At 47.5% G+C, this 253,638-nt stretch overlaps 1 protein-coding gene and 1 pseudogene across 1 annotated transcript; both read left to right on the top strand.

Moving 5' to 3' along the window:
- The first annotated feature begins 27,334 nt into the window (after positions 1-27,334).
- On the top strand, positions 27,335-169,835 carry GIPC2 (GIPC PDZ domain containing family member 2). Its single transcript, XM_063939011.1, has 6 exons — positions 27,335-27,820; positions 56,541-56,726; positions 73,881-74,061; positions 136,242-136,351; positions 156,926-157,007; positions 164,926-169,835. The coding sequence occupies exons 1-6, from the start codon at positions 27,545-27,547 to the stop codon at positions 165,075-165,077; spliced, it is 987 nt and encodes a 328-aa protein (XP_063795081.1). The 5' UTR covers positions 27,335-27,544; the 3' UTR covers positions 165,078-169,835.
- Positions 169,836-225,716: 55,881 nt separating this feature from the next.
- LOC134964648 (5S ribosomal RNA) lies at positions 225,717-225,835 on the top strand (annotated as a pseudogene).
- The last annotated feature ends 27,803 nt before the right edge of the window (positions 225,836-253,638 follow it).

The raw sequence follows: 253,638 nt of genomic DNA, 5'->3' as shown, positions 1-253,638 counted from the left end.
ACAGTAGGATCAGGTGTATGTGATATGATGCAGGTGGAGGCTGACTGTATATAAGGATGGAGGCCGCAGTAGTAGGTACAGTGTGATAAGGTGTATGTGATGTGATGCAGGTAGAGGCTGACTGTATATAAGGATGGAGGCCGGGGTACAGTGTGATAAGGTGTATATGATGTGATGCAGGTGGAGGCTGACTGTATATAAGGATGGAGGCCGCAGTAGTAGGTACAGTGTGATAAGGTGTATGTGATGTGATGCAGGTGGAGGCTGACTGTATATAAGGATGGAGGCCGGGTAGTGGGTACAGTAGGATCAGGTGTATGTGATATGATGCAGGTGGAGGCTGACTGTATATAAGGATGGAGGCCGGGGTACAGTGTGATAAGGTGTATATCATGTGATGCAGGTGGAGGCTGACTGTATATAAGGATGGAGGCCGCAGTAGTGGGTACAGTAGGATCAGGTGTATGTGATATGATGCAGGTGGAGGCTGACTGTATATAAGGATGGAGGCCGCAGTAGTAGGTACAGTGTGATAAGGTGTATGTGATGTGATGCAGGTAGAGGCTGACTGTATATAAGGATGGAGGCCGGGGTACAGTGTGATAAGGTGTATATGATGTGATGCAGGTGGAGGCTGACTGTATATAAGGATGGAGGCCGCAGTAGTAGGTACAGTGTGATAAGGTGTATGTGATGTGATGCAGGTGGAGGCTGACTGTATATAAGGATGGAGGCCGGGTAGTGGGTACAGTGTGATAAGGTGTATATGATGTGATGCAGGTGGAGGCTGACTGTATATAAGGATGGAGGCCAGGTAGTGGGTACAGTGTGATAAGTTGTATGTGATGTGATGCAGGTAGAGGCTGACTGTATATAAGGATGGAGGCCGGGGTACAGTGTGATAAGGTGTATATGATGTGATGCAGGTGGAGGCTGACTGTATATAAGGATGGAGGCCGGGGTACAGTGTGATAAGGTGTATATGATGTGATGCAGGTGGAGGCTGACTGTATATAAGGATGGAGGCCGGGGTAGTGGGTACAGTGTGATAAGGTGTATATGATGTGATGCAGGTGAAGGCTGACTGTATATAAGGATGGAGGCCGGGTAGTGGGTACAGTGTGATAAGTTGTATGTGATGTGATGTAGGTGGAGGCTGACTGTATATAAGGATGGAGGCCGCAGTAGTAGTTACAGTGTGATAAGGTGTATGTGATGTGATGCAGGTGGAGGCTGACTGTATATAAGGATGGAGGCCGGGGTAGTGGGTACAGTGTGATAAGTTGTATGTGATGTGATGCAGGTGGAGGCTGACTGTATATAAGGATAGAGGCCGCAGTAGTAGGTACAGTGTGATAAGGTGTATGCGATGTGATGCAGGTGGAGGCTGACTGTATAGGTGGAGGCTGACTGTATATAAGGATGGAGGCCAGGTAGTGGGTACAGTGTGATAAGTTGTATGTGATGTGATGCAGGTGGAGGCTGACTGTATATAAGGATGGAGGCCGGGGTAGTGGGTACAGTGTGATAAGGTGTATGTGATGTGATGCAGGTGGAGGCTGACTGTATATAAGGATGGAGGCCGGGGTAGTGGGTACAGTGTGATAAGGTGTATATGATGTGATGCAGGTGGAGGCTGACTGTATATAAGGATGGAGGCCGGGGTAGTGGGTACAGTGTGATAAGGTGTATGTGATGTGATGCAGGTGGAGGCTGACTGTATATAAGGATGGAGGCGGGGTAGTGGGTACAGTGTGATAAGGTGCATGTGATGTGATGCAGGTGGAGGCTGACTGTATATAAGGAGGCGGGGTAGTGAGTACAGTGTGATAAGGTGTATGTGATGTGATGCAGGTGGAGGCTGACTGTATATAAGGATGGAGGCCAGGTAGTGGGTACAGTGTGGTAAGTTGTATGTGATGTGATGCAGGTGGAGGCTGACTGTATATAAGGATGGAGGCCAGGTAGTGGGTACAGTGTGATAAGTTGTATGTGATGTGATGCAGGTGGAGGCTGACTGTATATAAGGATGGAGGCCAGGTAGTGGGTACAGTGTGATAAGTTGTATGTGATGTGATGCAGGTGGAGGCTGACTGTATATAAGGATGGAGGCCGGGGTAGTGGGTACAGTGTGATAAGGTGTATGTGATGTGATGCAGGTGGAGGCTGACTGTATATAAGGATAGAGGCCGGGTAGTGGGTAGGTAACGTGTGTTCAGGTGTAGGGTTGTGTTGCAGAATGCATCGGTGTCATGCACTGGGGGTGACGTGGTGTTTGTGGGCTACAGATGAGGCTGCGGAGAGGAACGGACCCGTCTGTGGGTTCTTTCTGCATAGGGGTCTGTATATGGGTGCAGAGGGGCTGTTTTGGTGTGCCCCACCGTTGCTGGAACTTGTAGATTATAATGATGTAATGTTATCCTGGCATGCTATCTATAATTGTTACACATGGGTGGTCATTCCGAGTTGTTCGCTCGGTAATTTTCTTCGCATCGCAGCGATTTTCCGCTTAATGCGCATGCGCAATGTTCGCACTGCGACTGCGCCAAGTAAATTTGCTATGCAGTTAGGAATATTACTCACGGTTTTTTCTTCGTTCTGGTGATCGTAGTGTGATTGACAGGAAGTGGGTGTTTCTGGGCGGAAACAGGCCGTTTTAGGGGCGTGTGGGAAAAAACGCTACCGTTTCTGGGAAAAACGCGGGAGTGGCTGGAGAAACGGAGGAGTGTCTGGGCGAACGCTGGGTGTGTTTGTGACGTCAAACCAGGAACGACAAGCAGTGAACTGATCGCAGTGGAAGAGTAAGTGTGGAGCTACTCAGAAACTGCACAGAGAAGTCTTATCGCAATATTGCGAATCTTTTGTTCGCAATTTTAAGAAGCTAAGATTCACTCCCAGTAGGCAGTGGCTTAGCGTGAGTAAATCTGCTAAAAACAGCTTGCGAGCGAACAACTCGGAATGACCACCATGGTTCATTTGCTCCTGACATTTGGGGAACCTTGCACTGGTGTCCCCTACTCTGCCGTGTACAGTAATTGCACACCTGTGCTGCCTACACTGTAACCTGACCATTGTACATAATATACAGGCCGGCAGCCCTTGCTCCAGGCACTGCGTTTACGGAAGAAACTCACTGGACAAACACCAGCATGTGTCCCACATGATAAGAATTTTTTCCAGAAGAAATCAACCAGTGAAAGCCTGAAGGCATGGCCTGTAGCCAGCGTTACAGAGAACAATTGCTTCACTAACTTATTGTATCTCAGTACGCTGGCCAGTCCTTTTGTCATCACCACAGCTATAATGTACAAAAGCCTGAATATGAGGAACTTCTGTCTATTATAACCTCAATAACTGGAATTGTATTATATCGTAGAAGTGTTTGGCAACATCGTGTCCTTGTAGCGTACACTGTATATGTCCTCATTCTGAAGAATGGCAGGAGATTTGTAACAGCTAATCAGACGGAAATTGCTGTGCAAGGGGGGTCATTCCGAGTTGATCGCTCGCTAGCTGCTTTTAGCAGCCGTACAAACGCATAGTCACCGCCCACAGGGGAGTGTATTTTCGCTTTGCAAATATGCGAACGCCTGTGCAGCCGAGCTCTGCAAAAACAGTTTTGTGCAGTTTCTGAGTAGCCCAGAACTTACTCATCCGCTGCGACCACTTCAGCCTGTCCGGTCCAGGAATTGACGTCAGACACCCGCCCTGCAAACGCTTGGACACGCCTGCGTTTTTCCAAACACTCCCAGAAAACGGTCAGTTGCCACCCACAAACGCCCTCTTCCTGTCAATCTCCTTGTGATCGGCTGTGCGAATGGATTCTTCGTTAAATCCATCGCTCAGCAACGATTCGCTTTATACTCGTATGACGCGCCTGCACATTGCGGTGCATACACATGCGCAGTAGTGACCTGATTGCTGCGCTGCGAAAAACTGCAGCGTGCGATCAGGTCGGAATGACCCCCACTATTCTACACTATCCAATATTAATATACACTTTCCTGGGGTACTGGCTGATTTCCCCATTTTTTTCTCACATTTAAGGAGAGAGGTATCAAAACTTGGAGAGAGATAAAGTACCAAACAATCAGCTCCCACTGTCATGTTACAGGCTGTTTGTTAAATGACAGTCAAAGGCTGATTGGCTGGCCCTTTAGCTCTCTCTCCTTTATATTTTTTCAAGGTTTGATACATTTACCCCTTAATGTGGGTATTCCCATTCAGAATTACCGTGAGACTGCCGGGATAAGTCTTTTTCCAAAGCGACAGTGCATAAATCATACCAATTTCTGGAGTCTCCTTCACCATGGGAAAATGTTGCGATTCGTGGGTCTGCGAGGAGGGGGCGGGGCTAAAATTATGCAAATCTGCATCATTTATCCCAGCCCTCCCATACAGCACTGCAGTTCCCGGGATTATCTCTGTATCCTGCCAGCTTCACACGAGATAGCTGCCTACTCTTCTTTGGGTGCCGGAGACAACCCGACAATGGTGGCCATTCCGAGTTGTTCGCTCGCTGCCGGTTTTAGCAGAATTGCGATCAGGCTAAAAACTGACAGTTCTGCGCATGCGTATGGGCCGCAGGGTGCACGCGCCAAGTAATTTCACACAAAACTATGCAATTTTACACAGGGCCGAGCGACGCTTTTCAGTCGCACTGCTGATCGGTGAGTGATTGACAGGAATGGGGTGTTTCTGGAAGGTAACTGAGCGTTTTCCGGGAGTGTGCTAAAAAACGCAGGCGTGCCAGACGAAAATGCAGGCGTGCCTGGGGAAACGGGGGAGTGGCTGGCCGAACGCAGGGCGTGTTTGTGACGTCAAACCAGGAACCAAACAGTCTGCAGTGAACGCAATCTAGGAGTAGGTCTGGAGCTGCTCAGAAACTGCAGGGAAATATTTAATAGCAGAACCTTTCGTTCGCACTTCTGCTAAGCTAAGATACACTGCCAGAGGGCGGCGGCCTAGCGTGTGCACTGCTGCTAAAAGCAGCTAGCGAGCGAACAACTCGGAATGAGGGCCAAAGTCTCCCGCAACTACCGGGAAATGACTGCATGTTAATAAGATTTTATTGTGCCTAATTGAATGTGCCCCTCTGACACTCTTGGGGGTAGATGTATGAAGCAGTGAAAAGAGTGGAGAAGTGAGCCAGTGGAGAAGTTGTTCATGGCAACCAATCAGCTGCTACGTATCATTTTATAGAATGTACTTTATAAGTGTTACTTCAAAGCTGATTGGTTGCCACGGGCAATGTCTCCATTGGCTCACTTCTCCGCTCTTTTCACTGCTTCATACATATACCCTGCTTTCTGCTTGTTTCTGTCGCTGGTCTCTGTCTTTTCTCTCCCCACTGAGTGTTCCTGGCGGCTTGATGACGCAGTCAGCACTGAATTGCGTAATCATGACCCCCCCCCCCCCTCTACAGAGCCAGGAATTGTGACTTTGCATAGTGGGCAGGGACAGACTGGGGCTTTTAAGTAGCCCGTGCAGTGTATTGTGCACGTGTTCTGCAAGCGCACATCCACATTTAAAGGGGGCGTGGTCATGGCTTAAGGTGGCATGCAATGAGTTAGTGGGGCCTGTATGCGAGCGGTCGAGCCATTGCCAGAAGTACTAGATGGGCAGTCCGGCCCTGACAGTGGGGCCACAATGATGTAATCCTAGTACATACTCTTGGCGCAAGAGATCCGCCTGATGGTTCTCTGCATTCGTACAACTCTGCACAGCCTGCATTTCTGATTACACTCCTGTGATCTTTACAAACTGATATCCTTACAAGGGTGGGCTGCTGACCTCAAGAGACCCCCTGCCAATGAGGACCAATAGAATCTGGATGCAAACTATTATTTGGGGAGCGGCCAAAATTAGAACCTGCTGATTACCACAGATTTATTAGACTTCTTAGAAACTCCTTTTTAAGGGCAGAGATTGTGATTCAGGGGGTCATTCCGACCCGATCGCACGCTGCGCTTCATCGCAGCCGCGCAATCGGGTTCGGAACTGCACATATGCTGCACCTGCATTGCGCAGGCGCGTCGTTGCCTGGCGACAGCTGTTGCCGGGCAACGATGCCGCTAGCGAAGAAAGCGGTCGCAGCGTCGACCGCAAGGAGATTGGGGGTAATTCCAAGTTGATCGCAGCAGGATTTTTTTTAGCAATTGGGCAAAACCATGTGCACTGCAGGGGGGGGGCAGATATAACATGTGCAGAGAGAGTTAGATTTGGATGGGGTGTGTCCAATCTGCAATCTAATTTGCAGTGTAAAAATAAAGCAGCCAGTATTTACCCTGCACAGAAACAAAATAACCCACCCAAATCTAACTCTCTCTACACATGTTATATCTGCCTCCCCTGCAGTGCACATGGTTTTGCCCGATTGCTAAAAAAAATCCTGCTGCGATCAACTTGGAATTACCCCCATTGACAGGAGGAAGGCGTTCCGGGGCGTCAACTCACCGTTTTCTGGGCGTGAAGATCCGAACGTAGCCGTGTCGAGGCGTTTGGAGGGCGGATGTCTGACGTCAATTCCGGGACCTGCAACGCTGGATTCATCGCACAGGGTAAGTAACTCCTACCCTGGTCTTGTTTTACACAAAACTTTTTCAGCATAGCAGGGCTGCACAAGCGATCGAGCCCCGCTATGCTAGAATACACTCCCCCATAGGTGGCGTCTAGTTGATCTCACGGGCAGCAAAAAGTTGCTACGTGCGATTAAACTTGGAATGACCCCCTAAATACTGTATGAAGTACACCCATAGAAGGTATTTCAATTTTTACAGATAAAAAAAACTTATTAAGAACAAACAATAAACCATATATCATATAAAACATGCCTTTTTTTGACCATTGAGGTCTGATGGTATAGCAAACTCGCTATCCACCCCAGCCGGGGAGAGCTCACAGACAGTGAGTTAGACCCTTTGTGTCTAACCAACGATGGTGCCACCAACGCGTTTCGTCACTTCCTCAGGGGTGTTGCATTAGAAAGTGTGTACAGGGGCCTCCTCAGATAAACAACCATTGACTGATTAGAGTTAAAAATATAGTTTAACCTTCACGAGCCAGGAAACCTTTTTCATTATGTGGTAGAGACTATACATGGGGTTCCAGTGCTGGTCATGCACCGGTCACTGCCTGACCAGCACTGGGTCCACATGTTTTCTAAAAGGCAAGAGACAACTACTAGTGAACTCCACTGAGCGGTGGCACCCAGTTACCCGACCATGGGACGTGTACGGTAATGAATACCTCAATTCATATGTAGACTGGTTTTCAAACTTGCTCTCTTTACCTCTTTCAGAGCACAGAGCGCGAGGGTATAAGGGGGAATGCTCTGGAGAGTCCCAGAACAAGAGGTAAGTACGGAGAGTCCCCACACACACCAGTGAGTAAGGGCCCGTATACCAATATGAAAAGCACCAATATATACATTCTAGTGGCTGCAACTTTTATCCTACATGCCAGTTATTACAGACGTGCACCAATAGTATTATTATATGTCAAGTGCAGTCCTGTACACCTGTCACCAAGGCTCAGACGCATGGCCCGGTGATATAGCGGTATGCCAATCCTTCATCATATCTCATCCCTTAGCCAGTAATGAATAAATGCCTCCAACGTTAATTTGCTCCATCTCATCCTATGACCTTAGTTCTGCTTTCATCTGGGTGGACAAGTCTGTGACAGGTGAGGTTACGAGAGCGTGTAATTGGGGTATACTTCACATGAAACAAATGCGGGCCCCAACTGGCGTCTCTCTGACGTCTGAGAGCAGCGCCGACTCTCCTGCCAAAACCGCTCTGCGGCTATTTATAGAAAATAATCACCGCTATCAACATTAAACAGCTAGGAACAATATTATTCCATTCTTTCATTATCTCAGCAGCAAATAACACATAGTGCTTTATGTACATTCCCTGTCTGATGTACAGCTGACCACATATGGTAGATGTGGTTGTTGGATGTGATCTATGGATGCAAGCATATGTAGGTGCCATGGCAAAGCAATGGCGCCACCCACAGGGCATAGCTTACACACCCACGGTTATGGCCCTGGATGCAAGAGAATGACAAATGCAGCAATATTTTCCACCACTCAATAGTAATTACCAACCCTGATATCTCTATCTCTGATGACAACACAAAAATAAACCCTACCCCTCACACCAACTGCCGAGGCGTACACCCTTGACTTGGAGCTGTCCGTTCCCCCAGTAAATCTGTTTCCAGATCTTGTCCCAGACATCTAAGAGACATCTCCAGAAGACGGACATATCCTACACAAGACACTGCAAACACTGTAATCCATGCACTCATTGGGGCAGATTCAATGGGGAGCGAGGTTTAGCAGGGTAAAAAAAAACTTTGCTTACCTCTCGCCCAGTTTTGGATTATTGCAGGTGTGCGTGCTCCCGATACCGCGATATCCAATTAAAAAAGTGGTTGCGGGGTATTCAGTGTTCAGGGTTATTACATTTCCCACCCGGATTCCCCTAATGTCCTTTCCAAAATGGCAGCTTCATAGAAGACGCTAGAGGAGATGGCGGCCATTTTGAGAAGGTAATTTTCTATACTTTGAGGTTGCGGCAGGCGCGAACATCAGGAAAGCAGAGAGCGGCAGCGGTGGCTGGATGGATCCCCTGACAATGAGCAGGTACTGTCTGTGGGCATAATATGGTATCAGGGGCATTACAATGGGGGCATAATATGGTGTAATATGGTGACAGGAGCATGTGGGGGCATAATATGGTGTCAGGGGCATTACAGTGGTGGCATAATATGGTGATGCGGCATAACTGTGGGTGCTTATTCTGGTGACAGGGGCATTACTGTGTGGGGCATAATATGATGTCAGGGGCATTACGGTGGTGGCTTAATATGGTGCAAGGGGCATTACTGTGTGGAGCATAATATTGTGTAAGGGACACTATGTCTGTGAAAAGTAGCCTTTTCTTGCAAGGCCACACCTATTGCAGCAAAGCCGCACCCATTACAGTGAGGCCACACCCCATTTGGGGGCCACATGCAAATAGTAATTTTTTTATGTATATGGGGTCGGGCACTTTTTTTTTTAGTGTTCGCACTGGGAGCCAAATTGTCTAGAAATGTCCCTGATCTCTGCTTATCTCAAAACATCTAGCTCGCCCCCTCCGCTCTGATCTGCGACTCTCACCTACACGCATTACCTGCTCCCAGTCACGGGGGCTAATTCAGTCTGAATCTTTTTGCGGAGTGCGCACACATAGCGGTCGCACTGCGTGTGCGCACCCCGGGAGCCCAGTGAGATGCTATGAGCATCTCTGGGCTGCGATCGCCTCTGCTTGATGGACAGGCAGAGGCGGTCGTGGGGCGGGAGGGGTTAAAACGCCGTTGGCGGGGCGCAGTCCGGACCGTTGGGGGGGCAGGTCGTTGTGGCTGCGTGACGTCACACGCAGCCGCTGCGACCCGGGACGCGGCCAGTAGCTCCCTGCCAAGGTCGACAGTAACTAGGTCGACAGGGTCTCTAGGTCGACATGGTCTAGGTTGACAGGTCAAAAGGTCGACATGAGTTTTTTATGTTTTTCTGGTGTCGTTTTCTCCGTACAGTGACCGGGAACCCCAATTAGTGCACCGTGTCCCCTCGCATCGCTCGCCATGCTTCGGGCAAGGTTACTATTCCCAATCGTAGTCCGCGTAGATCGTTAAGTATGAAAAAGTTCAAAAAAAAAAGACAAAAAGTGTAAAAATCTCATGTCGACCTAGAACATGTTGACCTAGAGACTCTGTCGACCTAGTTACTGTCAACCTAGAGACTGGATCCTGTCTTGCAGTTGTGTTGCAGGGATGTAGGGGATCATTCCGAGTTGTTCGCTAGCTGCTTTCGTTCCCTGTGCAGTGATCAGGCAAAAAATCGTCACTTCTGCGTCTGCGTATGCGGCGCAATGCGCACGCGTGACGTACTATTACAACGAACGATGTCGTTTCACACGGGATCTAGCGAAGCTTTTCAGTCGCAGAGTGATTGACAGGAAGAGGGCGTTTCTGGGTGTCAACTGACCGTTTTCAGGGAGTGCTCGAAAAAACGCAGGTGTGCCAGGAAAAACGCAGGCGTGGCTGTGCGAACGCAGGGCGTGTTTGTGATGTCAAAACAGGAACTGAAGAGTCTGAAGTGATCGCAAGCGCTGAGTAGGTTTTGAGCTACTCTAGAACTGCACAAAAATGTTTCGTAGCCGCTCTGCGATCCTTTCGTTCGCACTTCTGCTAAGCTAAAATACACTCCCAGTGGGCGGCGGCATAGCGTTTGCACGGCTGCTGAAAACTGCTAGCGAGCGAACAACTCGGAATGACCCCCGTAAAGCACAAAGGGAATATGCTGGCTCTACATAAGTAAGTGGCAAATAAATAATTGTCTGTGATATAACAGCAGGTTGCCGGGATGGTTCGTTTCTGATGCTTCAGTTAAGGCAAAATATAAAGGGGCTGATTCAGCACAGATCTCATTTGTACAGTTGCTCACAGGCAATACTACGATGCAATCACATGACCTGTTCTGCGCATGCGCCATTTCCCAATTATCGAGAAACCGCACTGACGATGGCAGGAGCGATCCTTACTGAATGGCCCCCAAGAAACGCTTTTGCTTATCATGGGGTCAGGTGCACTTAGTAAGTGACATCGCACCTCAGATACCATCACATTTCCTTGGAATATTTCATACACATAAAGTTAAACATTAATTGTAATAATTTGCCGCTCTCTGCGTACATCACGACCTCATTAGCCTGCTGACATCACACTGCGCATGAGAAACAGGTACCGAATGCATCTGCGCAATAAAAGTGATAAAATATGTTACTTGTAGATCAAAGGTTTATTTTACTGTCCTGTAATCTGCCACATTGTTATCAGTCTAGGATTATTACTGTGCAGGTATGGAGCAGGAGGTGTACCGGCCACAGAAAGTGTTATTTCTGGTGATATTATCTCTGCAGATTATATAGTGCATCCGGAAAGTATTCACAGCGCTTCACTTTTTCCACATTTTGTTATGTTACAGCCTTATTCCACAATGGAATAAATAATTTTTTGTCCTCAAAATTGTACACACAATACCCCATAATGATAACGTGAAAAAAAGGTGTTTTTTTTTTTTTTAGATTTTTGCAAAAAAAATGTAAAATAAAAAAACTAAGAAATCACATGTACATAATTATTCACAGCCTTTGCCATGAAGCTCACAATTGAGCTCAGGTGCATGCTGTTTCCACTGATCATCCTTGAGATGTTCCTACAGCTTAATTGGAGTCCACCTGTGGTAAATTCAGATGATTGGACATGATTTGGAAAGGCACACACCTGTCTATATAAGGTCCCACACTTGACAGTGCATGTCTGAGCACAAACCAAGCATGAAGTCAAAGGAGTTGTCTGTAGACCTCCCAGACAGGATTGTCCCGAGGCACAAATCTGGGGAAGGCTACAGAAAAATATCGGCTGCTTTGAAGGTACCAATGAGCACAGTGACCTCTATCATCCGTAAATGGAAGAAGTTTGGAACCACCAGGACTCTTCCTAGAGCTGGCCAGGCGTCTAAACTGAACGATCGTGGGAGAAGGACCCTAGTCAGGGAGGTGACCAAGAACCCGATGGTCACTCTGTCAGAGCTACAGCATTCCTCTGTGGAGAGCGGAGAACCTTCCAGAAGGACAACCAGCAATCCACCAAGCAGGCCTGTATGGTAGAGTGGCCAGACGGAAGCCACTCCTTAGTAAAAAAGCACATGGCAACCCACCTGGAGTTTGTCAAAATGCACCTGAACCGGAACTTGAACTGGATTTGGACTATGCTAGAATCTCTAATTAAGCTAGTTCCCCAAACACTGCAACTCAGGACCACTATGTGGCCTTTCCTCACCTCTGTCATGAGAACACCAGGACCAATGCCTACTACTCCTCTGTCCAAGAACATAATGACTGCCCCTGGGACTACCCCTCAAGCTGAGCAGGGAACTGAGGGGCGTGCGCACCAGGACCAGACTTTGCTGGGTCATTTCCATTGGACATTAATGTGCTCCCCACACTCTCACACCCACCCGCACTGCTCCCCACACTCTCACACCCACCCGCAATGCTCCACACACTCTCACACCCACCCCCACTGCTCCCCATATTCTCACACCCGCCCCCACTGCTCCCCGCACTTTCATACCCACCTGCACTGCTCCCCACATTCTCACCCCCACCCCCACTGCTCCCCACACTCTCACACCCACCCGCACTACTCCCCACACTCTCACACCCACCCGCACTGCTCCCCACACTCTCACACCCACCCGCACTACTCCCCACACTCTCACACCCACCCGCACTGCTCCCCCCACACTCACACCCACCCGCACTGCTCCCCCCACTCTCACACCCACCCGCACTGCTCCTCCCACTCTCACACCCACCCGCACTACTCCCCACACTCTCACACCCACCCGCACTGCTCCCCACACTTTCACACCAACCCGCACTGCTCCCCACATTCTCACACCCACCCGCACTGCTCCCCACACTCTCACACCCACCCGCACTGCTCCCCACACTCTCACACCCACCCGCACTGCTCCCCACACTCTCACACCCACCCGCACTGCTCCCCACACTCTCACACCCACCCGCACTGCTCCCCACACTCTCACACCCACCCGCACTGCTCCCCACATTCTCACACCCACCCGCACTGCTCCCCACACTCTCACACCCACCCGCACTGCTCCCCACACTCTCACACCCACCCGCACTGCTCCCCACACTCTCACACCCACCCGCACTGCTCCCCACACTCTCACACCCACCTGCACTTCTCCCCACACTCTCACACCCACCCGCACTGCTCCCCACACTCTCACACCCACCCGCACTGCTCCCCACACTCTCACACCCACCCGCACTACTCCCCACACTCTCACACCCACCAACTCTGCTCCCATGAGACCAGGGCATTTATAATTTTCGCATAATAATGTTAGTACAGTTTTTCTCTTCTCTTTCTTTCCCCCTTCTTATGCTATGTATTCCCCCTTCATGTTGCTGCTTGGCGATGCATTGTACCACCAAAAATTCCTAGTGTACATGAGTACACCTGGCCAATAAAGCTGATTCTGATTCTGATTCTGAAGGACTCTCAGATCATGAGAAACAAAATTCTCTGGTCTGATGAGACAAAGATTGAACTCTTTGGCGTGAATGCCAGGCGTCATGTTTGGAGGAAACCAGGCACCGCTCATCACCAGGCCAAGACCATCCCTACAGTGAGGCATGGTGGTGGCAGCATCATGCTGTGGGGATGTTTTTCAGTGGCAGGAACTGGGAGACTAGTCAGGATAGAGGGAAAGATGAATGCAGCAATGTACAGAGACATCCTGGATTAGGTTTAGGCGACCCCCAAGGCAATTAAGGTTTATGATGCGTGGGGAGGGAGGGTTAGGTACCACTTGGGGGGGTTAGGGTTAGGCTGCGGTGGGGGAGACGGTTTAGTTTAGGGTGCGGGGAGGGGGGTTAGGTCTGCAAACAGCATCCTGCCTATTGCGGTTATCTAGCTCAGAGGTTTGGAGGGTCAGCACCAGCGTGCTCAGTAATTCGGGCCATGTACAGCAGGATTATATGGATGAAAATACTGCAACATTTGCAGACTTGCAGGTACTATAATAATAATAATAATAATAATTCCAAATATAACATCTAATGAATTGTGATTTATTTACCCCAATTTGGCAGTATGCTGGAAAAACAAAAGCCCAGCTAAGGTAACAATCCAATAGCACAGTCTCAGTCTTGGAAATAAGACAGAGATACGATAGAGGCTCATATGTTCTCCAGACACTTTGGCCCTGATTCAGACGTGTACGCTAAATGCGCGTAATACCGATAATCGCGCCGTCGGCCGATGTTGGATGTACTGCTCATGTGTCCCCAGAGCCGGCCCTAGGCATAGGCAAACTAGGCAATTGCCTAGGGCATCTTGTATGCCTAGGGGCACAATCAGCTTCTGCTGATTAAATTGATATGCAGCATGCCTATATTCTGTGTGTAGCATTTTGTATGCAGATACAGCCACAGTCACACACAGTATATAGGCATGCCGCATATCATTTTAATCAGCAGAATCTGCTTGTTCATCCTAACCACATAGCAATGCACATAAGATGTATTTTCATAAAAAATAGGCCCCCAACGTTAGCAGAGCTGCCAGTTGACTCACACCAAGAACTATATGTGTCATTATGTGTATAAGGGCATTAATAAAGTGTAACATGTGTAATGGGCACTATGTGTGTTATTATGTGTATAAGGGCACTAATAATGTGCGGCATATGTGTAAGGGACATTATGTGTGTCATTAGTGTATAAGGGCATTAACAATGTGCGGCATATTGAAAATAGTGGTTTGTTTGGGGTTTACTGGGCGCTTCAAAAGACTCTGTGGCGGCCTCGTTACTTCTAAAGGACTTATCCCAGACAGTCCAAATGCTTGTAAGAGAGGTGTGGTGAAGAAGAAGATGGCGCTATTGGGTCTAGGTGAGGAAATAGGTGAATACGGGGAAATACTTATCCTATGGGTATGTCTCTATCATCCCACTTTAGGTCTTCTTTGGTAGATGCTCTCAAGTTGAGGTTGTATATGAAAAATAAAAACAAGATGGAATCATTTGTAGAAACTGCCTGATTCAATAGTTCTACAAATTTTGGTGTTCTGAATAATTCTGCAGATATTTGTGGAATCAGGTATTATTACATTCAACAGTAGTAGTCTTTTAAAAGAGTACCTATATTGAACTCTTTATCTGCATGTTTATGACACAAAAAATAAAGAATCTCCTTACAAAGACAAAATGTAAGTTAAATGATAACCACTGGTCAGGAGTATTTTTCTTAAATGGCGTACCTCACTCACATAGTGAGGAGAAAATTAACGTCCAAAAAGGTATCTTTATCAGGTTTTTACAGTGATAATGTGAAGCGCTCCTTAGCGTACCTCACTTACTCAGTGAGATGATATTAAACACATATCATGGTATCTTTATCTTATGGTGCAGAGGTATGGCATACCATTACTCACGGTGTAAAAGCTTTTATCCCTCTCATCAAGGTTTCTTTTCATCAGCCAGACGCAGGTGATTAATTAAAAAATCACAGGAATTTATTGATACTTAAAATAGTGGTAAAAACAAAGGCTGATTTTTATCAGCATTAATTCATGGAGGTGTGTGATCCTAGGGAAGGGGACCCCTCTGGGGAGCAAGGTTCCGGTTCAGTGCTCCACAAACGAATTGGTGATTAAAAATAATAATAATAAATAGGACTCTTCTTCAAGGCATAACTGAAATGCCTTGAAAAAGAGTCCTAGAAGGCTCGAAACGCGTTGGCTCTAAGGAGGCATTGGCTCTGGATTTGCTGTGTGATCCTGGAAAGGTAAGACCCCGCTTTCTATTTATTATTATTATTTTTAATCACCAATTCGTTTGTGGAGCACTGAACCGGAACCTTGCTCCCCAGAGGGGTCCCCTTCCCTAGGATCACACACCTCCATGAATTAATGCTGATAAAAATCAGCCTTTGTTTTTACCACTATTTTAAGTATCAATAAATTCCTGTGATTTTTTAATTAATCACCTGCGTCTGGCTGATGAAAAGAAACCTTGATGAGAGGGATAAAAGCTTTTACACCGTGAGTAATGGTATGCCATACCTCTGCACCATAAGATAAAGATACCATGATATGTGTTTAATATCATCTCACTGAGTAAGTGAGGTACGCTAAGGAGCGCTTCACATTATCACTGTAAAAACCTGATAAAGATACCTTTTTGGACGTTAATTTTCTCCTCACTATGTGAGTGAGGTACGCCATTTAAGAAAAATACACCTGACCAGTGGTTATCATTTAACTTACATTTTGTCTTTGTAAGGAGATTCTTTATTTTTTGTGTCATAAACATGCAGATAAAGAGTTCAATATAGGTACTCTTTTAAAAGACTACTACTGTTGAATGTAATAATACCTGATTCCACAAATATCTGCAGAATTATTCAGAACACCAAAATTTGTAGAACTATTGAATCAGGCAGTTTCTACACATGATTCCATCTTGTTTTTATTTTTCATATACAACCTCAACTTGAGAGCATCTACCAAAGAAGACCTAAAGTGGGATGATAGAGACATACCCATAGGATAAGTATTTCCCCTTATTCACCTATTTCCTCACCTAGACCCAATAGCGCAATGTGCGGCATATGTGTAAGGGAAATGATGTGTATAAGAGCATTAATAAGGGTTGGCATAATGTGTAAGGCACATTATGTTTATAAGGACATTAATATGTGTCATATGTGTAAGGGGCATTACTGTGTGGTATTATGTGTATAAATGCATTACCAATGTGTGGCACTTTGTGTATAAGGAGCTCTACTATGTGGCGTAATGTGTAGAAAGGGCACTACTGTGTGGTCTAATGTGAATAACGAGCAATATGGTGTGGTGTAATGTGCATAAGGAGCAATATGGTGTGGTGTAATGAGAATAAAGAACAATATGGTGTGGTGTAATGTGAATAAGGAGCAATTCAGTATGATGTTATGTGAATGAGGGGCACTAGGGTGAGGAGTAACGTATATAAGGTAAAGTGGTACTACTGTGTGATGTAATGTGAATAAGGGACACTATCGCATTATAAATTGTGATTAAAGTTGCACTACTGTGAGGCAAAAGTTGAATTGGGGGTACTATTGTGTGGCCATGCCCCTTGCCAGCAAAAACACATTCCTTTTTGGGCTGCGCGCCGAATGAGCACACTGTTCTTATTTAAATTACAGGGGGTAGGAACACAAAAAAAAGGACTGCTATGGGTGGGAGGTGATGGTGCTGGGAAAGGGGTGCAGGGTCAGAGGCGGAACTAGCGGTGGTGCTAGGGGGCACCAGCCAAAATCTTGCCTAGGGCATCATATTGGTTAGGGCCGGCTCTGTGTGTCCCAGTCGCACAGCGCATGCGTCCCGATGGTTAATGTTGGGAGCCAGAAAAATGAATTTGGATGCCAGTGTGCGTGTTTCAGAGGGCTCTCCTGGGGGGTAACGGGGGTGGTTAGGCAGTCGCGGGTGTTTCGAGGTCTAAAGACACAACCACTGGCGGGCGTGAGCGCAACACTGTACAAAGTGTTTCTTTCACCAATTTCAGGCGAGTGCATTTAGAACAATGCTTTTGTCACACAGTGGGGGTCATTCAGACCTGATCGCACGCTAGGTTTTTACGCTGCGCTGCGATCAGGTCAGAACTGCGCGTGCACCGCAATGCACAGACCCGTCGTACGGGTACAAAGCGGATGGCTGCTGTGCGATGGATTGTACGAAGAATCCATTCGCATAGCCGATCGCAAGGAGATTGACAGGAAGAAGGCGTTTGCGGGTGGCAACTGACCGTTTTCTGGGAGTGGTTGGAAAAACACAGGCGTGTCCGAGTGTTTGCAGGGCGGGTGTCTGACGTCAATTCCAGGCCCGGACAGGCTGAAGTGATCGCAGCGGCTGAGTAAGTCCTGGGCAACTCAGAAACTGCACAAAACTTTTTTGTACCGCTCGGCTGCACATGCGATCGCACACTTGCAAAGCGAAAATACACTCCCCTATGGGCGGTGACTATCTGATCGCAGCGCTGCAAAAAATAGCTAGCGAGCGATCAGGTCTGAATTAGGCGCAGTGTGCGCTGTCGCATTCTCCTAGCACTTTCTCTGCTGTTCATTGAGAATTCCTACACCCCAACTCGCCCGACACCTCTAGCCATTACCCCAACTGGGTCAGAATGCTGCCCACACTAGATTATAGGAGCGCAGCTGAAAGCTCCTTTCTTTACTGACTACAGTACTCGTTATATTTTGAGCCCTGGCGCTAGTCCCCCTCTATGTTCACAAAATAAACCGCGCCACTCAGAGAAAGTGGTTATTTTGGTAACAAATAAAAAAACAATGGGGGGGGGGGGGGGGGAGGGGGGAGGTATGCTGGGAATACTAGTCCTCAATTTTCTATGCTTAGACAAACACAATCACAATCATAACCTAACCCTTACTCACAGTCTACCCCTTCTGTGTCACCCCTGTCTGTCTGCCCCATCCCTTCAGAATTTAAATTCTCACGAGCAGGGCCCTCCTTCCCTCATGTGCTTTTCCCTTATACTGTTTTCTACTCCACACGCTAATGATTATTTCAGTGTCCTGGCCCCTGATGCAGAATTGTTTATATACCCTGTACTTGTCCTTCATTGTCTTGTACTGTAAGTCACTGTTTTCCTGTATTGCTCATTTATTTAGGTACTGTTAGGCGCTGCAGAACCCTTGTGGCGCCATATAAACGATTACAATACACAATATAAGAAAGTTCTGTTTCAGCCACACGTGTGAATCAGTTCCAACAGTATAATGTTTTGCTTGATTGACAGATCATATAACCAATATAAGGAAGCCATGGCTTAAAGGGGTGGAGCTATCTGCTTGTCTGGGAGGGCTGGGTCATACGACGTACCCTTCTAATAGTGAGTGACAATCATTCTCTGTACAGTGCTGAGTAATATGCTTCCACTATAAATAAATAATGAGAATTTAAGTTGTTGTCCGGCCACTCTTCTCTGACCTCTCTCAATAACAAGACATCTTCACCCACAGAACTGCCACTCACTGGAAGATTTGTGTTGTTTGCCCCGCTCTCTGTAATCTCTAGAGACTGTTGTGGATCAAAATCCTAGGAGATCAGTAGTTTCTGAGTCAAACCACTCCGTCTGGCACCAATCATTCCACGGTAAAGGCATTTAGATCACATTTCTTCCCCAATCTAGTGAACAACAACTGAGCCTCTTGACCATGTCTGCATACTTTTATGCATTGCGCTGCTACGATATAACTGGCTGATTCGATATTTGCATCAGCCGGCAGGTGTACAGATGTGCCTAATACAGTGGCCACTGAGGGTATACAGTGTGTAACAGGTGACTGCAGCGGGGCCGGTGTGAGTTGGAGGACAGCGCACACAGCAGCTGCTGTGTGACAAGAGGCAGGAGGGGACAGCTGAGGAAGCCAGGAGGACTCATGTTACTGTGAGATGCTTATCAGCTTCTTCATGTTTTATGAACAGCCGGTGGCTGCAGTCATGTTTTCCAGCTATTGTCATACACACCTCACTTTTTATATAAAACTTACTTCCCCTGTGATATGTAAATGCTGCTGAAAAATTCAAAAACATTTTGTAGTTCCTTTTTTTTCCAGATTCTTTTTTTAGTTACTATTGTTTTGCTTTTTACATTACTATGGAGCGTTAAATCCCCCCCCCCCCCTCCCCCCACAGATGCCCATGGTCTGGTTGGCACTTGGCGTGCTGGGATCCCCGTGCAATGAATGGTTGGCCACAATTTTCCCAGCCATCTGCAGCACACATGCACCAATTTGCTATGTACAAAGGAACCCTGAGTGCTATCCCACCCTCCTTTCTGCCAGCGTAGTCACTGGCCATGTCACCAGCTGGAGATGGCTATATTGACACCAAACATGAAAATAGGGTGTATTCAGAACGTTCCCTTCCCGTGTGTCGCAGCGGCTTTGGGACCAACTGCCGGATCCTAAGGGGACCCATGCCTGTGGTCTTTGCAAATCACTTAAAGGCAGATGGGTATTGTCTGGAGGGGTGCAGTATGGTTTGACGGCGGTCGGGGTCACGGCGACCAGTATACCGGCGCCGGAATCCCGACTGCCGGCATACCGACAGCTGGGCGAGCGCAAATGAGCTACTTGCGTGCTCACTGCATTCGCCACAGGCGCCACACTATCTGTTCTTCCTCCAGGGGGTTCGTGGACCCCCAAGAGGGAGAAAAGATGATGTATGCCGGCGGTCGGAATTCCGGCGCCACACGGACACACACACGGACACACACACACACACACACACACACACACGGACACACACACACGGACACACACACACACACACACACACACACACGGGTTAACATTTTATTGTTATACTCAGAAGCCAATTAACCATGATTCATGAAAGTGGGCAGAAGCCGATGAAAACATGGGGAGAACATACAAGCTCCACACAGGTAGGTTCCTTGTTGGAACTGTACTTCAAGGCAGCAATACTAATCACACTGCAACTGTGCTGCCCCACAAAAGTATATGTCTGGCAGGAGTTTGGGGTTTCTGCTTGACTACAGAGATGCAGACGTGTTCCTGTGACGATACTCCGTCTCACTATATGTAAATACATTTACTATACTTCACTGCAAAAATATAAACGTAGAGTAAAATAAACTGAAAAATATTACCTGCAGAATGTAAGCTCTTATCACCTAAGGGGCTAATTCAGGTTGGAGCGCAATACACGATCCAACCGCAAAAACTACTAAGAGGATGCGGGCGCAGGGCCCGTACTGTGCATGCGCCCACATTTTCTGCGGGCACCCCCTGCAGAAAATGCGATCGCCACTGCCTGTGTTGGTGACAGAGCGTTGTGGGGGCGGCGATGGAGAAACGGGGGCAGTGCCAGTCAAACTGTGGGCGTGACAGGGGCGTGATTGGGGGAGCTGCATGACGTCACACGCAGCCGCTGCGATCAGAAAAATGATGACCCTATAGGGGTTGCGGCTGCAGCTGAAAATGGAGCGACTGCGGCAGAAATCAGGATCTGTTGCGACACCTCAATCATACATTTGCGTGATAGTAAATATTTGCAGTTACCCTCCAAAAACCGGTGTTTTCGGGGAATAAGCTGGAAATATTTAATGATAAATGGGCCCCGTAATGCCGTATGGCTGATCTCACCATCAGATATTGCGTTCACTCCTTGCTGGCTGCAATAAAGTTTGTTTAAAAAAATGACTTAAGCCAAGTTGTGCCGTGTCCATATAAAGTAATGTGTCTCCTGGTGCGGCCAGAGGGATGGGAGGGTGGGGAGGGGGGGGGGGGGGTGTATGGGGTGGGGGGGAGAGGGGTGTATGGGGGGGGGGGGTGCTGCTGCAGGGAACAGCAGAGGAGTGACTGTGATAGTGCAGAGAAAGAAGAGGAGGGGGGCAGAAATAGGAAGAGAAGGAATAACAAGATAACAGTAGAAGACAAGCAGCTGCGCATGAGAGATGGGGGCGGAAGGCGCAGACAATGGCGCAGTCGGGAATTTGCAGCAGAGTGGATGCCGGGGGTGCAGCGACTTTGGCTGTCAGCATGGGTGATTTTATGGGGCGTGTAAAGTCTAATTATTTCTTGAATATAACATGGATAAACTGCAGCAAACATCTCTATCGGCCTATGGGTCACTCTATCACGTATTACTGGGTGGTCTCCTCCCCGACTGTCCCAAGTGACGCAGCTGATGGCTGGATGTATGCAGAACGCCCGCCGGGTCCCAGCGGTGGCTATCACTTTGCTGCTAGCCAATCGCCCAGGACAGGGCTTTTTTGGAAGCTCTGTTCCGGCGCCCCAACTATAAAAAAAATTAAAATATCACACACAACAGATGGAGTACCAGCCAATCAGCTCCTAACTGTCATGTCACAGGCTGTGTTTGAAAAGTGTCATTTAGGAGCTGATTGGCTGGTACTATCTCGGTGCAATTTATCACTCTACAAGGCTTCATAAATCTGAGCCTCAGCGACAGGAGGAGGAGTAGGGATCAGTAGGGAGGTGCAGCAACCGAAAGACAGGGGAGGGAGCAGCAGCAGCACAGGGCAGTGACATGAGTAGTAGGGATCAGTAGGGAGGTGCAGGACAGGGGAGGGAGCAGCAGCAGCAGCAGCACAGGGCAGTGACCCGAGTAGTAGGGATCAGTAGGGAGGTGCAGGACAGGGGAGGGAGCAGCAGCAGCAGCACAGGGCAGTGACCCGAGTAGTAGGGATCAGTAGGGAGATGCAGGACAGGGGAGGGAGCAGCAGGCAGTTACACCTGGGAACAGCAGAGGGTAGTGTGTGACGGTGACTCAGTGACAGGAGGAGGAGTAGGGATCAGTAGGGAGGGAGGAACAGTGTCACACCTGGGAGCAGCAGAGGGTAGTAGTGTGTGCTGTGTGACGGTGACTCAGTGACAGGAGGAGGAGTAGGGATCAGTAGGGAGGAGCAGCAGTGTCACACCTGGAGCAGCAGAGGGTAGTAGTGTGTGCTGTGTGACGGTGACTCAGTGACAGTAGGAGGAGTAGGGATCAGTAGGGAGGAGCAGCAGTGTCACACCTGGGAGCAGCAGAGGGTAGTAGTGTGTGCTGTGTGACGGTGACTCAGTGACAGGAGGAGGAGTAGGGATCAGTAGGGAGGAGCAGCAGTGTCACACCTGGAGCAGCAGAGGGTAGTAGTAGTGTGTGCTGTGTGACGGTGACTCAGTGACAGTAGGAGGAGTAGGGATCAGTAGGGAGGAGCAGCAGTGTCACACCTGGGAGCAGCAGAGGGTAGTAGTGTGTGCTGTGTGACGGTGACTCAGTGACAGGAGGAGGAGTAGGGATCAGTAGGGAGGAGCAGTAGTGTCACACCTGGGAGCAGCAGAGGGTAGTAGTGTGTGCTGTGTGACGGTGACTCAGTGACAGGAGGAGGAGTAGGGATCAGTAGGGAGGGAGGAGCAGCAGTGTCACACCTGGGAGCAGCAGAGAGTAGTAGTGTGTGCTGTGTGACGGTGACTCAGTGACAGGAGGAGGTGTAGGGATCAGTAGGGAGGAGCAGCAGAGGGCAGTGTGTGACGGTGACTCAGTGACAGGAGGAGGAGTAGGGATCAGTAGGGAGGGAGGAGCAGCAGTGTCACACCTGGGAGCAGCAGAGGGTAGTAGTGTATGCTGTGTGACGGTGACTCAGTGACAGGAGGAGGAGTAGGGATCAGTAGCGAGGAGCAGCAGCAGTGTCACACCTGGGAGCAGCAGAGGGTAGTAGTGTGTGCTGTGTGACGGTGACTCAGTTACAGGAGGAGGAGTAAGGATCAGTAGGGAGGGAGGAGCAGCAGTGTCACACCTGGGAGCAGCAGAGGGTAGTAGTGTGTGTGTGACGGTGACTCAGTGACAGGAGGAGGAGTAGGGATCAGTAGGGAGGAGCAGCAGTGTCACACCTGGGAGCAGCAGAGGGTAGTAGTGTGTGTGTGACGGTGACTCAGTGACAGGAGGAGGAGTAGGGATCAGTAGGGAGGAGCAGCAGAGTCACACCTGGGAGCAGCAGAGGGTAGTAGTGTGTGCTGTGTGACGGTGACTCAGTGACAGGAGGAGGAGGAGGGATCAGTAGGGAGGAGCAGTAGTGTCACACCTGGGAGCAGCAGAGGGTAGTAGTGTGTGCTGTGTGAGGTGACTCAGTGACAGGAGGAGGAGTAGGGATCAGTAGGGAGGAGCAGCAGTGTCACACCTGGGAGCAGCAGAGGATAGTAGTGTGTGCTGTGTGAGGTGACTCAGTGACAGGAGGAGGAGTAGGGATCAGTAGGGAGGAGCAGCAGAGTCACACCTGGGAGCAGCAGAGGGTAGTAGTGTGTGCTGTGTGAGGTGACTCAGTTACAGGAGGAGGAGTAGGGATCAGTAGGGAGGAGCAGTAGTGTCACACCTGGGAGCAGCAGAGGGTAGTAGTGTGTGCTGTGTGACGGTGACTCAGTGACAGGAGGAGGAGTAGGGATCAGTAGGGAGGGAGGAGCAGCAGTGTCACACCTGGGAGCAGCAGAGGGTAGTAGTGTGTGCTGTCTGACGGTGACTCAGTGACAGGAGGAGGAGTAGGGATCAGTAGGGAGGAGCAGAAGTGTCACACCTGGGAGCAGCAGAGGGTAGTAGTGTGTGCTGTGTGACGGTGACTCAGTGACAGGAGGAGGAGTAGGGATCAGTAGGGAGGAGCAGCAGTGTCACACCTGGGAGCAGCAGAGGGTAGTAGTGTGTGCTGTGTGACGGTGACTCAGTGACAGGAGGAGTAGTAGGGATCAGTAGGGAGGGAGGAGTAGCAGTGTCACACCTGGGAGCAGCAGAGGGTAGTAGTGTGTGCTGTGTGACGGTGACTCAGTGACAGGAGGAGGAGTAGGGATCAGTAGGGAGGGAGGAGCAGCAGTGTCACACCTGGGAGCAGCAGAGGGTAGTAGTGTGTGAGTGTGACGGTAACTCAGTGACAGGAGGAGGAGTAGGGATCAGTAGGGAGGGAGGAGCAGCAGTGTCACACCTGGGAGCAGCAGAGGGTAGTAGTGTGTGCTGTGTGACGGTGACTCAGTGACAGGAGGAGGAGTAGGGATCAGTACGGAGGAAGGAGCAGGAGTGTCACACCTGGGAGCAGCAGAGGGTAGTAGTGTGTGCTGTGTGACGGTGACTCAGTGACAGGAGGAGGAGTAGGGAACAGTAGAGAGGAGCAGTAGTGTCACACCTGGGAGCAGCAGAGGGTAGTAGTGTGTGCTGTGTGAGGTGACTCAGTTACAGGAGGAGGAGTAGGGATCAGTAGGAAGAAGCAGCAGTGTCACACCTGGGAGCAGCAGAGGGTAGTAGTGTGTGCTGTGTGACGGTGACTCAGTGACAGGAGGAGGAGGAGGGATCAGTAGGGAGGGAGGAGCAGCAGTGTCACACCTGGGAACAGCAGAGGTAGTAGTGTGTGCTGTGTGACGGTGACTCAGTGACAGGAGGAGGAGTAGGGATCAGTAGGGAGGAGCAGCAGTGTCACACCTGGGAGCAGCAGAGGGTAGTAGTGTGTGCTGTGTGACGGTGACTCAGTTACAGGAGGAGGAGTAGGGATCAGTAGGGAGGAGAAGCAGAGTCACACCTGGGAGCAGCAGAGGGTAGTAGTGTGTGATGTGTGACGGTGACTCAGTGACAGGAGGAGGAGTAGGGATCAGTAGGGAGGAGCAGCAGGCAGTGTCACACCTGGGAGCAGCAGAGGGTAGTAGTGTGTGCTGTGTGAGGTGACTCAGTGACAGGAGGAGGAGTAGGGATCAGGAGGGAGCAGCAGCAGTGTCACACCTGGGAGCAGCAGAGGGTAGTAGTGTGTGCTGTGTGACGGTGACTCAGTGACAGGAGGAGGAGGAGGGATCAGTAGGGAGGAGGAGCAGTGTCACACCTGGGAGCAGCAGAGGGTAGTAGTGTGTGCTGTGTGACGGTGACTCAGTGACAGGAGGAGGAGTAGGGATCAGTAGGGAGGAGCAGCAGTGTCACACCTGGGAGCAGCAGAGGGTAGTAGTGTGTGCTGTGTGACGGTGACTCAGTGACAGGAGGAGTAGTAGGGATCAGTAGGGAGGGAGGAGCAGCAGTGTCACACCTGGGAGCAGCAGAGGGTAGTAGTGTGTGCTGTGTGACGGTGACTCAGTGACAGGAGGAGGAGTAGGGATCAGTAGGGAGGGAGGAGCAGCAGTGTCACACCTGGGAGCAGCAGAGGGTAGTAGTGTGTGAGTGTGACGGTAACTCAGTGACAGGAGGAGGAGTAGGGATCAGTAGGGAGGGAGGAGCAGCAGTGTCACACCTGGGAGCAGCAGAGGGTAGTAGTGTGTGCTGTGTGACGGTGACTCAGTGACAGGAGGAGGAGTAGGGATCAGTACGGAGGAAGGAGCAGGAGTGTCACACCTGGGAGCAGCAGAGGGTAGTAGTGTGTGCTGTGTGACGGTGACTCAGTGACAGGAGGAGGAGTAGGGAACAGTAGAGAGGAGCAGTAGTGTCACACCTGGGAGCAGCAGAGGGTAGTAGTGTGTGCTGTGTGAGGTGACTCAGTTACAGGAGGAGGAGTAGGGATCAGTAGGAAGAAGCAGCAGTGTCACACCTGGGAGCAGCAGAGGGTAGTAGTGTGTGCTGTGTGACGGTGACTCAGTGACAGGAGGAGGAGGAGGGATCAGTAGGATGGGAGGAGCAGCAGTGTCACACCTGGGAACAGCAGAGGTAGTAGTGTGTGCTGTGTGACGGTGACTCAGTGACAGGAGGAGGAGTAGGGATCAGTAGGGAGGAGCAGCAGTGTCACACCTGGGAGCAGCAGAGGGTAGTAGTGTGTGCTGTGTGACGGTGACTCAGTTACAGGAGGAGGAGTAGGGATCAGTAGGGAGGAGAAGCAGAGTCACACCTGGGAGCAGCAGAGGGTAGTAGTGTGTGATGTGTGACGGTGACTCAGTGACAGGAGGAGGAGTAGGGATCAGTAGGGAGGAGCAGCAGGCAGTGTCACACCTGGGAGCAGCAGAGGGTAGTAGTGTGTGCTGTGTGAGGTGACTCAGTGACAGGAGGAGGAGTAGGGATCAGGAGGGAGCAGCAGCAGTGTCACACCTGGGAGCAGCAGAGGGTAGTAGTGTGTGCTGTGTGACGGTGACTCAGTGACAGGAGGAGGAGGAGGGATCAGTAGGGAGGAGGAGCAGTGTCACACCTGGGAGCAGCAGAGGGTAGTAGTGTGTGCTGTGTGACGGTGACTCAGTGACAGGAGGAGGAGTAGGGATCAGTAGGGAGGAGCAGCAGAGTCACACCTGGGAGCAGCAGAGGGTAGTAGTGTGTGCTGTGTGACGGTGACTCAGTGACAGGAGGAGGAGTAGGGATCAGTAGGGAGGAGCAGTAGTGTCACACCTGGGAGCAGCAGAGGGTAGTAGTGTGTGTGTGTGACGGTGACTCAGTGACAGGAGGAGGAGTAGGGATCAGTAGGGAGGAGCAGCAGAGGGCAGTGTGTGACGGTGACTCAGTGACAGGAGGAGGAGTAGGGATCAGTAGGGAGGAGCAGTAGTGTCACACCTGGGAGCAGCAGAGGGTAGTAGTGTGTGCTGTGTGACGGTGACTCAGTGACAGGAGGAGGAGTAGGGATCAGTAGGGAGGAGCAGCAGAGGAAAGTGTGTGACGGTGACTCAGTGACAGGAGGAGGAGGAGTAGGGATCAGTAGGGAGGAGCAGCAGTGTCACACCTGGGAGCAGCAGAGGGTAGTAGTGTGTGTGTGACGGTGACTCAGTGACAGGAGGAGGAGTAGGGATCAGTAGGGAGGAGCAGCAGAGGGCAGTGTGTGACGGTGACTCAGTGACAGGAGGAGGAGTAGGGATCAGTAGGGACGAGCAGTAGTGTCACACCTGGGAGCAGCAGAGGGTAGTAGTGTGTGCTGTGTGACGGTGACTCAGTGACAGGAGGAGGAGTAGGGATCAGTAGGGAGGAGCAGCAGAGGAAAGTGTGTGACGGTGACTCAGTGACAGGAGGAGGAGGAGTAGGGATCAGTAGGGAGGAGCAGCAGTGTCACACCTGGGAGCAGCAGAGGGTAGTAGTGTGTGTGTGACGGTGACTCAGTGACAGCAGGAGGAGTAGGGATCAGTAGGGAGGAGCAGCAGTGTCACACCTGGGAGCAGCAGAGGGTAGTAGTGTGTGTGTGACGGTGACTCAGTGACAGGAGGAGGAGTAGGGATCAGTAGGGAGGAGCAGCAGTGTCACACCTGGGAGCAGCAGAGGGTAGTAGTGTGTGTGACGGTGACTCAGTGACAGGAGGAGGAGGAGGAGGCACCGGTGACACCTCGCACATCACCGCCGCACACAGCAGGACACAGGACGCGGAGCAGCAGCAGCAGACGCCGGGGTACCCGCCACATCCTCCCCGCCAGCAGCGCGATCACCTCCCCCGGCAGCAGAGATGCCTCTGGGGCTGCGGGGGAAGAAGAAGAAGTCCCGGGAGGTCTCCTCCCGGCTGGTGGAGAGTGAGGAGCTGGAGAACCGGGCGCCCAAGGCGGCTTCCAGTGCCAATGGTGCGGCCGCCGGGCTGCCCCCTCCCCCGGTCACCCTGCGCCCCAAGCTCATCTTCCATACCCAGCTGGCCCACGGCAGCCCGACCGGCCGCATAGAGGGCTTCACCAACGTCAAGGAACTGTACGGCAAGATCGCAGAGGCCTTCCACATCACCCCCGAGGAGGTGAGGCACCACTCACTGCACCTCCACTCACACTCACTCCTGAGGAGGTGAGGCACCACTCACTGCACCTCCACTCACACTCACTCCTGAGGAGGAGAGGCACCACTCACTGCACCTCCACTCACACTCACTACTGAGGAGGTGAGGCACCACTCACTGCACCTCCACTCACACTCACCACTGAGGAGGTGAGGCACCACTCACTGCAGTCTGCACCTCCACTCACACTCACTCCTGAGGAGGTGAGGCACCACTCACTGCACCTCCACTCACTCACTCCTGAGGAGGCGAGGCACCACTCACACTCACTGCACCTCCATTCACACTCACCCCCGAGAAGGTGAGGTACCCCACTCACACTGCATCTCCACTCATACTCACCCCTATTCCACTCGCACTCACCCCTGCTATACCTCACACTCACCCCCGAGGAGGTGAGGTACCCCATTCATACTGCACCTCCACTCACACTCACCCCTGAGGAGGTGAGGCATCCCACTCATACTGACCGCAGCTTTACCTCACACTCACCCCAGAGGAGGGGATGCACCCCTAATCCCCTCACACTCACCCCAGAGGAGGGGAGGCACCCCACTCACTACAGGTCCACTCACACTTACCCCTGCTATACCTCACACTCACCCCAGAGGAGTGGAGGCACCCCTAATCCCCTCACACTCACCCCTGAGGAGGGGAGGCTCCCTTTCTCCACTCATACTCACCCCTCTTTCACTCATACTAACTCCTACTCCACTCACCCCTACTGCGCTCACACTCTCACCCGAGGAATACAGGTAACTCCAACCATCACCAGCTTCTGTGTACTGGGGATCAGTGGCCCATTACCAGCTTCTGTGTACTATAAATCAGTGGCCCATTACCAGCTTCTGTGTACTGTAATTCAGTGGCCCATTATCAGCTTCTGTGTACTGGGAATCAGTGGCCCATTACCAGCTTCTGTGTACTGTAAATCAGTGGCCCATTACCAGCTTCTGTGTACTGTAAATCAGTGGCCCATTACCAGCTTCTGTGTACTAGGGATCAGTCTTCTGTGTAGTGGGAATCAGTGGGACATTACCAGCTTCTGTGTACTGTTAATCAGTGGCCCATTACCAGATTCTGTGTACTGTAATTCAGTGGCCCATTATCAGCTTCTGTGTACTGGGGATCAGTGGCCCATTACCAGCTTCTGTGTACTATATTTCAGTGGCCCATTATCAGCTTCTGTGTACTGGGGATCAGTGGCTCATTACCAGCTTCTGTGTACTGTAATTCAGTGGCCCATTATCAGCTTCTGTGTACTGTAAATCAGTGGCCCATTACCAGCTTCTGTGTACTGTTAATCAGTGGCCCATTACCAGCTTCTGTGTACTGTAATTCAGTGGCCCATTATCAGCTTCTGTGTACTGTAAATCAGTGGCCCATTACCAGCTTCTATGTACTGGGAATCAGTGGGACATTACAAGCTGCTGTGTACTGTAAATCAGTGGCCCATTACCTGTTTCTGTGTACTGTAAATCAGTGGCCCATACCAGCTTCTGTGTACTGTAGATCAGTGGCCCATTACCAGCTTCTGTGTACTGTAAATCAGTGGCCCATTACCAGCTTCTGTGTACTGTAAATCAGTAGCCCATTACCAGCTTATGTGTACTGGGATTAACAGTGGCCCATTACCAGCTTCTGTGTATTAGGAATCAGTGGCCCATCACCAGCTTCTGTGTAATGGAGATCAGTGGCCCATTACCAGCTTCTGTGTACTGGGAATCAGTGGCCCATCACCAGCTTCTGTGTACTGGGAATTAGTGACCCATTACTAGCTTCTGTGTACTGGGAATTAGTGACCCATTACCAGCTTCTGTGTACTGGGAATTAGTGACCCATTACCAGCTTCTGTGTACTGGTAATCAGTGGCCCATTGCTAGCTTCTGTGTACTGGGGATCAGTGGCCCATCACCAGCTTCTGTGTACTGGGAATTAGTGACCCATTACCAGCTTCTGTCTACTGGGGATCAGTGGCCCATTACCAACTTCGGTGTACTGGGGATCAGTGGCCCATTACCAGCTTCGGTGTACTGGGGATCAGTGGCCCATCACCAGCTTCTGTGTACTGGGGATCAGTGGCCCATACCAGCTTCTGTGTACTATGGATCAATGGCCCATACCAGGTTCTGTGTACTGGGAATCAGTTGCCCATCACCAGCTTCTGTGTACTGGGGATCAGTGGCCCATACCAGCTTCTGTGTACTGGGAATCAATTGCCCATTACCAGCTTCTGTGTACTGGGGATCAGTGGCCCATTACCAGCTTCTGTGTACTGGGAATCAGTGACCCATTACCAGCTTCTGTGTACTGGGGATCAGTGGCCTATCACCAGCTTCTGTGTACTGGGGATAAGTGGCCCATACCAGCTTCTGTGTACTGGGGATCAGTGGCCCATACCAGCTTCTGTGTACTGGGAATCAGTGGCTCATTACCAGCTTCTGTGTACTGGGAATCAGTGGCTCATTACCAGCTTCTGTGTACTGGGAATCAGTGGCTCATTACCAGCTTCTGTGTACTGGGAATCAGTGGCCCATTACCAGCTTCTGTGTACTGGGGATCAGTGGCCCATACCAGCTTCTGTGTACTGGGAATCAGTGGCTCATTACCAGCTTCTGTGTACTGGGAATCAGTGGCCCATTACCAGCTTCTGTGTACTGGGAATCAGAGGCTCATTACCAGCTTCTGTGTACTGGGAATCAGTGGCCCATTACCAGCTTCTGTGTACTGGGAATCAGTGGCCCATTACCAGCTTCTGTGTACTGGGAATCAGTGGCTCATTACCAGCTTCTGTGTACTGGGAATCAGTGGCCCATTACCAGCTTCTGTGTACTGGGAATCAGTGGCTCATTACCAGCTTCTGTGTACTGGGGATCAGTGGCTCATTACCAGCTTCTGTGTACTGGGAATCAGTGGCCCTTTACCAGTTACTATGCTCAATACTGTCATTATATACACTGTGCTGGACTGTAGTATATTTATTCACTATGGATTTAATATGTGCTGACTGGTATCTAATTTCTGCCCCATTATTAATTCCTAGGTACTACACTGGTACTTATCCATTACTATTACTCTGATCATTGGATCAGTCATTGCTCAGAAATACTTGTTAAATGTGAACTTCCCTTCGCTATCCAGGTCTACTCTATGGCACTTACTGTAATATATTGTACATACTGTTATATGTGGCACTTATTGTATTTTATTGTACATACAGTTATACGTGGCTCTTACAGTAATATATAGCGCATACAGTAATACGTGGCACTTACAGTAATATATGGCGCATACAGTAATACGTGGCACTTACAGTAATATATGGCGTATACAGTATTACGTGGCACTTACAGTAATATATGGCGTATACAGTAATACGTGGCACAATAATACGTGGCTCTTACAGTAATATATGGCGCATACAGTACTGTGTGGCACTTACAGTAATATATGGTGCATACTGTAATACGTGGCACTTACAGCAATGGCGCAAACAGTAATATGTGGCTCTTACAGTAATATATGGCGCATACAGTAATACGTGGCTCTTACAGTAATATATGGCGCATACAGTACTATGTGGCACTTACAGTAATATATGACGCATACTGTAATACGTGGCGCTTACAGCAATGGCGCATACAGTAATATGTGGCTCTTACAGTAATATATGGCGCATACAGTATTATGTGGCACTTACAGTAATATATGGCACGTACAGTAATACGTGGCATTTACAGTAATGGCGTATACAGTAATCTGTGGCATTTACAGTTATCCGTGGCACTTACTGTAATATATGGTGCATACAGTAATCTGTGGCATTTACAGTAATATGTGGCGCTTCCCGTAATACGTGGCACTTACGGTAATGGCGCATACAGCAATACGTGGCTCTTACAGTAATACGTGGCACTTACAGTTATACGTGACACATACTGTAATACAGCGCTGGGTACTGTACTGGGAATTTCTGGTCAATGATCAGCTACTGTGCGATGTTCTGGCCTCTCCTGTTTTATTCATTAGTAGATTGTATCTGCGGTGCTGGGGGCGTTTGGTGGCAATAATTAATGATTATAGATGAACTAATAGTCCTCTGTCTCTGGAGGGAGAGCAGGAAGAAGAACCAATTAGCATAAACTCTGGACGGTAAATGAACTGGCCCTAATAAGAGGCCTGGGGATTACGCCGGCCCGTTTCCAATACGCCGACCCGTTTCCACTACGCCGGCCCGTTTCCTCTGCTGATTGGACTGTAAACACTGCTAATGTCTACTAGTAAATTCCACTGCTAGGGTGCAGCCGGTACAATCACCTGGAGCCATGGGAATCCAGAGGGAGGTGCTCGGTGGGGGTGGAATGTGAGACCTGCAGTAGATATGTACAGTTGTGTCCTTAGGGAAAGAATACACGTTAATCCTATGTTACAGTATCTCTGGACATGTGCCTCTGTGCCAGGCTGCATAAGAGCCATTAGGGCTCACCCCTTGGGTGACCGCTATAATGATCCTACAAGCTCCCAGCTGGTGCTGCTGGAACTTCGGACCAAAGATACTCATTAGAGACTATTCTTATTTAGCAGGTACTAGTTGGACTTGTTCCTCACACACTAGTATTCTGCATAGAAGATGAGCGAGACGCCAATAACCTCAGCGACTGCCTCACGCCGTAGACACGCAGCTGCTGCAGTTATTACCGCATGCCTGTCACCTCATTGTTTTACATGTGCCCATGTTTAGAATATATTTAGAACATATTTAGAATTGGACTTATGTAAACTAGCTGACTTTGAGTCTTCCGTCCTGTGATATACTATGCTGGATATTTACTAACAAATTGCATGTGTGCAGTGACCCATAGCAGCTAGTCAGTCATTTGCTTTCATTGGAGATCATTCACGACACAGGATGAGTCCCACAGATAGGTTTGGTTCCGCACCAGCGCACCTACATAGAGCACACCAAGCTGCCTGCGGACTTTCACCCCTCCGGAGGTGCCTCTGTGTATTAGGTTAGCCAGAGATGTGGGAGAATGTGATGAGGAACACTGCGCAATAGAGCAAATGTCAAATCACTGTCCAACAGGGCCGGGCCCCATAGCAAAATTCGGGGGAGTGCCATTGTAGCTTGCCATGACCAGGTTGCGGGATCCAGTGAGCATGCACAGCTGCAGAGGCCTCCGGTAGGGAGTAGCAGAAGTCTTGGGGAGGCAGAAGAGGACAATTCAGGAGGGGAGACCTGACATTGTGTTCCCTTTTCATCTCCAGGCCCCGTAGGAACCACTGCAGTCCATCATATCTACCCTATCGCCACTTCAACCTCTTCTGCTAACTGTCTGGACCGCTAAGCATGACTTCCTCTTTGTTCCTCCTGCCTCTTATTCCACCGTCCCTTTAGAATGTAAGCTCTCATGGCCAAGGTCCTTCACCCTAGGGGGCCCATTTACAAAAAATATTAGTGGCTTATTCTCTGAGAACATGGTGGTTAACCGCAAATATATAGTATCACCGTAATGTATTACTGAGGGACCGCAGCAGATCTCTGATACCTCTTGTGATCCCTCCGTTCCTGTCGGCAGTAGCATCCCCCATAGGTTCCTGCCAGATTTACCAAGCATTCCGGAGCTTTATTGAATCTGGCAGTATCGTAGATTGTCCCCCACAGCTACCGTCATCTTCCCGCTGCAACCTATGGGCTACAGATGGTGTATTTAGCCGGCGGAGGGTTCCCCAGCAAATGCCCACCACACATACGCAGAAGCCCCGTAAGCACTCGGAGTACATCGCAGGGGCAAGCTCCTTTTTTTTCAATGAATATTGGGCCTAATTCAGACCTGATCGCTCGCTAGAGTTTTTCTGCAGAGCAGCGATCAGATAGTCGCCGCCCATAGGGAGTGTATCTGCTTTGCAAGTGTGCGATCACAGCCGAGCAGGACAAAAAAACTTTGTGCAGTTCCTGAGTTGCCCAGAACTTACTCAGCCGCTGCGATCACTTCAGCCTGTCCGGGGCCGGAATTGACGTCAGGAACCCTCCATGCAAACGCTTAGACACGCCTGCGTTTTCCCTACCACTCCCAGAAAACGGTCAGTTGACACCCACAAACGCCTTCTTCCTGTCAATCTCCTTGCCAACGGCCGTGCGAATAGATTCTTCGCACAAACCCATCACTGAGCCGCCAACCGCGTTGTACCCGTGCGACGCGCCTGCGCATTGCGGTGCATACACATGCGCAGTTCTGACCTGATCGCGGCGGCACAAAAAACGCTAGCGAGCGATCAGGTCTGAATTAGGCCCAACGTCTGAGATGCACATTTTTCCTGAGATATATAAGAGTATGGGGCTTATAATTAGAATGTAAGCTCTCACGAGCAGAGCCCTCTTCCCTCATGTGCTTATCCTTTTCTTACCTCAACTGCTCAAATCTCGCAGTTTTTGGCCACCTGGAACTTATCTCTGTCATTTACTGGAGTAGTTATGCTTAGTTACCCTGTACTTGTCCCATATTGTCTTCATCTGTAAGTCACTGTTTTCCTGTTTTGATTATGTGCATATGTACTCTGTAATTGGGCGCTGCGGAACCCTTGTGGCGCCATATAAATAAAGGATAATAATAATAATAATAATAATAATAATAACAACAAGCAGTATATAGCATATAACTCACAGGAACCATATACTGTAACAGATCTCATTTGTCTGTATACACTAATATGCTATTTGTGTAAATCCGGGGTTACAGCACGTCATTGCTCTAGTGTCATGAATAAGCCGCAGGGTATGACCGCTGATCAGTAGACATGCTCGGGTGGGAAATAACACGTTGTATAACATGCACCAAGACAGGTGAGTATACAGTGGACTATCTGTCCTGCTGGAAAGCACCTTCCTGCAGCTGCCGCTCTACCCTTCGGGCACTGCTCGTCCCCAGTGCATCGCCTGCCAGCGTCACAATGTTTAAAAGTCCAAAGACAATAAACTATTCAGGAAGCAGTTCCTAATTATCTCCGCCAATGCTCCTGTGCCACTGTACTCTATAAATCATTCTCCCATGTTTGTGACGCTAGCCTTCTACCACAGCTGTACACCTAGTGATGGTCTCCATTGAGTACTGTATATACAGTGTGACATATACTGCTGCTACTATACACAGTGGGCGCCAGTAGTGACATAACGAGTTCCTGTACGATTGACAGGCTGCATTCTCACGCTTATCATCTTCCTGAGCGGCTGCATCTGCTCCGTATAAGACAGGTGTATTCTACAAAGAGCTCCTGGTATGTGACACAGAGGATCATTATGACCTCATGCTATTAATAGTAGTGGGCGTGCAAGAAGTGATATAACCTGGTTGGGTACATTTGCCAGGCGCCGTAGCCGACTTCTGGACTATTGTACTCTAAATAAGGTCACGTTGATAAACAGCACGGGTGCTAGTACTGCGAGCAGATTACACGGAACTGCAGGCTGCAACGTTATCGTGACTAATCCACATAGCAGTTAATAACAGATAAATACCAATTGGCTTAATTTGTTACCTTTTATATATGGTCTGGTCACATTGTTATGAGCACCAGCTAATAGCCGGAGTAACCGCCGTGTGCAGCGCGGACAACAGCTAGACGGGCTGAACTGTCACTATAGACACACGTCTGGTAGCCACCAGGGTCATTGTGACGGTGAGCTGCTCCGCTATAGCGCGTCGGTCGGCCCTCACGCACCTTCGTAGCCGACGTTCACCTCTCACATCAATGGCGCGTGGTGCTCCGCAGCTTCCACGCCGGTTATTCGCAATGGTGCCATTTGTCCAGTCACGATACACCTTCACCGCAGCAGCACGTGGACAGGTCACGCACTGCGCTGTGTCAGAAATACCGCCGCCCTTGGCCTGAAAGACGATAATCATCCCTTTTTGTAAGTTGGAAAATCGCCCCTTTTACCCATGACAGCAACGAGTGATATGTGTGCAGACGGCCTATCACACACCGTATATACCCACCTAGCCAGCGCACGTCACGTGACGTACTTCATGGGCTACGCGCTGCCGACGCCACATGTAGGAGGTGGTCATAATAATGTGACTCAACTATATATATATATACTCACATACATGTTTACTATTTCATTTCCCTACAGCATGGGACAATGGGGGTAATTCCAAGTTGATCGCAGCAGGAATTTTGTTAGCAGTTGGGCAAAGCCATGTGCACTGCAGGTGTGGCAGATGTAACATGTGCAGAGAGAGTTAGATTTGGGTGGGTTATTTTGTTTCTGTGCAGGGTAAATACTGGCTGCTTTATTTTTACACTGCAATTTAGATTGCAGATTGAACATATCACACCCAAATCTAACTCTCTCTGCACATGTTATATCTGCCCCACCTGCAGTGCACATGGTTTTGCCCAACTGCTAACAAAGTTCCTGCTGCGAGCAAACTCAGAATTACCCCCAATATCGGCGTACATACATTTTCCAGGTGCACTTTGCTGTTGGTCACCTCCGTATAATGAGTTACTTCTCACAAGGCTCGATGTTAGACAGTACAGACTGGAGGATTCGTGGTAACTGGGATATGCAGTATATCAATGGCAGGTGTGCAGGATATTTAAACTTTGGCCACTCCCTCCAGATGAATGTGGCCACACCCCATGTAGAGTGACCACTCCCCCTTCTCATGAAGCTTGATGCCCTGATTAAGGACAAACCAAAAGTTTGGAGTTAGGCGAATTACAGAACGGATGAATTACTAAATCCTTTCCAAATATTAGAACTTTCATAATCCCATATTTACCTACTTTTAAGATGGTCCCTGTCAGGGGGATCCACAGAGGGGTGAGGTGTCGGGGGATGGCGCTGGAAAATGCATTATCATGGCTCCGCCCCTCTCCATTGTTGGGAAAAGAGGCCCATAGGGGGTCTTTCCGAGTTGATCGCGCGCTAGCTATTTTTTGCAGCGCTGCGATCAGATAGTCGCCGCCTATAGGGGTGTGTATTTTCGCTTTGCAAGTGTGCGATCGCATGTGCAGTCGAGCGGTACAAAAAAGTTTTGTGCAACTTCTGATTAGCTCTGGACTTACTCAGCCGCTGCGATCACTTCAGCCTGTCCGGGGCCGGAATTGATGTCAGACACCCGCCCTGCAAACGCCTGGACACGCCTGCGTTTTTCCAACCACTCCCAGAAAACGGTCAGTTGACACCCACAAACGCCCTCTTCCTGTCAATCTCCTTGCGATCGGCTGTGCGAATCTTCGTAAAATCCATCGCTCAGCAACAATCTGCTTTGCACTCGTACAACGTGTCTGTGCATCGCGGTGCATACGCATGCGCAGTTCTGAACTGATCGCAGCGCAGCGAAAAAACCTAGCGTGCGATCAGGTCGGAATGACCCCCATAGTCTTCTTAAATTGCCATTTTTAATGATGAGTTGGCCATTAGGTGGCGCAGTTCTGGTAGTGTCCCTCAGTCCGATCGTCCTGAAAGCAGGGAACCGCAGGATAGCCTACTCATGTTATACAGGAGATTTATAGACCTGTAAAGTCACAGCAACAAAATATAACACATAGTACAAGTTATAAAAGGCCGCATTCTGTTCTCCATTGAATTCATTTCCCCTGTGCCTGTATAATTATAATCTGATGGTGCAGACGTTGCTTAGAACAGAGACTGGTTTGTGGGTCGTACTCACTATTGGGGTAATTTGCCAGTGACAGAACCTCCACAGCTTTGTAGTGGGTGTTCCGCTGTTTATGTTCGGATTACGTACACTTTCTTTTTATGCAGTTTATATACTTTAGCGTTTTATTTTTGCACATATGTGACTGATGGTAAAAAAAATAATTTATCTGGATGGTTGGAATTATCTGGCAGACCGACTGTCCAATCTGGATGGTTGGAATGATAATCTGGCAATGTTTGGGAATATATGACAATCGAACATTTGCTCCCAAACACTGGAACACGGACAAAGACGGTCGTTCAGACAAACTGGTTGAATCACAGATTTAACCAATTTGAACGACCGTATTTGTCATCCTAACCCTAAATCTGTAATGCCGCCCTTATGTCTGTCAGCCAGTATGGATGTTATGCCTCCGTTCTGTCCCGAGGCTACAAATACAAGTGTTGTTGCACCTTGTATAATGGTGGTCATTCCGAGTTGTTCGCTCGGTAATTTTCTTCGCATCGCAGCGATTTTTCGCTAATTGCGCATGCGCAATGTTCGAACTGCGACTGCGCCAAGTAAATTTGCTATGCAGTTAGGTATTTTACTCACGGCATTACGAGGTTTTTTCTTCGTTCTGGTGATCGGAGTGTGATTGACAGGAAGTGGGTGTTTCTGGGCGGAAACTGGCCGTTTTATGGGAGTGTTTGAAAAAACGCTACCGTTTCTGGGAAAAACGCGGGAGTGGCTGGAGAAACGGAGGAGTGTCTGGGCGAACGCTGGGTGTGTTTGTGACGTCAAACCAGGAACGACAAGCACTGAACTGATCGCACTGGCAGAGTAAGTCTCGAGCTACTTAGAAACTGCACAGAGAAGTCTTTTCGCAATATTGCAAATCTTTCGTTCGCAATTTTGATAAGCTAAGATTCACTCCCAGTAGGCGGCGGCTTAGCGTGTGCAATGCTGCTAAAAGCAGCTTGCGAGCGAACAACTCGGAATGAGGGCCAATGTGCTGTGATATTACACGTGTAAAGCCCTTTAACATTGGGGGTCATTCCGAGTTGTTCGCTCGGTAAAATTCTTTGCATCGCAGCGATTTTCCGCTTAATGCGCATGCGCAATGTCCGCACTGCGACTGCGCCAAGTAAATTTGCTATGAAGTTTGGATTTTTACTCACGGCTTTTTCTTCGCTCAGGCGATCGTAATGTGATTGACAGGAAATGGGTGTTACTGGGCGGAAACAGGCCGTTTTATGGGCGTGTGGGAAAAAACGCTACTGTTTCCGGAAAAAACGCGGGAGTGGCTGGAGAAACGGGGGAGTGTCTGGGCGAACGCTGGGTGTGTTTGTGACGTCAAACCAGGAACGACAAGCACTGAACTGATCGCAGATGCCGAGTAAGTCTGAAGCTACTCAGAAACTGCTACGAGGTGTGTAATCGCAATATTGCGAATACATCGTTCGCAATTTTAAGATGCTAAGATTCACTCCCTGTAGGCGGCGGCTTAGCATGAGCAAATCTGCTAAAATCCGCTTGCGAGCGAACAACTCGGAATGAGGGCCTTTGTTATGTGCTCTCAGTGTTATTATGTAGCTCTTATTCCCATAATAAACGTCCCCATCGCCTTTCCTTGTCATTGAAAAACCTCAGAGAAAAATGTCGTTTAAAAAGATAAATAAATAAAATCGCCAAAAACATACGTGGCTAAGAGGCTGCAGAGGAATGGTTAGCAATGCGTTTTATGGCAGTACAGGTTATATGAAGGCGTGAGCAAGCCAAAGAAATGCAGTCACATGACGGCGGACACTCTCTTTCATATTGTGTGCGGTCTCCTGTTTTATAACTGGGGAAATGACACCTTTTTCTTATGATGACCTGGAATCCATTGAGTTTAATGTACAGAGATAGACATACACCTGTATGTATGAAGCAGTGACACGTCTGGGCCCTGGGAGGAGGCAGTGAATGACATGTATGGGCTGTGGGAGGTGGCACGCGTGGGCCCTGGGAGGTGGCAGTGAGTGACATGTATGGGCCGTGGGAGGTGGCACGCGTGGGCCCTGGGAGGTGGCAGTGAGTGACATGTATGGGCCGTGGGAGGTGGCACACGTGGGCCCCCGGGAGGTGGCAGCGAGTGACATGTATGGGCCGTGGGAGGTGGCACACGTGGGCCCTGGGCGGTGGCATTGAGTGACACGTACTAGCCCTGGGTGGTGGCAGTGACACCATAGGTTACAGTGGGGGCTGTTCTACAGGTAATAATGAAGGTGATTGTAACACTACCATTTTGCTAGTACAGTTTAGAACAGGGATAGGAAACATGCGGCTCTCCAGCTGCTGTGAAACTACACATCCCAGCATGCCCTGTCAGTTTTGCTGTTAGGACATGCTAAAACGGTGGCAGGTCATGCTGGGATGTATAGTCCCACAGCAATTGGACTTCCTGACATTGGCTGCCCCTGGTTTGGATTATGAAAGCAGCAGCCTGACGGTATGATGAATGTCGCTTTGTGGCCGAGAGTCCCTGGAGACTTGGACAGTGCTGGAATTATTGGACTGGACTGTTGTCATGTACATTATGGTAGCTGTGTATTCCCTGTATGTGGCACCTACATATAAAACTAATAGGAGCCCCGCAGTATAATATTCCCTTTATGCTGTATGACACCTGTTTCCCAGCCTCCCTTGAGGTCCCAGTGGTGGGTATGGTGGTATCTGCGCCGGATGGTGGGCAGGAGGAAGTGACTGTACAGTCCCATAGCTTCTGATTGGTCCATGCAGTCACCCCCCCCATGGCTTGCGTGCATATCAATGCATGTACACCCTGGCGGGTGGCCCAGAAGCTGCCACATGGAGCCCTGAGGTTACTCTTGTCAGCAATGTGTCTGTGGCACAGGTTGCACAGTGGGAGCATTGTTCCAACGGGCCGGGACAATTCAGTTGCTGCCACATGGTGCCCTGAGGTTACTTTTGACAGCAATGTGTCTTTGGCACAGGTTGCACAGTGGGAGCATTGGGGGTTATTCCGAGTTGTTCGCTCGGTAATTTTCTTCGCATCGCAGCGATTTTCCGCTTAGTGCGCATGCGCAATGTTCGCACTGCGACTGCGCCAAGTAAATTTGCTATGCAGTTAGGAATTTTACTCACGGATTTTTCATCGTTCTGGTGATCGTAATGTGATTGACAGGAAGTGGGTGTTTCTGGGCGGAAACAGGCCGTTTTATGGGTGTGTGTGAAAAAACGCTACCGTTTCTGGGAAAAACGCGGGAGTGTCTGGAGAAATGGAGGAGTGTCTGGGCGAACGCTGGGTGTGTTTGTGACGTCAAACCAGGAACGACAAGCAGTGAACTGATCGCAGTTGCCGAGTAAGTCTGGAGCTACTCAGAAACTGCTAAGAAGTGTGTAATCGCAATTTTGAGAATCTTTCGTTCGCAATTTTAAGATGCTAAGATTCACTCCCAGTAGGCGGCGGCTTAGCGTGTGCAAAGCTGCTAAAACAGCTTGCGAGCGAACAACTCGGAATGAGGGCCATTGTTCCAACGGGCCGGGACAATTCAGTTAGCGGGGATTACCTTGCTTGTGAATCCCCGTAATAAAATGGCACATTCGGGGGTTCACGCGTGGGGAAAAACCATTAATTTGGCAATTTATGTGGAATCAGTGGGTTTACGCACGACTGCAGCAATAGGCGCTGCCGCGTCAGCGTCTGACTCATACTCAGGCCCATTGTGTGGTCAAAGCCAATACTGATAAGGACGGAGCCTATTAATGTAACAAAGTCCATGGCTTCATGTAAACTGGTAGGGGGCTTTCTGAGAGTAGTTACGCGGGCTGTGGTCCTCAGAATAACGCACACGTTTTATTCCGGCTTTACTCTGGGGTAGGTATAAGTAAGGCACATTTGTGAAAAAGGTAATTTGCCAACTTTCACAGGAATAATAACCTATGTGACTGTGCAACATCTGCGCGTTGTAACATTGCGATACAGCGGATTATACATCTCTCCGGTATAACAATGCTCTATATTCAAGAACAATGGCCCTGATTCCGAGTTGATAGCCTGCTAGCTGTGCAAATGCATAGTCGCCGCCCACGGGGGAGTGTATTTTCACTTTGCAGGAGTGCGAACGCTTGTGCAGCCGCGCGGCCGCAAACACATTTTGTGCAGAACAAGACCAGCCCTGTAGTTACTTATTTGTGCGATGATTGCTGCGACAAAGGTCCCGGAATTGACGTCAGAAGCCCGCCCAGCAAACGCCCAGCCACGCCTGCGTTTTTCCAAACACTCCCAGAAAACGGATAGTTGCCACCCAGAAACTCCCACTTCCTGTCAATCTCCTTGCGTCCACCAGTGCGACTGAAAGCGTCGCTAGAACCTGTGCAAAACCACAAAGCTGTTTGTAGATGTACGACGCGCATGCGCATTGCGGTGCATACGCATGCGCAGATTAGCCCCGTTCTGCCATAATCGCTGCGCTGCAAAAATACGTAGCGAGCGATCGACTCGGAATCAGGGCCTATATGACTACAGGGTAAGTTACCCATATTGCTGCACAATACACTACTATGCTGTCAGCATGTAAACCAGGGAATGCTTGAGTGCTGCATGATAGTCTACGTGTCCTTTACTGTGACATCTGCTTCTGCTTTATCCGACCAGCGTCCCGTCTGTCCCACTGCACTCCCTAGGCGCACAGGGGGGGGGGGGGGTGTAAGGACCCGAGCTGGGAACAGGAATCCTGCTCTTTACAGTAGTTCAGAGGTCACCGAGTGGGGAGAATACCGGATAATGTGATGTCCCTATGGGAAGGGTTATTGGACATTATGGTTCCGCAAATGTTTATAGCTTGTAAATTCCTTTAGCCCAGATATACTCTGCAAACACACAATCCATTATATTCTAATCTTATTGGATCACTGTTATCGCTTGTAACACCTTACAAGAGCTATCAGGAAAGATAGACAGAAGTATGTGATTTTATTAATGGGATTAACCCAGTGCTTCCCAAACCTCGGGGCACTTGCAGGGGTGGCCCGGGACCAATTCTGATTATTTATGGCTAATGTAATGGACAAAACCAGTGCTTACGGCTACACTATCTTATACTCCATACTCCGTCTGATGGCACCTGACCCCTGGCTTTCCGTACTTGTCCTATATTGTCTTGAACTGTGGTGGTCATTCCGAGTTGATCGCTAGCTGAAAATGTTTGCTGTGCAGTGATGATGCAAAAAAACAGCACTTCTGCGCATGCGTATGCGGCGCAATGCGCACGCGTGACGTATTTTCACTACGGCCGATGTAGTTCCACACAGGGTCTAGCGAAGCTTTTCAGTCGCACTGCTGGCCGCAGAGTGATTGACAGGAAGAGGGCGTTTCTGGGTGTCAACTGACCGTTTTCAGGGAGTGTTCGGAAAAACGCAGGCGTGCCAGGAAAAACGCAGGCATGGCTGGGCGAACGCAGGGCGTGTTCGTGACGTCAAAACAGGAACTGAACAGTCTGAAGTGATCGCAAGCGCTGCGTAGGTATGGAGCTACTCTAAAACTGCACAAAAATATTTTGTAGCCGCTTTGTGACCCTTTCGTTTGCACTTCTGCTAAGATAAAATACACTCCCAGTGGGCGGCGGCTTAGCGTTTGCACGGCTGCTAAAAACTGCTAGCGAGCGAACAACTCGGAATGACCCCTGTAAGTGCTGTTTTGCTCATTTGTTTATGTACTCTGTAATGGGCGCTGCGGATCCCTTGTGGCGCCATCTAAATAAAGAATAATAATAATAAGCAGAAGTGAATCCTGACCCTCACCACATAACTGACACTAAGGATGACCTATAAACACAATTTACTTCATTTAATATTTCTATTTCTGAATTTCTCAGTAAGAAATTTTTGGTCTAGGGGTGCCAAGAATATATTTTTTGTCGTGATTCCAAAAGTTTGGGAACCAAGCAAAAATGTGCTATGCATCCTTCCCCTGTGGGCACGACCATACGCTGAAATGCAGTGCTGCTTTCATGGTAAGAAAGATGTCATCAGTGTGAACGCGAAGTGTTTGTGACACTTTTATGCGTTCACGCTATGTGACGCATTCATCATAGGAAGTTTCAGGGATTTTGCGCAGTAGCAAAAATCGCAACATCGGCGTTGTGTGCCGCTTTGAGGGGGTCATTCTGAGTTGATCGCTCGCTGCCGCAGTACAGCGATCAGGTCACTACTGCGCATGCACCACAATGCACAGGCGCGTCGTACAGGTACAAAGCGGATCATTGCTGAGCGGTGGATTTAACGAAGATTCCATTCGCACAGCCGATCGCAAGGAGATTGATAGGAAGAAGGCGTTTGTGGGTGGCAACTGACCGTTTTCTGGGAGTGTTTGGAAAAACGCAGGCGTGTCCAAGCGTTTGCAGGGCGGGTGCCTGACGTCAATTCCGGGACAAAAAAGACTGAAGTGATCGCAGCAGCTGAGTAAGTTTTGAGCAACTCAGAAACTGAACAAAATGTTTTTGCAGCGCTCGGCTGCACAGGCGTTCGCACACTTGCAAAGCGAAAATACACTCCCCCGTGGGCGGCGACTATGCCTTTGCACAGCTGCAAAAAGTAGCTAGCGAGCGATCAACTCGGAATGACCCCCTAAGTCTGCATGATGGGACACAAAGTGCACAGTGTGTGACTGGTGATGTGTGTTAGTTTTGTGTCAGCACTTCTGGGCATACAGTGCAATAGACATAGTTTGATATATCGGCCTGTGCGGACATGCAAGTTTTCTAGAGAAAGGCTTGGCTGAGTACATCATGTTCTTTGCTTGCAGCTGATAGCTCGTCCTGCTACATCTGTGGTTCTCGTTGTGGGTGCTGCGACGCACTGGCTGCATATCGGGTTGTATGCCAGGCTGTCCAAATGATTAGGGTGGCATTTGCATAGTCAGCTGTCACCCACTTGTGGACATAGGGGGTGATTCCGAGTTGTTCGCTCGCTAGCTGATTTTAGCAGCATTGCACACGCTAAGCCGCCGCCCTCTGGGAGTGTATCTTAGCTTAGCAGAATTGAGAACGAAAGATTAGCAGAATTGCGAATAGAAATTTCTTAGCAGTTTCTGAGTAGCTCCAGACCTACTCACAAATAGCGATCAGTTCAGTCAGATTCGTTCCTGGTTTGACGTCACACACACGCCCAGCGTTCACCCAGCCACTCCGCCATTTCTCCAGACACTCCCACGTTTTTCCCTGAAACGCCTGCGTTTTTCCGCACGCTCCCAGAAAACGGCCAGTTTCCGCCCAGAAACACCCACTTCCTGTCAATCACACTACGATCAGCAGAACGATGAAAAAACTTTGTTAGGCCGTGAGTAAAATACCAAACTTTTGTACTAATTTACTTGGCGCAGGCGCACTGCATGCGCGCTGCATGCGCAGTTTGTGACTAATCGCTCCGTAGCGAAAAAAATAACGAGCGAACAACTCGGAATGACCCCCATAGTTCCTCCGGTAATAAAGTTACGCATGTAGAGCTTAATTCTATTCTCTTGGTTAAATAACCGATTTTGACAAAAGCAGCCGGGAAGTTGCAGAGAATTCGCTGTTCGGTGCGGCACTCCCTGTAAATTGCAGAGCGTGGTTTACAAGAAGATACAATTGGCGGTGTGACCCGAGCTTGAGGCATAATTATGTAGACAAACCAGAAGGGAATGTTCTTTAGTAGCGTCATATAGAAGAAAACTGAGTTGCAGAATATATTTAAAGGACTTTAAAACATTTTTAAATCCCCTTTCTTCAAAGTACTAGTACAAATGGGGTGAAGTCCTCAGCGAGCAGCCCCTCACTTTATTTAGTATCATCCCAGGTGGGCACTACACCTCTCATCATCCCCAGCCAGACACTACGCCTCTCATCATCCCCAGCCAGGCACTACACCTCTCATCATCCCCAGCCGGGCACTACACCTCTCATCATTCCCAGCCAGACACTACACCTCTCATCATTCCCAGCCAGACACTACACCTCTCATCATTCCCAGCCGGGCACTACACCTCTCATCATCCCCAGCCAGACACTACGCCTCTCATCATCCCCAGCCAGGCACTACACCTCTCATCATCCCCAGCCAGACACTACACCTCTCATCATCCCCGGCCAGACACTACGCCTCTCATCATCCCCAGCCAGGCACTACACCTCTCATCATCCCCAGCCAGGCACTACACCTCTCATCATCCCCAGCCGGGCACTACACCTCTCATCATCCCCAGCCGGGCACTACACCTCTCATCATCCCCTGCCAGGCACTACACCTATCATCATCCCCTGCCAGGCACTACACCTCTCATCATCCCCAGCCAGGCACTACACCTCTCATCATCCCCAGCCAGGCACTACACCTCTCATCATCCCCAGCCAGGCACTACACCTCTCATCATCCCCAGCCGGGCACTGCACCTCTCATCATCCCCAGCCGGGCACTGCACCTCTCATCATCCCCAGCCAGACACTACACCTCTCATCATCCCCAGCCAGACACTACACCTATCATCATCCCCAGCCAGACACTACACCTCTCATCATCCCCAGCCGGGCACTACACCTCTCATCATCCCCAGCCGGGCACTACACCTATCATCATCCCCAGCCAGACACTACACCTCTCATCATCCTCAGCCGGGCACTACACCTCTCATCATCCCCAGCCAGGCACTACACCTCTCATCATCCCCAGCCGGGCACTACACCTCTCATCATCCCCAGCCCGGCACTACACCTCGCATCATCCCCAGCCAGGCACTACACCTCTCATCATCCCCAGGCAGACACTACACCTCTCATCATCCCCAGCCAGACACTACACCTCTCATCATCCCCAGCCGGGCACTACACCTCTCATCATCCCCAGCCGGACACTACACCTCTCATCATCCCCAGCCGGGCACTACACCTCTCATCATCCCCAGCCGGGCACTACACCTCTCATCATCCCCAGCCGGGCACAGTAACTAATGCTGATCTCACATTCTGCCCGCACAGCTCGGAGAGTTTGGTGAGATGCCAGGTGGCACAAGGAAGTACTGGTACTGGCAGCTTGTCAGCTCTCCGTGTGAGACTCCGTTCTGAATTACATGTAGTTGTGAAACATTACACGCCTTCTTTGTCAATATGGGAATCCAAGAGAACGACTCATAATAAATAATTATAAGTGCATGTCCGGGAAGGGGAGAAGAATGCGGCCACAGGGCTATTGTATAACAAATATTCCGTGTACTATAGAGTATTGCAGGTGCCCAGCCATCGGCTAAATACCGCCATTCTAAGCTTCATTCAACTGTTCAGGCTTCCAGTTGTACAAGGAGCTTAGTAACTTTTACCACAAGTAATAGAACAACCTGAAATCATTTACACCCCCTTATATGTCACCAGCAGCCGGCATTGTCCCACATCACCAGGGATGGTCATAGATCTATAGAATCTGTTTAAATAGATGTAATATACTAGGGATTGTAATCGGGGCGAATGACTGCGCCCCTGTCGTCTCTTTCCTGTCTTACAGCCACGACTATAGTTGAAGTTTAATAAACTTATTCCAAACATATTGAATACGCAGCAGTGTGGAGTTGCACAAATATTTTATATACAAATATCTGAAGAATTGGCAACCCCTGAAATCCCAAGTGTGACCTGAACTGATTCCAGTTCCTCGTGTCTACCTGTAGAAGCCTGCGGCGCCCTGCGGGAAGTCACAGCTGCTGTTTATACTTTGTGGCTGCAATGTTGCTGCTGTCTTCCAGCTCAGTGTAACACAGTTGCCGCTGCAGATAATGCTGCTCTGTCATTGTTGGGCTCTGAATGAAAATTTTTGTTTTGTTTTTGTTTATATATACTTTTTATTCCCCGATTTTATTTGCCACTGACATTGTAGACAAACATAAGGGAAGTGACAGATTGTGCAGGCATTTTATCAGACAGGGACCACTGTAGCACAGGGGGCAGGCATCATTATTATTATTAATAATAACAGTTTCTTATAGAGCGCTGCAAGTTCCGTTGTGCTATACAATTGGAAACAACAGTGACAAAACAACACTGGGTAATAACAGACAGACATAGAGGTAGGAGGGCCCTGCTCGAAAGCTTACACTCTATAGGCATGGGTGTGGTCCCAGACATAGAGGCAGGAGGGCCCTGCTCACAAGCTTACACTCTATAGGCATGGGTGTGGTCCCAGACATAGAGGCAGGAGGGCCCTGCTCACAAGCTTACAGTCTATAGGCATGGGTGTGGTCCCAGACATGGAGGCAGGAGGGCCCCGCTCACAAGCTTGCACTCTATAGGCATGAGTGTGGTCCCAGACATAGAGGCAGGAGGGCCCTGCTCACAAGCTTACAGTCTATAGGCATGGGTGTGGTCCCAGACATAGAGGCAGGAGGGCCCCGCTCACAAGCTTACAGTCTATAGGCATGGGTGTGGTCCCAGACATAGAGGCAGGAGGGCCCTGCTCGCAAGCTTACACTCTATAGGCATGGGTGTGATCCTTCATACTTTTTTTGTAAAAACTGTTTTGTAACAAAGGGTATCGCAAAAGTTCCCCGTTCTTATCAAATACACAAGATCCTGATTAGGAACAAATCCAATATTGCAGCTGGGCATTGAAAAGGGGGCGGGGAGTGATGCCTTTATTTACACGCATCTAGATTATGATAATAGATACTCATTAGATGATGATGACGATAATAATAATTAGGATTAACATAAACCGGGACACTCATGAATTACGCAGGTTCTGGGGCTGGCTGGCTTCTGCATGTCACCTGGTTTTAATCAGCTAAGAACCTGGGTAATCCATGAGTGTCCCGCTTTAAAGGGATAGTATGGTAATCCTAATAATAATGAGAATAATTAGACTATTGCCTGTTTTTCATGTAGCACACAGAACCTGGACATGTGTAATCACCACTGCAGGTTACAATAGGATGCACCCCCTGAATCTGTCCACACCTGTTACATTTGCCTCCCTGCCCTGCAGGGCATCATGGTTTTGACGCTTTGCCTTATTGCCCCTTTGTGGCCTATTTCTCCTGGGCCATAATACGCTGCACATATCCTTATGTGATTCTTGCTGCGTTCTCCTGCCTGCCTCATAGCGCTCGTTGTGTTTGTTTTCTTCCAGCGATGAGATTAGGTTTATGGAAATCACCATGGAGGCAGCCACAGCAGACAATGGGAGTCCAGCATAATAACCCATGAATGCATAGTATCACTGCACCTGGTCTGTATGAATGCATAGTATCACTGCACCTGGTCTGTATGAATGCATAGTATCACTGCACCTGGTCTGTATGAATGCATAGTATCACTGCACCTGGTCTGTATGAATGCATAGTATCACTGCACCTGGTCTGTATGAATGCATAGTATCACTGCACCTGGTCTGTATGAATGCATAGTATCACTGCACCTGGTCTGTATGAATGCATAGTATCACTGCACCTGGTCTGTATGAATGCATAGTATCACTGCACCTGGTCTGTATGAATGCATAGTATCACTGCACCTGGTCTATATGAATGCATAGTATCACTGCACCTGGTCTGTATGAATGCATAGTATCACTGCACCTGGTCTGTATGAATGCATAGTATCACTGCACCTGGTCTGTATGAATGCATAGTATCACTGCACCTGGTCTGTATGAATGCATAGTATCACTGCACCTGGTCTGTATGAATGCATAGTATCACTGCACCTGGTCTGTATGAATGCATAGTATCACTGCACCTGGTCTGTATGAATGCATAGTATCACTGCACCTGGTCTGTATGAATGCATAGTATCACTGCACCTGGTCTGTATGAATGCATAGTATCACTGCACCTGGTCTGTATGAATGCATAGTATCACTGCACCTGGTCTGTATGAATGCATAGTATCACTGCACCTGGTCTGTATGAATGCATAGTATCACTGCACCTGGTCTGTATGAATGCATAGTATCACTGCACCTGGTCTGTATGAATGCATAGTATCACTGCACCTGGTCTGTATGAATGCATAGTATCACTGCACCTGGTCTGTATGCTGGGCACAGATCTCAGTCTCTGTTCCCTGTCTGTATGTACCGGCTTCTGCAGAGTATCACTTCCTTTCTTCTGAGCTGAAAGTTAATCCCAGGTTATGTTCTCATCATGGGGGGTATCCAATTACATCCGGTTCGTTTTCAATGGGTGAAAACGGACGGATATCACAATTAATTCATTACCGAGGAATCCAACTAGGGTCCGTTTTCACTGGCTGAAAACAGACCTGTTATGGTGCGATACCACATGGGAATGTGTTATTGCGGCTCCCGCAGCCGCTTATGGCGGATTATGCTAATAGGATAGCCTCCGGCGATACAATTACACATGGGTAATTGGATACCCCCTTTGTTTTTATTCAATTCTAATCATTTGCAAACGTCTATATAATAATTCTATAACCTGTCCGACAAGCAGTGGGACATACCCCCCCAACAGCTCCCACTGTGGGGAGACAAAGAAAAGGAGCCGCGGGAAAGTATCGCCAGAGTAACGTTACTATGGTGGTCATTCCGAGTCGATCGCAGCCAGCAACTTTTTGCTGCTGCTGCGATCATCTAGTCCACGCCTATGGGGGAGTGTATTGTAGCTTTGCAGGGCTGCGATCGCCTGTGCAGCCCTGCTAAGCTAAAAAAATTTCTAGCAGAACAAGGCCAGCCCTATACCTACTTACCCTGTGCGACGATCTCTGCGATGCTGGAGCCGGCTTTGACGTCAGACATCCGCCCTCCGTTCTTCTGGACACGCCTGCGTTATACTCACCACTCCCTGAAAACGGCTCCAAACGGTCCGGATCCACCCTGGAACGCCTTCTTCCTGTCAGTCTTCTTTGCGGTCGGCTCTGCGACCGCTTCCTTTGTAAGTCGCAATGTAACCCGGCGACAGGGCAATGCGCATGCCCGCCGTGCATGCGCATTCCGCACCCATTCGCACCGCAGCGATAAACCGCTGCGTGCGAACGGGTCGGAATGACCCCCTTTATGAGTAAGGGAAAGATTTATTTCTATAATATTTTTTGTGATTTCCTCTAACCTGTCTGCAGAGGGGATCCGGTCGGAAGATCGACACTGTCTAGGTCGACAATGTTTAGGTCGACCACTATAGGTCGACAGTCACTAGGTCGACAGGGTTGGAAGCTCGACAGGGTTTCTAGGTCGACATGTGCTCGGTCAACAGGTCAAAAGATCGACATGAGTTTTTAATTTTTTTTAATTTTTTTAACTTTTTCATACTTAACGATTCACGTGGACTACGATTGGAACGGTAATCTGTGCCGAGCGAAGCGGTAGCGCAGCGAGGCACCTTGCCCGAAGTGCGAGGGGACACGGTGCACTAATTGGGGTTCCCGGTCACTCTACGAAGAAAACGACACCAAAAAAACACAAAAACCTCATGTCGACCTTTTGACTTGTCGACCTAGCACATGTCGACCTAGAAACCCTATCGACCTTCCAACCCTGTCGACCTAGTGATTGTCGACCTAAAAACTGTCGATCTAATGATCCACGCCCATGCAGAGTTCGCTGTAGATATTACAGCCCTAGCTGGGGGGTTTTTGAAGAAGGATTTCCTAAATACTTAACAAATGAAAAACAAAAAAGAGTGCTTGTACTGTATGTATATACCGTGCATCTTTATACGTATACTTAGGACTTTTCTTACACCCTAAAATAATGTAATGTGGAGTGGGGTAACCAACTACTCTCCTCCGGGTGATGGGAACAGAGAGACAGGAGGCTGTATACTGTATACTTTGACCCAGGTAACCAGCCTCTCTCTCCAGCTTTCATGAAGCTACATGTTTCTGCACAAACAATAGGCTGTCTAGCTTGGAACCTTGGAGCCCAACCAGAAAAAATGTTGTTCTGTTGCCAAGGATATTTGAACAAATTCAGGATATTTTGGGTTTGCTGAATTAAAAAATGAAAGTAGTTTTCTCAGATTGGCTCTAGTTTTTGAGATATGAGATACCCCCAATTAATTAGTAGGGAACATAGCCACAACAGGTTCATATAGGTATTCACCAGAACATTCTAGATGGTGAAACGTGAATATTGTAGGTGCACACTCCGCTATCATTCTAGAACTATCTGATGTTCCAGTTTTCAACCGGGCAAAGGTTTGCTGGGCAGAACATTTTACCCCTTTTCAACCCCCTAGGAGTTGATACCCTGTAGTATCCTTGCTTAGTGGTTGGCTGCACATAACTGTCACAGTTTCCAGACCACCCAGCAGGTCACATGTTCCAAGTCACTCTGCAGGTGCACAGGCAGAGTTCACCAACTGTCACATTTTCAAAGAGCTCAGTGGTGATACATTGTAATTGGCTGGTGGATGTTTTTCCACATAACTCTGAAACAGTAACCAATCACAACGCCAATATCATTCTGCACTGCTACGGAGCCTTTATTTGGTATATAATGTGCCTTACTCAGACAACGGCATCATAGAAATAAACCTCTCAGAAAAGTCATCCTTCTGCTATTAATATATGGATATTACCCCTCCGTATATGAGCTATCAGCCACTGGCAGTTGAGTGAATCTATATCTATTGTGTTTTTCTTGTCTCTCCTCCGTGTATCTCAGTTACCCCAAAATCGCTCTAATATGATTGGCAATAAAATAATTGTTGATCAATGTTACTTACATACCTTGGTACTGAGGCTCTGACTACAGTATGAAACATATCGTTGTGCAGGTGAGATAGCTACCTTAAAGGCTTAATCACACCTGTATAGTCGAGGCGCTTATCATGTGCTGCACTGTTACCAGTACGATTATATGGATATCCTTAAAACCTGGACCGTTGGGGAGCCCTGAGGGCTGTGTTTGGGAACCACTGGCCAAGGCTGTACATATATTTTCCTTGTGTCTATGGGGGTCATTCTGACCCGTTCGCTCGCTGCTTTTTATCACAGCCGAGCAAACGGGTACCTACTTCGCATGTGCCGGCGCATGCCAGACAGCCGAAGACCGTAGCTGGGCTGCGATCGCCTCGGCCTGCTTGACAGGCAGAGGCGGTCGCTGGGCGGTAGGGAGTGGACCGCTGTTTTGTGGGCGCGGTCCGGCCAACGCAGGCATGGTCGGACCATGCGGGGAGCGGCCCGCAGCGGCTGCGTGATGTCATACGCAGCCGCTGTGCGCCGGGGAGTGACGAGTAGCTCCCGCCCAGCACGGTAAAGCTGCGCTGGTCGGGAGCTACTCTTGAAGTGCAAAGGCATCGCCGCTGTGCTGGGCGCCCCCCGCATGTCAGTGCGAATGATCGTAGCTGTGCTAAATTTAGCACAGCTACGATCATCTCAGAATGACCCCCAATGTTCTAACCCAAAGTAAACACTGCCCAGATTGTGTCACGGCTCTGTGTATACTGTATATCATAGAGCTCAGTGTTAGAATGTGTAAAATACTTTGATTCTAAGAACATGTCTTTTTTTAAAGTCCGCACTGTTTTTGGTGGGACACGTTCATTTTTCCAACATTAATACAAGGACGATATTCAAATATTTTCTTGTCGAAAACTAAGCCTATCGTAAAGATGATTCTAACCTATCTACTTGTGAGTGTGGAGATTTAAGCTGACATGTCTCAAGATAATAGTCTGGGCTCTTGCATCTCCTTCTCTTTCCCATCTATTACTATACAACTTGATAGAGGCCAGGGCTGCAATTCTTTTGATTGTCAACTATTGTAAGACTTATTTTATTACGATCCTCCTCGGAGGAGTTTCCATCCCGTGAGCTGTGTGAGGGCCTGTGATAAGCATGCCCAAGTTCAGTCTTCTGAGATCAGAGCGGGTCCTGGAGGCTGGAGCCTCCTTGCTGAGCTTTCCCCAGTTTTATTGTGGAGCTCGGCCCTGAAGTGTCTTCTTGCAGGCTGACAAGCATTCTCTTTGCATTCTCTTTGATTTTGACATTACCGTCAGTGCACAGGAGCGCTAGCGCTTGGTATAACATAATGGTGTCCTCTGGGAATGCTCAGTAAGAATTTGGTACACGGTTCGGCAGACGAGTTAATGTTCCGCTTAACTGGCTAATATTTTTTCCAAAAAACGCTCAGAAATTGACTTTTTTTAATGATTGAAATAGGTTAAGAATATCTACTTAAAACATATCCAACACTAATTTATACACGTTGGAGTCACATTATTATGAGCACCAGCTAATAGCCAGAGTGACCGCCGTGTGCAGCGCGGACAGCAGCTAGACGGCCTAAACTGTCACATTAGACACATGTCTGGTAGCCCCGAGGTTCATTGTGACGGTGAGCTGCTACACTGTAGCATGTCGGGCGGCCCTCACGCACCTTCATAGCTGACGTTCACCTCTCACATCAATGGTGCGTGGCGCTCCGCAGTTTCCACGTCGGTTATTCGCAATGGTGCCATTTGTCCAGTCACGATACACCTTCACCGCAGCAGCACGCGGACAGGTCACACACTGCGCTGTGTCAGAGATACCACCACCCTGAAAGCCGATAATCATCCCTTTTTGCTACTCGGATAAATCGCCTCTTTTACCCATAACAGCAACGAGTGATATGTGTGCAGACGCCTATCAGAATCAGAATCGACTTTATTGGCCATGTACACTCACGTATATACCCACACACCTTATATACCCACCAAGCCAGCGCACGTCATGTGACGTACATGGGCTACGCGCTGCCAACGTCAAATGTGGGAGGTGGTCATAATAATGTGACTCGACCATGTATAATTTTTTTTTTTTTTTTTTTTACACTTTTTAAATATCGACTTCTCCACAACCTCAATAACCGATACATTGGGCTCCCGATGATCGGAACGTTGTGGTTTTACCTTTTCCAGGCGGCTGCTCCTCTCTGCATCTTGGATCTGTCTACGGGATCGCAGTTGTGAATGCATTTGTGTACAACTATGAATCAGACACAATGAGGCAGATGTACTAAGCCTGGAGAAGTGATAAAGCAGTGATAAGTACAAGGTGATAACGCACCAGCCAATCATCATGTGTTTGAAAAATGACAGTTCGGAGCTGATTGGTTGGTGCGTTATCACCTTCCACTTATCACTGCTTTATCACTTCTCCAGGCTTAGTACATCTGCCCCAATGTCCCCTTTAGATGGAGACCTAGCCTAATAAGTACCCGCTAGAGATTGTCTAGTTGCCATATTTTAATGACCCCCCCCCCACCGTTCAGCGTGGTCATGTGCTTCATCTTTCAGCTCCCTGATCTGCGCCCCATTATTGTGTCATTTCGTTATAAATCCCATTAGTACGGGCTGTGGGGGTCATTCCGAGTTGTTCGCTCGCAAGCTGCTTTTAGCAGCTTTGCACACGCTAAGCCTCCGCCTACTGGGAGTGAATCTTAGCTTATCAAAATTGCGAACGAAAGATTAGCAGAATTGCGAATAGACACTTCTTAGCAGTTTCTGAGTAGCTCCAGACTTACTCGGCAACTGCGATCAGTTCAGTCAGTTTAGTTCCTGGTTTGACGTCACAAACACTCCCAGCGTTCGGCCAGACACTCCTCCGTTTCTCCAGCCACTCCCGCGTTTTTCCCAGAAACGGTAGCGTTTTTTCACACACACCCATAAAATGGCCTGTTTCCACCCAGAAACACCCACTTCCTGTCAATCACACTACGATCACCAGAACGAAGAAAAAACCTCGTAATGCCGTGAGTAAAATATCTAACTGCATAGCAAATTTACTTGGCGCAGTCGCACTGCGGACATTGCGCATGCGCATTAGTGACTAATCGCTCCGTTGCGAGAAAAAAATAACGAGCGAACAACTCGGAATGACCCCCTGTGTGTAGTACTATGGGGGGTGCAAAGTTTTGTGTGTTTTTGCTATATTGGAAGGGTAACTGGTTACATATAAACGGGCGGCTGTAGAACAAATAACTGAGAGAACTTCTGTATTGTTGTTTTTAATAGTTACCATAATTGATTTCTTTGGTGCAGTAGAGAATGTTCATCGGCATGTAACACAAACACATCGTAAAACACACCTTTGGCCAGGAGATAACATGTTATCGCTAGCAAGGGTCAGTAAAAAGCCAGGCACTTATAGAGTACATGAATGCCTTGGGTTCTGAGTGGTGCCAGCCACTAAGTTAAGTTGGTTCCTGGGTGACTTGCTTCCTGCACCACTGCCCCCGAGCACTTGCAAAGTGATGGATATATGGGACATAAACTGCTTGGGATTAGGTTCCCCAGTGGGTAAAGTCAGGGGCTGTGGAACCCCCTGAAAGTTAGCATTCCCTATCGCCACATATCGATGCAGTTTAGAATGTATTTTCGGTACTGTTTTCACATGGCTAACAGGCCAGGATGCGGCCTCCGAAAAGGTCCCATCCCGGACCAATGAAGGCTGATAAGTAACTTGATGGCTAATGTTATCTATCACATTACTCCCGGTGCGGACCTGGCTGGCCTAATGCGCCTGTGCGGCCAATGGGGTTACACATCCCTCTCTGTGCAACACCGTAACAATGGATAATGTCATGTACAGATGGCGTTACATAAGGGTGCCACGCTGCGACAAGCTTCAGACCGCAGTCCCCGTCGCCAGAAATATGGTCTGCGGTATCCTGCTCTGGTTTGGTTATCACAGGAGACATCTCTCATATATCTCCTGCATTTACTAAATAGCCTGAATACTAAAGTCGGGCAGACGCCGTCCTTTCCACATTAATTTGGGGGGAATTTGGAGGCAGCAGGAATCGGAGACGCTTCCCGGTAGTTCAGGTGCATTTTGCAGAGGATTTAAACTGCATTTGGGGGCATAAAAACGGTCTGTGTTTAATCCTGCATTTTCTGGCTTTATTGCTAATTACAGTGTAAGGCATAGGGATGACATAGGGATTACGTAGGGATGCCATAGGGATGCCATAGGGATGACATAGAGAATTAGGATGACATAGGGATGGAATGCCGCAGCTTCTGATCACTGATTGCTTCTCCTTGCTCCTTGCAGATCCTGTTTTGCACTTTGAATACCCACAAAATCGACATGGACAAACTCCTGGGAGGGCAGATTGGCCTGGAAGATTTCATCTTCGCTCATGTGAAAGGTACAAAGAAAGAAGTGGAGGTATTAAAGTCAGACGATGCGTTGGGGCTGACCATCACGGACAATGGCGCTGGAATTGCTTTTATAAAGGTAAACCAGGCCTCGGCGTCTTCCGCTGCAATATACTGTATATCTCTGTGTTCCAATCACATGACATCACTGACACGGGGTACTAATGTCACATGACTATCGTTGTTTTTCCATAGTAGAATTTCTTAGATAAACACATGACACACATCAGCATTATCTGTTAGGAGGCATTATAACATCTACTTGCACTTTGTGAGGTAGGTGGTCACTGACTGGGTGCGTTTGGAATAGTGAGATAACATATATAGTGACTATTAAACATTGTGTCATTCATAGGACTGTGCATACAATAAGCTTATCAGAGTAAATATGTGTCAGAATATTACCAGTCGTTAGCAAATTGGAGACAGTGTTTTCTTTTTATAGAAAAAGGGTCAGAAAAATCAGGATCCCTGTTGCTACGACTATTAACCTCACAAATGTACAGTAATAATGTTTGTGTTGCAATATTTGCCTGCACTTGTCTGATACTACAGTCCCGTAAAACTAACGAGGGGTGTTAATTTAATATAGATGATTAATTACCCTTTTTCCTCAGTTTGTTTCTTCAGAATGTTAGTAAGGAGTAGTAATTATGCAGTTTTCTCTAACGTCCTTGAGGATGCTGGGACTCCGTAAGGACCATGGGGAATAGACTGCTCCGCAGGAGATAGGGCACTTTAAGAAAGCTTTGGACTCTGGGTGTGCACTGGCCCCTCCCTCTATGCCCCTCCTCCAGACCCCAGTTTTACACTGTGCCCAGAGCAAGATGGGTGCACTGCAGAGAGCTCTCCAGAGTTCTCTGCCTAGAAGCATTTTTGTTTGGATTTTTTTCTCTACTTTTTACTACTTTTTCACAGGGAGCACTGCTGGCAACAGGCTCCCTGCATCGTGGGACTGAGGAGAGAGGAGCAGACCTTCTTGTCAAAGATAGGCTCTGCTTCCTCGGCTACTGGACACCATTAGCTCCAGAGGGGGTGAACGCAGGTTCTTACTGGGCGTCCACCCCCGGAGCCGCGCCGCCGTTCTCCTCACAGAGCTAGAAGTACAGAAGACAGAAGTCGTCAGGCGGCAGAAGCCTTCAGCTTCACTGAGGTAACGCACAGCACTGCAGCTGTGCATCATTGCTCCCATACACCTCACATACTCCGGTCACTGTAAGGGTGCAGGGCGCAGGGGGGGGGGGGGGGGCGCCCTAGGCAGCAATATAAACCTCTGCATGGCAAAAAGACTATATACATGTACAGGTGGGCTCTGTACATGTATATAAAAGATCCCCCGCCATATTTTACTAAGTTTGAGCGGGACAGAAGCCCGCCGCAGAGGGGGCGGGGCTTTTCCCTCAGCACTCACCAGCGCCATTTTCTCTCCACAGCACTGCTGAGAGGAAGCTCCCCGGACTCTCCCCTGCTTACACACGGTGAAAGGGTGCTTAAAAGAGAGGGGGGGGGGGGGGGCACATAATTGGCTGTTTACACATTTCACAGCGCTGCTGGGGAAATTTTTTTTGTGTTGGTCTCCAGGGTTATTGCGCTGGGGTGTGTGCTGGCATACTCTCTCTCTGTCTCTCCAAAGGGCCTTGACAGGGATACTGTCTTCAGAAAAGGGGTTCCCTGTGTGTGTGAAGTGTGTCGGTACGCGTGTGTCGACATGTTTGACGAGGAAGGCTCGCTTACTGTGGAGGGGGAGTGTTTGAATGTCAGGTCGCCGTCGGCAACGCCGACACCGGAATGGGTGGATATGCTGAATGTCTTGAATGCAAATGTCAATCTATTGCATAAAAGGTTAGACAAGGCAGAAGCTAGGGATCAGTCAGGTAGCCAGTCCATACCTGTCCCTGGGGCGCCAGGCCCATCGGGGTCTCAGAAGCGCACCATATCCCAGATCGATGACGCAGATACGACACAGATTCTGACTCTAGTGTCGACTATGAATGCAAAATTACAGCTGAAGGTGGCAAAAGGTATTCGGTACATGATTATGGCCATTAAAGAGGTTTTGCATATTACTGAGGAACGCCCTGTCCCTGACACGAGGGTACACATGTATAAAGAGAAAAAGCCTGAAGTCACTTTTCCATCATCATTTGAATTAAGTGAATTGTAATAAAAGGCTTGGGAATCTCCGGATAGGAGACCACAAGTTCCCAAAAGGATTCTTATGGCGTATCCTTTTCCACAAACTGATAGGATACGCTGGGAATCTTCACCAAAAGTGGACAAGGCGCTGACACGCTTGTCCAAAAAGGTGGCACTGCCTTCTCAGGATACGGCTTCCCTCAAGGAACCGGCTGATCGCAGGCAGGAAATTACCTTGAAGCACATTTACACTCACTACGGTACTATTGCTAGACCGGCTATGGCGTCGGCCTGGGTTTGTAGTGCGGTTGTGGCATGGGCAGATTCCTTATCTACGGAAATTGACATCTTAGATAGGGATGCCATTCAAATGACCATAGAGCATATCAGAGATGCTGCCTTGTATATGAGAGATGCTCAGAGAGACATTTGTTTATTAAGCTCCAGAATAAATGCTATGTCTATTTCTGCTAGGCGGCTCTTGTGGACCCGGCAGTGGACGGGAGATGCCGATTCTAAGCGGCACATGGAGTCCTTGCCGTACAAGGGGGAGGAGTTGTTTGGAGACGGCCTTTCGGACCTTGTCTCTACGGCTACGGCTGGTAAGTCGAATTTCTTACCTTATGTCCCCCCGCAGCATACAAAGAAGGCACCTCATTATCAAATGCAGTCCTTTCGTTCCAATAAAAACAAGAAGGTGCGGGGATCGTCCTTTGTTACCAGAGGAAAAGGCAGGGGAAAGAAGCTGCACACAGCTAGTTCCCAAGAGCAGAAGTCCTCCCCTGCGTCTGCAAAGTCCACCGCATGACGCTGGGGCTTCCCGGGGGGAGGCAGATCTGGTGGGGGCTCGTCTTCGGTTTTTCAGCCACGTCTGGGTTCAATCGCAGGTGGATCCCTGGGCAGTAGAGATTGTTGCTCAGGGATACAGGCTAGAATTCGAAGACTTGCCTCCTCGGCGGTTTTTCAAATCGGCTCTGCCGACTTCCCCGTCAGAGAGGGAGTCAGAGTTGACAGCAATCCAAAAATTGTATGTTCAACAGGTGATTGTCACAGTTCCTCATCTCCAGCAGGGAGAGGGATATTATTCAACCTTGTTTGTGGTCCCGAAACCGGACGGTTCGGTCAGGCCCATTTTAAACCTGAAATCTCTGAACTTGTACTTGAAAAGGTTCAAGTTCAAAATGGAATCACTCCGGGCAGTCATCGCCAGCCTGGAGGGGGTGGGATTGGATGGTGTCCCTGGACATAAAGGATGCATACCTTCATGTTCCAATATTCCCCCCCCATCAGGCGTTCCTGAGATTTGCAGTGCAGGACTGTCACTACCAATTTCAGACGTTGCCGTTTGGGCTTTCCACGGCCCCGAGGGTTTTCACCAAGGTAATGGCGGAAATGATGGTGCTCCTGCGCAGGCAGGGGGTCACAATTATCCCATACTTGGATGATCTCCTAATAAAGGCGAGACCCCGGGAGAAGTTGCTGGACAGCGTGTCTCTGTCCATGAAGACGTTGCAGCTACACGGCTGGATTCTCAATATACCGAAGTCCCAGCTAGTTCCTACAACGCGTCTGACCTTTCTGGGCCTGATCCTAGACACAGACCAGAAAAAGGTTTTTCTTCCGATCGAAAAGGTTCAGGAACTCATGACCATGGTCAGGAACCTATTGAAACCAAAGAAGGTTTCAGTGCATCAGTGCACGCGGGTCCTGGGGAAGATGGTGGCTTCCTGCAAGGCTATCCCTTTTGGCAGATTCCATGCGCGGACTTTTCAATGGGACCTCTTGGACAAGTGGTCCGGGTCCCATTTACCAATGCATCAAAGGATCACCCTGTATCCCAGGACCAGGGTATCTCTCCTGTGGTGGCTGAACAGTGCTCACCTTCTAGAGGGTCGCAGGTTCGGCATTCAGGACTGGGTCCTGGTGACCACGGACGCAAGCCTCCGAGGCTGTGGAGCAGTGGCACTGGGAAGAAATTTCCAAGGTCTCTGGTCAAGCCTGGAGACTTGTCTCCACATCAACGTCCTGGAGTTGAGGGCCATATACAACGCCCTGCGTCAAGCGGAGAACTTACTTCGGAGAAGACCGATTCTGATTCAGTCAGACAATGTCACGGCAGTGGCTCATATAAACCGCCAAGGCGGAACAAGGAGCAGAGTGGCCATGGCAGAAGCGACCAGGATTCTACGCTGGGTGGAAGGTCATGTAAGCGCGCTGTCAGCAGTATTCATCCCGGGGGTGGACAACTGGCAGGCGGACTTCCTCAGCAGGCACGACCTGCATCCGGGGGAGTGGGGACTTCATCAAGAAGTCTTTGCACAGATCGCGGATCGGTGGGGCCTGCCTCAAATAGACATGATGGCGTCCCGTCTCAACAAAAAGCTAAAGCGGTATTGCGCCAGGTCAAGGGACCCTCAGGCGGTAGCAGTAGACGCTCTGGTGACACCTTGGGTGTTCAGATCAGTCTATGTGTTTCCTCCTCTTCCTCTCATACCCAAGGTGTTGAGAATTGTAAGAATAAGCAGGGTCAGAACAATCCTCATTGTTCCAGATTGGCCACGGAGGTCTTGGTATCCGTAACTGCAAGAGTTGCTCACAGAAGATCCGTGGCCTCTTCCTCTAAGGAGGGACCTGCTGCAGCAGGGGCCCTGTCTGTTGCAAGACTTACCGCGGCTGCGTTTGACGGCATGGTGGTTGAACGCCGGATCCTAGCGGAAAAAGGAATTCCGGAGGAAGTCATTCCTACCCTGATCAAGGTTGAAACATTATCACCGTATATGGCGGAAATATGTTTCTTGGTGTGAGGCCAGAGCTGCTCCTACGGAGGAGTTCCATTTGGGCCGTCTACTTCACTTCCTTCAAACAGGAGTGACCTTGGGCCTAAAATTAGGGTCCATAAAGGTCCAGATTTCGGCCTTATCCATTTTCTTTCAAAGAGAATTAGCCTCTCTTCCTGAGGTACAGACTTTTGTGAAGGGGGTGCTGCATATTCAGCCTCCCTTTGTGTCTCCGGTGGCGCCTTGGAAGCTTAACGTGTTGTTACGTTTCCTCAAGTCACCTTGGTTTGAACCACTTAAAACTGTGGAGTTAAATACCTCACGTGGAAAGTGGTCATGTTGTTGGCGTTAGCTTCGGCGAGATGTGTTTCAGAATTGGCGGCTTTCTCGCATAAAAGCCCATACTTGGTTTTTCACGTGGATAGGGTTGAGGACTCGTCCTCACTTTCTGCCAAAAGTGGTCTCATCCTTTCATGTGAACCAACCTATTGTCGTGCCTGTGGCTACAAGGGACTTGGAGGATTCCGAGTCCCTGGATGTAGTCAGGGCTTTGAAGATTTATGTGACCAGAACGGCTCGGATCAGGAAGACTGAAGCTTTGTTTGTTCTGTATGCGGCCAACAAGGTTGGCGCCCCTGCTTCGAAGCAGACTATTGCTCGCTGGATCTGTAACACGATTCAGCAGGCGCATTCTACGGCAGGATTGCCGTTACCGAAATCGGTTAAGGCCCACTCCACTAGGAAAGTGGGCTCTTCTTGGGCGGCTGCCCGAGGGGTCTCAGTATTACAGTTACTTGTTCGGGGACAAACACCTTTGCAAAGTTCTATAAGTTTGATACCCTGGCTGAGGAGGACCTCCTGTTTGCTCAATCGGTGCTGCAGAGTCATCCGCACTCTCCCGCCCGTTTGGGAGCTTTGGTATAATCCCCATGGTCCTTACGGAGTCCCAGCATCCTCAAGGACATTAGAGAAAATAAGATTTTACTTACCGGTAAATCTATTTCTCGTAGTCCGTAGAGGATGCTGGGCGCCCGTCCCAAGTGCGGATTTCTTCTGCATGACTTGTATATAGTTATTGCTTACATAAGGGTTATGTTATAGTTTTCGGTGATACGTGACTATGTTGTTGTTCATACTGTTAACTGGGTAAGTTTATCTTAAGTTATACGGTGTGATTGGTGTGGGCTGGTATGAATCTCGCCCTTAGATTTACAAAAATCCTTCCTCGTACTGTCCATCTCCTCTGGGCACAGTTTCCCTAACTGGGGTCTGGAGGAGGGGCATAGAGGGAGGAGCCAGTGCACAACCAGAATCCAAAGCTTTCTTAAAGTGCCCTATCTCCTGCGGAGCCCGTCTATTCCCCATGGTCCTTACGGAGTCCCAGCATCCTCTACGGACTACGAGAAATAGATTTACCGGTATGTAAAATCTTATTTTTTCACAATGTTATGCAACATCCATGTCAACGCTAGTCACATGACTCAAGATGTAGTGAGCAGAGAGGCTTTGTTTTTCCCTTCTGAGCTCTGCTTTCACTGTGACATCCTCCTCCTCCTCTCTCTCCCAGCACATGACATGCTGAGAGCCTTTTTTTAAATTGTAAACATGTTTAGCCCTGGAACCAATCTATGCTGTTATGTACAGTGTATAGTTCCTGAGCTGCTCTTGCTCTGCGCGGTGTGTAACGTTGCTGAACAGACAGATTGGTCTCTGTGGGTAAAGGATGAGCTGAGAGGTCACACCATTCAGCCCCGCAGACACGTCTGTTAGCGCACAGCCGGCAGCTACTGAAAGATCTGTCATAAGAGATTAACAGCAAAGCAGGTCTGCGGTTCACCTGTGGAAAGACGGAGCCCTGATCCCTTTGTTATCGATGATTTCTCTTTCTTATCACCCTGTTAATGTTTCTTTCATTTATTAATGAGGTTGTAATACAACAATTTTTCACAGTTGCAAACACGTGTAGCTGCCAAGTGTACAGGTAACATGCCGACTGTGCGAATTTACTAAGGAGAATATTGTGAAACACCCGACTATTAAAGGGGAAACGTCATTTATTAATGCCTACATTGTGCTTGGATTAACCACAGGTTGAATGTGCGGTTTGTATACGGAATGAACGATATCGTGCAGTTGCTCAATTTAAACATGAGGAGGTAGAAAAGAAATTGCAAATGATATTAAAAGTTGGGACTCTCCCTGATAAAGAAGGAGGGTTGGAAACTGCGCCCATCCAGACAAGGTGGCTTTTGGAACCATTCTGGAGTATTCAGTAAATCATCAAATGTTTTTTGAAGACATCGAGCCATCATCAGAAATCATCGATGAATGTAAAAGTCGTCTGTCTGAAAGTGACATCTGATTGCTCGTTGTGTTGGATGATCTCAGCAATTGTTTTCCTGAGTAAATGTATCTCATCCAGTAAAAATGTATAAGAATGATTTTCGATGATGTCACCAGAGCACTTGAGAACAATGACATCATCTGGTCAGCACGAGCCAGTCGCATCACGAGGAGCTGGTAACATCATGACGCCTGGGCAGGATAGACGTGGAATACTGGTTCAGGGTTTGGGCACTCATACATATAGCGGGAACGCCTGCCAGTCACCCTCAGCGCTGCTAAGCTTCCTCCATGGAGGCTGAGATCAGGCAGAGCATCTCTCCGGCTACGGATATTGCTGAGGAGCACAGAAGGGGTTAGCGGAATAGAATCGATATACAGATGTGTCCTGTGATGTGTCCTGTCATCTGGTGTCCATTTTGACGTAAATTGTGTCTTGGTCACAACACGGTGCAGCTAGGACGCACCAGGAGACTGCGCTATTTAATGTTATATATGACACTTGTATATCTGCGTGTGACTGACAGAGGCATAACTAGGGTTCTTGGAGCAAGATTAAGAATGGCTCCCACCAAGAAAAACATGAAATCAAATAAAATGAAACAGAGTTTATGGCGCCCGTGGCAAAAGTGGGTGTGGCCACATACCAGAAGGGGCGTGGAGCTATCATATACAATCTGAGATGTCCCTGCAACAAGAACTATATAGGGAAGAGCAAAAGACCTCTGAAAAAGAGAACTCTAGAGCATATTGGGAGTATAAGGAACGCAAATCGTGACCAACAACTAATGAAGACACCAGTAGCTCGTCATTTTTTGGAAACATCACCAAGGCTACACTAAAGGATTCACGGCCTTTGGTATGAAGAGAGTGATCATGAATATCAGGGGGGTGACGTTGATCGCAAATGATTACAACAAGACTGATTTTTCTAATGGACACCGTTACACCGAATGGATTGAGTGAAGAGAAGATACAGCCTTTCTGGAATAAAAAGCTCCTCTGTTTCTTCTCCGCTAAATTCAATAGCGAGAAAAATATTCACTTTCTTATAAACAGATTTGCAATACCATAACTTATTTCTAAAAGGTAATCTAGTCATGAGTTCACCCCCGCTTTTTTGCACGTTTTGGTTTTAACTTTTTGCACAATATTTAAGAAATGTGGTCACTTGCCACGAATCACAGCCTTTACACGTGCTCGCAGTACTGACTTATAACTAGCATGACACTGTTAAAAATTTCGATCACGAGGCAGACATACACACATATATAATTGGGTATACCAATGAATGCACATATATAGATGTGATATGGTCGATATCACAAGTATAATCACAATCACAGAGCACATTTAATTATTTATTCACTTTTTGAAATTAAAATGAACCACTAGAAAGCAGGATTATTCCACAGCCACGCATATAATATAACCGTGAAATGTTTATTTCAAAATAAATCATGGGAATGGTGGTTCTCTATTGTTATCATGAACAATAGTATAAACTAAATCATAAAAAAAACAATCATGATTTCATCATTCCAATCCACACTTCAATCTATAGAATTGTTATAGGAGTTAACATTACGGAATGTTGTTTCTTTATCAGTCCAATACATTTAATATGAAATCCAAACCCCTGTAGGATTGATTTTATCTTGGTTAAACTAGGAATGTTGTAGGTACCAACATGAGCACGTTAGAGCAACAGTGCATCTTTCTGCATCCATTAATGCCCATTTATGAGAACAGAAAATGGTTCTGCCAACAACTATTAGACCTAATTCATTTCTACAGTAAGGTAGAAACGTGAACTATGCAATCTGGGATCGATTGTATAACCTGAATATGGTGTACTGGGTGGGAATACAGCCGAATAATGATCCATTTGGTATAAGGACTCTCCAGGTATGAGCTCTACACAACCTGATGAAATTAAAGGAATAAGGGACTAGTTATGGAATGTAAAATAATGTCCAATAAGAACAAATACATATTTTTTTAAAAATAACGGATCTATTGGTTGAGTCTGAATGACCTGGACGGGGCTAGGTGAGACTGCCGATCGATTAGGGAAACCTGAAAAAGGCATTGATATAACTCACGATCACGTGACTGGTATGCAGCGCGACACCATTGGACAATTCAAACCAACTGGATCCTGATTGGTAGATTGAGATGCCAGCCGGTATTTAAGTGAAACCCGGGAGGCATTCGGGTTTGCCTCTGATAAAGCGAATAGCGAAACGCGCGTCAAGCTAGCTGCGCACTGTAGATGACCTCTGTAGATTATGTACTATAGCAGTGGTGTGGAAACGTTGATGATCAGAGCAGCGGCTGTATCCATACTCTCTCTAGAAAAACCACAAGCTTAGAGGTTGTTGTGAAGTGTAACAACGGTGGTCACCCTATTAATGGGGAATTACTGTCTATTATATGTCTATGGAATGTGATAGTGCATTACAATACACGTGAGGATATTACACTGTCTATGCTGGAAGTGCCACTGAGTGTAGTCATAATTATACTCAAGATTGTAATTATCCCCACCTATAATAGAACTTGTGAAGTAGCGCATATCTAAGAGGTTGTGTGGACAAGTCGGAATATCCCGAAGGGGTTGAATATCGAACCTGTTCCACAACCTGACGCTACATTATAATTAAGTTCCACGAATGATACTGACAATCTAATACCATCATATGCATATCTGCGGAAGTTGATTGAGCAGATGACGGAATCATTGGATATACATACATCAGATACGGACACTGTGTGAAGACGGTTGAGCTGCACACACAACCAGTGGCGGTAATAATTATCTGCTGACGAGGTTGTGTGAATCCACAGGAATATAAGTATTAGCAGCTGGAATATCCATACACCTATTAATAGAAATACTAATAAAGAACCTTAACAGAGAAACACTTACAGCATTGTCACTTCTCTATAAAACGGATTCATAGGGGGTAATTTCAAGTTGATCGCAGCAGGAATTTTGTTAGCAGTTGGGCAAAACCATGTGTACTGCAGGGGAGGCAGATGTAACATGTGCAGAGAGAGTTAGATTTGGGTGGGGTGTGTTCAATCTGCAATCTAATTTGCAGTGTAAAAATAAAGCAGCCAGTATTTACCCTGCACAGAAACAAAATAACCCACCCAAATCTAACTCTCTGCACATGTTATATCTGCCCCCCCTGCAGTGCACATGGTTTTGCTCAATTGCTAAAAAATTTCCTGCTGCGATCAACTTGGAATTACCCCCATAGTGTATTCTGATAATATTGGGGGTCATTCAGGTCTGATCACTGGGCAGTGATTTTTGCAGCGCTGCGATCAGATAGTCGCCACCCATAGGGGAGTGTATTTTCACTGTGCGATCGCCTGTGTAACAGAGCTGCACAAAATGATTTTGTGCAGTCTCTGCGCAGCCCAGGACTTACTCAGCCGCTGCGATCACATTGGCCTGTTTGGAACCGGAATTGACGTCAGGAACCCTCCGGGAAAACGCAGGCGTGTCCAAGCGTTTGCACGGAGGGTTCCTGACGTCAATTCCGGTTCCAAACCTGAAAACGGTCAGTTCCACCCACAAACGCCTTCTTCTTGTCAATCTCCTTGCGAATGCCCGTGCAAATGGATCCTTTGCACAATCCCGTCGCTAACCGGCGATCCCCGTTGCAGCCGTGCGACACGCCGGCGCAGTGTGGTGCATACGCATGCGCAGTTCGGATCTGATCTCCCGCTGTGCGAAACGCAAAGCCGCGATCAGATCTGAATGACCCCCATTGTCAGCACTAATAATATTCTAAACATCGACAGGTATAGTCCAGGATTGATGTGATCTTTTCCGTGTAATTTTGTCATAATAGAGAAAAGGGATTTATCCTGAGAGACATAATAGACACAATCTGACACATATAGACAACATGTAACAACTTTGTATCTATTTAACTGCTTTTCCCTTTGTCACAGTACAATTAAAGGGGAACACCCTGGGAAAGCAGTGGCTGAGAATTGACGCAGATAAAGGAATTCTTTAGATACACTGAGTACCCACTTACCAGTAACAAAGTCCACTTACCAGTAACAAAGTCCACTTACCAGTAACAAGTGATCGCGGTTGACTCACAATCGGAGGCACATGACAACAAGAGAGAGATACGAAATGAACAGATACGGACACATTTTCATATAAATCAATTTATTAAATACATATTCCAGTGGCATCCAGTGCGCACTATTATATCTTAAAACACATTCTTTGCTTTCTTCACTGATCTTTCTGATTTTAACTTGTATTTCGCTGGTTTCTATCCTATTGAATAGTATATTATTAAAAGTAATGTATTATAGAAGCAAGGGGTTTGCCTAGAGCGCAGCAGTGTTTGTTTCTTGTTGGGGGGGGGGGGGGGGGGAGGAGTTGTCCAGACTGTAAATGGTTAGTTATAGTGTTCAGGTTTTTGATACCTGCGCCCAATCCTGTACTCAGTGTTGTATGTGAGAAACAAGTGTCTATGTGGTCTGTAAATACTTTTATTTTTGCAGTCACTATGATCAGTATAACAGACAGTACAATATTGTACCGTACAGTATAGGGTTGGGCGCAGGTATCAAAAAACAAAAGTTATGTTTAAAAGGTAGAACTGAACCTGTGCGACCATTACCCAAGACACCATCACCTCCCCCTGCGTCATCTCTCAGCACATCATCTTCTCCCCCTGCGTCATCTCTCAGCACATCATCTCCTCCCCCTGCGTCATCTCTCAGCACATCATCTCCTCCCCCTGCATCGTCTCTCAGCACACCATCTCCTCCCCCTGCGTTGTCTCTCAGCACACCATCACTGCCCCCTGTGTGGTCTCTCAGCACACCATCTCCTCCCCCTGTGTCGTCTCTCAGCACACCATCTCTGCCCCCTGCATCGTCTCTCAGCACACCATCTCCTCCCCCCGCGTTGTCTTCCAGCACACCATCACTTCCCCTGCGTTGTCTCTCAGCACACCATCACCTCCCACTGTGTTGTCTCTCAGCACACCATCACCCCCCTGCATTGTCTCTCAGCACACCATCACCTCCCACTGTGTTGTCTCTCAGCACACCATCACCTCCCACTGTGTTGTCTCTCAGCACACCATCACCTCCCACTGTGTTGTCTCTCAGCACACCATCACCCCCCTGCATTGTCTCTCAGCACACCATCACCTCCCCCTGTGTTGTCTCTCAGCACACCATCATTCCCCCTGCGTTGTCTCTCAGCACACCATCTCCCCCCCCTGTGTTGTCTCTCAGCACACCATCTCCTCCCCCTGTGTTGTCTCTCAGCACACCATCACCCCCCCGCGTTGTCTTCCAGCACACCATCAACCCCCGCGCGTTGTCTTCTAGCACACCATCCCCCCCGCGTTGTCTTCCAGCACACCATCACCCCCCCTGTGTTGTCTTCCAGCACACCATCACTTCCCCCTGCGTCATCTCTCAGCACACCATCACTTCCCCCTGCGTCGTCACTCAGCACACCATCTCCTCCCCCCGCGTTGTCTTCCAGCACATCATCTCCTCCCTCTGCGTCATCTCTCAGCGCATCACCTTCTCCCCCTGTGTCATCTCTCAGCACATCATCTCCTCCCTCTGCGTCATCTCTCAGCACATCATCTTCTCCCCCTGTGTCATCTCTCAGCACATCATCTCCTCCCCCTGCGTCGTCTCTCAGGACACAATCTCCTCCCCCTGCATTGTCTCTCAGCACACCATCACTGCCCCCTGCGTCGTCTCTCAGCACACCATCTCCTCCCCCTGTGTCGTCTCTCAGCACACCATCTCTGCCCCCTGCATCGTCTCAGCACACCATCACCTCCTCCTGCGTTGTCTCTCAGCACACCATCTCCTCCCCCTGCGTTGTCTCTCAGCACACCATCCCTTCCCCCTGCGTCGTCTCTCAGCACACCATCTCCTCCCCCGCGCTGTCTTCCAGCACACCATCACTTCCCCCTGTGTTGTCTCTCAGCACACCATCACCTCCCCCTGCATTGTCTCTCAGCACACCATCACTTCCCCCTGCGTCGTCTCTCAGCACACCATTATCTCCCCCTGCATTGTCTCTCAGCACACCATCACCTCCCCCTGCGTTGTCTCTCAGCACACCATCTCCTCCCCTGGTATTGTCTCTCAGCACACCATCTCCTCCCCCTGCATCGTCTCTCAGCACACCATCACTGTCCCCTGCGTTGTCTTTCAGCACACCATCACCTCCCCCTGCATCGTCTCTCAGCACACCATCTCTGCCCCCTGCGTCATCTCTCAGCACACCATCACCTCCCCCTGCGTTGTCTCTCAGCACACCATCTCCTCCCCCTGCGTTGTCTCTCAGCACACCATCACCTCCCCCTGCGTTGTCTCTCAGCACACCATCTCCTCCCCTGGTATTGTCTCTCAGCACACCATCTCCTCCCCCTGCATCGTCTCTCAGCACACCATCACTGTCCCCTGCGTTGTCTTTCAGCACACCATCACCTCCCCCTGCATCGTCTCTCAGCACACCATCTCTGCCCCCTGCGTCATCTCTCAGCACACCATCACCTCCCCCTGCGTTGTCTCTCAGCACACCATCTCCTCCCCCTGCGTTGTCTCTCAGCACACCATCTCCTCCCCCCGCGTTGTCTTCCAGCACACCATCACTTCCCCCTGTGTTGTCTCTCAGCACACCATCACCTCCCCCTGCGTTGTCTCTCAACACACCATCTCCTCCCCCTGCGTTGTCTCTCAGCACACCATCATCTCCCCCTGCGTCGTCTCTCAGCACACCATCACTGTCCCCTGCGTTGTCTTTCAGCACACCATCACCTCCCCCTGCATCGTCTCTCAGCACACCATAACTTCCCCCTGCGTCGTCTCTCAGCACGCCATCACTTCCCCCTGCGTCGTCTCTCAGCACACCATCTCCTCCCCCTGCGTTGTCTCTCTGCACACCATAATTTCCTGCGGTTACGCTCCCAGCGGCACCACATATGTTGGGATGGAGGCTCGGAGCTGCTGCTGCACGAACGTCGCCAAGCACTACGGGTCTAACTCGGCGGCGCAGTGGTAACGGGCAGGATGGCAGCAGCAGCATAATGACAGAGGCGGGCGGAGCAGGTACGAATCGCTGGCCGGCGGCACCCCCCTCTGCTGGGCCAAGCACAGTGCCCAGAGTACGTGCCCTGCTCGACCCCTCTTAGTTACGCCTCTGGCGACTGAGCCTCTGATTCTGTACACAAAGTGCTACAATGTAGCAGCCGCAGCTTTTCTCCAATACAAGTTCTGCTCTGCTCCGTATACAGACTCAGTCACACACAGTATACAAGTGTCACATATAACATTAATCAGCATAGTCTCATCGGGCGTCCGAGCCGCATCGCGTTGCGACAGATGCATTTTCAGCAGAAAAAAAAATGCCTGACGTTAGCAGAGTCTCACGGGACCTGATGACTCACTTGCGCCAGGCGACTTGCGCTGCGTGGTGTGTTGAGGCTGAATGTATCAGAACGCATCTGTATGTGAGTGACACACGCTGCTATATAGAGGTATCCCTGAGTACCAGGATTATATAATAATAGTGAACACCTATAAACCTCAGTACACCGAGGCAGGAGCACAGGAGTGTTCTGTGCCTATAAAAGCTTAAGCGATGTACAATGGGTGATAAGATTATTTAGGTTGGGGGAGTGAACTCTCTCTTTGCCCTTTATACCAGTACTACGGATCCATCATTGCTGGTTATCGGTAATTTCCATAAACAATCCCAGATTTCAGAAATTTGCTCATGGAAATGTCCCTGTTTTTCAATTTAGGTCAATTGCACAAATCCCTCTTTGCACCTTCATTGCTGATCTTACAAATTAGGTGGGTACACACTGGCCGATATATTGGCCGTTCTCTTGAACGGACGATATATCGCGGGTCCGTCGTCCAGTGTGTACGAGCGATATGTCTGTGAACTCTGTCGTTTCACAGACGTATAGCGTCGGCCCTGCTGCACAGTCGACGGCCAATATATCGTTGGCACGTTGGTGTGTGTGTACGGGCAGTCATGCTGGGTACACACCTACAGATATATCTAAAGCCGGATCGGGCAGTGTGTTGAGCGTACACACTGCCCGATCCATCAGGACTGACGCATTTACACCCGCCCGCCCAGTACAGCTGTCAGTCACCGCCGGCTGCTGCAGCTTGTGTACGGGCGGTCGGCAGATAATGTAATTCAAAACGAGTGTTTCAAATGCAAAGAAAGTGATATTAGAATAAAAAATGGAGAAGTCATGTCATGCTGGGTATTGTAGTGCACCACTTTAAATAGTAGACTGAAGAAAATAAACCAAGGGGAAATAAGGTAAATACCAACATCGTTCATATACTGTACCTGCTAGGGAGATTTATGAAAAAACAAGAAAAACAAAAAGAAGCTGTTTTTGTTATGGGATTGCTGCAATAAAATGTAAAAAAAGATGTTTGTGGATGTCGGATATTCCACAGCATAAATATCTCAGCGTCTGCAGGGAGCACGTGTGCCGTTATATAAGCTGCTGTTACAGTAACACTGCGGGTGTATATATAGACGGAGGTGCTGCTCACGGTGTATAAATACTGTACATGTAAAATGAATGAGCAGCCAGGAATCCCGGCCAAGCTTATACAGACACAAACACCTCTCTCTTTCTGCTCTCTGCGTCCCGCACAACGCCCCAGTCATTTGCATGGACTTTGCCTCCCTGGCTGTTAGTGTTTGCATGTCTGTCGTGTAACCGGAGACCGTACCTTACAGCAAAGCAGCCTCACGCCTCATAAGGGCTCAGGTCCAAAACTATAAAATCTAGTTAATAATTGCACTAAGCTTCCTGCTGTAGTTTCTCTTACCACATATTTTCCTTATGATCACCTGTGTAAATAACCAGTACTTATAATTGCCTGCAGATTATATTTATGTTACTATACACGTGAGATCTGCTGGGCTAGGGGCATAGGGCATCAAGTTAAAGAATACAGGGGAGTGAGGCGGGTACAAAGTCCCCAGGTTTGCAGGGGGTCCAGGATTGCTGGGTACAAATAACCATTCCGCCCACTGTACCATGACCACACCCCCTTTAGCGGCCACACCCAATGCCCTGCTTAGTGGAGCCAATTAGATAAATCCGCTTGATATTTAGTTTTACATTTTCTTGGAATAAATATCTGGGCTCCCTAGAACATTAACCTCCATCAGTCACCTTTCACGCACTGCGTAGGCCAAAACACGCTTGTGTGCTGACCAGCTATACTCACCGAAAAACAGAGCTGGTGATATGTGTATGAGGAGGTGGCAAAGGGCTCCTCGTCCGCTAGGACTATGGGGGTCATTCCGAGTTGATCGCTCGCTAGCAGTTTTTAGCAGTCGTGCAAACGCTATGCCGCCTCCCTCTGGGAGTGTATTTTAGCTTAGCAGAAGTGCGAACGAAAGGATCGCAGAGTGGCTACGAAAAAATATTGTGCAGTTTCAGAGTAGCTCCAGACCTACTCAGCGCTTGCGATCACTTCAGACCATTCAGTTCCGGATTTGACGTCACAAACACGCCCTGCGGTCGGTCAGCCACACCTGCGTTTTTCCTTGCACGCCTGCGTTTTTTCGAACACTCCCTGAAAACGGTCAGTTGACACCCAGAAACGCCCCTTTCCTGTCAATCACTCTGCGGCTGTCATTGCGACTGAAAAGCGTCGCTAGACCTTGTGTAAAAATACATTGCCCGTTGTGAAAGCACGTCGCGCGTGCGCACTGCGCCGCATACGCATGCGCAGAAGTGCCGCTTTTTCACTTAATCGCTGCTCTGCGATTTTTTTTTTACTAGCAATCAACTCGGAATGACCCCCAATGACTGATATTGCCGCTACCTGCCGGGGTATCTTTCTGCTTTTATTTCCCCATATATATTATTGAATTGCTTACTAGAGTGTTTTTGTCTTGTTTGCAGCGTATTAAGGAAGACAGCATCATTGACAAAGTAAAAGTAATAAACATTGGAGACCACATAGAATCTATTAACGGGAAGAGCATTGTGGGGTCACGCCATTATGAGGTTGCCAAGATGTTGAAAGAGTTGGAGAAAGGAAAGACGTTCACCTTAAAACTGATGGAACCCTTAAAAGCTTTCGGTAAGTTCTATCACGTTACGATGTGAGCAAATGGATTGGATGCTACATATATAAAGGTTTTACGCTCCGAAGTCATCTGTTGTGTTGTTTTTGTCTTGTCTGTATAGTTTAGATGCGTTCCGATGCCATCACCGTAAAAACACTAGTAGAGTAGAAGTTAGTTTATAATTGTTTCTTTGTCAAAATGTACCAATGTTCTTTATAAATATGGCTCAAGGTTTCTTTTTAATTCTGAAAATAGTGTAAATTTTCACAAAATCCTTAGTTCCTCTTCAAGCTTCAAGAAACATTGTTTCAATCCAGGGTAGCGACAATTGAAGATCCTTCAAAAACCCTACCTCAAAAACAGCTACAAATCCTCTACAATATTTCATACTGTCTTTAGTGGCCGTGGATGTTTTTGGTGGTTTTGTAGAACATCTCTCCTACCTAGTCTGGACCTTACACCGACCAGTTAGTTATTAAACAATTGTATAAATGTTTTCTAGGTATTTACTACTTTTGTGGTGATGCCTTGTCCATCCGTTCTGCACTTGCTCACACTTGGGTTGTAGGGTTCACAGAAAACAGCTGTTTGGATATGTACTTGGAAAAGGATTCCGAACCCCTTTGGTCTTAGATATACCCCTCTATACAGTAGAGATTCAGTTTTTTTTTAATGCCGTAATGTTTGATTATTTAAAAATGAAGCCAGAATTCCAAGTAAATCTGATTATGTGCGAACACCGCACAGTATCACTGCTGATTTGTTTCATTCAGAAGAAGGTATATTTCATATATAAACTCCCTTTCATGTCTTCAGCTTATTATTAACGGTTTTCAGATCATACTGATGTATTCTTGTCCATACTATAACATATAATGCCATGTTTTCCTGCTGTCCTGGTATGTCCGGGAGACTTCCGAGTTCCGGGCAGCTCTCCTGGATTCCCAAGAGAGTAGAACCGCCTCCCAGATTCGGCACACTTACCAAGTAGTGTCTGTTCCAGGTGCTTGATGACAGGACTCGCAATCAATTGCATCATCATGGCCAGACCCCCGCTTCTCACTGCACACATGAAGGAATTGAGAAGCTGGACCACAGTAACGCGTTTCGCAGCAACACACACACCCTGCTCCTCCCTCCTTGGCGCCACCTGCAGGATCCCTTGGAGGGGAAAGCAAAGTGTCGGCAAGCAAGTAAATAACACCCAACACTACAGGAAGTCAATAACTCCCAACACTACAGGAAGTAAATAACTCCCAACGCTAGAGGAAGTAAATAACTCCCAACACTACAGGAAGTAAATAACTCCCAACACTACAGGAAGTAAATAACTCCCAACACTACAGGAAGTAAATAACGCCCAACACTACAGGAAGTAAATAACTCCCAACACTACAGGAAGTAAATAACACCCAACACTACAGGAAGTAAATAACTCCCAACTCTACAGGAAGTAAATAACACCCAACACTACAGGAAGTAAATAACGTCCAACACTAGAGGAAGTAAATAACTCCCAACACTAGAGGAAGTAAATAACTCCCAACACTAGAGGAAGTAAATAACGTCCAACACTACAGGAATTAATAACTCCCAACACTACAGGAAGTAAATAACTCCCAACACTAGAGGAAGTAAATAACGTCCAACACTACAGGAATTAATAACTCCCAACACTACAGGAAGTAAATAACGTCCAACACTACAGGAATTAATAACTCCCAACACTACAGGAAGTAAATAACTCCCAACACTACAGGAAGTAAATAACGTCCAACACTACAGGAATTAATAACTCCCAACACTACAGGAAGTAAATAACTCCCAACACTACAGGAAGTAAATAACTCCCAACACCACAGGAAGTAAATAACTCCCAACACCACAGGAAGTAAATAACTCCCAACACTACAGGAAGTAAAAGGGGGAATTTTATTTGTTTTTCCAGTCTATCCAGCCAGATCCTCAGACCATCCACCCACTCACCCCCTAACGCACCCAGGCATGCTCACCTTTTTCAGAGGCAACACCCTAAGTCACTAATTATTTGCATAAATTTTATCGTTGGGGTATTCAGTGAAATAATTCCATTATATATTGTATTATATCCTCCATTAAAAGTATTTTCTGAAGGCTGGCAGAAGTTTGTATTGACTCTCTGGCGGAGGAGCACAACACGTTGATTCTGTTTGTTGGGAGAGGTGATGTCATTGCCTAAGGCAACCCACCTATCATGCCCCTCAGCCCAGGGGCATCTGTGCTCCTGTGCTGCACATTTGCACTTTGTAGTAAATAACTGGGATGTTAATACGTGGCGATCATTTGACTGCTTACTGACATGGGGGGTCATTCCGAGTTGATCGCTCGCTGACGTTTTTCGTTGCGCAGTGATCAGCTCAAAACTCGGCACAACTGCACATGCGTATGCACCGCAATGCGCAGGCGTGTCGTACGGGTACAAAGCAAATCATTGCTGGGCGATGGATTTAACGAAGAATCCATTCGCACAGTCGATTGCAAGGAGATTGACAGGAAGAGGGCGTTTGTGGGTGGCAACTGACCGTTTTCTGGGAGTGTTAGTAAAAACGCAGGCGTGTCCAAGCGTTTGCAGGGCGGGTGTCTGACGTCAATTCTGGGACCAAAAAGACTGAAGTGATCGCAGCGGCTGAGTAAGTCCAGAGCTACTCTGACACTGCACAAAATGTTTTTGCAGAGCTCGGCTGCACAGGCGTTCGCACACTGGCAAAGTGAAAATACACTCCCCTGTGGGCGGCGACTATGCGTTTGCACGGCTGCTAAAAGTAGCTAGCGAGCGATCAACTCGGAATGAGGGCCATGGTGCAGTGTGTTATAAATGCACTGTAACCCATAGCAACCACACAGATTTATTAGTATATTTGTAGTGCAGTTTAGAAATGGAAGCAGCCACCTGACCGTATAAACCCAGATACCGCTGGCGGGCCGATTTTCCTAGTTCATTCTTTTTCCAGCCTGGCAGAACATGCTGAGACTTGTAGTTTCACAACAGCCATGAGTTGCTTAAGGCTGTTCTAGTTCTGCTTCACCCTAGAACTTGCAATGACTGCAGTGCTGGGACTTGTAGTTCCACACCAGCATGAGAGCCACAGATTGCGTAAGACTGCTCCAGGCACTCCTTGGCCCACAGGGATTTCTCGTATGCCTTCAGCTGGGAGGAAAACAACGTACATTTGGCGAGCAGAGTAACCGGTAAGACGATCCCCGCGGTAAGATGAGAAGGGAAATGGATAGAAAAGATACTGAACAGTGTATGGGCTGATAAGTGCGGAAGGAGTCAGGTTCTCAGGAGCCAGCAGCGGAGGAGACTCAAGATCATAGTTCTGAAAGATGACAGCAACAAAAGGCCTCAGCGCTTCCCATGAACAGTGTCCTCCGTGTGGAACTAAAAAGCAGCGTGATATGCACTGGTACACGCCATCCCAGGATCATACAGAACATGCCAGCCTGCGCTGGTACACGCCATCCCAGGATCATACACGCCAGCCTGCGCTGGTACACGCCATCCCAGGATCATACACGCCAGCCTGCACTGGTACACGCCATCCCAGGATCATACACGCCAGCCTGCTCTGGTACACGCCATGTACCACTCTCGTGCCCATCAGTGCAGGATCGTACACACCAGGCCAGGATCGTACACACCAGGCCAGGATCGTACACACCAGGCCAGGATCGTACACACCAGGCCAGGATCGTACACACCAGGCCAGGATCGTACACACCAGGCAAGGCCAGGATCGTACACACCAGTCCAGGATCGTACACACCAGTCCAGGATCGTACACACCAGTCCAGGATCGTACACACCAGTCCAGGATCGTACACACCAGTCCAGGACAGGATTGTACACACCAGGCGAGGATCATACACACCAGGTCAGGATTGTACACACCAGGCCAGGATTGTACACACCAGGCCAGGATCGTACACACCATTCCAGGATCGTACACACCAGTCCAGGATCGTACACACCAGTCCAGGACAGGATTGTACACACCAGTCCAGGACAGGATTGTACACACCAGGCGAGGATCATACACACCAGGTCAGGATCGTACACACCAGGCCAGGATTGTACACACCAGGCCAGGATCGTACACACCAGTCCAGGATCGTACACACCAGGCCAGGATCGTACACACCAGTCCAGGACAGGATTGTACACACCAGGCGAGGATCATACACACCAGGTCAGGATCGTACACACCAGGCCAGGATTGTACACACCAGGCCAGGATCGTACACACCAGTCCAGGATCGTACACACCAGTCCAGGATCGTACACACCAGTCCAGGACAGGATCGTACACACCAGTCCAGGACAGGATTGTACACACCAGGCGAGGATCATACACACCAGGTCAGGATCGTACACACCAGGCCAGGATTGTACACACCAGGCCAGGATCGTACACACCAGTCCAGGATCGTACACACCAGTCCAGGATCGTACACACCAGTCCAGGACAGGATCGTACACACCAGTCCAGGACAGGATTGTACACACCAGGCGAGGATCATACACACCAGGTCAGGATCGTACACACCAGGCCAGGATTGTACACACCAGGCCAGGATCGTACACACCAGTCCAGGATCGTACACACCAGGCCAGGATCGTACACACCAGTCCAGGACAGGATTGTACACACCAGGCGAGGATCATACACACCAGGTCAGGATCGTACACACCAGGCCAGGATTGTACACACCAGGCCAGGATTGTACACACCAGTCCAGGATCGTACACACCAGTCCAGGATCGTACACACCAGTCCAGGACAGGATTGTACACACCAGTCCAGGACAGGATTGTACACACCAGGCGAGGATCATACACACCAGGTCAGGATCGTACACACCAGGCCAGGATTGTACACACCAGGCCAGGATCGTACACACCAGTCCACGATCGTACACACCAGTCCAGGATCGTACACACCAGTCCAGGACAGGATTGTACACACCAGTCCAGGACAGGATTGTACACACCAGGCGAGGATCATACACACCAGGTCAGGATCGTACACACCAGGCCAGGATTGTACACACCAGGCCAGGATCGTACACACCAGTCCAGGATCGTACACACCAGGCCAGGATCGTACACACCAGTCCAGGACAGGATTGTACACACCAGGCGAGGATCATACACACCAGGTCAGGATCGTACACACCAGGCCAGGATTGTACACACCAGGCCAGGATTGTACACACCAGTCCAGGATCGTACACACCAGGCCAGGATTGTACACACCAGGCCAGGATCGTACACACCAGTCCAGGATCGTACACACCAGGCCAGGATCGTACACACCAGGCAAGGCCAGGATCGTACACACCAGTCCAGGATCGTACACACCAGTCCAGGATCGTACACACCAGTCCAGGACAGGATTGTACACACCAGTCCAGGACAGGATTGTACACACCAGGCCAGGATCGTACACACCAGGCCAGGATCGTACACACCAGTCCAGGATCGTACACACCAGTCCAGGACAGGATTGTACACACCAGTCCAGGACAGGATTGTACACACCAGGCCAGGATCGTACACACCAGGCCAGGATCGTACACACCAGGCCAGGATTGTACACACCAGGCCAGGATCGTACACACCAGTCCAGGATCGTACACACCAGGCCAGGATCGTACACACCAGTCCAGGATTGTACACACCAGTCCAGGACAGGATTGTGATCGTACACACCAGGCCAGGATCGTACACACCAAGTCCAGGATCATACACTCCAGTCCAGGATTGTACACACCAGGTCAGGATCGTACACACCAAGTCAGGATCGTACACACCAGGCCAGGATCGTACACACCAGGCCAGGATCGTACACACCAGGCCAGGATCGTACACACCAGGCCAGGATCGTACACACCAGGCCAGGATCGTACACACCAGGCTAGGATTGTACACACCAGGCCATGATCGTACACACCAGGCTAGGATTGTACACACCAGGCCATGATCGTACACACCAGGCCAGGATCGTACACACCAGGCCATGATCGTACACACCAGGCTAGGATTGTACACACCAGGCCAGGATCGTACACACCAGGCCAGGATCGTACACACCAGGCCATGATCGTACACACCAGGCTAGGATTGTACACACCAGGCCATGATCGTACACACCAGGCTAGGATTGTACACACCAGGCCATGATCGTACACACCAGGCTAGGATTGTACACACCAGGCCATGATCGTACACACCAGGCTAGGATTGTACACGCCGGCCCACAGTCATGCACGAGTAAAAGAAGGTTTTAGTTTAATGATGTCACAGAATTCGCCATCATTACTTGGTTGTATCCATTCCGGTACACCCGCCATTCAGGATAGCCAGTCTGTGCCTTCTCTATATTACAGTGCTCTGATATCCCTAATGCCCGTTACCTGCCCGCGTGGTCCCTGAGGAGGCTTCTGGCCTTCTGCTCCCTTCTGCGCTGTCCATATGACCTCACAGCGCTGTCCATATGACCTCACAGCGCTGACCATGGAGAAGTGACAGAGAAGACCAGTAGCCGTGCGGAGCTGTATGGTGAATACAACCCAGGGGAGGTGCCAGAGAGAACCAGGGGTGTGATGTTGGTGTCAGAGGGGACTGGGGTTGGCAGTAGGGTGAGGGTGCTGCCCCTTCTGCCTGGCATGTGAATAAATACAGCTCTGCTCCCAAATGTTCCTGTATGGTGCAGTTTAAAGGGATCTGTCCCAGCACCTCTACATACATGTGCCACATCACTTACACCTCTACATACATGTCCCACATCACTTACACCTCTACATACATGTGCCACATCACTTACACCTCTACATACATGTCCCACATCACTTACACCTCTACATACATGTCCCACATCACTTACACCTCTACATACATGTGCCACATCACTTACACCTCTACATACATGTCCCACATCACTTACACCTCTACATACATGTCCCACATCACTTACACCTCTACATACATGTGCCACATCACTTACACCTCTACATACATGTCCCACATCACTTACACCTCTACATACATGTCCCACATCACTTACACCTCTACATACATGTGCCACATCACTTACACCTCTACATACATGTCCCACATCACTTACACCTCTACATACATGTGCCACATCACTTACACCTCTACATACATGTCCCACATCACTTACACCTCTACATACATGTCCCACATCACTTACACCTCTACATACATGTCCCACATCACTTACACCTCTACATACATGTCCCACATCACTTACACCTCTACATACATGTCCCACATCACTTACACCTCTACATACATGTGCCACATCACTTACACCTCTACATACATGTCCCACATCACTTACACCTCTACATACATGACCCACATCACTTACACCTCTACATACATGTCCCACATCACTTACACCTCTACATACATGTCCCACATCACTTACACCTCTACATACATGTGCCACATCACTTACACCTCTACATACATTTCCCACATCACTTACACCTCTACATACATGTCCCACATCACTTACACCTCTACATACATGTCCCACATCACTTACACCTCTACATACATGTTCCACATCACTTACACCTCTACATACATGTGCCACATCACTTACACCTCTACATACATGTCCCACATCACTTACACCTCTACATACATGTCCCATATCACTTACACCTCTACATACATGTCCCACATCACTTACACCTCTACATACATGTCCCACATCACTTACACCTCTACATACATGTGCCACATCACTTACACCTCTACATACATGTCCCACATCACTTACACCTCTACATACATGTCCCACATCACTTACACCTCTACATACATGTCCCACATCACTTACACCTCTACATACATGTGCCACATCACTTACACCTCTACATACATGTCCCACATCACTTACACCTCTACATACATGTGCCACATCACTTACACCTCTACATACATGTGCCACATCACTTACACCTCTACATACATGTCCCACATCACTTACACATCTACATACATGTGCCACATCACTTACACCTCTACATACATGTCCCACATCACTTACACCTCTACATGCATGTCCCACATCACTTACACCTCTACATACATGTGCCACATCACTTACACCTCTACATACATGTCCCACATCACTTACACCTCTACATACATGTCCCACATCATTACACCTCTACATGCATGTCCCACACCATTTACACTTCTACATACATGTGCCACATCACTTACACCTCTACATACATGTGCCACATCACTTACACCTCTACATACATGTCCCACATCACTTACACCTCTACATACATGTCCCACACCATTTACACTTCTACATACATGTCCCACATTTCTTACATTTCTACACACATGTCCCACATCACTTACACCTCTACATACATGTCCCACACCATTTACACCTCTACATACATGTGCCACATCACTTACACCTCTACATACATGTCCCACATCACTTACACCTCTAAATACATGTCCCACATCACTTACACCTCTACATACATGTGACACATAACTTACACCTCTACATACATGTGACACATCACTTACACCTCTACATACATGTCCCACATCACTTACACATCTACATACATGTGCCACATCACTTACACCTCTACATACATGTCCCACATCACTTACACCTCTACATGCATGTCCCACATCACTTACACCTCTACATACATGTGCCACATCACTTACACCTCTACATACATGTCCCACATCACTTACACCTCTACATACATGTCCCACATCATTACACCTCTACATGCATGTCCCACACCATTTACACTTCTACATACATGTCCCACATTTCTTACATTTCTACACACATGTCCCACATCACTTACACCTCTACATACATGTCCCACACCATTTACACCTCTACATACATGTGCCACATCACTTACACCTCTACATACATGACTCACATCATTTACACCTCTACTTACATGTACCACATCACTTACACCTCTACATACATGTCCCACACCGTTTACACCTCTACATACATGTGCCACATCACTTACACCTCTACATACATTTCCCACACCATTTACACCTCTACATACATGTGCCACATCACTTACACCTCTACAACATACATGTCCCACATCATTTACACCTCTACATACATGTACGACATCACTTACACCTCTACATACATGTACCACATCACTTACACCTCTACATACATGTCCCACACCATTTACACCTCTACATACATGTGCCACATCACTTACACCTCTACATACATGTCCCACATCACTTACACCTCTACATACATGTCCCACATCACTTACACCTCTACATACATGTCCCACATCACTTACACCTCTACACACATGTGCCACATCACTTACACCTCTACATACATGTCCCACATCACTTACACCTCTAAATACATGTCCCACATCACTTACACCTCTACATACATGTGCCACATCACTTACACCTGTACATACATGTGCCACATCACTTACACCTCTACATACATGTCCCACATCACTTACACATCTACATACATGTGCCACATCACTTACACCTCTACATACATGTCCCACATCACTTACACCTCTACATGCATGTCCCACATCACTTACACCTCTAAATACATGTCCCACATCACTTACACCTCTACATACATGTGCCACATCACTTACACCTGTACATACATGTGCCACATCACTTACACCTCTACATACATGTCCCACATCACTTACACATCTACATACATGTGCCACATCACTTACACCTCTACATACATGTCCCACATCACTTACACCTCTACATGCATGTCCCACATCACTTACACCTCTACATACATGTGCTACATCACTTACACCTCTACATACATGTGCCACATCACTTACACCTCTACATACATGTCCCACATCATTACACCTCTACATGCATGTCCCACACCATTTACACTTCTACATACATGTCCCACATTTCTTACATCTCTACACACATGTCCCACATCACTTACACCTCTACATACATGTCCCACACCATTTACACCTCTACATACATGTGCCACATCACTTACACCTCTACATACATGTCTCACACCATTTACACCTCTACTTACATGTACCACATCACTTACACCTCTAAATATATGTCCCACACCATTTACACCTCTACATACATGTCCCACACCGTTTACACCTCTACATACATGTGCCACATCACTTACACCTCTGCATACATTTCCCACACCATTTACACCTCTACATACATGTGCCACATCACTTACACCTCTACAACATACTTGTCCCACACCATTTACACCTCTACATACATGTGCCACATCACTTACACCTCTACATACATGTGCCACACCATTTACACCTCTACATACATGTGCCACATCATTATACCTCTACATACATGTCCAACATTTATTATACCTCTACATACATGTCCCACATCACTTACACCTCTACATACGTGTCCCACATCAATTATACCTCTGCATACATGTCCCACATCACTTACACCTCTACATACATGTCACACATCAATTGTACCTCTACATACATGTCCCACATCAATTACACCTCTACATACATGTCCCACATCAATTACACCTCTACATACATGTCCCACATCACTTACACCTCTACATACATGTCCCACACCATTACGCCTCTACATACATGTACCACATCACTTACACCTCTACATACATGTCCCACATCATTTAACCCATTTCTCTTATGTTTAGAGATGTACAGTACATATCTTTGTTGGTCATAGTTGGGAGGGGTTCCCAGGGGTACTGCACTCTGGGGGTATTCCGAGTTGATCGCTAGATGCCGTTGTTCGCAGCGCAGCGATCAGGCTAAAAAACGGCTTTTCTGCGCATGCGTATGCACCACAATGCGCACGCGCGTTGTACGGGTACAAAGCCCGTTGTTGTTTTGCACAGGTTCTACCGAAGTTTTCAGGCGCACTGATGACCGCAAGAAGATTGACAGGAAGGGGGCGTTTCTGGGTGTCAACTGACCGTTTTCAGGGAGTGTTTGCAAGAACGAAGGCGTGTCTGAAAAAACGCAGGCGTGGCTGGGCGTTCGCTGGGCAGGTGTATGACGTCAAATCCGGACAGGAATAGGCTGAAGTGATCGCAAGCGCTGAGTAGGTTCAGAGCTACTCTGAAACTGCACAAACTGTTTTTGTAGAGCTCGGCTGCACATGCGTTCGTACTGCCCCTAAGCTAAAATACACTCCCCAGTGGGCGGCGGCATAGCGTTTGCACGGCTGCTAAAACTAGCTAGTGAGCGATCAACTCGGAATGACCCCCTCTATTCCAACGTTTTTACGTTAAAATAAGGATTTGTTCATAGTTATCACCTACTTTGGACATGCAAAGTAAAAGTCGCCATTTCTCCTATTGAAACCTGTATTAGCACGGATAGTAAAGATGTTGCAGCTGAGAGTTTTACCTACGGTAAAAGCTGCGCAGTCTACTTCCCGGCTAATTGAATCTACCCTAAGTGTAGGACTGTTACGGTAATCGCTGTACGCCGAATCATTCATTTGTCATAACTGTCTGTGCAGTTTCTGTTTTTAATATAACTATAGGGCACTTGTTGTATTGGTTGTCTGCTGGTCTGTTTCTGCTAAAAAAAAATAAAAAAAAATTCTGTGCAATAGTTTTCGAAATGTTCCCCAATATTTCTTGTCCTATATTGTCGTCAACTGTAAGTTGCTGTTTTCCTGTTTGATTATTTGTTTATGTACTCTGTAATTGGGCGCTGCGGAACCCTTGTGGCGCCATATAAATAAAGGATAATAATAATAATAACATTCAGATGTTTATCATAGGAATCCCCCTGCAGTCAGCGCTATGGGGGTTTCATAGAGTCACGTACTTAGTATGCGGAAACTATTATTTACTTACATTTTAATTGGGGAAGTAGGTAACATACCTTAATTTGTAACACCCTGTATTCTTGTGTCATTACATTTGTTTCTTTCCCATTCACTTACCTATTTACAAAAGGTGTGCATAAGTATATATACTGTATAATAACAGATATTGGCCAGTAGGTGGCGCTGTAACATTGCAGAAAGCCAGTTCCTCCCTTGCAGCGCAGCATTTACCTGACAATTAACCCCAGATTCTGTCTTTAATAGAAAGGATTTGTCTGGTTTAGAAACTAAACAAGTAACGTAAAGGGCATGTTGTGATAAATAGAATCCAGTAACGAGGGAACAATGTAGCTTTCTGCCTATGTTTGCAGTATGCGCTCTCTGTGTAATTAGATCAGGGCTGGCATTTGCAAAGTACGTGAAGGCAGAGGAATTTCTTTTCAGCGGTAATGTATCTTCTGTGTTGTACCTTTGCGCACAATGATGGGAATGTTACAGGGTAACGTAGCAGGGCGCGGATCTCTTACATGACAAAGAGGCGCTGCACAGCTTTGTCAGTTGCTTTATAATTACACTCTTCATCATTTTCATTCAGTTTCTCCAATTTAGCTATTTTATCATCTGCAACCTAACAACAGCTATTGTAGCCAAGACAATAGCGACTGTAAGTACAAAGGCCATTTACACTTGTCAGCTAAGGGGGGAACCCTTCAAATAACTTAAGCTTACAGACGGAGCCACGCTCATCTTGGCTTCTCTGCTGTGTCTAGGTGCACCAAGGCTTATTAGCATAACCCCTTCATCTATTGTTCTCAGCTCCAATACAATACAGAGAGAACAATGCAGCAGGGGATTAAGGGGGTCATTCCGATATGATCGTAGCTGTGCTAAATTTAGCACAGCTACGATCATTCACACGCCTGCGTTGGCCGGACCGCGCCCACAAAACGGCGGCCAAATACCACCGTTCCGGCCCCCGCCCAGCGACCGCCTCTGCCTGTCAATCAGGCAGTGGCGATCGTAGCGGGCCGACGGCCTTCGGCTGTCTGGCATGCGCCGGCGCACTGTGGTGCCGGCGCATGCGCAGTTCTTACCCGATCGCACCGCTGCGACAAACTGCAGCGTGTGATCGGGTCAGAATGACCCCCTAAGTCCGACTGCTCAAGCCACAGTTAATTCTATTAAAGGCCAAGATAAAGATGGCTCCATCTGTATATACTAAATTATTTTTTTTTCTTTCAAGCTTCTTTCTGGCTTTTTCGGTCACGTTTATAGATCATTGATTTTCATGCCCTTGGATACAACACGTGTCTGCTCTGCTGTATTCACATGGCGACATAAAAGAACAATACCGCATGATACAAAATTATATACAGTCGGTTAAGAAAGGTATACAGTCGCTAGGGCGACACCACTTAGGTCGACAGTCATTAGGTTGACCTCTATTGGTCGACATGCATTAGGTCGACATGAGTTTTTCACATTTTTTGAATTTTTTTTTAAACTTTTTCATACTTTACGATCCACGTGGACGACGATTGAGAACGGTAACCTGTGCAGAGCGCAGCAGTAGTGGAGCGAGGCACCTTGCCCGAAGCATGGCGATCGTAACGAGCCATGCGAGGGGACGCGGTGCACTAATTGGTGTTCCCGGTCACTTAACGAAGAAAACAACACCAAAATTGTTTAAAAAACTCATGTCCGCCTATTTCCATGTCGACCTATGCCAGGTGTCGACCTAGTCGCTGTCGACCAATAGTGGTCGACATAATGACTGTCGACCTAAGTGTGGTCGACCCTATTACCCATACCCATTAAGAAATGTGTCGGCAGGTCATGTACAAAACGTGTATACATAATTCATCCTCATCCGGATGGAAGATAGGCGGTCAGTGGCCGACATGGTCAGAAAGTTGCCAATTAAATGGTTGACTTGGGCTTAGGTTGACCAGGTCAAATGTTCAACATGCAAATGGTTGACATAAAAAGGTCGACGTATGATTTTTCAGGCTTTTTAGGGTTGAGGTTAGACACTTAGGGGAGGGTTAGGGTTAAGATTACCGTTATAATAACTAAAAAATAAATAACATCATTATTCCGTGGATGTAGAAGTCATTTTATCTGTTTACATCGAATATTCCAATAAACCCTCGAGCGCAGGGCGTGCCGCACACGGTAACTATACACGCCACGTACACAGTAACTATACACGCCACGTACACAGTAACTATACACGCCACGTACACAGTAACTATACACGCCACGTACACAGTAACTATACACGCCACGTACACAGTAACTATACACGCCACGTACACAGTAACTATACACGCCACGTACACAGTAACTATACACGCCACGTACACAGTAACTATACACAACACGTACACAGTAACTATACACAACACGTACACAGTAACTATACACGCCACGTACACAGTAACTATACACGCCACGTACACAGTAACTATACACGCCACGTACACAGTAACTATACACGCCACGTACACAGTAACTATACACGCCACGTACACAGTAACTATACACGCCACGTACACAGTAACTATACACAACACGTACACAGTAACTATACACGCCACGTACACAGTAACTATACACGCCACGTACACAGTAACTATACACGCCACGTACACAGTAACTATACACGCCACGTACACAGTAACTATACACGCCACGTACACAGTAACTATACACGCCACGTACACAGTAACTATACACGCCACGTACACAGTAACTATACACGCCACGTACACAGTAACTATACACGCCACGTACACAGTAACTATACACAACACGTACACAGTAACTATACACAACACGTACACAGTAACTATACACGCCACGTACACAGTAACTATACACGCCACGTACACAGTAACTATACACGCCACGTACACAGTAACTATACACGCCACGTACACAGTAACTATACACGCCACGTACACAGTAACTATACACGCCACGTACACAGTAACTATACACAACACGTACACAGTAACTATACACGCCACGTACACAGTAACTATACACGCCACGTACACAGTAACTATACACGCCACGTACACAGTAACTATACACGCCACGTACACAGTAACTATACACGCCACGTACACAGTAACTATACACGCCACGTACACAGTAACTATACACGCCACGTACACAGTAACTATACACGCCACGTACACGGTAACTATACACGCCACGTACACGGTAACTACACACGCCACGTACACGGTAACTATACACGCCACGTACACAGTAACTACACACGCCACGTACACAGTAACTACACACAACACGTACACAGTAACTATACACGCCACGTACACAGTAACTATACACAACACGTACACAGTAACTATACACAACACGTACACAGTAACTATACACAACACGTACACAGTAACTATACACGCCACGTACACAGTAACTATACACGCCACGTACACAGTAACTACACACGCCACGTACACAGTAACTACACACAACACGTACACAGTAACTATACATGCCACGTACACAGTAACTATACACAACACGTACACAGTAACTATACACGCCACGTACACAGTAACTATACATGCCACGTACACAGTAACTATACACAACACGTACACAGTAACTATACACAACACGTACACAGTAACTATACACAACACGTACACAGTAACTATACACGCCACGTACACAGTAACTATACACGCCACGTACACAGTAACTATACACGCCACGTACACAGTAACTATACACGCCACGTACACAGTAACTATACACGCCACGTACACAGTAACTATACACGCCACGTACACAGTAACTATACACGCCACGTACACAGTAACTATACACGCCACGTACACAGTAACTATACACGCCACGTACACAGTAACTACACACAACACGTACACAGTAACTATACATGCCACGTACACAGTAACTATACACAACACGTACACAGTAACTATACATGCCACGTACACAGTAACTATACACGCCACGTACACAGTAACTATACACGCCACGTACACAGTAACTATACACGCCACGTACACAGTAACTATACACGCCACGTACACAGTAACTATACACGCCACGTACACAGTAACTATACACGCCACGTACACAGTAACTATACACGCCACGTACACAGTAACTATACACGCCACGTACACGGTAACTACACACGCCACGTACACGGTAACTATACACGCCACGTACACAGTAACTATACACGCCACGTACACAGTAACTATACACGCCACGTACACGGTAACTATACACGCCACGTACACAGTAACTATACACGCCACGTACACAGTAACTATACACGCCACGTACACGGTAACTATACACGCCACGTACACAGTAACTATACACGCCACGTACACAGTAACTATACACGCCACGTACACGGTAACTACACACGCCACGTACACGGTAACTACACACGCCACGTACACGGTAACTATACACGCCACGTACACAGTAACTATACACGCCACGTACACAGTAACTATACACGCCACGTACACAGTAACTATACACGCCACGTACACAGTAACTATACACGCCACGTACACAGTAACTATACACGCCACGTACACGGTAACTACACACGCCACGTACACAGTAACTACACACGCCACGTACACAGTAACTATACACAACACGTACACAGTAACTATACACAACACGTACACAGTAACTATACACGCCACGTACACAGTAACTACACACGCCACGTACACAGTAACTACACACGCCACGTACACAGTAACTATACACGCCACTTACACAGTAACTATACACGCCACGTACACAGTAACTATACACAACACGTACACGGTAACTATACACGCCACGTACACAGTAACTATACACGCCACGTACACAGTAACTATACACAACACGTACACAGTAACTATACACAACACGTACACAGTAACTATACACAACACGTACACAGTAACTATACACAACACGTACACAGTAACTATACACGCCACGTACACAGTAACTACACACGCCACGTACACAGTAACTACACACGCCACGTACACAGTAACTATACACGCCACGTACACAGTAACTATACACAACACGTACACAGTAACTATACACGCCACGTACACAGTAACTACACACGCCACGTACACAGTAACTATACACGCCACGTACACAGTAACTATACACGCCACGTACACAGTAACTATACACAACACGTACACAGTAACTATACACGCCACGTACACAGTAACTATACACAACACGTACACAGTAACTATACACGCCACGTACACAGTAACTATACACGCCACGTACACAGTAACTATACACAACACGTACACAGTAACTATACACAACACGTACACAAATCCTCCAGGTACAATATTTACTCAGTGTGCTCTGTAAGTGGAAGGTATCTCCGTGACTGTAATGGAAACAGGGCCACCACTTCTTGGGGTAGATTTACGTAAGCGTCAGAGGGGTCTATGGGGGGGTCATTCCGAGTTGTTCGTTCGCTAGCAGTTTTTAGCAGCCGTACAAACGCTATGCCGCCGCCCACTAGGAGTGTATCTTAGCTTAGCAGAAGTGCGAACGAAAGGATCGCAGAGCGGCTACAAAAAAAAATTGTGTAGTTTCAGAGTAGCTCCAGACCTACTCAGCGCTTGCGATCACTTCAGACCATTCAGTTCCGGGTTTGACGTCACAAACACGCCCTGCGTTCGCCTGCGTTTTTCCTGGCACATCTACATTTTTTGGAACACTCCCTGAAAACGGTCAGTTGACACCCAGTAACGCCCCTTTCCTGTCAATCACTGCGGCTGCCATTGCGTCGCTAGACCTTGTGTAAAAATACATCGCCCGTTGTGAAAGTACGTCGCGCATGCGCACTGCGCCACATACGCATGTGCAGAAGTGCCGCTTTTTAACTTGATCGCTGCACAGCGAACATTTTTCACTAGCGATCAACTCGGAATGACCCCCTATGTACTAAGCCTAATGTTCCAGCCATTTAGCTCCTAACTGCCATGTTACAGACTCTGTTTGAAAAATGACAGGAGGTGGTTGGTTGGTAGTTTATCTCTCTCCACTTTATCTCTCTCCAAGGCATAGTACATCTGCCACTAAGAATGAAAAGTGCTGGAGTTGCACATAGCAACTTACCAGAATTTGCTTTTCTCTTACGTCCTAGAGGATGCTGGGGACTCCGTAAGGACCATGGGGTATAGACGGGCTCCGCAGGAGACATGGGCACTCAAAAGACTTTAGAATGGGTGTGCACTGGCTCCTCCCTCTATGCCCCTCCTCCAGACCTCAGTTAGATCCTGTGCCCAGAGGAGACTGGGTGCATTACAGGGGAGCTCTCCTGAGTTTCTCTGAAAAAGACTTTTGTTAGGTTTTTTATTTTCAGGGAGCACTGCTGGCAACAGACTCCCTGCATCGTGGGACTGAGGGGAGAGAAACAGACCCACTTTCCTGGACTGATGGGCTCTGCTTCTTAGGCTACTGGACACCATTAGCTCCAGAGGGTCGGAACGCAGGTCTCACCCTCGCCGTTCGTCCCGGAGCCGCGCCGCCGTCCTCCTCACAGAGCCGGAAGATAGAAGCCGGGTGAGTATTAAGAAGAAAGAAGACTTCAAAGGCGGCAGAAGACTTCAGATCTTCACTGAGGTACCACGCAGCGGTAACGCTGCGCGCCATTGTTCCCACACATACACACACAGCGGGCACTGTAAGGGCGCAGGGGGGGCGCCCTGGGCAGCAATATTAACCTCAAGGGACACTGGCATAGAGATTAGATACGGCAGAGGCGGTATATTGAAAAACCCCCGCCAGTATAAATAATTTGAGCGGGACAGAAGCCCGCTGCTGAGGGGGCGGAGCTTGATCCTCCAGCACTAACCAGCGCCATTTTCTCCACAGCACACTGCAGTGAAGCTGCTCCCCGGACTCTCCCCTGCTGAACACAGTTACAGAGGGCAAAAAAGAGGGGGGGGGGGCACATTTAATTGGCGCAGTGAGTGTAATTATATATATTTATATAAAAGCGCTGTACTACTGGGATTTTATTCTGGTGTCCGGTGGCGCTGGGTGTGTGCTGGCATACTCTCTCTCTGTCTCTCCAAAGGGCCTTATTGGGGGACTGTCTCCATATAGATATATCCCTGAGTGTGTGGGGGTGTCGGTACGTGTGTGTCGGCATGTCTGAAGCGGAAGGCTCATCTAAGGAGGAGGTGGAGCAGATGATTGTGGTGTCTCCATCGGCAACGCCGACATCTGATTGGTTGGATATGTGGAATGTTTTAAATGCAAATGTGTCTTTATTACATAAGAGATTGGACAAAGCAGAGTCCAGGGATAAAACAGGGAGTCATGGCTTTGACTGTGTCACAGGGGCCTGCAGGGTCTCAGAAACGTCCACTGTCCCAAGTAGCAGACACTGATACCGACACGGATTCTGACTTCAGTGTCGACTACGATGAGGCGAGGTTACACCCAAGGGTGGCCAAAAGTATTCATTATATGATTATTGCAATTAAAGATGTTTTGCATATCACAGATGACCCCTCGGTGCCTGACACGAGGGTATGCATGTTTAAGGAAAAGAAACCTGAGGTAACCTTTCCCCCATCCCTTGAACTGAACGCGTTATTTGAAAAGGCTTGGGAAACTCCAGACAAAAAACTGCAGATTCCCAGGAGAATTCTTATGGCGTATCCTTTCCCGGCACAGGACAGGGTACGGTGGGAATCCTCGCCCAGGGTAGACAAGGCTTTAACGCGTTTGTCCAAAAAGGTGGCTCTACCATCTCCAGACACGGCAGCCCTCAAGGATCCTGCTGATCGCAGACAGGAGACTACCTTAAAATCTATTTATACACATACGGGTACCTTGCATAGACCGGCAATAGCGTTGGCTTGGGTTTGTAGCGCTGTAGCAGCGTGGACAGATACCTTGTCAGCTGACATTGATACCCTGGATAGGGATACCATTTTATTGACCTTAGGTCACATTAAAGACGCAGTCCTATATATGAGAGACGCTCAGAGAGACATTGGGCTGCAAGGTTCGAGAGCCAACGCCATGGTGATTTCTGCTAAGCGAGCCCTGTGGACCCGCCAATGGACGGGTGATGCCGACTCAAAGAGACATATGGAAGTTTTGCCTTACAAGGGTGAGGTTTTATTTGGGGAAGGTCTCGCAGACCTGGTTTCCACAGCTACCACAGGTAAATCTACTTTTTTACCTTATGTTCCCCTACAGCAAAAGAAAACACCACAATATCAGATGCAGTCCTTTCGGTCGCATAAGTCCAGAAGAGGTCGGGGCTCTTCCTTCCTCGCCAGAGGTAAGGGTAGAGGGAAAAGTATGCCTGCTACGGCTAGTTCCCAGGAGCAGAAGTCCTCCCCGGCTTCTACTAAATCAGAGGTTCTCAAACTCGGTCCTCGGGGGCACACACAGTGCATGTTTTGCAGGTCTCCTCACAGAATCGCAAGTGAAATAATTAGCTCCACCTGTGGACCTTTTAAAATGTGTCAGTGAGTAATTAATACACCTGTGCACCTGTGTGTGCACATGCACTGTGTGTGCCCCCGAGGACCGAGTTTGAGAACCTCTGTACTAAATCCACCGCATGACGCTGGGGCTCCACTGAGGGAGTCCGCCCCGGTGGGGCCACGTCTTCGACTCTTCAGCCACGTCTGGGTTCAGTCAGACGTGGATCCTTGGGCAATGGAAATTGTATCCCAAGGCTACAAGCTGGAATTCGAAGACGTGCCTCCCCGCCGATTTTTCAAATCGGCTTTACCGGCTTCTTCCCCAGAAAGGGAGATAGTTTTAGCTGCAATCCAAAAACTGTGTCAACAACAAGTGGTTGTCGAGGTTCTCCTAGTTCAGGGGTGGGGAACCTCAGGCCCGAGGGCCGAATAAGGCCCTCAAAGCCACTTGATCCGGCCCGGCCAGGCTCACCTAAATGAGAGGAGATGCAGAGCGCCCGCTGAGATTTTACCACCAGCGGGCCCCCTGCTCCTCAGCAGCAGCCGGAGGCAGGAGCTCACTCCTGAGCTCCAGCTTCTGGCTCAGGCAGTGTATATGTGTGGCTGTGCGGCGCTATGGGAGAGACGTCATGACATCTCTCCCATAGTTCCGAGGAGAGGGAGGGCAGCGGTCCGGAAGCGGGAGCGGGGCTGGTGAGCATTGTGGGTTTTTTTTTCTTTCTTTTAATGTGTGTGTGTGTGTAAGCGGCACTACTAGCGGGCATATTTAATGGGGCATAACTACAGGGGGCATATCTAATGGGGCATAAATACAGGGGGCATATCTAATGGGGCATAACTACAGGGGGCATATCTAATGGGGCATAACTACAGGGGGCATATTTAATGGGGCATAACAACTGATGGGGCATATCTAATGGGCCAAAACAACTGACAGTGGGCATATCTAATGGGGCATAACAACTGACTGGGGGCAAATCTTATTGAGCATAACAAGTGACTGGGGGCATAACTACTGACTGGGGGCAGGCTAATTTTTAAGTTGATAATTTTTGTAGGGCCCCCGAAGGATTTTATAAATATCCAAATGGCCCTTGGTAGAAAAAAGGTTCCCCACCCCTGCGCTAGTTCAACAGGGAAAGGGGTACTATTCAACCCTATTTGTGGTCCCGTAACCGGATGGCTCGGTCAGACCCATTCTAAATTTAAAATCCCTAAACCTGTACTTGAAAAAGTTCAAATTCAAGATGGAATCGCTCCGGGCAGTTATCTCCAGCCTGGAAGGGGGGATTTTATGGTGTCACTAGACATAAAGGATGCATACCTTCATGTCCCCATATATCCCCCTCATCAGGCGTACCTGAGATTCGCTGTACAGGACTGTCATTACCAGTTTCAGACGTTGCCGTTTGGGCTTTCCACGGCCCCGAGGATTTTCACCAAGGTAATGGCGGAAATGATGGTGCTCCTGCGCAGGCAGGGAGTCACAATTATCCCATACTTGGACGATCTCCTGATAAAAGCGAGATCGAGAGATCAGTTGCTGAAAAGCTTGTCGCTCTCCCTGAGAGTGCTGCAGCAACATGGCTGGATTCTAAATCTACCAAAGTCACAGTTGGTTCCAACGACTCGGCTATCTTTCTTAGGCATGATTCTGGACACGGAACAAAAGAGGGTTTTTCTCCTGATGGAAAAAGCCCAGGAACTCCAGAACATGGTCAGAGACCTGTTAAAACCGAAAAGAGTGTCAGTCCATCAATGTACTCGTGTACTGGGAAAAATGGTGGCAACCTACGTGGCCATCCCCTTCGGCAGGTTTCATGCGAGGACTTTTCAGTGGGACCTTCTGGACAAGTGGTCCGGGTCCTATCTTCAAATTCATCAGAAAATAAGCCTGTCCCCCAGGGCCAGGGTGTCTCTCCTGTGGTGGCTCCAGAGTGCTCACCTTCTCGAGGGTCGCAGGTTTGGCATTCAAGACTGGGTTCTGATGACCACGGACGCGAGCCTCCGAGGATGGTGACAATGCCAAATTCCCTTGTCGTATAAACAACCCTTTATGAAGCTAAGAACACTGTACGCTGTTTGCTTAAGAAATACCGTATGGGTACGCTATCTGCGTAACGATCGCTAAGCCGTAGGCGAGACGCTCAAGCGTCACGTTCGCTCACGGCCCAGTGATCACAGGACACGTTATTGGTTATGTCTAGGGGAATGATTCGCTGTAGCGTAGCCTACGCTCGAGACCACGAGGAGGTCACCAGCGATGCAGACGCTCACAACACTATACCTTTATGTTAAAACCTTATACCAATGAAATACACTGAATACCTTAATATGAGTACAGGGTGTAAGTGCAACCTTGTGTAACCTGACTAACTACAAAGCTGCTTGAGCGTCACCGACGCTCAAGTGAACACTTAACACTATAGAAAATACACAGATACTGGTTTAGGTTCCAAAGCCTATTAACTATGTATTATAACTAATATACTTGCAAAAAGGAATCACAGTACAAATGATACACTACAGTATAACATAAACCACCTAACCAGATAACTATACAGGAAACACACTACAATACAATACAGTTAAGTTTAAGGAGAAATAAGAGAAGATGAGAAGACAAGAGAGAGAGAGAGATTTGAGAGAGATTGGCTCACAATAACATTAAAAGACAATATGGTTGCAGCGAAGCTTACACATGTGAGGAACAATCGCTGCGCAGTTAATCAATGCTGAGAATCTTTGTTTAGAAAGTACTTGAGCTTACCCATGCTGCCTGTCCCTATATACACAACACCCAGCTACACAATCGTCCCTACAATGCCGCATGGGGCAGAAGCTAGACTCCATTTTATTCCAAAATGTCCAAGCCTCAAAACAATGCATATGTTCTGATTTTACAATTCCAAACAATCTAAATCACCTTTCACAATTTCAAGCAAACACAGTATCTCTATAACCAGAGCATATGAGTTATCACAAGACCAGACCACCAGGTACTCACAAGTATCAGCCTGCCATTGCTACCAGCACATATTCAAAAGTACTGCATGGTGGTATTTATGATTAACAAGATCCCAGCTACCATCACAGATTCCACAGGGCACCAACACTAACACCCAACAATCATCACAGCCAAGTTACAATATCCTATTTAAACCAGAAAGCAATATGTCTATATTTCCTTCTATAGCCATGTGATTCTATACTTAGCCTTTGGGAAGGAATTCTGTCCTGGGGATGTAGCCGCCATGCTGCTTGATGCTAGCTTAGTTCTGAGTGTCAGTCAGCCCTGTGATCTCCAGTGGGTATATCATACCTGCATTCCAGCTGTGGGGGTGTGTCAACCACAGGAAGTGTGTGTCCCTCCCAGCATGTGAGCCAGCTGCATCAGTGGCCTTGGTTATGTAACACAATGGGTGATGACCAACACATTCCTGTCTAGTGAGAAGCTATTGTTTGGCGAATACAAAACAGAATCCTGTCTGGGTTTTGTTCTATATTCATGATGTCCACTTTCAGTTGAGACAATGACATCTCAGCCCTCATTCTCCTGTATACAAATCCAGCCCCATTTGTAAACACAGGTGTTGGCCCTCCTTATTGAGTCTCAAAAGCTCAGTGTAATTAAAGGCTATTGTACTCCGTCTGCGGGAAAGATACTGATTTGGAGTACAATTGATCTTCAATTACTATTCCTGTGTTTACCTTATGCATGTGTAGATATGAGGCCCTCTTAACATGCAAACTATTGTTTGGGGGATCTCTGAGGTCAAAGAGACATTTGAGACCTACTGATGCCTGTCTCCAACTGTTCAGATGCATGACTAAGTAAGAACAAATAATAATAAATAAATGGACATAACTTCTTATGTCCATAACTATTCGCACGAGCGATTAATACGCTCCAAACCAACACCGGAATATTGCTAATTAAATACTCTTCCGATGGGTACCAAACACTGCTGTATGATTCCTGTTAGACCCTTCGTACGATGCAAAGAGGGATTCCTCAGCTCAGGGACATTCTATTTTAACCAAACTTTCAGAATCTATCAAAGGGACCATGATCTATAAACTACATTAATTGTGAACAGTTGTAACGAATGGGTCGCACGCTACGACTACGTAAACTCTACCGTAAATACGCATACCGCGCCTGCGAGTGCACGCTATTGCGGGTATGCGCCTCCACGGGAGAGCGCACGCATGCGCAGCACGGACCAGTGTGCGGTGCAAATATGGCAACGTGCATAGAGACATTTTTCTGACTTCGACAGTCCACCCTTTGGCAGTCAATAATAACTGCCACAAAACGTTTAAGGAGAAAAATGTAAGTCAGGGGTTAATTGATTTCCATGGTGGGGTAAGGAAGAAGAGAGGAGTAGGTGTGAAAAGGGTATGACCTAGTGAGAGAGTAGAAGCATGTGTGTATGAGTCCATGTTTGGAGGGTCATGTATCATCGTGCCGTACGTGTGGTAAATCAAGCTTCGAGGTATTGCGAAGTATACATTTGAATTCCTTCTTATCCCGTACTAAGGGTCTGTGGATGGGCTGTCAAACTCTACCGAGCTCATTTCGGCTATGGTTGTAACAAAATGGGGATGCACATTTTAGTTGATGATACATGAATGGGGGAGGTATGTGGTTGCTGATATCTGTGCCTGTATTCCCTGTCGACTATGTGTGTTATTACCTGAGGGTTGTAGAGATGAAGATAAAGAACACTTATGGAGAATGCAATGATATTCTATGTCAGGGAAATGTACATCTGTCGTTGAGGTTGTGTTCGGTATCTGTTGAGAGTCGTCTTCTTTGCGCTGTATTGCTCCTTAGGCATGAGCAAATAGCTTTGTCTGAGCCATCAGATTTACAAAAAATGTTGGGCTAGCGTGAGTTTAAAAGTACTAGGGAAACTGGGGATCCATGGCAAAGTTCATCAAGTGTCCATATCATAGGTTGTCAAAACTTCATCTTTGGTGCTTGTCTGTTGTCTGTATAGCGTCTCGTCAACTTCCACGTCCAAGGGGGTCTTTGCATCTTGGAGAAAAGCAGAAAAACAGGTGAAAGAAACGGACCGTATAATCGCATTTTTCATCACATTCTGGTTTCTATCATTGGGTCATAAATCAAATCCAGGTTAATTACAGTTTCCTCACTCCTCAAGCTCATCACTTTTGTACTTTGTTTGCACCTCATTAAAGCCTGCCCGCATCTAAATATCAATCCAATTGATATAACGACACCCAAGATACATAGTAGAAACTTTCCAACATCCATTATGACTCCTTGAGCCCAGTCTCCCAAACCGGAGAACCAATTTCGCGGGTTCAACCATGACACCCAACTAGTCAGCTCATTACCTACAGCAGCAAGGGTGAGATTGTGTTTTCGACGAAATTCCCACTTCAATTGGAGAATATCGTCCATCTTTTGGTCTATGACCTCTACCGGATCCTCGGTGCTATTTGTGATATACGTGCAACACTTTATGCCGTACTGTGTTGCCAATGTAACACAATATCCGCCTGTTACTGCTGTAAGATAATTAAGAACCATCCTATGCTGAACTAGTTCTGTTTTGTAAGCTTGAAGTTCTCTTCCAGTGTATCTAAACGTGTCATCATACATTTCAGTGATATTATCTAACAAATTGGCGAGTGCGGAAATGTATCTATAATTCATCACTCCTCGAGCGGTACGAGTGAAATCTAACGCTACCAGAACCTGAATCCCGGTGGATTCATGGATAAGATCAGAGGCCGGATGCTCTAACCTTTCTGACAGTTGTCTTTTAACTCGGTGCTCGTAATGAGTGTGAGTATAAGGAGCTTGGGCACCACGGTGTATGTCCTTCATTTTGTCATGTGTAACAGTCATCACTTCAGGCAATACTTTTCCAATATAACACAATCCTTCAGAGTTTGGGGCAAGCCACTTGTACGCCTTTCTCCCGCATATGAAATATGCATCATCGGGGAGAACATATGGGACGGAGAAGGACATGACCATGTTACAAACCTTCCAGGTGAAATCTCCTGACCCTAATTCTTCCATCTGCCTAATGCACGTATCAGTTTGTATGATATGTGCACAGTATCCTGGTGATACCTCTCCAACTCTAGTAATCCTATTTCCTAAGGTATATCGATACCGGAAAGATTTTCCTCTACTGGCTATGTGGCGTACCAGCTCTGTATCTGTAGGCATTCTATCTGCTCTGTGTGAAAAGGTCATGGTAAGGTTGCTCCATGACACTTCCCAATTTCCCGGTTTTCTGGGATTGGAGATGTTAAAACATATGAGGGACCTATCCACATGGTATTGGTGGAGCTTCAAACTAGGAGGGCTGGAGATATTAAACCTCCGGTCCACCGGTCTCCCACCACTTAGCTCAAGTACCTCCCCTAACGTTAAAGGAAATGGTACTAGCCCTGATTTGCTGTGACCCTGAGGTACTTGAGAGCATACCCAACAATCTGTTTGGTTTAACACGTTACCCACTAGAGAGTGATAGTCACTCAATGGATGCCGGTCCATATGGATATTAAAACTGGATTGGCATTTCTTTGTTACAGAGCCTACAGATACAACTTTCTTTTTGAACTAACATTCCTTCACAGTTGTTTACAAATAACATGGTTGTTAGATCGTGCCCGGTACTCGCCTTTGCTTGGTGATTGGGTTGCTATTGGAAATTTACACCTCCGTCTCAGTCATCAGGACCTTTCTGGATCCTTTCTCGACCTCACTGGTACTCTCACCGAAACAGACTGCTCTGGTCAACATCATGGTTAACGGGAAAAATCCATATCACAGTCTCTTGGGGCAAGTCCATCTTACAGGAGGAGAAAAGAAGAAATTTGTAAATGGGGTATAAGAAAATCAGTTTGAGGGGGAGAGAACTCGTTACGATAATAAGTTCTCTCGTCTTGTTGTTCTTCTTGTTCTGCTGTCCTCTCAAAGGTGTTGTCTCTCAGTCTTCAAAAACGATCATTCTGGTGATGCAATATTCCTTCCTAACCGACGATCTTTCTGTAAGGAGCAAAAATCTGGCATTACCATTGGTCCAACTGAGGGGTGACATAGCATCTTTAAACCATGGAAACATGAGTGAGAAGAGAGAGAAAATAAAAAAAAACAAAAGAGATAGAGAACAATTCATGTGCATATATACATTACATAACTCGACAATAACCATCAATAAGAAAAGAGAAACAAAGCATTTTTAAACATTGTAAGAAAACATTGTTAGCATTAGAAAAACATTGTCAGACTTATTAGGCTGTCATATCTATGTGTCTACTGGTCTCCTTGAGCAGTCCCTCCCCACCAGCACCTGCATTACTCCACTGTCTGTATCTGGCCAGAAATACATTGTGGCGGAGGTCATGCTGGGGTTTGGTAGACTTCTGCAAGGACCAAGTGGGTATGCAATGTGTGAATTCTTACCACTACTAGTCAGAGATGGGGATAGAGAGAGGGAGAGAAAAACATTTTTCACAAATACATTTACAACTTTTCACCTGGTCATTCCTGTGTCTTTAGTGAATGACCTCCCACTTCATTAACCGTTACTTCAGGCTTGCCTCCATTCCTAATAATCACCTTTCCTGCCTATGTGATCCTTGATTATAATGGTGTGTATTGTAATTTTGCTCATTTCTTGGTCTAGGGGGTCTAACTTTATGTGGGTTATTACAGTTGCTAGCACAATGCCCTTCTCTTTTGCACAGATCACAAATCCTTAAGTTCCTCCATGTGCCAATGGCCTGGGGTTTTGGTTGATTTGATGCCTCCTCAAACGCTTGGATGCTCATCACCATCAACCGCTTTCCCTGTACCTACCTGATTCCTTGGATACCATGATTATGTCGTTGTCTAGGGAGTTGATATACCTTCTGTGAATCTTTGATCATACAGTTAGATCTTTCCTAGGATCTGGGTAATCAGACATGATTGATCTCAATTCTGTCCGGGACCAGGGATGGCGCATTGCACTGTCCTTGACGGGAATGGTTCCCTGATCGTCAGTCTTCCCATTGGGGACTGTGATCACCCTGACAGGACTAAACTCAATTACATCACCTTGTTTTGGTCTTATAATATGGGGTACATTTGTTTGTGCGTGATATAAAACATTGTACGTACCTGTGGACACGACCTCACCTGACCCTCCGTTAGGGGGTTTGATTATTGCCTTTACCAATTTGGTCGTGTCCACCTGGATGTCTTGTAGGATGGCTTCTGGAAGAGGTGCCGACATCGTTCTGGGCTCACTTTCTTGTTTGTATTCCTGAGGGAGGTTTGACATGGGGTGCAGCTTGCACAGGTTAATAGTTGTACATTCAACAGTATTACAATAATCATTGTTACATTTATTACACTTATTCTTATAATCTATATTACAGTTGCTAAGAGCGTTTTTATTGTTCACCCTTGTGTCTTTCTCTCCGCAATCAACCCCTCTCCTGATGCCACTGTCTCTCCTCTCAAGATAAGAGTCAGAAAAGTCAATAGACTCTTTTTGTAATTCACTTTCCTGTTGCCATAACTGTAAATATTCATAATGTTTATTTTGTCTCTTCGTTGGTTCAATGAGACTTATCCTCCTCCTTAAATTTTGTAACACTACTGGACTGAAGCTACCTATTCTTGGGAATTTGTCCCTGTCTTGTACAGTCATTCTCTCCCATTCATCACATAAAACCTCTGTGTGACTACCGTATTTTTCACACATTACATATCGTGCCGACCCAACTGGTCGGTTCTCTGAATCAACCCGAACCGAGGTTGATCGCCCCCTACCTGAACAAATGGCCCCCATAATCTGCAGGCGTTGCTTATTCCTCCTTGGATCTTTATCTCAAGGTTTTCAGCGAACCCTTACAAACAAACCAAGATGTCCTTGGGCAGGCCGGCGGTGGTGGTTTATCAAGTACCCCACTTACTTCTCGCCCACGTTGGCCTGTGCTGCAATCACTGTAACCAGAGCTGCTGTACCCAACCCAGGGCCCCTGTGAACCTTTATTTACTGGGGCGCGTTCCCCAGCAAGTATCGGTTGTTGGATAGTTCCTGAGTGACCAGCGAACTTCCCTTCCAAAAATAAAAAATTACACAAATCACGTCAGAATGTACAAATAGCGTTTGTGACCACTTTACTCTAATGGTATTAGGTCAGATTACTAACTACTGCACACAATTACGTGCGGTCCAATCGTTCAGTACACGAGCACTACTTGTCATGTACTGAAAGATCAATGGAATCGATGTTTCCGGCCGCGATTCCTTCAGCAAGAGCTTGTATGGCCTATATGGGTTCTGCACCAACACCCCAGGCGTTGTGCCACTGGACTTTTATAGCGGACCTCTTTGTCTATTTTACCTGTTACCTTATGACCTCCTGGTCTGTTACCTTATGACCTCCTGGTCTGTTACCTTATGACCTCCTGGTCTGTTACCTTATGACCTCCTGGTCTTGTTACCTTATGGTCCGCTATACTCTAATGCTCAAATATTATTTAACCAGGGATGCCTCCCTAGCCACCGTATATGTCACTTACACGTATGTCCCTTGACGAGTACCCGGCTTTCCTTTTGGTTCCACCTTACAGTTATATAAACTTTTGTATACAAAACACACTCACTCAACACATGTACACTTTTGTTTCTATATCTATTTCTGCGCAGAAATTGTCTTTAGGCCAAAAGTGTTACCAATTAGGAGCAGGATCTGTTAAACTAAATTTCAGATTTTCCAAAAATAGATTTGCGTTATTTACCGCTTCGCGTTATCTACCGCTGTGCGTTAATTATCGCCTTTGCGTTACTTCACTTTATCACAACTTGAGCTACGTGGGCGTAACCGGACGCTACGTTGCGTAATGTACACTGCGTGCGTCTGCCTTTTGGATTGCGTACGCTAGTCTTTGTTAGCGACACGTGTACGCAATGCAAAGGATCCACCGTAACACAATATATTTTTATCAATGTAAATGATCCCTGATCATCTACCGCAATCCACACTGACTGCCTTGTATCTCAGACAAACCGTGTGTTGTTCTATACTTTAACTATTACCTCTACTATGAAATAACAGCAAATCTCTTTTTAGCACTTTCTATCAACTATAAAATTGGCAAACAGGAATAGTGATATACGAAAATGAAACAGAAATGCAGATATATGCGTGCGTACGCAAGACAAAAGAAAAATAAACAGTTTTAAAAGGACACAAGCGTTTTGTTCTTACTTCCGGTTACCGGGTTCCTTCAGCACTCTTTATCTAAGCGAAGCAGACGCTTATCCCGCCAGCACTATGAGACAATCTCCCACCCTTTGCTGGGGGATAATGTCTGCTGATCTACCTAGTGCAGATGTGAGAAGTATAGGACGAGTTCCCAATTGACAATGCCAAATTCCCTTGTCGTATAAACAACCCTTTATGAAGCTAAGAACACTGTACGCTGTTTGCTTAAGAAATACCGTATGGGTACGCTATCTGCGTAACGATCGCTAAGCCGTAGGCGAGACGCTCAAGCGTCACGTTCGCTCACGGCCCAGTGATCACAGGACACGTTATTGGTTATGTCTAGGGGAATGATTCGCTGTAGCGTAGCCTACGCTCGAGACCACGAGGAGGTCACCAGCGATGCAGACGCTCACAACACTATACCTTTATGTTAAAACCTTATACCAATGAAATACACTGAATACCTTAATATGAGTACAGGGTGTAAGTGCAACCTTGTGTAACCTGACTAACTACAAAGCTGCTTGAGCGTCACCGACGCTCAAGTGAACACTTAACACTATAGAAAATACACAGATACTGGTTTAGGTTCCAAAGCCTATTAACTATGTATTATAACTAATATACTTGCAAAAAGGAATCACAGTACAAATGATACACTACAGTATAACATAAACCACCTAACCAGATAACTATACAGGAAACACACTACAATACAATACAGTTAAGTTTAAGGAGAAATAAGAGAAGATGAGAAGACAAGAGAGAGAGAGAGATTTGAGAGAGATTGGCTCACAATAACATTAAAAGACAATATGGTTGCAGCGAAGCTTACACATGTGAGGAACAATCGCTGCGCAGTTAATCAATGCTGAGAATCTTTGTTTAGAAAGTACTTGAGCTTACCCATGCTGCCTGTCCCTATATACACAACACCCAGCTACACAATCGTCCCTACAATGCCGCATGGGGCAGAAGCTAGACTCCATTTTATTCCAAAATGTCCAAGCCTCAAAACAATGCATATGTTCTGATTTTACAATTCCAAACAATCTAAATCACCTTTCACAATTTCAAGCAAACACAGTATCTCTATAACCAGAGCATATGAGTTATCACAAGACCAGACCACCAGGTACTCACAAGTATCAGCCTGCCATTGCTACCAGCACATATTCAAAAGTACTGCATGGTGGTATTTATGATTAACAAGATCCCAGCTACCATCACAGATTCCACAGGGCACCAACACTAACACCCAACAATCATCACAGCCAAGTTACAATATCCTATTTAAACCAGAAAGCAATATGTCTATATTTCCTTCTATAGCCATGTGATTCTATACTTAGCCTTTGGGAAGGAATTCTGTCCTGGGGATGTAGCCGCCATGCTGCTTGATGCTAGCTTAGTTCTGAGTGTCAGTCAGCCCTGTGATCTCCAGTGGGTATATCATACCTGCATTCCAGCTGTGGGGGTGTGTCAACCACAGGAAGTGTGTGTCCCTCCCAGCATGTGAGCCAGCTGCATCAGTGGCCTTGGTTATGTAACACAATGGGTGATGACCAACACATTCCTGTCTAGTGAGAAGCTATTGTTTGGCGAATACAAAACAGAATCCTGTCTGGGTTTTGTTCTATATTCATGATGTCCACTTTCAGTTGAGACAATGACATCTCAGCCCTCATTCTCCTGTATACAAATCCAGCCCCATTTGTAAACACAGGTGTTGGCCCTCCTTATTGAGTCTCAAAAGCTCAGTGTAATTAAAGGCTATTGTACTCCGTCTGCGGGAAAGATACTGATTTGGAGTACAATTGATCTTCAATTACTATTCCTGTGTTTACCTTATGCATGTGTAGATATGAGGCCCTCTTAACATGCAAACTATTGTTTGGGGGATCTCTGAGGTCAAAGAGACATTTGAGACCTACTGATGCCTGTCTCCAACTGTTCAGATGCATGACTAAGTAAGAACAAATAATAATAAATAAATGGACATAACTTCTTATGTCCATAACTATTCGCACGAGCGATTAATACGCTCCAAACCAACACCGGAATATTGCTAATTAAATACTCTTCCGATGGGTACCAAACACTGCTGTATGATTCCTGTTAGACCCTTCGTACGATGCAAAGAGGGATTCCTCAGCTCAGGGACATTCTATTTTAACCAAACTTTCAGAATCTATCAAAGGGACCATGATCTATAAACTACATTAATTGTGAACAGTTGTAACGAATGGGTCGCACGCTACGACTACGTAAACTCTACCGTAAATACGCATACCGCGCCTGCGAGTGCACGCTATTGCGGGTATGCGCCTCCACGGGAGAGCGCACGCATGCGCAGCACGGACCAGTGTGCGGTGCAAATATGGCAACGTGCATAGAGACATTTTTCTGACTTCGACAATGGGGAGCAGTCACACAAGGAAGAAATTTTCAGGGACTATGGTCAAGCCAGGAGGCTTGTCTACACATCAACGTACTGGAATTGAGGGCCATATACAACGACCTACGACCAGTGGAGAATCTTCTTCGCAAACTACCGGTTCTGATTCAATCAGACAACGTCACAGCCGTGGCTCATGTAAACCGCCAAGGCGGGACAAAGAGGAGAGTGGCAATGGCAGAAGCCACACGGATTCTGCGCTGGGCGGAAAATCACGTAAGCGCTCTGTCAGCAGTCTTCATTCCGGGAGTGGACAACTGGGAAGCAGACTTCCTCAGCAGACATGATCTCCATCCAGGAGAATGGGGACTTCATCAAAAAGTTTTTGCAGAGATAACAAGTCTTTGGGGACTTCCTCAAATAGACATGATGGCATCACGCCTCAACAAAAAGCTTCGGAGGTATTGTGCCAGGTCAAGGGACCCTCAGGCAGTAGCGGTAGACGCACTGGTGACACCATGGGTGTTTCAGTCGGTCTATGTATTCCCTCCTCTTCCTCTCATCTCCAAAATATTGAGAATCATAATGTCAGGAATCGACTTACCACAGCTGCATCTGTCCGTCGGTGCGGACTCCATCCGGGGTTCCTACGTCTCGCTGTCGCTGGTCTCCCTGTCGCCGAATGCCATCCTGGGCCTAGGAATGCTCCTGTTGTCAGCGGGCGTGCATGCATGCCGCGTTCCCGCCGGGCCGTGGCATGGGCGCCGCCATGACAGCTTTCCTCAGACTGCCGCATCAGCCAATCCGGAGCTTGGCCGCACCTCCTCGTTCCCTTCCAGCCAATGCCTGCAGACCGGGGGGTATATCAGGAGCAGCAGGGTGAGTCAGTCCTTGTCCTGGACTTCGTGTCACTCCTGTGACCTGTGTCTCTGGCTCCGTTCTCCAGTTCCTCCGTTTACCTGCTTTGCCTTCCAGTTTGTTCCTGTACTACCGTGGAACCACAAGCACCAGCAACCCTTGCACTTGAGTTCTAGCTTCACACCTTTACCAGCTACAGTGTGCTCCAGCCCTCTGCAGTAGAGACTCTCCTCCAGGTGCATCTCGTCATCTACACCTGTTCATCAGCCTGCAAGCTGCCAGTGTTATTCAAACTGCACTGAGAACTTTAACACTTGTCTCCTGCAATTGCTACCAGGTTTGCTATTCCCACCAACATCTCTGCTGGCTCCACGGCCCAACAACTATCGGTTCCCATACCGATACATCGATCCCCTGATCGATTGAACTTACCATACAGACTTTGCCATACACTCTCAGCTTCCACGCTGCATATTCACAATTGCATTTGTTTCTGTTGTTATCAAGTATTCCTGCTGCCATATTGTTTAAAGCCTATTGTTTAATAAACAACATTGCGCACATGCGCAGGAATCCAATCCGGCCTCCTCACTTCTTCCATCCTACCTCCACTGACCCACTAGCGCCCCCTCCGGGGACACAAACTAAACAGAACCTGACAGTAAGTCCAGGAACGATGGACTCGGATGGTGGTCAGAATGTGGGGTCAGGGGCCTTACAAAATCTGGTCTCCCGCTTGGATGGTCAAGAGGCTGCGCAGCAGCAGATGTTCCAGTTCCTGCAAGGAATGTCCTCCCGTCTCGATACACTACAACAATCTCTGCCCAGTGCTCTTATTTCTTCAGTTCCAGTCACCCCTGCGCCTGCAAGTGCAGCGGGTTCTCCTTCACCGGCTGCATCAACTCCAGTGTCACGCTTGCACCTGCCCGTGCCCAGCAAATATGATCGCAGCCCTAAGCTATGTCGCGGGTTTCTTAATCAATGTGAAATCCAGTTTGAGTTGTTATCACACAATTTCCCCACGCCAAGATCCAAGGTTGCCTACATCATATCACTGCTCTCTGGATCAGCTTTGAGTTGAGTGTCTCCTCTGTGGGAACATGCCGACCCTCTTATGAATAACTATACCGAATTTGTGTCAACCTTCAGACGCATCTTTGATGAACCAGGTCGCGCAACATCAGCTTCTGCAGATCTTATCCAACTTCGTCAAGGTACCCGTAGCATGGGTCAATACGTCATCCAGTTCCAGACTTTAGCCGCAGAGATTCAATGGAATAACTAAGCACTGGTAGCAGCCTTCTGGCATGGACTCTCTGATCGGATTAAAGATGAACTAGCCACCCGTGACATTCCTGAGCAATTATCAGAGTTAATTTCTTTGTGTATCAAGTTGAACTCTCGCATTCGCGAACGCAACAGTGAGCGTGCTCGTAGTGAGTCTCGCAAGCCAAGAATGGTACCTCCGACACAATTTCAGCCTCCACCTTCTGACGAGCCTATGCAAATTAATAGGTCCCGCTTAACCCCTGAGGAGCGGTCAAGAAGACTTCGAGAGAGACTGTGTCTTTATTGTGCGGCTACAGGTCACCAAATTAATTCTTGTACAGCGCGTTCGGGAAACGCCATATCCTGACTTGTAAAGGAGGAGTCAAGTTGGGATCTTCTAGACAAGCTCCTTCAAACCAAGACCTTATCCTTCCTGTGACTTTAGAGACTAGGGCTGGACTCCAGTCTGTAACTGCATTAGTGGACTGTGGAGCTGCTGGAAACTTCATTACTCAAGCTGCAGTTGATAAGTTCAGTCTGCCTGTCTGCGAACTCACATATCCAGCCTACATCACTGCAGTGGATGGTAGCCGGATTTCCAAGGGTAACATCTCTCATCAAACCAAGCCAGTGGTGCTGGGAGTCGGGTTCCTGCATTCTGAATTAATTGAGTTCCTAGTCATCCCTCAGGCAACCCAGGAGGTCGTTTTGGGTATGCCCTGGCTCCAGCTACATAATCCGCAGATTGACTGGTCCACGTTACAACTGACTTCTTGGGGTTCACACTGCCATCAGTCCTGCCTAGCCCAAGTTCGTCCTGTGAGGTCTTCAGAAGTTAAAGTTCAGTCAAGTCTTCCTGTGGCCTACCAAGATTTCTCTGACGTCTTCAGCGAAAAGGCCGCCGATGTTCTGCCGCCCCATAGAGAGTGGGATTGCCCCATCGATCTCATTCCCGGCAAGAAGCCACCTAGAGGGCGTACTTATCCGTTATCCATACCTGAAACCGAGGCAATGAGTGAGTACATCAGGGAGAATTTACAGAAAGAATTCATCCGCCCTTCGTCTTCACCCGCTGGAGCGGGTTTTTTCTTCTTTAAAAAGAAAGATGGAGGATTACGTCCATGCATCGATTACCGGGGGCTCAACGATATTACCGTCAAAAACAGCTATCCATTACCTCTCATCACTGAATTATTTGACAGAGTCAAGGGAGCCCGCATCTTCACCAAGTTAGATCTCCGCGGTGCCTACAATCTCATCAGGATCCGAAGTGGTGATGAATGGAAAACTGCCTTTAATACTCGGGATGGTCATTACGAGTACCTAGTAATGCCATTCGGGTTGAGCAATGCCCCAGCAGTGTTCCAGCACTTTGTTGACGAAATCTTCCGTGATGTTCTGTACAAATATCTCGTAGTCTACCTGGATGATATCCTTATGTTCTCTCAAGATCTCTCCTCGCATCGCCTACAAGTTCGTGAGGTCCTCCGACGTCTTCGTGAGAACCGTCTCTACGGCAAGTTGTCTAAATGTACCTTCGAAGTTTCTTCCATACCCTTCCTAGGGTATATAATTTCTGGATCGGATCTCCAGATGGACCCGACAAAATTAGAAGCTATTGCTAATTGGTCTATTCCGAGTACTCTCAAGTCCATTCAGCGATTCCTGGGATTCGCTAATTATTATAGGAAGTTCATCAGAGGATTCTCAACTCTCATTGCTCCTATTACCAGCCTAACTCGAAAGGGGGCAGATCATTCCAACTGGTCAGAAGATACCTTGGCTGCGTTTCAGAAAATCAAGCAGGCTTTCATGACCGCCCCAGTTCTGTCACAACCAGACGTTAACAAGCCATTCGAGTTGGAGGTAGATGCTTCTACAGTGGGAGTCGGAGCTGTTTTCTCCCAAGTGGGGGTTGATGGAAAGATTCACCCTTGTGGGTTCTTCTCTCGCAAATTCCTTCCTGCGGAAGTTAATTACTCCATCGGTGACCAAGAACTACTGGTGATCAAGCTGGCTCTTGAGGAGTGGAGGTATCTCCTGGAAGGAGCAAAGTTCCCATTTAACATCTATACGGATCACAAGAACCTCCTCTACCTAAAGGCAGCCCAGTGTCTTAATCCTCGCCAGTCCCGGTGGGCAATGTTCTTCTCCCGTTTCAACTTTAAGCTTCATTTCCGTCCAGGTTCTCAGAATACCAAAGCTGATGCTCTGTCTCGTTCTATGGAATCCGAAGAGGAGATTTCCGATCCAGTTCCGCATTCCATTCTGAATCCAGTTGTGTTTGCTTCGTCTCAAGTTACTCCTGTTCCGCCTCCTGGCAAGATTTTTGTTCCTCCTGAGCTTCGTTCCAAGTTACTGTCTTGGGCTCATCAGTCTAAGTTCACTGGGCATCCTGGTGTCCTAAAGACTTTCAAGTTCCTGTCTGAAACTTACTGGTGGCCGAAAATGAAGGTCGACATCAAGGACTTCGTGGCGTCCTGCCCCAAGTGTGCTCAACACAAGACTCCCCGTCAGTCTCTGGCAGGTCAGTTACAGCCGTTATCAGTACCCAGCCGTCCCTGGTCACACCTGTCCATGGACTTTATCTCTGATCTTCCCTCCTCTCAAGGATTCAATACCATCTGGGTAGTTGTCGACAGGTTTACCAAAATGGCCCATTTTGTTCCACTCCAAGGTCTTCCTTCTGCTCCGAAACTTGCTCAAGTCTTCCTACGGGAGATCTTTCGTTTACATGGACTGCCTACTGAAATTATATCTGACCGTGGAGTTCAGTTCGTGGCAAGATTTTGGAGAGCCCTTTGTTCTGCCCTGCAAGTCAACCTTAAGTTTTCGTCAGCCTACCACCCGCAGACGAATGGACAGACGGAAAGGGTGAATCAAGAATTGGAGACATTCTTGAGACTTTATGTTTCATCTTCCCAAGATGACTGGGTAGACCTGCTTCCGTGGGCTGAATTCGCTCACAACTTTCGCTATCATACTGCCACGGAAACCACTCCGTTCTTTGCTGTATATGGACAACATCCTCGTGTCCCAGATTTCCAAGACCTTCCTAACATAGATGTTCCTGCAGCCACTTCTGTTCTAAGTCAGTTTTCATCAACTTGGAAGAAAATTCATGTTTCCCTTAAAAAGGCTTCAAGTCGATACAAGTTCTTTGCCGACCGCAAAAGACGTGCAGTTCCCAGCCTAAAACCCAAAGATATGGTTTGGCTTTCCATTCGGAATCTTCGTCTCAGAGTGCCGTCGATGAAGTTTGCACCACGCTTCATTGGTCCTTTTCCCATTGACAAAGTCATCAGTCCTGTGGCCTACAAGCTCAAATTGCCTCCTTCTTTACAAATACCTAATGCCTTTCATGTCTCTCTCCTCAGACCTTTGATCCTGAATCGTTTCCAAAGAGCTCTTCCAGTTGGTCCCAAAATACGAACCCAGCGGGGCATTGAGTTCGAAATAGAGAAGGTTCTGGATTCCCGTTGCCGGTACGGTCGTCTGCAATATCTCATCGACTGGTCCGGTTATGGTCCTGAGGAGAGGAGTTGGGTAAATGCTACAGATGTCCATGCTCCAAGGTTGGTCCATGTTTTCCACAGAACTCATCCTTCCAAGCCACGTGGGTGTTCGGTGCCCACCCGTAAAGGAGGGGGTACTGTCAGGAATCGACTTACCACAGCTGCATCTGCCCGTCGGTGCGGACTCCGTCCGGGGTTCCTACGTCTCGCTGTCGCTGGTCTCCCTGTCGCCGAATGCCATCCTGGGCCTAGGAACGCTCCTGTTGTCAGTTCCCGCCGGGCCGCGGCATGGGCGCCGCCATGACAGCTTTCCTCAGACTGCCGCATCAGCCAATCCGGAGCTTGGCCGCACCTCCTCGTTCCCTTCCAGCCAATGCCTGCAGACCGGGGGGTATATCAGGAGCAGCAGGGTGAGTCAGTCCTTGTCCTGGACTTCGTGTCACTCCTATGACCTGTGTCTCTGGCTCCGTTCTCCAGTTCCTCCGTTTACCTGCTTTGCCTTCCAGTTTGTTCCTGTACTACCGTGGAACCACAAGCACCAGCAACCCTTGCACTTGAGTTCTAGCTTCACACCTTTACCAGCTACAGTGTGCTCCAGCCCTCTGCAGTAGAGACTCTCCTCCAGGTGCATCTCGTCATCTACACCTGTTCATCAGCCTGCAAGCTGCCAGTGTTATTCAAACTGCACTGAGAACTTTAACACTTGTCTCCTGCAATTGCTACCAGGTTTGCTATTCCCACCAACATCTCTGCTGGCTCCACGGCCCAACAACTATCGGTTCCCATACAGACACATCGATCCCCTGATCGATTGAACTTACCATACAGACTTTGCCATAGACTCTCATCTTCCACGCTGCATATTCACAATTGCATTTGTTTCTGTTGTTATCAAGTATTCCTACTGCCATATTGTTTAAAGCCTATTGTTTAATAAACAACATTGCGCACATGCGCAGGAATCCAATCCGGCCTCCGCACTTCTTCTATCCTACCTCCACTGACCCACTAGCGCCCCCTCCGGGGACACAAACTAAACAGAACCTGACACATAAGAAGAAAAAGAGTGCAGACAATACTCATTGTTCCAGATTGGCCTCGAAGGGCCTGGTATTCAGATCTTCAGGAGATGCTCACAGAAGATCCATGGCCTCTTCCTCTCAGGGAGGACCTGTTGCAGCAGGGGCCCTGCGTTTTCCAAGACTTACCGCGGTTACGTTTGACGGCATGGCGGTTGAACACCGGATCCTAGCTGGGAAAGGTATTCCGGAGGATGTCATCCCTACTCTGATAAGGGCTAGGAAGGAGGTGACGGCGAAACATTATCACCGTATCTGGAGGAAGTATGTTTCTTGGTGTGAAGCCAAGAATGCTCCTACGGAAGATTTCCACCTGGCCCGTTTTCTCCACTTTTTACAGACTGGAGTGGATATGGGCCTGAAGTTGGGTTCCATTAAGGTACAGATTTCGGCCCTATCTATATTCTTTCAGAAGGAATTGGCTTCTCTCCCAGAAGTCCAGACTTTTGTAAAGGGAGTGCTGCACATCCAGCCTCCTTTTGTGCCCCCGGTGGCACCGTGGGACCTTAACGTGGTGTTACAGTTCCTTAAGTCACACTGGTTTGAACCTCTTCAAACAGTTGAGTTGAAATTTCTCACTTGGAAAGTGGTCATGTTGTTGGCCTTGGCATCTGCGAGGCGGGTGTCCGAATTGGCGGCTTTGTCTCACAAAAGCCCCTATCTGATTTTCCATGTGGATAGAGCAGAGTTGAGGACTCGTCCTCAATTTCTGCCTAAGGTGGTTTCATCGTTTCATATGAACCAACCTGTTGTGGTGCCTGTGGCTACGGGGGACTTGGAGGATTCCAAGTCTCTTGATGTAGTCAGGGTCTTAAAAGTTTATGTAGCCAGGACGGCTCGGATTAGGAAAACAGAGGCACTGTTTGTCCTGTATGCAGCCAACAAGGTTGGCGCCCCTGCTTCTAAGCAGACTATTTCCCGCTGGATCTGTAACACGATTCAGCAGGCTCATTCTACGGCTGGATTGCCGGTACCAGATTCGGTAAAGGCCCATTCCACTAGGAAGGTGGGCTCTTCTTGGGCGGCTGCCCGAAGTGTCTCAGCATTACAACTTTGCCGAGCAGCTACTTGGTCGGGTTCAAACACTTTTGCTAAATTCTACAAGTTTGATACCTTGGCTGAGGAGGACCTCATGTTTGCTCAATCGGTGCTGCAGAGTCATCCGCACTCTCCCGCCCGTTCTGGAGCTTTGTTATAATCCCCATGGTCCTTACGGAGTCCCCAGCATCATCTAGGACGTAAGAGAAAATAAGATTTTAAACCTACCGGTAAATCTTTTTCTCCTAGTCCGTAAAGGAAGCTGGGCGCCTGTCCCAGTGTGGACTAAATTCTGCAAGACTTGTATATAGTCTTTGCTTACATAAGGGTTATGTTACAGTTTTGATCAGTCTGGGCCTGATGCTGTTTTGTTTCATACTGTTTACTGGTTCGTATGTTCCAAGTTATACGGTGTGGATGGTGTTGGCTGGTATGAATCTTGCCCTTAGATTAACAAAAATCCTTTCCTCGTACTGTCCGTCTCCTCTGGGCACAGTTCTTTAACTGAGGTCTGGAGGAGGGGCATAGAGGGAGGAGCCAGTGCACACCCATCTTAAGTTCTTTATAGTGCCCATGTCTCCTGCGGAGCCCGTCTATACCCCATGGTCCTTACGGAGTCCCCAGCATCCTCTATGGACTAGGAGAAAAAGATTTACCGGTAGGTTTAAAATCTTATTTTCATTTTCTAGGGTGCAGTAGAGAAAGGATAGCTACAATCTGATTGGTTGCTGTGGGTACACCGACACTTTTTATTTTTAGACGCTTTAGTAAATATACCTCCTTGACTTTGAAAGGAATATAAATTGGAACAAATTATGGGCAAAGATCTGAGACTGAGTGTCTGTGACATCATTAGCCCCGCCCTTGTGAATGAGTGAACCAATCCACTCTACTGGGCGCTTATGAAACAACCTGCAGCCAATCAGTAGAACTCTTACATTTTAAAAGTGCAGAAGGAAATGTCCTTAATTTGTTATCCTAAATGGAACTAAACGACCTTGTAACAGATGACAGGAACAGAGGGTTCATGTATCAAACGGTGGAGAAGTGGACCAGTAGAGAAGTTGCCCATAGCAACCAGCTTGTATTTATCATGCACTTGATAAATGCTACCTGGAAGCTGATACGTTGCTATGGGAAACTTCTCCACTCTGTTAACTGCTTGATACATCAAGCCCAGAATCTCTTGGAGAACTGCCGCAGAACTCAATTGAGATTAGCGACTCATTAGTCACAAGCGGTTTCTCATGCTAGCTACAGTGTCACTGTCTGGAAGTGAAGGGGCCCTGGTGGCTTCTTATCAATTTATTCTCTATTCATGTTGGGAGAGACCAGTGCTGTGCCGCTATGGCTCATTCATTTCTATAGCCCATTCATTTCAATAGTGCACCACTCAGTTGAAGTGAATGGGCTATAGGAATGAATGACCCATTCAAATACTGTAAATAGAAAAACATACAACACAACTGCTAGAAAAACATACAACACAACTGCTAGAAAAACATACAACACAACTGCTAGAAAAACATACAACACAACTGCTTGTACGCTCACACTGGGCCTGATTCACAGTTAGGAGGAAATAAAAAAGAAGAAAATGTAAGAGGCACGGGGGTGGGGCCCTGCTGAAGGGGTAAGGCGCGCTCACTTACCAGGCCTACGTACCTCCCAGCTCCCGTCCTCCACCTTCAGTCCGTCGAGACGACTCTGACGATACTGGCGCACGTCCACACACAGGGAACTTCCTGGGCGACCTGCAAGGAATGGGGGACACACTACGCAGGGGCGACCTACCCTGGGTTCAGTGAATGGTCATCAGTGGCACTTGTGGCCTCAGACTGGGTGCTCCCATAATGGTGCAAGCACCAGGCACGACCCTGAACGAAAACGCCCAAAGGGGGTAGGGGAAGGGGGCAACATACACCACAGACAACACACGAAACACAATTCCGCTCACCAGCTGTATCCTCGGATTCCTGCCAGACTACTGGCCCTTCTTCCTCCTTCCTGTAAGAGAACACACACAACACAGCCCACGGGACGTGGCGCTGCTTACGCTTTGTGATGGAGAGACACTCATACAGAGGTTATCACACGATACCGTAATACTGTTTCGACCTTGTGATACTCACCAACGCGTACTTCCGACAGCCTACCTTTCATGGGGGCCTGGCTGTGGGGAAAACTGACAACGCATCACACACGCGGCGTAGCGCCAACTTATGCGAACCGCGGCCTAGCGCCGACTGATGCAACCTGCGGCATAATGCCGACTTAAGCAACCTGCGGCCGAGTGCCGACTTATGCAATCTGCGACGTAGCGCCGACTTATGCAACCTGCGGCCTAGCACCGACTTACGCAACCTGCGGCGTAGCGCCGACTTAAGCAACCTGCGGCCGAGCGCCGACTTCAGCAACCTGCGGCGTAGCGCCGACTTTAGCAACCTGCAGCGTAGCGCCGACTTTAGCAACCTGCAGCGTAGCGCCGACTTTAGCAACCTGCGGCGTAGCGTCGACTTAAGCAACCTGCGGCGTAGCGCCGACTTCAGCCACCTGCGGCATAGCGTTGACATCAGCCACCTGCGGCGTAGCGCCGACTTCAGCCACCTGCGGCCTAGTGCCGACTTCAGCAACCTGCGGCGTAGCGCCGACTTCAGCCACCTGCGGCCTAGTGCCGACTTCAGCAACCTGCGGCGTAGCGCCGACTTCAGCCACCTGCGGCGTAGCGCCGACTTACTGTACACACAATAGCGATGGGCTTCCTTGCCCTAGATGCCTCCTGCCTATGGCTACCTATCTGGGGGATCATGGGGGGGGGCTAGCGCCCTCTGCTGCTCAGGCCGCGGGCCTGCCTAACTGGGGGATAATAGGGGGCCTAACGCCCTCTGCTGCTCAGGCCGCGGGCCTGCCTAACTGTGGGGGATAATGGGGGGCCTAACGCCCTCTGCTGCTCAGGCCGTGGGCCTGCCTATGTTGCCTCAGGCCTAGAGCCTGTTTCTCTGACGTCCTAGTGGATGCTGGGAACTCCGTAAGGACCATGGGGAATAGCGGGCTCCGAAGGTGACTGGGCACTCTAAGAAAGAATTAGGACTACCTGGTGTGCACTGGCTCCTCCCTCTATGCCCCTCCTCCAGACCTCAGTTAGAATCTTGTGCCCGGCTGAGCTGGATGCACACTAGGGGCTCTCCTGAGCTTCCTAGAAAAGAAAGTATTTGTTAGGTTTTTTATTTTCAGTGAGATCTGCTGGCAACAGACTCACTGCTACGTGGGACTGAGGAGAGAGAAGCGAACCTACCTGCTTGCAGCTAGCTTGGGCTTCTAGGCTACTGGACACCATTAACTCCAGAGGGATGGAACACAGGCCCAGCCTCGGTCGTCCGGTCCCGGAGCCGCGCCGCCGTCCCCCTTGCAGAGCCAGAAGCAAGAAGAACGTCCAGGAAATCGGCGGCTGAAGACTCCAGTCTTCATTAAGGTAGCGCACAGCACTGCAGCTGTGCGCCATTGCTCCCCATGCACACCTCACACTCCGGTCACTGATGGGTGCAGGGCGCTGGGGGGGGGGGGCGCCCTGGGCTGCAATAAGATTACCTTACATTGGCAAAAAATACACATAATATAGTCATTAAGACTATATATGTGTAAAATCCCCTGCCATATATCCGTAAAAAAAGCGGGAGAAGTCCGCCGTGAAGGGGGCGGGGCTATCTCCCTCAGCACACTGGCGCCATTTCCTCTCACAGCTCCGCTGGAAGGACGCTCCCTAGGCTCTCCCCTGCAGTTCCCAGGCTCAATAGGGTAAAAAAGAGAGGGGGGGGGGGGCATAAATTTAGGCGCAAATACTATATATATATATATATATATATATATAGCTGCTATAGGGTAAAATCACTCATTATAGTGTACATCCCTGTGATTTATAGCGCTGTGGTGTGTGCTGGCATACTCTCTCTCTGTCTCCCCAAAGGACTCTGTGGGGTCCTGTCCTCAGTCAGAGCATTCCCTGTGTGTGTGCGGAGTGTCGGTACGGCTGTATCGACATGTTTGATGAGGAGGCTTATGTGGAGGTGGAGCAGGTGCCGATAAATGTGATGTCACCCCCTGCGGGGTCGACACCTGAGTGGTTGGATATGTGCAAGTAATTACGTGACAGTGTCAACTCCTTACATAAGAGGTTTGATGACATAGCAGATGTGGGACAGCCGGCTTCTCAGTCCGTGCCTGCCCAGGCGTCTCAAAAGCCATCAGGGGCTCAAAAACGCCCGCTACCTCAGATGGCAGACACAGATGTCGACACGGATACTGACTCCAGTGTCGACGACGATGAGACTAGTGTACATTCCAATAGGGCCATCCGTTACATGATTACGGCAATGAAAAATGTGTTGCACATTTCTGACATTAACCCTGGTATCACAAAAAAGGGTATTATGTTTGGGGAGAAAAACCAACCTGTGGTTTTTCCCCCTTCTGAAGAGTTAAATGAAGTGTGTGAAGAAGCGTGGGTTTCCCCCAATAAGAAACTGGTAATTTCCAAAAAGTTACTAAGGGTGTACCCTTTCCCGCCAGAGGATAGGATACGTTGGGAGACATCCCCTAGGGTGGATAAAGCGCTCACACGCTTGTCAAAGAAGGTGGCACTACCGTCTCCGGATACGGCCGCCCTAAAGAAGCTGGCGGATAGAAAGCAGGAGGCTATCCTGAAGTCTGTATATACACACTCAGGTATTATACTGAGACCGGCTATTGCTTCAGCATGGATGTGCAGTGCTGCAGCTGCGTGGTCAGATTCCCTGTCTGATAACAGTGATACCCTTGACAGGGACACTATATTGCTAACTGTAGAGCATATTAAAGACGTAGTCTTATACATGAGAGATGCACAGAGGGATATTTGCCAACTGGCATCTAGAATTAATGCAATGTCCATTTCTGCCAGGAGAGGATTGTGGACTCGGCAGTGGACAGGTGATGCGGATTCTAAAAGGCACATGGAGGTTTTGCCTTACAAGGGTGAGGAATTGTTTGGGGATGGTCTCTCGGACCTCGTTTCCACAGCGACGGCTGGGAAGTCGACATTTTTACCCCATGTTCCCTCACAGCCAAAGAAAGCACCGTATTATCAGGTACAGTCCTTTCGGCCCCAGAAAGGCAAGCGGGTTAAAGGCGCGTCCTTTCTGCCCAGAGGCAGAGGTAGGGGGAAAAAGCTGCACCAAACAGCAAGTTCCCAGGAACAAAAGTCCTCTCCCGCTTCCTCTAAGTCCACCGCATGACGCTGGGGCTCCACAGGGGGAGCCAGGTGCGGTGGGGGCCCGTCTCCGGAACTTCAGCGACCAGTGGGTTCGCTCACGGGTGGATCCCTGGATTCTACAAGTGGTATCTCAGGGGTACAAGCTGGAATTCGAGACGTCTCCCCCTCGCCGTTTCCTCAAATCAGCCTTGCCAACTACTCCCCCAGACAGGGAGGCGGTGCTGGAGGCGATTCACAAGCTGTACTCCCAGCAGGTGATAACCAAAGTACCCCTCCTTCAACAGGGACGGGGTTACTATTCCACAATGTTTGTGGTACCGAAACAGGACGGTTCGGTGAGACCCATTTTAAATTTGAAATCCTTGAACACTTATATAAGAAGGTTCAAGTTCAAAATGGAATCGCTCAGGGCGGTTATTGCAAGCCTGGACGAAGGGGATTACATGGTATCACTGGACATCAAGGATGCTTACCTGCATGTCCCCATTTACCCTCCTCACCAGGAGTACCTCAGATTTGTGGTACAGGACTGTCATTACCAATTCCAGACGTTGCCGTTTGGTCTGTCCACGGCACCGAGGGTATTTACCAAGGTAATGGCCGAAATGATGATACTCCTTCGAAAAAAGGGAGTTATAATTATCCCGTACTTGGACGATCTCCTTGTAAAGGCGAGGTCCAGGGAACAGTTGTTGATCGGAGTAGCACTAGCTCGGGAAGTGCTACAACAGCACGGCTGGATCCTGAATATTCCAAAGTCGCAGCTGGTTCCTACAACGCGTCTACTGTTCCTGGGGATGGTTCTGGACACAGAACAGAAAAAGGTGTTTCTCCCGGAGGAGAAGGCCAAGGAGTTGTCATCTCTAGTCAGAGACCTCCTAAAACCAAAACAGGTGTCGGTGCACCACTGCACGCGAGTCCTGGGAAAGATGGTTGCTTCTTACGAAGCAATTCCATTCGGAAGGTTCCATGCAAGGATCTTTCAGTGGGATCTGTTGGACAAGTGGTCCGGATCGCATCTTCAGATGCATCGGCTGATAACCCTGTCTCCAAGGACCAGGGTGTCGCTGTTGTGGTGGCTGCAGAGTGCTCATCTTCTAGAGGGCCGCAGATTCGGCATACAGGACTGGGTCCTGGTGACCACGGATGCCAGCCTTCGAGGTTGGGGGGCAGTCACACAGGGAAGAAACTTCCAAGGACTATGGACGAGTCAGGAGACTTCCCTACACATAAATATTCTGGAACTAAGGGCCATTTACAATGCCCTAAGTCAGGCAAAACCCCTGCTTCAACACCAGCTGGTGCTGATCCAGTCAGACAACATCACGGCGGTCGCCCATGTAAACCGTCAGGGCGGCACAAGAAGCAGGATGGCGATGGCAGAAGCCACAAGGATTCTCCGATGGGCGGAAAATCATGTGTTAGCACTGTCAGCAGTGTTCATTCCGGGAGTGGACAACTGGGAAGCAGACTTCCTCAGCAGGCACGACCTCTACCCGGGAGAGTGGGGACTTCATCCAGAAGTCTTCCAAATGATTGTACACCGTTGGGAAAGGCCACAGGTGGACATGATGGCGTCCCGCCTCAACAAAAAGCTAGAATGTTTAAAGAAAAAAGAAGGAATTCTGTATTGTCGACGCACTGGAAGAAACTAATTCTAAAATATAACCTTTATTGGATATGTATTAAAATATGAATATGATTAATTCATTTTCCCGAACTACAGTGAAACATAGAATTAAAATAACGGACAAACAGGTAAGTGAATCTAAACAAAAGATTGAAAAGTTGTGAATAAAGATTTTAAAAAGCGTGTCCACGTGTGTTTATGAGTGTGTCCTTATATTTGGGGTTACTATATTGGTATAAATACCATCTGTATTTCTACATCCATCCAATATTATTCGACTACTATCAGTATCTATAGAGTCGGTACATACATATAATGTCGACCACTATCAGTATCTATAGTGTCGATATCCACTGCCCTGAGTTCAGGTACTTAGGGATCATATACAGTATGAAACTTCCAAATACAGGTTACTCTATTTTATTGACAATTACGGTAACTATGAGTCCTCTAGAAGTGTATTCACAGATCTAGTACCCCCTAAAGTTAATTACTCATATACTGAGAGCCTCTCACACTGGTTATCAATATTATTGGAGTATCTATTTGTGCATGGGGACGCGTTGCTTTAAGGGGTATAGCAATCCCTCCTTGCATAGAAAGCAACTGTCTTATACAGTAATATTATTTAATTATGTGATATCCAACTGTGTTGCTCAGATTTCGGAGATACTGCTTATATTAGGGGTATTGCAACCCCAGTTATACTTCCAGAGCAGACCGTTTATAAATACGGTTAATTTCTTATACATCAGTTATTATGCATACCCTCAGTTGCCATAGTTTATTTCCTATCTATGGCACCAGAGTAAATTCACCTATGCTGTGAATTCCTTTGCAGCATAGGTTTCCATATATCGTAACAAGTTCCTTATTTGGTTGGCTAACAGTGCTGTTTATACTGTATAGTGGTCTCAATTTTTAAATAAAAGTGATCCGCATGCATAGTACTCTCAAGTAGCAATAAGGGATAGATCCTATTCACCCGTATGGGTCAAAAAATAGAAAAAGAGAGATTTTTATCTTGATGCTGAGTAACCCATATACATGTTCAATAGACCCAAATTTATTGGACTCAGAATAGTGTGTATTTTATTTCAAATATTTATTATTGGATGGAATTTTATATTCAAGTTTACAATATTCCCCAGAATCTAAGGTATCTGTTATTGCTGGTAGTTATTGCATCATAGTAAATTTAATATACATTGATAGGATTTGTGAGCTTCTCACACACTGCTTTAACAGTAGTTACTTCAAGTTATGGGCCCTACACACTGGCCGATATTTTGAAAGATATGAACGATCTCGTTCATAAATGAACGAGATCTCGTTCATATCTTTCAGTGTGGAGACTTAAGCGATGAACGATGCGCGTCCCCGCGCTCGTTCATCGCTGGTCTCCTGTCGGCTGTGCATGCAGGCCAATATGGACGATCTCGAGTTGTACGGTGTGATTGGTGTGGCTGGTATGAGTCTTACCCGGGATTCCAAATCCCTTCCTTATTGTGTCAGCTCTTCCGGGCACAGTTTCCCTAACTGAGGTCTGGAGGAGGGGCATAGAGGGAGGAGCCAGTGCACACCAGGTAGTCCTAATTCTTTCCTTCGGAGCCCGCTATTCCCCATGGTCCTTACGGAGTTCCCAGCATCCACTACGGACTACGAGAAATAGAATTAACGGTGAGTAAATTCTTATTTTTACCCCACGGGCCTAGTGCCCGAGTCCCTGGTGGTCTAGGGGAAGGGGGGGTGGCACCACCTATACTTGTTGCCCCCCCGGGCCTAGTGCCCGCCTTATGTGTCTCAGGCCTAGCGCCTGTTTTACCCCGCGGGCCTAGTGCCCGAATCCCTGGTGGTCTAGGGGGAGAGGGGGGCACCACCTGTACTTACTCGTCCAAAGGGCCACGGCTGGACCAAGCCTGGTCCGGCCACGCCCACCGCGTCATCTTCGCCGGGGGCGGGATGGCTCCCACCACCTCCGGGCTTCCTGGAGGCTTCACCTGGGCAGCGGTGGCCCGTGCAAGCTCTTTTGCGTTGCACACCGCTGGCCCAGGGCTCCCGGCGTCTTCACCGACGGGTGTCAGCTCTTTGTTGTACTTCGCCCGGCGGGCGGCGGCGTGTAACAGCTCTTTCACAACTGCCGCCGCCCTCCAGGACTTCCGGCGCCGTCTTCTTGCTGCAGTCTTCAGGAGCTCTTCTCTGCTCCCTCCCGGCAGACGAACTGACCTCCCGCGCCCGGCGCTGGCTAACACAAGCCAGTGCCGTGGGGCGGGGCTATGACGCGGTGAGCCGGGATTGGCTCGCCGCCGCCATTCCCGATTGGTCAACAGCTTGCGAGCCGTGATTGGCTCTCGGCTGGCGCCAAATTTGAAAAGCCGCAATGTGATTGGCGGGGTCTGCGTCCCGGAGGATGCAGGCCCGCCGCCATCACCCACGTGGAGCGGCGGTGGCGATTCACTGCCGCCCCCACGCCCGCTGCCGAACTCCGCAACCAGCTGGGCAGGGGAAGACCGGACCAGGCCCGGTCCCCAGTGCTGACCGGAGCCAGTGCGACCTCCGGCCCCATGGGATGGTGCCGAGCCATCCCAGGTCAGGAGGGACGTGCAGGCTAGTAGCAGGGCCAGTGGGGGTCATTCCGAGTTGTTCGCTCGGTAAATTTCTTTGCATCGCAGCGATTTTCCACTTAGTGCGCATGCGCAATGTCCGCACTGCGACTGCGCCAAGTAAATTTGCTATGCAGTTAGGAATTTTACTCACGGTTTTTTCCTCGTTCTGGTGATCGTAATGTGATTGACAGGAAGTGGGTGTTTCTGGGCGGAAACTGGCCGTTTTATGGGTGTGTGTGAAAAAACGCTACCGTTTCTGGGAAAAACGCGGGAGTGGCTGGAGAAACGGAGGAGTGTCTGGGCGAACGCTGGGTGTGTATGTGACGTCAAACCAGGAACGACAAGCACTGAACTGATCGCAGATGCCGAGTAAGTGTGGAGCTACTCAGAAACTGCTAAGAGAGGTCTAATCGCAATATTGCGAATCTTTCGTTCGCAATTTTGATAAGCTAAGATTCACTCCCAGTAGGCGGCGGCTTAGCGTGTGCAAAGCTGCTAAAAGCAGCTTGCGAGCGAACAACTCGGAATGACCCCCAGTGACCGCACGAGTACACTGGCCCTTGCTACAAATACAAGAAGTAATTTGCTCCCGCAGCAAACCACGCAGCAGTGCAAAATGGTGCAAGTGCATTTATTTTTTTTGCCCGCAGGGTAAATACCGGCTGCATTTGCATGTAGCGAAAGTATACCAGGCAGTTTTGTTTTTACTGAAGTCACGACATGCCCCTTCCAGACTATAAATCTCTCTGCGCATTTTACATCTGATCCACTTGCAGTGCAATATAGTTTTGAAAAGGTGCAAATCGCTTCTTTATATTGTGCCTATGTTTTTATTTGCTCCTAACTGTGAATAAGGCCCAATGTTCTCCCATAGACATGAATCGGATTGAGTTGCTTTAAACGCAAGAATAGAGAACAAGCAGCGTCTAAAGCAGGGGTGGGCAATTATTTCAGCTGGGGGGCCGCTTAACACTTCCAGCGAATATTCGAGGGCCACACACAAAATACTCAAAAAGAGTCCCCTTTTTTACACATTACGGCAGACAGCGTCCCCCTTTTTACACATTACGGCAGACAGCGTCCCCTTTTTTACACATTACGGCAGACAGCGTCCCCTTTTTTACACATTACGGCAGACAGCGTCCCCCTTTTTACACATTACAGCAGACAGCGTCCCCTTTTTTACACATTACGGCAGACAGCGTCCCCTTTTTTACACATTACGGCAGACAGCGTGCCCTTTTTACACATTACAGCAGACAGCGCCCCTGTTTTTACACATTAGGTCAGACAAGAAAGAAAGAAAGAATTATACTTACTCTCTCCGCTGGCTCAGGCTCCTCGGTGCAGCTTCTGCAGAGATCCCGGGCAAGGAGGAGGAGGGAGTCGCAGCAGCGCTGTGTAATTGGTGGAGGCGCTGCTGCTGTCCCTCTGCTTCACCATAGGCTGTTCTCCGCCGCTGTGAATGCTGGGATGCGCTTCCCAGCATTCGCAGCGGCGGAGGGCAGCCTATGGTGAAGCAGAGGGACAGCAGCAACAGCACCTCTACCAATTACACAGCGCTGCTGCGGCTCCCTCCTCCCCCTCTTTCTCCCCCGTGCGCTCTTCTCCTCAGTTACTGGCCGCTGCCAGGGCTGGCAACAGAAATATTGGGGCCCGGTACACTGATATATCTGGGGGCCCCCCTTGTCATACCCCCCTTACCCTTGACCCCCAACCTTAGCGGTAAGCACACCCCACCATCACACACAGCAGCCGTCCTACACAACCCCTGTCTTCCAAACTCACAGCAGTGGCCAACATTAGTAACATAGTAACATAGTATCTGAGGTTGAAAAAAGACAATTGTCCATCGAGTTCAACCTATTTGTGGTGTCCTCTGCATGATGATTTGACTAAATAGTAACTATAATGCATGACTATGCACCATACCCCTGGATATCCTTATCCAATAGGAATTTATCTAACCCATTCTTAAAGGTGTTGACAGATTCCGCCATTACAACTCCCTCGGGAAGGGAATTCCAAACACGTATTGTCCTTACCGTGAAAAAGCCTTTACGCCGTATTGTGCGGAATCTCCTCTCCTCTAACCTGAGCGAGTGTCCACGAGTCCTCTGTGTTGATCTAACCAAAAACAGGTCCCGCGCAAGCTCTGAGTATTGTCCCCTTATATATTTGTAGATGTTGATCATATCCCCTCTTAGTCTCCGCTTTTCCAATGTAAACATGCCTAGTCTTTCAAGCCTTTCCTTGTATTCCATCGTCTCCATGCCCTTAATTAGTTTGGTCGCCCTCCTTTGTACCTTTTCAAGCTCCAGGATATCCTTTTTGTAGTACGGTGCCCAGAACTGTACACAGTATTCAAGGTGTGGCCTCACTAGTGATTTATATAATGGGAGTATAATACTCTCGTCCCTAGCATCAATACCCCGTTTTATGCATGCTAATATCTTATTAGCCTTCTTTGCTGCAGTCCTACTTTGGGTACTACTGCTTAGCTTGCTATCTATGAGGACACCTAAGTCCTTTTCCAGTACAGAATCCCCTAGTTTTACCCCATTTAGTAGGTAGGTGTACTTTTTGTTCTTGTTACCACAGTGCATTACCTTACACTTGTCTGTGTTGCAGCGCATTCTCCATTTGGCTGCCCATGCTTCTAATTTAACTAAGTCGTTCTGAAGAGACTCGGCATCCTCCTCTGTTTTTATAACCTTACACAATTTGGTATCATCTGCAAAAATTGACACCATGCTCTCTAGACCTTCTGTTAGGTCGTTAATGAAAATATTGAACAATAGCGGTCCTAATACTGAGCCTTGCGGCACACCACTTAGCACTTCAGTCCAAGTTGAAAAATATCCATTAACCACAACGCGCTGCTTCCTATTATCTAACCAGTTTTTGACCCAAGTGCATATTGTGCTTCCTATCCCTGATTCTTGTAGCTTGTATATAAGTCTCATGTGTGGTACAGTATCAAACGCTTTGGCAAAGTCTAAAAAGATTACATTACATTACCTCCCCGTCCAGTACAGAGCAGTGGCTGGAGTCACAATCACAATACACCCCCCTTCCTCTCCCCCACAGCACACAAACAGGCAGCATCCAGCACCCCAATCCATCATCCCTCCAGTACATAACAGTGGCCAAAGAGATAACCCCTGTCAGTATAGCTGCAGCCAGAGAGACCCCCCACCCACTGCATTTGACAGCCCCCTCTCCCACTCCACATACAACAGCCAGCATCCGACACCCCCTCCCCCACTCCACACACAGCTGCCGGCATCCGACACCCCCCTATACACACAGCAGCCGGCATCCGACACCCCCTCCACATACAGCAGCTGGCATCCGACACCCCCCTCCACACACACAGCAGTCGGCATCTGACACCCCCTCCCCACACACAGCAGCCGGCATCCGACACTTGCCTCCCGCGCTCCACACACAGCAGCCATCCACAAACCCCCTCTTGCCCATCCCACCCCACAGTAGCAGCTGCCGGCTGCAGATACATCCATATGTGCCCGCAGCCTGCCCCAAACAAACTCCTGGAGAACAGAGCGCGCCTGCAGCGCACATACTTACCAGCAACACACAGCCGCTGCCAATCAGGCTCCTTGTGACGTCTAAGAAACAAGCTGCCAGCCTGTCTGAGTCCCGCTCCTCCTTGGCCACTCATGCTCCTCACACTGAAGGGGAGGACTCGGAGAGGTCAGGATGCAGGGTCGCGAGTGACTAGAGCTCCGTCACACGGGGACTGGCTGTCAGCCTACCAGAGTTCCGGACAGCTGACCGCAGCGCATAACAACAGAGGAAATCCCGGTCAGCTGACCCTGTGACGTGACCGGGATTTCCTTAGCGGCGCCGCGTCTGAGAGCAGGGTAGCGCAATGACAAGCGACTCAGCCTGTCGGGCTGCTTGTCATTGCACTCTGATGGGACACAGCGGGCCAGGCAGAATCGGTCCGCGGGCCGCATCCGGCCCGCGGGCCGCATGTTGCCCACCCCTAGTCTAAAGGAACACAATGAATTGTCACGCTGATTATACATTGTAGCATAGTCAGTGAGACAAGGAGTATATTGTTTATAGTGTTCCGTTAGGTGCTGACTGTTCTGACAAAGTATGTTCGTTATTGTGGATGTCGTTTATTTACTTGTAATTACCCTGCTGTAGCTTTTGCTATATACAGTGCTTTCTGGTGGTCATTCCGAGTTGATCGCTAGCTGCATTCGTTCGCTGTGCAGCGATGAGGCAAAAAACCAGCACTTCTGCGCATGCGGTGCAATACGCACACGCGACGTACTATTACAACGAAAAATGTAGTTTCACACAGGGTCTAGCGAAGCTTTTCAGTCGCATTGCTGGCCGCAGAGTGATTGACATGAAGTGGGCGTTTCTGGGTGTCAACTGACCGTTTTCATGGAGTGTTTGAAAAAACGCAGGCATGCCGGGAAAAACGCAGGCGTGGCTGGGCGAACGCAGGGCGTGTTTGTGACGTCAAAACAGGAACTGAACAGTCTGAAGTGATCGCAAGCGCTGAGTAGGTTTTGAGCTACTCTAAGACTGCACAAAAAAACTTTGTAGACGCTCTGCGATCCTTTCGTTCGCACTTCTGATAAGCTGAAATACACTCCCAGTGAGCGGCGGCATAGCGTTTGCACGGCTGCTAAAAACTGCTAGCGAGCAATCAACTCGGAATGACCCTCTCTCTGTCTGGCTTCCTTACTGTATGTGTTCTTTATGTAGGCAGTCACTTAAGGTGCTGACCTTCTTTGGATACAACTGTCTTGTGCAAAAGGCAAAGCAGATCTGAGTCATATCCAAGAGCACTGAGAAACTATTAGAAGTGACTGGAATTAAGTCAGAAAATGAAAACCGTTAGTAAAACTTTGCAGAGAGCATAAACAAACCTATAATGAAAGCCATATGAGGGTCTTATTTCTGCTTGCTGCACGGCTGTATACAAAAATGCTCAATTCTCAGTATATGCAGCAGTACTGGACGATACTGAGATGTGTTTCTTAGAATCGGAGTCGCTAAATACCCCAATGGAGGTTCTACAGGAAACGGGCGCCAAATGTCACTCGTAAATGTGTCTTGTCGCTGCATTCAGCCCATAAATTGAATGGATCTTTGGCGTAAGTTTTAAGGTAATAAAATTGCTGAGAAATAATTATAGGAAGGAAGAGGAATTATCCGGCGCTGGAGGAGGGTATAGAAGTAACCCTTCTTATACCTGATGTGTCGGTGACCGGACAGCCCCTGACCCTCCTAAAAGGAGTCATACTATAAAGTAGGACTGAGCGCAGAAGCGTACGGCAGTCAGCACTTACATAAAGAGAAATCTTGTGTGAAAGTAAAAGAGAGAAAACCTGTCCTGTTCCTGGTGAACGCTCACTATACTTTCTGACAGGATTTGCTGACGCCACTGAGACTTTTACTTCATGGGTGGTTAGCAAATGGCAAAAATCTGTGTGGGACGGGCACGTTGCCCACTTCCTGCGGAGGCCTGTGCAGGAACCGGACGGGAAATGGTTGTACACCCTCGGGCAGAACTAACAGTTTGAAATAATACAAATCCCGGCTTTTTTCCAATAGGTTCTCAGATTTCCTGTATGGATTCCTCCCGGCATGTCCGTGTTACTATGGGGGTGAGTCAGAGGCGGGCGCAATTCAGATCCAGACGCAAATGACCGATGATTTGTGGTCTGCCCAATGTTTCTCCGATGCTGCATCTTTGCCGCCGGCAGTGAGGGTCTCATTATAAAAAGATGGCTCCTGCAGCATTTGCATAACATGGCAGACCTGCTGCGACTGAACGCCGAGCGCCGTCTCCACCAGCGTCCACCTCTGGACCAGGCTTTATGTCCCGCGCCGGGCAGAACTCCCCGGTTATGTGATCATATCATTGGGATGAGCATTTTATTTATCGGACGGTTTCATACCATAAAGCCGGTTGAGTTATTGTAACAAAGGGGGTCATTCCGAGTTGTTCGCTTGTTGCCGATTTTTGCAACGGAGCGATTAATGCGAAAATGCGCATGCGCATGGTACGCAGTGCACATGCGCTAAGTATTTTAGCTCAAAACTTAGTAGATTTACTCACGGCAGAACGAAGAATTTTCATCGTTGAAGTGATCGGAGTGTGATTGACAGTAAGTGGGTGTTTCTGGGCGGAAACTGACCGCTTTCTAGGAGTGTGCGGAAAAACGCAGGCATGATAGTTGAAAATGCAGGACTGGCTGGAGAAACGGGGGAGTGGCTGGGCGAACGCTGGGCGTGTTTGTGACGTCAAACCAGGAACGAAAAGGACTGAGCTGGTCGCAATGGCAGAGTAAGTCTGGAGCTACTCAGAAACTGCGGGGTAATCATTACGAGAAAATTAGCGAAGCATTCGTTCGCAATTCTGCTAATCTTTCGTTCGCAATTCTGCTAAGCTAAGATACACTCCCAGTAGGCGGCGGCCTAGCGTGTGCAATGCTGCTAAAAGCAGCTAGCGAGCGAACAACTCGGAATCACCCCCAAAGTGCGGTTTTGTGGCTGAGAGACAGCTCTGCGCCTAACACTCCCCGTGGCGTGTGTTCACAGCGCTGCATTTGTTTTTCTTACATGACGTTAGAGTAATAAATGTCATCTGCTCCGGAGGAATAATATATTATACAGTAGTCATTACATTCCCCCTGCAGACAGTTTGTAACATTGGTTTCTGGGGAAATGGATCAAAATGAGCTGAAATACAAGCGTGCCCCTTTTCTCAGTGATGGCAGGGTGTACCAGGGCACGGGGTAGCCATATCCCAAGTATTGTGTGGCCACATCCCCCAGCGTTATGCATGGAGACCCAATATGCAGGGCAGGGAATGGTTAAATCTCCAACCGCAGTTACCCCTGAGTAGTAGACACAGACGTATTTGGCGAGAGAGTATTAATAATAGTAAAGATATGAACAAAACTCGGTTTAGAAGCCAAATAACTGGAATGCAAAACAGAATTGATTATGTTCACGTGTAATGTGATAATAGCTGACGCTGCCTGTACATTGCCTGCTGGGGAGACGACGGGCGATAGCTGGCAAACAGTATAAACTATAAAGGAGACGATCAGTATCTTCTGCAAGCGGGCGGTAATGGGGTGAGGATGTGACCTGGGAGGGTGGCGGGTCACCGAGTCTCACAGCAGATGTGTCATCTGCTCTTCCGCAATACGATGTAGAACAAAGGAATTTTATATAAAGTTTTATAGGGAAACAGACGCACTGTGCCCCATGTAAGCCACCAGCTGTGTTGGAGAAGGCAGGCGCACTGTGCCCAGAGGTGTAGCTAGGTGCCATGGTGCCGGGAGCAAAGGTATGTTTTGGCGCCCCTCTCCCCTGTACTGAATTGGATGGCATGTTACATTTGTAAAGAAACCATATTTAAATTGGTGGCAGGGTCAGTTCTAGACCTTGTAGAGCTCATTGCAAAAGTTTTCTTTGGGTGCCCGCGTGTATAAAATATGGACAGTGCACACCAAAATATTGGGGCATGGCCACATAATAGTACCAATTCACATTACACGGCACAGTAGTGTCCATTATTTCACATTACACCATACACTAGAGCTGCTTATACACGTTATGCCACAGTAGATCCGCTTATACACGTTACGCCACACAGTAGTGTCCGTTATTCACATTACACCACACAGTAGAGCCGCTTATACACGTTACGCCACACAGTAGAGCTGCTTATACACGTTATGCCACAGAAGAGCTGCTTATATATGTTACGCCACACACTTGAACTGCTTTTACACATTACACCACACAGTAGAGCTGCTTATGCACATTATGCCACAGTAGAGTCCCTTATACACATTACATCATGGTAAATCCCTTTATACATGTTATGCCATGGTAGAAAACGCTCATACATGTTACACCACAGTAGAGCCACTATAGAAGTAGCTGTATTCAATTATTTACTTTTTTTAATTCAAATACATGAAAAACACTATGTATGCCCCGACTGACCTGACCTCACAACCCCCAATCCTTTAATGAAAATAATGGCCCTCATTCCGAGTTGTTCGCTCGCTAGCTGCTTTTAGCAGCTTTGCACACGCTAAGCCGCCGCCTACTGGGAGTGAATCTTAGCTTCTCAAAATTGCGAACGAAAGATTCGCAATATTGCGAAAAGACTTCTCTGTGCAGTTTCTGAGTAGCTCCAGACTTACTCTGCCAGTGCGATCAGTTCAGTGCTTGTCGTTCCTGGTTTGACGTCACAGACACACCCAGCGTTCGCCCAGACACTCCCCCGTTTCTCCAGCCACTCCCGCGTTTTTCCCAGAAACGGTAGCGTTTTTTCAAACACTCCCATAAAACGGCCAGTTTCCGCCCAGAAACACCCACTTCCTGTCAATCACATTACGATCACCAGAACGAAGAGAAAACCTCGTAATGCCGTGAGTAAAATACCTAACTGCATAGCAAATTTACTTGGCGCAGTCGCAGTGCGAACATTGCGCATGCGCAATAAGCGGAAAGTCGCTGCGATGCAAAGAAAATTACTGAGCGAACAACTCGGAATGACCACCAATGCCCCAAATGTGACCTCCCACAGACCTGATAATCCCCCAATCTCTCAATGAAAATAATACCCCAAAACTGACCCCCTTCCTAGATCTGATAACCTCCCAATTTCTCAATGAAAATAATGTCCCAGAATTGCCTGAGGGGCAGAAATAGCTGCACCGCAACAGTTTGAGGGGCAAGGAGAGCTCCAGTATGTGCTGCCTGTCCTGTTCCTTACCTAGTCTCAGAGTCCGAGTCAGTGTGCACCTGCTCTGCTCCTCCTCCTCTGCGGAGCGCCTTCTAACTTTTCCAGCACCTGGAGCTCGTGCTCCACCGGAGCCACCCTCGCTACACCCCTGACTGTGTCCCATGTAAGCCACCAGCTGTGTTGGAGAAGGCAGACGTACTGTGCCCCATGTAAGCCACCCCGCCGGATTGGAGAAGGCAGATGCACTGTGCCCCATGTAAGCCACCCCGCCGGATTGGAGAAGGCAGATGCACTGTGCCCCATGTAAGCCACCCCGCCGGATTGGAGAAGGCAGATGCACTGTGCCCCATGTAAGCCACCCCGCCGGATTGGAGAAGGCAGATGTACTGTGCCCCATGTAAGCCACCAGCTGTGTTGGAGAAGGCAGATGTACTGTGCCCCATGTAAGCCACCCCGCCGGATTGGAGAAGGCAGATGCACTGTGCCCCATGTAAGCCACCCCGCCGGATTGGAGAAGGCAGATGTACTGTGCCCCATGTAAGCCACCAGCTGTGTTGGAGAAGGCAGACGTACTGTGCCCCATGTAAGCCACCCCGCCGGATTGGTGAAGGCAGATGCACTGTGCCCCATGTAAGCCACCCCGCCGGATTGGAGAAGGCAGATGCACTGTGCCCCATGTAAGCCACCCCGCCGGATTGGAGAAGGCAGATGCACTGTGCCCCATGTAAGCCACCCCGCCGGATTGGAGAAGGCAGATGCACTGTGCCCCATGTAAGCCACCCTGCCGGGTTGGAGAAGGCAGATGCACTGTTCCCCATGTAAGCCACCCCACCGGGTTGGAGAAGGCAGATGTACTGTGCTTCATGATAGTGTAGGAGACACAGTGTAAGAGGTAGATGGTGTGTGGACGTCAGCATGTAATAGTCCCTGTTCTTTATTAGTGTGCATCGCACAGAACAAAGCCTCGCACAACAGAGTAATATGTTCCGGCAGGTTCACAAATGCAACAATTTGTGAGTCTGTGGACCTAGGGCGCATCAAATCCAATCCAGCTTCTCCCTCTGTATCACATCCCATTCCAGACCTTCTCCTGCCGCCTGTTCTCCGCGACCTCCAGGAATGTGCACTTGGCAGCAGTGCGATCCTGTGTAACAAATGTAATTGTCACACACACAAGCATATCACATTCCCGTACAAGAATTTACAAAACTGCAATTTCCATTAATATGCAATTTAAGTCCCCGTGCATTTACGCAGTAGCGTGCGAGCGTGCGCAGAAGTACGGAAATCGATGAATAGCGGTTTCTGCACTTCAGCGTATGAAGCTTAATCATGGCCATAGCACTGGAGATGTTTGCTGCACAGATCCCTCGCCCCGGATCCCACTGACAGCCAGAGGAGCAGGGAAGAGGTCAGTACTGCCGGCCTGACCTGCCCCAGGTGGGACTGCGGCTGGGAGGAAGGAAGGTTTGGGTTGGTCGGATGACCATACTGTAACACGGTGTCACATTCTCCTCTTGGTGAGACATTGGTCATGGCCAGTCCCCTCCACCACACTGACGCCTCCTCTCCCATCTCCAAACTGGAACGCCAAAACCATATGGTGTCAGCTCTGCGCTGGGCACTGAAATGCACCCGTCTGGTTACGCCAGTGGGGTGGTCTTCTGTATGCCGACTGACGGGATCCCGGCGCACAGTATACCGGCGCCAGGATCCCGACAGCTGGCATACCGACACTTATTCTCCCTCGTGGGGGTCCACGACCCACCTGGAGGGAGAATAAAATAGTGTGGCGCGCGTAGCGTGGCGAGCGCAGCGAGCCCGCAAGGGGCTCATTTGCGCTCGCCACACTGTCGGTAAGCCGGCGGTCGGGCTCCCGGCGCCGGTATGCTGGTCGCCGGGAGCCCGACCGCCGGCATATCGTAGTGAACCCACGCCAGTGGGCACACTACTGTATCTCTGCATACCTAGAAAGCTGCTCCATTTGCCGGTACGGCAGACATCTTACGGTACAGAAGATTCCGCAAACCTGAAAACCATGTTTAAGGACAACTTAACAGGAACAATCATGTACTCTGTAATTGGGCGCTGCGGAACCCTTGTGGCGCCATATCAATAAAGGATAATAATAATAATAATAATAACAAAGAACAAAAGGAACCTGAATTGTTGTCAAGCTTTGCAGTTTAATTTTTTTTGTTTTTGTTAAGCTGAAAGGCAGGATTAAAGATGCTGGTGCCTCATGCCTCAATGAGGTCACTGTTTCGTAGTGAAATGATAGGCTGCAGATGACTGAATTTTAGTTTAAATCGCAAAAGTGCTTGACTCACAGGGACCCACAATGTGTGAGGATCATGGTACTCATGTATTGCAGTAATCGTACAGCTACATGAAACAAAAGCAAGGCCCTGCCCATATGAGCTTACAATCTAAGCAGTGTGGGGAGCAATAATACATAAGGTAGCATTACAACATTTGTAACTGGTAGGAGGTAGTGTGTGTGGCCACTGTAGGCGGCTATGTTACCGGCAGCCAGTAATACAGCAGCCACTGGCAGTCCGTATTTCTGTGTCACTACCAATGGTGTGAGGAGCAACAGTAGAAGGTGGAGACATGAAACGTGAAGCAGTTACAGATATACAATATACTAAGTATAGTATATACAAATCCTGTCCTCGTGTAGTTTACAAACTAAATTGTATATATGATTCAAATGGAAGAGCTCTGTATTACCACCTGGTGGTCAAAAGTGGTACTGCAGATGTACATGTTATTCAGTGTTCTGAAACATTACCATTGCAAGTTGTGTTTTTTAGAAAGCTCTGATTTTTTTGTTAAAGAGTTTTGGAATATGTGTTACTGCGATATGTCTATCATAGCGTGCGATATATAAGCCCAGGCACTTTAGTGTTTATCTTTCTGTAGCTGACGCTTCCTCAGCTGGCTCACTGGCCTCTACAGCGTTTAAAGCGTCGGTAGTCGGACATGTTAGGCTCTCGGGAATCTTCTTTCTTTGTCACCATAACGATTTCTTTCTCTATATTCCAGAAATGATTGAGCCAAGATCAAGAGGTGGAAAAACGACAGAAGGTAAAATTTCCACCGGACGAGAGACTCTGCGATTACGATCAAAAGGACCAGCCACCGTGGAAGAAATGGTGAGTCTTACCGCAAGTTACAGAAATCTCAGCGATATGGATTTAGCTAAACAATACAAGGGAACGATAGAGATTTGTTTTTTGAAACGTGTTCCGATATGACGGGTGATAAGTTTAGGAATGACAAGAATATATGGGAGTGCAGAGCATTTAAGTTTCCCACCAGAGGGCGCCACTATGCTCATTATACAGATTGCTGAACTGGGCAGGGTTTCACAAGCCCTGCCCCAATCTCTGTGGAGTTTGCATGTTCTCCCCATGTATACATGGGTTTTGACAATGCCTATAATATACCTTGTATAAAACACTCTAAAAGGTTAAAGAACACAGTACGCAATTGGCGTATGGAATACCATAAGAGTACGCACGTAGCGCAACGAACGCTTAGCCGTGGATGAGACGCACGAGCGGCACGTTCGCTCACGGCTTAGAGCGTAAAGGCAAGCACGCTATAGGCTGCCGACTAACGTAATGATACGCTATCAGCGTAGCGGACGCTCGGGACCACGAGGAGATCACAAGCGGCGCTGACGCTCACAGTGTTTAACCTTTATAACTATACCATATACAATGTACTTATACTGTAAACCCTTGTGCAGTGATAAGGTGTAAATGCAACACAGTGTAACCTTGATAGTTTAAAAGCTGTATGAGCGTATGTGACGCTCTGAGAACCACTTAGCAATATAATAAACACTCTAATACCGGTCTAAGGTCACAACACCTTTAAGGAAGAGAATGAACGTTCAATTGCAAAAGAATAATACAATACAAGTTATACACTACCAAGATAACATAAAATACCTAACCGAATCACTACACATAAAATACAATACAGATACAAATACATTTAAAGGGGGGGAAGGAGAGAGAGAATGGCTTATAACATTAAATAAGAGACAATATGGTTGCAGAGAACTTACGCACCAGGGGAAACAATCGCAAGCGCCTTTCTGGATATCCAGCTCCTGATTATCAGCAATGAGAACCGTTGAAGAGAGTAGAGAGCTGGCCCAGATCGGCTTGTCCTTTTATACACTACACACAATACAGTACAATGGTCCCTACATTCTTATTGTTCATTGGACACAGGAATTCGTCTTCGCATTATAACAAAAGGTCATAGGTTGGTTCATACAGGTGGGCTGTGAATATTCCTAACTGATCAGGTGGGTGGGAAACTGGGTTTCCCGCCGCATGGGTAATAAAGTGCAAATATAGTAAATGTCCATAAACTTCTTATGTCCATAACTATACGCACGAGCGATTAATCCGCTTCAAACCAACACCGGAATATTGCTAATTATATTCTCTTCCGATGGATACTAAACACCACTGTGTAACCCCTGTCTGACCCTTCGTATCAAACAAAGAGGGATCTCTTTGTCCCCGAACATACTACATTAACTAAACTTTCAGATTCTATCAAAGGGACCATAATCTACAAAATACATTATATGAATAAAATATGTTACGATTGAGTCGCCCGCTAGACGAACACAAACTCTACCGTAAATGCGCATACCGCGCGTCCGCGAGTGCACGCGACCGCGAGTATACGCACGCACGGGAGGGCTCATGCACGTGCAGCGGGCACACGCATGAGGTGCATATATGGCAGTGTGCAGCGTGATATTTTTCTGACTTTGACAGTCCACCCTTTGGCAGTCACCAATAACTGCCACTTCCTAAAACAGTTCAAAAAGAGAAAAATATATGTCATGTATAATACATTTCTATGATTGGGTAGGGGAGGAGAGGAGAAGGTAGGAAAAGGGTATGACCTAGTGAGATAGCAGAAGCATGTGTGTATGAATCCATGTTTGGGGGGGTCATGTATCATCGTGCCATACGTGTTTTAAATCAAGCTTCGAGGTATTGCGAAGTATACATTTGAATTCCTTCTTATCCCGTGGTACGGGTCTGTGGATGGGCTGTCAAACTTTACCGAGCTCTCTTCAGCTTTTGGTTGCAACAAAATGGGGGAGCACATTTTAGTTGATGATACATGAATGGGGGAATATGTGAGTGCTGATATCTGTGCCTATATTCCCTATCGACTATGTGTGTTATTACCTGAAGGTTGTAGAGATGAAGATAAAGAACAATTATGGTAAATGCAGTGATAAACTATGTGAGTTTAATATACATTTGCCGATTGAGGTCTTGTCTTGTGTCTTGTCTTGTCTCGATGTACATGTTGACTGTAGTCTCCCGATGCTTTTGCTATAAACGGTGTGCAAAAAGCTTTTTCAATGTCCATAGACTTACAAAAAGTGTTGGGCTAGCGTAAAATTAAAGTTACTAGGGATATGGGGGGTCTATGGCATAGTCCATCAGTTGTCTGTGTAAAAGGTTGTCAAATTCTTCTTCCAAGCGGATGTCTTTTTACCTTGGAGGAAAACAAAGGAGAAACGGGTGAAAGAAACGGACCGTGGAATCACATTTTCATCACAACATTGTCTCTATCGTTGTGTCGTAAATCAAATCAGTCATTGTTATTACAGTATCTTCACTTCTTAAACTCATCACTCGGGCGCTACGTTTACACTTTGTTAAAACCCGAACGCATCTAAATATCAGACCGACCAATATGATGACACCCAGAATACACAAAAGAAATTTCCCTACATCCATGATAATACCTTGGGTCCATTCTCCTAAACCAGAGAACCAATTTCGTGGGTTCAACCATGACACCCAACTGGTCAGCTCATTACCCACAGCGGCAAGGGTGAGATTGTGTTTCCTTCGGAACTCCCATTTTAATTGCAAAATGTCATCCATCTTTTTGTCTATGACCTCGACCGGGTCCTCGGTGCTGTTTGTAATATATGTGCAGCACTTTATTCCATACTGAGTCGCTAGGGTAACACAATACCCGCCTGTCACAGCTGTGAGATAATTGAGAATCATCCTATGCTGAACCAGTTCTGTTTTATAAGCTTGGAGCTCCCTTCCGGTATACCTGAATGTGTCATCATACATTTCAGTGATATTGTCTAATAAATTTGCAAGCGCAGATATATATTTATAATTTATCACTCCTCTGGCGGTACGAGTGATATCTAACGCGATTAGGAATTGAATCCCGGTGGATTCATTGATCAGGTCAGAGGCCGGATGCTCTGTTCTTTCTATCAGGTGCCGTTTAACGATGTGCTCGTAATGAGTGTGAGTATAAGGAGTTGGGCACTGCGGTGAATATCCTTCATTTTAGTGTGGGATATGGTCATTACCTCAGGCAGTACTTTTCCAATATAACATAACCCTTCTGAGTTTGGGGCAAGCCACTTATACGCCTTTCTCCCGCATATGAAGTATGCATCATCGGGGAGAACATATGGGACGGAGTAGGACATTACCATATTACACATTTTCCATATGAAATCTCCTAACCCTAATTCTCCCATCTGTTTAGTACACGTATCAGTTTGTACGATATGTGCACAGTATCCTGGTGATACCTCTCCAACTCTCATGGTCCTACTTCCTAGGGTATACCTATATCGGAAATATTTTCCACTACCGGCTATGTGGCGTATAAGTTCTGTATCTGTAGGCATTCTATCGGCTCTGTATGAAAAGGTCATGGTTTGGTTATTCCATGACACTTTCCAATTTCCCGGCTTTCGGGGGTTGGAAATGTTAAAACATACTAGGGATCTATCCACATGATATTGGTGGAGCTTCAAACTAGGAGGACTGGAGATATTAAACCTCCTGTCCACCGGCCTCCCACCACTTAGCTCAAGTACCTCCCCTATAGTTAAAGGGAATGGTACTAATCCTGATTTGCTATGGCCTTGAGGTACTTGAGAGCATACCCAACAATCTGTCTGATTTAACACTTTACCCACTAAGGAATGATAGTCACTCAATGGATGCCGGTCCATGTGGATATTAAAACTGGACTGACATTTCTTGATACACCCATCCTCAACTACACTGTCACAGAGTCTACAAATACAGTTCTCTTCAGCTAACAATCCTTCACAATTTCTTCTATTGTCAATGCTACCAGATCGTTTTCTGATACTCGCCTTTACTCGGTGATTATGTTGTTCTTGGGAATCTACGCCTCCATCTCTGTCATCAGAACCCATTCCAGAACCTCTCTCGACCTCCATGGTACTCTCACCGGAACAGACTGCTCTGGTCAACATCATGGTCAACAGGAAAATCCGGATCACAGTCTCTTGGGGCAAGTCCATCTTATAGGAGGAAATGGAGAAGAATGAGAAGGGGGAAAGAAACAATTGAGGGAGATGGGATGGGAAGTGGAGAAAAACAATAAAAGGGAACAGGGAATCGACAACTGCCTCCGATCTTATTATTCTCAATGCTCAGGTGCCGTCTCAGTCCTCCTGAAACAGACACTCCAGTGATACAACTTCCTCTACCGTCTGTTCTTTATCACGGGACCTCTCTGGATCAGCAACCTTCTTACAATGGGACGAATGAACCCAAGTCTCTCTCTCGGCAACCTTCAATGCTGTCGTGCTAATCAATAAGACTTGGTATGGTCCTTCCCATCTGTCAATAAGGCAACCTGAGCGTAGAAAATTCCGTATCATTACATAATCCCCAGGTTCAATGTCATGACAATTACTATCTGGCAGATCAGGAATCACTAACTTCAAATTATCATTCTGATTCCTTAGCTGTTTACTCATCTTAACCAAATACTTTACAGTCACTTCATTGTTACACTTCAAATCATCCTGAGGGTTAATCATGACATGCGGTTGTCGACCAAACAGAATTTCAAAAGGGGACAGATTGAGAGGGGACCTGGGAGTGGTTCTGATGCTGTATAATACAATGGGCAAAGCTTCTGGCCATGTCAATCCTGTTTCTGCCATAACTTTGCTCAATTTATTTTTAATAGTGCTGTTCACTCTTTCTACCTTCGCACTCGCCTGGGGGCGGTACGGAGTGTGTAGCTTACTATCAATTCCCATCAACTTACACATTCCTTGAAAGACATCACCTGTAAAATGGGTACCCCTATCACTTTCAATTATTCTAGGGATACCGTATCTACACACAAATTCCTGTACAATTTTCTTAGCAGTAAACATTGCGGTATTTGTGGCCGCAGGAAATGCTTCGACCCAATTTGAAAACACATCTATACAAACTAGTACATACTTCAAATTTCGACAAGGGGGTAATTGTATGAAATCAATCTGTATTACCTGAAAAGGACCGCCTGTAGGTGGGATATGAGATGGTTCTGTTGGTATTGCCTTTCCGATATTCTTCCTCAAACAGGTGAGGCATGACATTGCTCTCTTTCCCGCATGGGAAGAAAATCCTGGGGCGCACCAATATGCTCTTACCAACTTGCACATCCCTTCCTTGCCTAGATGAGTCAGCCCGTGTGCTGCTTCCGCTAAACTTGGAAGGTATGCTCTGGGTGCCACTGGTTTACCCTGTCCATCTGTCCAGAGTCCTGAGGACTCCTGGCCATATCCCTTTGCCCTCCAAACTGCCTTTTCCTGTGTGGAACACAAATTTTGCATTTCACACAATTTCTGTGTGTTGACGGTATTAAATACCATCAGTTGTGTGGTGTCTGTCTGTCTGGGGGTACCTGCTGCTAATTTAGCAGCTTCGTCTGCTCGGCTGTTACCAAGTGATACTGGGTCTTGACTATATGTATGTGTCACGATCCGGGTATCTGGACGCCATTTCTTACCCATCAGATGCCTCCTAAGGCTGGCTCAGCGCTCCAGGACCAGATCCCATCTGTTATCCTGATGTGTACATTCCTGTATCCTCTCCTGTCACTCTGGGACGCTGTCACAGTAAACGCCATATTACACCTGGCATGGCGTCTCCCGCGGCCTCCGCCGCCGTCCCTGAACTTCTGCATGCAGAGTGTCTGAGTGGCGATTACGTCAGCCGCGGCCTCCGCTGTGTCCGCGTGGTTGGATGTGCATCTGTCAGCCTGGCGCCTCCTGTCTCCGGTGGCCGGCGCCGCCATTACTGTTTTCATTACCACATGGATTACAAACCAAACTTCCCTCCAAGTGTCTGCATGGGCGCAGCCATCTTGGATTCTGTCAGCTGATCATTTCCACCAATCTGTTCTCAGTATTGATAATCTGCATAATTGCCTAGCCAATCCCTTCCTTGCTGCAGGTATAAATACACTGTGCCTGAGCAAGGAAGGCGTCAGTGCTTTGGTTGTCAAACCTAGTTCCTGTTTGTCTCTCTCCTGTGATTGTCTTCCAGGTTCCAGCTCCTGTCTCAAGACTTCCACCATAGAGACCCGCACCAGCATTCCACCTGCGGTGTAGCCTGACTCTCCAATCCATTGTGGATTCATCTGTTTCCAGCTACAACATTACCTGCTTCCAGCTCAGCTTCCAGCAGAGTACAGCTTCCCTTAAAGGGCCGGTGTCCTTTCTACACTTTACCACTCTCCACCGGTATTATTATTTCTTCGCTCCCAAGTTCATTTATTATTTAACTGGTTCCAGCCAGTATCCACTCCGTGCTAACAACAGTCTGGTTCCAGCCAGTATCCACAGCAGCTGTTTTATCTTCAGCAACCCAGCTTTTCCTGGAACACCAGCTGGCACAATCCTGGGTTATCTCCATTGCTACAGTCGGGCCTGGTAAGGACTTTCCATCTAGAAGATCATAAGAACTATCTCACACTACCAGTGCCCTGTGGCTCCTGCCATCCTGTAGTACCCAGGAACTGTATTTATTCTTTGCTGACTTTTTACGTTTTCTTTTACTGCTGCTGTGTTGCGGAGTTGTCATAATAAACATCATTGACTTTTATCCAAGTTGTCGTGGTCACGCCTTCGGGCAGTTATTATTCATGTTACTTACATGTCCAGGGGTCTGATACAACCTCCCAGGTTCCGGTACATCTCAGCCCCTACAACTGAGGCTGCCTCCCGTCAGCTCAGGCCCTCAGTTGTGACAGTAAGCACTGACCTAATGAATCCAGCCGGAGACCAGGATCAAGCGGCCAGGCCGATGCAAGAACTGGCAGCCCGACTAGAACATCAGGAGGCTGCACAGGGCCACATCATCCGCTGTCTCCAGGATCTCTCTACTCGGCTGGATGGGATTCAGACAACTCTCCGTGGATCAGGCGCGTCTGGTGCGTCAACCACAGTGACTCCAGCTATAACCCCACCCACCTTACCCATTTCTGCTCCACGTCTTCATCTTCCAACGCCAGCAAAATTTGACGGATCTCCAAGATTCTGCAGGGGATTTCTCAACCAGTGTGAGATTCAGTTTGAGCTACAACCTGGCAATTTTCCCAGTGACCGTACAAAAATTGCCTACATTATTTCTCTTCTCAGTGGCTCAGCCCTTGATTGGGCATCACCGTTATGGGAGAGGTCCGACACCCTGCTATCTTCCTACACTGCCTTCGTGTCAACATTCAGGCGCATCTTCGACGAGCCAGGCCGGGTAACCTCAGCTTCATCCGAGATTCTCCGTTTACGCCAGGGGTCACGTACTGTAGGACAATATCTGATACAGTTCCAGATCCTGGCATCCGAACTGGCATGGAACGACGAGGCCCTGTATGCTGCATTCTGGCATGGCTTATCTGAGCGTATTAAAGATGAGTTAGCTACCAGAGACTTACCTTCTAACTTAGATGAGCTAATCTCACTCTGCACGAAAGTTGATTTACGTTTCAGAGAGAGAGCAACTGAGCGTGGAAGATCATCTGCTCCAAAATCTTCTGCTCCTCCTCCTCGTCAACTGTCACCATCTAAAGATGAGCCCATGCAACTTGGCCGTTCCCGTTTAACTCCTGCTGAGCGCCGAAGACGTCTCTCCGAGTTTCTCTGTCTCTATTGTGCAGCTCCGTCTCACACCATTAATGCCTGTCCCAAACGTCCGGGAAACTCCAAATCCTAGCTCGCCAAGGAGAGGGCCGGCTAGGAGTAATGATCTCCTCTCCATCTCCTCAAGATTGTAATCTCCCAGTCTCGCTTCAAGTTGCTCAACGTTATCGGAACGTCATTGCCCTCCTTGATTCCGGAGCAGCTGGGAACTTTATTACCGAAGCCTATGTTAAACGGTGGTCCCTACCCACCGAGAGACTTCCTTCGTCCATTTCTTTAACTGCCGTGGATGGCAGCAAAATTTTTGATGCAGTTATTTCTTTAAGGACTCTACCAGTTCGTCTGAGAGTGGGAGTTCTTCATTCCGAACTTATTTCTTTTTTAGTGATTCCAAGAGCCACACATCCTGTGGTCCTGGGCCTTCCATGGCTCCGTCTTCACAATCCTACAATTGATTGGACGACTACGCAAATCCTGGCATGGGGTTCCTCCTGTGCTGAGACATGTTTGTTTAAAGTATTGCCTGTCTGTTCTTCCTCCCCCAGGTCGTCTGATGTTCCACCTCCTCCATATCAAGATTTCACGGATGTGTTCAGTAAAGCTTCTGCTGATATCCTTCCTCCTCATAGAGAATGGGACTGTCCGATTGATCTCGTTCCAGGGAAGGTTCCACCTCGAGGCCGAACTTATCCGTTGTCTCTGCCTGAGACGCATTCTATGGAGGAATATATTAAAGAGAACCTAGCAAAGGGGTTCATTCGACCTTCTTCTTCTCCAGCCGGCGCAGGCTTCTTTTTTGTAAAAAAGAAAGATGGTGGTCTGCGGCCGTGCATCGACTACAGAGGTTTGAACGACATTACCATCAAGAACCGTTATCCTTTACCCCTGATTACTGAGCTCTTTGACAGAGTTAGCGGAGCTACCATCTTTACAAAGCTGGACTTGCGAGGTGCATACAATCTCATCCGGATCCGTGAGGGTGACGAGTGGAAGACCGCCTTTAACACCCGTGACGGACATTATGAGTACCTCGTCATGCCCTTCGGATTGAGCAATGCTCCAGCTGTCTTCCAGCATTTTGTCAATGAGATCTTCAGAGACATTCTATACCGTCATGTCGTGGTCTATCTAGACGATATCCTCATTTTTGCCAACGATTTAGAGGAACATCGTTTTTGGGTTAAAGAGGTTCTGTCCCGTCTCCGTGTCAATCATCTCTATTGCAAATTAGAAAAATGCGTCTTTGAAGTCAAGTCCATTCCGTTTCTAGGGTACATTGTGTCCGGTTCCGGACTAGAGATGGATCCTGAGAAACTACAAGCAATCCAAAGTTGGCCGGTACCCTTAACCCTCAAAGGGGTCCAGAGGTTCTTAGGGTTCGCCAACTATTACCGAAAGTTTATACGAGACTTTTCCACCATTGTGGCGCCTATTACTGCTTTCACTAAGAAGGGTGCTAACCCGTCCAAGTGGTCTGAAGAAGCCATGCAAGCATTTCATCTTTTAGAACAAAGGTTCATCTCTGCGCCTGTTCTGAAACAGCCTGACATCGACTCTCCTTTCATCTTAGAGGTGGATGCCTCCTCCGTTGGAGTAGGAGCGGTGTTATCTCAGAGGGCTAAAGATGGCCATTTACACCCTTGCAGTTTCTTCTCCCGGAAGTTCTCCCCAGCTGAGCGCAACTATGCCATTGGCGACCAGGAGTTGCTAGCCATCAAGCTCGCTCTAGAAGAGTGGAGGTATCTGTTGGAGGGAGCTTCTCATTCAATCACCATACTTACAGACCACAAGAACCTTTTATACCTGAAGGGCGCACAATGTCTCAACCCTCGTCAGGCCAGATGGGCACTTTTCTTTTCCAGGTTCGACTTTAAACTCCAGTTCTGTCCGGGCTCTCAGAATCGCAAGGCCGATGCCCTTTCCCGCTCATGGGAGCAAGAAAATGAGTCAGAGTCTTCAGACAAGCATCCTATTATAAATCCGTTGGCATTCTCCACGGTAGGGATGGACTCTACGCCCCCATCAGGGAAAAGTTTTGTGAAGCCGATGCTAAGGAAGAAGCTCATGCATTGGGCCCATGCTTCCCGTTTTGCCGGACATACAGGTATCCAAAAAACCCTGGAGTTTATCTCTAGGTCCTATTGGTGGCCAACTCTGAAAAAGGACGTCTTGGAGTTTATTGCATCTTGCCCAAAGTGTGCCCAACATAAAGTATCCCGCCAGTCGCCTGCGGGGCAACTGGTTCCACTATCCGTTCCCCGTCGACCCTGGACCCACTTGTCGATGGATTTCATTACAGACTTACCCATGTGCAACAAGTTCAATACCATCTGGGTGGTAGTTGACCGGTTCACCAAGATGGCACACTTCATTCCTCTCACCGGTCTTCCGTCAGCTTCCAAGTTGGCTCAAGTATTCATACAAGAGATCTTCCGACTCCACGGTCTTCCTGAAGAAATTATCTCAGATCGAGGAGTTCAATTCACAGCCAAATTCTGGCGAAGTTTATGTCAAGTCCTTCAAGTCAAGCTAAAGTTTTCCACGGCTTACCATCCTCAGACCAATGGTCAAACGGAGAGGGTGAATCAGGACTTGGAGGCCTTCCTCCGCATCTATGTGTCCTCCTCTCAAGATGACTGGGTTCAATTACTTCCCTGGGCCGAGTTCTGTCATAACAACCAGTATCATTCTTCATCTGCTTCAACACCATTCTTCACTAACTTTGGATTCCACCCTAAAGTCCCTGAGTTCCAACCGCTTCCAGCAACTTCTGTTCCCGCAGTGGATATCACCTTGCATCAGTTTGCCAATATCTGGAAGAGCGTACGATCAGCTCTGCTCAAGGCATCGTTCAGGTACAAGAAGTTTGCGGATAAGAAGCGTCGAGCAGTTCCTGCTCTCAAGGTGGGTGATCGGGTATGGTTATCCACGAAGAATTTGAGGTTAAGAGTTCCCAGTATGAAGTTTGCACCTCGCTATATCGGTCCTTTCAAGATTGAACAAGTCATCAATCCTGTTGCTTACAGACTTCAGTTGCCTCCCTTCTTAAAAATACCCAGGACATTCCATGTTTCCCTGTTGAAACCGCTGATCTTGAATCGGTTTCATTCCTCACTTCCTCCAACTCCGAAAGTCCAAACTCAACGAGGCGTTGAGTATGAAGTGGCCAAGATCCTGGACTCACGTCACCGTTACGGTCAACTACAATATCTTATTGACTGGAAGGGTTATGGTCCTGAGGAACGTTCATGGACCAATGCTTCTGATGTCCATGCTCCTGCCTTGGTCCGGAGATTCCATTCCAAGTTTCCTCAAAAGCCAAAGAAGTGTCCTGGGGCCACTCCTAAAGGGGGGGGGGGGGGGGTGCTGTCACGATCCGGGTATCTGGACGCCATTTCTTACCCATCAGATGCCTCCTAAGGCTGGCTCAGCGCTCCAGGACCGGATCCCATCTGTTATCCTGATGTGTACATTCCTGTATCCTCTCCTGTCACTCTGGGACGCTGTCACAGTAAACGCCATATTACACCTGGCATGGCGTCTCCCGCGGCCTCCGCCGCCGTCCCTGAACTTCTGCATGCAGAGTGTCTGAGTGGCGATTACGTCAGCCGCGGCCTCCGCTGTGTCCGCGTGGTTGGATGTGCATCTGTCAGCCTGGCGCCTCCTGTCTCCGGTGGCCGGCGCCGCCATTACTGTTTTCATTACCACATGGATTACAAACCAAACTTCCCTCCAAGTGTCTGCATGGGCGCAGCCATCTTGGATTCTGTCAGCTGATCATTTCCACCAATCTGTTCTCAGTATTGATAATCTGCATAATTGCCTAGCCAATCCCTTCCTTGCTGCAGGTATAAATACACTGTGCCTGAGCAAGGAAGGCGTCAGTGCTTTGGTTGTCAAACCTAGTTCCTGTTTGTCTCTCTCCTGTGATTGTCTTCCAGGTTCCAGCTCCTGTCTCAAGACTTCCACCATAGAGACCCGCACCAGCATTCCACCTGCGGTGTAGCCTGACTCTCCAATCCATTGTGGATTCATCTGTTTCCAGCTACAACATTACCTGCTTCCAGCTCAGCTTCCAGCAGAGTACAGCTTCCCTTAAAGGGCCGGTGTCCTTTCTACACTTTACCACTCTCCACCGGTATTATTATTTCTTCGCTCCCAAGTTCATTTATTATTTAACTGGTTCCAGCCAGTATCCACTCCGTGCTAACAACAGTCTGGTTCCAGCCAGTATCCACAGCAGCTGTTTTATCTTCAGCAACCCAGCTTTTCCTGGAACACCAGCTGGCACAATCCTGGGTTATCTCCATTGCTACAGTCGGGCCTGGTAAGGACTTTCCATCTAGAAGATCATAAGAACTATCTCACACTACCAGTGCCCTGTGGCTCCTGCCATCCTGTAGTACCCAGGAACTGTATTTATTCTTTGCTGACTTTTTACGTTTTCTTTTACTGCTGCTATGTTGCGGAGTTGTCATAATAAACATCATTGACTTTTATCCAAGTTGTCGTGGTCACGCCTTCGGGCAGTTATTATTCATGTTACTTACATGTCCAGGGGTCTGATACAACCTCCCAGGTTCCGGTACATCTCAGCCCCTACAACTGAGGCTGCCTCCCATCAGCTCAGGCCCTCAGTTGTGACAGTATGTGCTTTACACTTGATAACAGCCACTCTGTCGGGTTCCTGTATCGCTGTTAGAAGCCTTTTGATGTGAGCTGCATGCGCTACCGGTGTACCAGCTGCCGTCATGAAATTTCTGAGGCGCCATAGGGCTCCGAAATCATGGACTACCCCGAAGGCGTATCTAGAATCAGTGTAGATATTGGCTGACTTGCCCTTAGCCAATTCACATGCTCTGGTTAGGGCAACCAGTTCAGCAACCTGGGCTGAGTGAGGTGGGCCTAGCGGTTCTGCTTCTATGGTGCCTTGGTCATCTACGACTGCGTATCCAGTACACAAGTCTCCCGAGTCCGTCTGTCTGTGACAACTACCGTCAGTGTAGAAAGTAAGATCTACATCTTCCAGTGGGTTGTCACTGATGTCAGGCCTTGCCGTGAAATTTTGGGTCAAATACTCCATACAATCATGCATGTCATCTCCTGTATTAAATCCTCCTTCCCCATCACTCTCATCCTCCACCCTTTGTGCCTGTCCAGGCACACCTGGGAGATACGTTGCAGGATTTAATGCACTGCATCTCTTTATGGTGATGTTTACGGGGGCCATTAATGCCAATTACCATCTTGTAAACCGCGCTGATGAGACGTGCCTGGTTTGGGCAGAATTCAGCAAGGCTGACACTGCATGCGGTGTATGGATTGTGAGGTTGTGTCCTAGCACTACATCTTCGCTTTTTGTAACTAGTAATGCTATCGCTGCAACACTTCGCAAGCATGTGGGGAGGGATCGCGCTACCGTATCTAGCTGAGCGCTGTAGTATGCTACCGGCCTGCTGGCATCACCGTGCTTTTGGGTTAGGACGCCTGCCGCGCAACCAGCACTTTCTGTTCCGTACAGCTCAAAGGGTTTCCCATAGTCTGGCATACCTAATGCTGGTGCCTGCGTTAGGCACTGTGTAAAACTCTGTCAAATGCCATATCGGATTCGTCTATATGCGAAATCCGATCAGGTTTGTTTGATGAGACCATCTCCTGCAAAGGTAATGCTAGAATGGAAAAACCTGGGATCCAGTTACGGCAATACCCACACATTCCTAGAAACGTTCTGATCTGTTGCTGGGTTTGTGGCAGAGTCATGTCTCGAATTGCTTGAATTCTATCAGCGGTCAGGTGTCTCAGTCCTTGTGTCAGACAGTGTCCCAGATATTTTACTTTAGTCTGGCATAATTGCAACTTGTCTTTGGAAACCTTGTGTCCTGTGTCTGAAAGATGAAACAGGAGCTGTTTCGTATCTTTCAGGGACGCTTCCAGTGAATCTGAACATAGTAGTAAATCATCCACATACTGTATCAATACTGATCCACTCTCTGGTTGGAAAGACTGTAAACAATCATGCAAAGCCTGTGAAAATATACTTGGGCTGTCTATGAAACCTTGTGGTAATCGAGTCCATGTGTATTGGACTCCTCTGTATGTGAATGCAAACAAATATTGGCTGTCAGGGTGCAGAGGTACCGAGAAGAAGGCGGAGCAGAGGTCAATAACAGTGAAAAATTTCGCAGTGGGAGGGGTTTGCATAAGGATGACAGCTGGATTTGGCACTACGGGGAACTGACTCTCAACTATTTTGTTAATCCCCCTTAGATCCTGCACTAGCCTGTAACCCCTCCCCCCACTCTTTTTCACAGTGAAGATGGGACTATTGGCAGTGCTGGATGTTCTTACCAGAATGCCCTGTTGTAGCAAGCGCTCTATTACGGGGTATACTCCTAACTCCACCTCTGGCTTCAGAGGGTATTGTGGGATTTTTGGAGCTATCCTACCATCTTTTACTTGCACAACTACTGGAGCTACGTTTGCCATTAATCCAGTGTCTTGTCCATCTTTAGTCCAAAGTGACTCTGGTATTTGGGATGTCATTTCTTCTACCTGGGATGAACTCCTATTTATCATAACGGTCTGTGACATTAATTTTGATGGGGAGTCTAGCATGTCTCGTACTTCCTGAGCGTGATTCTCAGGTATGTCTAAGAATACACCTTCAGGAGTACAATAAATGACGCACCCCATTTTACACAATAAATCTCTTCCCAGGAGATTAGTCGGTGCCGATGCAGCCAGCAAAAAGGAATGCTTGGTATGCAAGGGCCCTATTGTAATCTCTGCTGGTTTGCTAACAGGGTAGTGCTGTACTACTCCCGTTACTCCCATGGCTGGAATTGTTTTACCAGTGGTTCTCATGCCCACTGTCGAATTTATCACTGATTTGGCCGCCCCCGTATCTACAAGGAAATTTAATGATTTACCAGCTACATCAATTTTGATCTCGGGTTCACATCCAAGACTTGCAATCAATTTCACTGGCTGCAGATTACAGGTGTGGCCACACCCCTATTGGGTATGGTGACCTCCCTGAATCGCGCTGGCAGCAATTACTTGTGGTGGGGGTAGATGGGAACTATCAGAGATTTGCCTGTCTCTTCTTGGGGGATACCTTTTTGTTTCTCCTGCATGTGGCTCATAACTCCGCCCTTTCGGTCCTTGATCCCAGTATCTCGTATCAGGTCGTTGTCTATAGGATTGATATGAATTTTGTATTGGTCTTACTTTACAATCACGTGACATGTGTCCCTCTCTGTGACAACTATAACATTTTATACCTCTTGACTTACCCACAGGGGTCACAGTTCTAGGCTGAGGTGGCCGGGTAGTGAGGGCCTGTATGCTCACAGCCATTAACTTATCACTCTGTGACTCCCTGTGTCTGATGATATTCCGATCATGCCCAGCAGCAGCCTCTCCCAATGCATCCACCGACATACCTCTCCAATCAGGCCTAGTGGTTTGTATTCTATTCCTTAAAACCTCTTTTAGCCCGTCCATTAATACTGAAACAGCTACTTCCCTGTGGTGTACATTTGTTTTAATGTCATCTATACCAGTGTACCTAGCCATATCCTGCAGAGCCCGGTGAAAATACTCTGATGTGGATTCACCTTCTTTTTGTTTTATTGTAAAGATTTTATTCCACTTTACAACTGCAGGAAAATATACTCCTAACTGTAAGTTGATTCTCTTTACATTATCCTGATTATATTCATCTGTTAGTGGTACTTCCTCATCTAACTTGCAATCAGCAATAAACTTTAACGGATCAACACTGGGGGGTAAACATGCCCTCAAAACTGTCCTCCAATCTTTGTTATTTGGCTCTGCAGAATTTCCTAGCCCTCTAATATACTTTTGACATGCAGCTAAGTCTTTTCTAGGATCAGGGAATTCAGACATCATTGGCCTCAATTCCGTTCGGGAAAAGGGACAGTGCATGGCGATGTTTCTGATAGGGGTTGCCCCTGAAGTATCAGTCTTCCCATTTGGCACTGCTATTACCTTAACGGGATTGAGTTTAATAACATCTGTCTGTGTAGATTCTACAATACTTGGTGAAATGGTTTCAGCGTAGTGCATGGTGCCGTACTTACCAGTCGATACGACCTCACCTGTCCCTCCGCTAGGGGCCTTTGATGCTAATCTTACGGGTTGAGTCGTGCCTACTGCTGTTTCTGATATGGTGGCTGCTAGGGAGAGTGCTGATATTGTTGTGGGCTCATCCTCTTGGTCACAATCCTGGGGAAAGTTCAAAACAGGGTACAACTTGCACGGATTAGTGTTAGCATTAATTACTTTGGTTACATTATCCTTAACTTCTACACATTTAACATAACCCTGAGTGCCATTCTCTGCAACCAATTTCTCTCCAGGTATGTATGGTGGTGGGGGAGCAGTGGCTATCAGTTTCCTGATAGGGTTAGATCCAGTGGCTTGCGCCAACCCCCTTTGTATTTCACCTTCCTGTTGCCACAATGTTAAATAATCATAATGTTTAATACGCCTTTTTGAAGATTTAATCAGGCACACTCTTCTCCTTAAATTCTGTAACACTTCTGGGTTAAAACTACCTACCCGGGGAAACTTTTCCCCGTCATGCACAGTCATCCTTTCCCATTCATTGCACAACATTTCTGTGTGATGACCATATTTCTCACACATGATATACCTTGCCGACCCGATTGGTCGGTTTACCAAATCAACCTGAACCTGGGTTGATCGCCCCTTACCTGAACAACTGGCCCCCATCTCTGTAGGTGCTGCTTTCACTACCTCTGACTTCAAATCAGGGTCTCCGGCAACCCTTACAAAAACCAAGATGCTCGGGGTAAGGCTGCGGTGGGGGTTTTGCTCCGAAGTCCGCCCACTTAACTCCCGTCCACGCTGGCCAATACGGCGACCAAAGTTCCCAGAGGTTCCGTACCCAGCCTAGGGCACCTAAGTACGTCTACTTGCTCGGGCGTGTGGGAGTGTCTTACCCTCCCCAGCAAGTGTCAGTCGCTGGAATGTCCCTGAGTGATCAGGCTACTTCCCTTAAAATAAAAAAAATTACACAAATCACGTTAACAATGTGCAAGTAGCGTTCTTCTGAATTCAAGACACGCTAATGCACACAATCACATGCGGTACAATCGTATCTGCACACAAGCAACTAATCTTATGTGCGGAACGATCAGTGGAATCGAAAATTTCTGCTGCGAATTCCTTCAGCCTTGAGCTTTGTTGGCCTATATGGGTCTCGCACCAACCCTCTTCGGTTGTGCTTCTCTACTTCTAATCTGCTGTACCTGAACCTCTTGTTCTGTGACCTCCTGGTCTGTGACCTCCTGGTCTGTGACCTCCTGGTCTGTTATGTACAGCAAATTCTACTGCTCATTAATATGTCGAGACTAACAAGGGACGCCTCCCAAGCCACCCCACGATATCACTCTCGCTGGTGTACCTCTTTCTACTGGCCTATGGTTCCCACTTCCGTAATAAAAGAGAAATCTTATATATACACACACTCTTACCACATGTACACTTTAATTTTTTATTTCTGCGCAGAAATCCTTTCATTCGGTATTAGCCTAACCCAGAAGAATTGCAACAGAGAAAGTCTTTTTCTTTTAACTTTTAAACTTTTGGATTTGAGATAAATTTGTGTTATTTTCGCGTTACTTCCTTATCGCTTACTAAACAATACTATCGTGCGGTTTGTATCATGTGGGCGTATCCGTACGCTCCGTTGCGTAATACACGCTCCGTGCGTCGACCCCAGCTGCGTACGCCCTGCCCTTGTAAGGACACGTGTACACAGACCAAGTACGTCCACAGTTACACACTACACGTTTATCAATGTGAATGATCTTTAACAGTAATCCTTCACTGACCACCACTCAAATCTCCCTTGTATTCTAGGCGAGATTGTGTGCGTGCCTTTTACAATTATTCCCTTAAATATTACTTTTAACTATTAATAACAACAAATGTCTCAACACGTTATCACTAATGTGTGGCAATCAGGAGAATGAAATACGGACAAATAATACTAACCAAGGAATACAGGTGTGTGTATTTATGCGTACGTTCGCAAAACAGGAACTAAACAGGTTTTAAAAGACAATAACGTACTGTTCCTACCTTTTGGTTCCGGATTCCTTCAGCACTCCTTACTAAGCGAAGCAGACGCTTATCTGGTCAGCACTACGAGGAATATTACCTCCCGCCTTTTGCTGACCGATAATGTCTGCTGGAATTACCTAGTGCAGATATGTGAAATCCCGGACGAGCCCCCAATTGACAATGCCTATAATATACCTTGTATAAAACACTCTAAAAGGTTAAAGAACACAGTACGCAATTGGCGTATGGAATACCATAAGAGTACGCACGTAGCGTAACGAACGCTTAGCCGTGGATGAGACGCACGAGCGGCACGTTCGCTCACGGCTTAGAGCGTAAAGGCAAGCACGCTATAGGCTGCCGACTAACGTAATGATACGCTATCAGCGTAGCGGACGCTCGGGACCACGAGGAGATCACAAGCGGCGCTGACGCTCACAGTGTTTAACCTTTATAACTATACCATATACAATGTACTTATACTGTAAACCCTTGTGCAGTGATAAGGTGTAAATGCAACACAGTGTAACCTTGATAGTTTAAAAGCTGTATGAGCGTATGTGACGCTCTGAGAACCACTTAGCAATATAATAAACACTCTAATACCGGTCTAAGGTCACAACACCTTTAAGGAAGAGAATGAACGTTCAATTGCAAAAGAATAATACAATACAAGTTATACACTACCAAGATAACATAAAATACCTAACCGAATCACTACACATAAAATACAATACAGATACAAATACATTTAAAGGGGGGGAAGGAGAGAGAGAATGGCTTATAACATTAAATAAGAGACAATATGGTTGCAGAGAACTTACGCACCAGGGGAAACAATCGCAAGCGCCTTTCTGGATATCCAGCTCCCGATTATCAGCAATGAGAACCGTTGAAGAGAGTAGAGAGCTGGCCCAGATCGGCTTGTCCTTTTATACACTACACACAATACAGTACAATGGTCCCTACATTCTTATTGTTCATTGGACACAGGAATTCGTCTTCGCATTATAACAAAAGGTCATAGGTTGGTTCATACAGGTGGGCTGTGACTATTCCTAACTGATCAGGTGGGTGGGAAACTGGGTTTCCCGCCGCATGGGTAATAAAGTGCAAATATAGTAAATGTCCATAAACTTCTTATGTCCATAACTATACGCACGAGCGATTAATCCGCTTCAAACCAACACCGGAATATTGCTAATTATATTCTCTTCCGATGGATACTAAACACCACTGTGTAACCCCTGTCTGACCCTTCGTATCAAACAAAGAGGGATCTCTTTGTCCCCGAACATACTACATTAACTAAACTTTCAGATTCTATCAAAGGGACCATAATCTACAAAATACATTATATGAATAAAATATGTTACGATTAAGTCGCCCGCTAGACGAACACAAACTCTACCGTACATGCGCATACCGCGCGTCCGCGAGTGCACGCGACCGCGAGTATACGCACGCACGTGCAGCGGGCACACGCATGAGGTGCATATATGGCAGTGTGCAGCGTGATATTTTTCTGACTTTGACAGTTTCCTCCCCCAAACTCTAAAGACGTACCTGTAGTTTATATAACCGTATGTGTATGTGTGCGTATGGAAGGAAATATAGATAGCAAGCTCCACCGGTTCAGTGACTTATAATTCTCTGGAAAGCGCTGCGTAATATGAATCCACTATAAATGTACCTGCTAATAAATATAATGACCCCTAGGCCACATTACTTCCTATGGAGGAGATTGCGAATCTACTAAACCCTTAGTCACGGATTATTGCCAATAACAGGCGCGAGAGGCGGGGTCACAGAAGACAACGTTAGAGGGCGCATGTGTCTGAGCAATGGCTGCCAGCATAGAGAAGACAAATACTGCGACATTGGATCTGATGCAGAGCAAATCGGGCATACGTTGCTTAAAAGTGCTGTGCGCAAAATAAATAATATGTGTATAGCGGCGCCTGTACGCTGTAAGTCATCATTAGCGAGTACTTGGTGCCTGCGCTATACTTGGCGCACAAGACACACGTCCAGGCACATTTTCACTTAGGTCCAGGTCAGTGAAAACGCACTTACAGAACTCTCCCTCCCCTCCCCCATCCACCTCTCCAGCCGTAAGTGACTCTGCATTACCCGTACTTGCGTGCGCCCACGTTCCATTTACAAAGTGTTTCAGGGCATTATATATACATCTGTTTTATTACTGAGAAACCAAAGCCGTTAATTGCTTCAAAAACATTAGAAATCTGGGGATCGTTACCTAATCTGCATGGATTTATGGCTGACGCTGGGCCCTATCCACTAACATGGTTGTATAAAAACAAGGCTGAAAAACAGAGCATGATGCCAGAAAGATACAGGAATGTGTTTAGTAAAATCTGCAAGACCACAGGAAGCGACATGAGGCCTGATTCCGAGTTGGATGCAAAGTGATTGTATTTGCAATTGCCAGCTGATGCTAATGCGCGTTTCCACACGGATCCGTCCGACCCAGTATCAAGCCCGTTGTCTGTAATAACAGTAAATGGCTTCTGGTTGCGTTACGCCTCCTCCCCTCCCTGGGAGCAAAGATGAAATGTAATAAATGATAATGACTCTCGTTTTGCTGCCTCTTTCCTTTCAGCCCACGGCTTTCGAGGAAAAGGCAATTAAGAAAGTGGATGACCTCCTGGAAACATACATGGGAATCCGGGACATTGAGCTGGGTGAGTCTCTTTATGTAATCTCCGTGCGATAAGACACAAAGGTCATCAGAGCCCCCCCCCCCTTGCTGCTGCCAGCCCCTCTCGCTGGTAGTACACACTACCCAGAGGCTTGGAATTGTCTTATTAAAATGTGGTTTTAACCATCTTGCGGTTTGCAGCAGGAATGCCATGCTGGGGAATGGTACCGACTGATGCAGAGGAGGGGACGCGGAAAATTCAATTTATTTCTTTAGCGAATACCTTCATTTCACAGCGTGCGGCAGGATAGTGTTACCGGTGTACTGCTGGCCCGCGGCCCAACCAAACACATCATGCGGCCTGTTTCACAAATCAAATCTGACCTTTGTTCTCGACAAGCGATCCGAGTCCCAAATGTGAGCTGGAGTTCATGGAAACTTATCCCTGGTCTGATGGCAAGAAATACACACAGGCTGCGCCCCTGCCTTTGCCCAAGTGTAACCGCATCCTTCCCCCCAGAACCTGGGATATATAGGGTATGGCCCTGGTGACGCTACCTGGGCACATGCCACGTTTTCTGCGGTCTGGCTGCCAGAGAAGTTGCTGAATTACTTCCTCATGTTCTCGTCTTGGTGTTTTTGAAAAGCGAGTGTAACGTAAACTGCCGAGACGGCTTGCAACACAATGATATACAAACAGTTGTCACAAGTCTTCACATCTCGCCCACACGGAGAGCATTCTGGCCTGTAATGGAATTACGTGTGGAATTCTTGTTCTGTACGTTTGCTGCCACCTGCTGGTGCGTAGGCTGCAACGCCTGATAGCTTCAGGCATTATTCCAGTATTAGTAGCCACCTAGACGTGACTGTCATATATGATTGGACTGTAAGTGACCTCCTGCAACTTTTACTAAATGGGTTACTTTGTCTTTATGGCCTGGACTGTGCATTTTGCTGTTATATCATCATGCATAGAAAGTGTAGCTTGTTGTGGTATTTCATAGCTTCAGGTATTATTGCAGTATTACTAGCCACCTAGACATGACTTTCATATGACTGGACTGTAAGTGACCTCCTGCACCTTATACTAATTAGGCTACTTTGTCTTTATGGCCCGGACTGTGCATTTTAGCCATGTCGTTATATCATCATGTATAGAAGCGTGGCTTGGTGTTGTATTTGATAGCTTCAGGCAATATTATAGAATTAGTAGCCACCTAGACATGACTTTCATATATGACTGGACTTTAAGTGACCTCCTGCACCTTATACTAAATGGTTACTTTGTTCTTATGGCCTGGGCCGTGCATTTTAGCCATGTCGTTATATCATCATGTATAGAATCGTGGCTTGGTGTTGTATTTGATAGCTTCAGGCAATATTATAGAATTAGTGGCCACCTAGACATGACTGTCATATATGACTGGACTGTAAGTGACCTCCTGCAACTTTTACTAAATGGGTTACTTTGTCTTTATGGCCTGGACTGTGCATTTTAGCCTTGCTGTTATATCATCATGTATAGAAAGCGTGGCTTGGTGTTGTATTTGATAGCTTCAGGCATTATTACAGTATTAGTAGCCACCTAGACATGACTTTCATATGTGACTGGACTGTAAGTGACCTCCTGCACGTTATACTAAATGGTTACTTTGTCTTTATGGCCTGGGCCGTGCATTTTAGCCATGTCGTTATATCATCATGTATAGAAGCGTGGCTTGGTGTTGTATTTGATAGCTTCAGGCATTATTACAGTATTAGTAGCCACCTAGACGTTTCTTTCATATATGACTGGACTGTAAGTGACTTCCTGCAACTTTTACTAAATGGGTTACTTTGTCTTTATGGCCTGGACTTTGCATTTTAGCCTTGCTGTTATATCATCATGCATAGAAAGCGTAGCTTGGTGTTGTGTTTGGGAGTAAATAAGCAGGAAAGGACCGGAGGAAACTAGACAGGACAGACTAAAGTATTTGTGAAAGTTGTAGGAGGGCAACGCACAGTCCAGTAAGTGTGAATCATCTGACGGTGGAAAGTACCTTTTACGATAAGTCGCTAGCCCTATTGCAAATAATCTCCCATACGCTGTAATATATCAACGGAATACACCCCACCCAAAGGAAGCGTAACCATAATAGTGACCCGGGAAGATGAGCGCAGAGTAGATCACCGTCGGTCCAGCATGTGAGACCAGCTGCTGCTAGAAGTATGGAGGATCTTGGGTAGTGATGTCATAGATTGTGCATTGCGGTGTGACATAGGACTGCGCGTGCAGCACACATAGCAGGATCTCTGTGTATTCCTCATGCCTCATTAATATCAGCTTAACCTAATATACTGCTCTGTTATAGGTTCTCTGTCACTATAGCTGTCATGGGCCCAGCGATCTACAGGTTACGCGGAGATCTTGTTGTTTAGTATAAAATCTATAGAATCTCTTGTAGCTGAATCTGTTTCCTCGCCGCGGCCCAGAGACGAGATGTACCAGTATCACGGGCGCTTCCCCTCCAGGTCTGAACCCACGACTTGCGTACACCCACAACCGGCACAAACACACACAGCTCGTTTTATTCTTACATTTGTTGCTTATAAAGTCTGACCTGTAACCAGCTTGCATGTGGCCAAAGCCCAACCTCACTGTAATAAGATATAATAGACATTATAACGCTGCAGTCCTCAGTGCTGCAGGTATTATACTGTGCTGGTGTTAGGGGGGGACTCAGAGATAGATGCAGTGTAGTAGCAGCTGCGGAATTATACTAATGTCGCAGGAGGCATCTCCCGCCGGTATCGCAGATCTGACGCAGCATGGGATCACCATTGCGACCACTGGAGTTATGGCATCCGCTCCCTAGGTTGACCATACTTAGGTCGACAATGTCTAGGTCGACCACTATTGGTTGACAGTAACTAGGTCGACAGGGTCTCTCGGTCGACATGTTGTAGGTCGACAGGTCGACATGAATTTTTCGCAATTTTTTTTCTTTTTTTAAAACTTTTTCATACTTAACGATCCACGTGGACTACGATTGGGAATAGTAACCTGTGCCGAGCGCAGCAGTAGCGGAGCAAGGCACCTTCGCGAGCCATGCGAGGGGAAACGGTGCACTAATTGGGGTTCACAGTCACTGTACGGAGAAAACGACACCAAAACCCCCAAAAAAGTCATGTCGACCTCCTGACCTGTCGACCTAGATCATGTCGACCTAAAAACCTGTCGACCTAGTTACTGTCGACAGGGATCCTCTTGCGATGTCACCTAACGGGATATCGCAGGTAACGTCGCTTATAGAGGTGTAACAGGCGCAAGTTGCTGAAGACTTCTTACACTCAGCGACTGATCAGTAAATATAATCTACATCCCCAGAGATAAGAAAAGATGACGTGCCCGAAATCTAACAATTCATCGCTGTTATTACTAGTAGCAATGGCGTGATGTCACATTGTCGTCACTCGCGATGTTGATACTGATTTGATCAGATTATAACGCATCTGTGCAAAACATCAATATTATACACGTCTACATTGTGAGCGTGTCGGGGTAGGGTTGGGTTTTATTGTCGCCATTCTCACTATTGACATGTTAAACATCGAGACCCTGTTGACACTCACAGTGTCAGCCATCAGACCATGTCGTCATTCTACTGTCGACACAGTGAGCGTTGAACTCATATACCACACCTGTAATGATTGTGCTAGTCCAGGTGCTACCCTCGGGATATACAGAAGCGTCCTCATACATCCAGCCTCAATACGTCATGGGACGCGGTACGCCCGTCAGGAGGGAGCCGCTACGCCCCGTGTGACTTTTCTAGTGCCGGGGGTCTCTTTCACATCGTAATACCCGAAAATGTGTCTTAGTCGCAACGCATCTAAGATGCACCGCAGGGGGGAGGGGGGGGGACAACCTCCAGTATATTGTGACATTGGCCTGCTTGGAGACATAGGGCAGGAGGTGTAATCCCGAAGGCCCCCTGCCTCCCCCATACCCTCCAGCAGCAAGTATTGATTCCCTCCCGAGCTTCAGCAAGTTCCCCTACCCTTGCCGGTTATCTGTCCTTCCCATCCTGCTGTGGGATATTAGTATTGGGTACTTACTACGGTCCTGCATTGTGCATTGTACTTATGCTCTGACGCCCTGTTACTGTGAGATGTGGCCTATGTTTGCCCGATACGGCGCTGACTACACCTTGCTGCGCCTCATACATACTCCAGTACTCCAAGCTATGGGGGTCATTCCGACATGATCGCACGCTAGCTATTTTTTGCAGCGCTGCAATCAGGTTAAATCTCAGCAAAACTGCGCATGCATATGCACTGCAATGCGCAGGCGCGTCGTACGGGTACAAAGAGGATCGTTGCCTGACGATGGATTTAACGATGAATCCATTCGCACAGCCGATCGCAAGGAGATTGACAGGAAGAAGGCGTTTGTGGGTGGTAACTGACCGTTTTCTGGGAGTGGTTGGAAAAACGCAGGCGTGTCCAAGCATTTGCAGGGCGGGTGTCTGACGTCAATTCCGGGCCCGGACAGGCTGAAGTGATCGCAGCGGCTGAGTAAGTTCTGAGCTACTCAGAAACTGCACAAAAACTTTTTTGTGCCGTCGGCTGCACAGGCGATCGCACACTTGCAAAGCGAAAATACACTTCTAATCTTTTAAGAAGTACTACACCATGATATGTATTTCTTCTGTTTACATATACTGTTGACACGCCATTTGGAGCAGAAGATTGTCCCTGGACCCCTACAGGAGGAATTGTCTTGAGACCAGTATTTTTTACATGGACTATAAGTATCATTATTTTAGTTATCTTTTATGAAACTACACTGAGCGCTATTGTTGAGTTTTTTTCTGTTTACTGTTGTATTTTATGAGGGTTAGGTGGCTCTCCTTAACTCAATCAGCTGCATAAGTGTGTTTGCGCCTTGGGTATTGATTCACTTTTATTTTCTTCAGGAAGAAAAAACGCCCCCGATTGCTCCTGAATAACACAACGTTACAATGGGGATGAAGTGAATCCTCTCAGCAGTATCTCATTTCTCTAACGGTTGCTTTTATAATACGTTATCACAGCTTTTAATTATATGCAGACAGGGGCTGGAGCGGGTAAACGTGGCCGCTGGGCATCCGCCGTGCCTGAGCCTGGAGAACCGCAGGCCGCGTCTGTGCCAGTGAAATGTCATTAGCGCAATTAGGAATTTCATGTTGAACTTGTCGTCTTCGCCAGTTCAATAATAAAAAAGGACAGAAACACAATATTAGGCGTCTAATGAAAACATTCTGATCCTAATCCAACTTACTTACCGTGGTGTTTGTAAATCATCTCCTATTAAATCGCTGTTTTGCAGATAGCCTTCGTTTAATGCAATTGTGTGAATGTGCTAAACTGCTGCGGCGGGAGATTGTATTTTAATAGCATTAATCTGTATAGCCGGAGCGACGGACGCTACTCTTAAAGGGCCCCATTTGTCTTCCTGTATTTAAACTGCATCAGCGATGGCGGGGTTCATAGAGGCCGTATAGAGAGATACGGGGCCTGAACCAGTGGTGTATGCAGAACAAGCGCAGCTGCACTCAGAACTAGCGGCTGCGATTTGTCACGGATTGTCAAGTAGTCATTTAAGCATTCCCCTTGTGCAGCACTGCGTGACAGAATGCGCAATCCCTGCCACGCCCGCTGTGAACATCTGCGCAATACTCAACTGCGCGAGGAGTTGATCTCGCCGCCAACGCGCATGCGCAGTAGTTAATAATCGCTCTGTACTGCGCCCCCCCCAGTGAAGCAGGCCCATACAGCGTCTCTCCTGCCGTTGCAGGAACTGCGATTGTTTCACAGCCGTATACACTTGGACGTACACAGGCTCTCCCATGGGTCTGTGCCTCGCTTCGGCCTTGTACGGCCTCATGTTTCCCCCCAGGATATAGATAGAGCAAATGGAAAGCTTAATTGATGCCAGAAGTAGACATGAAACACAACCATACCAAACACAGTGTATCTGACTAGAAAGAACATGAAAATAGATCAATTTATCATGCAAGCGATTGCTTCCGCCAGGTTCCTATTTATGGTTCTAGCATGTACCTTTCGCCCTATCCCACCCCCTCGTTTGCCGGCAGCGTCCATCCGTCGCCAGTATTGTGGCCGATGTGTAGCAGATGGAGGGGCCCGTACAGAGGTGGTAACAAAGCGATGGAATGCTTACTGAAAAGAAAATTTCACGGTAAATAGGGCATTGCGGCCGGTACGCTGAGCCGTGCGCAATTTGAGTCCGTCGGCATGAGCTGAGTACGCATGTGGCTTACTGTAAGCCGCTGTCATTTGAGTGTGCGAACACCTGACCCGCGTCGGCCCCAGAGTCAGCAGCCGTCCCAGCAGATATAATGTAAGGGAGCCTCCCGTGCGTCGGCGAGTGATATGAGAACGGTATTTGCAAACGATTTCTAACTTATTTTCTATTATTATTACAGTCGCCATATTTTAGGTTTATTTCAATAGCTGCAGTTTCTTCTTATTGGTGACATTAATTACAGGGTACATGGGAAATAAAGATGAAAACATCACCGTTCAGTTTCTAATCCCAGCGCCTGTAACGCAGATTGGCGGAACACCCTGAGGGCCCTGGATGGTTGCCTAGGTGTAAGGTCATGGGTCGAAGACCTGACCCCAGGAAGGCCATAAACATTAGGGTCCATATACACCTCCATAGATGTGATAGTACGTATTCTCCAAGACAATTCCAGGTCCTACTTGGGAGCTTTCGGGTCCCGTATACGGCAACCTCGTGGCCCAGGCAATCTTGTATGTTCTCCTGGAATGAAGCCGGTGATTGTTCCCGTGCTGTTAGCTCAGTGGCATCTCCTGGATCGAGGGTTATACTCAGATGTGCAAACAGACACAGTTCAGGTAAAGCAGGAGGAAACCCCCCCTGAAGCCCCTTTCTGATGTGATGGGATCTGTTTTCTTCTTCAGTTCATTTGTGACCATTTCCCTTCAGAACTGGCCCTTTCATATATTGGGGAATAGGAGCCATAGTTGTGGAACTACAAGTCCACGGATGGCAGGGCGGAAGTGTAGTTCCACATCAGTAAGAAAGTCATAGGTTGGCTACATCTGTTTTGCACAAACTACAACAAATGCCCCTCCACCCCTTATACCTGTATCACACGTATTTGATATTAAGTGTAATTTGTTATGGAATTACATTGCTGCTCCTGGTGGATGTATAAACTGAGAGCACTTTCAACGTGTGTGTATATCAAAATATCATTCCATCTGCGTATTTATGACACTTGGGGCAGCATGGTGGCACAGAGGTTAGCACTACATCCATGGTCAGAATTCAGTTGTTTATCGCGCCCAATCTCCTGTCTAAAGTGACGGTAGATCAGGCGGGCGTTATTCAATTGTGCTTTTTTTATCGCTCTATAGCCAGAGAGTAATGGGCGTGATGCGGAAAGTCGCGTTTCAGCGCTCAAACAGGTCAATTTTTGCTCTTTTCAGCTCGCCAACCCCGGGAGTGTGAGCTGAATTGCTGGTGGCGGCAGCATCTGATCGTGCCTGAACAAAGCAACAATTGAATAGGTCCATTAGGCTCCATCTACTGACTGCCGGCGAGAAAACTATTGAATCTCACCCCATTAATTCAATTCCTCACCAATGCATTATATGTGTGGAGTTTATATGTTCTCTCCGTGTTTACACTAGATACTATGGTTTCCAAAAATATACTGGTAGGTTATTTGTATTCTGACATAAAGTAGATTGTCAGCTCCATTCGTGCAGGGACCTGGCAATAAATAACTTTATGATTTGCTGTACTTAAATTGCATCAGAGTATGGCACAAATTCCGCCTGAGACACGAGAGCGCCCGGTACCCAGCGCAGCTGCACAAAGTGTAAATGTTTTTTTGTTTTTGTGTTTAAATTGTATTTTAATCAAACTGCGTCTCACTTCTCAGCTGCGACGATGGTGGAAGCCGGAAGGGACAAGAATAATCCGGATGAGTTTGCGGTAGCCCTGGACGAAGCCCTCGGAGACTTTGCTTTCCCCGACGAGTTTGTCTTTGATGTCTGGGGCGCGATCGGAGACGCTAAACAAGGCCGCCTCTAACATCCAACTCCCAACGTTTCCGGCCCAGCTCAATCTCTGCTCAACAGATGACTGAAGATAATTTTATTATAGCGTCCCGCCGGGATAAACAAAGGGAAATGCTATAGAGTTGTATATATGTCTAGATGAATGAACTCCGTAAAAGTGACTCTGTGCTGCGCATAAAATGTGTGGAAACGCCCAGAACTAGCAATATTGACGTAAATGGTTCTTACGGGGTCATCGCTCTGTTGTTTGTACTGGATGTTTACACTGGGGCTGGGGCGTAGAGTTGAACGCGAAGTCCGATTTGCGGATGGATCTTGCATGATTTAGCACAGCGAATGCCCCCGAGCCGAGCGTAGGCGTCTACAGCCGGTGCAGAGTGACACGTAGCTCAGTCGCGTCGCCACGTGCCAGCGAAAGTGGTAATGTAGGCACAGTTTATTGAGGGAGAGCCGAGGGCTGGTAGGCCTCTTTGCCGGCTGCGCTGAGTTGTACATACACGAAGATCCGCTGTTTTCAGGCGCCTCTCACACACCAAACATAGGGTGATAGCAACAGGAACTCGTGTTCAACCCAACCTCAGCTCCAGTGGGCACAGAATTTACCGAAGCATCTGACTAACAGAACAGCGCGAGGGCGGGCGGGCTTCCCCTAAAATCCCCCAACCGTCACTAGGCTACGTAACATGGGCAAATAAAATAATGAATGACAATGGGGGGTCATTCTCGCTAGCAGTTTTTAGCAGCCGTGCAAACGCTATGCCGTGCAGTTTTAGAGTAGCTCAATACCTACTCAGCACTTGTAATCACTTCAGACCATTTAGTTCCGGATTTGACGTCACAAACACGCCCTGCGTTTACCCAGCCACGCCTGCGCTTTACCTGGCACGCCTGCGTTTTTTCGAACACTCCCTGAAAACGGTCAGTTGATACCCAGAAACGCCCAATTCATGTCAATCACTCTGCGGCCAGCAGTGCAACTGAAAAGCTTCGCTAGACCTTGTGTGAAACTACATCGTTCGTTGTAATAGTACGTCGCGCGTGCGCATTGCGCCGCATGCGCAGAAGTGCCGTTTTTTTGCCTCATCGCTGCACAGCGAACAAATGCAGCTAGCGATCAACTCGGAATGACCCCCAGTGTCACATTGTTGCAATACAAACACTGAGAGATCCGTTCGCGCCCCTTATTTTGGGAGCCACCAGAGAGTAATTACCAGACTTTGCTAATACACGTCAAACATGAACGCCCAATTAGAACAGGGCGATTACACCATCTGGCAACTTTTGTTTTTTTGTTTCACTTTTTGTACATACACTCTGTAATGTTTACCAAATTATTTCTAGCTTCCGTCTGTGCTTTTCTGCCATTTCTTTATAGCATCAGTTAAAATTGTTTTTGTCCTGGGATACAGCACAAATCTTCAGGGCAGAGGGCGGAGTTACAGAGACAATGAAACCTCTGCCTGAAGATTAAGATTATTGTTTGTAAGTAAAGCAAAAAAAGCAAGCAACTAGGCAAAACCATGTTGCACTGCAGGTGGGGCAGGTGTAACATGTGCAGAGAGAGGTAGATTTGGGTGGGGTGTGTGCAAACTGAAATCTAAATTGTAGTGTAATATTAACGTTGTCTAACATTTGTTTATTTCCTCCCCTGGCATGGCGACATGGTCTGTTCCAGACACAAGAGTTACTTGCTTTTTTTGCTTTACTTACAAACATGACTCAGGCGTTTAGTTAAGGTTGCCGGAGGGCATGTACAAGGCCGTACATTAAAGTCATCTGAAGGCGGAAGACGCATTTTTCATTCTTCACTTTTATTTAATGAGAGTTTGTTGTCAATCTGTAAGCTATGGAGCGGTAACATTGCGCAGCTGCAATTTAGTTTGCATTGGACTTGTGAAAGCACGCTAATAGTCTTGTGTACAGAGACGCCCACTTACGCCATCTCACATCCGCCGCTTCCACACACCTGACCACTGAGCAACCCTATCCTGTCTCAGACTGAGCGACTCACCCAAGACGCCGGGGCCTCTCCAGATGCAAATTATTTTGCAGTGGTGGACTAGGGAGCGCCCAGAAAACGTTCCCAACGCGCCTGCGTTGTTCTAGCCACCCCTGTTACCTCCCCCAGACGCTGACTACCCGTCGCTCGCTTTATAAATAAATCCTCTGTACGTGTGCAATCTCTAATCGCTGCCAGTGCACAGTGCGGCTTTGGCGCATACGCAGTGGCAAAAATTAGCTTGAGAGCATCTGACATCGACATTGCGTTTATCTGTGACTCCGGCCCAGTGCAGGCAATCCGGAAGCGTGCGATAACCATGACCAGCCTGTGCGCGCACATGGCTACAAGAGAAATTACCGCTGCTGGATCTTAGATAAGACATTACCCCCCCCCCCTTTCCGGGTCACACGTCTCTCTGTCCTTTGTAGCAGCGAAGACAGGAGACAGGTGTATGTTATGGACGCAATAAGCAGACCCCCTCACTGGTGTTACAGAGATCACTGGAGTGACCCTTGTGGCCAGTGGTGGAACACGGCATCCCCTGGCCCCAGAGCGAACTCCTCGGGGGAGCGCCACTGCACCGTGGCCCTCACTTCTGCTCTTCTGCGCATGGGATAAGGGGTGACACTGGCACACCGGTCTTTACTGCTGGGCATGCGCGTCTACTGGGCGTTCTTGGCGCATCAGTGTGGGGGATGTGCATATTCCCTCTGAGGGCGGACCCATATCGCCGCCTTCTCCTCAACTCCGGGCCCCATAGCTCCGCAACTGATTATGACTCATGAAAAAATGATCAAACATTTAATAATTACATAGCAGAGAGACCAGAATCGTCTGATATTTTATCATAGTAAAACATGCACTGAATTGATATTTTCCGTATTCCGTGTCTATAGAGGTTTATCTTCACTTAGAACACGTCAGCAATATGAAATACTCCGCAATAATTCCCAGTCAGGAATCCTGTACTTGAAGGACAGACATGTAAAAATATATTTTTGTGTGTTGTGTAAAATTGAATTATTGAGCAATACAATTATTTTACCAGAGAAATGTATAGTTTTATTTGAATGTATAGTGATTTGCCTTTGTCTTCTGTCAGTGACTAAACATCTTCCCAGACAGCGATCCTCCAGCGACACTTACAGGCATTGACGTGTAGTAATAGTGCTGTGACGGATACATTAAATGGGATCAAAACTGACTATTATTCTTGATACCTGGCCAAAATATATATTGTAGTAGGTTTTTGTGTCAGGAAGTGTTAAAATGAAATGTCTAAGGAAAAATGATGTCATCAAAACAATGTTTTGAGGAGGTGAAGCTGTGAGTCGCTGTGTGACACTCGGCTGCTTCCTCATGCACACTGCATACAAAATGGCCGCCTCTGGTGGAGCTGACAACACTGCAACCTGTTGGGAGGAGCGGGAGGCATGAAAGAGAATGGATCGCTCCCAAGCATCATTTTAGTCCTGATTAAACACATTGATGCAGCCATCAAAGGCTCCAACCCATGGACGGTTCTCTAGGTAGACATTCTGCTTCAATGTTCTGATATACAATTGCAGTTAGCGGACGCTTTTCTGGGGTTTTTTTTTACCTGGATTTTAATGTTTGCCTTGTGTTCCTTTGAAATCATGCAGACTTGTGTTCATTTCATCATACGGAGCAGTTGATGCTGGTGAAAGACAAATGGTCCAATTAAAACGTTGTAATTATAGTGCAGTGTATATGGCCCATGAACTACTGTTCGGCCTGATTCAGGGGTGCAGCCAATTCATGAATGGGCTGAGATTACTCACAGGGGTTCTCAAGTGCAAATGCCAGTTTAAGCGTTCCCCTTGTGCACTTCCGTGCGATGGATTGAGAAAACGCTGCGACGCCCAGTTTTCTTATCTGATCATTGCTCAAGTGCATTGGGAGATCTGGTCATTCCACCATCGACGCAATATCGATGAGGAAAACAGAACTTAAGATTGTCGCCCATAGTTCCCCTCTTCTGCTGCCTGCTTAACAGGCAGCGGCGTTGAGAGGATTGGGAAGGGGAGGGAGGCTTGCATTCCTAGAAACGGGCGCAACTTGCCCCCATTTTCTGGGAGGGGAGAGCCAAGGGTCTGCGTGTCACCGCTTCCTGGCCTTGCAGCACCCGCTTGGCCACCTGCCCAGGGTGAAGGTTACTCAGCTGGCCATCTGCGATGGTCGCGATGTTGGATCCCAGCTTGCATCGTGCTGAGATCGTAGGAGGTGTCTCTTCTACTGAGGCATCTCCTGCACGCCCCCTCCTAGAGATCAGACGGAAATGCAATGCTGCTTGCATGTGGCATTAAACTTCCGTCCAGCTCTGAATCGGGTCCTGGACCACCCATGGTTCGCATAGGCCGTCTAAATAGCAATGTAGTACGCCATTGCGCAGTAAGGGTTTCTTCTAGGCAGCGCATGCGCAGTCACCAATTATCGCTCCTAATGTGCGTCCAGCTCTGAAGCAGGAATAATACGCCTTACGTGTCTTTCCAACAGAATGTACTCACCATCAATGTAGTTGTGTCACAGACGTGTTGATTTGCACTGACATGCTGTTTTAGGTGATTGTTGTCTTTTGTACAAAGCATTGATTGTAATATCACCGTATATATTTTTTGTGGGAATATGATAAAAAATAATTATAAAAAAAATGAATTGGTTGTCATTGGATTTTTATCTCAAATATAGAAAAGAGTAACATAAATACATTTCTCATGTATGAATAAATAATTTTGTTTATTAATTAGATTTCTCTTGTTATTATTATTATTAATATTATTAAGTATCATCATTATTAAGTGTTATTATTATTAAGTATCATTATTATTTGTAATTATTATTGTATCATTATTTTTTTGAGTATTATTATTAATAAGTATCATTATTATTATATTATTATTTTTATAATAATATTAATAATATTTATATATTATTATTATTAATAAGTACCATTATTATTATTTGTATTGAGTATTATTATTAATAAGTAGCATCATTATCATTATATTATTATTATTTCTCTAACGTCCTAGTGGATGCTGGGGACTCCGTCAGGACCATGGGGATAGCGGCTCCGCAGGAGACAGGGCACAAAAGCAAGCTTTTAGGATCACATGGTGTGTACTGGCTCCTCCCCCTATGACCCTCCTCCAAGCCTCAGTTAGGTTTTTGTGCCCGGCCGAGAAGGGTGCAATCTAGGTGGCTCTCTTAAAGAGTTACTTAGAAAAAGTTTTTAGGTTCTTTATTTTCAGTGAGTCCTGCTGGCAACAGGCTCACTGCATCGAGGGACTTAGGGGAGAGATTTTCAACTCACCTGCGTGCAGGATGGATTGGATTCTTAGGCTACTGGACATAGCTCCAGAGGGAGTCGGAACACAGGGCTCGCCCTGGGGTTCGTCCCGGAGCCGCGCCGCCGACCCCCCTTGCAGACGCTGAAGATGAAGAGGTCCGGAACCAGGCGGCAGAAGACTCTCAGTCTTCATCAGGTAGCGCACAGCACTGCAGCTGTGCGCCATTGTTGTCAGCACACTTCACACAGCGGTCACGGAGGGTGCAGGGCGCTGGGGGGGGGCGCCCTGGGCAGCAATGTATAATACCTGTATGGCGAAAAATACATCACATATAGCCCTTGAGGCTATATGGATGTATTTAACCCCTGCCAGATATCTAAAACTCCGGAGAAGAAGCCCGCCGAAAAGGGGGCGGGGCCTATTCTCCTCAGCACACAGCGCCATTTTCCCTCACAGAAAGGCTGGTGGGAAGGCTCCCATGCTCTCCCCTGCACTGCACTACAGAAACAGGGTTAAAACAGAGAGGGGGGGCACTGATTTGGCGATATGTATATATATTAAAATGCTATAAGGGAGGAACACTTATATAAAGGTTGTCCCTGGATAATTATAGCGTTTTGGTGTGTGCTGGCAAACTCTCCCTCTGTCTCCCCAAAGGGCTAGTGGGTCCTGTCCTCTATCAGAGCATTCCCTATGTGTGTGCTGTATGTCGGTACGTGTGTGTCGACATGTATGAGGAAAATATTGGTGAGGAGGCGGAGCAAATTGCCTGTAATGGTGATGTCACTCTCTAGGGAGTCGACACCGGAATGGATGGCTTATTTATGGAAATTACGTGACAATGTCAACACGCTGCAAGCCGGTTGACGACATGAGAGGGCCGGCGAACAAATTAGTATCTGTCCAGGCGTCTCAAACACCGTCAGGGGCTGTAAAATGCCCATTTACCTCAGTCGGTCGACACAGACCCAGACACGGACACTGATTTCAGTGTCGACGGTGAAGAAACAAACGTATTTTCTTTTAGGGCCACACGTTAAGGGCAATGAAGGAGGTGTTACATATTTCTGATACTCCAAGTACCACAAAAAAGGGTATTATGTGTGAGGTGAAAAAACTACCTGTAGTTTTTCCTGAATCAGATAAATTAAATGAAGTGTGTGATGATGCGTGGGTTTCCCCCGATAGAAAATTATTGGCGGTATACCCTTTCCCGCCAGAAGTTAAGGCGCGGTGGGAAACACCCCTCAGGGTGGATAAGGCGCTCACACGCTTATCAGAACAAGTGGCGGTACCATCTACGGATAGGGCCGTACTTAAGGAGCCAGCTGATAGGAGGCTGAAAAATATCCTAAAAAGTATACACACACATGCTGGTGTTATACTGCGACCAGCGATCGCCTCAGCCTGGATGTGCAGAGCTGAGGTGGCTTGGTCGGATTCCCTGACTAAAAATATTGATACCTTTGACAGGGACAGTATTTTATTGACTATAGAGCATTTAAAGGATGCATTTCTATATATGCGAGATGCGCAGAGGGATATTTGCACTCTGGCATCAAGAGTAAATGCGATGTCCATATCTGCAAAAAGATGTTTATGGACACGACAGTGGTCAGGTGATGCAGATTCCAAACGGCACAAAGATGTATTGCCGTATAAAGGGGAGGAGTTATTTGGGGTCGGTCCATAGGACCTGGTGGCCAGGGCAACTGCTGGAAAATCCACCGTTTTTTACCCTAAGTCACATCTCTGCAGAAAAAGACACCGTCTTTTCAGCCTCAGTCCTTTCGTCCCTATAAGAGTCATATCTGCCCAGGGATAGAGGAAAGGGAAGAAGACTGCAGCAGGCAGCCCATTCCCAGGAACAGAAGCCCTCCACCGCTTCTACCAAGTTCTCAGCATGACGCTGGGACCGTACAGGACCCCTGGATCCTACAAGTAGTATCCAAGGGGTACAGATTGGAATGTCGAGAGGTTTCCCCCCTCGCAGGTTCCTGTAGTCTGCTGTACCAATGTCTCCCTCCGACAGGGAGGCAGTATTGAAAACAATTCACAAGCTGTATTCCCAGCAGGTGATAATAAATTTACCCCTCCGACAACAAGGAAAGGGGTATTACTCCACACTATATGGTGGTACTGAAGGCTAGGTGAGACCTATTCTAAATCTGAAAAATTTGAACACTTACAAGGGTTCAAATCCAGATGGAGTCACTCAGAGCAGTGATAGCAAAGAACAAGGGGACTATATGGTGTCCCGGGACATCAGGGATGCTTACCTCCATGTCCCAAAATTTGCCTTTTCTCACCAAGGGTACCTCAGGTTCGTGGTACAGAACTGTCACTATCAGTTTCAAGACGATGCCGTTGGATTGTCCAAGGCACCCCGGGTCCTTACCAAGGTAATGACCGAAAGGAGGATTCGTCTTCAAAGAAAATGGACGACCTCCTGATAAGAACAAGGTCCAGAGAACAGTTGGAGGTCGGAGTAGCACTATCTCAAGTAGTTCTACGACAGCACTGGTGGATTCTAAATATTCCAAAACCGCAGTTGTTCCGACGACACGTCTGCTGGTCCTAGGGATGATTCTGGACACAGTCCAGAAAAAGGTGTTTCTCCCAGAGGAGAAAGCCAGGGAGTTATCCGAGCTAATCGGGATCCTCCTAAAACCAGGAAAAGTGTCAGTGCATCATTGCACAAGAGTCCTGGTAAAAATGGTGGCTTATTACGAAGCGCTTCCATTCGGCAGATTTCACGCAAGAACTCTTCAGTGGGATCTGCTGGACAAATGGTCCGGATCGCATCTTCAGATGCATCAGCGGATAACCCTATATCCAAGGACAAGGGTGTCTCTCCTGTGGTGATTACAGAGTGCTCATCTTCTAGAGGGCCGCAGATTCGGCATTCAGGATTGGATGCTCGTGACCACGGAGGCCAGCCTGAGAGGCTGGGGAGCAGTCACACAAGGAGTGTGATCAAGTCTGGAGAATTCTCTCCACATAAATATACTGGAGCTAAGAGCAAATTTATAATGCTCTAAGCTTAGCAAGACCTCTGCTTCAAGGTCAGCCGGTATTGATCCAGTGGGATAACATCACGGCAGTCGCCCACGTAAACAGAAAGGGCGGCACAAGAAGCAGGAGGGCAGTGGCAAAACTGCAAGGATTTTTCGCTAGGCGGAAAATCATGTGATAGCACTGTCAGCAGTGTTCATTCCGGGAGCGGACGACTGGGAAGCAGACTTCTTCAGCAGGCACGACCTCCACCCGGGAGAGTGGGAACTTCATCGGGAAGTTTTCCGCATGATTGTGAACCGTTGGGAAAGACCAAAGGTGGACATGATGGCGTCCCGCCCGAACAAAAAAATGGGACAGGTATTGCGCCAGGTCACGAGACCTTCAGGCGATAGCTGTGGACGTCCTGGTAACACCGTGGGTGTAACAGTCGGTGTATGTGTTCCCTTCTCTGCTTCTCATAACCAAGGTATTGAGAATTATAAGACATAGAGGAGTAAGAACTATACTCGTGGCTCCGGATTGGCCAAGAGGGACTTGGTAACCGGAACTTCAAGAGATGCTCACAGAGGACTAATGGCCTCGGGAGCTAAGAAGGGATTTGCTTTCAGCAAGTACCATGTCTGTTCCAAGAGGAACCGTGGCATCGGCCTTTAAGAAAGGACCTGCTCCAGCAGGGACCTTGTCTGTTCCAAGACTTACCGCGACTGCGTTTGACGGCATGGCGGTTTGAACGCCGGATCCTAAGGGAAAAGGCATTCCGGAAGAGGTCATACCTACCTGTTAGGGTCTCCTGCCCTGTGCTGCCACGTCGTCATGGCAACCGGGGGACAAGTGCTAGTGGAGTAACCTGAGCGCAGCTGATACTCCGGTTCGGGTCTTTTGCTGTGCAGTGGTTATAGGCTCTGTGCACGGCAGGGGATCCGGTGCTGGTTTTTGTGCTCACAGTCTGTGAGGTCTGAGTGGGGCGTGGACAGCACCTGCTTTATAAGGCCTCTTTTCAGGGTAAGCAGATGCTGCTGAATCTTTGTTGGTTAGTCAGTTCATGAAAGTTAGCCAGTACTGTGTAGCTTTGTATTTGTTTGTTGCTTACTGCAAATAGGCCTGGGGATTTGGTATTACACTCTGCCAATCCAGACCTAGCAGTAAGACTGGAGTCAGTCGTTTAGCTTGCTGGGGTTCTGTACTACTCTGTGAACTTAGCAAGTTTGCGGCTGTATTCTAAGACTTGCCTGTCTAATCCTGTCTCACTGTGCTAGGTGTCAGGGGTCAGTTTAGTGGCAGTAAGCTAAAACCTGTGCACTGCAAGTGAGAACCAGGATTGTGGAGACTCTCCTTGTGTCTATCATTCCATCTCTGACCAAGGAGTTTACTGCCACACCCGTTGGTAACCCTTTAGGGTTTTGCTGTTGCCCTTAGCAACAGCATTTTGGGTTCTCTACGTATTAAAACACAACATCTTGCTTTTTCCATCTGTGCAGTTCTAATACAAGGGAGATACCCAGTTCCTTAGCCTCTGGGCTTCTCTGTTCACCTTGTGTGTATTTTGTTACCCTATCACCTTCTGTGTACGTTATGTCATATTCCCCAGTTTGTCTGTGAGTCCATTTGTTTTGCATAACAGTTCAAACACCAGTATATTCCTGCAGACACTGGAGTGCATAACAGTTCTGACACCAGTACTTTCCTGCAGGCACTGGTGTGCATAACATATTCAGCAGCCTAATACTCCTGTTGAAATTTTGTGGGAATATGGAGCATACCCCTCAAAATACGTTGCAACAGGTGGTCGATCAGGTGCAGGTCCTGACTCGACAATTTAATGATTTGTCCATTAAAATGCACACCTTCCAGGCTGCTGGCGGAGCTCCCGCAGCAGCAGCACCTGCAGGGGTTAAGGAGCCGAAAGTAAATCTCCCGGATCGTTTTTCTGGAGATCGCTCGCAGTTCTTTTGTTTCAAGGAGAGCTGCAAGCTATACTTCCGGCTTAGGCCTCAGTCTTCTGGGTCGGAGATTCAGCGGGTGGGCATAGTGATTTCCTTGCTACAAGGAGACCCACAGGTCTGGGCATATGGGTTGCAGCCTGACTGTCCGTCGCTTAAAAGTGTTGATGTTTTTTTTACGGCACTGGGCATGTTGTATGATGACCCTGACAAGACGGCCTCAGCCGAGGCTCAGATTTCGATCCTTAAGCAAGGGCGAAGGCCAGTTGAGGTTTACTGTACGGAGTTTCGGAGGTTGGCCCATGATACCCAGTGGAATGACCCAGCCCTGAGACACCAGTACCGAAGCGGTCTTTCTAACCAGATAAAGGACCAACTGGTACAATATCCCTTGCCTGATAGCTTGGATAAGCTCATGCAGTTATCCATCCGGGTGGATAGACGGCTGAGAGAGCGTAGGCTTGAAAGGGAGACTGAGGTTTCCTTCCTTCCCAAGGGAACCTCAGATTCTGAGGAATTTTCTGAGGAGCCTATGCAGATTGGGGCTACCCGCCTCTCCTCGCGTGAGAAGACGCGGAGGAGACAGCAGGGGTTGTGTTTGTACTGTGGGAATAAAGGTCATGTGGTAGTATCATGCCCAGAAAAGCCGGAAAACTTCAGGGCCTGAGGGTGATGGGAAATATCCTGTCAGGCCAGAAGTCAGAATTTCCCAAGAAGACTTTTATCATTCCGGTGACCTTGAAGATCCTCGGTCAAACTGTCAAGACAGGCCTTTGTGGACAGTGGGGCCGACGGGGTTTTTATGGATCGCCAATTCGCCCTGAAACACTCTGTTCCCTTAGTACCCTTGGCATCGGAAATTGAGATTTGTGGGTTAAACGGGGAACCATTATCCCAAGGTAAAATTACCTCTTGCACTAGCCAGATTTCTTTGTTTATTGGAGCCACACACTCTGAAAAATTGTCCTTTTATGTGACTGTCTGTACTTTTGCCCCATTGGTGTTGGGGTTACCCTGGTTAAGGGCCCACAATCCTCAATTTGACTGGGTCTCTGGGGAGATTCTTAGTTGGGGTACTGATTGTTTCAGGAGTTGCTTGAGCCTTCCAGTCAGGCTCTCGCAGCTAAGTTTGCCAGGATTGCCAGGGTGTTATGCAGATTTTGCGGACGTGTTCTCCAAAAAAGTTGCAGAGGTACTACCTCCCCATCGCCCCTATGACTGTGCCATTGATTTGTTGCCAAATGCTAAGCTTCCCAAGAGCAGGTTGTACTCCCTGTCACGTCCTGAGACTCAGGCTATGGCAGAGTACATTCAGGAGAACTTGGCTAAGGGATTTATCAGACCTTCACAGTCTCCAGTTGGGTCGGGGTTCTTCTTCGTGGGTAAAAAGGACGGTTCGTTGCGACCCTGCATCGACTTCAGGGAATTGAACCGTATCACGATTAAAAACTCATACCCACTGCCTCTCATTTCGGTCTTGTTTGACCAGCTTCGTACTGCCACCATTTTTTCTAAGATTGACCTACGCGTGCGTACAATCTAATCCGAATAAGAGAGGGGGATGAATGGAAGACTGCCTTTAATACCCACTCAGGGCATTATGAATATTTGGTGATGCCTTTTGGGCTCTGTAATGCCCCGGCAGTCTTCCAGGATTTCATGAATGATGTGCTCAGGGAATATTTGGATAGATTCTTAGTTGTATACTTAGATGACATCCTAATCTTCTCCCATTCCCTGGAGGAACATCGGAAGCATGTACGCTTAGTCCTCCAGAAACTCAGAGACCACCGGCTTGGGGCGAAGCTGGAGAAGTGCGAATTTGAAGTTCAGCAAATCGCATTTCTAGGATATATTATCTCCCCAGAAGGTTTCCAAATGGAGGGTTCCAAGGTACAGGCAGTCCTGGATTGGGTGCAGCCCACTAGTTTGAAGGCGCTTCAGCGTTTCCTGGGCTTTGCGAATTTTTATAGACGATTTATCGCTGGATTTTCGTCTATAGTGGCGCCCTTGGTGGCACTCACTAAGAAAGGGGCGGATGTTGCTCACTGGTCTTGTGAGGCTAAAGCGGCTTTTGCCCGTCTCAAAAGGGCATTTGTTTCGGCCAAGGTGCTGCGACACCCAGATCCAGAGCGTCCTTTTGTGGTGGAGGTGGATGCCTCTGAGATGGGTATTGGGGCAGTGCTTTCTCAGATGGGAGTGTCTGATAATCGCCTTCATCCCTGTGCTTACTTTTCCCGTAAATTTTCGCCTGCCGAGATGAATTATGACGTGGGTAACCGGGAATTGTTGGCTATTAAGGATGCACTCGAGGAGTGGAGACACTGGCTTGAGGGGGCTAAGTTTGTGGTCTCAATTCTCACTGACCATAAGAATCTGGCATATTTAGAGTCAGCGAAGCGTCTCAATGCCAGGCAGGCACGATGGGCTTTGTTTTTTGCTCGCTTTAATTTTTTGATAACATATCGCCCTGGGTCAAAAAACATCAAGGCTGATGCGCTCTCGTGGAGTTTTGCTCCAATCCAGGAGACCACCGAGGAGCCGTTGCCCATTGTTTCCCCATCATGTATTAAAGTGGGCATTACCCAGGACCTCTTATCATTAGTCCTTAGAGCACAGGAGCAGGCTCCTCCAGACCTTCCGGTAGGTCTTTTGTTTGTGCCTCCTAGGTTAAGACAGCGAGTGTTCCTGGAATTCCATGCCAAGAAGTCGGCAGGTCACCCGGGTATTGCCAGAACTCGGGAGTTGCTATCTAGGGCGGTGTGGTGGCCCTCGGTGGCTAAGGATGTGGATCAGTGGGTTCGGGCATGTGACATCTGTGCCCGAAATAAGACTCCTAGAGGGGTTCCTGTTGGCCCATTACATCCACTCTCTATCCCATCTAAGCCATGGACCCACATTTCAATGGATTTTGTGGTGGACTTGCCCAAATCCTCGGGGATGACAGCCATCTGGGTTGTCGTTGACAGGTTTTCGAAGATGGCGCACTTCGTTCCACTGGTTGGGCTGCCATCAGCCAGACGCCTGTCTGAATTATTTATGCTGCATGTTGTGCGTCTCCACGGGTTGCCACTTGATGTGGTCTCTGACCGCGGATCCCAGTTTGTGGCCAAATTCTGGAGGGCATTTTGTTCCGATCTCCAGATTTCTGTCAGCTTGTCGTCAGGCTACCATCCGCAGTCTAATGGGCAGACTGAAAGGGTGAACCAGTCCTTGGAGCAGTTCCTCAGGTGTTATGTCTCCAAGTGTCAGACTGACTGGGTTGCTCATCTGTCCATGGCGGAGTTTGCCTATAACAACGCGGCTCACTCTGCTACAGGGATCTCTCCCTTCCTTTGTGTGTATGGGCATCATCCTAAGGCCAATTCTTTTGACCCCCTGGACTCCACGCCTGGTGGTTCCTCTGTGGTTTCGGTCCTTAGAGGTATTTGGCGGAAAGTGAAGAAAGCCCTTGTGTCTGTGTCATTAGTGACCAAAAGGGTTTTTGATAAGCGGAAAAGACCCTGCAGCTTCAAATTAGGAGACTTCGTCTGGTTGTCTACCAAGAATTTGAAGTTGAGACAGCCATCTCATAAGTTAGGGCCCCGGTTCATCGGCCCTTATGAGATCACCAGGGTTATCAATCCGGTGGCATTTCAGTTAGATCTACCCCGTTCTTTGGGTATCAATAAAACATTTCATTGTTCCCTTTTAAAACGGGCGATTAGTAATCCTTCTTCCAGTGGAAGACCTTCCCCTCTTCTGATACGTGGCCAGAGGGAGTTTGTTGTTGAAAGGATTCTTGACTCCAAGGTGGTTCGGGGTCGGCTGTCATTTTTGGTGCACTGGAAGGGGTATGGCCCGGAGGAGCGGTCGTGGGTGCGCAGTTGTGATCTTCATGCCCCCAGACTGATACGCTCTTTCTTCTCGCAGTTCCCCGATAAACCCGGTGGTAGGGGTTCTTTGACCCCTCGTCAGAGGGGGGGTACTGTTAGGGTCTCCTGCCCTGTGCTGCCACGTCGTCATGGCAACCGGGGGACAAGTGCTAGTGGAGTAACCTGTGCGCAGCTGATACTCCGGTTCGGGTCTTTTGCTGTGCAGTGGTTATAGGCTCTGTGCACGGCAGGGGATCCGGTGCTGGTTTTTGTGCTCACAGTCTGTGAGGTCTGAGTGGGGCGTGGACAGCACCTGCTTTATAAGGCCTCTTTTCAGGGTAAGCAGATGCTGCTGAATCTTTGTTGGTTAGTCAGTTCATGAAAGTTAGCCAGTACTGTGTAGCTTTGTATTTGTTTGTTGCTTGCTGCAAATAGGCCTGGGGATTTGGTATTACACTCTGCCAATCCAGACCTAGCAGTAAGACTGGAGTCAGTCGTTTAGCTTGCTGGGGTTCTGTACTACTCTGTGAACTTAGCAAGTTTGCGGCTGTATTCTAAGACTTGCCTGTCTAATCCTGTCTCACTGTGCTAGGTGTCAGGGGTCAGTTTAGTGGCAGTAAGCTAAAACCTGTGCACTGCAAGTGAGAACCAGGATTGTGGAGACTCTCCTTGTGTCTATCATTCCATCTCTGACCAAGGAGTTTACTGCCACACCCGTTGGTAACCCTTTAGGGTTTTGCTGTTGCCCTTAGCAACAGCATTTTGGGTTCTCTACGTATTAAAACACAACATCTTGCTTTTTCCATCTGTGCAGTTCTAATACAAGGGAGATACCCAGTTCCTTAGCCTCTGGGCTTCTCTGTTCACCTTGTGTGTATTTTGTTACCCTATCACCTTCTGTGTACGTTATGTCATATTCCCCAGTTTGTCTGTGAGTCCATTTGTTTTGCATAACAGTTCAAACACCAGTATATTCCTGCAGACACTGGAGTGCATAACAGTTCTGACACCAGTACTTTCCTGCAGGCACTGGTGTGCATAACACTACCCTGGTCAAAGCCAGGAAGGAGGTGACCGCACAACGTTATCACCACATGTGGTAAAAATATGTTGCGTGGGTGAGGCCAGGAAGGCCCCACGAAAAAATTTCAACTAGGTCGATTTCTGCACTTCCTGCAAACAGGAGTGTCTATGAGCCTCAAATTGGGGTCCATTAAGGTTCAAGTTTCGGCCCTATAGATTTTCTTCCAGAAAAAATTGGCTTCAGTTCCTGAAGTCCAGACGTTTGTCAAGGGAGTATTGCATATACAGCCCTTGTGTGCCTCCAGTGGCACCGTGGGATCTCAACGTAGTGTTGGGATTCCTCAAATCATATTGGTTTGAACCACTCAAATCTGTGGATTTGAAATATCTCACATGGAAAGTGACCATGCTGTTGGCCCTGGCCTCGGCCAGGCGATTGTCAAAATTGGCGGCTTTGTCTTACAAAAGCCCATATTTGATTTTCCATTCGGACAGGGCAGAACTGCGGACTCGTCCCCAGTTTCTTCCTAAGGTGGTGTCAGCGTTTCACCTGAAACAACCTATTGTGGTGCCTGCGGCTACTAGGGACTTGGAGGACTCCAAGTTGCTAGACGTTGTCAGGGCCCTGAAAATATATATATATATATATATATATAATTCCAGGACGGCTGGAGTCAGAAAGTCTGACTTGCTGTTTATATTGTAGGCACCCAAAAATCTGGGTGCTCCTGCTTCTAAGCAGACTATTGCTCGTTGGATTTGTAGTACAATTCAGCTTGCACATTCTGTGGCAGGCCTGCCACAGCCAAAATCTGTAAATGCCCATTCCACAAGGAAGGTGGGCTCATCTTGGGCGGCTGCCCGAGGGGTCTCGGCTTTACAACTTTGCCGAGCAGCTACTTGGTCAGGGGCAAACACGTTTGCTAAATTCTACAAATTTGATACCCTGGCTGAGGAGGACCTGGAGTTCTCTCATTCGGTGCTGCAGAGTCATCCGCACTCTCCCGCCCGTTTGGGAGCTTTGGTATGATCCCCATGGTCCTGGCGGAGTCCCCAGCATCCACTAGGACGTTAGAGAAAATAAGATTTTACTTACCGATAAATCTATTTCTCATAGTCCGTAGTGGATGCTGGGCGCCCATCCCAAGTGCGGATTGTCTGCATTACTTGTACATAGTTATTGTTACAAAAAAATCGGGTTATTTTTGTTGTGAGCCATCTTTTTTAGAGGCTACTTCATTGTTATCATACTGTTAACTGGGTTCAAATCACAAGTTGTACGGTGTGATTGGTGTGGCTGGTATGAGTCTTACCCGGGATTCAAGATCCTTCCTCATTGTGTACGCTCGTCCGGGCACAGTACCTAACTGAGGCTTGGAGGAGGGTCATAGGGGGAGGAGCCAGTACACACCATGTGATCCTAAAAGCTTGCTTTTGTGCCCTGTCTCCTGCGGAGCCGCTATCCCCATGGTCCTGACGGAGTCCCCAGCATCCACTACGGACTATGAGAAATAGATTTATCGGTAAGTAAAATCTAATTTTAAGTATTATTATTATTAATAAGTATCATCATTATTACTATATATTTTTTATTAATAATATTAATAATATTTATATATTATTATTATTAAGTACCATTATTATTATTTGTATTGAGTAGTATTATTAAGTAGCATCATTATTATCATATTATTATTTAAGTATTATTATTATTATTATTATTAATAATAAGTAGCATCATTATTATTATTTTTATTTATTATTATTATTATTATTATTATTATTTTTTCCCCCTATAGGTAACATGTTAACACCTTTACTATTTTCATTGTTAATAAATGTCCCTGTACATATACATCTAGTGGGAATATAAAATAGGTGGGTAACAATCTTATATAATAAAAGACTAACGCTGCTCCTGTCCTCTATGGGGGGAATTCAGTTGTTCCTCCGGTTGGCTGCACACTGCCGTTGGCGCTGACATTACTGTTTAGTTGTTCCGTCATTTTGACAGGCTGGTAACTAGTATACTATATTAGATTGAACAGTCTGGAGACACCAAAAACATGTTCTGTGTTCCTACATAACCCAGGTCCGTAGCACTGCTCTATAGCTGCCAAATGGCAAATCCATAAAATGAAAATAGGGATTAATCCCTGCGAGATATCACTGCTGCGCTTCCTCCTGTAGACACATAATGGGCCAGTCATTCCCAATTAATATACTCATGTTGTTCTGTGTTACGTTGATTATTGGGAACTACCATATACTTACAAGTGCAAAACGGAAAAATATTTTTGAATGGCGTTGCCCAATAGAGGACCGTGGCCAGAGCGGGAGAACGATGGGAGAGACGCAGATGCATGGCATGCCAGGCTGCAACTATTCACAGTCCGCGATCCCTCCTATGGACGGGCGTGCGCACACCCGCATCCTAGTCATGGGCACACTAGTCATGCCAGCTATGCCGCGATGCGTGATGTTCTGTAGTTGTCCCAATTTCCTAACAGAATCTAAAAATGCAGCGAGGTAACTGCTGAAGTCACCTGGCCAATGTGTATAAATAATAATGCTAAACGCACGCATCTGTGATGGAACCCGGGCGCTGAGAGAGCTCCCATACCCAGCCGCCTTTATCTATGTGGCCAAACAATCATCCCTAGTGTAATAACATTATTTTACAGAAGAGAATTAAGCAGAGAGAAATGTTCTGTTACTTTCACTTGGCGATTCGGTAATATAACCGTAATGCGCAGGTGCGTTGTACGGGTACAAAGCGGATCGTTGCTGAGCGATGGATTGTACGAAGAATCCATTCGCACAGCCGATCGCAAGGAGATTGACAGGAAGAGGGCGTTTATGGGTGTTAACTGACCGTTTTCTGGGAGTGGTTGGAAAAACGCAGGCGTGTCCAAGCGTTTGCAGGGCAGGTGTCTGATGTCAATTCCGGCCCCGGACAGGCTGAAGTGATCGCAGCGGCTGAGTAAGTTCAAACCTACTCAAAAACTGCACAAAACGTTTTTGTACCGCTCGGCTGCACTTGCGATCGCACACTTGCAAAGCGAAAATACACTCCCCTATAGGCGGTGACTATCTGATCGCAGCGCTGCAAAAAGTAGCCAGCGAGTGATCAGGTCTGACCCCCAAAGAGCGGGTATTTGACGTTCATAACAAATATCATGGCCCAATGTATTAATATGTACTTCACATTCGTGCCTTCAATGGGTTCAGCAAGTGAAATCCAATTATGCTGTACAATATTATTTGCTTACAGAAGTAATGGCGTCCAAGTTGGCCGGAGGCGAGGACGGCATTTACATCCGGCCCAAAGTCTCAGTTATTCACAATAAACGCTGCCCTAATGTAACTTACAATCTATATGCAATAAGTACACACACTGCAGTGCAGTCACCTGACGTGGCATGAATTCCACAAGGCTGCGGGGTTAGGGTTAGGCTGCGCCGTGGGAGGGATAGGGTGCGGGTAGGGGTGGTAAGGGTTAGGCGCACCCCTCCGAAGGTTAGGGTAAGTGCGGTGCGGGAGGGTTAGGTTTAGGCTCTTACGGGGGAAGGTTAGGATTAGGCACTAAGGGGGGAGGTTACGGATAGGCTGCGGGTAGGGAGGGTTAGGGGGGTAGGGGAGAGGGTATAACACCCCTTACTCACTCCTGACGGCTTTTTCACGATCGGGATCCTGACGTCGGGATCCTATGTGACGGCTTTTCCTACTGAATAGGGGGGTCAGTAGGAAAAGCCGGCGCACGGGATCTACATACTGCTATCTCATAACTTTTGGGACTTCAATATATACACTAGGGTTAAGTTTTTTGTCATAAACTAGTTACCCTACTACTATGCTTTTGGAGTGTAGGAAGATACCTAGGGGGTCATTCCGAGTTGTTCGCTCGCTAGCAGTTTTTAGCAGCCGTGCAAACGCTATGCCGCCTCCCACTGGGAGTGTATTTTAGCTTAGCAGAAGTGCGAATTAAAGGATCGCAGAGTGGCTACAAAGTTTTTTAGTGCAGTTTTAGAGTAGCTCAAAACCTACTCAGCGTTTGCGATCACTTCAGACTGTTCAGTTCCTGTTTTGACGTCACGAACACGCCCTGCATTCGCCCAGCCACGCCTACGTTTTTCCTGGCACTCCTGAGTTTTTCCGAACACTCCATGAAAACGGTCAGTTGACACCCAGAAACGCACACTTCATGTCAATCACTCTGCGGCCAGCAGGGCGACGGAAAAGCTTCGCTAGACTTTGTGTGAAACTACATCGTTCGTTGTAATAGTACGACGCACGTGCGCATTGCGCCGCATGCGCAGAAGTGCCTTTTTTTTGCCTCATCGCTGCACAGCGAACGAATGCAGCTAGCGATCAACTCGGAATGACCACCCTAGTACCCAAAGGAAACCTATGCAAACACACGAACATACAAACTCCACACGGATAGAGTTCAGTGATGTGAGGTAGTAATGCTAACCACTACGCCAGGCCTGGACAACCTGTGGCTCTGCAGATGTTGTCAAACTACACGTCCCAGCATGCCCTGCCACAGTTTTAGCATTACCTAATAGCAAAACTGTGGCAAGGCATGATGGGACCTGTAGTTTTACAACAGCTGGAGAGCCACAGGTTGGCCAGGCTTGCACTACGCTATCTGTGACAAACTGTGCAGTAGCCCCTCTTTATTTGAGTTTTATTGAACATCAACATTTGGGAATATATAAGGCAAGTGTGAGGGGAATGTAGAGTAAAGGGACTATCCTCACCCCTGCAACAGTGCCCCTAGTGGACAAATAATAATATGCAGCGCAATTTGATATATTTTAACGCTGTTTCTTTTTTCATTATAGCCTAGTGTTTTATACATATTATATTTATTATTTATAAAATATGCAGCATTAGAGTGAGAATGTTGCTCAGCGTCTTGTCTCTAGAGACTCCAGTTCCTGGTACACAGGGCGGTACAGTATAACGATGATCGCTAGTGCAGTCTTGTGGGACAGAGACCTGTAAGAGATACATTAGTGATTTATAGAGTCATACATACTATGTGATGGAGACCTGGCTCTCCTATCTGCTAATTTTGCTTTTAAGCCATTTACTATTCCCAGCTGTGAGCGCTGGTTATATAGAGAGGATTCTATAACACAGCTCCGGGAGAGGACATTGGGCAATGCCCATAATAAAGATATTTATTCATACACTTGACATTGATAAATGGATAATATGAGCGATGGGGAAGGTATAGCGCCTCTTGTTATATTCCCATAGGTTATAAATATCAACCACAACTTATCTAAGTGGCAATAGCAGTATTCCCGTATTCTCAGCAGATGCGGGAATATATTTGTGGATGACATCAGTATATTGGATAGATCATGGAGGCCTGCCTATAGCCAAGGGGGAGGGAAGGAGAGAGAGAGAGAGAGACAGACGCTTTGTGTACGCCCAAAAAGGGGCGTGGCCTCATTGTAGGGGGCATGACCTTGCTGCAAAGGCCGTGGCTTTGCAGGAAAAGACTACTTTACACCCCTGGCACCACATTATGCCCCACACAGACAGTAATGCCCCTTTCACCATATTAACATATTATACCCCACACAGAAAGGAATGCCCCTTTCACCATATTAACATATTATACCCCACACAGACAGGAATGCCCCTTTCACCATATTAACATATTATACCCCACACAGACAGGAATGCCCCTTGAACCATATAATGCCACACAGACAGTAATGCCCCTTGCACCATATTATGCCACACAGACAGTAATGCCTCTTGCACCATATTATGCCACACAGACAGTAATGTCCCTTGCACCATATTATGCCACACAGTAATGCCTCTTGCACCATATTATGCCACACAGACAGTAATGCCCCTTGCACCATATTATGCCACACAGACAGGAATGCCCCTTGCACCATATTGTGTCACACAGACAGTAATGCCTCTTGCACCATATTATGCCCCACACAGACAGTAATGCCTCTTGCACCATATTATGCCACACAGACAGTAATGCCCCTTGCACCATATTATGCCACACAGACAGTAATGTCCCTTGCACCATATTATGCCACACAGACAGGAATGCCCCTTGCACCATATAATGCCACACAGACAGTAATGCCACTTGCACCATATTATGCCCCACACAGACAGTAATGCCTCTTGCACCATATTATGCCACACAGACAGTAATGCCCCTTGCACCATATTATGCCACACAGACAGTAATGTCCCTTGCACCATATTATGCCACACAGACAGTAATGCCTCTTGCACCATATTATGCCACACAGACAGTAATGCCTCTTGCACCATATTATGCCACACAGACAGAAATGCCCCGTGAACCATATAATGCCACACAGACAGGAATGCCCCTTGCACCATATTGTGTCACACAGACAGTAATGCCTCTTGCACCATATTATGCCACACAGACAGTAATGCCTCTTGCACCATATTATGCCACACAGACAGAAATGCCCCGTGAACCATATAATGCCACACAAACAGGAATGCCACTTGAACCATATAATGCCACACAGACAGGAATGCCCCTTGAACCATATAATGCCACACAGACAGTAATGCCCCTTGCACCATATTATGCCACACAGACAGTAATGCCTCTTGCACCATATTATGCCACACAGACAGTAATGTCCCTTGCACCATATTATGCCACACAGACAGTAATGCCACTTGCACCATATTATGCCCCACACAGACAGTAATGCCTCTTGCACCATATTATGCCACACAGACAGTAATGCCCCTTGCACCATATTATGCCCCACACAGACAGTAATGCCTCTTGCACCATATTATGCCACACAGACAGTAATGCCCCATGCACCATATTATGCCACACAGACAGTAATGTCCCTTGCACCATATTATGCCACACAGACAGTAATGCCTCTTGCACCATATTATGCCACACAGACAGTAATGCCTCTTGCACCATATTATGCCACACAGACAGTAATGTCCCTTGCACCATATTATGCCACACAGACAGTAATGCCACTTGCACCATATTATGCCCCACACAGACAGTAATGCCTCTTGCACCATATTATGCCACACAGACAGTAATGCCCCTTGCACCATATTATGCCACACAGACAGTAATGCCTCTTGCACCATATTATGCCACACAGACAGTAATGTCCCTTGCACCATATTGTGTCACACAGACAGTAATGACTCTTGCACCATATTATGCCACACAGACAGTAATGCCTCTTGCACCATATTATGCCACACAGACAGAAATGCCCCGTGAACCATATAATGCCACACAGACAGGAATGCCCCTTGAACCATATAATGCCACACAGACAGTAATGTCCCTTGCACCATATTATGCCACACAGACAGTAATGTCCCTTGCACCATATTATGCCCCACAGACAGTAATACCCCTTGCACCATATTATGCCACACAGACAGTAATGTCCCTTGCACCATATTATGCCCCACAGACAGTAATGTCCCTTGCACCATATTATGCCCCACAGACAGTAATACCCCTTGCACCATATTATGCCACACAGACAGTAATGTCCCTTGCACCATATTATGCCACACAGACAGTAATACCCCTTGCACCATATTATGCCACACAGACAGTAATACCCCTTGCACCATATTATGCCCCACAGACAGTAATGTCCCTTGCACCATATTATGCCACACAGACAGGAATGCCCCTTGCACCATATTATGCCACACAGACAGTAATGCCTCTTGCACCATATTATGCCACACAGACAGAAATGCCCCGTGAACCATATAATGCCACACAGACAGGAATGCCCCTTGAACCATATAATGCCACACAGACAGGAATGCCCCTTGAACCATATAATGCCACACAGACAGTAATGCCCCTTGCACCATATTATGCCACACAGACAGAAATGCCCCGTGAACCATATAATGCCACACAGACAGGAATGCCCCTTGAACCATATAATGCCACACAGACAGGAATGCCCCTTGAACCATATAATGCCACACAGACAGGAATGCCCCTTGAACCATATAATGCCACACAGACAGTAATGCCTCTTGCACCATATTATGCCACACAGACAGAAATGCCCCGTGAACCATATAATGCCACACAGACAGAAATGCCCCTTGAACCATATAATGCCACACAGACAGGAATGCCCCTTGAACCATATAATGCCACACAGACAGGAATGCCCCTTGAACCATATAATGCCACACAGACAGGAATGCCCCTTGAACCATATTATGCCACACAGACAGTAATGTCCCTTGCACCATATTATGCCCCACAGACAGTAATACCCCTTGCACCATATTATGCCACACAGACAGTAATGTCCCTTGCACCATATTATGCCCCACAGACAGTAATACCCCTTGCACCATATTATGCCACACAGACAGTAATGTCCCTTGCACCATATTATGCCCCACAGACAGTAATACCCCTTGCACCATATTATGCCACACAGACAGTAATGTCCCTTGCACCATATTATGCCCCACAGACAGTAATGTCCCTTGCACCATATTATGCCACACAGACAGTAATGTCCCTTGCACCATATTATGCCACACAGACAGTAATACCCCTTGCACCATATTATGCCCCACAGACAGTAATGTCCCTTGCACCATATTATGCCACACAGACAGTAATGTCCCTTGCACCATATTATGCCCCACAGACAGTAATACCCCTTGAACCATATTATGCCACACAGACAGTAATACCCCTTGCACCATATTATGCCACACAGACAGTAATACCCCTTGCACCATATTATGCCCCACAGACAGTAATGTCCCTTGCACCATATTATGCCACACAGACAGTAATGTCCCTTGCACCATATTATGCCACACAGACAGTAATGTCCCTTGCACCATATTATGCCCCACAGACAGTAATACCCCTTGCACCATATAATGCCACACAGACAGTAATGTCCCTTGCACCATATTATGCCCCACAGACAGTAATACCCCTTGCACCATATTATGCCACACAGACAGTAATACCCCTTGCACCATATTATGCCCCACAGACAGTAATGTCCCTTGCACCATATTATGCCACACAGACAGTAATGCCTCTTGCACCATATTATGCCACACAGACAGAAATGCCCCGTGAACCATATAATGCCACACAAACAGGAATGCCACTTGAACCATATAATGCCACACAAACAGGAATGCCCCTTGAACCATATAATGCCACACAGACAGTAATGCCCCTTGCACCATATTATGCCACACAGACAGTAATGCCTCTTGCACCATATTATGCCACACAGACAGTAATGTCCCTTGCACCATATTATGCCACACAGACAGTAATGCCACTTGCACCATATTATGCCCCACACAGACAGTAATGCCTCTTGCACCATATTATGCCACACAGACAGTAATGCCCCTTGCACCATATTATGCCCCACACAGACAGTAATGCCTCTTGCACCATATTATGCCACACAGACAGTAATGCCTCTTGCACCATATTATGCCACACAGACAGTAATGCCTCTTGCACCATATTATGCCACACAGACAGTAATGTCCCTTGCACCATATTATGCCACACAGACAGTAATGCCACTTGCACCATATTATGCCCCACACAGACAGTAATGCCTCTTGCACCATATTATGCCACACAGACAGTAATGCCCCTTGCACCATATTATGCCACACAGACAGTAATGCCTCTTGCACCATATTATGCCACACAGACAGTAATGTCCCTTGCACCATATTGTGTCACACAGACAGTAATGCCTCTTGCACCATATTATGCCACACAGACAGTAATGCCTCTTGCACCATATTATGCCACACAGACAGAAATGCCCCGTGAACCATATAATGCCACACAGACAGGAATGCCCCTTGAACCATATAATGCCACACAGACAGAAATGCCCCTTGAACCATATAATGCCACACAGACAGTAATGTCCCTTGCACCATATTATGCCACACAGACAGTAATGTCCCTTGCACCATATTATGCCCCACAGACAGTAATACCCCTTGCACCATATTATGCCACACAGACAGTAATGTCCCTTGCACCATATTATGCCACACAGACAGTAATGTCCCTTGCACCATATTATGCCCCACAGACAGTAATACCCCTTGCACCATATTGTGCCACACAGACAGTAATGTCCCTTGCACCATATTATGCCACACAGACAGTAATGTCCCTTGCACCATATTATGCCACACAGACAGTAATGCCCCTTGCACCATATTATGCCACACAGACAGGAATGCCCCTTGCACCATATTATGCCACACAGACAGTAATGCCACTTGCACCATATTATGCCCCACACAGACAGTAATGCCTCTTGCACCATATTATGCCACACAGACAGTAATGCCCCTTGCACCATATTATGCCCCACACAGACAGTAATGCCTCTTGCACCATATTATGCCACACAGACAGTAATGCCTCTTGCACCATATTATGCCACACAGACAGTAATGCCTCTTGCACCATATTATGCCACACAGACAGTAATGTCCCTTGCACCATATTATGCCACACAGACAGTAATGCCACTTGCACCATATTATGCCCCACACAGACAGTAATGCCTCTTGCACCATATTATGCCACACAGACCGTAATGCCCCTTGCACCATATTATGCCACACAGACAGTAATGCCTCTTGCACCATATTATGCCACACAGACAGTAATGTCCCTTGCACCATATTGTGTCACACAGACAGTAATGCCTCTTGCACCATATTATGCCACACAGACAGTAATGCCTCTTGCACCATATTATGCCACACAGACAGAAATGCCCCGTGAACCATATAATGCCACACAGACAGGAATGCCCCTTGAACCATATAATGCCACACAGACAGAAATGCCCCTTGAACCATATAATGCCACACAGACAGTAATGTCCCTTGCACCATATTATGCCACACAGACAGTAATGTCCCTTGCACCATATTATGCCCCACAGACAGTAATACCCCTTGCACCATATTATGCCACACAGACAGTAATGTCCCTTGCACCATATTATGCCACACAGACAGTAATGTCCCTTGCACCATATTATGCCCCACAGACAGTAATACCCCTTGCACCATATTGTGCCACACAGACAGTAATGTCCCTTGCACCATATTATGCCACACAGACAGTAATGTCCCTTGCACCATATTATGCCACACAGACAGTAATGCCCCTTGCACCATATTATGCCACACAGACAGGAATGCCCCTTGCACCATATTATGCCACACAGACAGTAATGCCACTTGCACCATATTATGCCACACAGACAGTAATGCCACTTGCACCATATTATGCCCCACACAGACAGTAATGCCTCTTGCACCATATTATGCCACACAGACAGTAATGCCCCTTGCACCATATTATGCCACACACAGACAGTAATGCCTCTTGCACCATATTATGCCACACACAGACAGTAATGCCTCTTGCACCATATTATGCCACACAGACAGTAATGTCCCTTGCACCATATTATGTCACACAGACAGTAATGCCTCTTGCACCATATTATGCCACACAGACAGTAATGCCTCTTGCACCATATTATGCCACACAGACAGAAATGCCCCGTGAACCATATAATGCCACACAGACAGGAATGCCCCTTGAACCATATAATGCCACACAGACAGGAATGCCCCTTGAACCATATAATGCCACACAGACAGTAATGTCCTTTGCACCATATTATGCCACACAGACAGTAATGTCCCTTGCACCATATTATGCCACACAGACAGTAATACCCCTTGCACCATATTATGCCACACAGACAGTAATGTCCCTTGCACCATATTATGCCACACAGACAGTAATGCCCCTTGCACCATATTATGCCACACAGACAGTAATGTCCCTTGCACCATATTATGCCACACAGACAGTAATGTCCCTTGCATTATATTATGCCCCACAGACAGTAATACCCCTTGCACCATATTATGCCACACAGACAGTAATGTCCCTTGCACCAATTTATGCCACACAGACAGGAATGCCCCTTGCACCATATTATGCCACACAGACAGTAATGCCTCTTGCACCATATTATGCCACACAGACAGAAATGCCCCGTGAACCATATAATGCCACACAGACAGGAATGCCCCTTGAACCATATAATGCCACACAGACAGGAATGCCCCTTGAACCATATAATGCCACACAGACAGTAATGCCCCTTGCACCATATTATGCCACACAGACAGAAATGCCCCCTGAACCATATAATGCCACACAGACAGGAATGCCCCTTGAACCATATAATGCCACACAGACAGGAATGCCCCTTGAACCATATAATGCCACACAGACAGGAATGCCCCTTGAACCATATAATGCCACACAGACAGTAATGCCTCTTGCACCATATTATGCCACACAGACAGAAATGCCCCGTGAACCATATAATGCCACACAGACAGAAATGCCCCTTGAACCATATAATGCCACACAGACAGGAATGCCCCTTGAACCATATAATGCCACACAGACAGGAATGCCCCTTGAACCATATAATGCCACACAGACAGGAATGCCCCTTGAACCATATTATGCCACACAGACAGTAATGTCCCTTGCACCATATTATGCCCCACAGACAGTAATACCCCTTGCACCATATTATGCCACACAGACAGTAATGTCCCTTGCACCATATTATGCCCCACAGACAGTAATACCCCTTGCACCATATTATGCCACACAGACAGTAATGTCCCTTGCACCATATTATGCCCCACAGACAGTAATACCCCTTGCACCATATTATGCCACACAGACAGTAATGTCCATTGCACCATATTATGCCCCACAGACAGTAATACCCCTTGCACCATATTATGCCACACAGACAGTAATGTCCCTTGCACCATATTATGCCCCACAGACAGTAATACCCCTTGCACCATATTATGCCCCACAGACAGTAATACCCCTTGCACCATATTATGCCACACAGACAGTAATACCCCTTGCACCATATTATGCCCCACAGACAGTAATGTCCCTTGCACCATATTATGCCACACAGACAGTAATGTCCCTTGCACCATATTATGCCCCACAGACAGTAATACCCCTTGCACCATATTATGCCCCACAGACAGTAATACCCCTTGCACCATATTATGCCACACAGACAGTAATACCCCTTGCACCATATTATGCCCCACAGACAGTAATGTCCCTTGCACCATATTATGCCACACAGACAGTAATGTCCCTTGCACCATATTATGCCACACAGACAGTAATGTCCCTTGCACCATATTATGCCCCACAGACAGTAATACCCCTTGCACCATATTATGCCACACAGACAGTAATACCCCTTGCACCATATTATGCCACACAGACAGTAATGTCCCTTGCACCATATTATGCCCCACAGACAGTAATACCCCTTGCACCATATTATGCCACACAGACAGTAATGTCCATTGCACCATATTATGCCCCACAGACAGTAATACCCCTTGCACCATATTATGCCACACAGACAGTAATGTCCCTTGCACCATATTATGCCCCACAGACAGTAATACCCCTTGCACCATATTATGCCCCACAGACAGTAATACCCCTTGCACCATATTATGCCACACAGACAGTAATACCCCTTGCACCATATTATGCCCCACAGACAGTAATGTCCCTTGCACCATATTATGCCACACAGACAGTAATGTCCCTTGCACCATATTATGCCCCACAGACAGTAATACCCCTTGCACCATATTATGCCCCACAGACAGTAATACCCCTTGCACCATATTATGCCACACAGACAGTAATACCCCTTGCACCATATTATGCCCCACAGACAGTAATGTCCCTTGCACCATATTATGCCACACAGACAGTAATGTCCCTTGCACCATATTATGCCACACAGACAGTAATGTCCCTTGCACCATATTATGCCCCACAGACAGTAATACCCCTTGCACCATATTATGCCACACAGACAGGAATGCCCCTTGCACCATATTATGCCACACAGACAGTAATGTCCCTTGCACCATATTATGCCCCACAGACAGTAATACCCCTTGCACCATATTATGCCACACAGACAGTAATACCCCTTGCACCATATTATGCCCCACAGACAGTAATGTCCCTTGCACCATATTATGCCACACAGACAGTAATGTCCCTTGCACCATATTATGCCACACAGACAGTAATGTCCCTTGCACCATATTATGCCACACAGACAGTAATGCCTCTTGCACCATATTATGCCACACAGACAGAAATGCCCCGTGAACCATATAATGCCACACAGACAGGAATGCCCCTTGCACCATATTGTGTCACACAGACAGTAATGCCTCTTGCACCATATTATGCCACACAGACAGTAATGCCTCTTGCACCATATTATGCCACACAGACAGAAATGCCCCGTGAACCATATAATGCCACACAAACAGGAATGCCACTTGAACCATATAATGCCACACAGACAGGAATGCCCCTTGAACCATATAATGCCACACAGACAGTAATGCCCCTTGCACCATATTATGCCACACAGACAGTAATGCCTCTTGCACCATATTATGCCACACAGACAGTAATGTCCCTTGCACCATATTATGCCACACAGACAGTAATGCCACTTGCACCATATTATGCCCCACACAGACAGTAATGCCTCTTGCACCATATTATGCCACACAGACAGTAATGCCCCTTGCACCATATTATGCCCCACACAGACAGTAATGCCTCTTGCACCATATTATGCCACACAGACAGTAATGCCCCTTGCACCATATTATGCCACACAGACAGTAATGTCCCTTGCACCATATTATGCCACACAGACAGTAATGCCTCTTGCACCATATTATGCCACACAGACAGTAATGCCTCTTGCACCATATTATGCCACACAGACAGTAATGTCCCTTGCACCATATTATGCCACACAGACAGTAATGCCACTTGCACCATATTATGCCCCACACAGACAGTAATGCCTCTTGCACCATATTATGCCACACAGACAGTAATGCCCCTTGCACCATATTATGCCACACAGACAGTAATGCCTCTTGCACCATATTATGCCACACAGACAGTAATGTCCCTTGCACCATATTGTGTCACACAGACAGTAATGACTCTTGCACCATATTATGCCACACAGACAGTAATGCCTCTTGCACCATATTATGCCACACAGACAGAAATGCCCCGTGAACCATATAATGCCACACAGACAGGAATGCCCCTTGAACCATATAATGCCACACAGACAGTAATGTCCCTTGCACCATATTATGCCACACAGACAGTAATGTCCCTTGCACCATATTATGCCCCACAGACAGTAATACCCCTTGCACCATATTATGCCACACAGACAGTAATGTCCCTTGCACCATATTATGCCCCACAGACAGTAATGTCCCTTGCACCATATTATGCCCCACAGACAGTAATACCCCTTGCACCATATTATGCCACACAGACAGTAATGTCCCTTGCACCATATTATGCCACACAGACAGTAATGTCCCTTGCACCATATTATGCCACACAGACAGTAATGCCCCTTGCACCATATTATGCCACACAGACAGGAATGCCCCTTGCACCATATTATGCCACACAGACAGTAATGCCACTTGCACCATATTATGCCACACAGACAGTAATGCCACTTGCACCATATTATGCCCCACACAGACAGTAATGCCTCTTGCACCATATTATGCCACACAGACAGTAATGCCCCTTGCACCATATTATGCCACACACAGACAGTAATGCCTCTTGCACCATATTATGCCACACACAGACAGTAATGCCTCTTGCACCATATTATGCCACACAGACAGTAATGTCCCTTGCACCATATTATGTCACACAGACAGTAATGCCTCTTGCACCATATTATGCCACACAGACAGTAATGCCTCTTGCACCATATTATGCCACACAGACAGAAATGCCCCGTGAACCATATAATGCCACACAGACAGGAATGCCCCTTGAACCATATAATGCCACACAGACAGGAATGCCCCTTGAACCATATAATGCCACACAGACAGTAATGTCCTTTGCACCATATTATGCCACACAGACAGTAATGTCCCTTGCACCATATTATGCCACACAGACAGTAATACCCCTTGCACCATATTATGCCACACAGACAGTAATGTCCCTTGCACCATATTATGCCACACAGACAGTAATGCCCCTTGCACCATATTATGCCACACAGACAGTAATGTCCCTTGCACCATATTATGCCACACAGACAGTAATGTCCCTTGCATTATATTATGCCCCACAGACAGTAATACCCCTTGCACCATATTATGCCACACAGACAGTAATGTCCCTTGCACCAATTTATGCCACACAGACAGGAATGCCCCTTGCACCATATTATGCCACACAGACAGTAATGCCTCTTGCACCATATTATGCCACACAGACAGAAATGCCCCGTGAACCATATAATGCCACACAGACAGGAATGCCCCTTGAACCATATAATGCCACACAGACAGGAATGCCCCTTGAACCATATAATGCCACACAGACAGTAATGCCCCTTGCACCATATTATGCCACACAGACAGAAATGCCCCGTGAACCATATAATGCCACGCAGACAGGAATACCCCTTGAACCATATAATGCCACACAGACAGGAATGCCTCTTGCACCATATAATGCCACACAGACAGTAATGCCTCTTGCACCATATTATGCCACACAGACAGAAATGCCCCGTGAACCATATAATGCCACACAGACAGGAATGCCCCTTGAACCATATAATGCCACACAGACAGGAATGCCCCTTGAACCATATAATGCCACACAGACAGTAATGTCCTTTGCACCATATTATGCCACACAGACAGTAATGTCCCTTGCACCATATTATGCCACACAGACAGTAATACCCCTTGCACCATATTATGCCACACAGACAGTAATGTCCCTTGCACCATATTATGCCACACAGACAGTAATGCCCCTTGCACCATATTATGCCACACAGACAGTAATGTCCCTTGCACCATATTATGCCACACAGACAGTAATGTCCCTTGCATTATATTATGCCCCACAGACAGTAATACCCCTTGCACCATATTATGCCACACAGACAGTAATGTCCCTTGCACCAATTTATGCCACACAGACAGGAATGCCCCTTGCACCATATTATGCCACACAGACAGTAATGCCTCTTGCACCATATTATGCCACACAGACAGAAATGCCCCGTGAACCATATAATGCCACACAGACAGGAATGCCCCTTGAACCATATAATGCCACACAGACAGGAATGCCCCTTGAACCATATAATGCCACACAGACAGTAATGCCCCTTGCACCATATTATGCCACACAGACAGAAATGCCCCGTGAACCATATAATGCCACACAGACAGGAATGCCCCTTGAACCATATAATGCCACACAGACAGGAATGCCCCTTGAACCATATAATGCCACACAGACAGGAATGCCCCTTGAACCATATAATGGCACACAGACAGTAATGCCTCTTGCACCATATTATGCCACACAGACAGAAATGCCCCGTGAACCATATAATGCCACACAGACAGAAATGCCCCTTGAACCATATAATGCCACACAGACAGGAATGCCCCTTGAACCATATAATGCCACACAGACAGGAATGCCCCTTGAACCATATAATGCCACACAGACAGTAATGTCCTTTGCACCATATTATGCCACACAGACAGTAATGTCCCTTGCACCATATTATGCCACACAGACAGTAATACCCCTTGCACCATATTATGCCACACAGACAGTAATGTCCCTTGCACCATATTATGCCACACAGACAGTAATGTCCCTTGCACCATATTATGCCCCACAGACAGTAATACCCCTTGCACCATATTATGCCACACAGACAGTAATGTCCCTTGCACCATATTATGCCCCACAGACAGTAATGTCCCTTGCACCATATTATGCCCCACAGACAGTAATACCCCTTGCACCATATTATGCCACACAGACAGTAATGTCCCTTGCACCATATTATGCCACACAGACAGTAATGTCCCTTGCACCATATTATGCCACACAGACAGTAATGCCCCTTGCACCATATTATGCCACACAGACAGGAATGCCCCTTGCACCATATTATGCCACACAGACAGTAATGCCACTTGCACCATATTATGCCACACAGACAGTAATGCCACTTGCACCATATTATGCCCCACACAGACAGTAATGCCTCTTGCACCATATTATGCCACACAGACAGTAATGCCCCTTGCACCATATTATGCCACACACAGACAGTAATGCCTCTTGCACCATATTATGCCACACACAGACAGTAATGCCTCTTGCACCATATTATGCCACACAGACAGTAATGTCCCTTGCACCATATTATGTCACACAGACAGTAATGCCTCTTGCACCATATTATGCCACACAGACAGTAATGCCTCTTGCACCATATTATGCCACACAGACAGAAATGCCCCGTGAACCATATAATGCCACACAGACAGGAATGCCCCTTGAACCATATAATGCCACACAGACAGGAATGCCCCTTGAACCATATAATGCCACACAGACAGTAATGTCCTTTGCACCATATTATGCCACACAGACAGTAATGTCCCTTGCACCATATTATGCCACACAGACAGTAATACCCCTTGCACCATATTATGCCACACAGACAGTAATGTCCCTTGCACCATATTATGCCACACAGACAGTAATGCCCCTTGCACCATATTATGCCACACAGACAGTAATGTCCCTTGCACCATATTATGCCACACAGACAGTAATGTCCCTTGCATTATATTATGCCCCACAGACAGTAATACCCCTTGCACCATATTATGCCACACAGACAGTAATGTCCCTTGCACCAATTTATGCCACACAGACAGGAATGCCCCTTGCACCATATTATGCCACACAGACAGTAATGCCTCTTGCACCATATTATGCCACACAGACAGAAATGCCCCGTGAACCATATAATGCCACACAGACAGGAATGCCCCTTGAACCATATAATGCCACACAGACAGGAATGCCCCTTGAACCATATAATGCCACACAGACAGTAATGCCCCTTGCACCATATTATGCCACACAGACAGAAATGCCCCGTGAACCATATAATGCCACGCAGACAGGAATACCCCTTGAACCATATAATGCCACACAGACAGGAATGCCTCTTGCACCATATAATGCCACACAGACAGTAATGCCTCTTGCACCATATTATGCCACACAGACAGAAATGCCCCGTGAACCATATAATGCCACACAGACAGGAATGCCCCTTGAACCATATAATGCCACACAGACAGGAATGCCCCTTGAACCATATAATGCCACACAGACAGTAATGTCCTTTGCACCATATTATGCCACACAGACAGTAATGTCCCTTGCACCATATTATGCCACACAGACAGTAATACCCCTTGCACCATATTATGCCACACAGACAGTAATGTCCCTTGCACCATATTATGCCACACAGACAGTAATGCCCCTTGCACCATATTATGCCACACAGACAGTAATGTCCCTTGCACCATATTATGCCACACAGACAGTAATGTCCCTTGCATTATATTATGCCCCACAGACAGTAATACCCCTTGCACCATATTATGCCACACAGACAGTAATGTCCCTTGCACCAATTTATGCCACACAGACAGGAATGCCCCTTGCACCATATTATGCCACACAGACAGTAATGCCTCTTGCACCATATTATGCCACACAGACAGAAATGCCCCGTGAACCATATAATGCCACACAGACAGGAATGCCCCTTGAACCATATAATGCCACACAGACAGGAATGCCCCTTGAACCATATAATGCCACACAGACAGTAATGCCCCTTGCACCATATTATGCCACACAGACAGAAATGCCCCGTGAACCATATAATGCCACACAGACAGGAATGCCCCTTGAACCATATAATGCCACACAGACAGGAATGCCCCTTGAACCATATAATGCCACACAGACAGGAATGCCCCTTGAACCATATAATGGCACACAGACAGTAATGCCTCTTGCACCATATTATGCCACACAGACAGAAATGCCCCGTGAACCATATAATGCCACACAGACAGAAATGCCCCTTGAACCATATAATGCCACACAGACAGGAATGCCCCTTGAACCATATAATGCCACACAGACAGGAATGCCCCTTGAACCATATAATGCCACACAGACAGTAATGTCCTTTGCACCATATTATGCCACACAGACAGTAATGTCCCTTGCACCATATTATGCCACACAGACAGTAATACCCCTTGCACCATATTATGCCACACAGACAGTAATGTCCCTTGCACCATATTATGCCACACAGACAGTAATGCCCCTTGCACCATATTATGCCACACAGACAGTAATGTCCCTTGCACCATATTATGCCACACAGACAGTAATGTCCCTTGCATTATATTATGCCCCACAGACAGTAATACCCCTTGCACCATATTATGCCACACAGACAGTAATGTCCCTTGCACCAATTTATGCCACACAGACAGGAATGCCCCTTGCACCATATTATGCCACACAGACAGTAATGCCTCTTGCACCATATTATGCCACACAGACAGAAATGCCCCGTGAACCATATAATGCCACACAGACAGGAATGCCCCTTGAACCATATAATGCCACACAGACAGGAATGCCCCTTGAACCATATAATGCCACACAGACAGTAATGCCCCTTGCACCATATTATGCCACACAGACAGAAATGCCCCGTGAACCATATAATGCCACACAGACAGGAATGCCCCTTGAACCATATAATGCCACACAGACAGGAATGCCCCTTGAACCATATAATGCCACACAGACAGGAATGCCCCTTGAACCATATAATGGCACACAGACAGTAATGCCTCTTGCACCATATTATGCCACACAGACAGAAATGCCCCGTGAACCATATAATGCCACACAGACAGAAATGCCCCTTGAACCATATAATGCCACACAGACAGGAATGCCCCTTGAACCATATAATGCCACACAGACAGGAATGCCCCTTGAACCATATAATGCCACACAGACAGGAATGCCCCTTGAACCATATTATGCCACACAGACAGTAATGTCCCTTGCACCATATTATGCCCCACAGACAGTAATACCCCTTGCACCATATTATGCCACACAGACAGTAATGTCCCTTGCACCATATTATGCCCCACAGACAGTAATACCCCTTGCACCATATTATGCCACACAGACAGTAATGTCCCTTGCACCATATTATGCCCCACAGACAGTAATGTCCCTTGCACCATATTATGCCACACAGACAGTAATGTCCCTTGCACCATATTATGCCACACAGACAGTAATACCCCTTGCACCATATTATGCCCCACAGACAGTAATGTCCCTTGCACCATATTATGCCACACAGACAGTAATGTCCCTTGCACCATATTATGCCCCACAGACAGTAATACCCCTTGCACCATATTATGCCCCACAGACAGTAATACCCCTTGCACCATATTATGCCACACAGACAGTAATACCCCTTGCACCATATTATGCCCCACAGACAGTAATGTCCCTTGCACCATATTATGCCACACAGACAGTAATGTCCCTTGCACCATATTATGCCACACAGACAGTAATGTCCCTTGCACCATATTATGCCCCACAGACAGTAATACCCCTTGCACCATATAATGCCACACAGACAGTAATGTCCCTTGCACCATATTATGCCCCACAGACAGTAATACCCCTTGCACCATATTATGCCACACAGACAGTAATACCCCTTGCACCATATTATGCCCCACAGACAGTAATGTCCCTTGCACCATATTATGCCACACAGACAGTAATGCCTCTTGCACCATATTATGCCACACAGACAGAAATGCCCCGTGAACCATATAATGCCACACAAACAGGAATGCCACTTGAACCATATAATGCCACACAGACAGGAATGCCCCTTGAACCATATTATGCCACACAGACAGTAATGCCCCTTGCACCATATTATGCCACACAGACAGTAATGCCTCTTGCACCATATTATGCCACACAGACAGTAATGTCCCTTGCACCATATTATGCCACACAGACAGTAATGCCACTTGCACCATATTATGCCCCACACAGACAGTAATGCCTCTTGCACCATATTATGCCACACAGACAGTAATGCCCCTTGCACCATATTATGCCCCACACAGACAGTAATGCCTCTTGCACCATATTATGCCACACAGACAGTAATGCCTCTTGCACCATATTATGCCACACAGACAGTAATGCCTCTTGCACCATATTATGCCACACAGACAGTAATGTCCCTTGCACCATATTATGCCACACAGACAGTAATGCCACTTGCACCATATTATGCCCCACACAGACAGTAATGCCTCTTGCACCATATTATGCCACACAGACAGTAATGCCCCTTGCACCATATTATGCCACACAGACAGTAATGCCTCTTGCACCATATTATGCCACACAGACAGTAATGTCCCTTGCACCATATTGTGTCACACAGACAGTAATGCCTCTTGCACCATATTATGCCACACAGACAGTAATGCCTCTTGCACCATATTATGCCACACAGACAGAAATGCCCCGTGAACCATATAATGCCACACAGACAGGAATGCCCCTTGAACCATATAATGCCACACAGACAGAAATGCCCCTTGAACCATATAATGCCACACAGACAGTAATGTCCCTTGCACCATATTATGCCACACAGACAGTAATGTCCCTTGCACCATATTATGCCCCACAGACAGTAATACCCCTTGCACCATATTATGCCACACAGACAGTAATGTCCCTTGCACCATATTATGCCACACAGACAGTAATGTCCCTTGCACCATATTATGCCCCACAGACAGTAATACCCCTTGCACCATATTATGCCACACAGACAGTAATGTCCCTTGCACCATATTATGCCACACAGACAGTAATGTCCCTTGCACCATATTATGCCACACAGACAGTAATGCCCCTTGCACCATATTATGCCACACAGACAGGAATGCCCCTTGCACCATATTATGCCACACAGACAGTAATGCCACTTGCACCATATTATGCCACACAGACAGTAATGCCACTTGCACCATATTATGCCCCACACAGACAGTAATGCCTCTTGCACCATATTATGCCACACAGACAGTAATGCCCCTTGCACCATATTATGCCACACACAGACAGTAATGCCTCTTGCACCATATTATGCCACACACAGACAGTAATGCCTCTTGCACCATATTATGCCACACAGACAGTAATGTCCCTTGCACCATATTATGTCACACAGACAGTAATGCCTCTTGCACCATATTATGCCACACAGACAGTAATGCCTCTTGCACCATATTATGCCACACAGACAGAAATGCCCCGTGAACCATATAATGCCACACAGACAGGAATGCCCCTTGAACCATATAATGCCACACAGACAGGAATGCCCCTTGAACCATATAATGCCACACAGACAGTAATGTCCTTTGCACCATATTATGCCACACAGACAGTAATGTCCCTTGCACCATATTATGCCACACAGACAGTAATACCCCTTGCACCATATTATGCCACACAGACAGTAATGTCCCTTGCACCATATTATGCCACACAGACAGTAATGCCCCTTGCACCATATTATGCCACACAGACAGTAATGTCCCTTGCACCATATTATGCCACACAGACAGTAATGTCCCTTGCATTATATTATGCCCCACAGACAGTAATACCCCTTGCACCATATTATGCCACACAGACAGTAATGTCCCTTGCACCAATTTATGCCACACAGACAGGAATGCCCCTTGCACCATATTATGCCACACAGACAGTAATGCCTCTTGCACCATATTATGCCACACAGACAGAAATGCCCCGTGAACCATATAATGCCACACAGACAGGAATGCCCCTTGAACCATATAATGCCACACAGACAGGAATGCCCCTTGAACCATATAATGCCACACAGACAGTAATGCCCCTTGCACCATATTATGCCACACAGACAGAAATGCCCCCTGAACCATATAATGCCACACAGACAGGAATGCCCCTTGAACCATATAATGCCACACAGACAGGAATGCCCCTTGAACCATATAATGCCACACAGACAGGAATGCCCCTTGAACCATATAATGCCACACAGACAGTAATGCCTCTTGCACCATATTATGCCACACAGACAGAAATGCCCCGTGAACCATATAATGCCACACAGACAGAAATGCCCCTTGAACCATATAATGCCACACAGACAGGAATGCCCCTTGAACCATATAATGCCACACAGACAGGAATGCCCCTTGAACCATATAATGCCACACAGACAGGAATGCCCCTTGAACCATATTATGCCACACAGACAGTAATGTCCCTTGCACCATATTATGCCCCACAGACAGTAATACCCCTTGCACCATATTATGCCACACAGACAGTAATGTCCCTTGCACCATATTATGCCCCACAGACAGTAATACCCCTTGCACCATATTATGCCACACAGACAGTAATGTCCATTGCACCATATTATGCCCCACAGACAGTAATACCCCTTGCACCATATTATGCCACACAGACAGTAATGTCCCTTGCACCATATTATGCCCCACAGACAGTAATGTCCCTTGCACCATATTATGCCACACAGACAGTAATGTCCCTTGCACCATATTATGCCACACAGACAGTAATACCCCTTGCACCATATTATGCCCCACAGACAGTAATGTCCCTTGCACCATATTATGCCACACAGACAGTAATGTCCCTTGCACCATATTATGCCCCACAGACAGTAATACCCCTTGCACCATATTATGCCCCACAGACAGTAATACCCCTTGCACCATATTATGCCACACAGACAGTAATACCCCTTGCACCATATTATGCCCCACAGACAGTAATGTCCCTTGCACCATATTATGCCACACAGACAGTAATGTCCCTTGCACCATATTATGCCCCACAGACAGTAATGTCCCTTGCACCATATTATGCCACACAGACAGTAATGTCCCTTGCACCATATTATGCCACACAGACAGTAATACCCCTTGCACCATATTATGCCCCACAGACAGTAATGTCCCTTGCACCATATTATGCCACACAGACAGTAATGTCCCTTGCACCATATTATGCCCTACAGACAGTAATACCCCTTGCACCATATTATGCCCCACAGACAGTAATACCCCTTGCACCATATTATGCCACACAGACAGTAATACCCCTTGCACCATATTATGCCCCACAGACAGTAATGTCCCTTGCACCATATTATGCCACACAGACAGTAATGTCCCTTGCACCATATTATGCCACACAGACAGTAATGTCCCTTGCACCATATTATGCCCCACAGACAGTAATACCCCTTGCACCATATTATGCCACACAGACAGGAATGCCCCTTGCACCATATTATGCCACACAGACAGTAATGTCCCTTGCACCATATTATGCCCCACAGACAGTAATACCCCTTGCACCATATTATGCCACACAGACAGTAATACCCCTTGCACCATATTATGCCCCACAGACAGTAATGTCCCTTGCACCATATTATGCCACACAGACAGTAATGTCCCTTGCACCATATTATGCCACACAGACAGTAATGTCCCTTGCACCATATTATGCCCCACAGACAGTAATACCCCTTGCACCATGTTATGCCACACAGACAGTAATGTCCCTTGCACCATATTATGCCACACAGACAGTAATGTCCCTTACACCATATTATGCCCCACAGACAGTAATACCCCTTGCACCATATTATGCCCCACAGACAGTAATACCCCTTGCACCATATTATGCCACACAGACAGGAATGCCCCTTGCACCATATTATGCCACACAGACAGTAATGTCCCTTGCACCATATTATGCCACACAGACAGTAATGCCCCTTGCACCATGTTATGCCACACAGACAGTAATGCCCCTTGCACCATGTTATGCCACACAGACAGTAATGCCCCTTGCACCATATTATGCCACACAGACAGTAATGCCCCTTGCACCATATTATGCCACACAGACAGTAATGTCCCTTGCACCATATTATGCCACACAGACAGTAATGTCCCTTGCACCATATTATGCCCCACAGACAGTAATACCCCTTGCACCATATTATGCCACACAGACAGTAATGTCCCTTGCACCATATTATGCCACACAGACAGGAATGCCCCTTGCACCATATTATGCCACACAGACAATAATGTCCCTTGCACCATATTATGCCCCACACAGACAGGAATGCCCCTTGCACCATATTATGCCACACAGACAGTAATGTCCCTTGCACCATATTATGCCACACAGACAGTAATGCCCCTTGCACCATATTATGCCACACAGACAGTAATGTCCCTTGCACCATATTATGCCCCACAGACAGTAATGCCCCTTGCACCATATTATGCCACACAGACAGGAATGCCCCTTGCACCATATTATGCCACACACAGACAGTAATGTCCCTTGCACCATATTATGCCACACAGACAGTAGTGCCCCTTGCATCATATTAATGCATGACCCACACAGTAATGCCCCTTACAGATTTGCCATAATACACTGGCCCTGGCAGCATGATATCACTGGGCATCCGGAGTCACCTGAGTACACTGGCCCCAGCAGCGTGATGTCACTGGACATCCTGAGTCACCTGAGTACACTGGCCCCAGCAGCGTGATGTCACTGGACATCCTGAGTCACCTGAGTACACTGGCCCTGGCAGTGTGATGTCACCGGGCATCAGGAGTCACCTGAGTACACTGGCCCCAGCAGCGTGATGTCACTGGACATCCTGAGTCACCTGAGTACACTGGCCTCGGCAGCGTGATGTCACTGGACATCCTGAGTCACCTGAGTACACTGGCCCCAGCAGCGTGATTTCACTGGACATGTCACGATCCGGGTATCTGGACGCCATTTCTTACCCATCAGATGCCTCCTAAGGCTGGCTCAGCGCTCCAGGACCGGATCCCATCTGTTATCCTAATGTTCACATTCCTGCATCCTCTCCTGTCTCTCTGAGACGCTGTCACAGTAACGCCTTATTACATCTGGCATGGCGTCTCCCGCGGCCTCCGCCGCCGTCCCTGAGCTTCTGCATGCAGAGTGTCAGAGTGGCGATTACGTCAGCCGCGGCCTCCGCTGTGTCCGCGTGGTTGGATGTGCACTTGTCAGCCTGGCGTCTCCTGTCTCCAGTGGCCGGCGCCGCCATTGCTGTTTTCATTTCCACATGGATTGCAAACCAAACTTCCCTCCAAGTGTCTGCATGGGCGCAGCCATCTTGGATTCTGTCAGCTGATCATTTCCTCCAATCTGTTGTCAGTATTGTTAATCTGCATAATTGCCTAGCCAATCCCTTCCTTGCTGCAGGTATAAATACACTGTGCCTGAGCAAGGAAGGCGTCAGTGCTTTGGTTGTCAAACCTAGTTCCTGTTTGTCTCTCTCCTGTGATTGTCTTCCAGGTTCCAGCTCCTGTCTCAAGACTTCCACCATAGAGACCCGCACCAGCATTCCACCTGCGGTGTAGCCTGACTCTCCAATCCATTGTGGATTCATCTGTTTCCAGCTACAACATTACCTGCTTCCAGCTCAGCTTCCAGCAGAGTACAGCTTCCCTTAAAGGGCCGGTGTCCTTTCTACACTTTACCACTCTCCACCGGTATTATTATTTCTCCGCTCTCAAGTTCTACATTTCAGTTCATATTTCATCGCTCCCAAGTTCATTTATTATTTAACTGGTTCCAGCCAGTATCCACTCCGTGCTAACAACAGTCTGGTTCCAGCCAGTATCCACAGCAGCTGTTTTATCTTCAGCAACCCAGCTTTTCCTGGAACACCAGCTGGCACAATCCTGGGTTATCTCCATTGCTACAGTCGGGCCTGGTAAGGACTTTCCATCTAGAAGATCATAAGAACTATCTCACACTACCAGTGCCCTGTGGCTCCTGCCATCCTGTAGTACCCAGGAACTGTATTTATTCTTTGCTGACTTTTACGTTTTCTTTTACTGCTGCTGTGTTGCGGAGTTGTCATAAATAAACATCATTGACTTTTATTCCTGGTTGTCGTGGTCACGCCTTCGGGCAATTCTTCTACATGTCTAGGGGTCTGATACAACCTGCCAGGTTCCATTACACCTCAGCCCCTACAACTGAGGCTGCCTCCCGTCAGCTCAGGCCCTCAGTTGTGACAGTCCCTACAACTGAGGCTGCCTCCCGTCAGCTCAGGCCCTCAGTTGTGACAGTAAGCACTGACCTAATGAATCCAGCCGGAGATCAGGATCAAGCGGCCAGGCCGATGCAAGAACTGGCAGCCCGACTAGAACATCAGGAGGCTGCACAGGGCCACATCATCCGCTGTCTCCAGGATCTCTCTACTCGGCTGGATGGGATTCAGACAACTCTCCGTGGATCAGGCGCGTCTGGTGCGTCAACCACAGTGACTCCAGCTATAACCCCACCCACCTTACCCATTTCTGCTCCACGTCTTCATCTTCCAACGCCAGCAAAATTTGACGGATCTCCAAGATTCTGCAGGGGATTTCTCAACCAGTGTGAGATTCAGTTTGAGCTACAACCTGGCAATTTTCCCAGTGACCGTACAAAAATTGCCTACATTATCTCTCTTCTCAGTGGCTCAGCCCTTGATTGGGCATCACCGTTATGGGAGAGGTCCGACACCCTGCTATCCTCCTACACTACATTCGTGTCAACATTCAGGCGTATCTTCGACGAGCCAGGCCGGGTAACTTCAGCTTCATCTGAGATTCTCCGTTTGCGCCAGGGATCACGTACTGTAGGACAATATCTTATACAGTTCCAGATCCTGGCATCCGAACTGGCATGGAACGACGAGGCCCTGTATGCTGCATTCTGGCATGGCTTATCTGAGAGTATTAAAGATGAGTTAGCTACCAGAGACTTACCTTCCAAGTTAGATGAGCTAATCTCACTCTGCACGAAAGTTGATTTACGTTTCAGAGAGAGAGCAACTGAGCGTGTAAGATCATCTGCTCCAAAATCTTCTGCTCCTCCTCCTCGCCAACTGTCACCATCTAAAGATGAGTCCAGCCAAATTGGTCGTTCCCGTTTAACTCCTGCTGAGCGCCGAAGACGCCTCTCCAAGTCTCTCTGTCTTTATTGTGCAGCTCCGTCTCACACCATTAATGCCTGTCCCAAACGTCCAGGACTCCAGACCCTAGCTCGCCAAGGAGAGGGCCGGCTAGGAGTAATGATCTCCTCTCCATCTCCTCAAGATTGTAATCTCCCAGTCTCGCTTCAAGTTGCTCAACGTTATCGGAACGTCATTGCCCTCCTTGATTCCGGAGCAGCTGGGAACTTTATTACCGAAGCCTATGTTAAACGGTGGTCTCTACCCACCGAGAGACTTCCTTCGTCCATTTCTTTAACTGCCGTGGATGGCAGCAAAATTTTTGATGCAGTTATTTCTTTAAGGACTCTACCAGTTCGTCTGAGAGTGGGAGTTCTTCATTCCGAACTTATTTCTTTTTTAGTGATTCCAAGAGCCACACATCCTGTGGTCCTGGGCCTTCCATGGCTCCGTCTTCACAATCCTACAATTGATTGGACGACTACGCAAATCCTGGCATGGGGTTCCTCCTGTGCTGAGACATGTTTGTTTAAAGTATTGCCTGTCTGTTCTTCCTCCCCCAGGTCGTCTGATGTTCCACCTCCTCCATATCAAGATTTCACGGATGTGTTCAGTAAGGCTTCTGCTGATATCCTTCCTCCTCATAGAGAATGGGACTGCCCGATTGATCTCGTTCCAGGGAAGGTTCCACCTCGAGGCCGAACTTATCCGTTGTCTCTGCCTGAGACGCATTCTATGGAGGAATACATTAAAGAGAACCTAGCAAAGGGGTTCATTCGACCTTCTTCTTCTCCAGCCGGCGCAGGCTTCTTTTTTGTAAAGAAGAAAGATGGTGGTCTGCGGCCGTGCATCGACTACAGAGGTTTGAACGACATTACCATCAAGAACCGTTATCCTTTACCCCTGATTACTGAGCTCTTTGACAGAGTTAGCGGAGCTACCATCCAAAGCTGGACTTGAGAGGTGCATACAATCTCATCCGGATCCGTGAGGGTGACGAGTGGAAGACCGCCTTTAACACCCGTGACGGACATTATGAGTACCTCGTCATGCCCTTCGGATTGAGCAATGCTCCAGCTGTCTTCCAGCATTTTGTCAATGAGATCTTCAGAGACATTCTATACCGTCATGTCGTGGTCTATCTAGACGATATCCTCATTTTTGCCAACGATTTAGAGGAGCATCGTTTTTGGGTTAAAGAGGTTCTGTCCCGTCTCCGGGTCAATCATCTCTATTGCAAATTAGAAAAATGCGTCTTTGAAGTCAAGTCCATTCCGTTTCTAGGGTACATTGTGTCTGGTTCCGGACTAGAGATGGATCCTGAGAAACTACAAGCAATCCAAAATTGGCCGATACCCTTAACCCTCAAAGGGGTCCAGAGGTTCTTGGGGTTCGCCAACTATTACCGAAAGTTTATACGAGACTTTTCCACCATTGTGGCGCCTATTACTGCTTTCACTAAGAAGGGTGCTAACCCGTCCAAGTGGTCTGAAGAAGCCATGCAAGCATTTCATCTTTTAAAACAAAGGTTCATCTCTGCGCCTGTTCTGAAACAGCCTGACATCGACTCTCCTTTCATCTTAGAGGTGGATGCCTCCTCCGTTGGAGTAGGAGCGGTGTTATCTCAGAGGGCTAAAGATGGCCATTTACACCCTTGCAGTTTCTTCTCCCGGAAGTTCTCCCCAGCTGAGCGCAACTATGCCATTGGCGACCAGGAGTTGCTAGCCATCAAGCTCGCTCTAGAAGAGTGGAGGTATCTGTTGGAGGGAGCTTCTAATTCAATCACCATACTTACAGACCACAAGAACCTTTTATATCTGAAAGGCGCACAATGTCTCAACCCTCGTCAGGCCAGATGGGCACTTTTCTTTTCCAGGTTCGACTTTAAACTCCAGTTCTGTCCGGGCTCTCAGAATCGCAAGGCCGATGCCCTTTCCCGCTCATGGGAGCAAGAAAATGAGTCAGAGTCTTCAGACAAGCATCCTATTATAAATCCGTTGGCATTCTCCACGGTAGGGATGGACTCTACGCCCCCATCAGGGAAAAGTTTTGTGAAACCGATGCTAAGGAAGAAGCTCATGCATTGGGCCCATGCTTCCCGTTTTGCCGGACATACAGGTATCCAAAAAACCCTGGAGTTTATCTCTAGGTCCTATTGGTGGCCAACTCTGAAAAAGGACGTCTTGGAGTTTATTGCATCTTGCCCAAAGTGTGCTCAACATAAGGTATCCCGCCAGTCGCCTGCGGGGCAACTGGTTCCACTATCTGTTCCCCGTCGACCTTGGACCCATTTGTCGATGGATTTTATTACAGATTTACCCATGTGCAACAAGTTCAATACCATCTGGGTGGTAGTTGACCGGTTCACCAAGATGGCACACTTCATTCCTCTCACCGGTCTTCCGTCAGCTTCCAAGTTGGCTCAAGTATTCATACAAGAGATCTTCCGACTCCACGGTCTTCCTGAAGAAATTATCTCAGATCGAGGAGTTCAATTCACAGCCAAATTCTGGCGAAGTTTATGTCAAGTCCTCCAAGTCAAGCTAAAGTTTTCCACGGCTTACCATCCTCAGACCAATGGTCAAACCGAGAGGGTGAATCAGGACTTGGAGGCCTTCCTCCGCATCTATGTGTCCTCCTCTCAAGATGACTGGGTTCAATTACTTCCCTGGGCCGAGTTCTGTCATAACAACCAGTATCATTCTTCATCTGCTTCAACACCATTCTTCACTAACTTTGGATTCCACCCTAAAGTCCCTGAGTTCCAACCGCTTCCAGCAACTTCTGTTCCCGCAGTGGATATCACCTTGCATCAGTTTGCCAATATCTGGAAGAGCGTACGATCAGCTCTGCTCAAGGCATCGTTCAGGTACAAGAAGTTTGCGGATAAGAAGCGTCGAGCAGTTCCTGCTCTCAAGGTGGGTGATCGGGTATGGTTATCCACGAAGAATCTGAGGTTAAGAGTTCCCAGTATGAAGTTTGCACCTCGCTATATCGGTCCTTTCAAGATTGAACAAGTCATCAATCCTGTTGCTTACAGACTTCAGTTGCCTCCCTTCTTAAAAATACCCAGGACATTCCATGTTTCCCTGTTGAAACCGCTGATCTTGAATCGGTTTCATTCCTCACTTCCTCCAACTCCGAAAGTCCAAACTCAACGAGGCATTGAGTATGAAGTGGCCAAGATCCTGGACTCACGTCACCGTTACGGTCAACTACAGTATCTTATTGACTGGAAGGGTTACGGCCCTGAGGAACGTTCATGGACCAATGCTTCTGATGTCCATGCTCCTGCCTTGGTCCGGAGATTCCATTCCAAGTTTCCTCAAAAGCCAAAGAAGTGTCCTGGGGCCACTCCTAAAGGGGGGGGTGCTGTCACGATCCGGGTATCTGGACGCCATTTCTTACCCATCAGATGCCTCCTAAGGCTGGCTCAGCGCTCCAGGACCGGATCCCATCTGTTATCCTAATGTTCACATTCCTGCATCCTCTCCTGTCTCTCTGAGATGCTGTCACAGTAACGCCTTATTACATCTGGCATGGCGTCTCCCGCGGCCTCCGCCGCCGTCCCTGAGCTTCTGCATGCAGAGTGTCAGAGTGGCGATTACGTCAGCCGCGGCCTCCGCTGTGTCCGCGTGGTTGGATGTGCACTTGTCAGCCTGGCGTCTCCTGTCTCCAGTGGCCGGCGCCGCCATTGCTGTTTTCATTTCCACATGGATTGCAAACCAAACTTCCCTCCAAGTGTCTGCATGGGCGCAGCCATCTTGGATTCTGTCAGCTGATCATTTCCTCCAATCTGTTGTCAGTATTGTTAATCTGCATAATTGCCTAGCCAATCCCTTCCTTGCTGCAGGTATAAATACACTGTGCCTGAGCAAGGAAGGCGTCAGTGCTTTGGTTGTCAAACCTAGTTCCTGTTTGTCTCTCTCCTGTGATTGTCTTCCAGGTTCCAGCTCCTGTTTCAAGACTTCCACCATAGAGACCCGCACCAGCATTCCACCTGCGGTGTAGCCTGACTCTCCAATCCATTGTGGATTCATCTGTTTCCAGCTACAACATTACCTGCTTCCAGCTCAGCTTCCAGCAGAGTACAGCTTCCCTTAAAGGGCCGGTGTCCTTTCTACACTTTACCACTCTCCACCGGTATTATTATTTCTCCGCTCTCAAGTTCTACATTTCAGTTCATATTTCATCGCTCCCAAGTTCATTTATTATTTAACTGGTTCCAGCCAGTATCCACTCCGTGCTAACAACAGTCTGGTTCCAGCCAGTATCCACAGCAGCTGTTTTATCTTCAGCAACCCAGCTTTTCCTGGAACACCAGCTGGCACAATCCTGGGTTATCTCCATTGCTACAGTCGGGCCTGGTAAGGACTTTCCATCTAGAAGATCATAAGAACTATCTCACACTACCAGTGCCCTGTGGCTCCTGCCATCCTGTAGTACCCAGGAACTGTATTTATTCTTTGCTGACTTTTACGTTTTCTTTTACTGCTGCTGTGTTGTGGAGTTGTCATAAATAAACATCATTGACTTTTATTCCTGGTTGTCGTGGTCACGCCTTCGGGCAATTCTTCTACATGTCTAGGGGTCTGATACAACCTGCCAGGTTCCATTACACCTCAGCCCCTACAACTGAGGCTGCCTCCCGTCAGCTCAGGCCCTCAGTTGTGACAGTCCCTACAACTGAGGCTGCCTCCCGTCAGCTCAGGCCCTCAGTTGTGACAGGACATCCTGAGTAACCTGAGTACACTGGCCCCAGCAGCGTGATGTCACTGGACATCCTGAGTCACCTGAGTACACTGGCCCCAGCAGCGTGATGTCACTGGACATCCTGAGTCACCTGAGTACACTGGCCCCAGCAGCGTGATGTCACTGGACATCCTGAGTCACCTGAGTACACTGGCCCCAGCAGCGTGATGTCACTGGACATCCTGAGTCACCTGAGTACACTGGCCCCAGCAGCGTGATGTCACTGGACATCCTGAGTCACCTGAGTACACTGGCCCCAGCAGCGAGATGTCACTGGACATCCTGAGTCACCTGAGTACACTGGCCCCAGCAGTGTGATGTCACTGGACATCCTGAGTCACCTGAGTACACTGGCCCTAGCAGCGTGATGTCACTGGACATCCTGAGTCACCTGAGTACACTGGCCCCAGCAGCGTGATGTCACTGGGCATCTTGAGTCACCTGAGTACACTGGCCCCAGCAGCGTGATGTCACTGGACATCCAGAGTCACCTGAGTACACTGGCCCCAGCAGCGTGATGTCACCAGGTTATAAGCAGTGTTATTCCCGGGTTGAATGCCGGGTCAGTGGCTGCATAAACGGATTCCCGGGTAGATGCGACCCGGGACACGTTTACTAGATAGGGAGAGGTGGCGCGGAGATGAGCTCATCTCCCAGCGCCGCCTCCACCCCCGCAGCTGGCTCCGCCCCCTTGCCGCTATGGCAACCGACCCGGCATATTGCAGGATCGGACAGCCAGCGAAAGGGGTAGGGAGAGTCTCCAATGCCGGATCCCACCCGGGAAGGACCCGTTTCCAGTTCCCGGGTGGCATTGGAGATGTGAAAGGGGTACTAGTGATATTTGAGGGTTTATTTATCAAGCTGAGGTGTTTCAAAATGTACACCTTTTGCGGCAAGATTTAAACGTCAACTTTATTAAAGGTAAAACCTGGAAACACGGATGGTGTAATAGTTAGCATTACTGCCTCACAGCACTGAGGTCATGGGTTCGGTACCCACTGTGGCCCTATCTGTGTGGAGTTTGTATATTATCCCCGTACTTGAGTGGGCTTCCACCAGTTTCTTCCAAAAATATTCCGGTAGGTTAATTGGCTGCTGACAGAAAGTAACCCTAGTGTTTACGTGGTACCTAGTGGTTCTTCTCTGCCATCACATTCTAAGTTTTATAGGCCCTTATCCCAGATAAAAGAGAAGACTCCAAACTCTACAAACCGGTCTCAGCTATTCCACAATGAAGATGTATTCAGTTTCTCCCTTCAGTATACAGGAGTTAATATAAACTACACTGGCATAAACTGTCAGTAGCCCATGATTACCCCTCACCATTATCTCCATCCGTCTCCATTGCCGGCTGATCTACTATGCAAGACTCGCTATCGCGCCAGAAGACTTCATTACAAGGTATCGGAGTATTTAGATGGATGTCTGGAGCGAAAGCATTGTGTGCAGGTTTATGTCCCGTGCGTTTTGTTTATAAGCAATCCTTCTGCTTAGCGGCCCCATCTTCCAGGAGATTACAGGTCTCTCTGATCGCTGAGTGTAGCTGGATTGCAGTCCCCTAATTGGAACAGAAAGCAAATTGAGTTTCTGCAGCACTGATGTAGTCTGAAGTGCCACCGCCTGTCATGCCGTCAGGCTGGTAATTGTTAGTAATGCTAGGAGATAGGAGTCAGTGCACCTGGGGTATACGTGAGGACTTTGGGGCAGCAGATGTCTCCCAGCCCTACAGGCCAGGGCGCCGAATCTCTGTGGGCATTTCACATGTCGGTATTTTGACCTTGTCGGTATTTTAAATGTCGGTATTTTGTCCATGTCGGTATTTTGAGCTTGTCGGGATTTTGACCATCGGTCAATTGGTCGGGATTTTGAACGTCTGCATTTTGATTGGAGGTATTTCATACCGATCCTGTATGTACTATGTAGGGAAGTCAATCCCACCCCAGTTTTTTGTAATCCCGTAAGTACACTAGCACATGCTTTTACCATAGGATCCACAGCTGCGGTGCTGGTACCATAGCATCCGGTAAGGTCTCCGGTGGTGTGGGAGCCTAACTAACTATCCCTAAATTGTTCTATTTTACCAGTGGCTGCCGTGTCTTCTCCTTACTGCAGCGGTGCTAGGCGTGCGACTGGCGGTGAATGATGATGTCACGTTTGCTCAGGCGGTTGCTTCTTGCTCTGTCCGTGCTTCCACTATTACCATATATTCCCGCTGTAAGCAAAACTGTGCATGCACACCGTAATACCGGATGTCCCGGGATTGGAAGCGCTAATTCCAGGATTCAAATTTCAGTGTTCTTGGGCCAAAATCCCGGGATCACGCAGATTCCATTGCCGGGATTGGCCCCCCTACATGTGCTCCCCGGCTCTGCAGCGGTGTTGCACTTTGTTTATATTTATTACATCTCACCGCCATGTGGTACGCAGTGGAGCACTTTTTTGGCCACTGCGGATGCATCTAAGTGTCACTGCGCATGTGCCGCGATGGCCTTGTGGCGGCTGTGGCAGTTAGGATTTATTTGCAAACTGAGTGACAATCAGGGAAAATTTGTGGGGAGTGGTGTCATAGACGTGTCATGGCCATTCCGGGGGCGTCTCACAGCTTGCATCGGTGATCCTGTACGCAGTAAACATGGTGTCTCACTTCCAGCAGCCATGCTGCATCACCACACGGTTACCCAAAGGGCCGCTTATCGACTGATGTGCCTCGATGATTCTGTTTTCCTGCGCAATTGGCGGATCTGAGACGGGTCCAGCCGGCGCTTTTATCCAAATCCTGGCTGCAGCGACGTGCATATTTCCGCACAGCCGCTGCGTGAGGGATCGTGGCTGCGAATGCATTTCCGTCCATCTCTGACTCAGGCCCATTGCAAGTGTCCCGCTGCATTCTGGGAATGAATGGGGTTTCATGTCCGCAAATAACAGATTGATTTTCCCCTGATGATAATTGCGCAACGTCCATAAGCGAGTTACCATTCATAGCCTTGCAGAAGGATAATCCAGGCCCTTCAGTCGTATAGTCCTACATGTGTGACGTCTCGCTCCTCCCCAAGTGGTTCAGTATGATACACCGGTGGCCGGGATGTTGGCCGTCAGTATACTGACAACAGAATCCCAGCCGTCAGTATTCCTGCAGTGTGGTGAGCGCAAAGAGTCCCCTTGCGGGCTCAGTGGCTTTATGCGCTCGCTTCGTAACTACAAAACCAAAGTACCTATTAAGTTCAAATGCAAACATCCGTTATATCCCCCTGTACAGGATAAGACGGGAATGTGCTTCTGTGCAGCGACCAGCGCAAATGTCAACGTGATAATTCAAATAATTCTCAGTGGTCACTTTATTAATAGGACAGTAATAATAGCTGAGGGATTCGTGACTTGTGCGACCAGAAGCAGGCGCAGATTATCTCATCTAAATTATCATTTTATATTTTGCACCAGGGGTGGAGCACCTGCAAGTTATTCACCCCCTGACTGGTGCATATGCGTCATTCTTTGGGGTCTGCATGGGAGCATTTGCGCAATTGCGCCCTTACCGTACTTACTGTAGCCAATGCTTACACGACCCGCCCAACCTCCGCTCCACCTCTCTGAGCATAAAGGCGCAGTAATAAAATACACGCAATTTGTGGGGATTAAAGGGCCTAATTCAGAGCGGATCGCTGTTGTGTGAAATCATACAGCAGGCGATTATGGAATGACTGCTCATGTGTATGGATTGTATTGCGCAGGCTCGAGGCCAAACTGCAAAAAAACCTGTGTTTTTTATCGCTAGGCGAACGCAATGATTGACAGGAAGAGGACGTTTGGGGGTGGTAACTGACAGTTTTCTGGGAGTGTCAGGAAAAACGCAGGCGTTCCCAAGCGTTTTCATGGTGGGTGTGTGACGTCAGCTCCGGCCCCGATCAGCCTGTTTGTGTCGCACTGTAGCAGTAAGTCCTGGGCTACGCACAGACTGGAAAAAACATTCAATGGTGAGTGAGTTGTGAATGGATTTGCAGCTGATCGGCGTTTGCAAAGCTTTTCGCACGGCGTACGCAGACTTGCACGAGACGGTTTTTCACTCTGTCTGTGCGGTCTCTATCTGATTACAAACCTCTGCAAAATCACAGAGCAACGATCAGGTCTGAATTAGGCCGTTTACAGTGTGACCTCTGCAGCCGGACTGACCCAGCAATAAGGTGCCGGCAGGGTGGGGGGACAAAAAGTCCAGTTTTTCGGGGAGAGATAATTCTAGGTTGGGACCATAATGGATAATGAAATAATTGAGAGAGAATGCAATGAGAATTTAAAACTAAAATTTCTAATTGCACAATTTTTTCATGATGAAAATGCCCCTAAATTAGCCATATAATGTATACATGACAGCGCTGTGTAGTTTCCAATGGACTGTAGGATCATCGTGTGGGTGATGAAAATGACCAGAAACGTCCCCTCGGATGATGAGTCAGGGACCTGCGTCAGAGGAGCCTGGAAGTGCACTCATTATCTTCTCCTCACATTTGTTCTGTGATATCTGACTGTTCCTGAGGCTGTGCCTGTGACAAAGAGCAGCTCATCCTATGACTTGGCGTCAGAAGCTCAGTGTAACCTATATAATGTATCTGAGCGTGCAGGGCACTCCGCACATCAGCTCTGTGTAATCTATATAATGTATCTGAGCAGTGCAGGGCACTCCGCACATCAGCTCTGTGTAACCTATATAATGTATCTGAGCAGTGCAGGGCACTCCGCACATCAGCTTTGTGTAATCTATATAATGTATCTGAGCGTGCAGGGCACTCCGCACATCAGCTCTGTGTAATCTATATAATGTATCTGAGCAGTGCAGGGCACTCCGCACATCACATCAGCTCTGTGTAATCTATATAATGTATCTGAGCAGTGCAGGGCACTCCGCACATCAGCTCTGTGTAATCTATATAATGTATCTGAGCAGTGCAGGGCACTCCGCACATCAGCTCTGTGTAACCTATATAATGTATCTGAGCAGTGCAGGGCACTCCGCACATCACATCAGCTCTGTGTAACCTATATAATGTATCTGAGCAGTGCAGGGCACTCCGCACATCAGCTCTGTGTAATCTATATAATGTATCTGAGCAGTGCAGGGCACTCCGCACATCAGCTCTGTGTAATCTATATAATGTATCTGAGCGTGCAGGGCACTCCGCACATCAGCTCTGTGTAATCTATATAATGTATCTGAGCGTGCAGGGCACTCCGCACATCAGCTCTGTGTAATCTATATAATGTATCTGAGCGTGCAGGGCACTCCGCACACCAGCTCTGTGTAATCTATATAATGTATCTGAGCAGTGCAGGGCACTCCGCACATCAGCTCTGTGTAATCTATATAATGTATCTGAGCGTGCAGGGCACTCCGCACATCAGCTCTGTGTAATCTATATAATGTATCTGAGCGTGCAGGGCACTCCGCACATCAGCTCTGTGTAATCTATATAATGTATCTGAGCGTGCAGGGCACTCCGCACATCAGCTCTGTGTAATCTATATAATGTATCTGAGCAGTGCAGGGCACTCCGCACATCAGCTCTGTGTAACCTATATAATGTATCTGAGCAGTGCAGGGCACTCCGCACATCAGCTCTGTGTAACCTATATAATGTATCTGAGCAGTGCAGGGCACTCCGCACATCACATCAGCTCTGTGTAACCTATATAATGTATCTGAGCAGTGCAGGGCACTCCGCACATCACATCAGCTCTGTGTAATCTATATAATGTATCTGAGCAGTGCAGGGCACTCCGCACATCACATCAGCTCTGTGTAATCTATATAATGTATCTGAGCAGTGCAGGGCACTCCGCACATCACATCAGCTCTGTGTAATCTATATAATGTATCTGAGCAGTGCAGGGCACTCCGCACACCAGCTCTGTGTAATCTATATAATGTATCTGAGCAGTGCAGGGCACTCCGCACATCACATCAGCTCTGTGTAACCTATATAATGTATCTGAGCGTGCAGGGCACTCCGCACATCAGCTCTGTGTAATCTATATAATGTATCTGAGCAGTGCAGGGCACTCCGCACATCACATCAGCTCTGTATAACCTACATAATGTGTCTGAGCAGTGCAGGGCACTCCGCACATCACATCAGCTCTGTGTAATCTATATAATGTATCAGAGCAGAGCAGGGCACTCCGCACATCAGCTCTGTGTAATCTATATAATGTATCTGAGCGTGCAGGGCACTCCGCACATCAGCTCTGTGTAATCTATATAATGTATCTGAGCAGTGCAGGGCACTCCGCACATCAGCTCTGTGTAACCTATATAATGTATCTGAGCAGTGCAGGGCACTCCGCACATCAGCTCTGTGTAACCTATATAATGTATCTGAGCAGTGCAGGGCACTCCGCACATCACATCAGCTCTGTGTAACCTATATAATGTATCTGAGCAGTGCAGGGCACTCCGCACATCACATCAGCTCTGTGTAATCTATATAATGTATCTGAGCAGTGCAGGGCACTCCGCACATCACATCAGCTCTGTGTAATCTATATAATGTATCTGAGCAGTGCAGGGCACCACTCCGCACATCACATCAGCTCTGTGTAATCTATATAATGTATCTGAGCAGTGCAGGGCACTCCGCACACCAGCTCTGTGTAATCTATATAATGTATCTGAGCAGTGCAGGGCACTCCGCACATCACATCAGCTCTGTGTAACCTATATAATGTATCTGAGCGTGCAGGGCACTCCGCACATCAGCTCTGTGTAATCTATATAATGTATCTGAGCAGTGCAGGGCACTCCGCACATCAGCTCTGTGTAACCTATATAATGTATCTGAGCAGTGCAGGGCACTCCGCACATCACATCAGCTCTGTGTAACCTATATAATGTATCTGAGCAGTGCAGGGCACTCCGCACATCACATCAGCTCTGTGTAATCTATATAATGTATCTGAGCAGTGCAGGGCACTCCGCACATCACATCAGCTCTGTGTAATCTATATAATGTATCTGAGCAGTGCAGGGCACTCCGCACATCACATCAGCTCTGTATAACCTACATAATGTGTCTGAGCAGTGCAGGGCACTCCGCACATCACATCAGCTCTGTGTAATCTATATAATGTATCTGAGCGTGCAGGGCACTCCGCACATCAGCTCTGTGTAATCTATATAATGTATCTGAGCGTGCAGGGCACTCCGCACATCACATCAGCTCTGTGTAATCTATATAATGTATCTGAGCAGTGCAGGGCACTCCGCACATCACATCAGCTCTGTATAACCTACATAATGTGTCTGAGCAGTGCAGGGCACTCCGCACATCACATCAGCTCTGTGTAATCTATATAATGTATCAGAGCAGAGCAGGGCACTCCGCACATCAGCTCTGTGTAATCTATATAATGTATCTGAGCAGTGCAGGGCACCCCGCACATCAGCTCTGTGTAATCTATATAATGTATCTGAGCGTGCAGGGCACTCCGCACATCACATCAGCTCTGTGTAATCTATATAATGTATCTGAGCAGTGCAGGGCACTCCGCACATCACATCAGCTCTGTATAACCTACATAATGTGTCTGAGCAGTGCAGGGCACTCCGCACATCACATCAGCTCTGTGTAATCTATATAATGTATCTGAGCGTGCAGGGCACTCCGCACATCAGCTCTGTGTAATCTATATAATGTATCTGAGCGTGCAGGGCACTCCGCACATCACATCAGCTCTGTGTAATCTATATAATGTATCTGAGCAGTGCAGGGCACTCCGCACATCACATCAGCTCTGTATAACCTACATAATGTGTCTGAGCAGTGCAGGGCACTCCGCACATCACATCAGCTCTGTGTAATCTATATAATGTATCAAAGCAGAGCAGGGCACTCCGCACATCAGCTCTGTGTAATCTATATAATGTATCTGAGCAGTGCAGGGCACCCCGCACATCAGCTCTGTGTAACCTATATAATGTATCTGAGCAGTGCAGGGCACTCCGCACATCAGCTCTGTGTAACCTATATAATGTATCTGAGCAGTGCAGGGCACTCCGCACATCAGCTCTGTGTAACCTATATAATGTATCTGAGCAGTGCAGGGCACTCCGCACATCAGCTCTGTGTAACCTATATAATGTATCTGAGCAGTGCAGGGCACTCCGCACATCAGCTCTGTGTAACCTATATAATGTATCTGAGCAGTGCAGGGCACTCCGCACATCAGCTCTGTGTAACCTATATAATGTATCTGAGCAGTGCAGGGCACTCCGCACATCAGCTCTGTGTAATCTATATAATGTATCTGAGCAGTGCAGGGCACTCCGCACATCACATCAGCTCTGTGTAACCTATATAATGTATCTGAGCAGTGCAGGGCACTCCGCACATCAGCTCTGTGTAATCTATATAATGTATCTGAGCAGTGCAGGGCACTCCGCACATCAGCTCTGTGTAACCTATATAATGTATCTGAGCAGTGCAGGGCACTCCGCACACCACATCAGCTCTGTGTAACCTATATAATGTATCTGAGCAGTGCAGGGCACTCCGCACATCACATCAGCTCTGTGTAATCTATATAATGTATCTGAGCAGTGCAGGGCACTCCGCACATCACATCAGCTCTGTGTAACCTATATAATGTATCTGAGCAGTGCAGGGCACTCCGCACATCAGCTCTGTGTAATCTATATAATGTATCTGAGCAGTGCAGGGCACTCCGCACATCACATCAGCTCTGTGTAACCTACATAATGTATCTGAGCAGTGCAGGGCACTCCGCACATCACAGCATCTCTGTGTAACCTATATAATGTATCTGAGCAGTGCAGGGCACTCCGCACATCAGCTCTGTGTAACCTACATAATGTATCTGAGCAGTGCAGGGCACTCCGCACATCACATCAGCTCTGTGTAATCTATATAATGTATCTGAGCAGTGCAGGGCACTCCGCACATCAGCTCTGTGTAACCTATATAATGTATCTGAGCAGTGCAGGGCACTCCGCACATCAGCTCTGTGTAATCTATATAATGTATCTGAGCAGTGCAGGGCACTCCGCACATCACATCAGCTCTGTGTAACCTATATAATGTTTCTGAGCAGTGCAGGGCACTCCGCACATCACATCAGCTCTGTGTAATCTATATAATGTATCTGAGCAGTGCAGGGCACTCCGCACATCAGCTCTGTGTAACCTATATAATGTATCTGAGCAGTGCAGGGCACTCCGCACATCACATCAGCTCTGTGTAACCTACATAATGTATCTGAGCAGTGCAGGGCACTCCGCACATCACATCAGCTCTGTGTAACCTACATAATGTATCTGAGCAGTGCAGGGCACTCCGCACATCAGCTCTGTGTAACCTATATAATGTATCTGAGCAGTGCAGGGCACTCACTTCATCCACCAGTTGATCACGGTCACTTTCCTTTATATATTCATACCAGTACACTCCATCCCAAGGTTGGTCACATCATACATATCAATGTTCACAACCCTTCTCCCCTCCCCTGATTCAATCACACCAGCACATTTCATCCTTAGGATGGTCTCAATCATACACTCATCAAAGTTCACTATCCCTCTTTCCCCCTTCCCCCCCCATTTTTACCCCCCCCCCTCTCCCTCCCCCCCCCTTTAAGTAAACCTAACCCCCTCCCTAAAACCCCCCCAACAACCCCCCAAACCCCCCCCCCATTGGTTTATCACACCCCAAACCCCCCCCCCCTTCTATCCTCTTCATTTTCCACTCTTTTACAATTCCCCTTCCTTCCCCCAGTTTTCTACTCACATACACATCACCTGCCCTCCTTCTAGTTCTCTACTCACATACACATCACCTACCCTCCCCCCCCCCCCCATCCATATCAAAACATCTCATTCACATACACATACTTCTTGCTTTTCCTCACTTTTAATTCTTTCCCCCTAACTTTCTCTCCATCCACTGATATAGTGCACTCCCGGCCCCCCCCCCCGGCCATTTTTCCCCTATTACAATTTTGCCCCCCTATCCCATTCAATCCCCAATTTCACAGTCACCACATTCAAAATATCCCTCACACTGTAAATTTATCTTAAACCAATATTCTCCAATGCACCCATACATGCATTCCTGCATACATATATTTACATCCCTACACGCAATCTTCAAACAAAATATTTCAATAATACATATTACATACAGACACGAGAATAAAAGCAACAATCAGGACAATAAATCCCTTCTCACAAAACAGCTGTCTCAATGACACACATGTCACAGCCCTTCATCATTTCCTATCTTGTATGGAATCATGTCCAAATTGAATTTAATATTGTTACTTCAGTCCCATATTGGCATATATTCTTCTCACTTTACTAATTTCCTACAACCATCGATATAAGTTTTCATACCAGCAATTTTTCACAATCCCCTTTTTCCATTAATACATTCTCGGCTTATACCCATATAAACACAGCAGAATAACTCTGGCTGCAATAATCCCAGTTGATCCGCCCTCAGACACACCTCCTCACACACTTCAGTGTCTGGTAGGCTGGACATCAACATAAGTAAGGCGGCCGTGAGCTCTGGGAGCAGGCGATCAGGTGATCAAGCTCCCAGAGCGAAACGTACGTCACACTTCCGGTCCCGGCACCCGAACTTCCGGTTGCACGGACCGCGAACATCGGCTCCACAACTCGGATCCTCCCAGGCTGGAAATCACTATCCATACCTACTGGACACCTCAGATCTCACACTGCCCACCAATGCTTACAGACATTTGGGCAATAAGGTTTGAAATTTACACCCAGTGAGGTACCCAGCTATTATTACACTGCAATTGGTTTTCTTATTCTCCACCAGGGGGGTTCGCATATGGGCACAGTACAAGTGTTCTTCCACTGTACCTTAACAAACTCAGGGACACAGTGGGGATAACATTTTTTCTATATATAGACGGATTATCAGCATGTAGCTGTAAATACCATAAGTGCCTATTACAAGGGGTTATTCGCTTTATCCATTAACTGTCACTACTATTCTGATATTAAGCGCAACAAACATCATATGTTATCTTTTGAGAAACGTGCTATATATTTTCTTCATGCTATTTGAATATACAGCTGTGATGTGATATTTAGGAATACTCAGTGGAGACACCATCCCCTAGGGATCATTACTGATAGATCCCCATAAGGGGACAAATAACACCCAATAGAATAAGGTGTATTTTTCCACTGCATAGCACCATCCTCATCTCCCCTTGTATTTTTAGGGGAGTAATTATCATCAGAGCGTCTCAGTTATTACATTTGCCTGAAATAACCACACACTGGAATTGATTGCACAAAATTTGAGACTCACCCACCTACGGTCAAACCGCACTGAGTATGCCCAACCTCGTCTGATCTTGGAAGCCATACACTGCAGGGCCTGGTCAGTACCCGGTTGGGAGACCACCAGGGAATACTAGGTACCGTAGGTATTTTATTCTCATATTTATGAGCCGCTCCAGTTCTATGTGCACTGCCGGGTTTTTTGTTTGACTTGGATACTCAGGTATGGGATAACTTAACCCCATGGAGCCTATTTACTCCCACTAGTATTTGTTCAATTCAGAAACAAATTAATTTTTTGATACATAAAGGGAGTAAACATATTTTCGCCCTTCTAAAAATATTTTTCGCCTCAAATTTGTAATAAATTTTGTTTATTCGCTTCCTCCCTTTTAGTAAGTATATCTCAATAAAGGTTACGTATTAACTCGCCCATATTTTTACAATTCATCACATATTTTTCTAAGTGTGCCCCGGAAAAGACATATAGCAGCTCTTTGTCTTTTGCTCTTTTCTTAAGACCACATTTTCCACTCCGCACATCACATCAGCTCTGTGTAACCTACATAATGTATCTGAGCAGTGCAGGGCACTCCGCACATCACAGCATCTCTGTGTAACCTACATAATGTATCTGAGCAGTGCAGGGCACTCCGCACATCACATCAGATCTGTGTAACCTACATAATGTATCTGAGCAGTGCAGGGCACTCCGCACATCACATCAGATCTGTGTAACCTACATAATGTATCTGAGCAGTGCAGGGCACTCCGCACATCAGCTCTGTGTAACCTATATAATGTATCTGAGCAGTGCAGGGCACTCCGCACATCACAGCATCTCTGTGTAACCTACATAATGTATCTGAGCAGTGCAGGGCACTCCGCACATCACATCAGCTCTGTGTAATCTATATAATGTATCTGAGCAGTGCAGGGCACTCCGCACATCAGCTCTGTGTAATCTATATAATGTATCTGAGCAGTGCAGGGCACTCCGCACATCAGCTCTGTGTAATCTATATAATGTATCTGAGCAGTGCAGGGCACTCCGCACATCACATCAGCTCTGTGTAATCTATATAATGTATCTGAGCAGTGCAGGGCAGTCCGCACATCAGCTCTGTGTAACCTATATAATGTATCTTAGCAGTGCAGGGCACTCCGCACATCACATCAGCTCTGTGTAATCTATATAATGTATCTGAGCAGTGCAGGGCACTCCGCACATCAGCTCTGTGTAACCTATATAATGTATCTGAGCAGTGCAGGGCACTCCGCACATTACATCAGCTCTGTGTAATCTATATAATGTATCTGAGCAGTGCAGGGCACTCCGCACATCACATCAGCTCTGTGTAACCTACATAATGTATCTGAGCAGTGCAGGGCACTCCGCACATCACATCAGCTCTGTGTAATCTATATAATGTATCTGAGCAGTGCAGGGCACTCCGCACATCAGCTCTGTGTAACCTATATAATGTATCTGAGCAGTGCAGGGCACTCCGCACATCAGCTCTGTGTAATCTATATAATGTATCTGAGCAGTGCAGGGCACTCCGCACATCAGCTCTGTGTAATCTATATAATGTATCTGAGCAGTGCAGGGCAGTCCGCACATCAGCTCTGTGTAACCTATATAATGTATCTGAGCAGTGCAGGGCACTCCGCACATCAGCTCTGTGTAACCTATATAATGTATCTGAGCAGTGCAGGGCACTCCGCACATCAGCTCTGTGTAATCTATATAATGTATCTGAGCAGTGCAGGGCACTCCGCACATCACATCAGATCTGTGTAACCTACATAATGTATCTGAGCAGTGCAGGGCACTCCGCACATCGCATCAGCTCTGTGTAATCTATATAATGTATCTGAGCAGTGCAGGGCACTCCGCACATCACATCAGCTCTGTGTAATCTATATAATGTATCTGAGCAGTGCAGGGCACTCCGCACATCAGCTCTGTGTAACCTATATAATGTATCTGAGCAGTGCAGGGCACTCCGCACATCAGCTCTGTGTAATCTATATAATGTATCTGAGCAGTGCAGGGCACTCCGCACATCACATCAGCTCTGTGTAACCTACATAATGTATCTGAGCAGTGCAGGGCACTCCGCACATCACATCAGCTCTGTGTAATCTATATAATGTATCTGAGCAGTGCAGGGCACTCCGCACATCAGCTCTGTGTAACCTATATAATGTATCTGAGCAGTGCAGGGCACTCCGCACATCAGCTGTGTAATCTATATAATGTATCTGAGCAGTGCAGGGCAGTCCGCACATCAGCTCTGTGTAACCTATATAATGTATCTGAGCAGTGCAGGGCACTCCGCACATCACATCAGCTCTGTGTAATCTATATAATGTATCTGAGCAGTGCAGGGCACTCCGCACATCAGCTCTGTGTAACCTATATAATGTATCTGAGCAGTGCAGGGCACTCCGCACATTACATCAGCTCTGTGTAACCTATATATTGTATCTGAGCAGTGCAGGGCACTCCGCACATCACATCAGCTCTGTGTAATCTATATAATGTATCTGAGCAGTGCAGGGCACTCCGCACATCAGCTCTGTGTAACCTATATAATGTATCTGAGCAGTGCAGGGCACTCCGCACATCAGCTCTGTGTAATCTATATAATGTATCTGAGCAGTGCAGGGCACTCCGCACATCACATCAGATCTGTGTAACCTACATAATGTATCGGAGCAGTGCAGGGCACTCCGCACATCGCATCAGCTCTGTGTAATCTATATAATGTATCTGAGCAGTGCAGGGCACTCCGCACATCACATCAGCTCTGTGTAACCTATATAATGTATCTGAGCAGTGCAGGGCACTCCGCACATCACATCAGCTCTGTGTAATCTATATAATGTATCTGAGCAGTGCAGGGCACTCCGCACATCAGCTCTGTGTAACCTATATAATGTATCTGAGCAGTGCAGGGCACTCCGCACATCAGCTCTGTCTAATCTATATAATGTATCTGAGCAGTGCAGGGCACTCCGCACATCACATCAGCTCTGTGTAACCTACATAATGTATCTGAGCAGTGCAGGGCACTCCGCACATCACATCAGCTCTGTGTAATCTATATAATGTATCTGAGCAGCGCAGGGCACTCCGCACATCACATCAGCTCTGTGTAACCTACATAATGTATCTGAGCAGTGCAGGGCACTCCGCACATCACATCAGCTCTGTGTAATCTATATAATGTATCTGAGCAGTGCAGGGCACTCCGCACATCAGCTCTGTGTAACCTATATAATGTATCTGAGCAGTGCAGGGCAGTCCGCACATCAGCTCTGTGTAACCTATATAATGTATCTGAGCAGTGCAGGGCACTCCGCACTTCACATCAGCTCTGTGTAACCTATATAATGTTTCTGAGCAGTGCAGGGCACTCCGCACATCACATCAGCTCTGTGTAATCTATATAATGTATCTGAGCAGTGCAGGGCACTTCGCACATCACATCAGCTCTGTGTAACCTATATAATGTATCTGAGCAGTGCAGGGCACTCCGCACATCACATCAGCTCAGTGTAATCTATATAATGTATCTGAGCAGTGCAGGGCACTCCGCACATCAGCTCTGTCTAATCTATATAATGTATCTGAGCAGTGCAGGGCACTCCGCACATCACATCAGCTCTGTGTAATCTATATAATGTATCTGAGCAGTGCAGGGCACTCCGCACATCACATCAGCTCTGTGTAACCTATATAATGTATCTGAGCAGTGCAGGGCACTCCGCACATCAGCTCTGTGTAATCTATATAATGTATCTGAGCAGTGCAGGGCACTCCGCACATCAGCTCTGTGTAATCTATATAATGTATCTGAGCAGTGCAGGGCACTCCGCACATCGCATCAGCTCTGTGTAATCTATATAATGTATCTGAGCAGTGCAGGGCACTCCGCACATCAGCTCTGTGTAACCTATATAATGTATCTGAGCAGTGCAGGGCACTCCGCACATCACATCAGCTCTGTGTAACCTATATAATGTATCTGAGCAGTGCAGGGCACTCCGCACATCAGCTCTGTGTAACCTACATAATGTATCTGAGCAGTGCAGGGCACTCCGCACATCACATCAGCTCTGTGTAATCTATATAATATATCTGAGCAGTGCAGGGCACTCCGCACATCAGCTCTGTGTAACCTATATAATGTATCTGAGCAGTGCAGGGCACTCCGCACATCAGCTCTGTGTAATCTATATAATGTATCTGAGCAGTGCAGGGCAGTCCGCACATCAGCTCTGTGTAACCTATATAATGTATCTGAGCAGTGCAGGGCAGTCCGCACATCAGCTCTGTGTAACCTATATAATGTATCTGAGCAGTGCAGGGCACTCCGCACATCACATCAGCTCTGTGTAACCTATATAATGTATCTGAGCAGTGCAGGGCACTCCGCACATCACATCAGCTCTGTGTAATCTATATAATGTATCTGAGCAGTGCAGGGCACTCCGCACATCAGCTCAGTGTAACCTATATAATGTATCTGAGCAGTGCAGGGCACTCCGCACATCACATCAGCTCTGTGTAACCTATATAATGTATCTGAGCAGTGCAGGGCACTCCGCACATCACATCAGCTCTGTGTAATCTATATAATGTATCTGAGCAGTGCAGGGCACTCCGCACATCACATCAGCTCTGTGTAATCTATATAAGGTATCTGAGCAGTGCAGGGCACTCCGCACATCAGCTCTGTGTAATCTATATGATGTATCTGAGCAGTGCAGGGCACTCCGCACATCAGCTCTGTGTAATCTATATAATGTATCTGAGCAGTGCAGGGCACTCCGCACATCAGCTCTGTGTAATCTATATAATGTATCTGAGCAGTGCAGGGCACTCCGCACATCACATCAGCTCTGTGTAATCTATATAATGTATCTGAGCAGTGCAGAGCACTCCGCACATCACATCAGCTCTGTGTAACCTACATAATGTATCTGAGCAGTGCAGGGCACTCCGCACATCACATCAGCTCTGTGTAATCTATATAATGTATCTGAGCAGTGCAGGGCACTTCGCACATCACATCAGCTCTGTGTAACCTATATAATGTATCTGAGCAGTGCAGGGCACTCCGCACATCACATCAGCTCTGTGTAATCTATATAATGTATCTGAGCAGTGCAGGGCACTCCGCACATCACATCAGCTCTGTATAACCTACATAATGTATCTGAGCAGTGCAGGACACTCCGCACATCACATCAGCTCAGTGTAATCTATATAATGTATCTGAGCAGTGCAGGGCACTCAGCACATCAGCTCGATGTAATCTATATAATGTATCTGAGCAGTGCAGGGCACTCCGCACATCACATCAGCTCTGTGTAATCAATATAATGTATCTGAGCAGTGCAGGGCACTCCGCACATCAGCTCTGTGTAACCTATATAATGTATCTGAGCAGTGCAGGGCAGTCCGCACATCAGCTCTGTGTAACCTATTTAATGTATCTGAGCAGTGCAGGGCACTCCGCACATCACATCAGCTCTGTGTAACCTATATAATGTTTCTGAGCAGTGCAGGGCACTCCGCACATCACATCAGCTCTATGTAATCTATATAATGTATCTGAGCAGTGCAGGGCACTCCGCACATCAGCTCTGTGTAATCTATATAATGTATCTGAGCAGTGCAGGGCACTCCGCACATCAGCTCTATGTAATCTATATAATGTATCTGAGCAGTGCAGGGCACTCCGCACATCAGCTCTGTGTAATCTATATAATGTATCTGAGCAGTGCAGGGCACTCCGCACATCATCTCTGTGTAATCTATATAATGTATCTGAGCAGTGCAGGGCACTCCGCACATCAGCTCTGTGTAACCTATATAATGTATCTGAGCAGTGCAGGGCACTCCGCACATCACATCAGCTTTGTGTAACCTATATAATGTATCTGAGCAGTGCAGGGCACTCCGCACATCAGCTCTGTGTAATCTATATAATGTATCTGAGCAGTGCAGGGCACTCCGCACATCAGCTCTGTGTAATCTATATAATGTATCTGAGCAGTGCAGGGCACTCCGCACATCACATCAGCTTTGTGTAATCTATATAATGTATCTGAGCAGTGCAGGGCACTCCGCACATCAGCTCTGTGTAACCTACATAATGTATCTGAGCAGTGCAGGGCACTCCGCACATCACATCAGCTCTGTGTAACCTATATAATGTTTCTGAGCAGTGCAGGGCACTCCGCACATCACATCAGCTCTATGTAATCTATATAATGTATCTGAGCAGTGCAGGGCACTCCGCACATCAGCTCTGTGTAATCTATATAATGTATCTGAGCAGTGCAGGGCACTCCGCACATCAGCTCTGTGTAATCTATATAATGTATCTGAGCAGTGCAGGGCACTCCGCACATCAGCTCTGTGTAACCTATATAATGTATCTGAGCAGTGCAGGGCACTCTGCACATCACATCAGCTCTGTGTAATGTTTCTGAGCAGTGCAGGGCACTCCGCACATCACATCAGCTCTGTGTAACCTATGTAATGTTTCTGAGCAGTGCAGGGCACTCCGCACATCAGCTCTGTGTAATCTATATAATGTATCTGAGCAGTGCAGGGCACTCCGCACATCAGCTCTGTGTAACCTATATAATGTATCTGAGCAGTGCAGGGCACTCCGCACATCACATCAGCTCTGTGTAATCTATATAATGTATCTGAGCAGTGCAGAGCACTCCGCACATCACATCAGCTCTGTGTAACCTACATAATGTATCTGAGCAGTGCAGGGCACTCCGCACATCACATCAGCTCTGTGTAATCTATATAATGTATCTGAGCAGTGCAGGGCACTTCGCACATCACATCAGCTCTGTGTAACCTATATAATGTATCTGAGCAGTGCAGGGCACTCCGCACATCACATCAGCTCAGTGTAATCTATATAATGTATCTGAGCAGTGCAGGGCACTCAGCACATCAGCTCAATGTAATCTATATAATGTATCTGAGCAGTGCAGGGCACTCCGCACATCACATCAGCTCTGTGTAATCTATATAATGTATCTGAGCAGTGCAGGGCAGTCCGCACATCAGCTCTGTGTAACCTATTTAATGTATCTGAGCAGTGCAGGGCACTCCGCACATCACATCTGCTCTGTGTAACCTATATAATGTTTCTGAGCAGTGCAGGGCACTCCGCACATCACATCAGCTCTATGTAATCTATATAATGTATCTGAGCAGTGCAGGGCACTCCGCACATCATCTCTGTGTAATCTATATAATGTATCTGAGCAGTGCAGGGCACTCCGCACATCAGCTCTGTGTAACCTATATAATGTATCTGAGCAGTGCAGGGCACTCCGCACATCACATCAGCTTTGTGTAACCTATATAATGTATCTGAGCAGTGCAGGGCACTCCGCACATCAGCTCTGTGTAATCTATATAATGTATCTGAGCAGTGCAGGGCACTCCGCACATCAGCTCTGTGTAATCTATATAATGTATCTGAGCAGTGCAGGGCACTCCGCACATCACATCAGCTTTGTGTAACCTACATAATGTATCTGAGCAGTGCAGGGCACTCCGCACATCAGCTCAGTGTAACCTATATAATGTATCTGAGCAGTGCAGGGCACTCCGCACATCACATCAGCTCTGTGTAATCTATATAATGTATCTGAGCAGTGCAGGGCACTCCGCACATCAGCTCAGTGTAACCTATATAATGTATCTGAGCAGTGCAGGGCACTCCGCACATCACATCAGCTCTGTGTAATCTATATAATGTTTCTGAGCAGTGCAAGGCACTCCGCACATCACATCAGCTCTATGTAATCTATATAATGTATCTGAGCAGTGCAGGGCACTCCGCACATCAGCTCTGTGTAATCTATATAATGTATCTGAGCAGTGCAGGGCACTCCGCACATCAGCTCAGTGTAACCTATATAATGTATCTGAGCAGTGCAGGGCACTCCGCACATCACATCAGCTCTGTGTAATCTATATAATGTATCTGAGCAGTGCAGGGCACTCCGCACATCAGCTCTGTGTAACCTACATAATGTTTCTGAGCAGTGCAGGGCACTCCGCACATCACATCAGCTCTATGTAATCTATATAATGTATCTGAGCAGTGCAGGGCACTCCGCACATCAGCTCTGTGTAATCTATATAATGTATCTGAGCAGTGCAGGGCACTCCGCACATCAGCTCTGTGTAACCTATATAATGTATCTGAGCAGTGCAGGGCACTCCGCACACCACATCAGCTTTGTGTAACCTATATAATGTATCTGAGCAGTGCAGGGCACTCCGCACATCAGCTCTGTGTAATCTATATAATGTATCTGAGCAGTGCAGGGCACTCCGCACATCAGCTCTGTGTAATCTATATAATGTATCTGAGCAGTGCAGGGCACTCCGCACATCACATCAGCTTTGTGTAACCTACATAATGTATCTGAGCAGTGCAGGGCACTCCGCACATCAGCTCAGTGTAACCTATATAATGTATCTGAGCAGTGCAGGGCACTCCGCACATCACATCAGCTCTGTGTAATCTATATAATGTATCTGAGCAGTGCAGGGCACTCCGCACATCACATCAGCTCTGTGTAATCTATATAATGTATCTGAGCAGTGCAGGGCACTCCGCACATCAGCTCAGTGTAACCTATATAATGTATCTGAGCAGTGCAGGGCACTCCGCACATCACATCAGCTCTGTGTAATCTATATAATGTATCTGAGCAGTGCAGGGCAGTCCGCACATCAGCTCTGTGTAACCTATTTAATGTATCTGAGCAGTGCAGGGCACTCCGCACATCACATCTGCTCTGTGTAATCTATATAATGTATCTGAGCAGTGCAGGGCACTCCGCACATCAGCTCTGTGTAATCTATATAATGTATCTGAGCAGTGCAGGGCACTCCGCACATCAGCTCTGTGTAACCTATATAATGTATCTGAGCAGTGCAGGGCACTCTGCACATCACATCAGCTCTGTGTAACCTATGTAATGTTTCTGAGCAGTGCAGGGCACTCCGCACATCACATCAGCTCTGTGTAATCTATATAATGTATCTGAGCAGTGCAGGGCACTCCGCACATCAGCTCTGTGTAATCTATATAATGTATCTGAGCAGTGCAGGACACTCCGCACATCACATCAGCTCTATGTAACCTATATAATGTATCTGAGCAGAGCAGGGCACTCCGCACATCACATCAGCTCTGTGTAACCTATATAATGTATCTGAGCAGTGCAGGGCACTCCGCACATCACATCAGCTCTGTGTAATCTATATAATGTATCTGAGCAGTGCAGGGCACTCCGCACATCAGCTCTGTGTAACCTACATAATGTATCTGAGCAGTGCAGGGCACTCCGCACATCAGCTCTGTGTAATCTATATAATGTATCTGAGCAGTGCAGGGCACTCTGCACATCAGCTCTGTGTAATCTATATAATGTATCTGAGCAGTGCAGGGCACTCCGCACATCAGCTCTGTGTAATCTATATAATGTATCTGAGCAGTGCAGGGCACTCCGCACATCAGCTATGTGTAATCTATATAATGTATCTGAGCAGTGCAGGGCACTCCGCACATCAGCTCTGTGTAATCTATATAATGTATCTGAGCAGTGCAGGGCACTCCGCACATCACATCAGCTCTGTGTAACCTATATCATGTATCTGAGCAGTGCAGGGCACTCCGCACATCACATCAGCTCTGTGTAATCTATATAATGTATCTGAGCAGTGCAGGGCACTCCGCACATCAGCTCTGTGTAATCTATATAATGTATCTGAGCAGTGCAGGGTACTCCGCACATCAGCTCTGTGTAATCTATATAATGTATCTGAGCAGTGCAGGGCACTCCGCACATCACATCAGCTCTGTGTAATCTATATAATGTATCTGAGCAGTGCAGGGCACTCCGCACATCACATCAGCTCTGTGTAACCTACATAATGTATCTGAGCAGTGCAGGGCACTCCGCACATCACATCAGCTTTGCGTAACCTATATAATGTATCTGAGCAGTGCAGGGCACTCCGCACATCAGCTCTGTGTAATCTATATAATGTATCTGAGCAGTGCAGGGCACTCCGCACATCAGCTCTGTGTAATCTATATAATGTATCTGAGCAGTGCAGGGCACTCCGCACATCAGCTCTGTGTAACCTACATAATGTATCTGAGCAGTGCAGGGCACTCCGCACATCACATCAGCTCTGTGTAATCTATATAATGTATCTGAGCAGTGCAGGGCACTCCGCACATCAGCTCTGTGTTACCTATATAATGTATCTGAGCAGTGCAGGGCACTCCGCACATCAGCTCTGTGTAATCTATATAATGTATCTGAGCAGTGCAGGGCACTCCGCACATCACATCAGCTCTCTGTAATCTATATAATGTATCTGAGCAGTGCAGGGCACTCCGCACATCAGCTCTGTGTAACCTATATAATGTATCTGAGCAGTGCAGGGCACTCCGCACATCAGCTCTGTGTAATCTATATAATGTATCTGAGCAGTGCAGGGCACTCCGCACATCAGCTCTGTGTAATCTATATAATGTATCTGAGCAGTGCAGGGCACTCCGCACATCAGCTCTGTGTAATCTATATAATGTATCTGAGCAGTGCAGGGCACTCCGCACATCAGCTCTGTGTAATCTATATAATGTATCTGAGCAGTGCAGGGCACTCCGCACATCACATCAGCTCTGTGTAATCTATATAATGTATCTGAGCAGTGCAGGGCACTCCGCACATCAGCTCTATATAATGTATCTGAGCAGTGCAGGGCACTCCGCACATCAGCTCTGTGTAACCTATATAATGTATCTGAGCAGTGCAGGGCACTCCGCACATCAGCTCTGTGTAATCTATATAATGTATCTGAGCAGTGCAGGGCACTCCGCACATCAGCTCTGTGTAATCTATATAATGTATCTGAGCAGTGCAGGGCACTCCGCACATCAGCTCTGTGTAATCTATATAATGTATCTGAGCAGTGCAGGGCACTCCGCACATCACATCAGCTCTGTGTAATCTATATAATGTATCTGAGCAGTGCAGGGCACTCCGCACATCAGCTCTATATAATGTATCTGAGCAGTGCAGGGCACTCCGCACATCAGCTCTGTGTAACCTATATAATGTATCTGAGCAGTGCAGGGCACTCCGCACATCACATCAGCTCTGTGTAACCTATATCATGTATCTGAGCAGTGCAGGGCACTCCGCACATCACATCAGCTCTGTGTAATCTATATAATGTATCTGAGCAGTGCAGGGCACTCCGCACATCACATCAGCTCTGTGTAACCTACATAATGTATCTGAGCAGTGCAGGGCACTCTGCACATCAGCTCTGTGTAATCTATATGATGTATCTGAGCAGTGCAGGGCACTCCGCACATCAGCTCTGTGTAATCTATATAATGTATCTGAGCAGTGCAGGGCACTCCGCACATCACATCAGCTCTGTGTAATCTATATAATGTATCTGAGCAGTGCAGGGCACTCCGCACATCAGCTCTATATAATGTATCTGAGCAGTGCAGGGCACTCCGCACATCAGCTCTGTGTAACCTATATAATGTATCTGAGCAGTGCAGGGCACTCCGCACATCACATCAGCTCTGTGTAACCTATATCATGTATCTGAGCAGTGCAGGGCACTCCGCACATCACATCAGCTCTGTGTAATCTATATAATGTATCTGAGCAGTGCAGGGCACTCCGCACATCACATCAGCTCTGTGTAACCTACATAATGTATCTGAGCAGTGCAGGGCACTCCGCACATCAGCTCTGTGTAATCTATATGATGTATCTGAGCAGTGCAGGGCACTCCGCACATCAGCTCTGTGTAATCTATATAATGTATCTGAGCAGTGCAGGGCACTCCGCACATCACATCAGCTCTGTGTAATCTATATAATGTATCTGAGCAGTGCAGGGCACTCCGCACATCAGCTCTATATAATGTATCTGAGCAGTGCAGGGCACTCCGCACATCAGCTCTGTGTAACCTATATAATGTATCTGAGCAGTGCAGGGCACTCCGCACATCACATCAGCTCTGTGTAACCTATATCATGTATCTGAGCAGTGCAGGGCACTCCGCACATCACATCAGCTCTGTGTAATCTATATAATGTATCTGAGCAGTGCAGGGCACTCCGCACATCACATCAGCTCTGTGTAACCTACATAATGTATCTGAGCAGTGCAGGGCACTCAGCACATCAGCTCTGTGTAATCTATATGATGTATCTGAGCAGTGCAGGGCACTCCGCACATCAGCTCTGTGTAATCTATATAATGTATCTGAGCAGTGCAGGGCACTCCGCACATCAGCTCTGTGTAATCTATATAATGTATCTGAGCAGTGCAGGGCACTCCGCACATCAGCTCTGTGTAATCTATATAATGTATCTGAGCAGTGCAGGGCACTTCGCACATCACATCAGCTCTGTGTAACCTATATAATGTATCTGAGCAGTGCAGGGCACTCCGCACATCACATCAGCTCTGTGTAATCTATATAATGTATCTGAGCAGTGCAGGGCACTCCGCACATCACATCAGCTCTGTATAACCTACATAATGTATCTGAGCAGTGCAGGACACTCCGCACATCACATCAGCTCAGTGTAATCTATATAATGTATCTGAGCAGTGCAGGGCACTCCGCACATCACATCAGCTCTGTGTAATCAATATAATGTATCTGAGCAGTGCAGGGCACTCCGCACATCAGCTCTGTGTAACCTATATAATGTATCTGAGCAGTGCAGGGCAGTCCGCACATCAGCTCTGTGTAACCTATTTAATGTATCTGAGCAGTGCAGGGCACTCCGCAAAAACATCAGCTCTGTGTAACCTATATAATGTTTCTGAGCAGTGCAGGGCACTCCGCACATCACATCAGCTCTATGTAATCTATATAATGTATCTGAGCAGTGCAGGGCACTCCGCACATCAGCTCTGTGTAATCTATATAATGTATCTGAGCAGTGCAGGGCACTCCGCACATCATCTCTGTGTAATCTATATAATGTATCTGAGCAGTGCAGGGCACTCCGCACATCAGCTCTGTGTAACCTATATAATGTATCTGAGCAGTGCAGGGCACTCCGCACATCACATCAGCTTTGTGTAACCTACATAATGTATCTGAGCAGTGCAGGGCACTCCGCACATCACATCAGCTCTGTGTAATCTATATAATGTATCTGAGCAGTGCAGGGCACTCCGCACATCACATCAGCTCTGTGTAATCTATATAATGTATCTGAGCAGTGCAGGGCACTCCGCACATCAGCTCAGTGTAACCTATATAATGTATCTGAGCAGTGCAGGGCACTCCGCACATCACATCAGCTCTGTGTAATCTATATAATGTATCTGAGCAGTGCAGGGCACTCCGCACATCAGCTCTGTGTAACCTACATAATGTATCTGAGCAGTGCAGGGCACTCCGCACATCACATCAGCTCTGTGTAACCTATATAATGTTTCTGAGCAGTGCAGGGCACTCCGCACATCACATCAGCTCTATGTAATCTATATAATGTATCTGAGCAGTGCAGGGCACTCCGCACATCAGCTCTGTGTAACCTATATAATGTATCTGAGCAGTGCAGGGCACTCTGCACATCACATCAGCTCTGTGTAATGTTTCTGAGCAGTGCAGGGCACTCCGCACATCACATCAGCTCTGTGTAACCTATGTAATGTTTCTGAGCAGTGCAGGGCACTCCGCACATCAGCTCTGTGTAATCTATATAATGTATCTGAGCAGTGCAGGGCACTCCGCACATCAGCTCTGTGTAACCTATATAATGTATCTGAGCAGTGCAGGGCACTCCGCACATCACATCAGCTCTGTGTAATCTATATAATGTATCTGAGCAGTGCAGAGCACTCCGCACATCACATCAGCTCTGTGTAACCTACATAATGTATCTGAGCAGTGCAGGGCACTCCGCACATCACATCAGCTCTGTGTAATCTATATAATGTATCTGAGCAGTGCAGGGCACTTCGCACATCACATCAGCTCTGTGTAACCTATATAATGTATCTGAGCAGTGCAGGGCACTCCGCACATCACATCAGCTCAGTGTAATCTATATAATGTATCTGAGCAGTGCAGGGCACTCAGCACATCAGCTCAATGTAATCTATATAATGTATCTGAGCAGTGCAGGGCACTCCGCACATCACATCAGCTCTGTGTAATCAATATAATGTATCTGAGCAGTGCAGGGCACTCCGCACATCAGCTCTGTGTAACCTATATAATGTATCTGAGCAGTGCAGGGCAGTCCGCACATCAGCTCAATGTAATCTATATAATGTATCTGAGCAGTGCAGGGCACTCCGCACATCACATCAGCTCTGTGTAATCAATATAATGTATCTGAGCAGTGCAGGGCACTCCGCACATCAGCTCTGTGTAACCTATATAATGTATCTGAGCAGTGCAGGGCAGTCCGCACATCAGCTCTGTGTAACCTATTTAATGTATCTGAGCAGTGCAGGGCACTCCGCACATCACATCAGCTCTGTGTAACCTATATAATGTTTCTGAGCAGTGCAGGGCACTCCGCACATCACATCAGCTCTATGTAATCTATATAATGTATCTGAGCAGTGCAGGGCACTCCGCACATCAGCTCTGTGTAATCTATATAATGTATCTGAGCAGTGCAGGGCACTCCGCACATCATCTCTGTGTAATCTATATAATGTATCTGAGCAGTGCAGGGCACTCCGCACATCAGCTCTGTGTAACCTATATAATGTATCTGAGCAGTGCAGGGCACTCCGCACATCACATCAGCTTTGTGTAACCTATATAATGTATCTGAGCAGTGCAGGGCACTCCGCACATCAGCTCTGTGTAATCTATATAATGTATCTGAGCAGTGCAGGGCAGTCCGCACATCAGCTCTGTGTAACCTATTTAATGTATCTGAGCAGTGCAGGGCACTCCGCACATCACATCTGCTCTGTGTAACCTATATAATGTTTCTGAGCAGTGCAGGGCACTCCGCACATCACATCAGCTCTATGTAATCTATATAATGTATCTGAGCAGTGCAGGGCACTCCGCACATCAGCTCTGTGTAATCTATATAATGTATCTGAGCAGTGCAGGGCACTCCGCACATCAGCTCAGTGTAACCTATATAATGTATCTGAGCAGTGCAGGGCACTCCGCACATCAGCTCTGTGTAATCTATATAATGTATCTGAGCAGTGCAGGGCACTCCGCACATCAGCTCAGTGTAACCTATATAATGTATCTGAGCAGTGCAGGGCACTCCGCACATCACATCAGCTCTGTGTAATCTATATAATGTATCTGAGCAGTGCAGGGCACTCCGCACATCAGCTCTGTGTAACCTACATAATGTATCTGAGCAGTGCAGGGCACTCCGCACATCACATCAGCTCTGTGTAACCTATATAATGTTTCTGAGCAGTGCAGGGCACTCCGCACATCACATCAGCTCTATGTAATCTATATAATGTATCTGAGCAGTGCAGGGCACTCCGCACATCAGCTCTGTGTAATCTATATAATGTATCTGAGCAGTGCAGGGCACTCCGCACATCAGCTCTGTGTAACCTATATAATGTATCTGAGCAGTGCAGGGCACTCCGCACACCACATCAGCTTTGTGTAACCTATATAATGTATCTGAGCAGTGCAGGGCACTCCGCACATCAGCTCTGTGTAATCTATATAATGTATCTGAGCAGTGCAGGGCACTCCGCACATCAGCTTTGTGTAACCTACATAATGTATCTGAGCAGTGCAGGGCACTCCGCACATCAGCTCAGTGTAACCTATATAATGTATCTGAGCAGTGCAGGGCACTCCTCACATCACATCAGCTCTGTGTAATCTATATAATGTATCTGAGCAGTGCAGGGCACTCCGCACATCACATCAGCTCTGTGTAATCTATATAATGTATCTGAGCAGTGCAGGGCACTCCGCACATCAGCTCAGTGTAACCTATATAATGTATCTGAGCAGTGCAGGGCACTCCGCACATCACATCAGCTCTGTGTAATCTATATAATGTATCTGAGCAGTGCAGGGAACTCCGCACATCACATCAGCTCTGTGTAATCTATATAATGTATCTGAGCAGTGCAGGGCACTCCGCACATCAGCTCTGTGTAATCTATATAATGTATCTGAGCAGTGCAGGGCACTCCGCACATCAGCTCTGTGTAACCTATATAATGTATCTGAGCAGTGCAGGGCACTCTGCACATCACATCAGCTCTGTGTAACCTATGTAATGTTTCTGAGCAGTGCAGGGCACTCCGCACATCACATCAGCTCTGTGTAATCTATATAATGTATCTGAGCAGTGCAGGGCACTCCGCACATCAGCTCTGTGTAATCTATATAATGTATCTGAGCAGTGCAGGACACTCCGCACATCACATCAGCTCTATGTAACCTATATAATGTATCTGAGCAGAGCAGGGCACTCCGCACATCACATCAGCTCTGTGTAACCTATATAATGTATCTGAGCAGTGCAGGGCACTCCGCACATCAGCTCTGTGTAACCAACATAATGTATCTGAGCAGTGCAGGGCACTCCGCACATCAGCTCTGTGTAATCTATATAATGTATCTGAGCAGTGCAGGGCACTCTGCACATCAGCTCTGTGTAACCTATATAATGTATCTGAGCAGTGCAGGGCACTCCGCACATCAGCTCTGTGTAATCTATATAATGTATCTGAGCAGTGCAGGGCACTCCGCACATCAGCTCTGTGTAACCTACATAATGTATCTGAGCAGTGCAGGGCACTCCGCACATCACATCAGCTCTGTGTAATCTATATAATGTATCTGAGCAGTGCAGGGCACTCCGCACATCAGCTCTGTGTAACCTATATAATGTATCTGAGCAGTGCAGGGCACTCCGCACATCACATCAGCTTTGTGTAACCTATATAATGTATCTGAGCAGTGCAGGGCACTCCGCACATCAGCTCTGTGTAATCTATATAATGTATCTGAGCAGTGCAGGGCACTCCGCACATCAGCTCTGTGTAATCTATATAATGTATCTGAGCAGTGCAGGGCACTCCGCACATCACATCAGCTTTGTGTAACCTATATAATGTATCTGAGCAGTGCAGGGCACTCCGCACATCAGCTCTGTGTAATCTATATAATGTATCTGAACAGTGCAGGGCACTCCGCACATCAGCTCTGTGTAATCTATATAATGTATCTGAGCAGTGCAGGGCACTCCGCACATCACATCAGCTCTGTGTAACCTACATAATGTATCTGAGCAGTGCAGGGCACTCCGCACATCAGCTCTGTGTAATCTATATAATGTTTCTGAGCAGTGCAGGGCACTCCGCACATCAGCTCTGTGTAACCTACATAATGTATCTGAGCAGTGCAGGGCACTCCGCACATCACATCAGCTCTGTGTAATCTATATAATGTATCTGAGCAGTGCAGGGCACTCCGCACATCAGCTCTGTGTTACCTATATAATGTATCTGAGCAGTGCAGGGCACTCCGCACATCAGCTCTGTGTAATCTATATAATGTATCTGAGCAGTGCAGGGCACTCCGCACATCACATCAGCTCTGTGTAATCTATATAATGTATCTGAGCAGTGCAGGGCACTCCGCACATCAGCTCTGTGTAATCTATATAATGTATCTGAGCAGTGCAGGGCACTCCGCACATCAGCTCTGTGTAACCTATATAATGTATCTGAGCAGTGCAGGGCACTCCGCACATCAGCTCTGTGTAATCTATATAATGTATCTGAGCAGTGCAGGGCACTCCGCACATCAGCTCTGTGTAATCTATATAATGTATCTGAGCAGTGCAGGGCACTCCGCACATCAGCTCTGTGTAACCTATATAATGTATCTGAGCAGTGCAGGGCACTCCGCACATCAGCTCTGTGTAATCTATATCATGTATCTGAGCAGTGCAGGGCACTCCGCACATCAGCTCTGTGTAATCTATATAATGTATCTGAGCAGTGCAGGGTACTCCGCACATCAGCTCTGTGTAATCTATATAATGTATCTGAGCAGTGCAGGGCACTCCGCACATCACATCAGCTCTGTGTAATCTATATAATGTATCTGAGCAGTGCAGGGCACTCCGCACATCACATCAGCTCTGTGTAACCTACATAATGTATCTGAGCAGTGCAGTGCACTCCGCACATCACATCAGCTTTGTGTAACCTATATAATGTATCTGAGCAGTGCAGGGCACTCCGCACATCAGCTCTGTGTAATCTATATAATGTATCTGAGCAGTGCAGGGCACTCCGCACATCAGCTCTGTGTAATCTATATAATGTATCTGAGCAGTGCAGGGCACTCCGCACATCAGCTCTGTGTAACCTACATAATGTATCTGAGCAGTGCAGGGCACTCCGCACATCACATCAGCTCTGTGTAATCTATATAATGTATCTGAGCAGTGCAGGGCACTCCGCACATCAGCTCTGTGTTACCTATATAATGTATCTGAGCAGTGCAGGGCACTCCGCACATCAGCTCTGTGTAATCTATATAATGTATCTGAGCAGTGCAGGGCACTCCGCACATCACATCAGCTCTCTGTAATCTATATAATGTATCTGAGCAGTGCAGGGCACTCCGCACATCAGCTCTGTGTAACCTATATAATGTATCTGAGCAGTGCAGGGCACTCCGCACATCAGCTCTGTGTACTCTATATAATGTATCTGAGCAGTGCAGGGCACTCCGCACATCAGCTCTGTGTAATCTATATAATGTATCTGAGCAGTGCAGGGCACTCCGCACATCAGCTCTGTGTAATCTATATAATGTATCTGAGCAGTGCAGGGCACTCCGCACATCAGCTCTGTGTAATCTATATAATGTATCTGAGCAGTGCAGGGCACTCCGCACATCACATCAGCTCTGTGTAATCTATATAATGTATCTGAGCAGTGCAGGGCACTCCGCACATCAGCTCTATATAATGTATCTGAGCAGTGCAGGGCACTCCGCACATCAGCTCTGTGTAACCTATATAATGTATCTGAGCAGTGCAGGGCACTCCGCACATCACATCAGCTCTGTGTAACCTATATCATGTATCTGAGCAGTGCAGGGCACTCCGCACATCACATCAGCTCTGTGTAATCTATATAATGTATCTGAGCAGTGCAGGGCACTCCGCACATCACATCAGCTCTGTGTAAACTACATAATGTATCTGAGCAGTGCAGGGCACTCTGCACATCAGCTCTGTGTAATCTATATGATGTATCTGAGCAGTGCAGGGCACTCCGCACATCAGCTCTGTGTAATCTATATAATGTATCTGAGCAGTGCAGGGCACTCCGCACATCACATCAGCTCTGTGTAATCTATATAATGTATCTGAGCAGTGCAGGGCACTCCGCACATCAGCTCTATATAATGTATCTGAGCAGTGCAGGGCACTCCGCACATCAGCTCTGTGTAACCTATATAATGTATCTGAGCAGTGCAGGGCACTCCGCACATCACATCAGCTCTGTGTAACCTATATCATGTATCTGAGCAGTGCAGGGCACTCCGCACATCACATCAGCTCTGTGTAATCTATATAATGTATCTGAGCAGTGCAGGGCACTCCGCACATCACATCAGCTCTGTGTAACCTACATAATGTATCTGAGCAGTGCAGGGCACTCCGCACATCAGCTCTGTGTAATCTATATGATGTATCTGAGCAGTGCAGGGCACTCCGCACATCAGCTCTGTGTAATCTATATAATGTATCTGAGCAGTGCAGGGCACTCCGCACATCACATCAGCTCTGTGTAATCTATATAATGTATCTGAGCAGTGCAGGGCACTCCGCACATCAGCTCTATATAATGTATCTGAGCAGTGCAGGGCACTCCGCACATCAGCTCTGTGTAACCTATATAATGTATCTGAGCAGTGCAGGGCACTCCGCACATCACATCAGCTCTGTGTAACCTATATCATGTATCTGAGCAGTGCAGGGCACTCCGCACATCACATCAGCTCTGTGTAATCTATATAATGTATCTGAGCAGTGCAGGGCACTCCGCACATCACATCAGCTCTGTGTAACCTACATAATGTATCTGAGCAGTGCAGGGCACTCCGCACATCAGCTCTGTGTAATCTATATGATGTATCTGAGCAGTGCAGGGCACTCCGCACATCAGCTCTGTGTAATCTATATAATGTATCTGAGCAGTGCAGGGCACTCCGCACATCAGCTCTGTGTAATCTATATAATGTATCTGAGCAGTGCAGGGCACTCCGCACATCAGCTCTGTGTAATCTATATAATGTATCTGAGCAGTGCAGGGCACTTCGCACATCACATCAGCTCTGTGTAACCTATATAATGTATCTGAGCAGTGCAGGGCACTCCGCACATCACATCAGCTCTGTGTAATCTATATAATGTATCTGAGCAGTGCAGGGCACTCCGCACATCACATCAGCTCTGTATAACCTACATAATGTATCTGAGCAGTGCAGGACACTCCGCACATCACATCAGCTCAGTGTAATCTATATAATGTATCTGAGCAGTGCAGGGCACTCCGCACATCACATCAGCTCTGTGTAATCAATATAATGTATCTGAGCAGTGCAGGGCACTCCGCACATCAGCTCTGTGTAACCTATATAATGTATCTGAGCAGTGCAGGGCAGTCCGCACATCAGCTCTGTGTAACCTATTTAATGTATCTGAGCAGTGCAGGGCACTCCGCACATCACATCAGCTCTGTGTAACCTATATAATGTTTCTGAGCAGTGCAGGGCACTCCGCACATCACATCAGCTCTATGTAATCTATATAATGTATCTGAGCAGTGCAGGGCACTCCGCACATCAGCTCTGTGTAATCTATATAATGTATCTGAGCAGTGCAGGGCACTCCGCACATCATCTCTGTGTAATCTATATAATGTATCTGAGCAGTGCAGGGCACTCCGCACATCAGCTCTGTGTAACCTATATAATGTATCTGAGCAGTGCAGGGCACTCCGCACATCACATCAGCTTTGTGTAACCTACATAATGTATCTGAGCAGTGCAGGGCACTCCGCACATCACATCAGCTCTGTGTAATCTATATAATGTATCTGAGCAGTGCAGGGCACTCCGCACATCACATCAGCTCTGTGTAATCTATATAATGTATCTGAGCAGTGCAGGGCACTCCGCACATCAGCTCAGTGTAACCTATATAATGTATCTGAGCAGTGCAGGGCACTCCGCACATCACATCAGCTCTGTGTAATCTATATAATGTATCTGAGCAGTGCAGGGCACTCCGCACATCAGCTCTGTGTAACCTACATAATGTATCTGAGCAGTGCAGGGCACTCCGCACATCAGCTCTGTGTAACCTATTTAATGTATCTGAGCAGTGCAGGGCACTCCGCACATCACATCAGCTCTATGTAATCTATATAATGTATCTGAGCAGTGCAGGGCACTCCGCACATCAGCTCTGTGTAACCTATATAATGTATCTGAGCAGTGCAGGGCACTCCGCACATCAGCTCTGTGTAATCTATATAATGTATCTGAGCAGTGCAGGGCACTCCGCACATCATCTCTGTGTAATCTATATAATGTATCTGAGCAGTGCAGGGCACTCCGCACATCAGCTCTGTGTAACCTATATAATGTATCTGAGCAGTGCAGGGCACTCCGCACATCACATCAGCTTTGTGTAACCTACATAATGTATCTGAGCAGTGCAGGGCACTCCGCACATCACATCAGCTCTGTGTAATCTATATAATGTATCTGAGCAGTGCAGGGCACTCCGCACATCACATCAGCTCTGTGTAATCTATATAATGTATCTGAGCAGTGCAGGGCACTCCGCACATCAGCTCAGTGTAACCTATATAATGTATCTGAGCAGTGCAGGGCACTCCGCACATCACATCAGCTCTGTGTAATCTATATAATGTATCTGAGCAGTGCAGGGCACTCCGCACATCAGCTCTGTGTAACCTACATAATGTATCTGAGCAGTGCAGGGCACTCCGCACATCACATCAGCTCTGTGTAACCTATATAATGTTTCTGAGCAGTGCAGGGCACTCCGCACATCACATCAGCTCTATGTAATCTATATAATGTATCTGAGCAGTGCAGGGCACTCCGCACATCAGCTCTGTGTAACCTATATAATGTATCTGAGCAGTGCAGGGCACTCTGCACATCACATCAGCTCTGTGTAATGTTTCTGAGCAGTGCAGGGCACTCCGCACATCACATCAGCTCTGTGTAACCTATGTAATGTTTCTGAGCAGTGCAGGGCACTCAGCACATCAGCTCTGTGTAATCTATATAATGTATCTGAGCAGTGCAGGGCACTCCGCACATCAGCTCTGTGTAACCTATATAATGTATCTGAGCAGTGCAGGGCACTCCGCACATCACATCAGCTCTGTGTAATCTATATAATGTATCTGAGCAGTGCAGAGCACTCCGCACATCACATCAGCTCTGTGTAACCTACATAATGTATCTGAGCAGTGCAGGGCACTCCGCACATCACATCAGCTCTGTGTAATCTATATAATGTATCTGAGCAGTGCAGGGCACTTCGCACATCACATCAGCTCTGTGTAACCTATATAATGTATCTGAGCAGTGCAGGGCACTCCGCACATCACATCAGCTCAGTGTAATCTATATAATGTATCTGAGCAGTGCAGGGCACTCAGCACATCAGCTCAATGTAATCTATATAATGTATCTGAGCAGTGCAGGGCACTCCGCACATCACATCAGCTCTGTGTAATCAATATAATGTATCTGAGCAGTGCAGGGCACTCCGCACATCAGCTCTGTGTAACCTATATAATGTATCTGAGCAGTGCAGGGCAGTCCGCACATCAGCTCAATGTAATCTATATAATGTATCTGAGCAGTGCAGGGCACTCCGCACATCACATCAGCTCTGTGTAATCAATATAATGTATCTGAGCAGTGCAGGGCACTCCGCACATCAGCTCTGTGTAACCTATATAATGTATCTGAGCAGTGCAGGGCAGTCCGCACATCAGCTCTGTGTAACCTATTTAATGTATCTGAGCAGTGCAGGGCACTCCGCACATCACATCAGCTCTGTGTAACCTATATAATGTTTCTGAGCAGTGCAGGGCACTCCGCACATCACATCAGCTCTATGTAATCTATATAATGTATCTGAGCAGTGCAGGGCACTCCGCACATCAGCTCTGTGTAATCTATATAATGTATCTGAGCAGTGCAGGGCACTCCGCACATCATCTCTGTGTAATCTATATAATGTATCTGAGCAGTGCAGGGCACTCCGCACATCAGCTCTGTGTAACCTATATAATGTATCTGAGCAGTGCAGGGCACTCCGCACATCACATCAGCTTTGTGTAACCTATATAATGTATCTGAGCAGTGCAGGGCACTCCGCACATCAGCTCTGTGTAATCTATATAATGTATCTGAGCAGTGCAGGGCAGTCCGCACATCAGCTCTGTGTAACCTATTTAATGTATCTGAGCAGTGCAGGGCACTCCGCACATCACATCTGCTCTGTGTAACCTATATAATGTTTCTGAGCAGTGCAGGGCACTCCGCACATCACATCAGCTCTATGTAATCTATATAATGTATCTGAGCAGTGCAGGGCACTCCGCACATCAGCTCTGTGTAATCTATATAATGTATCTGAGCAGTGCAGGGCACTCCGCACATCAGCTCAGTGTAACCTATATAATGTATCTGAGCAGTGCAGGGCACTCCGCACATCAGCTCTGTGTAATCTATATAATGTATCTGAGCAGTGCAGGGCACTCCGCACATCAGCTCAGTGTAACCTATATAATGTATCTGAGCAGTGCAGGGCACTCCGCACATCACATCAGCTCTGTGTAATCTATATAATGTATCTGAGCAGTGCAGGGCACTCCGCACATCAGCTCTGTGTAACCTACATAATGTATCTGAGCAGTGCAGGGCACTCCGCACATCACATCAGCTCTGTGTAACCTATATAATGTTTCTGAGCAGTGCAGGGCACTCCGCACATCACATCAGCTCTATGTAATCTATATAATGTATCTGAGCAGTGCAGGGCACTCCGCACATCAGCTCTGTGTAATCTATATAATGTATCTGAGCAGTGCAGGGCACTCCGCACATCAGCTCTGTGTAACCTATATAATGTATCTGAGCAGTGCAGGGCACTCCGCACACCACATCAGCTTTGTGTAACCTATATAATGTATCTGAGCAGTGCAGGGCACTCCGCACATCAGCTCTGTGTAATCTATATAATGTATCTGAGCAGTGCAGGGCACTCCGCACATCAGCTTTGTGTAACCTACATAATGTATCTGAGCAGTGCAGGGCACTCCGCACATCAGCTCAGTGTAACCTATATAATGTATCTGAGCAGTGCAGGGCACTCCTCACATCACATCAGCTCTGTGTAATCTATATAATGTATCTGAGCAGTGCAGGGCACTCCGCACATCACATCAGCTCTGTGTAATCTATATAATGTATCTGAGCAGTGCAGGGCACTCCGCACATCAGCTCAGTGTAACCTATATAATGTATCTGAGCAGTGCAGGGCACTCCGCACATCACATCAGCTCTGTGTAATCTATATAATGTATCTGAGCAGTGCAGGGAACTCCGCACATCACATCAGCTCTGTGTAATCTATATAATGTATCTGAGCAGTGCAGGGCACTCCGCACATCAGCTCTGTGTAATCTATATAATGTATCTGAGCAGTGCAGGGCACTCCGCACATCAGCTCTGTGTAACCTATATAATGTATCTGAGCAGTGCAGGGCACTCTGCACATCACATCAGCTCTGTGTAACCTATGTAATGTTTCTGAGCAGTGCAGGGCACTCCGCACATCACATCAGCTCTGTGTAATCTATATAATGTATCTGAGCAGTGCAGGGCACTCCGCACATCAGCTCTGTGTAATCTATATAATGTATCTGAGCAGTGCAGGACACTCCGCACATCACATCAGCTCTATGTAACCTATATAATGTATCTGAGCAGAGCAGGGCACTCCGCACATCACATCAGCTCTGTGTAACCTATATAATGTATCTGAGCAGTGCAGGGCACTCCGCACATCAGCTCTGTGTAACCAACATAATGTATCTGAGCAGTGCAGGGCACTCCGCACATCAGCTCTGTGTAATCTATATAATGTATCTGAGCAGTGCAGGGCACTCTGCACATCAGCTCTGTGTAACCTATATAATGTATCTGAGCAGTGCAGGGCACTCCGCACATCAGCTCTGTGTAATCTATATAATGTATCTGAGCAGTGCAGGGCACTCCGCACATCAGCTCTGTGTAACCTACATAATGTATCTGAGCAGTGCAGGGCACTCCGCACATCACATCAGCTCTGTGTAATCTATATAATGTATCTGAGCAGTGCAGGGCACTCCGCACATCAGCTCTGTGTAACCTATATAATGTATCTGAGCAGTGCAGGGCACTCCGCACATCACATCAGCTTTGTGTAACCTATATAATGTATCTGAGCAGTGCAGGGCACTCCGCACATCAGCTCTGTGTAATCTATATAATGTATCTGAGCAGTGCAGGGCACTCCGCACATCAGCTCTGTGTAATCTATATAATGTATCTGAGCAGTGCAGGGCACTCCGCACATCACATCAGCTTTGTGTAACCTATATAATGTATCTGAGCAGTGCAGGGCACTCCGCACATCAGCTCTGTGCAATCTATATAATGTATCTGAGCAGTGCAGGGCACTCCGCACATCAGCTCTGTGTAATCTATATAATGTATCTGAGCAGTGCAGGGCACTCCGCACATCACATCAGCTCTGTGTAACCTACATAATGTATCTGAGCAGTGCAGGGCACTCCGCACATCAGCTCTGTGTAATCTATATAATGTATCTGAGCAGTGCAGGGCACTCCGCACATCAGCTCTGTGTAACCTACATAATGTATCTGAGCAGTGCAGGGCACTCCGCACATCACATCAGCTCTGTGTAATCTATATAATGTATCTGAGCAGTGCAGGGCACTCCGCACATCAGCTCTGTGTTACCTATATAATGTATCTGAGCAGTGCAGGGCACTCCGCACATCAGCTCTGTGTAATCTATATAATGTATCTGAGCAGTGCAGGGCACTCCGCACATCACATCAGCTCTGTGTAATCTATATAATGTATCTGAGCAGTGCAGGGCACTCCGCACATCAGCTCTGTGTAATCTATATAATGTATCTGAGCAGTGCAGGGCACTCCGCACATCAGCTCTGTGTAACCTATATAATGTATCTGAGCAGTGCAGGGCACTCCGCACATCAGCTCTGTGTAATCTATATAATGTATCTGAGCAGTGCAGGGCACTCCGCACATCAGCTCTGTGTAATCTATATAATGTATCTGAGCAGTGCAGGGCACTCCGCACATCAGCTCTGTGTAACCTATATAATGTATCTGAGCAGTGCAGGGCACTCCGCACATCAGCTCTGTGTAATCTATATCATGTATCTGAGCAGTGCAGGGCACTCCGCACATCACATCAGCTCTGTGTAATCTATATAATGTATCTGAGCAGTGCAGGGCACTCCGCACATCAGCTCTATATAATGTATCTGAGCAGTGTAGGGCACTCCGCACATCAGCTCTGTGTAACCTATATAATGTATCTGAGCAGTGCAGGGCACTCCGCACATCACATCAGCTCTGTGTAACCTATATCATGTATCTGAGCAGTGCAGGGCACTCCGCACATCACATCAGCTCTGTGTAATCTATATAATGTATCTGAGCAGTGCAGGGCACTCAGCACATCACATCAGCTCTGTGTAATCTATATAATGTATCTGAGCAGTGCAGGGCACTCCGCACATCACATCAGCTCTGTGTAATCTATATAATGTATCTGAGCAGTGCAGGGCACTCCGCACATCACATCAGCTCTGTGTAACCTACATAATGTATCTGAGCAGTGCAGGGCACTCCGCACATCACATCAGCTCTGTGTAACCTATATAATGTATCTGAGCAGTGCAGGGCACTCCGCACATCAGCTCTGTGTAATCTATATAATGTATCTGAGCAGTGCAGGGCACTCCGCACATCACATCAGCTCTGTGTAACCTATATAATGTATCTGAGCAGTGCAGGGCACTCCGCACATCAGCTCTGTGTAATCTATATAATGTATCTGAGCAGTGCAGGGCACTCCGCACATCAGCTCTGTGTAATCTATATAATGTATCTGAGCAGTGCAGGGCACTCCGCACATCAGCTCTGTGTAACCTATATAATGTATCTGAGCAGTGCAGGGCACTCCGCACATCAGCTCTGTGTAATCTATATAATGTATCTGAGCAGTGCAGGGCACTCCGCACATCACATCAGCTCTGTGTAATCTATATAATGTATCTGAGCAGTGCAGGGCACTCCGCACATCACATCAGCTCTGTGTAATCTATATAATGTATCTGAGCAGTGCAGGGCACTCCGCACATCACATCAGCTCTGTGTAACCTACATAATGTATCTGAGCAGTGCAGGGCACTCCGCACATCACATCAGCTCTGTGTAACCTATATAATGTATCTGAGCAGTGCAGGGCACTCTGCACATCAGCTCTGTATAATCTATATAATGTATCTGAGCAGTGCAGGGCACTCCGCACATCACATCAGCTCTGTGTAATCTATATAATGTATCTGAGCAGTGCAGGGCACTCCGCACATCAGCTCTGTGTAACCTATATAATGTATCTGAGCAGTGCAGGGCACTCCGCACATCAGCTCTGTGTAACCTATA

The sequence above is a fragment of the Pseudophryne corroboree genome, chromosome 9 (genome assembly GCF_028390025.1).
Source record: "Pseudophryne corroboree isolate aPseCor3 chromosome 9, aPseCor3.hap2, whole genome shotgun sequence".
In the NCBI taxonomy this organism is placed as follows: Eukaryota; Metazoa; Chordata; class Amphibia; order Anura; family Myobatrachidae; genus Pseudophryne; species Pseudophryne corroboree.
The sequence above is the reverse complement of the archived record's forward strand: the minus strand, read 5'-3'. Positions and strand labels throughout refer to the sequence as shown.

Bases quoted from the DNA above. Each gene is read 5' to 3' on its own strand.
- GIPC2 (XM_063939011.1), top strand. From the start codon at position 27,545: ATGCCTCTGGGGCTGCGGGGGAAGAAGAAGAAGTCCCGGGAGGTCTCC. The intron at 136,352-156,925 runs GTGAGTCTTACC...CTTTCCTTTCAG, and splicing joins CAGCCACCGTGGAAGAAATG to CCCACGGCTTTCGAGGAAAA. The intron at 157,008-164,925 runs GTGAGTCTCTTT...CTCACTTCTCAG, and splicing joins AATCCGGGACATTGAGCTGG to CTGCGACGATGGTGGAAGCC.